The sequence below is a fragment of the Aedes aegypti genome, chromosome 2 (genome assembly GCF_002204515.2).
Source record: "Aedes aegypti strain LVP_AGWG chromosome 2, AaegL5.0 Primary Assembly, whole genome shotgun sequence".
NCBI lineage: Eukaryota > Metazoa > Arthropoda > Insecta > Diptera > Culicidae > Aedes > Aedes aegypti.
Window position 1 is genome coordinate 102,623,902 of NC_035108.1, and position 281,095 is coordinate 102,904,996.

The 281,095-nt window shown below is 38.5% G+C and overlaps 6 protein-coding genes and 3 long non-coding RNA genes across 18 annotated transcripts; 5 read left to right on the forward strand and 4 right to left on the reverse strand.

Moving 5' to 3' along the window:
• Positions 1-8,965: 8,965 nt before the first annotated feature.
• Positions 8,966-115,165, forward strand: LOC5567089 (integral membrane protein GPR155). 9 transcript variants are annotated; one of them, XM_021841763.1, is made up of 9 exons: positions 8,966-9,285; positions 9,657-9,763; positions 23,234-23,685; positions 80,519-80,808; positions 81,075-81,220; positions 111,931-112,869; positions 112,929-113,452; positions 113,513-114,022; positions 114,361-115,165. In XM_021841763.1, exons 3-9 carry the CDS (start codon positions 23,414-23,416, stop codon positions 114,560-114,562), a joined length of 2,883 nt encoding a protein of 960 aa, XP_021697455.1. In that variant the 5' UTR covers positions 8,966-9,285; positions 9,657-9,763; positions 23,234-23,413; the 3' UTR covers positions 114,563-115,165. The 9 variants fall into 9 exon arrangements, with proteins under 9 accessions (XP_021697455.1, XP_021697456.1, XP_021697452.1 ...); XM_021841764.1 differs by having other exon boundaries at positions 9,677-9,763; XM_021841760.1 differs by lacking the exon at positions 9,657-9,763.
• Positions 110,105-110,563, forward strand: LOC110675853. Its single transcript, XR_002499851.1, has 2 exons — positions 110,105-110,293; positions 110,369-110,563. It is a non-coding gene; the product is annotated as an uncharacterized LOC110675853 (long non-coding RNA).
• A 2,296-nt stretch (positions 115,166-117,461) lies between the features above and the next one.
• On the forward strand, positions 117,462-118,191 carry LOC110675112. Its single transcript, XR_002499290.1, has 3 exons — positions 117,462-117,705; positions 117,760-117,990; positions 118,053-118,191. It is a non-coding gene; the product is annotated as an uncharacterized LOC110675112 (long non-coding RNA).
• LOC110675113 lies at positions 117,987-118,394 on the reverse strand. The gene is made up of 2 exons (XR_002499291.1): positions 118,220-118,394; positions 117,987-118,159 (listed from the first exon to the last, which is right to left on the reverse strand). It is a non-coding gene; the product is annotated as an uncharacterized LOC110675113 (long non-coding RNA).
• A 6,113-nt stretch (positions 118,395-124,507) lies between these two features.
• Positions 124,508-125,659, forward strand: LOC5567091 (charged multivesicular body protein 5). The gene is made up of 3 exons (XM_001651401.2): positions 124,508-124,715; positions 124,848-124,999; positions 125,058-125,659. The coding sequence occupies exons 1-3, from the start codon at positions 124,647-124,649 to the stop codon at positions 125,512-125,514; spliced, it is 678 nt and encodes a 225-aa protein (XP_001651451.1). The 5' UTR covers positions 124,508-124,646; the 3' UTR covers positions 125,515-125,659.
• On the reverse strand, positions 125,574-175,683 carry LOC5567088 (centrosomal protein of 290 kDa). Its single transcript, XM_021841770.1, is given in 14 exon segments — positions 125,574-126,392; positions 126,462-126,634; positions 140,944-141,717; positions 141,779-142,450; positions 142,511-142,908; positions 142,975-143,191; positions 151,669-151,897; positions 151,953-152,106; positions 152,163-153,623; positions 153,626-153,720; positions 153,776-153,931; positions 153,990-155,091; positions 175,233-175,296; positions 175,389-175,683. Coding segments are annotated over 14 exon segments (6,270 nt in total). The 5' UTR covers positions 175,560-175,683; the 3' UTR covers positions 125,574-125,788.
• A 3,684-nt stretch (positions 175,684-179,367) lies between these two features.
• Positions 179,368-195,876, reverse strand: LOC5567092 (vitellogenin-1). 2 transcript variants are annotated; one of them, XM_021841771.1, is made up of 4 exons: positions 195,736-195,876; positions 188,522-188,766; positions 179,735-180,368; positions 179,368-179,676 (listed from the first exon to the last, which is right to left on the reverse strand). In XM_021841771.1, exons 2-4 carry the CDS (start codon positions 188,754-188,756, stop codon positions 179,424-179,426), a joined length of 1,122 nt encoding a protein of 373 aa, XP_021697463.1. In that variant the 5' UTR covers positions 188,757-188,766; positions 195,736-195,876; the 3' UTR covers positions 179,368-179,423. The 2 variants fall into 2 exon arrangements, with proteins under 2 accessions (XP_021697463.1, XP_021697464.1); XM_021841772.1 differs by lacking the exon at positions 195,736-195,876 and adding an exon at positions 195,527-195,695.
• A 40,143-nt stretch (positions 195,877-236,019) lies between these two features.
• On the reverse strand, positions 236,020-238,352 carry LOC5576075 (nedd8-activating enzyme E1 catalytic subunit). Its single transcript, XM_001662362.2, has 3 exons — positions 238,071-238,352; positions 237,537-238,006; positions 236,020-236,808 (listed from the first exon to the last, which is right to left on the reverse strand). Exons 1-3 carry the CDS (start codon positions 238,228-238,230, stop codon positions 236,086-236,088), a joined length of 1,353 nt encoding a protein of 450 aa, XP_001662412.1. The 5' UTR covers positions 238,231-238,352; the 3' UTR covers positions 236,020-236,085.
• Positions 238,353-244,141: 5,789 nt separating this feature from the next.
• On the forward strand, positions 244,142-268,721 carry LOC5576082 (proliferation-associated protein 2G4). Its single transcript, XM_001662361.2, has 6 exons — positions 244,142-244,510; positions 251,381-251,478; positions 251,779-251,915; positions 259,832-260,309; positions 260,714-260,846; positions 267,448-268,721. Exons 1-6 carry the CDS (start codon positions 244,411-244,413, stop codon positions 267,831-267,833), a joined length of 1,332 nt encoding a protein of 443 aa, XP_001662411.1. The 5' UTR covers positions 244,142-244,410; the 3' UTR covers positions 267,834-268,721.
• The last annotated feature ends 12,374 nt before the right edge of the window (positions 268,722-281,095 follow it).

Genomic DNA, 281,095 nt, shown 5'->3' on the forward strand with positions numbered 1-281,095 from the left:
CAACAACTTCAAACAGATTCCTTTCAAACACTAAATCATCAGCACTAACATAACTAGGCCTCCCCCTATCTCTACCAGCATCCATGTAGGTACTTCGTTTTGGTAGAATTATTGCGCAAGCTTATTCTCGTTGTTTTCCTCTCCAGAGACATACATGAAGGCATCCTCCGGTGCCCTGCGATCAAATCCAGTAAGGTCGATATCGTCCGTAAATCTAAGGAGCATATTCGATCGTGTGGATATAGTGTCGTTTCTCTACACGCTAGATTTCCTCGTTTGGCCGAATGCCGTTTGGCCGAATTACGAACAAAAAATATCAAATTACTACAACACACGGTGTCTTTGTGGAGTAACTTTATTACAAAAAAAAAAAAAGATAAGTCTGAAATTTAGAACTAAAAACAATAATACTTTGCTTTTTAATTTGCGACCAAAATCAAAATAATCAGTCGGGGGGTCCAGAACATTTTTTTTATTTTGTGTGAAGTATTCATGGATATGTGTTTTTGTACCAACACACATTGCGTTGAACATAGATACGGGACAAACTGCAAGATCAAACCATTTGAACACCTTGGCTTGGAAGGTAAAGTTGTTCTTGCTCAAAAGAGCTGTAATAAGCATATATGACATATGACAGAAACGCGGAAGTTCTATCAGAAGCTCAACACATCCCGCAAAGGCTTCGTGCAGCGAGCCGAGATGAGCCGGGATAAGGATGGGAGCATCTTGACGGACGGACGCGAGGTGATCGAAAGGTGGAAGCAACACTACGATGAACACCTAAATGGCGCAGAGAACACAGGCACAGAAGGTCAGGACAGCGGAGGCGATGGCTACATCAGCACAGCGGACAGTGGAAACCAACCAGCTCCCACGATGGGGGAAGTTAAGGATGCCATTCAACAGCTCAAGAACAACAAGGCCGCTGGCGAGGATGGTATCGGAGCCGAACTCATCAAGATGGGCCCGGACAGGTTGGCCGCTTGTCTGCATCGGCTGATAGTCAGAATCTGGGAAACGGAACAACTACCGGAGGAGATGAAGCAAGGCGTTATATGCCCTATCTACAAAAAGGGCGACAAACTGGAGTGTGAAAATTATAGTGCAATCACCATCCTAAACGCCGCCTACAAAGTGCTATCCCAGATTCTCTTCCGTCGTCTATCACCTATAGCAAACGAGTTCGTGGGAAGTTATCAAGCAGGTTTCATCGACGGCCGCTCGACAACGGACCAGATCTTTTCCGTGCGGCAAATCCTCCAGAAATGCCGTGAGTACCAGGTCCCTACGCACCATTTGTTCATCGATTTCAAGGCGGCATACGATAGTATCGACCGCGTAGAGCTATGGAAAATCATGGACGAGAACAGCTTTCCCAGGAAGCTCACAAGATTGATCAGAGCAACGATGGACGGTGTGCAAAACTGCGTGAAGATCTCGGGCGAACACTCCAGTTCGTTCGAGTCTCGGCGGGGACTACGACAGGGCGATGGACTTTCGTGCCTGTTGTTCAATATTGCGCTTGAAGGTGTTATGCGGAGAGCCGGACTTAACAGTCGAGGCACGATTTTCACGAGATCCGGACAATTTGTTTGCTTCGCGGACGACATGGATATTATTGGGAGAAAATTTGAAACGGTGGCAGATTTGTTCACCCGCCTAAAACGCGAAGCAACAAGAGTCAGGCTAATGGTGAATGCGTCGAAAACAAAGTACATGCTGGTTGGCGGAACTGAGCGCGACAGGACCCGCCTAGGAAGCAGTGTTACGATAGACGGAGATACCTTCGAGGTGGTGGACGAGTTCGTCTACCTCGGATCCTTGTTGACGGCTGACAACAATGTTAGTCGGGAAATACGAAGGCGCATCATCAGCGGAAGTCGTGCCTACTATGGGCTCCAGAAGAAACTGCGGTCAAGAAAGATTCACCCCCGCACCAAATGTACGATGTACAAAACGCTCATAAGACCGGTAGTCCTCTATGGGCATGAGGCGTGGACTATGCTCGAAGAGGACTTGCAAGCTCTTGGGGTTTTCGAACGCCGAGTGCTAAGGACGATCTTCGGCGGCGTGCAGGAGAACGGCGTGTGGCGGCGAAGGATGAACCACGAGCTCGCTCAACTCTACGGCGAACCCAGTATCGTGAAGGTAGCTAAAGCTGGAAGGATACGCTGGGCAGGGCATGTTGCAAGAATGCCAGACAACAACCCTGTAAAGATGGTGTTCGCTACGAATCCGGTCGGAACAAGAAGGCGTGGAGCGCAGCGAGCTAGGTGGATTGACCAGGTGCACCAGGACCTGGAGAGCGTTGAGGATGGAGAGAAGTGGCCATGAACCGAGTGAATTGGCGAATTATTGTTGGCGAGGCTTTATCAAGATAATTGATGTAAAGCCAAATAAGTAAGTAAGACATATGATGTACGCATAATTGCAAAACTGTCTCAAACGTCATTTTAGTTATTGTCCACGAAAAACCTTGAAAATCGTATTGGTCATAATGATGTAAGAAGTTATTAGGAAATATTATTAATAGGTGAAGATGCATCGATATCAAACCCCGAATTTTCAAGAGCTTGTTTGTAGATTTGTATCTTGAGAACCTGACAACCTTTTGCGTTGAACATTTTATTGATTAGTTGCCACCAGCGAGTGACCAGTGAGTTACCGGTTGTCTGCTTCGCTAGACTTGTGCTTTTGAAAATTCGAGGTTTGGCTTCTATGTATATTCACCCTTAAAACCATTGATAACCGAGTGTGTAGCTCGTAGTTATTAAGCAGATAAACGGACCAAAATAAAAACTGTCACCGCTGGGAGACAGAGAAGGATCTTCTCTTCGTCGTAGCATTGTGAAATAAAGTGTAAATCCATTCGTTTGCTCAGTAATAACAAGTTATGGCTTTAAGGGCGAGATCATAAATTATGCGAGATTTCTCTTTTACTCGTAGGGGATGGTACACAAATTATGTCACGCTAAATTTCAATTTTTTTCGACCCCTCCCCTTCTTTTTTACACTTTCTGTATGAGTCCTCCGATAAATTTTTGCTTGTCACGCATGGCTTAACCACCTCCCCCCCCCCTTGGAGCGTGACGTAATTTGTGCATAACCCCTAGATACAAAAGTGACTAATCCCCCTTTCAAACAACACAATTTCAGTTATTCTAATTAACTAATAGAGGGCTTCGCATGTGATAAACCTTGTTATAAGGCATGTAATATACTTGCCCATGGTGCTGAAAAATACGCTAATTTGGATGGTATTGAGAAGTTTCAAATATTATATTTTTTATGTTATTTTATTAATGGCACAGTGCTTATGAAAAAGATCAGAACTAACATCATGAAGCTAAAATGGGTTTGGGATTTTTGTACTTGTTTGCAGTACTATAACCCCATATTAACCCCTCTACCGGCAGCTTCATTTTTTCAAAATACACTAAAGTCTTTTTTTACACGGTTTTTTTTTGCACGCTTTATTTTTACACGGCTTTTTTTACACGCCTTTCGGAATTAACACGGTACTTTTTTTGCACAAAATTCGGAAATAACACGGTTTTTTACTTATTTACACGGATTTCGGAATTAACACGGCTTTTTTTCCTATTCACACGGATTTCAGAATTAACACGGTACTTTTTCCACGGATTCTAGAATTACCACGGTTTATTTTAACACAAATTCCAGAATTAGCACGGTTTTTTTTTTGCACGGAATTTTTTTGCACGGCACGGGGACCGTGTAAAAAAAAACCTTAGTGTATTCAAATCGCGATAACTTTTTTGTTTCTCAATATTTTTGAAAAAAATTTCCACAACTTCTCAAAAAACTCTCTTATTTTCAGAATCTGTATCGGTTTTTAGCATTGGTCATCTATATTCGGAGATATTCCAAAATTCCTTGGGGGACCGACGCATAGCCATAACTCTCGTAATTATCTCGGGGCTACAGATTTTTTCTCATATTCGGTTATTCGCTTTTCAAAACTAAACTTTGATGAAAGTCTATTGTGAAGAAATTAAACAAATCGGTGTAACTGTTTTTGAGCAATGAGCTTTTTGGTACCACTCTAGCCGTAACGAGATCTTTGAAAACTTCTTAAAACATCATCTTGAAATTTGATATGGGAAGTGTCGGTCTCCCAAGGAACACCGAAATATTTTTTAAACCAGTTGACCAATGGTCAATACCGACATAGATTCCAAAAGTAGAAGAGTTTTTGAGAAGTTGTGAAAAAATGGTGGAAAAATATAGAGAAACAAAAAAGTTATCGCGATTCAAATATATTTTTGTGCTGAAAAACGAAGCTGCTGGTAGAGTGGTTAAGCTAAATAATAGCAAACAAACTCATGAATATCTCTTCTGCTTTCTGTCGAATTGAATTTCTCTCTTCAGCAAATTTCTTTATTATGGTTTGAAGAATGAGCTTTTACAATGGGATAATAAGTTTGTACTTACATTACAGTACAAGCGTGTTTGGAACATACCTCAAAATTTCTTCATAGTAATTTCCATATAAACCTACATTGTCTTTGGGCCACCTTAAATCACCACCTAGAAAGCTGCGAATTTCACAGAACACTATTTTTATACATGGGTAAAAATGCGGCACTCGAAATAAGGAGAATGAGTCATGATTTCGGGAGGAAAGTGTGTTTTCATGTTATGAAAATACACCATGACCAAAAGTCATGAAATCATGAAGCATTTTACCGTAACGCCGGCTGTACGTTATGTTTTCAATTTAAAGCGAAGAAAAATGTCAGCTGGAAGCAGGGTTGCGATGGATCTTCTTCGTGGAACAATGATCGACGCATCTTCGCGATCCAACATTCGCCAAAATTCATTTTCCATTTTTGCGTCACGAAGAGCATCGCAAAAAGCGAATGGATGCAACGCCGAAGAAGCAAAATGAACACACCGATAAGTGGTTCGCGAAGCCTTTCCACTCGTAGGATTCATTTATCCACGCGCTGTTCATTCTCGTGATTCTTTGCAAGATTGCTTCTTCTCGTAAAGTCTCAAGCAAACACTCCACTCTAAGCCAGCTCCACGCAGCGCATGTGTTTAAAACTACACAGAATGAGGCAACCAATGCAGAATTGGCTGACTGAGTGAAAATTCTGAGTAGGTCGCACTCATTCTGTGAGTTGCCGACGTTTTTGGCCTTCGGCTGTCCGGGATCGATGGAAAACGGAACTGTCAATGATATCCCGCGTGGCCGCAAACAGTTGGCCGTTGTTAAGATGGGGAGTTTTCTGAGATGTTTTTTTGCGAAAAGCCGGAAGATGGTCGCAAATGCGAAAGTTTTTTCCCCATTTGCTTCCACTTCGGCTATTCAAATGAAAAAAATGTCTGAAAATCTTTAAAATTGGAATGTTTTTTTATGTTTTTAGAAGCAAAACAAAAATGGAAACGAATTCCGCATTCCTCCTCTGTGCGCAATTCACTCATTCAGTTTTGTTTACCACCGTTTGCACAAAACTGTGTACAATCCCTTTGCACAGAATCTGTGCTGCACGAAAAGAGGCCAATTTTGTGCGCTCGCAACTCATTTTTGAGCGGAGCAAGTTTAGCGTGATTATTGCAAGCCCGCATGAAGATGATCGAAATGAATATTTTCCTGTTCTTCGCGAAGTGCAGGCAGCGTGGATCGTACCGTTCACATTATCGAGCGATGGGAAATCACCCGATGATAGCGTCGGGAGAAACAGCGATCCGAAAATGAAACACGAACGAATGAAGCGCCCGAACGGTTGTTTGTGTTTATAGGCCAGGGGAAGTGGTTCACCTAGAGTGAATTTATGTCAAAGAAAAGTAGATTTTGTATGAGATTTGACAGAAAAATGAATGACAAGTTCATCCACTTCTCCTGGCCTATTCGCAGAGTCTGTTTTGATGCCTACGCAAATTCATCGTGCCTCGCGTTTCCGATCGTTGTTCAGCAACATTGGCTGGAAGCCTCAAATCATGAAGCATGTATGCTGGAACCATGAATAAAATTCATGAAAACATAAGCACTATTCATGGATTTGGTCATCTGTCATTTATGATTCCTATTTTTGATACGAAAAGTGGCAATTTCGGTCATGAAATCATGAAGCAGGATCTGATATCATGAACAGTTTCATGAAAACATAAGCACTATGGACCTTTGCACTCGAACGTCAAAATAGTGAACTCGTGCACTGATCCATTCATGTAATTTAGATGGCTTTCATTTATGATTCCGATTTTGGTGCTGAAGAGTGGAAAGTTGAGTCATGAATCATGAAGCAGGATTCCTGAATCATGAACTAATTTCATGAAAACGGAACATTATACGTCAGTTTAGATCCCAGTTTATTTTTGCTATTGGTAAACAATGCTATGCTATGCTATGCTATTGGTAAACAAATGAAATGCAAATTAAAATCGTTGACTTTTTGCGCCGGTACTTGCGTAATAAACTGCGAACACATTCCATAATTTTCAACCTAACGAGTGCCAAATCTTTAGCAGGAACGCGAATATTCAGTGGTTAGGTTTGTACGCCAAATTTTGTTTCGAACATCAATAAAATTGAATTGACAAATGGTCCCTGGGCTCACAAAATGCTGGTGGATTGCAATATTGTGGATGTGGAAAATGAACTAGAACATCCGGCTGCCGAAGGCTTTTTTGAGCTGACATAGGGAAGGCATCACATCCGAACAGTTAAAATCGCCGACGAGTTTGTGAAGCGAAATCTTCGCTCAAAGTCAAACATTGCCCGGTTCTCCAAAATCAGGATGAAGGCTTGTAAGTATATTTTGGAACATCTAACAACTCCGGCAGATTTGATTGTGTCGTGACACAATGTGGGAACTTACGGAAATCTCGCCAAGAATGTCATCGATACGATAACAAGGTTCCGAAGAGCAGTGTCTTCAATTTAAACTTTTTCAAAAACAAAACTACTAGAAAAAATCACCGATCGCCATGAGACGAGTTGACTAAGATGAAGAAAGTGACAGTTGATTTGTGTAACGCCCTGAGCATACAAATTCTTGCATAATACTTCACGATTTCATGACTTTTAGTCATGATATCATGAAACATAAATTTTTATGAATTCATGACTTTTTGTTCATGAATCCGGCAACTAATTTTTTCCGTGTAGTAAGGATAGTATGGAACATATGTGAGATTGAATTCTCAAACATTTTTTTTAAATTTTGAATCGCCCTAATGTACATAAACACATAGATAGGCAAATTCAAACATATGGTGCAAGGTCTCTCGAAATCAAACAAAAAAAAATTACTCTGGACCCCCCGACGATTATTTTGGTTTTAGCAGCAAATGAACGCGAGAAACCTAGACTTTATTGTGGAGAAGTTTCAGTCTTACCTATTTTTTTGTAATAAACTTGTTCTACGAAAGACACCGTGCAACACTTTTGTGTAAGATTCTTTAGGTGTTGCCCAATTAATCGATCAGCTAATTAATTGACTTTAATGATGTGACGGGACGCCATGTTTGTCACTGTATAAGTGCTCCAAGAGAATGATAAAACTGACCCGTTAATTTAGGACGAAATTGTGAATTCCACTCATTGCATCAAGACTCCAAAGCTCATGGTTGTTTCATCTGGGGCTACCAACGGTTTGTTTTTTTAATGAATGAATGAATTTTCTTTATTAACGAGACTTCAGCCCTAGTTTTTTTTAATGATTTCATTGAAAGTTTTTCCTTCTTTTAAGCATAGGCTATTCTTTATTCTTTCTTCGCGCTATATAAGACTCTTATCCTTCCGGTTGCTCTATACGGCCATGAATCCTGGACGTTGAAAGGGTCGACCGGAAAGCGTTTAGAGTTTTTGAGCGTAAAGTGCTGCGAACAATACTCGGCGGTAAACAAGAAAATGGCATCTGCGACGTCGCATGAATCATGAGTTGTACCAAGTATATAAAGAAGTGGATAATTATCAAGCTCATAAAACACGGCAGGCTGCGTTGGGCTGGGCACGTGCACGAATGCCGGAAGAACGACAAGCAAAAAATAATATTCAGTAGAGAACCCGGACGAGGCCGTCGGCTTCGTGGTAGGCCGCGCACACGTTGGTTTTTTTGCAGTTGAAGAGGACTTAAGGGCACTTAACGTTCAGGGGCGACTGGAAGCGATTGGCTCAGGACCGAGCCCCAGTGGAGAAGAATTATCCATTCGGCGTAGATTCAACGTAGTGGATTGTAGCCCATCAAGTATCAAGTAAGCTTGAATTAGGTAAGTCGCATGATCGATTTCTCGATCCTCTCTTCGAATATAGCTGGCAAGATGCAAATTTGTCAGCATTTTTTCACCTCAGGACGCAAGATTTGCACACTGCCAAAGCGGTCTGAAGTGAAAAAAATGCTGACAAACTTGCATCTTGTCACCTTTATTCACAGAAGGAGGATCGATGAAGAGAAACCGATCATGCGACTTAACGCCCTTATTCTAGCAACACGCTTGAATTGTCATCATGGTCTTGTTGCACATTTGCTGCTATGGCCCAACCCTTAGGTTATCAAAATTATATGTTTCAGTCAATAGTATTGTAGAAAGTGTATCAAATTCTAAATCCCAAAACACCTAAATTCTTAGCAAGACTGAATATTGAATGAAATATATAAAATAAAAATAAAATACTAAAAGTTAAAGTGCACACCTCTCCAATGTAATATTCAATTTAAATTTAAAAAACTAAGTTTTAATAATCCATCACAACACAATTATTCAACTTTTTAAGTAGTCGAACAGCCATCTGTTTCAACGGTCAGTTTTGAACCACCAATATGTACCGTAGTATTCCCGCTAGATTACAGCACTTGGGACAGACATCGTTATACCTATCAGTAATGCCACTGAATGACACGACTGTTCTCTCCCTCAGCACCAGGTGTTCGCCTCTTCCACACCCATATCAAGCGCTTGTTCATTTCATACAAAACAAACAGCCCAGCAATCAGTATTCAGTTCTCGGTCGGATTTCATTCGTGACACACGCAAACAACCGGAGTGAATGAAAAAAAAAGTCGAACCGCGTGTGATATAGGAGAGGATAGGGAGTGCTGTCGGTGTGCGCAGTATAATATACCTATATGTAGATATACAGAAGCTCGAGTCAGCTTTGTTGCTTCTATGACGTTTGCAAAATATTTTTCGGTAGGCTAGAAGAAAATTGTGCAAAGGTGGCTAAATAAATGACGAATTTTCCTTTGTTTGGAAGAAACGTAATTTGAGTTTGGATAAAAATTGTACAGTTTGAAATACAGAACAACTGAGGTAGTATCGTTTTCGATAGATCAAAAGGAACAAAAGGTTCTTCCAAGAATTGTTACCATTCTAGAATTGGTTCCATTGAAGCTCGCTAAAAGTGAACTCTACATAACTCGATATTCTGTATATCGAAATCGAATTATTAAATCATAGTAAAAGTTGGAAGTTGGTTTTTCACAACTAGCTCGATTGTCCCTTGAACCACAACTGCGGTTCTGATCTTGTATTCTATATCTCTATGATCCCTTCAATATCTTGTTTAAGGAAGTTGACTGTACTCCCAACCAAAGTTCATTGTAGTATTTGGACCAGACTGTGGCATTCGGCCAATGCAGTTTCAGCTGTGCAGTGTTTGTGTTTTTTTTTCTCGTTTCAAGGTTTCAATCGATTTTCGCAGATAAAATCCTTTCACGTAGCAATGCGACACAGCGCGAGAATCGCCCGGGTGAAGAGAAACGAGCCCAGTCTGTGAGCAATAATGACGGTGATGTGTGTTGTTCAGATAATGTCGTCCTACAGATGGATGTGTTAATTCTGTTGTTTGGATTTTCTATCATTTGAAACTATCAACAAGTGAAAATCTCGCTGTGATGTTACGTGTAATTACGAACCTATTCGGTGATAATTGTGAGTTGTGATATGAGACAATTACGGATGTTAAATGATTGTGCTTCTTCGAAAACTCATTAGAGGGCACTTATTTCAGCTACCGTCATAATGTCATAGACCGCTCGTAATCTCTCTCCAGTCCTAATCCTACACGCCTTGGTGGAGAACAGCTTCAACGAGACGTGAATAAATAAATTATTGATTTATGTAATCGAAACGAGTGTGGATGAGACGGGGGCTGTGTTGAGAGGTGCACCAAGTTCAACAACAACAACAACGACTTACCATATGTAGCCTGAAAAGCCGCCTCGTGGTTGCCGTTCCTCTATCAAGTATTTATTAAAAGTGATCTATGCAGCTGTGGGTGATACAGTTCAATCGATTACTTGTTCTTTGGCAGTGTTTCTCAAACTTTCTTTCTGAAGAAATCTTCCAAGTTACCATTTTTACTTCTTGTGAAAGGAATAATAATATGTTTGCCTAACAATGTTTGCAGAAATGATGTACCATAAATGTTTTTCGAAAGGGACTGGTGAATGTGAATTCATTTAGTAATGTTGATATAAACTTAAATATAGCGGAATTTTGGGGCAAGTGTGCCAAAAAAGCAAGTAGGCAGCCTTTCTTTTTCACAAAAAACGAGTAAATGTTTTTTTTCTCTTTGAGTTTAGTCAGATGTTTCCTTATAAGTCTGAATACAATGTACCAAATAAATGGAAATGTGATCAATTTTTTTCAGTTATTTTTATCAATTTTTGTAATGAACACCCAAATATTAGTGAATTTTCAATAATATTGGCTGTTTTACAAATAGCGTGATATAGATAAATTATTAATAGATTTTTTAATGTTAAGTGCATCGTGGCAGCTTGTCAAATGTGTAAGTTGATGTGGTATTAAAAGATACAAATATTTTGTGTTACTCACGGAATTCTATTTGCGAATTCTGTACTTTTTGGGGCAAGTGCGCCACCTGTTTTGGTAATAAAAATGCATTGGAATAAAACTTATGTAATTTTACTAAATGTAAATTTTATCAACAAAAACAATAAAAGTGAACCAGGATGAGGGATTGGTAGTGATTTTTGTCATGGAGAAAGTGATTATTTTCCTTTATGATCAAAAAGCCATTTTTTTATATTACCATGTTTTCTGATATATTGAGCCCGTTTTGTCATGTCCTGCCTACAATTATTTTACGTTATTTCAATTCGTAAACTCAAATAAATACCCTGAAAAAAAATTCGTTAGCAATATGCATGTACTACTTTGATTTTACGAATTTAAAACAAAAAGCGAAATATCACATTTTTATCGTAGTTTGTGTTGATCTAGTCGAATATTACAGTGTAACCGAATGGACTGTTTTGTATGAAATGGGATTAATAATAACAGTTTCATAATTTTTTTATATACTTCCGAATTTACTAATGAATTGTTCAGCATGTGATAATCCTTGTTATAAAGCAGCTCCTTAAGACTGTAAACTTTGAGATATGTCCTAAATTGCCACCAAGACTCTGCTTTGTAAGAAATATGAAAATAAAATAATTAAATGTTTATTAACGTATTGCTTATCTTGATATTCAATGGGTGGCCGTCTTGCCCCATATGCATGGCACACTTGCTCCATAGTGATAAAAATATAATATAATACGTTATTTTGGATGATATTTGAGAAGCTTTAAAACTAATACATTTACAATTTATTTTCCTTTTAAATGATACAGCGCTTATGAGAATATGTAAAACTAACAGACAAAGTTAGATAACGAATTGCTTAAGGTAGCACACTTGCCCCAAATCCCGCTAGATAAGTGAGCTGGCTTAAAATCTGAAACATACAGCAGTGTCATAGAGTACAGAACTATGGCATCCGTTTGAATACCCTAACATCATTGAAGAAGTCAAGGTTATCAAAAAACGTACAATTTTGGTAAATTAATAGAAGAATAGAAGTAATTTTTTCTTGCTGGTACATAAACAAATGATTGAACAACTAATAGTAAAATGCATTATATAGATTCTACATTTTTTGTGTGACATTTTTCCAAAAAGTTGTAGGGTGACCTGATATAAATTGTTGTGAATGTACCAGTAGACTAGATTATGGAATAAAACTATATTTTCGACAAAAACGACATGTGTTATTTTTTGTCGGATAGATCGCCTCTGATTTAATCGATTTGCTAAATTTAACCTTGTTTATCTGATCAAAAAGTCATATAAATAATTAAGTTTTTCGCAGAACTTTTACTCCCTTGGACCAGGTGCACTATGGTTCGAAGGCGGACAAAACCTCAAAAATCATTTTTAGGCAGATTCATCTGAATTTTTGAATTTTATACAACTTCTTTTTGAGTGGACCATGGACATGATTTTAGAGAAAATTAATATTGCGATCATATTTCACAAGCTATTTATGAATTTAAAGAGAGCTCAAACCGCCATGGTATCTTCAGAGAAGTTGTTTGTAGATACATAAAGTACACCTGAGTTTAATAAAATTTTTCATTGAATTTATACAAAGTAAATTAAGGCAAAAAAATCATCAAAAAACATATTATTTCTATAAAAGTACCCTAAGACATTAGTATCCCCCGCGAATGCCCGCGATGAGAATAGCTCATTCGAAAGCTTAAAATAAGAGCTTTCAAGTAGGGTACAAATTATTTTGCGAAAACTTGCGATAGACCACTTTCAACGCGTTTTATGTTATGGAGTGCAATTCTAGTTGAAATAATAACAATTCTGTGATAACGCTAGTACGTGCATTGCAATCGTAGTAGCCATGAATGGGCATTGCTAGAAGGAACGAATAACTCGCACCTATATTTTTCTTCATCTTATTTCTGGCGTTACGTTCCAACTAGGACAAGCATGCTTTTCGCTTATATTTTCTTATGAGCATTTCCGCAGTTATTGCTGGGAAACTTTCTTTGCCGATTGACATTTTGCATGTGTATATCGTGTGCTAGGTTACGATGATACTTTGTGCCCTGGGAAGTCGGAGAAATTTACATTACGAAAAAATCTCGACCGGTGGACCTCAAACCCAGGATTCTCAGCTTGGTCTTGCTGAAATAGCTGCGCTTTCACTGATACGGCTCTCTGCGACCCTACACATACAATATTTTGGCATTATACCCTAATAAATATTGCCCACACCTTCATTTGGTGTTATTATAATAATATAGTATTGAAGTGCTTTGAATTAAAATTTGAACAACTGTTACTGAATCCACCAAATAAAATAATATAAATTAGCTCGTCTTATTGCATGGTCGAACGGAATTCCTTCGTATGCAGCCGATAAAATTAAACAAATTTAAAAAATAATTCCCTGCTTTTGCTGCCAAAGTAAGTATGAAAACAGACTAAAGCTATAGACATGACAATCATGCTAAACTGATGAAATGGATGATACTTGCATTGAGGCAGGGAGAATATTTTATGGATAAATGCTGCATTGAAATTTTCACAGTTTTTCAGACATCGCATGAATTTCAACGAAGTTCTTAGAGAATTGTTTTACAAATTTGGATAATTGGCATATTAAAAAAAATAAAGTTGCAAACTTGGACGAGATTGCCTAATTTAAATATGATAGTTTTTGTGTATATCTTATATATTTTTGGGTAAATCATTCACAAGTTTATGTCAAAAATTTATTTAAAGTCAAGTTGTTTTTACTTTTGGAGTAAGGTATGGAAAAATTATTCAAAAATATATGGTTTAATTTCAGTAATTTGGTCTAGAGGCTTTTTCTACCCAATATCACCAGATTCCCCAGAAAATTCTCCTAAAATACGCCGATAATCCTACCAAAACTTTTCCTTGGAAAATCCATCAAAAATAGTTCTTGTTTTTATGGAGTTTTCTAGTGATTGCTTCACGAAATTTCTTATACATTTTTGAGAGTTCCTGCGTAATTTATTCTAAAATTCTGCCAAGAAATTACAGAAGGTTTTGTTTTAAGAATTTTCCCACGAGTTCCTCATAATAAAATTTGTGTAGTTCCATAATTGCTTAATATGCTTATGGACTAGTCAACATGACCTTTTTTTTAAGAATTCAGAAAGATCTCGTTGTTGAATTTTATTTAGAGTTTCTGAGTGTACAAGGAAATCCGCCAAAAAATTTTCAGGAATACCCTTTCTTTTCGGATTATTGCAAACAAAATGAAAATAAAAGAAAAGATAAAAAATGAACACGAAAAAATACGTAAGAAAGAACTGAAAATAAAATATCTACTAGGTCAATACTATCAATTTTTAGATCCATTTTCTCATCAAAATAATACAAGTTGAACAAAATTTGCAACAAAAAATATTTTGCTTCGATTATAACGTAACCTCGATATAACGCAACGAAAATAGAAATCGAGTTACGTTATATCGAGGTATTACTGTAGTAGAGGTTGAAACTTTCGATTGACGCCAAAATATAAATTTTTAGGACTTTTCCTTTGTATGCTATGATGTTTTTGTCTTAGGTAATCCACTATAAGTACCGGCACCCTATATTAAAAAATAATGGATCTAGTCAAACCTGAAACTTAACTAAAGACAGCACGCTGATGTTTTAAAAATGTTATTAGTTGCAGTTGCAGACAAATTTTTAGTTCTCAAAGATAGTTATAAGATAACTTTCTCAATTGAAAAATTCATTTTAGAAAAAAAAAAATGCCTCAGGCACCGTAATTTTTTTATATAACCAACTCCATGAGATAAAATTCGGTATTTTCGCCATCGTTTCAATCGATTTTGATGAGGATTATTTTTTCAGGAAAAAATCACGAATGAGTTATAGTTATATATTTTTTTGATACATGCATTAAAAAGTTTGAATTTCAATTATGGTTTCAGACTAAGGTATATTGGGGTACTGAGGAACAGGCTCTGATCCCATGGGACGTAACGCCAGAAAATAGGAGAAAAGTATCTTCGCGATTATGTCAAGCTTAGCTTAGCTTAGACTGACTACACTATCAATGGTTTGCTATTCCGCGATTGACCGGAAGTCAATGAAAATGCACAAAGAATCAACTACAAGTTTCGGCTGGGATTGGCCATAATCTTCTTCAGTGTTGCATAATTCAGTGCCTCTATTTATACAGGGTCAATAACGGCGCCGGCCACGTCCTTGCAGTCAGGTGGGATTGGAGGAAGGAATGTTAGTGTGTAACCTTTGCTATTTGGAGAACCCTGTTCTCCTCTGCATCTCCACAAAGGTTACTGGGAGGAAAGTTTGTTAATGGGGATGATCGTTGGGTCGCAGGGTTCCACTTTGATAAGCGATTAGACCATGAATAAATAGTTTGACGCGAGCAAAGGATCAAACACTACTACCTGTTTTCGCGATCCGCGCCACTAATTTATTCATGCCACGCGAGCGACGCGCAGCACGATTGATCCTGCTCACATCACCAGCCCCAGCAGGAGCAAGTGACGCGGAGAAAAGGATCAAACACTACTCCTCAGAAAGTATCTCGCGATCATGTCAATAACAATAACACGACAGGGAGTATCCTTGCTACTGCTTTGGCAAATTTTTCCTTTTAAATAAAAGCCGTTATAATATTTAAACTAAAATTTAAAAAATTGGTCCAACTTTGAACCTCAACACTTTTGATGATGTTTGACATTGCCAATTTTCACTGGGGTTTTTACTCTTTGAAAAGTGTTAACACTGGGATTGTCATCTCGAGAGGGGCACGGAAACAAAATACACCCAACATTTGAGTTTGAACGAAAAAGATGTTAAAAATCTACATAAAAAAATCGAAAAAAATGTTTTTGGACTAAAATAAAAAAAAACATTTAAAAATTTGATAAACATGTGTTCTGGCATAACAAAATAAAGTGTTTGGCTATTAAAATTTGAACAGTGTTTTTAGGACCCTGTTCACTTTATGGGAAAAATAAACGTGGAATTCTAGGACCAAACTGTAAACAAAATCCTTGTCAGTTCGTAGAAGGAAAGAATTCTGCAAGCAAAAATGTGTCAGCACCCTTGCAGTGAAGTCTGATATACATCCTTGTTTGCTCAAGATACTTCTGCGCATCGGCTCCACAGGTTCTTCAGGAATTCCCTCATAGGTTCCCGTAGGAGAGCTACAGAAGTCAAGAATTATATAAGAAGTCATTCATGTAAGGATCCTCCAGAAATTCACACTACGAAAAAGCTATATATTACACATGACGTAAATTCATTTTAAGCAAAATTACTCGAAGTAAACATGAAATGACGTTAATTATTTTTACTTAAATTAAGATTATTTCCAAAAATACTCCCGGGATTCTTACCAAAACGCCTCTGGGTTCTTCCGGAAATCATCTGAGATGCTTTCGGAAATTCTTTTGGAATACTTTCGGATATCTCTCGAGGATTCTTCCTAAAATCCTTCTGGATTTTTTTTGTCAACCTCTTTGGACTACTCCTTGGACTCTTCCGAAAATCTGTTGGAATCTTCTGAACATCTTTAAGGGATTCTTTTCGGAAAACCTTCTGAGATTCTTTTGAGAAATCTTTCTGAGGATCTACTAGATTACTGGATATACTAGATTTTTTTAGAGGATTCTTGCAGAAGTTCTTCCGGGATCTAGAAGTAATTCCGGTTTGCTCCTGAACACTTCTCCTAGAGTTTTCAAGAAATCTCAGTGGTTATGCTTCCAAGTACAGTGGCTGACCAGAATTTTGTCAGCCCCCGATTCTGTCTACCCCTGATTTTGTCAGCCTATTTAGAATATAACATTGTTCGTCATGTTTTACCGTGTTTATATTAAAACTGATCCCGTATGATATATACTGACGCCAAGAAGCGTCCATCAAATATGTCACGCAAAATTAGGCATTTTCAAAACCCTCCTCCCGCTCTTACATGAAGACTTCAAAATTATATGGATCGTCACGTCTCGCTGAAGCTTACTTCCTTTTAAGAGTGTGATGTAAGTTTATGAACTACTCTCAGGTTAAATATAATAAAGGTTAAACTTTGATTTAGATTTATAACTTTTGAGGCACCGCCCACAAATTACGTAACGCTCGAAAGGTAGAGGAGGTAAGCCCAAGCGTTACAACTCATTCAAGATTTTTTAAATTCTCATACAATAAGCGTTACGAACGACCCCCCGCCTCTCCCAGTAGTCAAAAAATTCCCTATTGAAGTGCTGCGCATTAAATGCATACCAACTAATATGAAAATTGAACCACAAAAAGGGTCAAATTATGAAAAAGGATAATGTCACTTTATAAATCGCAATGATTTTTGAAACTGTTTGAGATTTGAAAAAAAATGTCCATACATCAGAAAATTTGATATCAACACCGTTCTGTCTCTAATTCCAGACATACTCATATTCTCAATACTTGATTTCGTATTGAGATTTTGTTAAAAAATTCCACAATTTTGTGGAAATGGGAATTGATTTTGTTGTCTTTAAAGGTAGTTTAGACATTGGAAGTCTTATCGAGGCCAGTAAAATTAACTCAGATGACTTCGTTGGGAGATCATACTTGTGACTACTAATTATTCGTCGTCTCTTTCTGTTGTTACGTTCCAACGGAGCAAATTCTAAATGGATTGTTTCATGTTTTCGTAAGAATTCTAGAAGAATCCCTGGACGACTCAAAAAATTCCCAGAGTGTTTGGAAGAATCTACTAAGACATCCGAAGAATTCCTGAAAATTTTCCTGAATAATTCCAGAGCGATGTCCGGACGAACTCCACAAGATTTACGAAAGAATTTCAAAAAATAATTTCCGGAACTATTTAAGAATGATTTTAAGACTCTTCGATGTCCGATAGAATCTCAGAGGCATTATTAAGAGCCCCAGAGGGTTATCCGGAAAATTTATTATTGGATTTCCATTTGAATTAAAGATGTATTTTCTGAAGATTCCACCAGGGGGGTTTGTGGAAGAATTCCATAAGAATTTATGAAAGAACCCCAGACGATTTCCGGAACAATCCCATGAATGTGAACGAAAGAATCTGACGATGAAAGAATAGATTTTTTATTATAGTTATAGACAGAGAACCCCAGATGAATAGTATTTGCACCTAAAAATACGCCACTCTTGTAAAATTTCGTCCAATGTGTCAGATTGTCAGCATCATCTTAAGTTATTGTGACGAAAAATCACATCATTCTTGGCTTAAATTTCGTGATTTTACTCGCTTTAATATATCAGGCATCTATGACGTAATTTTACACGATTTTTTCCGTTGTTCTAGTTTTTCTTCCTGCTATTCCCACAAGACATCCATTAAGACATCCAACAGGGGAGCTACTTTTTCTAGGATTCCTTCTAAAATTCCTCAAATGATTCTCCCACAAATTGCTCTAGAAATTCCATCAGGGATTGTTAAAAACAAAAACGAACTGTTATGCACTTTTTCGGAGCTGCTCAATAAATTCGTCCAGGGACTCCTCATAAACTTCCTTGAGAAATTTACTCCAGAGGTTTCCCAAAGAATTGTTCCATATTTATTTACTAAGATTATTCCTAAGATTATATTTATTTAGATTGGTTTTCTTAGAATTGCCTTATGCAGCCCACAGGCGACTCAGACTGTTTGATCAACATTGACTCCGTCCCCATGTTAATGCTCATGTTGGTGCTATGTTTCACCGTGTATGATGCTGCTTGACGAACCAATTGGACAGTTTATGAAACCGATTTTACGTATTAAGTATTTTAATGACAAGTTCATCGACTTCTCCTAGCCTGTTGAAGCTTCAGCGTCGCATGAATTGCCGATGCAGATGGATGGAAAGTCAATATACGTGAATTGAAGCAACATCGACGCCATGGTGATTTACCAAATTTGCGCTCTTGAGTTGTTTCTATATGTTCCACTAGCGTTTTCCCACAATCTTTAACTTATTTCTTTTGCAAATTCACCAGCAGTTCTACCTGTGATTCCATCAAAAGTTCAAAAAGGATGGAGGAATTCCTTCAAGAATTTTACCGGAAATTCCTCCAGGTAATTCTGCAGGAGTTTCTTTAGCAGTTCTACTAAAATCCCTTCATGGATTTTATAGGTAAACCTGGTGGAATCACAAGACAAGACAAGAAGTTCTTCCTTCATCTACTCTAAGTATTTTATCAGGAACCTTCTACAAAATTTTAAAAGATTATTCTTCTAGGGATTCCACTGATATTTACTCAGAAGATTAAACAAAGCATTTCTCTGAATGCCTTAAGGTTGAATCCCTAAAGTAATACCTGGAAGAGTTTTTTTGCTAAATTTATAGAAATATTCATGGAACATTTTTTTAGGAATCCTTGAAGAAATCACCAAAGAGATCATTGAAGAAAGTCCTAGAGAATTCCTTGGTGAAATTCCCAAACATATCCCTGGAAGAATTTTTCAAGTAATCCCTGAAGGAGTTCCTAGAAGATTCTCTAAGATTCCTGGTAGATTCCTTGGAAAAAAAAAATACTGCACGGAATTGATGGACAAATTTCTTTAGGAATTTTCGGAGGAATTTATAGTAGATTTTTGAAGTAATTCCTGAAGAAATCCCAGGACAAATGCCTCATAGAGTGCCAGAAAGAATCTTTGAAGGGAACACTGGAGGAATTTATAATAGAACTTATTGCAAATTCCCCAGAAGAATCCCCGAAGGATAACCTGGGGGAACCCCTCGAAAAATTGCATGCGGAATCTCTGAGGGTATTTCTGATTCCGTGTAGAAAGTTTTGGTGTATTTTATGCAGTATTTACATCCGTGAAGTTTTCCTGAATTATGAATCCCTGAATATTTCCTGGTGGAATCATTGACGGAATTTATTGATGAATCCTTGGAGTAATTCTTGGTAGAATCACTGTAAGACTTCCTGGAGCAAATTTATGCATGTATTTCTAGAAGATTTGTTTGTGGAATCTCTAAAATAAATCGTGTAGGAATCTTTAAAGCAAGAAGAATCCTTGGATTGATCGCTGAAGGATTTTCTAGAGGAATATGTGGCGGAATTCCTAGGGAAATCAATGGAAGATTTTTTGTGGTGTAATTTTTGATGGAATCCCTGTAGTAATTTCTTGGGAGGGATTCCTTGAGCAATCTATTTAAGGATGTCTAGAGGTATTACTGAAGGAATCACAGGAAAAGAATTAAAGAATCTGTTTAGAAACTCTTTGAGTTTCGTTAGAGGAATTAAAATAAATCTTTGGAAGATTTTTCTGTGGAATTCTGGAAGGAAGCATTGGATAAATCATTAAAGAAATCCCTGGGTAAATTTTTGGAAAAATACCCGGAGGAATCTTCAGAAAAAATACTAGAGAGAATCACTAAAAGAAAATCTTATTGGAATTTCCGATGGAACTCCTGGTGTAATTTAAGGAGGAATCCTAAGAGGGTGCCCTGGAGAGAGCCCTGGAGGAATTTCTACCTTGAGTTTCTGAATGAGTTCGTGATGTGATTCCTGGGTAATACGTGATGGAATTCTTGCAACTAACTTCTAGAGAAATTCCTGAAGGAATCTTTGAAGAAATTGTTATAGCAATCTCTGGAGGAATTCTTGTAGGCAGCGTTGGAATAAACCCTGAAGAAATCACTTGAGGATTTTTTATTGATCTTCGAAGGAATTAGTGGAGGAAATCCTGAATAATTTGCAGAGGAACCTTTGAAAGAATCTCTGAAAGTATGCCTGAAAGATTTTGATTGATTCTGTGAATAAATTTCTAGAGGAGTTATTGATAACATTCCAGGTAAAAACCCACGAAGAATTTATGATAGAATCCGTAGTATATCCCATGAATTCATGGAAAAAGTATATTAAATAGAGTAAATCACTAAAAGATTTTGGATAGAATGTTTGAAGAAATTCCCATATCTATGACTGTTTAGAATAATCCCCAACAGAGAACCCCATATTATTTTAGAAGTGCTCCGGAATACTTTGTGCGAATTATAACTGGGATTCATCATCAATATTTATTTCTTCCGAAACTCAAATTTTGTATGTTCTGCACTTCCTTACTACGATTATTGCACAAAAATTGCCCCACCAGCAAATATTCCCCTATCAGAATAAAAAAAAAACAATCACATATCCTCACTAGACTTGCCGAGATCATTCAAAATATGGGAAAAAATCAAGTGTTGCTGCAACGAACTATGACAGTCGCTCAAACGGTTGCATCAACCTAACTTGGAGTCAATGTTGGTCAAACCGTCTAAGTGTCTGTGGGTGGCATTAGGGATTCTCGAAGAAAATAATACAGAAATAATTCCAAAAATGTTCTCTGTGAACCCTTTAAAGATTATATCAGGAATTACTCTATGAACTTCTACAACAAGCATGAGCTGGAAATTCCATGGATATCCTTAAGGTTTCCTTTATGAATTTATCAAGAGATTCCTACATGAATGTTTCCAAGACTTTCGAAAGATATTTCAAAAAAAGTTGTGAACTCTTCTAACGGTGCTCTTATGGATTTTTCTAAGAATATCTACAAAAAAAATCCCAGAGAGCTACTTATATGATTTGATATAAAGATTTCACTAGATTTTTTTTTTCAATTGATTCCCTCATTTTTTGATTCTAAGATTCTTTCGAAAATCAATCAAAACAGTTAGTTCTTCACCACTTTTTAGCTATTTTTTATATATAGCCTATGAAATGAAATCACGTTTTCCTACACATTTCAACCCATACAAAATGTATAGGAAAATTTTCATCGATAGAATATTTTGAAACCTTACGATTATGAAATTATTGACCAAATACTGACATCTAGCGGGAAAAAATCCGAGGTACATTCGATCTTTATAATCGGCTGGTTTAGACATAGCTTGCAACAGAATTCTTAACAACTCCTTAAATTCAGTATCAAGAAATTCATATATTTCTAGGAGTTCTTTCAAGATATCTTTCAAGAATCATAATCCCGTAGATATTCAAGGTAATCTGAAGCATTTATTTCACAACATTCAAAGAAGAACATCTTAAGAAGTCTGTCTGTGAAATTTCCTAGATACATTTTGCGATAAATGTCTAATCAAATCTTCAGCGATGTTTCTGATGAAATGCCTGAAGTAATTCTGGATCGAATAATAACAGTGTTTCTATAGAAATTTTGAAGGAATTCTTTAAACGAAGTTCTGTGAGAATACTTGGAGGTATGCTTAAAAGAATTGCCAGATTATCTCTTAAAGAATTAAAGAGAATATTTTGAAAAAAAAAAATGCTAGAATCTCTACATAAATTTTTATAGGATGCATTCTATTCCTTATGTTATTTCAGCTTATTCTTGAAAAAATCCAAATTGTGTGCTTATAAGAATTCCAGCAGGGTGAAACCCTAAACAAACTCTTAGAGTACTCAGTTCCTTGGATGAAATAACAATCTCACAAAAAGCCAGTGCACCTGGAAAAAATAAGTAACGTCAAGCACAATATTTTGAAAATACATCGAGAATAGATTTAGATGGATTTCTCCAGAAAAATATCTACAAGAATCACAAAATTAATTCCAGGGAGGATTTCCTAGAATGGTCCTAAACATTAACTGGACCCTTAATCCAGCTGTGAAATTCAGCTTCACATTGAGATCGAAGTCAAGTAAACTTCGGCCTTTGGTCAATGCCGGACCATTAGTTTTACCTTTGTTAGAACTTGTGTGAAAATCGGTCACAGCTGATACGCCTGTATGATACTAAATGCGAGAAATGTAATCTAAATCTCATGTTTTTCTTGTTTCAAGATCATCCTCTGTAGAGTGACTTAAGTCTTATTATCACGGATGGGTTTCTTAAGCCGCTGAAGTATTCTAGTAACTAGTATCAAAAAGTACACATTTCTTCTTCTTGATCTTGATATTACTTCCTAGCTGGAATGAATCCTAACATCCACAGTGATTAACTAAGAGCTTCCTTTCATGAAAATGGTCAATTTCGCATAAGTTTTTTCGTACGATAGGAACGATGTAAATTGATAGCCCAGCAAGTTTGGCAAGGAAGTTTCCATGCCTGTAACATAATTAACCCCTTAGCCTTGTAACTTATTTTCATAGCTTCACTCTGAAAAAAAGTTTGAGAAACACTGATCGACGGCCTACAGAAGTATCAAGTATCAATGAGTTGTTTTGAAGTAGATTATAGTTTCCTACCCTTGAATGTACTGCGGTGCACTCCGTAATATAGGTCAATAACGCGTGCACGTGAATTAAATCGAGCGTATTATTGAAATAACCATGAGTGCTATAGGGCGACGATCATCTCAACAGCTATTACTATGATCGATCAATCGATAGGAGGAAGGGTGGATGATCTGAGTGATCAACCCGCAAAGTAACTGTGTCTCATACAATGTAAATGTGAATCAATTTCCAGCTACTAAATTAACTATGTGAGAAAGCGTAAAGATGTATAACGTTGCGATGAACTGTTTCCCAAACAAGTGCTATAATTGAAAATCACCAGGTGTTACAAAGTTTTGAAAACGAATCGTGCCCGCTATAACAGCAAGCGTGAAGAATAGAAGCATTCTGAGGCAATAGAGAGTCAACGAGGATGGATGCCACCGCTTCGGGCGGTGTGGTGTCTCCGATGGCAAGGGTTGGCAGTATGCTGGCCGCTGCTATGGCGCAAAATGTGACTGCCGCCATTACTGGTGCCAGTACCGCCGCCATTGATGATCCGTACGTAACCAGCTCCATGATGCCCCCGGGAGTTCCGACCAGCAATCATAGTATAAGCGGCGGTGGCGACGATGATCAGCCGAGCATTTCCATGGATAATCTGTACCCGGCGTTGGTGCAGTGTTTCGCCATCATCATTTGCGGGTGAGTGGAAAACGATGATTTCATTATATGTAGTACCGTTTTGATTCATATTACGGACACTTAAGGCCTCAGGGAAGTATAAGCCAGCATAGAGCATACAAAAATAAATCAGTATATATGATACTTTAGCGTTATCGAGCGTCGGAAGACCTTAACTTTCGAATGGTGGATAAAGAATACGCTTCCGCAACTTGAATAATTTTAAATAAATCAAATTGTGTGGCCTTTTCATGATTCTTATTCCGGACGCTTCCTTACTTTTGCCTCATATTCCGGACACTTTGATTCGAATTCCGGACAGCTCATGCTAATCGTTAATAGAACAGTCAAATCATCAATTGAAATCGTCAAACCACTAAAGAGACATCTAAGGTAGTTGAACATTATAAATTTTCAAAGATATTTATGGAAAAAGCTTACTAAAACGAGCCTCGAAATTGAGAACTTTTGAACGGCAAAAATTGAAACATTTCGTGTGAAATGTTTCCCATACAAAGTAGAGTGTCCGGAATTTGAAGCTGTCCGTAATATGAATCAAAAACGGTAAATAGTATTTTTAATTTTTTTGATGCGTAATATTGTTTGTATCTTATTAACCCTCATTTTGGGTGCTAACCATCAGAGCGATAATAATCTTATCGCATTAAATTCATATCTGTCATACCCATGTGAATAAACCTTTGAATTTCAGTTAGAGCAAATGTATTTATTCACGTAGGCAACTTGAATAGCTCCGGGAGCTTCCACTGGTGTTATTTGTTGTGTTTATTGTCATGAAATCCCGGGCAGACAGGAATATCTGAGCCATATTTCAATCGAACAAATTTTGATCTCATATCTCAGTCTGATTTTGGAAAAATGTTCGAAAATTTAATAGATCCCACAGCAAAAGCTCTTTAGACCCTTTGGGGTCGATTTTAAAGCTCAGGTAGGGAAAATGAGATCACCTAAATTTGGGAGCAAAGTGTAATGTATTTCGGTACCTCCCAACTAAGTAAAAAAAAACTGCTTGATCTTCTCAATGAATGTTTCTTCAATGGATGGATACCGTCAAACGGGGTGACTTGCAACACTTTTCAACTTCAATCAACCAAAACCATGATCTAAACGTCATCTAAAAATTTAAATTCATTTTAGAACTTTTAAAAACCGGCCCGTTTACAGAATGGGATTACAGACGATTCAATCGAATTATTTTGTCTTTTTAAAAGTCATCAAGAAGATGATTTTTTTTAAATGTTCATGTGCGGGGTGACTTGCAACACTCATTGCTAATTTAGTTTTTGCCAAAAAAAGGTTGATATTTTCATTAGTCACATTTGTTAAGTATTATTATTCGTGTATTTAATGCATTCGAACCAGTACAAGAGCACTTTTAATACCTTTTTGTAAGAAAATAATTGAACTATTCTTGTATGGGAAAAAAGAGGCGTTAAATCATCAAGGTCCAATATCTTGACTGAACACTATTTTAACGAGTGTTTGTAGTTGATAGATGAATTATTACTCTTTTGATTATAAAGTAGACCTAACACAAAAGTTTTTCACTTCTATAAATTTTAAATTGCTTGGAAATAAAGTGTTGCAAGTCACCCCGTATAGGTACATTTTTATAAAAATGATTTTTATTAAAAAGTTGTTGCTACAATTTCGTAAAATAAAATTCGTCATATTATCACTTATTAGTTATAGAAACACCATGTAGAGTATTAGTTTTGTAAATTAAATTTATCTGATGTTTTCAGGTCACGATTTTGAACCTCCATGAAGTATCAGTTTTCAAGACATTTAAAAGAATTATTTTTAATGTATAAACATATTTATAATAACAGCTCTAATTATGGCCCCTACTTGAATTGTTAGTCACACGTTTTGAAGCACCGATTTATAACAAATTTTCTTTTTGAAATTTGTGTTCTATAGTGAAATTTATTTGTAAATTACAATTTGTTGCAAGTCACCCCGTTTGACGGAACCGTATTCAAGGTTTTATCCGGTTATGCGCCAATGTGCGTAGTCGAGCAATCGTCCATGAAGTTGACTTGATAACTTTCCATGAACCCATTTGCTATTGATGGCTGGCGATGGAGATGATCTTGTATAACACTTGGTGGGTGGCAGTTGAATAGCGATGCGAGCTGATAGTTCTCACATGCCAGCTTCTTCTTATTTCTGGCATTACGTCCCCACTGGGACAGAGCCTGCTTCTCAGCATAGTGTTCTAATGAGCACTTCCACAGTTATTAACCGAGAGCTTACTGTGCCAATGATCATTTTTGCATGCGTATATCGTGTGGCAGGTACGAAGATACTCTATGCCCTGGGAAGTCGAGAACATTTCCAACCCGAAAAGATCCTCGACCGGTGGGATTCGAACCCACGACCCTCAGCTTGGTCTTGCTGAATAGCTGCGCGTTTACCGCTACGGCTATCTGGGCCCCCCAGCTTATCGCACTTTTTGTAGATAGGTTGTTGTTTGTTTGTTTTATTAACGACCCTTTAATCATTTCTGATCATTCAGGTCGGACTAATTCAAGATACAATAAGTTCTATATTTTTCCCTTCCTTTCTAACCACGCTATCCATTGAGTAACGTCACTGGGCTCAACATCATCATCCAGATCAACCGTTTCCATGTCGCTATCTCCTGATGAATTTTCGTCTGCGGATAGTGCGTTTTGCTTCAGTCCAACTTCGCGAACGGCTTTTTCGGTGAGATCGTGCTTCTTCCTCGGTGGTGATTCAATTGATGAGTCGCTTGTGCGGCTCACTGATCGTTTGGTTTGCTGTACATTTCTCTGCTGCTCTTGCGTTTTATTCTGCTTCTGAGTACTAGTGGTAGGCTTACCCTTCGTCGGCTTGGTCTTCGTCGTACTCGGTGATGATACACTCATGCACTCGAACGATACCGATTTAGTTTGTTTTGGTAGGTTGACTCGTTCTTTATCATCGTGCGTTGTTGGTCTGTTGGTGATCAGCGTATTGGACATGAGTTTGGTTTCCTTCTTGTTTTGTGCACATTTACTACCGGGATGTTGTGGTTGTGCACAATGCCTACATGAGAGAGGTTGATTGCAGTAAGTGATCAGGCTTTCCTGACCTCTGATTGTAACAAATGAACGAATGTGCGTTTTTAGCGTCATGAGTGCCACTCGCACGCCTGATGAGATGTGATGGTAGGCGAAATTTGAGCCCCAGCTCAATTCTTTCACATCATGTACATCACCGTATTGATGTAGGAACGTCGCTATGTCTTCATTGGTGATGCTTTCGGAGAGGTCATGCACCTTGACCTCTGTATATCCCTTGTCGATAGCCAAGCGTATTTTGTATTTACAACCTTCCACTTCCAAATCATGTCGCCCATCGTGTTTTTTTACTACATTTTCGGCTGTCGCTAAATCCACACATTTCACATGTACGCATTTCTGCGAATGGTTAACTTGTAGACGCTTCACCTGGCTTGGCGCTATTCCGAGTGTTTGGTTGATGAAGTTATGAATTTCTTCATAACTTGGACGTCGCGGTAGATTCGATAAGTCGACTTTAAAAGTATTTTCGCGAGAATGGAGAGCCATCAGCCCACGTAAAGTTACAACTTGTTGCAAAGCACACTTGAAAATACGTCTAACCGATACGAAGCCTGATCTCACACTGTTTGTAGATAGGGCATATAACCACATGCTTTCACTCCTCCGATAACTGTTGTTTCCCATATTGATCAGTTTCGCACAGATACGATCCTTTTCAGTTGCTCTGTTGATCTTGAGCTGTTGGATGGAATCCTTAACATCCCTCCAAGTGGTCACCAACACCGTTGTCCGTTGTCTTTAACCTCTTTGTGCCATTCAGATGTTCGTCCTAGTACTGCTTCCGCCTTTTCGATTATGTCTCGCTTCCATCTTTCTCCCTCGCACATTTTAAGCTTTGGATAGCACTTCCGAGCTTGTTCCCGCTTTTTCCAGACGGCGTTTTCCCCTCTGGAATAAGTGGATCTGCTCTTACCACCAGTCAGTAACCAGTATAATGAATCATTTGCGGAACACGATTGGAGTGAATGGTTGTTGCATGTCCCGGTGATTCAGCGTCGTCCACAATGTGGGCTTCATTATCGAATTAAGTTCTTTTCTGCCCTAAGTAAACAGATCCTCGTGACGACATGGCAGCGCAACGTCTTATTTATTCGTTCAGTTTATCATATGGGCATGGGGCAATTGAGTGGCGGCGGCAGACAACTATTTATCTAATCAAGCTAAATTGTCGCAAGCTTCCACTCGAATCGAACGCATCGCTTTCTGTCTGGCTTGATGCTTTGTTCTCTCTGTGAACTGGTAGGAACCCGAGGAGGAACAAATAACTCCCCAATAACTTATGCATACCATTTTTTGGTATCATACCAAAATTAGGTATTATTCAGTTGTCAATACCTCAATTTGGTATTATAAATTAAAAAACAATTAAAAATACTTCATTGAGGTATTAAACAGCTATTGAGGTCTGCTGGAGGTATTGAACTACAATTGAAAAATTTCATTTTTATATGAAAATCCATCAAGTATTATTGAGGTATTACAATACCTGATCTAGTTATCAGTTTGGTGTTCGTAGAATATGCTTGAGATATTATTAGAGGTATTTTACCTCTTATGCAGGGCTAATTCATACCTCATTCAGGTATGTAGTATTGGAAATTATCTGGTATGGAATACCTCAATTTGGTGTTCAGTAGTTATTTTCTTCTGCTCGGGAACCAGACTTGATCGCTTCCAGTAGCGAAATCATTATGTATTGAAATATGGTGCCTCTCCATGTAGAATTGTAGCTTAGTAAAAGTAGCAGAACAAGCTCGTGACCGCTCGGCGTGCTTGAATCGTGGAACCACGCGCGATACCAGGAAGAGTGCGATTTGAAAACAGAATGCCTGGGTAACTAATATTAAAGCTGTGTAAGACAAGGCTCCGAGCTGTTTGGACAAGCTGCTAAGCTGGACGTTGCACAGTGGCGCATGGTCGGACAGACCCACAAATGTTGAAGTTCTTGAGACTGTCTGTTAGATCTGTGATAGATTTCTATCGTATCGTAATCGGGGTGGGTCGCGAAAATATCTTAGTTTTTATTTATTTAATTGTCTTCCGATCAACCTTCCGATTTTGTGCAAACGGTTCGAAATTGTTCTTTTTTTTTTTTCATTCCAACAATTGCTTCCAATTATCATTATCATCGAACATTGAATCAATTGCTACTTATCATTTATCATTTTTCAATAGATCATTTTCAATTTTCCTAAAATAGTCTAAAGCAGATATATGTATCTGTCTGTAGTTTTCAAAGCCATTTGGTCGCACACTTATCATGTTATTTGGTGAATTATGTCACAATAATGCATATAGAATTTTGTTAAAAGTCGAGACATGTACTCATAATTTATGTTTCGAATTTAAGGGAAATGTTACAATCCACTCTTAGAATTATCATGTTATAGAACAGTGGTTCCCAACCTTCTTCAAACCGCGGCCCCCTTCGATATTCTAGAAACGTCTCCCGGCCCCCTTAAAATTTACATTCTCGGAATCAAATTTTATAAAAATTAAGAAATTATCTATGTCATGGGTATTGCAGCTCAAAATCACAATCTAACTAAGATTACTTAACTGCCAAACATTTACCAACTATCTAGCTCAGCAATCGAAAAGATCTAGCAAGGATTTATCTTATCCGGTTAGGAAAAAAATAATAAACGTGTGTAAAGATGTACAGTTAATGAGTAAAATTATGAAAAAAAAATCAACTTGTTCAGGTGCGATTCGAAACCACAGCTGTTACAATTGTGTTCAAAATAATAGTAGTGAAAGCCGATTTTAATACACAATGCTCAACTTTGGCATGCTGTAACTTTGTTTCAGAGAACGAGAAATATGTTTAATTATTACAAAAATTGAAATTTTTCGCAGTACTGGTCAAAATGTTAAGCACCAGGTGAAATCGTTCAAAACAATTGTAGTTCTGTCCCAAAATTTCATACCAATTGCTCATAGAGAAACAAATTTAGAGCATGCCAAAGTTGAGCATTTTGTATGCAAATCGGCTTTCACTACTATTATTCTGAACACAGTTGTATATGCAAGATGAGCATTTCACCAACTGAGCTACTGAGCCATTGGATAACTGAAAATTGTGAAGCCAAGTCCACTAAGTGCCGAGCAAAAATCTAATATAAAATCTTTTGAGAAATTGAAAAAAAAAAAAGGTTCCACAAGCAATTCGTTGGAAAGATTGCCACAAGAATCGAAAACTTTTCACCATATCGTAGCTTGTCACCAGAAATCAACGAAGATCTCGAAAAGAAAATTATTGAATATATTGCTAGATATCTGCAAAAAAGATCACCACCTGGAAACTGCTATGAATATTGTTAGAAATTTACTAACGGGAAACAATTAGGCTACTAAAAAACAAACATTATATTAACATTAAAAACTCTCAGAACGCCTTGTCAAACATTCGTCCAAAATCTATCAAAGATCACTTCTACCGATATCAGTCGAAAATCTCTTTAAAAATCCTGCTTATAGATTCGAGAATATTCTGCCAATGCACAATGGTCCGAGGGCGGCCAAAACCTCAAAAATCAAAGTTGTTTTATCCGAACAGTAATATTTTTCCCGACTTCCTCAACACTTCTGTTGTTCAAATCCTAAATCTGAAGCAGATTCATTGAAATTTGAATTTTTTACAGCTCCTTGAGTGGACCGTGGACATGATTTTCCAAGAAAATTAATATTTACGATCCATTTTTTACAAGCTATTTATGAATTTAAAGAGAGCTTAAGCCGCAATGGTATCTTTAGAGAAGTTGTTTGTATATACATATAGCACACCTGAGTTGAATAAAAAATTTCATTATATTCATACAAAGTGAATTAAAGTTAAAATTGTTCAAAAAACCTATTATTTTTTATAAAAGTACCCCTAAGACATTAGTAGCCCGCGAATGCCCGCGATGAGAATAAGTTCATTCGAAAGCTAAAAACAAGAGCTTTCAAGTAGGGTACAAATTATTTTGCGAAAACTTGCGATAGATACCTTTCAACGCGTTTGAAGGTGTACGGAGTGCAATTCTAATTATATAAAAGTAATCCTGTAATACGCTAGTGCGTGCATTGTAATCGCAGTAGCCATGAATTGCATCCCGTCCCGAGAAGAAACGGAAAACTCGCTCCAATCTTCTTCTTCTTTTATTTCTGGCGTTAAGTCCCAACTGGGAAAAAGCCTGCTTCTAAGCAGGCAGGTGTTCTAATGACCACTTCCGCAGTTATTAACTAAGGACTTTTTTGACGATTGACCATTTTTGCATGTGTATATTGTCTGGCAGGTACGATGATACTTTATGCTTTGGCAAGTCGAGAAAATTAACTTTACCAAAAGACCTTCGACTGGTGGGATTCGAACCCACGATTATCAGGTTAGTCTAGCTGAATAGCTGCGCGTTTACCGCTAGGACTCTCTGGGCCCCTATGTATGCAATATTTTGGTGTTATACCTTAATCAAATATTGTCTATACCTTTATTTGATATTATTAGGATATTGAATTTCCTTGGATTTAAAATTTGAGCTGTCAATAAATAAAATAACACAAATTATCTCGGCTTATTAAGATGGTTGAACGAAACTATTTCCTTCGAAATGCAGCCTCCAGATAAAATGAAACAAATTGGAAAAATCATTCCCTACGTGGACTTGCTTTAGCTATTGAAACAAGTATGACTACAGACTGAAGCAAAAGACATGACATGCTTAAACTGATTAAATGGATTATACTTGCATAAAGGCAGGGTTAGATCTGAGGTATTTATGGACAAATGTGCATGAAATTTTCACATTTTTTTCGGACGTCACATGAATTTCAACATTAATTTTTGAGTGGTTTTTCCAATCACGAGTTCATCGTAGTGTTATTTTTACAAATTTTGAAAAATTGGCGCATTTAATAAATAAGGTGGTCATTAAGACGAGAATGAACATATTTACTTATGATGGTTTTTGTGTAGAGCAGTGCCTCCCAAACTTTTTCAACTTTCGCCCCCTTGAGGCCAATATTTATCTGTATTCGCCCCCCTAATATGTGATTCAAGTATTTTAAATAGGCGCGTATTTTAAATTCGACTCACATATCCATAGAATCATAATACAATTAATTTTATGTACATTTAAAAATATTTCCTTAAATATCTTTAACCCATAATTAGTAGGATTGATTTACTGAACTTTAATTTATAATAGCAAATTTTAACAATATCTTGCGTGAATAACAGGCTACTGAATCAGTTTTAGATACAAGTTCGGCCCAGTTTTAACTATTTATATGTAATCTATGCATAGGCGTTTGTAATGTAATGTTTTCCAAGCAAACGTATTTCTTTTCACATCAATATATCATATTTGGGTTAGGTACCGCATTGATTTTGTTTGCAATTGTGCGTTTTTGGAAGGTCTCGCTCAAAACACGTCACCAGTTGGCGCTTTTATGAACGCTATTTTATCCAATCCAAAAACCCTGAAAAAATATATGTAAATCCAGAATGTTTTTCAACTCATTTTTCAATGCAATATTTCAAAAGGGTATTACTTTAACACCAAGAAAAGCTCAGATTTTTTTGGGCGTTCAGAAGGTTCAAATCTGACGCATCTCTGAATATTTTTTTGAATCTATGTTTAAATTGAGTGTGTTTCGTCCTGTATCATGTGGTTTTAGCGTTGGAACACGATTGTTGTCTGCTAAATTTATCAAAATTTGTTTCTTATATGATATGCGCCATAAGATATGATATTCGGGCACCGCAGATTTTTTTTTCCGAATAAAGGTGGATACATTGGGCATTTGCAAAAAAAAAAAAATCTCAGATATGGATTGTACATTTAAAAACAGTTGATGTTGTGTATTTTAATTGTTATCTGTGACTAATCATCCCGACCAAGTGAAAATCTCAAATACCAACCATTTTAAAATTCATATATCATCAAGTATTGTCTATCATAATTTTAAAATGACGATCTAAAATAGTTCTGGAATTAGTTAAGTTTAGAATTGAACATTCAGATGTGTGTCCTCCAAAGGCTATGATAAATTATTTTGATACGCTTCCGTGTTAGCTTTTTCGCCCCCTTGTTGGATTTTTCGCCCCCCAAATTCAATTCAACAAATTTTCGCCCCCTTGAGTATGAAAATCGCCCCCCGGGGGGTGAATTCGCCCACTTTGGGAATCACTGGTGTAGAGCTTCCATATCTTTGGATGAATAGTTAATATTTTTGTCAAAAATTGCGCTTTAGTCTAGTTGTTTTCACTATTGCAGTTGTGCATGGAAAAATTACTCAAAAATATATGTTGAAATTCAAGTAATGCCTGGCATGCTGTGAAAATTTCATTTCAATCTGTCAATAAATAACTGCGAATCAGGCCTGCCTAAGTTGACCATTTTGTATGGAAGATTGGAAAGTTGAAAATGTATTGTCCAAACCTGAATATTCTAATTATCAGTCCAAAACAAGAAAAAAAAATCGAAAATAAAAGTCCATAATAGCTCAATATGGCATAAAATATGTCAAATATATGATTTCAGCCAATTTGAAGAGAGTTTGAGGTTTTGTCCGACATTTGTTCTAGATCGAACCACTGTGCAATGGTTTGAGTTGAAACAATGAAAATTTGGAGTTGTTTATCCTGTCAATACCGTTTTGATTCATATTACATACAGCTTCAAATTCCAGACTCTATGCGTCGCAACCCCGCAACGGGGAAACCCCTTTCAATCCCTTTCGTCAATGTTTCCCTTTCAATTAAAATGTTTTATTTTTTACCGTTCAAAAGTTCTCACTTTCGAGGCTCGTTTTATTAAGCATTTTTCACAGACATCTATGAACATTAATAATGCCCAACTGCCTTAGACGTCTCTTCAGTGGTTTGACGATTTCAATTGATGATTAGACTTCTCTATCTATGATTTTTATGAGCTGTCCTTATTTCGAATAAGGACATAAGGGATATAAGGTAAAAGTAAGGAAGCATCCGGAAAAAGGATCATAAATACTCCACTAGACTGATGCAAATTTTGAAGTTTTTGCTCCCCTATGCTTAAACGGTGTCAATTATGATGGAAATCATTCTCCCAAAATTTGAAGTGATTTGGAAGAAATCTGGCTGTGCACACACCATTTGAAGTTTATATGGAAATTACTATGTAAAAGCCAAACATTTGTGTTCAGTCCTCTATCTACTCGTCATAATAATATATGAAAAAGTGAACACACTCTTCCCATGTAAAATCTTCCCAGCTACAACTTTGCCGAAGACCACATTTTGTTGGTACGTAAGGATAATTTGTTATTCTTGATTCCAAAGTCTAAACCATGCTGAGATGATCATTCAACTACTTTCAGAGCAACACTCCTGTTTTGCTGTAGAACATAGTAGCCTGGATTACTTTGATCTATTCTTCCCGCCAGGAGCACCACTGTTGGCTGCCGAACAGTTGGTGAAGCTAACTGAAGGCAAACCCACTTTATGATAATAAATAACAATTTTTCCTGACGTCCAATCAAAATGTGGTCTTCGGCAAAATTGTTGCTGGAAGAGTTTCACATGAGAAGAGTTTGTTCACTTTTTCATAAAATATTATAACGAAGAGATAGAGGGCTGAACACTAAAGGTTGGCGTTTTCCATAGTTTTCTCCATATAAACTTCAAATGGCGTGTGCACAGTCAAATTTCTTCCAAATCATTTCAAATTTTGGGAGGACGCTTTTTTTACCATAATTTAAAGTGTTTAGGCATAGGGGAGCAAAAATTTCGAAATTTGCATCACTCTAATACTCCATCCATTTCTGTTTATTTAATATTGTTCATGTTAATAACTCTTCGAGCTGGACAGTACTAAATTCGGGTTTTCATTTATTTATTCATGTTGCCCAATCAAAATCTTTACTCACCATACGAAAGTTAAGTGTTTTGAAGGCTCGATATACAGAATGATTAGTTTATTATGCTTTTAGATGAGTTCTAGTTCTTTGAAGTCTTAAGTATCCGTAGTATGAATCAAAATGGTAGTAGGATCTCGACGGGAATTGAATTTCATAGTTTCCTGATGAAATTTGACAAGGTTTAAGCCGAAAATATGCTGGGAATTTTCTTAATGGAACGTTATTTATTGTATTTTAAAATTCGACCTGGAAAAATACCTAAACAACAGAGATAAACTTACCTTGTTTAGAATCTCTTATAGACAAAATGTCATAGAAAGAATCAGCATAAACAAATAAACATTTTAGAAATACATTCTACAGCTCGGTAATGCTACTCTCCTGAAAAACAAGCGAATTAAGAAATTCCTCAAATTTACTCATCAACACCAACAACATGCCATCTATTTACAACGGCTTCGCAGACCCCCTGATGAATCTTAACGGCCCCCTGGGGGTCGGTTGAGAAACCCTGAACTAGAGCATATCTCAATCATTCAAACAACAGTATCTCAACGAAATCTCAACTAATTTAGTCTCAACAGAGGCTATTTGAAATAGTAGTTTACGGAACAAGTTGCAGAATGAAGATTTTTACAGCACGAGTTATAAATTTATCCTACGAGGCTTGCCGAGAAGGATAATTACAACGAGTGCTGTAAAACTCGAGTTGTGCAACGAGTAACGTACAACATTTTTTGCAGTTTCTCATCGTAATAGGCTGTTTTTCATCACGCCAATCTGTCATGAAACGGCCTACTTTCCTGCACTGAAGTATTCTATTCTATCTTTATTAACGAGATTTTTAGCCCTGGGCTAGTTCATCTCGGGACCAACGGCTTTACTTCCCTTCCGAAGGAAGTCGTCACTATAACTTCTTACGTCAAGTCTGGACAAACATTTGAAAAGGGCCCAAGAGGTCTTGAGCCTTTTTTTAGAAACGTTGCTGTTGAGCCCTTCTTAGCCCGCCCACGCAAACTAACTCCACTATCAGAAAGATTGGCGTTAGCTCTTCCTTATAGTGGTATTGGTGAGCGTGATCGAGTTGAATTGGGCTCAACAGCGCCTTGCAAAGCCAATGTTTACCAATGTCGATGTGCCCTTTTGAAATGTTTGTCCAGAAGTGACTATCTCGGGGATGGGATTCTATCCCAGATCCTCGGCGTGAGAGGCGAGTGTTCTAACCACTACACCAGGTCCGCCCCTGCACTGAACTGAAGTATGCAATGTATGCAGTGTGGGAATAGTCATTACGCAACTGAAACCAGTGCTGCATTGATTCATTACGCAACGTTTTCTCAGTACGCAACTGTTTTGAGTTGCGTAATGAATCATTACACAACATTTTTTCAGAAATTGTAAAATAATGGTCAATGCATTCCGATATAATTTCTGATACCCTCAAGTGGTCTTCTACGAAATTGCAAAAAATGTTGTACGTAACTCGTTGCAGAACTCGATTTTTACAGCCCTCGTTGTAATTATCCCACTCGGCAAGCCTCGTAGGATAAATTTACGACTCGTGCTGTAAAAATCATCATTCTGCAACTTGTTCCGTAAACTACTATTTTGCAATTTCGTAGAAGACCACTTGAGGGTATCAAAAATTATATCGGAATGCATTCACCATTATTTTACAATTTTTGAAAAATTGTTGTGTTATGATTCATAACACAACCCAAAACAGTTCCGTAATGAGCAAGCGTTGCGTTGCGTAATGAATCATTACAGCACTGGTTTCAGTTGCGCAATGACTATTCCCGCACTGCATACTTCAGTGCAGGAAAGTAAGCCGTTTCATGACAGATTGGCGTGATGAAAAACAGCCTATTACGATGAGAAATTGCAAAAAGTACGTTGCAATCGTTCAATTTAATGATAGCCATACAGTTCTTAACATCTTATATAATATCTTCATTTGTAACAAACTTTTATTAGAATTTTTGAAAATTTCCAAGACTGCTCGTTTAATGGGAAGAAGTTCGGAAAATAAGTCACTCGCTGCTAGGCAACAAATAACACAGCGGATCAAGATTTTATTTTTTGTAATTTCTCATTGTAATAGGCTGTTTTTCATCACGCTAATCTGTCATGAAACGTCCTACTTTTCTGCATTCAATCATGCAGTGTGGTAAAAGTAGTTGCGCAACTGAAATCAGTTGCGTAATGAATATTACGCAACACTTTTTCATTACGTAACTGCTTTGAGTTGCGTAATCAATCATTACACAATAATTTCAATTACTATTATGACAGTTTATAATTCAGTGCAGGAAAGGCCGTTTCATGACAGATAAACGTGATGAATAACAGCCTATTACGATGAGAAATTGCAAAAAAGCTTGTTCAATTGATGATAGCCGTAGTGTAAGGTGGGGCAAAAGTTCGACCTTAGAAATATTGATTATCCTATATATCTAAGAAAAACTATAACAGTACAAAATTATTAAATACCACACAGTGGACCTTCAATATATTGGCTAAACAAACTATCAACCCATTTTTATTTATAACAGAGTCAACATTGATTATCTAAAACGGACTTCAACCTCACCGGTGGGGCAAGAGTTCGAATCAAGTGTGGGGAAAAAGACCGCGGACTGCAACACAAAATATCGATACTTTTGTGCCAAGAATACCTTTGCTCACCGCAAAATTATGTGTTTAAGCCAGAAATTTGCTCTAAATAGGGTTATAATTGTAATATACTCGAAAATAACAGCTGTTCGCAAAACTATAAAAATGTGAATAAAAGCTAAAATGTGATTTTTTGTGATATTTTTCACACGATTATAAGCATACCTTTAAACCATTCACACATTTCATAACGCTGAAAGGGGTGGGTGGGTGTCCTTAAGATGTTACAACTAATATGAACTTTAAAAAATATTCATACAAATTGCGTTACAAGGGGGTAGATGGGTGTCAAAAATGATCGTTTTTAGCGTTATGAAATTTATGAATGAACCCTACGTATATTTTAGGCAAATTAAAAAGTTTTTCCGTGAGATTAGGGCAAACCCCGTCAATTCAAACCTTTTTCCCGACTATGGGCCAATATTGGTTTCCAAACATTTATACAAAAACTAATACATCTCAAAGCATCCTTACGATAAGCCTAGCTAAGCCTTTACATAAAAAACTGTCGGGGAGCTCCCTTCGCCCGAGCCCCAACACGTACTTTGGAGTTCATGCCCACTGAAGAATCCTTTCCAAAGTGGTGGGGTTTGATGTAGTGGCCACCATGGGGTTTCCAATTCCTTGTAGGAAATCTTCCTTTATCCGTCCAGATAGTAAAACAGTAGCACATACATTTAACACTGAACTACATTTATTGTCCTTACTAATTACACTTTAATTGGAGGAACAATTTACATATATTTACACATAATTAACATTTAACAATTAAGCACAACCGTTAATCTAGAGAGTATGATGGACACTAAAAATGGTACAATCTGCGGTACAATCTTAACACTACATATTATCCAGGTATAATGGTGATCAACGACGATGACGTCATATGTTGCTCTCATCCAAATATAACTCTCTCAGTGGGGTCTGTGGAGTCTTGAGATGGGGGTAGGGTTCTTAGCCATGCATGTTTAATTATTGCCGTTCGATCCAGGGGTGTAGTTCAGAGTGGATGTGTAAGTCCAGTACTAAACAAAAACTAAATACGTTTTTAGTTTAATTTTATTCCATGTAATGAAAGTTCGACAGAAAATTACCATTTTCACGGCTAAAACAACTTTTTTTTCCAAAATTCAATCGATTTCTATGATATTTAGTCCTTACTTAAATTGCATTCAAACCACCATAACATTTAAAAGATTTATTTTGAATTTAGTTAGAAATCGCGAAAAAAAACTTTTGCTCCATTATACAGTTTTTAACATTTTTTTAACTTTTGTTAAAATTTTCGAAAATTTCCAAGACTGCTCGTTCAATGTGAAGAAGTTCGGAAAAAGTCATTTGCTACCAGCAAGCAAATAACAGCGGAACAAAGCTCTAAAATTCGCGTTTTACTTGGTTTGAGGTCGCTGAAACTACTGTCATTTTCAAAAATGCCGTAGCACGTCTGGTTTTCGAGAATATGACTGTTCAAAAGGCAATATCTTTCGATTTTAATCAGTTTGCATGCAAGTTTATCGATTTTTATCCAGATTTACGAGCTTAATTTTCTTAAGAAATCAGTTTTAAGGTGCTGAAGAATACAAATGAATGTTACTTGCCATAATTTCGTTACTTAACAGGTACTTTTTAATGATTTATAAAAATATTGTACCTGGCCATATAAAAGAAACAACGAATTTTGTATGGAGGCTGCAAGCATGTTGAAAAACACGATCAAATCGATATTATATCGAGTAAATCCAATCAAAGTTTGTCTTCTCGCAGAGAGCATTCACATGCTTGGGTCGATACCGATGCTTTGGTATAATATCCATAGAGAGCGAGAGGCCTGGCGCGACATTATCCAGAGATTCGGTCTCGGGTGATTAGCAATGCCACCGTTGCTGTCTGTCGTATGGTATGCTATCATCGAGAGAAGGGTTACGGAAGAGAGCGTCCGGCGAGGATTGTGAGAGAAGGCCTTTGTGCGGATGTGTGGATGACCTTCGGTTTATTAGTGAACGACGAGAGTGGGGTGGAAATAGATAAAGTTCAAACTGCGATTATCTCGTGCGGGAAGCAATCGGTTAAATCTTCGGGAGACGCACAAGAGAAAATAAAGAAAAAACACGAACGCGTTATTCGGTACCGAGAATCTGAGCTATGCTCGAAGGTATTGCGACAGCGAATGGAAGATCATTCTATTGACAAAAGTTTACACGATCAGACGTGCTTCTGCAAATCCCCGGGTTCATTTTGGCCGCGACCTAATTCAGGGATAGCCTATTATTAAAAGATAGAAGTTTTTAATGTTTGATAAATTTTGAAAATAAGTTGTCACCACAGTACGTTCCATCTTCATGTTGGTAGAATAGTCAACGGTCCTAATATGAAAAAATGTTTAAATCCTCCGCGGACTGCACTAAATAAAGTCGCGGGTCATATGTTGGGCATGAGACCATAGCCAATCTAACATACATAATTGCATCCCGTTCCACAATCCTGTTAAAATTTAGTACAACTAGTAGAAGGTTAATCTTGTATCTATGCTTTCAGTTTCTATTAAATCTCTTGTTTAATTAAAATTGTATGTAAGAACAGCATTTTTAGTTGAATTGATTGAAAATGTCTTCTGTACAAGTCACTGAAAAATCTATTGTTTGTTTTTATGAAGGTTCCTTTGAGAATCAAGAAAAATTAATAGAATATCGTTTTCCATCGATTCGAATTTTATAGATTCCGTCCGATTGTATGGAGGCGCGCCACTGTGCGCTGCGGCTGCGGACAGTTGCTAGAGGCGTTGTTTGCTGAGGGTGAAGCTTGTTCAATTAAATGCCTACTAATACGTTCAACCTTCCGGTCGACGCGCCGCCGTCAGCATCATCACCGCGCTAGTGCCCATGTACAGCCAGCGTGGTAGGTATAGCACTGGTGTTGCGGCCGGCCGGAGGGTTAATTATGATTGAGTTAAATAGAACGCCTGGTATTAAGCTAATATTACCTGTCAGTGGCAATATAAGTGCCAACAGTATGCTTGGATGAATGGTTTTCATCAATGTGTGGGCGTCTGAACTCCAGATGATAAAGCATATGATTGGTTTCATCTGATTTTTTAAATCACTATATTATTATATCTATGCGTTCTGTGTTAGGCAACACAATGATTCAATTCATACTGTACCCGGGAGACAGCTTAAGAATCATCTCCAAAATTTTATTGTGAATCCTCTGTAAAGCCTTCTTCCTGGTATTACGAAGGCTAGTCCATATTGGTATAGCATATACCAATATTATTAGTTGAGTTTTGGAAGCATTAGGAGAAATCTTCCATTTGTGCAAGTATGAAGAAAAAATATCCAAACTTGTTTGCAATCGACTACAGATGACACGCAGACTTCGTCCTTTGGCGGAGAGGCCTGTGTCATCCGCAAACAAGGATTCTTGAAGTAACTCAGGTAAGTCAGATGCAAAAATTTGGTATAATATTTGTCTTAAAATGCTGCCTTGGGAAACACCAGCTCTTACAGGAAGTCTTTCAGATCTGGAGTTCTGATAATAAACCTGAATTGTACGCAGGGTTCGCATTTACGGGGGGGCCGAGGGGGCCATGGCCCCCGGGCCCCCACATTTTAGGGGCCCCCACGAATCTTAACAAACATATATGCAGTTGAAATTTTACGAATATTAAGAATCAATGCAATAGTACATACTATTTTGAATCGCATCAAATGACTTGAAAGATTCAATTTCAGTTTTGAAATCCAGAATAATGGGCGAAAGTTATGCAAAACTTATGATTGTAAATGAAATTACTGAATCGAAATATCAGAGCTTAATTATTAAAATATTAATTTGGAAAATGACTATCGATCACACTGCATGGTTGGTAGTGTTTAAGTTCCTTGAATATATAAACTTTGGAGACATCTAGCTAGGAGAAAGAGACCAAGAAGAGACTAGACAGGAACCAAAAAGAGACCAAAAATGGACCAAACAGAAAAACAAGACGTAATCTAATAGGAACCAGAAGATAAGAGTTTGAATTTTTATCATAGAAATAGGTCAGACATTTCTCTCTTTTTTTTAAGTCCTAAATCCCAAAGAATTTTCCGGTGATCGATTTTCCATCGATTTACTTAGTATATCCTCCAAGATTTATGTTTAGAGCATCTTAAAAAAATCTGTTAGATCTCCTAGAGTAACAACCGGTTTAAGGCAGTGATGCATTTTAAACTGAACGCGAGCCAAAAGTGAACTGAACGCGTTCTAATTTTACACGAGAACCTAGTAAGCATTGAACTCTCGTGCAAGATTATGCACCTGCTCATGAACGGCCAGTTCATTTCGAAATGCACAATGAAGGTGAAACCAGAAAAAACCTACGTCAGAATATATTGAATTCATATCAATACAAATATATGGAACTATGATTGTTTCCTAACATCGTTCCAAAACTTCCACATTGATATATGTCGTGTATCTCCCATGACGACAGTTTTCATTTCACGTTCAATTTTCAGCTCGCACGGGTTCAAATTTTTGAACTGCTCAATGTTCAAGCCTACTTGATCCCTCGTTCAAAGGTTTGAACTGGAACGCAAACTGAAGGCGTTCAAATGCAACACTGGTTTAAGGATTAGTGAAAAAATACTTGAAGGAACTCCTGGTAGTACTGAGAAAAACTACTGGAGGTAATATCGTTGGAGTGCTCAAGGATTTCCTAGAGAAAATTCTGGTGAAAAAACTCGAAACATCCTTTAAAAAATCACTAGAAGAATTTATGGTTGAGTTGGTAAAGGAATCTCTAGAATAATTTCTAAAGAGATCTATGTAGGAGTCCCTGAAAGTATTCCAGCTGAAATCTGTGCACAAAGCACTAAAAGATTTCTTGAAGTTTTTCCTCGAGACATGCTATAATTCTTCTCTGGAGCATATCTAATTTTACATCAGGTTTTACTGTAACCAGAATTAGGAAGAAAAGAGACTTCAGATACCATTTTCATTGATCTAGAGAATTTAGAAACCTTTAATTAAAATTGAGACTTTTTTAAAACTTGCTTTGAAATAGAAACCAAGTTTCTTGAAAAAGACCTGCTACCAGCCCTAAATCAATGTCTTCAACTCAAAACTGTTAAATAAATCTATAACTACTATATTTAAGTTCATATTCAACAAGTAAATTAAAGTAAAGAATAAGAATAATTTGAATTATGGTGCCAATAAGAAAGGAATCATCAAATAAATTTTGTTGTTGACGAATAAACCCCTAAAACATTGACTTTAACCTGTTAACATATAAACATGACTTCTTATAATGAAAACCTTACTAAAACATCAAAAATATGTAATCGTTTTTAATGTATCAAAATGTTTTTTTTTTCTGGGAACAGGGCCCCCACAAGACAATAGCCCCAGAGACCTGTGCGCCGAAATATTTTTAATCGGCGGCGGCGTGAGAGCATTTTTATACCGGCGACGGCGGCGTCATCGGCGTCACGCCGTTAACAAGTTTCGGCGGCGGCGGCGGCGTGCATCGGCGTGGAGAAAATTAGACATCAAAATGTTTGAGTTTGTCTTCTTTTTTCCAGCGTTACGTTCCTACTGGGACAGAGCCTACTTCTTAGCTTAGTTTTCTACAAGCACTTCCACAATTGTTAAGTGAGTGTCAAAATATACGAAACAATCCTGAACTAGCCGGGACATTGCCATTAGACTAAAAAAAGGCCTCCAAGATACTCTATGTCGCGAAGTGTCAAAGTGCGCTTATCTGGAATAATCTTGCAAAATCTCTGAAAAAAATGAACAGACCCTGAAAAAAAGCTTGGGGAAATTTATGGTGAAATCCTTTCAAGACAACTTATTCATTATTCGGACAAAATTTAAAAATAGTTCCGGGACGAATCCTTGGGAAAATAATTAGGAACCAGGAAAAATACTCGACGAACCAGAAAGGAACTCACAAGAATATTTGGTGAAATTACCATAGACAAATGAGTGTGATTTATAGGAAAACTGTGTAAGAGGGTTCTTTGGAAATTGTTTGCTGGACTTTTGAGAAAACTATTCGAAGAATTCTTGCACGAAATTTTGAAAAATTCTCAAAGTAACCCTGAAAAAAAAGTAAAGGACGTTATTGAAATTCTAGCAGAAATATATGTGCTAGTAAAGATTTGCTTGGAAGATGTTCTGGAGAAAACTTTGGAGTAATGCCTTCAGAAATACAAGAAAAAAGGAGTTCTAGGTCGTATTCTCAGTTAGTATTTTAGAAGAAATCGTTGCAAAATCATTGCAGAATTTTTGGACGTATCCCAGAAGAAACCCATTGTGCATTTCCTGAAAGATCTTCAGGAGTATTACAAAAAATACTAATAAGATTGTTTAAAAAATTTCCCGTAGAAAAAAAGAAGGATATTTGGAGAAACTTTAGGTTTCACTTTTTTGAAGAATTAATATTGAATAATTCATGAACTAGTGCATTATGAACATTTTCGAACAGATTTATATGCGGTATTATGAGCGATATTTTGCTTATGCACGTGAAAGTTGCAGAAATTTTTGAATTATCTGCATGAATCCTGGAAACAATTCTGCAGGAGCTCTAAGAGAAATACCTGTAGTGCGTGGAACTCCAATTTGCACAACACTTTTCCATCAAACACAATATATTCTCGCCGAATTACATTAAGCTTATACATAGCTATATACATACTATGGAAAATAACCGAAACTCTAGCGAGAATGAAAAACTGAACCAGTTATTGATTTGGTTATCTTGTTATTTCATAAGAAAATTGTTATTATTTTCTATATTTAAAGTTCAATAAAAGTAGTAAAGTCAATAACAAGCTTAGAAATCTATCATTCAACCGCTCGGAAAGAACGATAAAAATGTGCATAAAGTTTTTTTTTTGGGTTTAAAAAGTGGTATATTTGCTTGTGAAACCACTTCTGTTACATTTTTCTGCTGTGTTTGGTGAATTACTTTCTTGCGCAATGGTTGCTTATTTAGTTTATCAATTCATTAAAAATTTACATCGAAAATACAGGTGCGCTTATAGAAATTTACATTGCCACCATACTAAAATCTTTTTTTTTTTCAAAAATCGTTACGAAATTCACTGAAAGCATTCTTGTCGAAATTAGCAAAGGAATTTCTTAAAGTACAGGTTGGAAAATCGAGTAAAATTTACTATATAGTCCAAAAGTCCTTAAACAAGCTTTAAAGTATTTTCTTTGGAAATTTTTTTAAATGAACATTTGACGGATAAACTCAAAGAAGTATCTTCTATAAGATCTGAATAAATTTCAAGAGTAATCCTTAACGGATTACCTACTCACAAATGCGATTGAGAAATGTAGGTATCCTATATCCATGTAATCCTTTGAAAAATTCCAAAGTGCTGGCAGAAATCTTAAAGGCATCTTTGCAATAATTTCTCGATAAATCCCTTTAACAACGTTCGAAGTAATTACTAACGGACTTTCTGAAGTGTTTCATAAACAAATAATTGGAGGAATTAGTGCAGAAACATATGAAGAAATCCCGCCAAGGTTTTTTTTTTTTGTAGGTTTATAGAAGAATTCCTACAGTTTTTTTTTTCAATAAATTGTTGCATTATTTGTTATAACACGAAAAAACTTTGAAAATACTTCTTTGGCAATAATTCCTAGGCATATATTTGTTTCAATTATTTGAGAAATATTTGATAATCCTTCTATAAAGATTCCTGAGTAGTGTCTTGGAGAAACTCCTGGAAAAAAATCAATTGATTTTTATCGAGAATTTTTTTTAAATTAGTTGAAAGCTTACTGATAGAATCTGTGTAAGCATTCTTAGAGTAATTTCTGGTCTTGTAAGAATTCTAAAGTACCGTCGTTGGGGGTGAGAATGGGTCAAAAAAGGGTATGTACGAATTATTTATTGAATAACTATCGCAATTTAACTCCAATAAACTTCAAATTTGATGTGTATGTACTTTGATGGTACATTACCAACCGTTCAAAAAATAAAAGAAAATTTCAATTCACTACGGCACTACAAGTGAATGAAAAATGACGCAATCTCACCCCATAGAGAGGGTGACATTGGGTCACTGTAATTGAAATAACTTGTTTTTGAGAATATGGTTGCAGAACCATTCATAGCTGAAAAATATTGATGAAATACGATACAAAAAAAAAACGAAAAGACATCTAAGTTGTTTCACAAGCAGGCATTGCAGAATTCGCTCTCATTTGAGTATGAAGCACGATCAAAGCAAGCAAAGAAAAACATCCCATCTGTTGCGGTCCACGATCGTCATTGTATCGCAAGGTGTAACAAGTCTGATAAAGGGAAGCAGCGAGCCCCAAAGAGAGAGCGATGATAAAATCCAATTTTCTCGCTTGTTTACCGTGGGGAATAGGTGTTTTTCTTGACTGGCACGATGAAAAATCCACGAACTTCCAATAGCAATAGTGTCCCCCACGCTTGGAGCATGTTTAGAGGGGTTTTATCATGCACTACTATCCCCCCAATCTGATCAAAGTTGTAGCAGTATACGATAAACAGTCTCTCATAATGTGCAGCATGTTATGATAGTTACAGAGAGCGATACGTGAGAGATTCTCTCAATATTCTCAGGATTCAATCCCTGTTCACAAGTATGATAGAACCACTTAAAAGTACGATTTTACCGAAGAATTGAAGAGCTATAAAAAATTATGTAAACCCAGCATTTATTGTCAATTTTACATAAATTTTCTTGTTTTGTTCCTTCAAATTGTCTTCGAAATCTCATCCCAACTGCCATAAAGCATATTCAGTTTCCCCAAAGGTGTACTGAAACTGTGATTATTTTAAACCTTCGTAAATAGTTAAATTTCGATGCGACATACCACGATCAAAATATTTCAGGAAGTTGTTGACGTCATAATCTCGGTATTTCAGCGATCCAACTCATTTGTACTTCCGTGAAATGTTTCAATGATATGAAAATACTAATTAATAATTAAATATAAAAAAAATCAATTGATAAAATTTTACGATGTTGCTGCATACGAAAAACAGTTGCTGGTTTGAGAAGTTGGCAAAATGTTTTGCATTGTTATTCAATGCACGAAATCCTCAAGTAGACTTGTTTGATGTTTATGCGATGCTGTATTTAGAAAGACTAAAACATCTTAATGATAAAAGAGTACACAGCACCGTAAAACGACAAAAACGTAGACTTATGATTTCATTCACAATCGTTCTTATATGACTCAATCTCACCCCCATTTTTAATGTTTTAGACACCGTACTGAAAAAATTGAATTTTTTTTGGAAAAATCAAATAGATTCTGGAAAATACGAATGAAGTGTATTGAATAGACTTTCAACTTTCTACTAACATAATACTAGAGGTTAAAGTAGATGCGTGATACTTTGTACAGAAGAATTTTAATGTTGTAAATTTTTCCTAGTTTCAACATACAAGTTTGTTGATTTTTTAACAAAAACTACTATTTCTAAAAATGTATATTGTGATTAATTATGTGTTATGATATGCTCTCTAACATATGCATTAAAATTTTAGAAATATCAGCGTTATTAGCAGAAATATTTCATAAACCATATTTTTCCGTTTTGACCCAATCTCACCCCCTACACCCATTATCACCCCATCGACGGTAATATCTGAAAGAATTCGTACAGTAAACTCTGAAGGAGTTTAAGCAGAAATCCGTGTATGTATTCCAGGATAAATCACTGAAAAATCTCTGGAAAGTTTCAAGATGGAGTTGATAGATAAATTCCTGAAGTTCCCAAAGAAATACATAGAGGAATTCTTTGATTGATTCCTTGATGAATTTCTGTAAGAATCCTTATAGAAATTTCTTAAGCAACAATAAATTATTTTGTAGAGCATTTTTTTAAAATAAAATTATCAAATTTTTTCGGCGTGAAAACACAAAATCGGCGGCGAAGTGCTGATCGGCGTATGGCGCGCCGCCGATGCCTCACTCGGCGTCGGCGTGACGTAAAATTGATCGGCGGCGGCGGCGTGGCGCGGCGGCGCACAGGTCTAGGTCGAATGTCAATGGCGGAATCCGAACTGTTCATTGGCAAAAATTGAATTTTCGTTGATGTGGGCCATCATTCTGTTCAAAAAGAGCTTTTCAAAAAGTTTACTGATGGAGGAAAGCAAACTGATTGGACGATAGCTAGAAGCTTCTGCAGGATTTTTGTCCGGTTTTAGAATTGGTAAATCTTTGAAATTTTTCCATTTGCCAGGAAAATACTCCAACTGAAAACATTTGTTAAATATATCAACTAAGAATCAGAAGCTACTTTCTGAAAGTTTCTTGATGAGGATGTAAAAAATTCCATCATCGCCAGGGGTTTTTATATTTTTGAGTTTTTTTTTAATAATAGTTCTCACTTCTTCCAAATCAGTCTCCCAGGAATTTTCGAAAACGTTCTCTTGATTGAGAATGCTTTCGATGTCTTGAGTAACTTGTTTTTCAATTGAACTAGTGAATCCTAAATTAAAATAATGCGCGCTTTAAAAACGGCACAGCAAGTTTTTGAGCTTTTTCGCTTTTCCTCTTCCAAGGCCTTTATTGGTAATTCATTGATAAGAGGAACTTAGTTCCAAAAGTCGAAGAAAAATTTCCCCAAATTGAATGGGAAAATGTTTGGGAAAACATTAATTCGTGTGTCATATCAATAGAGGATAAATCCAGGGTTTACTATTTTGTTAACGACTTAATTCCCAATAAGGAAAAATTATTCAATTACGGTATTGGCTGTCTTCAAAATCCGAACTGCGAAACGTGTTTAAGAGTCGATAATAACACACATCGCATCATGGAATGCTCTACTGGTGCACAGCAAGTCTGGGAATGGACAAAAGAAGTTCTAAGAAACCATCTCAAAATCAAATTCAAAAACGCGGAAAATATTTTATCGTGGAAGATAAATCCCAAAAATAGTAGACAAAAAATGGCCTTGTTTATTGTGTGTAGGGCAATTAGTTTTAATTTGTATAAGAAAGGGGGTTTGTACAGTTTTAAAAAGCAACTACGAGAGATACGTTGGAACCATAGAGTTGCTTTTAAGCAACATTTCGGAAAGTTTTGTAATGTGTGCTAGTTTAAATAAATGTGTTAACATAATTATGTATAAGTTACGCTATGTTATGGATAAAAATCTTTGTATATTTATAACTTTAATAAAAAAAGCGGTTTTGGCGACTAAAGTTTTTTCAAAATTTTGGATAATTTACATAGGGGCCTGTTAGCCAATTGGCCAGAGTCCAATTGAGACATTTTATTTTGTTTCTAATTAAAAAAAAAAAAGTTTTTTAATTTCTTTTGTCAGATTCTGCCATATAATTTTCATAGCAGGATCGTGAGAACATTGAAATTGTCTTCTCCTAACTTTTTTTTTAAACGGGCCAAGCGTTCATGATTCTAGTCTATAATAACATATTCGAATTTAACTTTATATTTTATTTTTGCAATGCCCCTTGCTTCAATAATAGATTTTTTTTATGGTTTTGAGAACGTTGTCTATATCAAATTTAGTTTGCAACGAAATGTTAACGTCAATATTAGTACTGATGCATGTTTTATAGGTATTCCAGTCAGCTGTCAAATAATTGAAAGCAGGCTTTGGAAAATTTAACGATCATTGACACACGAGCCATAATTTCATTCCATTTATTCGTCAGCATCCATACAACACGCATAACATTTATCGTTCGTGGAAGATAACGAGCCATGAACGAAAATAAGATACACCACCCACTGTTTGGCGCCGATCACTGTGTGTCAACACTTGTAACATTCGCTGACCCACTCTCATTCTGATCAAGAAACAGAGGCGAATATATTTTTTTTTGTTTTCTGTGCTATGTTTACAACCAAAAAAGTGTTTGATGATCCAATAAATCATAATTAGGTTGTTAAAGGCTGCATTACCAAAAAATATGAAAGTTATTACCAATGTTATGCAAAACATAAATCACCCGAATGGCTGGATGGATACTATTGCAGTCTGTGAGAGTTGCTGCTCTTGAACGCTCTTCTGTCACGTACCAAATGAGGGTTCTCCGAATGCGATGTGCCACGAACGGTTATGGTTCGCGAACTGTTACACTTTCCGAATAAGGTTCGACTTATTCGGATCAAAATCCAAACACTGATTGAAAGTGGAGCTGATAGGATTCAGACTCGCTTCATGGGATATTTGAAGTGCTACAGGGACATGATCAGAATTAAAGTTAGCTTAGCTGACTAGAGTCGGTTAATGCCAAACCAATCGTAGAAGAGTTTATAGAAAAGAAAAGAATCATCTTCATTTTTCTGCGTTCCAGCAAATCCAGCTTGAATGCTAAAAAAATGTCATGAATACGTGACTATGCGAAGCTGAAAACAAAACTCATAACAAACTGCAAAACGCTTCGTCTGACGAAGCATCAACGACCGGCACAGTTTAATTGTTGCTTATTTGTGCAAATAACTACTGTGATTACGCGTAGGTAGCCGTTTGATTATGGTGCGATGTAACGCCGCCATGTCACCAGCGGAAAATTTTTGTTCTATAGTCGATCCAACATTTCATATATAGACACAGATGGCAGTTGATGTTGGACTATAATTCCCCAGGTACCTACTTGCCTGCATTTCTTCAACAGGTTATTGTTCGAGTTCGAACTAGGAATATTGCACCAGCTAAGTTGAGGAGAAAATTACATTGAATCTCAGTATAAATTATCGACTTCTAGTGAAAGCAGATGTTTTATTCATTCGCTTGCATAGATGGTCTGTATGATAGTAAAACGTGCAATATGTACGTACATTCACTTCAAGCTTACGTGACGTCGGTCCTGGATGTGCGTCATCTGATGGAAATATCGATCGCAGAATCCTATTTTCCAGCCCCCTGCACAGTTGGCAAAATAGGACGCAAAGGGTACAGGGTATCCGCTAATTATCCGTACACACCATTTTTTTTCGCTGAAATCAGCAATATTTTGCTTAAATTTACCGAGCTGTTATTTTCAGCAAATCAAATTGCTGACTTTCAGTAGAAATCTGCTGATTTTTAAGCGAAGATGAGTAATAAGGTTTACAAAAAAGGTCAGCTCCAGCTCGGTAAATTTCAGCAAACAATAATTTGGTGTGAAGGCATACGTGAGCTGGAGACAAATGGGGATTTTTTTTTATTATCGTACAAGTTGGGCCGAAGGGTCTCAGATTTTCATGAAACTTTTTCCACAGGCAGGGCTCATGGATATATGAATAAAAAAAATTGAGAAAAATTCAGGGTCGCCTATTTTTCCGGAAAACTCAGGTGGAAATTTTTTGTTTTCCCTTGACACTACTTACTTTGAAAAATCATAACTCAAGAACGAAGCATCGTAGAAACAAAGTTTTTATATGAAAATTTAAGCAAATTTTCTCATATCAATCCAAAAAAAATATGAACTGGAAAAAGTTTTCCACAAAATTTTCCACCGTTGGGAAAATTCGTAAAGAAAAACCGGAAAAACTATGCCCGAACTCGTGGAAAATTTTCAAAAAAATATTTTCGAGAAGGTAATTTTATAAGCTTTAATCACTGAAATTTTTGAAATGCACTTTTTTTCGTTTTTGAGTTATGGCCAATTTTGTGAAAAATGTCCAGATGTGCCATATAAGACTTTTCTTTGAAAAATCATAACTCAAGAACGAAACATTGTAGAAACAAAGTTTTTATATGAAAATTTAAGCAAATTTTCTCAGAAATCAAAAAAAAAATATGAACTGGAAAAAGTTTTCCACCGTTGGGGAAATTCATAAAGAAAAGCTGGAAAATCTATGCCCGAACTCGCGGAAATTTTTTAATAAAATATTTTCAAGAAAGAAACTTTATTAACTTCAATTCTGGTAAACTTTTAGGATGTATTTTCTTTAGTTCCTGATCTATGGTCAATTTTGTAAAAATGCAAAGATTTGCCATACATGCCTTTTCGTTTAAAAATCATGACTCAAGACTCATCATGACTTGTCGAACCGGATTCAAATTATCTCAAATATATGAAATTTTTGAAATAGAATCAGTTTCCCAGGACATTTTTCACTGTTTATGAAAACAAATAATGAAAACCCGATTAGCTATTCCAGCTTTCAAACAAAGTATATTTGAAAAGAGCAATCAATAAGATCCAATCCTACAATATTTTTCAATACGCTCATTTTTCGTTCCTAAAACATGATCAAATATTGCTAGGATGAGCTGTTTGAACCATATATTTACAAATTTATAAGTTCATAAACAAAATTTCTTAAGAACGAAACTACATAGAAACAAAGTTTTCTTCAATCAGAATGTAGGCAATTTTTTCCTGTTAGGTAACTACAAAATTGACAGTTAAATAAATGGGTAGACAATATGATTTGTCATACATAGGTATTTACCAATTCAAGTTTAAAGCGTTGAAATGGCTTGAGAATCATAAGCTTGAGCTTGAGCTTGAGCTTGAGCTTGATTGGCCGCCCGTGGATGCACTCCAGTATCGCCAGATCAGCTGCACTTACACAAGGAACCAACCGAATGACTGCTTGGGACTAACAGGCATCCTCAGTGTATAAGTGCTGGTGATCTTCTATTTTTAGGCAACAATGGCACCTGCCACGTCAGAATGCAGACCAATGAGGGGAAGGGGGAGGAATTGATGATGCATTGAACTGACTCCCACGTAGACCGTATATTCCACTGCATCCACGTCAGTTCATGCGGGAGTGTATGGATTGGGGGAAAGGCATGGCAGAGAGGTTTGCTTTTGTGGTTAGCAGACTGCCTTCTTAGGCGTGCGCGTGGAAGTAGGAAGCGTTAGGGAAACGGTTTCTTGTCCGTCTCTGGTTCTAGCGTTTGCTATGAACGAATAGTTTGAGTGTGATATATTTAGAATGGAAGATAGAAGCAAGTGAGAGATATACAACTACAAAGTACGAGGAAAGGGACGGGCCTGGGATTGAACCCATGACCTTCTGCATATGAAGCAGAAGCGGTAGCCTGAACTTTGTCCATTTCAACAGCTTCGGGAAAACTTTTTTCACTTTCCAAAAATTAATAACGAGGAATATACAGCTGACAGACAACACTTGCACTTTCTCACTGCTCTTTGTTAGTTTTTGGTAAACTTATGATTCTCAAGCCATTTCAACGCTTTAAACTTGAATTGGTAAATACCTATTTGTCATATTGTCTACCCATTTATTTAACTGTCAATTTTGTAGTTACCTAACAGGAAAAAATTGCCTACATTCTGATTGAAGAAAACTTTGTTTCTATGTAGTTTCGTTCTTAAGAAATTTTGTTTAGGAACTTATAAATTTGTAAATATATGGTTCAAACAGCTCATCCTAGCAATATTTGATCATGTTTTAGGAACGAAAAATGAGCGTATTGAACAATATTGTAGGATTGGATCTTATTGATTGCTCTTTTCAAATATACTTTGTTTGAAAGCTGGTATAGCTAATCGGGTTTTCATTATTTGTTTTCATAAACAGTGAAAAATATCCTGGGAAACTGATTCCATTTCAAAAATTTCATATTTTTGAGATAATTTGAATCCGGTTCGACAAGTCATGATGAGTCTTGAGTCATGATTTTTAAACGAAAAGGCATGTATGGCAAATCTTTGCATTTTTTACAAAATTGACCATAGATCAGGAACTAAAGAAAAGTACATCCTAAAAGTTACTAGAATTAAAGTTTATAAAGTTTCCTTCTCAAAAATATTTTAATAAAAATTTTCCGCGAGTTCGGGCATAGATTTTCCAGCTTTTCTTTATAGATTTCCCTAACGGTGGAAAATTTTTTCCAGTTCATATTTTTTTTTGGATTTCTGAGAAATTTTCATATAAAAACTTTGTTTCTACAATGTTTCGTTCTTGAGTTATGATTTTTTAAAGAAAAGTCTTATATGGCACATCTGGACATTTTTCACAAAATTGGCCATAACTCAAAAACGAAAAAAAGTGCATTTCAAAAATTTCAGTGATTAATGCTTAAAAAATTACCTTCTCGAAAATATTTTTTTGAAAATTTTCCACGAGTTCGGACATAGTTTTTTCGGCTTTTCTTTAGGAATTTTCCCAACGGTGGAAAATTTTGTGGAAAACTTTTTCCAGTTCATATTTTTTTTTGGATTTTTGAGAAAATTTGCTTAAATTTTCATATAAAAACTTATTTTCCACGATGCTTCGTTCTTCAGTTATGATTTTTCAAAGTAAGTAGTGTCAAGGGAAAACAAAAAATTTCCACCTGAGTTTTCCGGAAAAATAGGCGACCCTGAATTTTTCTCAATTTTTTTTTATTCATATATCTATGAGCCCTGCCTGTGGAAAAAGTTTCATGAAAATCTGAGACCCTTCGGCCCAAACCCGTACGGTAATAAAAAAAAATCCCCAAATGTCACATGCAAAGTGAACTCTTTTCATAAGTGGTGTTTGACATAAATTATCAGTGTCAAAAATATTGAAGTGGCCATCAACTCCCCACGGTCATCAGCTTCCAGTACTTTTTGAATCAATGTTTGTTGTTCTACCTATTGCGGTTTCAAGCAACTGTGTAAAACATGAAAGCATTAATTTGTAGAATAAATAAAAATGTCATTGACATTACTTCTATATCTATGGTAAGTAGTTGGAAAGCATTTATTTTAAGCAACATTCCAAAAACAGTGATCACTTAACTACTGGGTTTTTACCACCAACTCGCAGAATCGCCTGAGAACCCATCCTACGTCAAGTGCAAATCGTGCATATCAATCAAATGGATGAAATTCTGTCAAATCTCCTGGCCTGGCGCTGTATGATCATTATTTGATCAGTTGCTGCGGTTGATCGATACGATGAATATTCATTCACGGACGGTGTGGTGCTAATGCGTTCGGCTCGGCGGCATCAGTCAGAGAAAACCACAATTCGTGATCTTAATGCCATGAATCACCACGAGAGACGCAACTAGGTAGGTGCAAAGTGCTACACGTTCCGATGATATGCTTGTGCTGCTGACTGCTTAGTAGGCGCTGCGCAGTGGTGTTTCCCGCCTTACCTTGAACCACGTGACATATCCTGGTTCGTTGACATTTCGATCTCGTGCACTTGTTTGGAAAACTGCTGAAATGGTTCTGATAGGTTCTGATAGTAAGTGCTATCATGCTAATGCTGATTTATATATGTATGTATATCTAGCGGATTGTTGCACACTCCGATCTCTATATAGGGATGGTACACAAATTATGTCACGCTAAATCTCAACTTTTCGACCCCCTCCCACCCCTTTATCACACTTTTTGTATGAGTCCTCTGACAATTTTGTAAGGCTTGTCACGCTTGGCTTGACCCCCTCCCCCCCTTGGAGCGTGACGTAATTTGTGCATGACCCCATACGACCATTATACTGCCCATAACTGCATATTTGTAACATTCGGCAAAAGTAGGCATTGAGTAAATGGTAATAGAAGTTTGCATTTTATGGCAGTATGGGAGAAAACTAAATATTTCAAAAATTACCAGGAACTCAAAAGTGCTTATTTGAGGCTGATATTTTGTACAACTCATATCGCATACTAGATAAATAGCCAGAAAATATTTCTGATTGAAATTTCACTGCTATTACTTTATGAGGCTCATTTATAATCCCAATGTGACTGTTATGCGGTTATAATTACCAATGTGACAAAACAACTTGGTATTTTTTTCGAATTTTCTAGAACAATCTCACAGATTTCAGTAAGTAGATCGAAAGTATTTATCATCATTTATTATGACTCTCCATGGTATTAACTCCAATTTGTCAAAAATGTCGAATGTGACTGTTATGCAGTTATGGGCAGTATAGGAGGTCGCAAAAGAAATTTAAGGAGTTATGTTTTCGACCCATGGATAGTATGAAATATACATTGGTCGTTCTTCACACAAAACGGTGTCAAGTTTGGAGTATTGGAAATTAACTTCTAGTCATCCGATTGACGTTAAATTTTCACCATAATTAGTAAATAACATTTTACAGTGAAATTGATTGTTTTCAAAATATAGATTTTGCCATTTTTTCGTGAAAATTAACCAAGATGTTCGTATTTATAATTATGTTTTTTTATTTTGTTGAATCAAATTTCAGTTAAATTTCAGGATCAACCGCAAAACTATAAACCGATAAGCAGGCTTTCGAACTGGATCATTTTGTATGAAACAACTATCAATGCGTACTTTATTCTGTCCAGTACTGTAGATGTCTAATTACAGGCCTAAGGTATTCAGCATAGTTGATGTGAGAACTCCAGAATACGGCTACACAGAGACGCGATTCAACTTCAGTTTCAACGAAATTCTGTAGTTGAGCCAAATTAAATTATTTAAACCCAAGCATAAGAAAAATTGCATTTACCCAAATTTGGCATATTGGGCTAAAATACCGCCAACTAGGTAGTTGCAGTTCTTCTTCATTCTGGCGTTACGTCCTCACTGGGACAGAGCCTGCTTCTCAGCTTAGTGTTCTTATGAGCACTTCCACAGTTATTAACTGAGAGCTTACTTTGCCAATGACCATTTTTGCATGTGTATATCGTGTGGCAGGTACGATTATACTCTATGCCCTGGGAGGTCGAGAGAATTTCCAACCCGAAAAGATTCTCGACCGGTGGGATTCAAACCCACGATCCTCAGCTTGGTCTTGCTGAATAGCTGCGCGTTTATTGCTACGGCTATCTGGGCCTCTAGTTGCAGTTCTCTCTACCCAATAAACGCAAACTCGTATATAATAGGATATAAGAGTACAAATTTGGAGGCGATGAGCCATTAGTCTACGTACAAAATGCACACTTAGATTTTATCACAGATTTCTGTGAAATTTCACCGAAATCTCAACAGCAGATTTTTCGGTGATCCGTTCGGTGATTAATTATTTCACAGAACGATCTGTAAAACTTGATAAAGCTCATCTGTCAAAAGAACCGAAGTGATTTTGTACAAACGTTCTGTGAATTTAATGTTTGTTTTGAATGTTTCACCGAACAGTTCGGTACTCTTTTACAAATTTACGGTGGTTTATTGGCTATTCATTTTGCATTTCACCGGAAGATTCGGTATATGTTTATAGAATTCCTGTTCAGTGTTGTGAAAAACTCAATTTCTCACAACTCACGCTTGAGATTTTTCATGCGTGACTTGTCAATCATGCAACTCAGCAGTCAAAAAATAATGGATGAGTTGGCTCACCAATGAGTTAAAAATCATTGTCTCGTATTTTCACAGTTTTCTCACACACGGCAATAATTTCTTGTTAGTCTGGTAAAATTATGTTAATCCTTTCTAACGTAAACAACAACATTCGGGTTTCACGAGTTTTTGCCGGGTTTTGCGACTGAATCATTTTTTACGGTTTGAGTTGATTGAGTTGATGTTGCGTCAAAATCTCAAGCGTGAGATTTGCGAAGCAGATCTCTAATGAGTTTGCTCTCACGGGAGAGCGTATTGATTGAGATTTTGAGTGTGAGTCTATCAACACTGTTCCTGTTAAAAGAAAAAGTATTTTACCTCGTATATTCGGGGATCTGATTTTATTCAAATCATTTCGAAGAGGTGCTGCTTTCGAAATGATGAATGACGCAGATATAGTTAGACGTTCAAACGCGATAAATGGAATTAACGGTGTTTGAAAATGAAAAAAACTTAATCTCTATAGAGATATATTTTCCACTCTTCATGTTTATTCAAATTTAAAACAATGAAATTGATAACTACAGGACTATCAACCACTTCAGACTATTTTTAAAAGTTCTCTCTTAGGTTTTAAATACCTTACATTTAAAACTGCAACACTATTTTTTCACTTTTTTTATCGTTAGATAAAATAAGTATCAATTCTGGATCAGCCCGTGGTTGTCAGTATAACCGACAATTGATTTCACAGATTTTTGGTGAAAGTAGTAAAATCTTCCATCTAAAATCTTCCATCTCAACAGACTGGCAACTCTGAACAAAGAAGCAAGTGGTAAAATTATAGTGCTTGATTTTCAATGAAATAGTTGGTATTTTGTATAAAAATAATGGGAAAAAATGTTGTGGATGATTTTTTTTTGTTTTTTACAAGGGGGAAATCTGCAAACAGATCCCCTGAGAAGATAACTCAGGGAATGCGGGGATGACGCACCAACGACGACCCGCTAAAACCAGCCTATGCACTGTGCATGGGCAATTCATTTAGAATTGCTCAAGTGGTGAACAGTGCATCGACATGACCCTTGGACTCAGACCCTCATCTCCCCGGAACCACCTTACGGTATTTCTTCGGGAAGGGACCAGTGCATATAGCACAACACGTGTAGCAGAAGTAGCCTAGGCAAACTGCTTCTCCTAGCCGACTTAAACAATGTTTTTTTTTTTCTGTTCGGAACATAAACCACTGCGACCAATGTTACAATGTTACAAGGGACCAGCCTCGGCAGGGCTAATCCTCTGCAGCCAACTCTTGGTCGGCGCGCCATAGACGCTGCAATTCTAACATAATGTGAGTGACAGCCGTAGTAACTGCATTCAAGCACTCGGCATCCGCACACATTCTCTTTATAATATTGTCGGGGGACGTGTCCCCTCCGCATGTAGTGAGCATGCGACCTCTCACAACAATGAAACGGGGGCAATCGAACACGACATGCTCCGCTGTTTCCTCTACACCAGCACAATTGGGGCACGCAGGAGATTCTGAGTGCCCGAACCTATGCAGGTACTGTCTATAGCAACCATGTCCTGACAGAAACTGCGTCAGGTGGAAGTTCACTTCCCCATGACTTCTACCATACCAATCTGACACAATCTGGATGATAGAAGACATGCATCGTTATGACAAGCAAGTGCAGTTTTGGTGAAAGAATAGTGTTGTGTTATAATATTGATGATTTTCAATTTGGTTGTTCAAACGTTGTACTATATGGAAGCTTAAACATAAGCTTTACCGTATGAAACGTACTGCCTTCATGTCTGAAGAAAAAAGAAATTGAAAAGCTGAGAAAGGAGAAGGACTCATTGATCACCGGAATACAAGATAAGTATTTAGCATTCAGTCTTCCATTAATCAAATGTTCAATATGTTAAACTTGTTCAAGCGATCTTACTCCCTTGATTCATTTATTTATTTTTTTTCTTTTTGTTTGAACAAACGCTTTTTTCTTTTCGTTTGAACAAACGCTTCAAACCATGTGAAATATTTCATGTGTTCGTTACAGCTAATGCTGCCACTGTAATAAAGTACTACTTAGTACAGCCGTTAGCTGAGATGAGTAACTAGTTTCGAACATCCATTTATTTTAATAAATATTTTATCTTTCGCATATCTAGCAACTATTTTGCTCATTTTTTATGGGAACCAATTACGAATTAATGCATTAAAATTCACGCTTGAATCTACATTATAAATTGATAATGTAAAACCGCGGTACGATGCGCGGAATTTTATGGGAGTGCATGAAATGGTTGCATAAGAAAAGAGATGAATGACACTTGTGTGAATGCGTGTACCGTTTTGTCTCATATTCCGAACACTTAAGGCCAACAGTGACTACAAATGCATCTGAATGGCATACATTAGCTGATATTTGTGTAAATTTTCATTTCTTTGCAAAGTCTAACTATTAGCTATTAGGTGTACCGATAATAATGTTGATTTAATTAGTTTTAGTATTGTTTTACGTAAAAGTATGGAACAACATTTTGATTCAAATGCCGAACACTGTGTTAATTCTATCTCATATTCCGAAAACCTTGATTCAAATTCCGAACATCACGAATAAATCGTATTCAAATGAATAATTTCGCAAATAAATTTATCTGAGCTTGTTCTACTGGTCTCAAACTAGACAATCAACACTACTCCCGCGATACAAATTACATTGGGGAATTTAAAATTAAATTACACTTGACTGCCATTTCCTTGTTATTTGGTGACATATTTCAGCAAAATATTTCAACCGGATCGCCATACAAAAACCGAGTGTTCGGAATATGAGTCTGTTCGGAATTTGAGACAAAACGGTATGAATGTGACTGAAAGGGATTTTTTTCTTTTCTTTTTTTCCGGGGTGGAAAAACGCATTGAAGAAATCTAACGGTAGTTATAGAAACACATTCTACAGTACGAAAGAGAGTAAGCGTGTTGCCAGTTTTGTTGATTGCTGCACCCTTCTGAAAAAATATTGCAAAATTATTATTCGTTAACAAACAACTCACTCATAGATATGTATTATTGTTTCTAATCCAATTAACCCTTTAATTCTGAATTTCGCCTTTTGACGGGGACCCTTTGGGATTTTGTGTGTTCTCGTAGCTTAGATTTTGGATTGATTTTATTTTTGTCTTTTGAAACATCTTTGTATTTTGAAGATTGTTTGGAAATTGAATAATTTTATAACCTGCCTAGGTTTAATTTCATGTTTTGCTCTGTATAGTCGTATAATGTAACATCTGCCTTCACAGTATCGGATCTTTCTGGAGTTTGTTATATAATTAATCGCGTAATCAATTGAATAAACTATTTTTATTGTTAATCTCACAGTGATGATTTTACTGAATGTTAATGTAAACGTTTATATCATTTTAATATTTCATTTCAATAGGTTGACAATGATAATTTTTCTTACCGATGTAAGTTGCAGCACGATACCTGTTGAGATTTACCACCAGAGTGACTTCGTGAAAAACCATGATTGTTGTATAATACTCTTAATCACAGTCAGTATATTAAATATTGTTGTAGTTTGCACCGTATATTATATAAGTTTTAGTTTTTCGTGTTTCAGTTTTTCTCATCAAACCTACAAAATGTCTGATTTTTTGTTGGAGTTCTGTTTGATCTTTCGACCTTGACACTTGCTTTTGCCGGGGTGAGCGACGAGGGCAGGATCAAACATGTCGCGCGTTGGTCTAGTAAGTGAAAAAGTGGCGTGATCGGTGAGTTCGGTTGGAGTAACTGAAAAAGTGCCGCGATCGGTTAGTTCTGTTTGATCTTTCGACCTTGACACTTGCTTTTGCCGGGGCGAGCGACGAGGGCAGGATCAAACATGTCGCGCGTCGGTCTCGTAAGTGAAAAAGTGGCGTGATCGGTGAGTTCGGTTGAAGAAAGTGAAAAAGTGCCGCGATCGGTTAGTTTTGTTTGATCTTTCGACCTTGACACTTGCTTTTCTCGGAGCAAGCGACGAGGGCAGGATCAAACATGTCGCGCGTCGGTCTCGTAAGTGAAAAAGTGGCGTGATCGATGAGTTCGGTTGAAGAAAGTGAAAAAGTGCCGCGATCGGTTAGTTCTGTTTGATCTTTCGACCTTGACACTTGCTTTTGCCGGGGCGAGCGATGAGGGCAGGATCAAACATGTCGCGCGTTGGTCTAGTAAGTGAAAAAGTGGCGTGATCGGTGAGTTCGGTTGGAGTAACTGAAAAAGTGCCGCGATCGGTTAGTTCTGTTTGATCCTTCGACCTTGACGCTTGCTCCTGGGCAGTGCGTCAAGAAAGCCCGAACGGTTTTTTTTTTTATTCTTTTTGGGTCGCGCGCTTATTTTTTTTTTTTTTCCTGAGTGCTTTTTTATAGCCGACCAAACAAGTGAAGCCGAAAGTGGATTGTGGCTGCTCAGTCAAGGATAACGGATCAATTGGTGAGCTCGTTTCATGCTACTATTTCTAATCTATAAAATATGTATGACTGCACATTCAATCGTTACAATGGTGGGATGTAAATATGATTTTTCAACAAACTATGGATGGTTCGTCACTGTGAGTGTCGACACAAACTCTGATTCATGATTTATTTATGTTTAACATTTTTTTTCAGAACACCTCTTATATACCTTTATTTTTGTAATTAAAAAAAACTTTGAATGGTTCGACACTACAAGTGTAGACTTGCGAAAGGTTCACTTTATTCAACAAACTTTGGATGGTTCGCCACTGTAAGTGTCGGCATAAGAATAAGAGTGTTCTATGATGTCCCAACCAATCGAGTTTTTTGTTTCTTTTCAAATTAGTAAAATATAATAACACATGCTTTCGTCCTGACAGCTGTAGGAATGTTACATTGAGGTATTTGTTCAACAAACTTTGAATGGTTCGTCACCTCAAGTGTCGGCATAATTTTCCTCTACATAGAAATTGTTCATATCAAATGAAAATATTATATTTACGTATAAGCATGTATATATCTCACAAATCATTGTTTATCATGGTCTAATCGCTTATCAAAGTGAATCCTATGACCCAACGATCCTCCCCATTAACAAACATCCCTCCCAGTAACCTTTGTGGAGATGCAGAGGCAAACACGGTCTCCAAAAAGCAAAGGTTAAACACTAAAATTCCTTCCCCCAATCCCACCTGACTGCAAGGACGTGGCCGGCGCCGTTATTGACCCTGTATAAATAGAGGCACTGAATTATGCACACTGAAGAAGATTATGGCCAATCCCAGCCGAACTTCTAGTTGATTCTTTGTGCATTTTCACTGACTTCGGTCAATCACGGAATAGCAACCATTGATATGTGTAGTCAGTCTAAGCTAAGCTAAGCTAAGCTCAAACCTACAAAATGTCTGATTTTTTGTTGATTGGATACATATAAACCATGTATCCAATATGATTTCTCAGATATATTTAGGTAATTTTGTATAATTTTTAAACATGTATCATAAATTTCTTCATACCTTTACATATATTAAAAAAGATCTTGAAATATATAAAAAATGATGATAGAAACGCATAAAATTAGATTAAAATATTTTTCTATATTGTTTAGCTTCATTGGACATATCAAGGAATTATCTGGATGGATGGAGAAATGAAAAGGGTAATATGATTAATGGAGAGAATTTAGGTTTCTTATTGGATAAGTTTGCTCGTAATTGAAGCCTATAATTCCACTTATTTTTCTAGAAAAAAAAACTGCACCGCTTCTTCTAAACGTGGAAAGCAAGATGCAATTATTATTTATAATCATGTTTTTGTTTTCTCAGGACAAATCAGCAAGCCGTCGTAAACATGAAGGAGTATGAACATTGTAATTGTTATAAACATGTTTTCTTGTTCAGTGTGGTTGAAAAGATCATTTACTATGTCATTTCTCTGAATCATTCAAATTGCAGCGATCTTAGGACAAATCCTTAAGTTTTTTCATGTTTTCTGTTGTTAATATGTCAATAATCTTTATTTCAACGCGGCTCTTTTATTTATTTTATTCATTTATTATTTTCTAGAGACGCAAATGGCTCATATATGTTTGATTTCTGATCCTATTACAGGGTTTCAACTTATAGGAGTATCAGGCAGTCAACATCTTTTAATATATTTATGCATTGTTTTATAACATATTGTGAACTGGGAGGGTGAATCAGGGCATCATTCAAGTTGTAGCTGGACGATGGAGTGGAGTGCCAGCCGAAGTCTGGGATGATGTGCCGTAACATCCTTGTAGATAGGTGCATATCTCCAATAGTGGTAATGGAATTGACGCGCCCTTCTTATAACAAACTATCTCATGGAAAGCTGAATAAGCAATGAGATTCTCATTATTATCCAACTAATGTTGGACTATAACGTTGGAAGGAAATTCCCTTTTTCCCGCGGGTTTCACGTAAGTGTCTCTGCTTACGGGTCCGCCACCCTCCTTTTGGCCCTTTATACAACGGTATTATAAATACAAATTAATAATAAAAAATGATTTTACCATTTAACCATTAATTCAAAAATTGTTTACAGATTTTCTGCACCATTTCTTAAGATCATCGGAAAAGAACTGCAAATGATATTTTTAAATATGTTTTTTTTGTTTTCAGGATATATCAGCAATATATAACTGCAGGAAGCTGTCGTAAACATTTAGTATAAATTGTCATCGGTTTTTCAGGCTTTTTGGAACAATCTGTTATTATGTATTAATATTGATCATCTTTCATTCAACGATTCTAGGTCAAATCATCGAGTTATTGCATGATTTCTTATATTTTTTATATTTTAAATTATTGTTTTTAATTATATTACATAACAATCATTTAATGGAATCATATAAAATGGGTGATATTGGGAGGGTGCATCAGGGCATCATTGAAGTTACAGCTGGACAATGAAGTGGAGTGCCAGCCGGAGTCACGGGTTGAAGTAACCGTAACATCCTTGTAGATGGGTTCTTCTTTCCCAACAGTTGTAATGGATTTGACGTGCCCTTCTCATAACAAACCATCCCGTGGATAACTAGACAGGTATTGCAAATTTCATTATATTTTCAGTTGGATCATATTATTGGAAGGAGATTCTCTATTTCCCGCGGGTTTCGCGTAAGTGTCTCTGCTTACGGGTCCGCCACACCCCATTTTGGCCCTTCATACAATGGTATGTTGAATTCAGATTGATAATGAAAATTGACTTTACTGTTATGTGGAACCGCATGCAGAGCAAGACTCAAGCTAGGATGGTGGCTACCTACATACATACATACATACAAGTAGTAAAATCTTCCATCTTCACCGAACTAAATGTGAATGTTCCACAGATTTTTGTGATTTTTCCGCCTTTACAGAACATTCGGTGAACTTTACTTTTGACAGTTCTGTTGAAAACATTTGTGTTTCACCGAAAAATCCGTGAAATCATATTTCACTGATCTGAATCTGTGGATTATTTTACAGAATTCTGTGTTTAATTCTAATGGTGGTAAGCTCCATCGAAGTTACGACGCCAATCGCGTATTATCCTCGATTTTACTATAGTAAAATCGAGGATAATACGCGATTGGCGTATTAACTTTAATGGAGCTTACCACTATAAGTGTGTGTACATATTTCCCTATACCGACTTATTTTACTTGATGGAGAACTACGAAAAACTAATGGAAACGGCTTATTTTATTATTTTATTCAAACATTTTCACATTACACTTGAAATAACTCGAAAATAGCTACTTCTAGAAAAGTGATAATCATTATGATTTACAAAACGAATTTATTTAGACCAAAACTAAAACTTTGAAAAAAAAACCGAGATTCTATGGTGAAAATTTTTAAAATAATAATAATGGGGTTTGTGTGTAATTTAAAATTTAGGTTTTATTTTCGAAATTTACATGAAAAAAAATATGAAAAAAAATTGGGGTGGGTAATGTCTGTTACATTACCGCGGGGTTGACGTAGAACTACTATGGACATAACTTCGATCAATTCTGGGTCAGACTCTAACAACAGTGCGGTAGCTTTTTGCAGATGATAGGATGTTTGATGAAAGATGATAGGTGCTGCGATTGTGAGTTTTCAATTACGTTATGGTTTTAAGGGAGATCTTTCATTTGGTTTGGCCAACCAAGAGCGTTGGCATGAAATATTTTAAACCCTAAAACTTTTTGCTGACTTAACGAAATACCTCGATTAGCACCTCAATCAAAAGACATGGCATACACAGACAAAAAATCTGAATGATAACCAAAGTGGAATTCAGAAAATCTTGGAAAATTGCTTATCGTAATCATACATCGAGCGTAAAATTGCGAGATCTGTCATGCACACGCTTATCTCTTCATAAATAATTTGAAATTACAGCATTTTCCTAGAGTTTACTTAAACCTCTATGACGCGCTTCGAAATTTTAGCAAGAATTATCGTAATTTTACACGATTTTCGTGTGACGACGATCAGCACTGGTGCGAGCTCCACAGCAGCTGTCAGCCATCTTTGAAAGTGTGTCCTACTTTGCTTCGGTACGTAAACAATCAGAAAGGTTTACCTAAATTATATTTTTTTTTACAAATCTATGATGTGCATTCGTGATTCAAAATAAAATGTTTAATGTGACACGTTCAACAGTTTGTGGCATCAGATAAAAATGCAGAGAAACGCACACGGAGAAAATGAAGTACTCAAAAGTGAGTTCATTCCTCTCAATTCCGGGGGCTCGTGCGTTAACCTAATTTTGAGTTGATGGGGTAGAAGTAGTTTTCATTTGCAGCCATGCGAAAAAATACCTACTGGCTAAGTTCTTTTCACTCAACCGACAGATTAAATAACTCAACTTTCAGTACTATGCCACTTACTCAAATTTGAGGTAACGCACAAAGGTTCGGTTTTTGGGTTGTTTTGCTCTTCGCTCTCTGACAACAATAGAAGGAGCGAATGAAATAGGGAGAGAAAAATAACTCAAAAGTAAGTTAAAAAATACTCAAATATGGGTTTTCCGTTTTCTCCGTGCATATTTTGAGCGCAGTTGGAGCTGTTGTACATTTACCTCCCGGGAAGTTCATCAGTCAGCATACTTTTTCTAAGCCTGTCATAAAGAAAATTTAATAAATTATATTATGGGTAATACGCGGCTTGTTTTCGTTTGTACCAGGAAAGATTTGTGCTACAAAAACTAATAAAATATGGTTGTCCTCAAATGCGAAAGAAAAAAGTATCGGTTGCTCCACCTTGTTATTTTTTGCGTTCCTTGATCATTATCTGATTCAGACATCATAACCCAAACACGACGTGATTGAAATTTACACGATGATTCATTTTCACATTCACAATCAAATCATAGCATGTAAATTTCAATAAAAGCAGAATTTTATGATATCTATGGCATTCCCTTCATGTGCATTAGATATAGCAGAAATTTACAATAATAATTAATACTGCGTAAAGGGCTTATGTCGTTTACTTATAGAATTCTACATAACTGTCCAAATAGTTTAATAACTGTTTTAAAAGAGAACGTTGATTTCAATCATATCTAAAAATAGAGGTGCTGGAGAAAGGAAGAGCAAAAGAAGGCAGTTCCTAAGCAAAACCCCACCATGTTTCAAAGACCGCCGTGATGAAGAAGACCCCGAAGAAGCCGCCAACGCAAACCTCATCGGGCGAGGATTTCAACCAGTGCGTCGTCAAAATGTGTCTGTGTGACTCGAATTCAACAATTCAATCGGTTTTTTCAGGGCCAACAAAGGTGTACTAAAGAGTTATTTGTGTGATATTTCCTAATGTGTAAATAACATACTTGCTATAATCTCTTAATTCATCTCGTAGCATCATACAATACCATACCCACACAGTTACGGATCACCCACAGTGACGGATCACTTTGGCGTTCAACATCGGATAACTCGCTCAAAACATAAACGTTGACGTAAAACATATTTTTCCCATGTTATACTATTTGTCTTCTACCATTTGTAATGTTAAGCACAACATTCGACCGCTAAATAACGGTGTATTTGACAAATGTTTAGTTGGTACCACACAGCTATCATTATATGGTCGTTTTCTGTAAGAAGTGCCGTCAGCATTCATAAGCTCCCACAGGTGGTAAAATACAAATTTTATAACATATTTTATGCTCGTTCGCTTCGATTTAGTATGAATTCATCTTTGGAAAAAAATTTTCTTGATTGTTGATTCTAAATATCGAATATTAGCACTTCTAACTACTGATCCATAATATGGACCAGGAAATGATCGTTTACCACGGTTATGGATCACTTCCAAAGAATGTAGATTTCTGCTATTTTGTGCATTGGATTCGACATTTTCAGACAATAGCACTAAGGATAAAACTAATAAAACATCAAGGTTTGTAAAATTCATTTTTTAGCAGACAAAAATGGGTGGTAAACTTGGTGTATAGCGAAAACAGTTCATGTCTCAGTTACTACAATGCAGTATCACAAAAAAAGGCCATTTTACCCTTGTTTCCTTAGAGCTGCTGCTATTTTTTTGCAGTAATATATGACACATTGTTAACTTTCGCTATACCATGCAATACAGATGCATTGAGTTGAAAATCTCTTGATTTTGCGCACTGATCCGTAATATGTCACATTTTGATCCATAATATGAAAATTGATCCATAATATGGTTTTCAGGAACCGATACAATTTTTAATTTTTATGCAATCCTATGTAACTATTACACTCTAAACAGTTTACTAACCGAAGTTCCAATTTGAAACGATTCGATTCGTGCTTTTATATTACAATTTTACGTTTTCCATGTCGTTTTATTGAATTTTATAGGTTGGACTCCACACTATTTGATCCATAACTGTGGGGTCATGGTATCTGATTTTTTACGATTAATCGACGATAATTTGAGGATGCTTCCGAGGACGCTGCTGCAGTGCCGTCGGGATGCAATAACAGCATAAGACATAACCTTTCCAAGACATCAATTTCATATAGCTTATTTCCTCTTTAGCCTACTTCTTCGCTTGCTGATCTGTGAAATAGGCTATATGACAACCACAGGGATTAAGTCGAAATCTAGAAACGTAGCTCAATCTTGAGCGATTCCACATACCCGACGATTGGCAGCTTTTCGGATCAGCCGATCATGAGGCTTCTTGTAGTGGTACCTAACGGGATTGTGTCTTGACTGTACCGATGCTGCGATCATCACGAGGAGCTCTTACTAGCTCGAAATTTCAAATGAAATGAACCGAATCAGTTGAAAGTAGTATTTTTTACACAATTTGAATAGCAGACGATGTTCCTCCCTTCCGTATTCTTGTCTTCTTCTGATCGACCAATCTGGGACATAAAGTATATGAAGTTGATGTCTTGGTTAGGGATTTACATATCTTTGAAAATTCATGGACGTGTACGGATGGACAATAAAACATTATTTCAATAGTTTACAGTACAAGCGTTAATATGAATGCTTTGCTTAATATAATATGACATTTGCAATGCATTTCTTCATTGAAACTAACACGTAGAAAAATTTCAGATCAATAGATGCTTATTACCACTGGTCAAAAATCAGTTGAGTGAACAGTATTAAAAATTTGTTGCAATTTTAATACATTTCCCCATTTCCGTACTGAAGAATTTAGGAAGTGTTCCCCCATTACATGATAAATCAACGATGCTGTTAGAAATGCCATACAATGCTGAGTACTTTGATGTTATTACGGTCCGACGGCGCTGCAGCGGCGTCCACTAGTAAATTCTCAAATTTCATGAGATTATGTGGGATTATTTTTTCAGAACCAAATCAAGTTTTGTACAATACCGCTAGATTTAGATCATGATAGATATATCAGGAAATATTATTCTGTAAACCCTTTTAAGAACGTTTGTTGGATTTTAAAAGTTAAGCTTATATGCTGTCACAGATGAATAGCACTACGGGATGTTATCAGTTGATTGCCATGATTAAACAGGGAAACCCCAACGAAAGTGTATATATAGTAAATTCTCTGTTTATACGACAAACCAGCTGTATATTTCATGGGGGCACAACAGCAGCAGGGTAGCGGATCAGAGGGATTAAGTTGAAATCTGGAAACGTAGCTCAATAATGTAATCTTGAATTTCACAAACCAGATGCTGTATTGACAGCTGCCAGGTTAACAGCTCAGTTGGTTTCTAGCAGCGAGGTACTTCTCGCTAAGCAAGTTCGAAGGAGCTCTTACCAGCTCGAAAGCGGAAATGGAATGATACTGAATCCGTTGTTGTTGTTGTTGTTGTTGTTTGTGAGGGACTTTAACCCGAAGGTCATTCGTCCCTAATAATACTGAATCCGACGAAGGCAGCATGTTTTATAATCTTAGAATAGCAGATAACCAATTTGGGAAATGGGTATTAGTGTGGGGCAAAATTTAGATTCTCGCTCCAGTCCACTTTTTGGATTGCATTTAGGTCCCATAACAACTGTGCAAAATTTCAGCTCGATCGGAGAAACTATATTTTAGCGCCAACCGTTCAAAGTTTGTATGGGATTTACTATGGGAAAACTTACTTTTGCAAAGAAAAATCGGCAGAGGTCGCCCATTGACCTCTATAAAAATTCTGAACACAGACCTCGATAGGTATTTTTACGATGAAGAATATTGCCCAAGACCGCGAAACAATCCGATACTTGTGAAAAAAATTATTCATTGAAAACCTATTGACAAGGCGACGTTGATTAACACGTAAAAAAATAACAGTAAAAACAAAATCGGGCAAAAATTTTAATAGTCTATGCTCAATAACTTTTTTCACAAGGATCGGATTGCTTTGCGATCTTCGGCAATGTTGTTCATCGTAGAAATACCTATCGAAATCTGTGTTCAGAATTTTTATAGAAGACAATGGGTGACATCTGGTGATTTTACTTTGCAAAACTAAGTTTTTCCATAGTAAATCCCATACAAACTTTGAACGGCTGGCGCTAAAATATAGTTTCTCCGATTGAGCTGAAATTTTGTACAGTTGTTATGGGACCTAAATGCAATCCAAAAAGTGGACTGGAGCGAGAATCTAAATTTTGCATATAACCGTGTCCCAGGCTAATGGGTATGTGCCAATATTGTGTTGGGCTTAGAAAAAAATTGCGGAGAATGCTAATGCGTGAGAAATTGGTCGAACATGACCCGTTGGAAGGGTTGAAATTAACTAAATATTCAATACGAGCTATTGATAATCAATAGTTTTCTTCATTATGAAGGTAAATTTCTGATCCATGGGTGCCATAATTATAACACTTGTTCAATGAGAATATCTTTTCAAAAGCATTCTTAATGTGTCGCAATTTTGTAACATGTGATAACTTTCTAATCAAAGTGTTCCTATAAAATATGACGCTGACATCAAAGACGCTGTTGATAATGCCACTCTATTTTACAATCGTTGTGAAATGTTGAGCACTCACCCCGACGGCACTGCAGCAGCGCCCGCAAATACAGTCTCAAATTGTTGAGTCATAATTATTTCATGACAAATGAAATTTTGTATGAAGCTGTGAAATTTATTTAGAAATAAATAAAGTCGGAAATATTTCTCTTTTAACTCTTTTCCACAAATTTGATGGCCCTGAAAAGGGCCGATTGCATTGTTAGCTTCGAAGCTCTTACAGATAAATAACACTGCGGGATGTTATCAGTTGATTGTCATGGTCAAACGGGGAATCCTCAACTCAAATGTATAAATTTGAGCAAGTTATTTGCTTATACAATGAACCAGCTAAATGTTTCCTGGCGTGGATGGCGCACAACATCAACGGGTAGTGGATCACCGGGCTTAAGTCGAAATCTGGAAACTTTGCTCTCTCTTGAAATCTTGCTGATTTGATCACAAGTCCAAATCTTGAAGCGCGGGTCAACAGCTCCTCGGCCGATGAAATTTGCGGTGGCGACAATGACTCGCCCGACCGTGTCACATCTCGACCGCAAATTCTCCTGTGGACTGCTTCCTCTTCCTTTTCTTGGCGGCGGCAGCGGTGATGGCTTTAGCTTCGGACGGCATCTTCTCTCGCTCGCTCGACAGTTTGATTTGAGCGAAGCAAGACAAACGGGGGCGTCCTTCGCTATCGATGTCTGTGCCTGAGAAGCACGCCCGGTCAGAGCAAGCCAATCTGTTGCCTGCTGAGATGCGAGCCAATCGGAGTCAACTTTTTTCTAGCACCCCTATTTATAGATTTACTTGAAATCAACGTTCTCTTTTAAAACAGTTATTAAACTATTTGGACAGGTATGTGGGATTCAGTTAGTGAACTACATGAAGCTTTGATGTCTTGTCTTTCGATTGAGGTACTAATCAAGGAATTTCGTTAAACCAGCAAAAAGTTATGAGCGTTTAAAATATTTCATACCAACGTAACGCTCTTGGTTTTGAAATTCGTAGTTCTACGTCAAAAAAGGCCATTTTCAAAAGTTATTCTTGAGTTGAAATGATCGATGTATCTATGAAAAACACTTATTCTACCGTACTGATGTGTGAAATTCAATCCAAACCGAAGATCACCGAGTTCGATTTGTATTTTTTTTTTTTTCGACTCATTCTGGATGGAATTCGTCGAGAGGTTCCAAGGATTCATACAAAAATTACTTAAAGAGCTCCTGTCGCTTTTTCTTCAGTAAATTGTGATTTATTTTCCATGAAATGTCTCTAGGTGTTTAAAAAAATTAATGATTTATTTAGGATTCATAAAGCATTTTTTGAAACTCTTCCAATAAATGCTCCGGTAGGTACTCTAGGATGTTTGACTCAGATTTCTCTTCAACTTCTTCTACGAATTTCCACTGAAATTAGTCTAAAATTACTTAAACTTGCCAGGGATTTTTTTACAAAAGCTTGATACATCTAAAGAATCTGTCAAGCTTCAAGAGTTTTATCCTTATTTCTCCACGGTTTTCCACACGGGTAAAAATGCGGCACTCTAAAACAGGAGAAAGAGTCATGATTTCGGGAGGAAAGTGTGTTTTCATGTTATGAAAATACACCATAACCAAAAGTCATGAAATCATGAAGCATTTAACCGTAACGCCGGCTGTACGTTACGTTTTCAATTTTTAGCGAAGAAAAATGGCAATTAAAATTCTCAAATCATGAAGCTTGTATGCTGGAACCATGAATAAAATTCATGGATTTAGTCATCTGTCATTTATGATTCCTATTTTTGATACGAAAAGTGGCAATTTCGGTCATGAAATCATGAAGCAGGATCTGATATCATGAACATAGGTCATGAAAACATATGCACTTTTCATGTATTCAGATGCCTGTCATTTATGATTCCTATTTTGGTGCTGAAAAGTGGCAAGTTGAGTCATGAAATCATGAAGCAGGATCCTTGAATCATGAACTCAGTTCATGAAAACGAAACATTATACGTCAATTTTGATCCCAGTTTATATTTGCCATTGGTAAACAAATAAAATAAAGATTAAAATTGTTACTGCTTTTGTGCTGATAGTTTCGTAATGAACCGTGAAAACATTCCACAAATGTCAACCTAACGAGTGTGACATCTTTAGCAGGAACACGAACATTTGGTAGTTAGGTTTGTACGCAAAATGTTGTTTCGAGCATCAATTGAATTGGTAAATGGTCCCAGGGCTGGTGGATTGCATAAGTCATGGAACACTCCTTAACAACTCTGCGGATGTAGATAGTGGAACTGAATAATCCGGCTGCCGAAGGCCTTTGGTGACCTGCTCTGTTATAGGACGTGGGTGCATCACTTCCGAACAGTTAAAATCACCGACGAGCTTGTCAAGCAAAATCTTCACTCGAAGTCAAACATTACCCGGCTCTGCAAAGTCAAGATTAAGTAAGTACATTGATTGTGTCGTTAAACAATGTGGGAACTCACGAGAATTTCACCAAGAATGTCATCGACAAGGTTCCGAAGAATTTGAACTTTTTCAAAACTCTTTATAATTTCACTAGAAAAGATCACCGATTGCCATGATACACGTTGACTAAGGTTAAGAAAGTGACAGTTAGATTTGTGTAACGCCCTGAGCATACGAATTCTTGCATAATAGTCAAGATTTCATGACTTTTAGTCATGATATCATGAAACATAAAATTTTATGAAATCATGACTTTTTGTACATGAATTCGGCAACGGATTTTTTTCCGTGCAGAAGTGCCTCAATTGATTCTTCCATGAAGCCATTCATGCTGTGGTGTGCATACAACGATAGTGACTATGATTTAGAACCAATTTAGACTGTCCATGTTTCAAATACAATTTTGGTTTTCCTTTACATAATTTGATAACAGACGTAAGCGATTTGCATCAAGTTTGATAGGAAAGTGATGGTGGCGAAAAGATCATCGCCAAAACGGCTGACAAAATAGGGTCCATACTGTATTTAAAATATTCCTTCGAGAAAAAGCATTCAGAAACTTTTATTTTCAATTTCCATCAGGAAATTCCTTTTAAATATTTCAGAAATTTGAATTTCGATAATCTTACATCCAGAAATATTCACAAAATGTACCGAAGAATTTTTTTTTTTTTTAATTTGCTCCATAAATTTGCATTGGCGTGCCTTTAAATGGGAATGGATTGAAATCTCCACAAATTACAAAGACTTACCATTTTTTTATAAAAAAAACTAGAAATATTTCAAATGTTTTAGGGGAAAGACAAACATAGTGAATCCATATAAGATTATTCTTAAATCTGCACACAATTTTTGAAGTGTCTTATATGTAGCTGGTGGAGAGATTTTTTAAAGCAAAAAATCTATAAATAATTTTATAGATGCTTCATAACATCAAATATCATTATATGAGATCAGTTTCTATGGAAACTCGATAAAATATGACGAAAAAAATTATACTCTTAATAGGCTGACAAAATTGGGCCATAAAGCTGACAAAATCGGGAGCAGACAAAATCGTATTCATTTCTCAACAAAATTCTATAAAATTACTGATGAGCATGAAATTATTTTGTAGTAACTATTGTATAGTATTCATCTGATTCGGCTCGTCTCAGGTTCGTTGAAAATCTATTGTGCTCTGGAGCTACCATGAGAAAGAGAGGGTTGAAAAATCTCATGAAGAATTCCATCAGGAATACTTCAAAACATATTTTTAACATTTCTCCTGGAAGGTTTTCTACGTACTTATTATTTATATCCTCTACGTACATATTCCAATTGTTTGTTTGAAATATCATCCAGTTGCTTAAAATAATTTGTTTAGGATTTTCTGGAATTACTTCAGGATCTGCAAGAATTGAATTCTGGAATTGTCTTCAGGATCTTCAAGAATTGCTTGAAAAATTTGCAGCAAAATATATCCAGGACTTTATACAAAAAACATTAGATAATTCTTACACATGTTACTCTAATGATTCCTTCTTATATTCCATAAAATTTACATAACTAATTAAACAAGATTAATTAGGAAAATGTTCTTAGCGATTACTCAGAGAAGTTGTGTGTAGATTTATTTGCACAGAAAATTCACCACAAGTCTCTGAAGATTTCTCTACAAATCGATTAGATTCCTTAAAAAATCTCTCATTTTTGAAATTTCTTCAAAAATGCCTATTTTCATATATAAATATTCCTTCAAAGTTTCTAGCAGAATATGTTCAACTGTTCTCAAAACTCTCCCGCAAAAATACTCAAAAACTTTCCGAGCAATTTGTTCAGGGATTTCTTTAGAAAATGATATTACTGTGTCTCCTGGCATGTCGTCCTAGGATTCTTCCGAAAAAATCACCGGAAATTCATCCAAGTATATTTTCCAGAGATTTTTAACCCGTATAGACCCGTGGTCCACCGGAATAACTCCTGCCACAGGAATATTTCCGAGTTCCTCTGGCCACTTCCTGAAACTAGATATGTGGGCCAGTGAACTGACAAAAAATAATTTGAATCCGTTAAGAATTCGCTGAGCGGTGAGGGTTTTAGAATTTTTTCTTTCACTCAGGCCTATACGGGTTAAACAGCACTAGCGATTCTTCAGGATTGGTTTTTAAAGCGAATTTTGCAATTCATTCTTGACCTTTTCCGAAAATTTCTCTTGAAATTCCATCAGGTATTCTTTCAGATTCTAGAAATTACTTCATAAAATTTCCCGAATGTTGTTCCCGGGATTCTTTCCTAAATAACTTCTAGAAGTCTATCCACTCTCCATTTATGCATAGCATAGCATAGCATAGACTGACTGCACATGTCAACGGTTGCTACTCCGTGATTGATCGGAACTGGTAAGAATTGCACTACGATCCAAATGAATAAGGGATGGGAGTTTCCGCTTACTCTCGAAGTGCAATTTTAGCAGATCTAATATTATTGATCAATAACGGCGCCGGCCAAGTCCTTACAGTCAGTTGGGATGGGGAAGGAATGTTAGGGTGTAATGATTGTTGCTTCTAGAGACCGAGAATACCTCTGCATCTCCACAACCACCACGGGAAGGGTGTTTATTAGTGAGGGAGGAAAAGATCTGGGAGTCACCTCTGGTCGGTGATGCGATCCATGGCCAAGGAGGAAATATACGACTTGTATTTAAAGCTAGATTTGTATTTTTGTCTCGAGAAGTTTTTGGAAAAAATACGTCAACATCTATAATGTCGAACAATTCAAAAGACGTTTTTATTAATGACGAAAACTGAAAATTGCATGTATATATTTTAACTTAAATGAAACAGGAATAATGCCAACACTTGTAGTGACGAACCATACATAGTTTGTTTGAAAATTACATATGAGTATTACTGTGCATTTTGTCTCGATATGGTAGAAGTTTTAGAAAATACGTCAACATTCACAATGTCGAAAAATTCAAGAGTTAATTTTTAATAATGCCAAAAAGAGAAAAATATATGTATATTGAAGTTGTATAAGAAAAAAGCATAATGCCGACACTTATAGTGACGAACCATACAAAGTTTGTTTTAATATTACATAAAAGTTACGCTTTCAAGAAAAAATATGTTATCATAACGCCGGCGACGAAAACACGCGCGAATCCGTCAGCAAAATCAATCGGACGACGCAAAACCGAACTGTGCTGCTTGGGCTTCACAAAGCACTACCCAGCAAGGCGCTCCAAAACATGGGAAAAAATTCTCCGGCAACGAAAATACGCGCGAATCCGTCAGCAGAATCAATCGGACGATGCAAAACCGAACTGTCCTGCTTGGGCTTCACAACGCACTCTCTATCCACTCTCCATTTATGGTTCAAAAATACCTCAATACTTTTTTAGAGATTGAAGAACTCTATAAATCAGTCCATATCCAAATCTAATTTATATCAGATTTTTTGAAAAAAAAAATAAATTGAAGAATTCTAAAGAAATTAGATGAATAATTTCAACTTAAATTTCTGTCGGAATTTCCAAGAATTCCTGACGATATAACTTACACAAAGATTTAAGCGATTTTTGGAGAATTTTCTACAAAAATTCTTGTTAATTTTTGTTTGTCTTTTATAATTGAACAATGATTGGCGTTAGAAAATGTTTGGCATGAACTCCGAAGTTTTATGACACTATGGCGAACAGATTGATGTAAAACCCATTTTTTTCTTGTTTGCAGAAATCCCAAACCAACATTTTGGAGGAACCATTTTAAATTGTTGAGGTAGAATTGTAGAAGTTAATCTCAAAAATATTGGCGGTGTTTTTTGAGAACATTGTCAAGGTTGTCTCATGGTTAAATCGGTAATGTATGATTGCACTGATTTGAAAACTTAGAGTACATTTTTGCATTACTTTGACAATTTGTTTAGGAATTTCTGATGGACTTTCAGAAATTATGAACAATGCGTATATGAATTTTAGAATTTATCAACACTCCTGGAATTTACCTCTTGTTTTAGATTATTCACTTCAGTTCAATTGCTTTTTGGAGTATGAACAGATTTTGGTACAAATTTTCTCATGAAAAAGGTTCATGCGGAGGAAGGAGAAAGAACAAAATGATGGAGCAGGTAAAACAACGGAACAACGAAAATAAGTGATTATTTATTATATTTTCTCTAGATGTGAACGATTACAGGATAATTAAACCCTTTCTAATGATTAAAAAACAAATTTTTTTTTCAAGAAGTTTTATCGGAATTTTTTTAGACATAATAATCCTTGAAATCTAGCAGAATTCCTTCCTCGACTTCTAGACTCCCCTGAGTTTTGCCAGGAAGCCCCTAGAAATTCCAATCTGGAATTGCACAAAGAATATGGATTTTGTCAATAATTGACAAAGAAATGTTTCAAGAAAGATCCTTTGAATTGTCTTTATAATTTCTTTATAAATCTTTTCCCCATTTCAAGTTATGTTGCTGAATGTTTTTCCACAGATTCCTTTATCGCTATGTAAATTTCGGAATCGAAATCATGTCTGGAGTTTTTCAACAAATTTCCTCTGAAGATTCTTAGGCAAGATACATCACAAATATTTTTTTAGATGATTCTTATGCAATCCGGGGTTTTGAAGTAGAACTTCCAGAAATAAAAAAAAAACATAGAAGAATTTATTATTATTAGCTTTATTAGGGAGATTTTCAGCCCGTGGCTGGTTCATCTCCAACATAGAAGAATTTCTGACGCAATTTGTGATGTATTTTGAAAATATTTTTAATGGACTTTTGCTGAACTTAGCGAAAGGATTCGTTATAAAATTTTGGTAATACTATTTTAAAGAATTCACAGAGGAATTTCTAGTAGAACTTTCAAAAAAATGTGGCAGTATAACACTTAACAGAATCAAGGATTTTTTTTTTGAGAAATTGTGAGGAAAATTTTGATCTTTTGATAGGTTAAGTTTTTTTAGTTGAATCCGGGAACAATTTTCGGAATAAATTTGTGGATGAAAAGTAAACAAAGAAGGAATGGTTGTGCTCCTGGAGGAATTCACCTTGAAAGCATGAATGAATCTCACAACGTGATTTGACTGATTTGCAAGAGATTTATAGCAAAAGTTCTGAAGTCTTACTTTCGATATTCATTGAGGAGTTTGACTATACTCAAAAATAGGAGCAAAATCGAATAAATAGTTTATTTTTGTAATGAACAAGTACACTCCAACCTCTTTTTACGTCCGTTTTTTACGACTATTATCTTTCTACGACCGAAATTCAGATTAAGGACCGTTTTTATGAATGATCAATATCTTAAAAAGTGATTAAAATAAAGGGTAATGATGTTCAGCAAAATTGTTCAGTAGATTATGGGGTAATATGCGGTGGTCATTGAAATGTGGAATTCTGCCACTAGGCGGCGCTATAGGGCATCGAAATTTTGTTTTTTTTTTCTGATATCTCAGGATACTGACTACTTAGGAAGATGGCGTCTTCGGCAAAGTTGTTCAGTAGGTCAAGGACTATCATTATTTGAGCCATGACATTAGAAATTTTGCCCCTAGGCGGCGCTAGTGTTGTTTTGTGATTATCTCAGGATCCTGACGACTTAGGAAGATGGCGTCTTCGACAAAGTTGTTCAGTAGCTTAAGCGCTATCATTAAAAAAGCCATGAGATTAGAAATTTTGCCGCTAGGCAGCGCTATTGTGCATGAAACTTTTGTTTTGCAGATGTCTCTGGATCCTAATAACTTAGGAAGATGGCGTCTTCGGCAAAGTTAATCAATAGCTCAAGGACTATCATTAGAAAAGTCATGAGATTCGAAATTTTGCCACTAGGCGGCGCTAGTGAGCGTGCAATTTTTTATTTGCGATTATCTCAGGATCTTGAGCACTTCGGAAGATGACGTTTTCGGCAAAGTTAATCAGTAGCTCAAGGACTATTATTAGAAAAAACATGATATTCGAAATTTGTCAAAGACGCTATCTCTTTGAGTGGTCAGGATCCTGAGATAACCACAAAACAAAAGTATCATGCTCACTAGCGCCGCCTAGTGGCAAAATTTCGAATTTCATGGCTCAAATAATGATAGTCCATGAGCTAACGAACAACTTTGTCGAAGACGCCATCTTTCTAAGTAGTCAGGATCTTGAGATATCCGCTAAACAAAAATCAATTCTTCCTAAACATTGTTGCCAGCCACATTAACATTTGTGTTTCGGCAGACTTTATAGCACGCAACACTTCCTTCAACTTTGGTGAACATTCAGTATCGTTATCTTTAAAATCTTTTGATATTTGCGTATAACACCCCCATATAATTGACTTTTTTGATAACAATCGAGCAGTGGTGCCATTTATTATCAGAATATTAAATTTTGAATGGCCATTTTGGAAAGTTCTCAATCAATGCTTCAACTTTGCCGAACATCTCGGATCAGTATTTCCCCATCTAGATGTTATATTTCCCAAAAACTTAATTATAACCTTGTTTTTTTACCCTCCGATAACGGTCGTAAAAAAAAAGTTGGAGTGTATGACCAATTTTGTAGGAATTTTTCAAACCAGGATAAATTTCTGCCATCCATTTGGAGAAAACTTAGCAAGATTGAAATTCCTTTTAAAGATCTGTCATCTGGCCTTATTTTCCGCCAAAAAATCACACTTTTCAGAAGATTTTCGACACGTTATAATCAAATAAATTGTTGTTTTTTTTTAAATTTCCTTCTTAAATTTAGCTTTATTATTTATTATCAAAATTTTGGGAGGGCTGCCCCCCTGTGTCTACGCCAATGGAAATTTCTCATAAATTATTGTCAGAGGTTACATCATCAATTTCTTTAGAAATACCCTCCAGGATTGTATCTAAGGCTGCCAAGGATTTTCCCCGAAATTCACCCAAAAATTCAAGCATGAATTCTTTTAGAAGTATCTGGAAATTTTTTCATAGATTTTTCAAGAAATTCTATCTGAGATTCATTATCCACGAGTTTTCGCTGGATTTCTTTTATGCTTTAGAAAACAATCACTGAAGTTCTATTTGAATCATGCTATTTGAGTATAATAATGGAGTATTTTCCAAAATTGCTATGGGATTTTCTTGTAACTCATTTTGAAGAACTCCTTTTCACTATGAATTTATTCATATGTTTCTCTAGTACCATAATTCGCGGTGTAGTTGATTTTCCTATATTTGTTTTGATAGTCAAGATAGCTATACCATGAGAAAATGGATTTATGGCAATGTTTGATGAACTGTTGAAGTGTTCGACGTTCTCCACAAAATCTAATGTTGTGTTGTACATTCTCCACAAAATTTAATATTATTCCCTCAATTTGTTTTGAATTTGATTACAAATTTGTATCATTATGTATTTATACATTTTCAGAGCAATAAAAAATGCTTGTTTGAGAAAAAATTTCCGCATTCAACAAAAAATTATCTACCTATAGGCGCTAAATGTGGTTTAATTAACGACTTATCAACTACTTGGACGATTTTTCAAACTTGATTCAGATTCCGCAACCCCATATTGAGCGAGTAACACATATTTCTATTTTTGGAAACGTACTGCTGTCCTAGGTATTGCTTAGCTTCAACTCTGGAATCAAAAACTTCCTTATTAATTAAGGTGGCAGGATCCGCCAATGATTTCAAAATTTTAAAAAGCAGTTTTTTGTTCAAAATCAAGAAAATTTACACGAATATGTGTCCACTGTTTTCTACTCTCTAAGCGAAACAAACATTTTCATCGAATAATATATAGTTTTGAACAGAAATACTGCTTTTGACAATAATTACGATGACGAATCCTTGAAAGTTAAGGTGAGAATGAACCGGAGCCACATTTCCAATTTTTAACGTTGCAAATATAGGGAATCAGACATTCGTTCACGCTGAGAATTTAATCAATTGATTACTAGCTTTTGATGATCAGCGATCAAATTTTCAGTCCAGAGCACTTTCTAGTTCTTTAGAGTTGTGCACTTCAATATACGAAGTTTTATTCAATTGAGAACCTTATTACCCATTTATGGTGTACAGTGCTGGAAACAACTTTTATAACTTTGTCATCAAATTCCGTTGCAATATTTTTCAACCATACCTAATTATAATTAATATAATCCGCACCGTTTCCTCTCTGTCTCTTTGTAGCTACCTTGCCGGACGGCTCAACATCATTACCAACACCGAGGCCAAGGGCCTCAATACCTTCGTGGGCACCTTCGCTCTGCCGTCGGTCATTTTCCTCTCGCTGGCCGAGCTTAACTGGAGCACGGTCAATTGGAACTTTCTGCTGTCGATCTTGATATCGAAAACGATCGTATTCCTCGCCGTGGCCATCATCTCGCTGCTGGTGGCCCGCCCCGTCAACTATGGCCGAGCCGGAATTCTGGCCATTTTCTGCACCCAAAGCAACGACTTTGCCATTGGGTTTCCTATTGGTGAGTTTCAGAATAGCTTAAGGTGAAGATTAATTAACCTCACATATTTAAGAGCGCAAATCTAGAGAACCAAGCAACGGTTCAAACTGAAAACTTATGCAAAGCTGAACTAGTGTCCAATCGAAGAAGCATTCATCTTGAACGGTTATCTGGTTCTCTTGATTTGTGTTCTTGGAAATTTATGGAGTGAATTAGTTTCATCTTCACCTTAAAAGCTCAACGAAGGCCATTTTTTACCTAAGATTTGCGTACTTTTCCTTTCCCAGTGACGGCGCTGTACTCGAAGTTGCATCCGGAATATGCGTCGTACATCTACCTGTTGGCGCCCATCTCGTTGGCCGTTCTAAACCCGATCGGCTACGTTCTGATGGAGATCTCCAAAATTAGAGCGAAAGCGACGGAAGAAACACAGGTGAGTAATTGCTATTATATCGATTATATAATTGCTGTTTACATTCCTCTTATTCGCTGCTTCATACAATCGAGGAATCTACATATAAGTAATGTACGTAAAGGCAGACATTGAACCAGCCAACCAACCCACACGACGCGGACATTTTTTTCTTAATTATGCAATAATTGACTGGCATCACCGCCGGCCGGCGCAAATTTGTTCGTGGAGTTGAGCGTTGTCGTCATATAATGGTTTTCACATGCCTGAATCGACAACAATCGTACCACGCTGACAGGGATCGATTTTTAATGGAGGATAATCTCAATTTAAATGGTACCCTTTGATTATACCCGTCATGTAATAGTTAGGCCGCATGTGTCCAAGTTCGTCCCTCTATCAATACATTACAAGCAATGAAAAAAAAATCGAGTTGACCTACATCAGGTTGTAAATCTAGTTGACCACTATTTGAAAAGTTTTCAATACTTCTGAAATTTCAATTCAATTTTTCAATTTTTATAAAGGGTATTTCTGAAGACAGACCAAAGATGTAATAATCTGGGATACGGCATTCGGTCCCTCTCGAGGTACCCAAGTTTAACAGTTCGCATAACTCTTTTCTCACTCTCAGCATTCCAGATATCTTCTTCTTCTTTCTGGCGTTACGTCCCAACTGGGACAAAGCCTGCTTCTCAGATTAGTGTTCTCATGAGCACTTCCACAGTTATTAACTGAGAGCTTTCTTTACCGATTGACCATTTTTGCATGTGTTTAGCCTGGGACACGGTTATATGAATAATTTAGATTCTCGCTCCAGTCCACTTTTTGGATTGCATTTAGGTCCCATAACAACTGTGCAAAATTTCAGCTCTATCGGAGAAACTATATTTTAGCGCCAGCCGTTCAAAGTTTGTATGGGATTTACTATAAAAATTCTGAACACAGATCTCGATAAGTATTTCTACGATGAACAACATTGCCGAAGACCGCAAAGCAATCCGATTCTTGTGAAAAAAGTTATTAAGCATAGACTATTTGGAAATTTTTGCCCGATTTTGTTATTATTGTTATTCCTTTACGTGTTAATCAACGTCGCGTTGCCAATAGGTTTTCATTGAATAACTTTTTTCACAAGTGACGGATTGTTTCGCGGTCTTCGGCAATATTCTTCGTCGTAAAAATACCTATCAAGGTCTGTTCAGACTCACATCGGCGTCATCGAAGCAGACAGCGCGCGCAGTTGACCATTCAACAAAGCCAGCCACGCTTCCCATTGTGAACGTTTCCCGCTCGACGATCGCATCACTACAACAGCCTACTGTGACGATGGAAGCGCGCCAAAGCGCAATGCTTTCACATACCATTCATCTCCGTACTGCTTGCGCCTATAAAGGGCGATCTGCATCGCATGTATTTTTAGTGTATATTTCGTATCCCTCACCGAGCAGGAGCACTGCCTCTCGGTGGGGAGCAATAAATTAGTTAACATTCGACCAGTTGTTCGTTCCCTTCTTGTCGCCCTGAGTCCCGTCGGTTTAAATATAAAAATCACAACGTAGGGCCGTCGCATCCTGGCCGAAACATTGGTGCCGTGACCAGGATGGCACTTGGTGAGGACTTCAGGACGTATGGAGGAAAGCGCTGGTCGGATAGTCGTTGCCAGTATACCGGCAGCCAAGCAAGTACACCAGAATTGGATTGTCAACCGTCCCAGTCGAACCCGCGCTTCCCAGTCGGATCATCGAGCATCTCAGTAGGACAGCCTGCCGTTCCCATTGGATATTGCAATCATTTCGCCATTGCAAGCCACAGCGCTAATGATGGAGCTAAGCATCAACGTCGGACCTCTGCGTCCATCCGTTCGGATCGTAGCATCCATCCTGGACCATAGCGTCAAACCCACCGGGCCGTAGCGCCATTAATTTCGGACCGCCAGCGTCAAACCACCAGGCCGTAGCGTCATCATTTGGACCCATGCGTCATAGATCAGCAACCGTCGGCATTGAGGAATTCTGACCTGCCACTCTGCGCAGTCAGGTCAAGCTACCACACAGCAAGAATCTCCCGTCAAACAGCCACGTTTCGTAAGTGCCTGCTAGTACCCCCACTGGGCGTAGTCGGATCAAGTTGGACCCACAACAAGAAACTCCTCAAGGCGTCACTAGAGCACACGAAAGAAGCCACATCGCAGTTGAAGATTCATCATTCCATCGAACTGTAGCATAAAACCAACCATTCGCATTTGCATCGCATCGTTATCGCTTCCCCAGTATTGTACCAGCTTACCTACACTGAGCCGAACAGCAGCGCACCACAGCAGTCAGCAACACAGTAGCTGTGATGTTAAAGTCACCAAAATAGCTTTGGTGAGCGAATTTGACGGATAGCGCCGACAATTTTTGTCGCATAGGATTCATCGAATGCAGCGCGGTTGTTGCACCATGGCCAGATTCATTTCCCGAGCGCGTGCACGGAAAAAAATAACAATTGTGATTTAAAAAAAATAGTAGCGGAAAATCAACTGATGATCATTGTCGTTCTACTATTATCAAACATTTTAATAAAAATAAAATGCTTTTAGAAGTGCGCAGCAATGCTAAATCGGTCTGATGTATTCTGCGCAGTTCATATGTATTTTCCACACGTTCTCCTATAATTGTTTTTAATCCACTTCGATACCGTCAATCCGCCCCCAAACTGGATGGCGTACACTCAGCTTAAGGTGATTATAAAACGAAGCCAAACAAGGGCACAAGACTGGAGAATCTGACAACAGTTTGCGTTGAAAACCAATCAAATTGCTTGCTTGCTGGTGGTGACTAATGGGATAAATTTTCAACGGTGAGAGCTGTTTGGTTCTCAAGTCTTGTGCTTTTGAAAATTTGAGGTGTGGCTTTGTTCTATAATCACCTTAACGCAATTTATAATTAAGTATTGAGTTGTAAATATTAGTATATATTAGTTGTGTTGCTAGAGGACATCTTGAAAATTCACTGAGATTCTTTCAGAAACCCTTCTGAAATTATTATAAGTAGTTATTTCTTTGATCGCTCTGATTTTTCCAATAACCTCCTTGGGAGTTCCTATTGGACTATCCCAGAAACCCATCTTGAGTTATTATGGAAATCCTTTCAGGATTCTGCTGTAAAATTCTAGAATTCTGCCGTAAAATTCTGGAATTCTGCCGAAAATGATTTAATGATTGCTTTCCAGTGTAATGGAATCTATTTTAAAAATCTGGGTTCGGGGATTCTCACAAAATTTCTCGGGATTTCTTCTGGAAATCCAATCGAAATTATTATTTAAATTCTGATATTTTCCTCGTAATTCTTCAGTATTTCTTCCGTGAAACTCTTTGAAAGTTCTTCAAAATCCCTTTGAGATTCTTTCCGAAAAATGTCTTAGATTATACCTATTATTCTAGAATACTCTCGGAAGACGCCTGAGACTATAATCAAAAAAATCTATTATTTCACTTCACTTTCTTCCGTGCAAATTCTTGGGATTCTTTCGGAAATTCCTCTGGAATTCTTTTGTAAATCCCAATGGAATTCTCCCAGAAATCCCTGTGGAATACTTCCGAAAATCCTGCTAAGAATCTTCCAGATGACGGGGATTTTTTTTAAATCTTTATTTATGGAAATCATCCGAAAATTCCTCTGTAATTGTTTGTAAATCCTTCTTATATTCTTACAGATTTATTGCTATTGATTTTATTGTTTCTGCCTGAGATAATTTTGTATATCCAGAATTATTCCGAAAATTCCTTCGTGATTCTTTAGAATTTTTTTCTAAGATTTTTTGAGAAAAAAAAACTCTGTGATTCTTCTGGAAATTCATAAGGAAGTGTTTTTGATTTTTTTCGTGATTTATCATTGATTTTCCTTGAAAATTTTCTTAAATCCTTGGCAGAATTTTCTGAAAATCCCTTTTGACTTCAAATGGAAATCCTCCAAGAAAACTACCGGACAGTCACTGGGACTTTAAAAAAAATACCTATGAGATTCTTTGATTACTGATTTCTTTTTCTGAGCATCTTTTGAAAGTGACTTTTAAATGGTTCTGGAAATTCCATTTGAAATTATTCCGTAAATCTTTCTGGAGCTCTTCTGGACATCGTAATTATTCTGGAAAATATTCATGAAATCGTCTGGATGTCTGTGACTTTTCATTGAATCTTCAGGGGTTCTTGCGAAATAACTTCTGGGATCCTATTGGATATCACTGTAAAAAAACATTCAAAATCCATTCGAAATTCTCCTGAGATTGTTTCAGGAATTTACGAGAATCCTTAAGATAATTCCTTTAGAAATCTCCCTGATAATATTTTAGTGATTTATCTGTGGTTCTTCTGTAAATCGACCTGGGATTTTTCCGGAAATCCTCCTTTAATTCCAAAGCAATTTCCAGAAGAATTTTCAGAAAGATATTTTAAGAATCCTGTATATTTTTCCCTAAGAATCTCAATGTATTTAAACAAAATACCAGGACAATTCACGGTTGAATCCCACAAAAACTTCCGGTGGAATTCTTGAATGCTTATCATTCAAGCAGAATTACAGTCGTATTTCCGGATGAATTTCGGCAGGTTTCACGGAAGAATTCCAGCAGAATTTCTTGAAAAATTCCAGTAAAATTTCTGGAAGAATCTTTGAAAGATGTTTTGAAGTCCTCCAGCAGGGATAACAGAAAGAAATTTGGGGTATTGTAGAAGAATTTCCGAAAGAATCCTAGAGAGATAGTCGAAATAATAACAGTTTTCATGAAAAATTCAGGAAACTCCCAGAGTCTAGAGGTAATTTGGGAAGAATTTCTGCAAGAATCCTTAACAGAAGGATTTGAAGGATCCTCAGAAAGATTTTCGAAAGTATCCCAGAAGGCTTTCCCGAAAGAATGCTAGAAAGATATGTGGAAGATTTCCTACAGGATTTTTGGAAGAGTCCCAGACAAATTTCAAGAATATGGACGTAAAAATCTCAGTGGCATTTCTAGAATAATTTCAGAAAGATTTTCGGAAGCATCCTCGAAAGTATTCTAAAGGAATTCCGAAAGCATCTCAGGTGATTTCCGGAAGAATACCAGAGGTATTCTCATAATAATCCAGAAGTATTTCCGGAAAAAGGCCAGAGTTATTTTCGGAGGAATTCTCGACGAATTTTGTAGTAGAGTCGTAGTACATTTTTTGCAAATCCTCTAAAAATATCCAGAAGAATTGCAATCAGGATTTCTGTTAGTATCTTACATTGAATTTCCGAAGAATCTTCGAGAATTTCGATTCGAATTTGATTTCCCAGGATTTCAAAAGTAATCCTTAAGGAGATAAACGCAAACTCACATACAGATTTATGCAAATATTCCAATAAGATGTCCAGAAGAATCACAAAGGATATCGAAGAATCTCAGATATAGTACCGGAATGCTAACGATGTTTTTTAGATGAGTTCAAAGTGATATCTGTAAGTATTCTGTTGATTTCCAGAAGAAACTTAGAGAAAAAATCAGAAATAATCTTTAGATTTCCAGAACCAATCCCAGAGAGGTTTTGAAGGATTCATAAGTGATTTAAGGGAAGAATCCCAGGAGGGAAATTCCATAGAATTCTGGAGTAATTTCTGGACCAATGTCTTTTTATATGCTGTATCAATATTTACAAGTAATTATAATAAAACAAGTATTTATGGAACAATAACAATTTTAATTTATCGCCATAATTGAACGACAATTTTAATTAGAATGTGCATCCACCACATCATCCCTCTCAGAAGGATTGTGATTCTAAATATTTTTTTTTGCGGTGATTCAGAATTGTAATCACATACTAGTTTAATTGTATGTGGTGTCATTCAATATTTAAAATAAGATTCGTTAAGCCGAACATGTTGATCCTTCGACATGAACCAACGAGCATTGCTTGAAATAATGAGATTTTTTCGATTACTTTGATTACTGATTTCTTTTTCTGAGGATCTTCTAAAAGTTACTTTCAAATGATTCCGAAAATTTCGTTTGAAATTATTCCATGAATCTTTCTGCAGTTCATCTGGACATCGGAATTATTCTGGAAAATATTCATGAAATCTTCTGGATGTCTGTGAATATCCTTTAAATCTTTCAGGGATTCTGGCGAAATAACTTCTGGGATTCTTTTGAATATCACTGTAATTTGGATTTAGAATTCTCATGGGATTATTTCAGATATTAACGATAATCCTTCATACAGAAGTCATGTTTCTGTGAATCGCCTTGGAATTCTTCTGAAATCCTTCTATAATCCCAAAACAATTCTCAGAAATTTTTCAGAAGGATATTTTTAAGAATCTCAATGGAATTTCTGAAAATACCAGAACGATTTACGGTTGAATCTCACGAATTCTTGAATGATATCCGGAAGAATGACAGTCGTATTTTTGGATGAATCTTAGCAGGTTTTACAGCACAATCCCAGCAAAATTTATTGAAAAATTTTAGAATAGAAAGATATCCGAAAAAAAAAAACTCCAAACGGATTTTTGTAAGAGTCCCAGGAGTATTTCAAAGATATTGGCGTAAAATCTCAGTGGAATTTCTTGAAGAATTTCAGAAAGATTTCCGAAAGCATCTCAAGTCATTTTTGGAAGAATACCAGAGGCATTCTCATAAGAATACCAGAAGTATTTCCGGATAAAAATCTTAGAGTTATTTTCGGAGGAATTCTCGGAAGAATTCTAGTAGAGTCGTACATTTTTTGATAAAATCCTCTTTAAATATCCAAATGGATTGCATCAGGATTTATGGTAAAATCTTCCATAGTATTTCGAGAAACAATTTTCAAGAATTTCAAAGATTTAATTTCCTGGATTTCAAAGTAATCCTTAAGAGATACACGCAAAATACATACAGAGTTCTGCAAAAAAAAATCCAAAAAGATGTCCGAATATCGGCAATGGGATATCCGAAAGAATCTCAGAAGCAATACCGGAATGGTAACGTTTTTTTTTGGATTAAATCCCAAAGCGATATCTGGAAGAAAATTCAGAAATAATCTCAAGATTTTCAGCAGAACAATCCCAGAGAGAGATTTGAAGGATATCATGAATGATTTAGGAAGAATCCCGGGAGACGCTCCCAAAGAATTCTAGAGTACTTTCTGGAACATTTTTTTTTTCATATGATTTATATATAAAAATACTTTGATTCAATATATTTCTTGTGTAGCATTCATTAAGTTTAACTACAGACATAGCTCGTAACATCAATAATAAATTAAATTTATAAATCTTTTAAACACATCCAATTAAATAACAGTTCAAAGAGTAAATCACCATTCTCATGAGTTTTTGAGAATCATATGGTCGGGGTTTAGAACAGACCAGACTAGATTGAATTTTGGAGCTCTAAGGATACGTAAAGAACTCCATCAATTTAAATCTTCCATGTTATTTTGATACAAATGTATCATCATATAGATAAGTTCCATTATTACAGTAAATATCTATAATATTTTGATGTTTCAACATGTTTGGGGTACATCTTTTCTTTACTCGATTAAAAAAAAAAACACTTGGTTCGGCTGTCTGAACACCGACCATATCTATGTTTGCATTTGATATTTAAATACTTGAATGTGCTGTATCAATATTTCAGGTAATTATAATAAAATAAGTATGTATAGAACAATAACAATTTAATTTATCCCCATAATTGAACGACAATATTAATTAGAATGAGGCCTCCCCCACACTCATCCCTCTCAGGAGAATTTTGATTTCCAATATTTTTTTTGCGGTGGTTCAGAATTGAAAATATCAAAAGTCTATTGTAATCACATCCTTTTGTTCAATTGGCAGGTGTGGTGCTATTCGATATTGAAATAAGATTCGTTAAGTCGAACATGTTTGATCCTTCACAAGAACCAACAACAAGCATTGCTTATGTAAGAGATTTTATCGTAATGCACAACCAGGCCTAAACGTTCTTCCCCTTTTGTATATGTACTAATTATAATTTTCAAATTATTTTAATTAAATTAGTGTGTTGTCTACTATTGACACGGCAATATGTTCAGAAATAAGTGGAGCTCTTTTAAACAAACTTTAACATCGATCAACCAAACCATAGATATCCAATGGGGAAAAAATTATAATAATAACCGATCATTGCAAATCGAGCCGAACTGGCGCTCTTTCCGTGCGCACGCGCTCTTTCCGTGCGCACGCGCTCTGTCCGTGCGCACGCGCTTTCTGCAGAGCTGTCAAACAGACTTTTGTGCCTTCCTTCTTTCGCTCTCCTTCAACTCAACAACTCAGCACGATCCACCTCGCGGTGGATTGGTGAGCTGTCTGGTTGTTGCAGATGAACACTTATCGTGTAGCGTGACATCATCATTGACAGTAAGCTTGCAACTCACCAGACAAACGATAGGTGTAATTAACAACTGGACTAGTAAAACAGAATTGAAAACGTTTCGTTTTCGGGCGGGAGTATGTTCAGACTCACATCGGCGTCATCGAAGCAGACAGCGCGCGCAGTTGACCATTCAACAAAGCCAGCCACGCTTCCCATTGTGAACGTTTCCCGCTCGACGATCGCATCACTACAACAGCCTACTGTGAAGATGGAAGCGCGCCAAAGCGCAATGCTTTCACATGCCATTCATCTCCGTACTGCTTGCGCCTATAAAAGGCGATCTGCATCGCATGTATTTTTAGTGTATATTTCGTATCCCTCACCGAGCAGGAGCACTGCCTCTCGGTGGGGAGCAATAAATTAGTTAACATTCGACCAGTTGTTCGTTCCCTTCTTGTCGCCCTGAGTCCCGTCGGTTTAAATATAAAAATCACAACGTAGGGCCGTCGCATCCTGGCCGAAACAAGGTCTGTGTTCAGAATTTTTATAGAGATCAATGGGCGACCTCTGGTGATTTTTCTTTGCAAAAGTAAGTTTTCCCATAGTAAATCCCATACAAACTTTAGACGGCTGGCGCTAAAATATAGTTTCTCCGATCGAGCTGAAATTTTGGACAGTCGTTATGGGACCTAAATGCAATCCAAAAAGTGGACTGGAGCGAGAATCTAAATTTTGTCCCACACTAGTGTATATCGTGTGGCAGGTACGAAGATACTCTATGCCCTGGGAATCGAGAAAATTTCCTTTACGAAAAGATCCTCGACCAGCGGGATTCGAACCCACGGCCTCAGCATGGTCATGCTGACAGTGGCGTAGCTAGGGTTTTTGGGGCCCGGTGCGGTGTACGATTAAGGGGCCCTCAAAAAATTAATGTGAACGCCGTCTAAATGCGAGCGCTAATGTGAAATCAACTGTTGAAATAAACAATGACCAAATAGTTTTTAGAGAATTATGACTAATATGATGGAACTTATGTAGATATGTTGATAATGTTGTTGTAGTCGTTTAATGAAAAAAAAATGTCAGGTAATGATTCATATACAACTTTGATTGGGAATTCTATCGAAAGGTTGACACTTCCTAAATTTTGTGTTTTGTTTGATTTTGAAATTATTGATGGAAGGAAAGCCTTAAATTAATAAATTTGCCCAAAGTTTGCTTCAACTAATTACAAAATGTTTGTGATTTTTACGAACTTCCTAAAAAAATATTATACCTTAAGAAATTCAACGTAGAATTCTCCTTAGGATAACCGTAAAAGTTATCTCCGAGATTCCAGCATGAATTCCTTCGAAAAACCTTCCAAAAATTTTTCAAGAAAATCATGAGTACTTCAGGGATGTTTACAATAATTTTACAATCATTTTCTCAAAACTTCCACCAAGATTCCCGTTTACAATATCTTTAAGATTTCAAATAGTATTTTCTCAAAGGATTTTCAAGAATTTCCTTCAAATTATCGTTCAGATTTCAACCAGTAAATTCTTTCAGGTATTAATCCGGAGATTGATCCTAAGATCTCTTCGGGAATTAGAGAATATAGAGTTCTTAGCGAAAGTTTCCAAATGTGTCTTCAAATAATTTCCCCAGACATTTTTTCACTAATATCTCCAGAAAAAAAATATTTGATTACTTTTTCCAAAATTTCGGGAAATGTTTCAAATGTTCCCAAATTCCCAAATAAATGTCTGATGAAACGTGATTAAGTTTGAAAGTAAACCATGATGAACTTTCACAAAGTGCTCTGAAAGAACTATTGGATTCTTGAGGAAGTCTTGAAGGATTTATTTTTTTTATTAAATATATTTCCTCGGATAATCCCTGGAGTATTTTTTGAAGCACTTTCTAGGGTAAATGTGGTTGAACCCTTAAAAAAATCCATATACCAAATCCTGAATGGCAAGCTGGAGAAACTGGCATAGAAATTCTCGTACGAATTCTTCGAAAAATCCTCAAATGCAAATGAACAGTAGTATGATTTTTTAAATAACTCCTGTATGAAGCTCAGGAAGATCTCCTCTAGTTACAACTGGGGAAATCATAATGGTCCAGAAAAGCTTCATAATGCTCATGTATTTCGAAAAGCAAATTACGAGGCAATTCCTCTAACCATCCCTTGAAACAATGCTGGAAGGTTTTTGGGAGACTTCGTGTTGGAATCAATAGAGAAATTTCTGAAGTAGATTTCAGAAGTATACCCAGGGCTGGTAGCAAAAAGTAGTGACTGTTGTGTCCTTATCTGAATTATCCTATTCACCAAATGCTATAGAACCCCATGTTCGATGTTTCGTTAGGAGAATAAGCCCTTTTGGGTTTTCGGTTTAAACCTGTTCCACAACGGAACGGTCGAAAACAGATCCAAAAAGAAACAAAACTAAAAATATACGAGGCGAAGGTCTCATTCGATTATCGGAATTCTACATCTACACTTCACTAAAGCAATCACGGTCTTGCTATAAATTAGAGTACAAAGATATAAAAGTGGATACGAGGTAGTAGGATAAAACGCGTGCATAGAAAGAGAAGTTAACCTTTACGTGCGAGTGTTAGTTTTCTCCATCGCTGGCGCCCAAGGGTGGAAAAGGTCGGCAGAGTCCATTTTGACGTCGGTCTGGTGAGGTCGAAACGCTAAGCGTTCTGTACGGGCGACAAATTTTTTTCGTATCACCGAGGAAGCCTAATCTAAAGCGACTGAACATCTTAGGCTGAAGTTTTCGCCGATTCTTCTTGGGTAAGAAGCCAGCCAGATTTTAAGTGCTAAAAACCGATTGTCAAGTGATTTTATCACAAGGCTCATTGGCGGTATCGACGACAAAACTGGTGGACGAATCAGGAGGAGCCAAATCCCGGAAAATAACTAATCGGCACCGCTGCTACGCCCAATTCCGGTCGGCATTTATTCCGGTTAAAACCAAGGTTGGGACTTTCTTGTTCGGCAAAGGTCGCAAGCGGGCAAAGGCCAGGATTCAATTGGTGAGTCAGACATTTTTTTCCTTTTTCCTCTTTTATTATTTGTTAATCATTACATCAAAAGAGCTTTTTGTTCATTTGTACATTCAATTTGATAGTTATTGTTGCTTTTGTTTCTTTTTCAAATTTCATTCTTTGTTCGGTAGTCCGGAAACATTGCTCAATTGACTATTTATTGCAAATTTCAATATTTAGATTTACAGACAGTAATTTATTTCTGCTAAATCAATATGAGTTCTTCAAGCATTGCCTGCACTGTAGAGCCTTATCGTAGAGGCAACAGTTTTAATGACTGGTACACACGTCTAAAATATTTCTTCAAAGTTAATAAAGTGAAAGATGAAGATAAGATGGCCTACTTTATAACTCTTAGTGGACCAGTCATCTTTGAGGAGATAAAGCTCCTTTATCCCACTGGAAACTTTGAGGAAATTCCTTTTGATGATTTAATCAATAAATTGAAAAATAGATTAGATAAAATTGATCCAGATTTAGTACAACGCTATAAATTTAGCACCAGGGTTCAACAGCCCGATGAGACTACAGAAGATTTCGTGCTAGCACTCAAGTTGCAGGCGGAATTTTGTGGCTTCGAAAATTTTATGGAGGTAGCAGTTCTCGATCGCATTATTGCGGGACTACGAGACAAAAATTTGAGGCAGAAATTGCTTAGTGAAGAAAAGTTGAAATTAGCTTCGGCTGAAAAAATTATTGCTACATGGGAGGTCGCGAAAGCGAATGCGGGAACTGCTGAAACTTCTAGGGATTCTCCAAATATGGTGGCTGCAATAGGAAATTATTCCGGACGAGAGAGTGGAATGGCTATGAGGAAGCTCGCAAAGGTCTATGGTGGAATTAATGATTACCAGAGAGAAGAGGTAGGAGGTGAGGCCAGCGGTAGTCGTGGGCCAGTCAAGAATCGATTAGGGTACAGGCCATATGGAAGGACAGATCAAACAGGCAGAGGAATACAGAATTCTGGATCAGCAGGCAGGAGAGGAGAAATGTATGCAAGACAACGACCAGACTATTCTCAGATGGTGTGCAATTACTGTGGCATTAAAGGCCACATAAAGAAAAAATGCTTCAAACTAAAAAACCTTCATCGAGATGCGGTAAATTTAGTGGAGTCCTACAAGCCTGGGCCTTCGGCCAACAGGCACATCAACGAGTTGCTCAGCAGAATGCGGACGCGGGATTCGGAAGATGATGACAGCGATACAGGTGATTTGGAATGCATGTTGGTGGCGTCCATAAATAAAATTAGTAATCCTTGTTTAATACAAGTGAAAATTGAGGGTAAATACCTTGAAATGGAAATCGACTGTGGTTCTTCCGTTTCGGTAATAAGCAAAAGGCAGTACTTTGCATTATTTGACAAACCTTTACAAAGTTATAGCAATCAATTGATTGTCGTTAATGGGGCTAAGCTTAAAATTGCTGGAGAGACGATGGTTTCGGTGAGAATTAATGGACTAGAAAAGCTCATGAGTCTGTTGGTTCTTGATTGTGAAAATTCCTTCTATCCTTTGTTCGGCCGGCCTTGGCTAGATGTCTTTTATAGTGATTGGAGGCATTTTTTTTCAAACTCTATGACTATTAACAGTTTACAAGATGAGTCCAGCGAAAATGTTGTTGATAAATTGAAAAAAAAGTATAGCAAGGTGTTCGAAAAAAATTTTTCTAGCCCTATTCAGGGATTTAAGGCGGAACTTGTGATGAAAGATGAAACGCCCATTTTCAAAAAGGCGTATGATGTTCCGTACAGACTGAGAGAACAAGTGGCAGATTATCTTGATAAACTGGAAAACGAAAAGGTTATAACACCGATTGATACAAGCCAATGGGCTTCACCTATTATCATAGTCATGAAGAAAAACAGTGATATCCGTTTGGTAATAGATTGTAAAGTATCACTCAATAAATTATTGGTTCCTAACACATATCCTTTTCCTACTGCCCAAGACATTTTTGCTAATTTGGCAGGTTGTAAGTTTTTCTGTGCCCTTGATTTGGAAGGAGCTTATACTCAGTTGGAACTCTCTAAGAGATCCAAACGATTTGTAGTGATCAATACAATGAAAGGGCTGTACACTTACAATAGACTGCCACAAGGGGCTTCATCAAGCGCATCCATTTTCCAACAGGTGATGGACAAAGTGTTAGAGGGGATTGAGAACGTTACAGTTTATCTGGATGACGTATTAATTGCCGGGAAAACCCGAGAAGAGTGTTTAAAAAAACTTGTGATTGTTTTGGATAGGTTAACTAAAGCTAATATAAAAGTGAATTTCGATAAATGCAAATTTTTTGTGACCAAACTCACGCATTTAGGACATTTGATTACGGACAAAGGGTTATTGCCTTGCCCAGATAAAATTTTGACGATAGAGAAAGCTAATGCTCCGAAAAATGAGTCTGAGCTTAAGTCATTCTTAGGTTTGATAAATTACTATCACAAATTTATTCCGCATTTATCAGCTAAATTGCACTATTTATACAATTTACTTAAAAACAATACAAAATTTAGCTGGGATGGCAACTGCCAAAAAGCCTTCGAAGAAAGTAAAGCTGCCCTGGTAAATGCAAACATTTTAGAATTTTTTGACGCCAATAAACCAATTGTAGTTATTTCTGACGCTTCTAGTTATGGTTTAGGAGGACTTATAGCTCATGTTGTGGACGAAATGGAAAAACCAATTAGTTTCACATCCTTCTCGTTAAACTCGGCCCAAAAGAAATATCCTATATTACATTTGGAAGCATTAGCTCTAATATGTACTATAAAAAAATTTCATAAATATTTATATGGAAAACATTTTACAATCTACACGGACCACAAGCCTCTAGTTGGAATTTTTGGAAAAGAGGGTAAACATTCTATTTATGTAACTAGGCTCCAGAGATTTATTTTAGATTTGTCTATTTATGATTTCGATATAATATACAGACCATCACATAAACTAGCAAATGCAGACTTTTGTTCTAGATTCCCTCTACAGCAGGGGGTCCCCGGAGTTAGACACAGATGTGATCAAAAGCATAAATTTCGGTAAACATATACCTATTGATTCAAAAATGATTGCAGAAGAAACTAAAAAGGATGATTTCTTGCACAAAATTAAATGGTTTATGCAAAACGGTTGGCCTGAAAGAGTGGAAAAACGTTTTGTGGATGTATTTGCAAATCAACACGATTTAGAACTGATCGATGATTGTTTGCTTTATAACGACAGAGTAATTGTGCCCACAATTTATCAAAAACAAATACTAAAGCTGTTACATGGCAATCACTCTGGTATAGTGAAGATGAAGCAGTTAGCACGAAGGATGGTTTATTGGTTTGGCATTAACACAGACATAGAAAATTATGTGAGTAAATGTGATGCATGCAACGGCATGTCAATTTCGAGCAAACCAAAGGAGTCTTCCAAATGGATGCCTACAAATAAACCATTTAGCAGAATCCATATAGATTTCTTCTTTTTTGAGCACCATACATACCTTTTGATAGTAGATAGCTTCTCCAAATGGATTGAGATTGAACATATGAAACAGGGAACGGATTGTAACAAAGTGTTGAAGAAGTTAGTGTGCTTTTTCGCAAGGTTTGGTTTGCCAGATGTTTTAGTCTCCGATAATGGACCTCCTTTCAATTCCCATAATTTTGTAAACTTTTTAGAAAGGCAAGGTATAAGGGTTATGAAAAGTCCACCTTATAACCCAGCAAGTAATGGACAAGCGGAAAGATTAGTTAGAACAGTTAAAGAGGTTCTAAAATGTTTCTTATTGGAGCCAGAAGTGGCAATTTTGGACCTGGAAGACCAGATAAATCTGTTTTTGTTCAACTTTAGAAATAATAACTTATCTAAGGACGGAAGGTTTCCTTCTGAGAAGATATTTTGCTATAAGCCGAAAACAGTGTTGGACCTTATCAATCCAAAGAAACATTACAAGAATAACATTTCGGAACCTCAGTCGGATGAAGAGACCACTACAAAGAATCAGTGCGGGAGAATCCCGAGGCGTCCAAATGATGCAATTGATGAGCTGATGACAGGGGACGAGGTGTGGTATAAAAACCACAATCCTCAAATTCACGCAAGATGGATAAAGGCAACCTTCATTAAAAAGTATTCTCACAATACTTTCCAGATACGCATTGGAAGCGCCAACGTAATGGCTCATCGGACGCAGATCAAGATCTGTAAGGATACATCCTGGCAAAGGCCAAACGTCCTGATCAACTTAGGTGGAGCAGAAAGTGTGTCAAACGAAGAGCAGGGGGCATCAACCGTGCAACAAAATGAATCTCGAGACAAACCTAAGGAGCTTCCCAGGGGAAGTAAGAAAAGGAAACATCCTGTTTCTGAAGATGAAGCAACGGAGCCCAGAAGATCAAAGCGAGAACGAAAAACAAACAAAAGTGATGATTATTTCTATTCATGATTAAGATACCGTAATTTCGGATTAGGTTAAGTGTTGAATTAGTTTTCATTCTGAAGTTGTGCAATACACTTAAAGGGGGAAGGAACTGTTGTGTCCTTATCTGAATTATCCTATTCACCAAATGCTATAGAACCCCATGTTCGATGTTTCGTTAGGAGAATAAGCCCTTTTGGGTTTTCGGTTTAAACCTGTTCCACAACGGAACGGTCGAAAACAGATCCAAAAAGAAACAAAACTAAAAATATACGAGGCGAAGGTCTCATTCGATTATCGGAATTCTACATCTACACTTCACTAAAGCAATCACGGTCTTGCTATAAATTAGAGTACAAAGATATAAAAGTGACGAAAAAAGTTATTTTAATGACCAGATTTGAAAAATAAGTGACTAAATAGTGATTTCCGATTCTCGAAAAAGTGACTCAAAGTGACTTGAAAATCAAAACGTAATTAGTTTTATTTCAGTTCTACTACACTGTTTTACGATGAAGAATGGAATACCCCATATGATCTACTACAGGTAGTAGGTCTAGTTGACTACCAAATTTGGAAATTTTTATTGTACTTCCGAAATTTCAAGATATTGCCAACAATTTTAAACAGAAAAGTTAGCATTTACGTAAATAATCCTTATTTAGTAGATTTCCAACCATTTCAAAGTTTTGGAAAGATGCTTTGAAGAAGATCACCGCTTGTGTCTTTTATATCACCAAAGTATTTTTTATGTAATGTAAATTTTAAAAGGAATTTGGTATACATGTGACATTTTTTTTCAAACTCCCAAAATATGATATATTAAAAACCGCTAAAATTTAATTCATTATTTGAAGCCGATAATAATTATTGCGTATAGAGAAGTTGGATCAAATATAATATTCACAGAAGGATACTTTCCATTAGTGTAACTAGATCAAGATAACGGAAGATGCAATATTTGGCCATCAATCAATATCCGACTCCCCACATTTCTTTGAAGAAACCATGTATGATTTAATGGGCGATTCAACGAAAACGATAAATTCAATGAAGCATTTCTGTATTACGCATTAATCCACTACCGTTTTGATTAATATTACGGACAGCTTCAAATTCCGGACACTCAACTTTGTATGGGTGGAGACGAACCAGCCACAGGCTGAAAGTCTCGATAATAAAGATAATAATAATAATAACTTTGTATGGGAAACATTTCACACGAAATGTTTCAATTTTTGCCACTCAAATGTTCTTACTTTCGAGGCTCGTTTAAGTAAACATTTTACATAGATATCTATGCATGAACTTATAACATACTAATAATAACTTAGATACTATTACAAATTAAGTGGAACTCTATGAAAGATAAACTTTTTTCACAAAAAAACATGAGCATGAGTTTCCATACAGACATTAAGTTAAATATAAACTTAGTGTAAATTGAAACAAGGCCTCTTCGTAATTTTCTCTCGAAAATTTAGCTCAAAATAGTTGAAAAAGTGACTTTTTAACGAAAAAAGTGACTATAGTTGAAATGGCTTCAATAAAGAGACTTTAAAGTGAATGGCTTAAAAAAAGTGACCAAGTCACTAAAAAGTGACTCGCTACCAGCATTGACAGTATACCTGAAGAGATCTTTGTAAAATTCACTACAGTTTTGATTTATATTACGGACAGCTTCATATTCCGGACACTCTGCTTTGTAAGGGAAACATTTCACACGAAATGTTTCAATTTTTGCTGCTCAAAAGTTCTTATCTTCGAGGCTCGTTTTAATAATCATTTTCCATAGATACATATGAAAATTTATAATGCCCAACTGCCTAAGACTTTTCTTCGGTGATTCGACGATTTCAATTGATGATTTGATTTTTCTGATTATGATTTTCTTTAGCTGTCCGAAATTCGAATCAAAATGTACGGAATATGAAGCAAAACTAAAGGAGCGTCCGGAATAAGAATCATGAAAAGTCCACATATTTCTATTTATTTAAAATTATTCATGTTACGGAATCAAAATCTTCAGTCATCGCTCGAAAGTTAAGTGTTTTGAAGTTTCGATAAAAGTTTCGATAACACATAGGAATCATACAGAATGATTCATTCTATATGCTTTATGATGAGTTATGCTTCACTGAGGCCTTAAGCGTCCGTAATATAAATCAAAACGGTATCAGAATTTCTGAAGTTTTTCCTCGAGGAATCTGAAAAGAAAAACTCCTAAAGAACCTGTGAAAAAAATTGCTTGAAATAGAAACTTTCAAGGTCTTAAAAATATAGCCTAAGCCTCTAAAAAGAGATCTTCTACCAACCTTGATTGTGTACAAACCATGTCCCGAAGATGGTAACTGATTTCTATTCTAAATTATAATTGAAATGAAAAACGGCAAGGTCATACCTCCAAATCAGTTTCAGATAGGATTATGGGCCCGCACGTTTAGGTAGATCCGTATGAATTATATAATTAAACCGAGTTATCGAGAATGAGTTTTGAGGTATTTAAGCTTTTCTAATCACTAATAAAATTGGTTATGGGGCCCTACACATTGACGATCAACGTCACCTTCAAACAAGTTTACATCTGCTTTTAACCTGTTAGTTTTCTAGAAATCAATTTCATTATATTAAATGAAACTCTTACCACGATTTGGGGCCCCTATGAACTCGGGGCCCGGTGCGGACCGCACCCACGCACCCCCCTAGCTACGCTACTGCATGCTGAATAGCTGCGCGTTTACCGCTACGGCTATCTGGGCCCCTCATTTGCGCTCAGTCGCCCATTGATCTCTATATGAATTCTGAACACAGATCTCGATATGTATTTTTACGATGAACAACATTGTCGAAGACCGCAAAGCGTTCCGATGCTTGTGAAAAAAGGTATCAAGCATACTGCCCATAAACGCATTATTGTCTCATGTGCATAGGAAATACAGCAAACATGGGACTGACATGCGTTTATGGGCAGCATAGACTACCGTGAATCGCAAGTCAGTCTCATCTGTGAAAAGTAGGCATTGAGAAAATAGGCTGTGAAGTTTCAAAATACGTTTTCCATATGAATATTTGAAAAATTCCAGAGGATTAGAACATGTTCAAACCTTAATGAAACTTTCACAATTTGCTTTTCTCTACGATATCTTTCCGAGAAAAAAATATAAAGATGATCAAAGCACGGTTCATTTTTTGTTACACGATGCGGAGATCTGTAGTGGGACTGATATGAGGTTACTTTTCATTATGGGACAATTTGACTTGCTGATGTTATCCTATTTTTCCGAACAAATCTTATTATTCGATTAGTGCAGGTATGTTAAAAACTGAACCCAACTCAATTTTGACGAAAATGCAGATGGGACTGACTTGCGATTCACGGCAGTAGACTATCTGGAAATTTTGCCCATTATTGTTATTATTGTTACTCCTTTAGTGGTCATGCACAAATTACGTCACGCTCCAATGGGGGGAAGGGGGTTGAGCCAAGCGTGACAAGCCTTACAAAAAAATCGGAGGACTCATACAAAAAACGTGACATAATTTGTGTACCATCCCTTACGTGTTAAGGAGTCGTCCATAAATGACATAGCTTTTTAGGGGGGAGGGAGGCTACACGAATTTGTTACGATGTGTGAAGAGGTCCTTGCTAGTAGACGTAGCATTTTGAATCAAGCCGTTAAAAAAAGCGCTGATAAAAATTACATGCAATTTTTTTTAATAAAACTTTTTTTTTGTGTGACTTATAAACTTGGTTTATAAAATGAATGCTTTAAAACATTCATATGACAAAATTGATTAAGTTCTAATAAGTTTTAGATTTTCTTGATAAATGCAATCAAACAGATTCTTTAAAGCTTCAAATAACTATGTGTATTATATTGTACACGTGTTGTTGCGGTGTAATGTACCAAACCCATTCGCGCGAGGTAGAATGAAAATCTGGCAGCACAGTTGCTGCCGATAGGGCACATGGGTATAGCTGCCGATAGGGCAATGAAAGAAAAAGAGCAAAACAAAACAGAATTGTGTAGTCATCGTAATTGAGTGGATTTTTATTTCGGTTGAATTTACTTGTTAGCAAATAGATCATTTCCGTCAGACCTTACCCCCAATTTTTATATTTTTCTTCGAAAGGCGATTGTTTTTAATGATTATTGACGATTTTAGATATTTTTTATATGCACTCCTGATTTTCTTACAATTTTTTCAAAATTCGGGAATTTGAGGTGAATTTGTCGTGTGGCACAGTTGTTTCAACCCTATGGGCATAGAAAGTGGAGATTTTTCCAAAACTTATAACAACCCTGCATTGAATGTTTGTAGACACAACAAAATGTCAAATCCAGCAAAAACAAAACTGATTCGCTCGTTGGTTTGTTGCTTATCAACCTCACGTTAAACTTGTTCCACTCAAAGATGAGTACCGGGTGCACAAAATCGGCCTTTTCTCATGCAGCACGTTTCCTGTGCAAATAGGTTGTATTTATTATTGAGCAAGGGTTTGTAAACAAAAATTAAAGAGTAAATTACGCACAGCGAAAGAACGCTCGAAATGCAGAATTTACTTCCACTTTTCTCTTGGTTATAAGAACATGACAATGTGTATGTTTTTTAGATTTTTGCTTTCTATTTGAACAGCTAAAGCTGAAACACGTATTTGAATAGGATAAGTGCGAATTGCACAGATTTTTTACTTATTCGGACATATTTGCATTCGTTGCTTTATTTTGTGTAGATCGATGCGATGCGTGAATCTGGTTTAGCGTGCTGCTTCTATGCCCTCAAACAGTCGCACCCGAAATCACAAGAACTCCACGAAAAATGGCCGTCGTTGTAGCTAGACAAATTCATCTTTGAAATCCTTCCCGACCACAACAAATGACCCATTCATCTCATAACCCGAAGCTGCTGTGGTGCGCCGGATGATCCGCGATGGGTTCCTGCTCTTTTGTGGTTTTGTGGCCGGCTTCAAACTGCCAACGAAGATTTCACTGCGCGGAAGCGTATCATTTTTATTCTCGGATACCCATGGAAGCCGGGGCGGAATCCGAATCAAATAATATATTATTCGAACAGCTCTTACAACCTTAAAAGCGGCAATGTTCCGGATTTAAAATTGGGATCAAATAGCTTAAAAGACGGTAATGCTGCCATACAGTGAAATGTGAAATTTTTCGTTGCCAATTTCCCACTGGCCGCAAAACCAGGAGAGTGGGACCCGCTCAAAAAATATTTACCTGGAGCACCCACAGCAACTTCTCTCTTCCTGATGTTTTTTTCACTTGTTTGGGGTATTGAAAATAAAACGGGGAAATATGTTATTAACAATAAGGTTCCGATGTTCAAATATAAAAATTTGAATGGCCAGTACCAGCACCAAGGTCGTTTCCGGGACGGATGTGGGGATTGCAGTCATCACAATTACCAAAAAAGGAACAAGTAGGCATCCAAACCGAAGATCAACAAAGTAGAGACCAATGTTCTGAATTTACTTAGGTGGCGCAAATCATTGATACGTGCCACTATTTCTTTCTTTTATTTTTCGGCTGACGTCACTATTTTCTCTGCATAAGAATAGCGGAAAGAATAAAAGAGAGGACTACACTGAGACAAAAAAACTTAATAATTTCTTAAGGAATAATTATGATTTGGCGCCAAAACGATTATTGTTGAAATTTGTAAGTTTTACTTATGATTTTGGTGAAGAATTTCAGTAATGAATTTCATAAGTCAATCAATGAAATTCAGTAATAAACGCAATGGTATTTACTCAAATCGTTTTATCAATCGATAATGTTGTTCGCCTTTTATTTCAGGCGTACACAAAAATTGACATGCTTTGATAATTAACTTGTAGCCAACATCGAAAGCGGAGTAGTTCTTCTAGCGATTGCTATGATAATTATTTCAAGTAATTGTTGTTAAAGAATTTAAAGCTCTCACTTATGAAACTTATGATCCCATTTTCGAAATGTTTAAGCGTGCAATGAAACCATAATTTGGCTGGTTCATAAGTCTTGATTTATGGAAACCTAAGTATTTTTGCCTCAGTGTAGTGTCACGCATCAATGATCTGCCCCACCTGAGTAAATCTTAATCATTGGAGTAAATCTAGAAGCTTGAGTGGAGATCGCAAAGGAACAGCTGATCAAAATTCACCTCAACGTGGAGATAAATCATAGGGGAAAAAGGGGCCTGATAAAAATCGGAGAGAAATAAAATGTAGAGGACCGTGGGGCGAATTGTCGTGCCGCCAGTTTTTTCATTGTTTTTCAATAGTTAGAGGCTTCAAACCATATGGGTTCCTTAGGGAAGTTTGTTCAGTAAAATTGAAAGAAAGCTCATGAGCAAATAAAATTTTTTGACGGAAATGGTCTATTGAATTTTATTAATAAGCCTATTTAAATACTGGTAAATTCTTTGGAACACACGATTGAAGTTGTTACGACAAGACGGATCAGTTACAGCAAAGGACTAGTAAATCTTATAGCTAACTCCCAGCCAAATAACGAGTTTGCTTATCAGAGGTCCGAAGATATCCGTACGTGTGACAACAATCTATAAGATTTACTAAGGTTAGTAGGTCAATGATTAAGATGCCAATGAGCACCCGGAGCGCGAAAAGTGCCGCTAGAGGAACGTCCCACTGCCAGGCATGCGGAAAACCGGACACGGACAGGATGGTGAGCTGCTGCCACTGCAAGTCATGGTGGCACTTCGAATGCGTGGGCGTGAATGACAGTATCGCGGAGACGGATCGGACGTTCACCTGCCCAAAGTGCCAGCAGCCCCCCTTAGTCAACCCAGCGACCAACGAAACGACGAATGCGGATAAGCCAGCTAGTAAGCCGAGCAGCGAAGCGTCGGGAAGAACTAGCTCCAGCGTTCGAGCAAGACGAGCGCAGTTGCAGCTGGAGAAACTTGAAGCGCAGAAGGCTATCGCTTTGAAAGGCCTTGAGTTGGAGAGTAAGAAGTTGGAACTGGAGGCGGAGGTGTTAGAAGAGTCTTTCCGGCTGCGGGAAGAGATCGTGCGAGAAGAGCGGAGTGACACAAGCAGTGTAACTTCACAGCAAAGCTCACGCAGCAAGGTGGAGGAATGGCAGAAGAAGCAGGATGAAATTTTGAGTTCGACGATTGTGACGACAACAGCGACCGGCACGGAAGCAAATCTGCAGCAGAGAATCGCGACGACAACCGCTATAGGAGGAAGGCAGGGCAGCAGAGCGCAGCCGGCTGGAAACATTCTAAGTGGAGCGTTGGCAGGTATTTCCCTCAAAGATACAGCTAGTGAGGTAACGTTAGGAGGCATGATTGGTGGGACGTCAGAGACGATTCCGCAGATAGGTACCAGTAGCAAGTTAGGTCTGTCTTCGGTACCCCCTGTCTTTGATACACCCAGCGTGTGCGAAAGCAATAAACGTTCACTCGGTTTGTCATATCCGCTTCCTACTCACGACCGCTCCCAAAACGAATCCGTTCGTCCATATTCGAACAATACGCGAACCGGCCGTGTAGAATTGCTCCCGCGAAGTGATCGAAGATTCGGTGATTTCGATAGTGTTCGAAATGTAGATCCAGATCCACGTGAAGCAAGTGAACTGTTGAGGCAAATCCCTGGACGACCGCTTTTGTCCCGAGGCCAGCCCGCAGAGGATCCAGGAGTTCGGTTTATGGCGAATCCAGATGAGCAATCTGGTGATTTCACTCGTGGTACTGTCATGCCTTCTTGGGGACCGAGTCCGCAGCAGATCGCAGCGCGACAAGTTATAGCGAAGGAGTTACCGACGTTTATGGGACACCCAGAAGACTGGCCGCTGTTCATCAGCTCGTTTAACAACACAACTCAAGCGTGTGGGTATTCAGAAGCAGAGAATTTAGCTAGGCTACAGCGGTGCTTGAAAGGAAACGCACTTGAGGCAGTGCGAAGTCGACTACTCCTTCCGGAAGCGGTTCCACATGTCATAGCCACACTCGAGACGTTGTACGGGAGACCGGAGCTGCTAATACACACGTTGCTGCAGAAGGTCCGTGGAGCTCCAGCGCCGAAGCAAGACCGGCTCGACACGTTAATAGGGTATGGCATGGCAGTGCAGAATCTCTGCGATCACCTCGAAGCTGGGGGACATCATGCGCATCTAAACAATCCGATGCTTCTTTTCGAGTTGGTGGACAAGCTGCCGGCAAACATGAAGCTAGACTGGTCGCTGTATAAACAACGATGTGTGGAGGCGAACATTCGCGCATTTTCGCAGTATATGACGACCTTGGTCCGAGCGGCAACGGATGTAACGCTTCACTACTACCCAAAGCATCAATCACAACAGCCCCCGCCACAGCGAGGTGGAAAATCTGGTAAGGATAAAGATTTTTGTGGAGCGCACTCTTCGGAGGAGGCGCTGAAGACACCAGTTAGGGAGGAGCAAATGGCTGGCGGAAAAGTCGAACCATCGGATCCAGCGTGTCTCGTCTGCAAAGACCCTGCTCACCGGGTGAAGAATTGTTCCGTGTTCGCTAAGAAGACTCTAGACGAGCGATGGAAATTAACGGGACTGTTAGGATTGTGCCGGATTTGCCTGGGTCTACACGGCAAGCGTCCGTGCAGAATTCGGCAGAAGTGCGAGATTGACGGGTGCCAGCTTCGATACCATGCTCTGCTGCATTTCAAGCAGAGGCCTAGCGATACCAAGGAGAAGGCTGATCCAAAACCCACTGGATCCAATGTGATCACCAACCACCATTCCGCCGGTAGGGCGGTGCTGTTTCGCATAATTCCTGTGAAGCTGCACGGCAATAATGGAACTGTGGCAACCTACGCGTTTCTGGACGATGGATCGGCGAAAACTTTAGTTGATGAAGAGATCGTGCAGCAGTTGGGCGTCACAGGCGAAACTCTACCACTTTGCTTACAGTGGACGGCGAACGTGAAGCGAGTGGAAGCAGATTCGCAGATGGTAGCGTTGGACATATCGGGAGGGAGTGGAACTTCAAGATTTGCATTGAAGGATGTGCGTACAGTGCGCAAACTGGATCTACCGCGGCAATCGCTGCGATACGCCACGCTGGCACAGGAGTTCCTGCACTTGAAGGGACTTCCGATTACGGGTTATGAAGATGCTCTTCCACGAATTCTTATCGGCAGTGATAACGCGCACGTGACCGCGATGTTGAAGATTCGAGAAGGACTGCCCGGAGAACCTATTGCGGCCAAATCACGGCTCGGATGGACGGTGTACGGACTGCAAAGCTCAAACTGCGACCGTGTGCACAGTTTCCATATCTGTGAATGTCAGAACGATCAGACATTGCACGATCTCGTGAAGGAGTTCTTCTCTGTGGAGAGCTTGGGAATCGATGCTGTAGCATGTCCGGAGTCAGCAGAAGAGCAGCGAGCGAAACATATTCTGCAGAGCACTACCAAGCGCATCGGCCAGCGGTTCGAGACCGGACTTCTTTGGCGATACGATCGTTTTGAGTTCCCGGACAGTTACCCGATGGCGGTTCGACGTTTGCAATGCTTGGGGCGGCGCATCCGGAAGGATCCGGTGATTGGTGAAAGTGTTGTCAGGCAATGGTCCGAATACCAAGCAAAAGGCTACATCCACAAAGCGACGCAGGAGGAGCTCACTGAAGCAGATCCTATGCGGACGTGGTATCTTCCATTAGGAGTTGCCATCAATCCCAAAAAGCCGTCGAAAATACGAATCTTTTGCGACGCGGCGGCTAAAGTAGACGGCATCTCCATGAACACAATGCTGTTGAAGGGTCCGGATCTCCTGAATACATTGCTTGACGTCTTGTTCGGATTTCGGGAGAAGCGTATCGCACTATGCGCAGATCTGAAGGAGATGTTCCATCAGATTCAGATTCGGCCGGAGGACCGGCATGCCCAACGATTGTTATGGCGTGAAGACCCATCGCAAACCCCGGACGTGTACCTGATGGACGTCGCCACGTTCGGAGCCACCTGTTCTCCGTGTTCGGCGCAGTTCGTTAAGAACAAAAACGCCGAAGAGCATGCACCTGAGTATCCGGAAGCAGTGGAAGCAATCATTCGGAAACACTATGTGGACGATTACCTCGACAGCGCGGACAGTGTCGACGAAGCGGTGAAGATAGCGTCTGATGTCCGACATGTCCACTCTCTCGGAGGATTCCACTTGCGCAATTGGCTATCAAACTCGAAAGAGGTGCTCGCACGGGTCGGGGAGAGTAATGCGATTGCTGAGAAGAGTCTACAGTTAGACAAGAACAGCTCGACAGAAAGAGTGCTCGGGATGTTCTGGAAGCCGGAAGAAGACGTTTTCACCTTTTCAACTACTTTGCCAATCGATAGGGATCATCCCACAAAACGAGAAGCGTTACGAGTCGTGATGAGTCCGTTCGATCCTGCTGGGTTGCTATGTTTTTTTCCTAATCCATGGAAAGATGTTGATCCAGGAGCTATGGAGATCAAAAACTGATTGGGACCAGCGGATACCGATGCAGCTGAAGGAAATGTGGACGCGCTGGACGAATATGTTTGAGCGGTTAGATGAAGTTCGCGTTCCTCGGTGTTACTTTCCTCAGCACGGGCAGAATGAAATCGTGGATCTGCAGTTGCACATCTTTGTTGATGCCAGCGAAGAAGCGTACGCTTGTGTGGCGTATTTTCGAGCGGAGTTCGTAGACGGTATAGGGATGGCATTGATCGGAGGAAAAGCGAAGGTAGCTCCGCTGAAGGCGCTATCGATCCCAAGACTGGAGCTGATGGCGGCGGTGATCGGGGTTCGCCTACTGAAAACCATACGTAACGGACATTCGATGAAGATAGGAAGAACGACCATGTGGAGTGATTCGAAGACGGTATTGGCATGGATCAACTCGGACCATCGTAGTTACCGACCGTGTAGGGGAAATCCTTTCTAAGTCGGACGTAGCACAATGGCGTTGGGTACCTACTAAGGAAAATCCATCAGATCTGGCGACGAAGTGGGGAAAAGGACCTTGCCTATCTCCCAATAGTCGTTGGTTCAGCGGACCGAGCTTTCTGCGTTTACCGGAAACGGAGTGGCCCACTGGTGTGAAACCGATGGAGGAAACAACGGTTGAAGAGCTCCGAGAATGTCTAGTGCACACGGAAGCGACTGGGATGTGGGTAGTGGATTGGCAGCGATTTTCAAACTGGAACCGCCTATTGCGTTCGGTAGCCTATGTCCATCGATTTTGTGTGAATCTGCAGCGGAAAGTGAAGAAGGAGCCGCAAGTGACCGGAGCGTTGAGGCAGCACGAAATTGCACAAGCAGAGATGACCATATTTCGGCTGGTGCAAAGCGAGCAGTATCCCGACGAGATGGCAATCCTTTCCGATGCGTTGAACGAGAAGGGCACAAAGTGCGGCAAACTGGAGCGGACGAGCAAAATCCGAACGTTGTCGCCGTACATGGACGATAGCGGAGTAATTCGTGCGGAGTCCAGGATTTCCGCTGCTACCTTTGTGTCATACGATACGAGATTCCCGATCATTCTTCCGAAGGCTCATGTAGTCACCCGATTGCTGCTGGAATGGTATCATCGGAGATTCCTGCATGCTAATAATGAAACGGTAGTTAACGAAGTTAGACAGCGGTTCCATATATCAGCTCTGCGCGTCGCAGTACGAGAGGTAACGAAGATGTGTACGTTATGCAAAGTGAAGAAGGCAGTTCCAGCAGTTCCTCGAATGGCGCCTCTCCCAGCTGCGAGATTGAAACCCTATGAACGACCGTTTTCGTACGTGGGACTCGATTATTTCGGGCCAATCTTAGTTCGGGTTAATCGCAGCACTGTCAAGAGGTGGATTGCACTATTCACGTGCCTCACAACTCGTGCCGTACACCTGGAGGTCGCACACTCGCTTTCGACTGAATCGTGCAAGCAAGCGATACGACGGTTTATTGGACGCAGAGGCGCTCCAGTGGAGATACGCAGTGACAGGGGTACGAATTTCGTAGGGGCGAACAACGACTTGCGCAAGGAGATGATGGAAATGGATCAACAACTCGCAGAGACATTCACCAACACTAATACCCGATGGGTGTTCAACCCGCCAGCTGCGCCGCATATGGGTGGCGCTTGGGAGCGTTTGGTGCGTTCGGTCAAGACAGCGATAGCGGCGATACAGACGACCGAGATTCCGAAGGAAGAAGCTTTGGCGACATTTGTGGTAGAAGCAGAGAGCGTAGTTAACTCGAGACCTCTAACGTTCATTCCATTGGAGACGGAGCAGCAAGAGGCCCTTACGCCGAACCATTTTCTTTTGCTGAATTCAACGGGAGTGGTGCAATCTCCGAAGACGTTAACGGAGCCGAAGATGGTGTGCCGCGGAAGTTGGGAGCTCTGCCGCTCTATGGTGGACCAATTTTGGAGAAGATGGGTGACAGAGTATCTGCCGATCATCGCTCGCCGAACCAAGTGGTTTGAAGAAGTGAAGCCGATTGAAGTTGGCGATTTGGTCATCGTGGTGGAAGAGAAGGTCAGAAACGGTTGGCTACGTGGAAGAGTAGTGAAGGTGAAAGAAGGAAGTGATGGCAGAGTACGAGCAGCCGTCGTGCAGACAGCAGGCGGGTTGATGGAGAGGCCGGTAGCTAAGATAGCGCGACTGGATATAGTAGGCAGTAAAGCTGATTAGATGTCCAACCAGCCTTACGGGTCGGGGAAGTGTTGCGGTGTAATGTACCAAACCCATTCGCGCGAGGTAGAATGAAAATCTGGCAGCACAGTTGCTGCTTGACTGCCGATAGGGCACATGGGTATAGCTGCCGATAGGGCAATGAAAGAAAAAGAGCAAAACAAAACAGAATTGTGTAGTCATCGTAATTGAGTGGATTTTTATTTCGGTTGAATTTACTTGTTAGCAAATTGAATTTTATTAATAAGCCTATTTAAATACTGGTAAATTCTTTGGAACACACGATTGAAGTTGTTACGACAAGACGGATCAGTTACAGCAAAGGACTAGTAAATCTTATAGCTAACTCCCAACCAAATAACGAGTTTGCTTATCAGAGGTCCGAAGATATCCGTACGTGTGACAACACGTATCTAAATTGGCTTGTTTAGGGGTATCCAGTTTTTACATATTCTTATTCTGCGTTGAAAACTGAGCCAGAATCCGAAGTTTCAGAATTTTCCGTGTCCTGAAACTATTTTAAAAACACGATTATAATTAGTTAAGAAATCAGAAAAGAGTTAGGAAAGAGTGAAAAAATACTTTCCAGAGTGTTCGAATGGAGTCACAACATTGAATCAGTAAGATCCTAAGAGTTCCTCAAAAACTGTTTTAATTGCTATTTAACGGTAAGCATTTTCAATCCTCATCAATTAAAATCATCGAACGACCTCTGATGATTATTTTTATATATTTTTTATCAGATTCAACCAATGTAGAACGGGTTGAGGAAGATGCGAGCTGAAACAAACGGAGACCTTTAAAAAATCATCAGATCTTCCAAGCTGTCCTGATTTCTTCAATGAGATGCCGGTTCAGCATTGCATGTTGGGGTTCATTTATAAATTCAAATGATTTATATGCTTATTAAATAAATGTTGTAGTTCATTTTAGTTTCATTCTCTCAGCGCAGCTATTCCTCGATAGTGAGAGTCAGTCAGTCCCTTGTGAAAAAACGTATGACTGTTTCCAGCAATCCAGCAATACGCCAGTAGTTTTGTGTTTTGTGATAAATCCACCTAGCAGTGAGATAGAAAAACTATTTTTTCAAAACATTTAGATAGACATATGGTGTCTTCGACAATGTTGTAGAATTGGCAATTGTCGAAGACACGATTTTTCTATCTCTCATACTTTTTTAGATATATGCCGTTGTATGTGAATGGCCCCTAAAAATCATATTTTTTATTATAACTTTGTTCCAAGATTTATAACTTTTTTTGTGTTTTCTACAAAGTTGTTTGTCATAGAAAACCCCGTGTTTTTGCTGAACATATCATTACCCTATCTTTTGAAGTAACAAAGTTATTCATGAATTTCTCTTTTTTCAAGGGGTAGTTTAGGCCTCTTTAACTGGCTTCGGCGCAAAATGGCGCAGACAACTTTTAAAAATCATGAAAGTACCATATCTCCCCATTCGGCAGTTGATAAAAACTTTTGTCTATAAGCGTCTTTGCTTGGGTTTTTACTATCAAACAAATAAGCCTTATTAAATCGAATTCGACTGATAATTTTTTTACTTTAAGAGATAGAGAGGAACAATGTTCAGCAAAATCACGCGTTTTAAGGTGAAGATAAATCGAAGCCAAACCTCAAATTTTCAAGAGCACGAATCTGGAGAACCAAACATCCGTTTGAGCTGAAAACCTAATCGATTGGTCACTCGCTGGTGGTGACCAATCGATTAAGGTTTCAGCTCAAACGGGTGTACGGTTCTCCAGATCCGTGCTCTTGAAAATTTGAGGTTTGGCTTCGATTCATCTTCACCTTAAGATGTTTATCAACTTTGTAGAAGACATGAAAAATGTCAAAAATTTAAGTTATTAAATTAAAGTATTAAATTTAAAGTTATAAACAAAAATGATTTTAAACGATTTTTTTCATACAAATTTGTGTACTTTATGTTAAAAAATTCGTAACTCTTTTACAAGATACTAATAAATTTCAAATCTAGTGAATAAAATAGTTGATTTTTTAGATTAAATGAGATAATTTTACAACCAAAAATAGGGTGCTCATTTCACCCCATCGGTAAAAAATCGACCTAAAAAATTACAAATTTTGAAAAATCTCTCATTCATTCGGCAATTTTATAAGACAACGGAAATCATACAGATCTAGTGTATTGATCTAAGAAGTGTTGGAAATCACACAAAAACCCTAAGTTTTCATAATATTTTCAGCACTTTTATCGACTTTTTCTTAAGGTGGCCAAACTGCCCCACTTTCCCGTACGTACTTACGTATATCTCCTTCTTCTTTTCAGACTCTTCAGCAAACGCGTCGCCCATCGATCCCGCCCTGTTCCCAACTGGCCGATGCTGACAACTCAAACCGCAAATTCCTTAAAGGCAAAGTTCTAGTCGTTATCAAAACCATCGAGTCGATCTTCTTCAACCCGGTGCTCTTCATGACCGTCTTGGGCGTAATCGGAGGACAGATCTTCCGCAACGGCATTCCCACCGTCCTCGCCAGTATCCTGCAAGCCTTGGGCAACTCCTTCTCAGCGACATCCCTGTTCCTACTAGGCTTAAGAATGGTCGGCCAAGGGGCCACCCTGCAAGGGCCGGGCCTCATCCTACCGGGCATCCTGATTTTGGTTAAGCTGTTGGTGCTACCGCTGGTGACCCGACAAACCGTGAACATAATCGGTGCCGGAGCAAACTTCTCCGAAACGACGGATCTCAGCACGTTCGGGTTCCTGTACGGAACGTTCCCCTCGGCACCGGGCGTCTTCGTCATAGCCTCGCAGTATAATCAGGACGTGGATCTGATCGCCAACAGCATGGTGGCGTCGACCTTCATCAGCGCTCCTCTGATGTTCATTTCGGCCAAGATGATCACGATCACCAATCTGAATCCGTCCGATTATCTGAACGAGCTGGACAAGTTCGCGTTCGACATCAGCATCGTGGCCATGTGCTGCTCGGTGTGGATGCTGGTGCTGTTCACGCTGACGCGGAAGATGAAGAAGATGCCGCATCGGATAACGAGCTGCCTGATCATATCGCAGCTGATCTGTAACATCGGGGTGATCATGTGGTCGACGTTCGATCAGAACTCCGGATGGAAGATGTATCTGCAGTTTTACTTCTTCACAATCGGGTGCTACAGTAGCCGACTGTGGACAGCGTTCCTGGCTATAACGATTCTGTTTCTGCAGTGTCGAAGTCTGTGCTTCGTGCTGAAGCTGTGGCCGATATTTGTAAGTATGGGGTTTTGGGGTAAGTCCCACTCGATCAACATTCTGTCTGTCGTTCTCAGATTGCCGCAGCTTGGGGTCTACCGACCATCATCGTGTCGCTCCTCTTTCTGCTGGACACGAAGAACATCACTCCAACGGAGAAGCGCAACCCTAGTTTCCAGTACGGGAATGCCCAGGCCGCGATCGCCGTATTTCTTCTAGTCATGTGCTTCATCGTTACCGTGGGCTGTTTGATCTTGCACCAGCGATTCAAGAAACGGCACGAAAAGTATATGACCCTCTCGAGGGAGGTGTCCTCGCCGGAAACGGACACGAGTACGCTTGGGGCTTCGTCGGTAACGAACTTGATCCAGCAATCTCCGACGGCAGCGGGTCATCACAGCCGGACGGTCCACAGACGTCGACCATCCGTTACTTCGAGTGATGATGAAATTCTGAGAGGCGGCAGTGGGGGTTGCGGAGGTTCTAATGGCGGGGGATGTTGCAGTGCCGGAAACGGCGGTGGAAGTTCAAATGGGGGACGAACTGTTGTAGACATTGAAGATTTGGTTGTTCAACAAAGCGTGAACAATGATCTTGAAAAGTAGGTGTTCAAAGAGATCTTGATCTTCGTAACGTATAATACTTTGTTCTCTGATTCTAGCGAGGAAACCATAACATCCAGCGGAATGTGTTCGGCGCAGTTCAACTGTCCGTCCGCCTCCAAACAGCAGTGTCAATCGTTGATTGAGCATTACCGCGAGCAGGCTCGCGACGGTCTGGAACCGCTGGAGTTCGACAAAACGATCGACGAGCATCAAACGCTCAAGCACATGGTCCTCTTGATTCTACTCCTCTGTTCCATGTTCGTGGGTCTGGCCCTTTCGGTGTGGACCCTCATCATGGAAGGCATGTCCGGAATCTACGTCGAGCTGACCTTCCTGGATGCTTTCCTCAACTTTGGCCAGAGCATTATAGTGCTGGCCGTATTCATCACCGACACCGGAGAACTGTTGCTACCGTTGATGAAGTTTTGGCGCAAGGTCTGGTACGGAGCGAATCTGCTCCAGCTTCCGATTTGGAGCGAGCTGTCCGCCGAAACGCGACACATCTGCGATCAGTTTACGACGCATCATCTGGACAATTGTCGCAAGGCGATCGCCAGGGATAAGAGGTATGGTTTATTTGAAATTCATCGCCATTTGTGCGGAACATCGAAGCAGACTTGTTTGTCAATTGATAGCATGTTTGTTGAGATAAAAGTCGACATCAATGGGCTTTTTTGTCGACTATGTCGACTCTAATGCGGTCTTGGTCGACTAAGTCGGCAATAGCTGTCGATCTTCAATAGACTTATTCAGTTCAGTTTAAAGAAATGAGAAATGTTTGTTGAAACAAAAGTCGACATCATTGTGCTTTTGGTCGACTAAGTCGACGTTAATTTGATGATTGATTTCATGAATTTAAATAAAGAACTATTCAAAAGAGCAACTCCCATTCCCCCCATTGCAGATGGCGCATCCGTATCTACAAGAAGGTGTTTTACGGCAACGTTTTCGTCGATTGGCTGATCGAGGTGGGTCTGGCCAAGGATCGTTCGGATGCAACGCACTATGCGAGGCGCTTGATCGATGGCCGGGTGCTGCGGCACATCAACAACGTGTACCACTTCCACGATCGCAACCTGCTGTACACGTTCTGCGATCGTTTGTAGGTTGGTAGTGGTTAGATCGCTAGATCGCCATGAATCAGGACAACCCCCCAACTCTGGAGTGCTTTGCTTTATCTCGCAGCAGCCAGTATTTCTAAGGATTTATAGACCAAAAAAGCAGATGATAAATCGAATCAATCTAGGAATAGCAAGGATGCACAACTAAAAACTCCAAGAGTATTCTATTTCCCTAAAAAAGAGAGACGAATCGTAACCGGTTACCAAAAAAGAGTATCGAAATGGAAAGTATTGTGATGACTACGACGGTACTCGTAGGTTTTATTTGTTTAACTAGTTTTGTTTTGTAAGGCGAATTTTGTTGAATAATTCCTAGTTTAGATATTTATTATCCTATATGACTTGTCGAGCAAGAAGCGGTAGGTATGATTGAGCAGCATCGTGATTCGTATGATTGTAAATATTTTAGTCTTTCTAGCGAAAGGAACACAGTAGGATGAAACAATGTAAATTGAACATAGAATATTTTATGAATGTAGTAAACGCTTTAAAGGTTCTCAATCAATACACACACAAAAAACTTGGTCTGATACAAGCTACAAATAGAAATATACAAATATGAAATATTTATAGTATTGAGCAACATAACTGATAGGCTAGAGCTTCTTTTATTTATTTTTGATGACTAATCCTTAGAGATACATAGATCATATATTGTAACTATATAAGAAGGGAAGTGCTTGTACACAAATTTTGCAATACATTTTGCAATAAATATAGCTTTGCTCATACATTCAACGTTGAAATAGAAGAGGCTGAGTTTATTTACTCCCACTTAGAGCAAACCTCCAAACCGGGTACCCCCGTTGTTTTGACCACATCAGGCAATGGACATGCCCTATATCAACTGCAGCGATTTGCAGTAGACAGGATGTCCCGGGCCCGATCTATCTGACAAGCCAATCGAGCCCTCTGTCACCATAGAAGATGGTGTCTCCATCATGTCGATAGCCTGGACCACATTTAATCTGAACACTTTTTAATTTGTACCCCGCTAATTTGCATATCGTTCAGATTAAAAATGGTTCAATCGAATAGAAGTAATAAACCATAGAAGAAGAATGTCGCTGGCGTCGCAGCAGGAACATCTTTTGCTGGCGGAGATAGGCGGGGCTATAAATGTCAACGCGAAAATGTATGCAGTTTGACATTTTTGTACCCAACATGTTTCTGAGCGAGAACAAAGGGAACACCAGCGACATTATTCTTCTATGGTTTATTATTTCTATTTTCAATCGTCATTTAGCTTCTGGAACGGAGTAAAGTGAAATGGAACGCTGTAAAACGGAACGCAGAATCAAAATAAAACAGTGAAAGAGGTGACCAGAAACACGATTCTAGGGTGACTAGATGTTCAAATTAAAAATGAACCCCGATGGTTTGCATGAGGTATCGTTCAAATTAACGGGGGTGTACGGTATTCAGAACTCTTGCTTCTTAAAAAATCCTTCTTCTGTCACTCGTCTGACTTTGTCAGTTATTATTTTTGCACTCTAAAATTATTATATATAAAAGTTGGTATATGGCAATTAGAAAGTTTTTAATTATCCTGTATCTAACCATTCACCTATGAATGGGCCCATTCACAAATTTCATAACGCTGAAGGGGGTGGGTGGGTGTCTTCAAGTGTTACAGTTCATATAAAATTCTACAAATAGTCATACAAAATGCGTTACGAGGATGTGGGTGGGTGTCAAAAATGACCATATTTGGCGTTATGAAATTTGTGAATGAACCCAATAATCACTTATAATTCGTCATTCTGTTGTCCATCTGTTGTCTCTGTTGGGACAGGTAAACCTTAAACCACCTTCGACTTCGTACAAAAATCTTTTCATACTACAAAGAGAAACACTTTATAGTGAAAGGTAAACTCTAGAAGTTTGAAAAAAAATGCGTTATTCTTATACCACAGACAAACAGAAGTAACACTGACGGAATCGACCACACATTTCACGATCATTTCAAATCTGGCATAACAATAGCTTGAAAATTAAGTTTTTACAGGGTCAGGGCATCGAAGACCAGAAATGTTCAAATACGCGTTCAGTCAGAGTGGACCAAGTGAAAATCTTGAGTACCAACAAAAATATACTGGTCCAATAAGCGGGTTCTAAGACATTCCACCATAGAATTACCATAGACTTCTATTGGACTCTGAAATTGGCTCAAAAAAATGCAATAATCAATCAGTTATTGCTTTTCAACACTTGGTCCGCTGTCTGCACATAAATTGTTGTAATTTCTGACCACCCATCCAAATATGGTAAATGGTCAAAAATCAAAATCAAATGCATCGAATTAAGTAATATTTTTTAAATTTCTATTGATGGATAAGTAGAAGAATCATTGGATGTCGAAAAATCTGACAAATCTCTTGAAATGCTTTTTATTTCCTCACATTCCTCAGCGCGCTGATCATTTTCGTTGTTATGGTAATAAACACTTGGTTCATTCTGACTGCACACATTTATCGATTTTTGTCGATTATCCAAAGTAAATTTATTATTACGGTTCTTTTGAAAATTTTCCGTTCTGCGGTAGCCGCCAAGTTCTACCGCAGCTGTCAAAGTTCTACCGCAGCCTTGAGAATCATTGTATCATTGAACGCAACCATCTAATCAAAGTATGCTAGTAAAGTCCACAGCTTTGGAAACCAGCCGAAAACAACAATCATCAGTCTGGTTTCCAAGGTATCATCGCAGCCGATCGATGATGCTTTGTGAAAATCAGTAATGTGACTGCTGCGGTAGCTTTCTGTTCAACCGTAGAACGGAAAGTTATCTCTAAAATTGCAATACATATCTCTCGCAGTTTACAGCATTCATCAAATCTGATCAAAGTGTAACGGAGGTAATGTAACTTCGTATCTAATGAGAGAATAATCCTTTTTTTTCAAGTTTTGTACTTGGTCCCCTCTGACTTAACGCCGACCAACTGTCAAACGGTTTGTACACCCGGCGGCATTGTTATTGTTTATGTTTATCCGAACTTTAGATTTATCGCGATCGACAAGTGTTTTTTGCGTTAATTTCAATTATTGAAGTTCAACAATGGTTCGACGGTGTTTTATTTTAAGTTGTGGCATCTCTGAGCGAACAGCTGGTCCTTCTGTTTCGTTTCATAGGTAAATATATCATGCATAATTATTGAATTCAATCACTATTTAAGAAAATTGTAGAATACCTCGCGATGCCTCGCAGATCGTTGCATGGAAAGCAGCTCTGCTAAACAACGGTGATGAAATCCCTTCTCCTGGCCCCAGAGTCTACATCTGTTCGCGTCACTTCCGGGCGAACGATTTTATTATTACTGGCAAAGGAAAACAGCTTCGGGCAAGCGCTGTTCCTATTGCCATTCCTCCTAACGATGTGACAGTATTGTCCAATATTTCAACGTCCTCAAGTGTTCCGTAAGTATAATATCTTTTATTCTGAAATATCTTCAATATTATTTAATAGCCGTTTGTTTAAGGTCGCAAACTGTGCAAAATGTGTCCCAATCTTTTAACTCCAGTTATAACAAATCCAGAATCATCGAATCGAATCCAGAATCATCAGTTTCCACAGCAAGCTGTTCCACTAAAAGATATTAAAGTACTGGATAGAGATTATCGCTAGTGTTCCCATTGTTTGCCTTACCGAACCATCCTTGCATCTGGTGGGTACATAACTGTCAAGTTCAAAAGCGAATGTGTTAAGGCGGTTAAGGCCAAACATTTTGTCACTCGACAGCAATTAAATACTATGAGCCATTTTACGAGACGTTTCGGAACAGCTGATCGCCGAAACGGCGTCAATTGACAGGAGACCTGGGATTAAATCCAGCGTGATTTTCAACAACGCCTCATCTTACCAAACGAGGACATGGAGAAAATGACAAAAATGAGATCCAAAAATGTTCGTTACTGCAACATTACACCTAGTTATTGTATCAGCTACCTCTTTGTTACCCATATTGCACATAAAAAAGCACTTTTGTGATCAGAAATATTTTAATAATTTTTCTCCATTTAAGTTTTCGCCTGGATGAAAAGCTACGCTAGAAATGCGCACAGTCATCAACCATCATCATCGCGAAAACTGACGACGATGATTGAAAAATCCCAGGTCTCCTGTCATTTGACCAGGCTTCGTAAAATGGCTTATTACAGAATGAGGCAATCAATACAGAACTGGCTGAATGAGTGAATACAGTGGGGATTCGCTCGATGGGGGTCCGCTACATGGAATGATCCGCTGGTTGGAAAAACTTCAACTAAAAAGCACTCGAATGTCAGGAGAAGATGTCAAACTAACTTTGACGTCTGACTACCGTCGCATTGAAATCTCCATATATAGAACAATAGGCCTTTTCATATGACAGATCCGTCTATGCATTTGTTTACATCGGTGGAGAATCGGTGCTAACACGAGCCTGTCATTTTCATAGAAGAACTGTCAAAGTGCTTCCCGATCATTTTCAACACCCACCCACCCCGTCATAACGCATTTTGTAAGAATATTTTCCAAATTTTGTATGGTCTGTAACATCTTGAAGACACCCACCCACCCCCTTCAGCGTTATGAAATATGTGAATGGGCTCAAATGGAAGTCATCAATCATCTCCCGCTCGGCAGCAAACAGACAAACAATCAGACGTAACACTTAGAACAAATTTCTTCAAATCCATCGCCCACACGGTTAGAAATGAAAATACCAAGTAGGGTATTCTTTATTACATTCATGATATTTTATATATATTATCAGGTTGATACAAATATTAATTTTCTTTTATGTCACCCCCCCCACCCTTCAAAAATCCGTAAATTTAAAAGGGGAGAAAAAAAAGATTCATTTTTTTTTTTTTGAAATCGGTAAGTATTTTTAAATTTTTAGGGTAAAAACCAGGTAAAATAATGATCCAGATGACAATTAAAAAAAGTTTAACAACTATCGTCAAAAATAAAAATTCGAATAAATAACTTTTTTTTTCATTTTTATTTGTTTGTTCCTTATTTATTTTTATCCCCCCCTCGTACCTTCCTAGTGGTCTCGGACATAAAAGAAAATAAATATTTGTAGTCGGAAAGTGGCCGGATACAGCTACAGCTTAGAAGCTGGCAGCAGGAATGGGATAGCTCCACTAAAGGTAGATGGACCCATCGGCTAATACCAAATGTGTCAGATTGATATGGTAGAAACTATGGGGAAGTGAGCTTCCACCTGACGCAGTTTCTGTCAGGACATGGTTGCTATAGACAGTACCTGCATAGGTTCGGGCACTCAGAATCTCCTGCGTGCCCCAATTGTGCTGGTGTGGAGGAAACAGCGGAGCATGTCGTGTTCGATTGCCCCCGTTTCATTGTTGTGAGAGGTCTCATGCTCACTACATGCGGAGGGAACACGTCCCCCGACAATATTATAGAGAGAATGTGTGCGGATGCCGAGTGCTGGAATGCAGTAACTACGGCTGTCACTCACATTATGTTAGAATTGCAGCGCCCAGGCCCATGGCACGGGACGACTTTTAGCGTAGTCAACATATCCATGTGTTTACTCATTTTCGGGTAATTTGAATCGAGAGTGCAATCAGAATGCGAAGTTTTGTTTAATGTTTATGATCCATAATCGAGCAAGTGTCGCAATCAGGGGGGGTATACGCAACGAGGTTCGCCTACCGTTCATGTTTTGTGGGTGTATTCGTTTGGCTCACAACGCTGCTAGGCATCCCGCTGTTTGAGTGTTGAAATGCATCAGCATTTGCTGTCTGGCATGGCCCGCGTTTCGACCTGTGCTGTTTGGGTCGCCCGCGTGAGAGATGATGCTGTTTGGGACGGCCCGCCCGAGAGATGATTGTTAGGTGAGCTTTGTTTGTAGTTGACAGCCGTACACCCATCCTGGTCGCAATCAAATCACTGATAACAAATAATTAAACAAAACAATGGTCTTAATTTTCACAGTTCTTACAACTGACAGTGGGCGATATAAACTTATCGTCCGGGACATCCTAGCTACGAAGAACACTGTGTATCACAGGACTGAAACGGCTGTCATCCACGAACAACTGGAGTGAAGCCAAAAATTTGGTGCTGGAGAAGGTGCTGATTTGACAGCTGGTGCTTTAAGCTGCAAACAAACCAAAATCCGTTGCGGAAGCGTGCGCGTCTAAGTACACATTAGAAGGGTCGAGGAAGTTGTGAATAAGGCTATCCATGAGGACTTTCCGCGCTAGGACTGACAGCTGAAAGTGTACATGTAACCGAAACGGCAGGGTAAACAAAGCATGGGAGTGTTATCGGAGCTTTACATTTTCCTTTGTAATCGAACGGTCACTCCGATCGTGAAACGTCAAAACTTCATGATAAACAAAAAACCAGCTGATCGCAGCTGTCTTATGGATTGCCTTATGTTATGAGATCGGTTTTCTTTTTAATTCGCTGCAGTGTATATGGTAATGCAAGAGGAAGAGGAAGTAGAATGTATTACTATTGTTGTAATATTGAGGTTTCTATTAAGAGATGTTGCCAATTTCGTTATCTAATATCACTCCTACCATCACAGTTAATATTGACTTCGCAGCACCAATCTGGAGTTCGCCGGTTGGACTTCCGAAGCGAAGTTTTGAACGAACTGTCATTGCTCTGTCGGCTCGGCTTTCATCTCGACTGTTTTTGAAAACAGTCCAACATCACGTCGACGGATGAAGTTTCACCACAACGGAGGATTCAGTTCAGTTCGAGCGCGCCAAAATCCTTCCGATTGAAAATGTGTTGGCGGTGCTTAAGGTGCAACTGTTTGCTATCCGTAAATGATGATCAATTTTGTAGTTTTGGGGATGTGATATCGGTTCTACCGGACAAAGATGAACTGAAAGTGTATCACCATGCCTGTTGTTAGCAAGCATATGATCCGATAGATCATCAAATGACCGATATGATATAAAACAGAAAATTTTTCTTTTCAACGATAGTATGAACATAGATTTTTCATGGATGCCAAGATGAGTCTATCGTGTGTTACCTTAAGTTCGTTGATAAAGAAGAGGAAATTGAGCGAAGTCCTCTTTCTGAATTTTATCGGGTTGTACAATAAACATCTGAATGGTAACGATCGTCAGATTCTGATTACGGAACTTATGATCAATGTTATCATGTACCGTAAACTGGGGGGAAGTTGATCATTTTTGAGTGATTCGGTGCTATAATTCCTAGCGGGATGCATGTATTATCATTTAAATATTTTTAAAACCTGTACTGGTTGAATGTTTAACGAATTATACAAACGAAATTTTGACGAATTATTAGGAGATAGGCAATTTTCTTTGAAATTAGCAACCCTCTTACAAAAAGATCATTTTTTCTCTAAAAAAAGAATTTGTATCCTCAATACAAATTCGAAACTGGGTACACAAAACATATCTGCAATGTATGAAACAGTTTATTAAAACTGTAGCTTTGTATAGCCGTGGAAATAGCAGGGGGGGTATACGCAACGAGGTGCGCCTACCGTTCATGTTTTGTGGGTGTACTCGTTTGGCTCACAACGCTGCTAGGCATCCCGCTGTTTGAGTGTTGAAATGAATCAGAATTTGCTGCCTGGTACGGCCCGCGTTTCGACCTGTGCTGTATGGGCCAGCTCGCGTGAGAGATGATGTCGTTTGGGACGGCCCGCCCGAGAGATGATTGTTAGGCGAGCTTTGTTTGTAGTTGACAGTCGTACACCCACCCTGCTTTTGCACTACCGAGGAATCAAATGCAGTACTAGAACTGGTACCCAATCTGAGCCCGAGTGGGACGGACCTGATTCGGCTCTTCCGTGGGATAACCCAAATTTGGGTAAACTGATATATACCTATCTTTAGGTTGTTTCTATTTAACAGCGGCAAAACAAACAACTCAGTGCAAAAAAAATCTACGCAGCGTTAGCTTTCGAAGTCTCCGTGATGGGTTAAAACAACTTAACGTTAGGTAAACTTGAAAGAACCCAAATTTGGCTTATTCCATTGAACTTTGACGCTGGGTCGGTGCGTCTCTCTCTGTTTTTGACAACATTGCTGTTGCGAGAGAGGCAAAACAACCCAACCGTGGGTAAATACTAAATGCAGTTTACCCAAATTTGAGTAAAAACGAATTTATTTTTTGGGAAGTCTGATTTCTCCGTGTATGGATTGTTAATTTTTGATTGAGCGGTGCCGCGTTATTTACGTGACCATGGCAACTACCCAAGTAACCACAAGCATTATAACATTGCACGTATTCTACTGCATATCAACACCATTGATGCAACATTGCTTTTATTCAACAAATTTCAAGAGCTGTCAAGGAATAAAGCATTAACCCTACATTACAAATGTATCAATGCACTAACATCACTTTATAAATTGTATTGTTGCATTAATATTACTTTATAAGTTGCTTCATTGCTTTATCGTCCTTTTTGCATTAATTTAACTGTAAAAGTGCCCTTTTCCACTTTTAAACTACTTTAATGGTAGGTTTACGGCAATGCAGCTGCATTATATATGCAATTATATAATGCTCCATGGTTACTTGGGTAGTGAATACGGCACCGCTCAAGCGTCAAATTAGTGAATTCGTGCATCGGTCCATGCACGAGTTCATTAATTCGACGTTTGAGCGGTGCCGAATTCACTCGTTGCCATGGTCACGTAAATAACGCGGCACCGCTCAAACGTCAAATAATGAACTCGTGCATCGGTCCATTGGTCCATTTATAGAAAAAAAAAACACCTTGGCTAGTATGATGACAGTCTCTATTTTCAAATATATGAGCATTGTTATTACTTATTTAGCTCCATTATGCTTCAAAGCATCTGAGCCAGTATGTATAGTATTGCGCAATATATAGATTAATTTGTATAGTTGTCCTTTGCATTGCATATTTTGTTAACCAAAACATTGATTTCATTAAATTTGTCCGGCGAAATTTGACGCTTCCGCAAGCAGCGTGACATGAACAGAGCTTAAAAATCACTAGCGCCACAACAAAGGTGGCAGGCTTCAAGAACTAGAGCTTTCTTCAGGGGGTTGCTGTGTATCGATATATCACAGACAAACAGACGTAACTCTTAGAACAGATTTATTCAAAATCCATCGCCCAGTTTACACCATCATCATCTGGTGAGCATGTTGCACGAAAAGGTGTTTCGTGCAACAAGACCGGCAGATGGCGGTAGTGTGAAACGTCAAACGCGAAGAAAAACGATGCACGCGCCTCTGGTTCTGAGATTTGTAACATAACGAATTTGAGATGCTCGTTAAATGAGTGGTCGATGGGAATTTAATCAGTGTTACGTCTGTTTGTCTGTGATATATGGTTGTCATGGGCCTGCGCAAAAAAAAAACCATACCAGTCCCGGGATTCACGTGATCGGATGAAAGTAAATTACGACGATTACGTTCTCATTTCACATCTATTTACAACGAGTAAGCAGTACGGACTAAAAAAAAACAATAACAAAAATACATATCAATCAGCAAAATGCTTCGTTAATTTACACACTCACACAATCAACACCTATGCAAATGTGAATTGTCATGTAATCAACCAGGGGGTTGACTTACTCGCTTTTTCACATGTGCTACCAGGGGGCTGCCACTACTTTATCTCAATAAAGATAGGGTTCGAAAAATGTTAAATTTTCCAATTATCTAGTGTAATTATGATAAAAACTCGCTCGACACCATGTAGAATGCACCTAAACTAACTAGATTCGTTTATTAAAACACTGCATACACGTTGTTTAGTGTTCATTTCGGCACATCTTCCTGAAGTGGTGCATATTACCCCAGGTCCCCCTATCACTCGCACCCTGTAAAATTTAGCAAATTTTGTTTTCTCAGCTCAGCGCCATCTGGACGTGAATTCTGCTATAGCTATACAATCGACCTAACGTCTGAATCAGACGTTTCGGTTGACAGCTTCGCACTGTTGTGTTTTTCTCGCTTCGCAAGTCAGTCGAGTTTTTTGCGTGACTCTCGCGAAAGTAAACACAATTTACACCAGTTTAAAAGTATTAAAAGAAAAATCTCTTTTTCTATTTGATTTCGTAAAAATTGTGCAACAATGAACCGTCTATTTGGTAAATCAAAGCCCAAAGAACCCGGACCAAGTATTGATGATTGCATCAAGGGGGTAAGTAATGGAAAGCAGTGCATTTTCCTCTGCCTGGCGATGACTCATCTTGATTCGAATAATAAAACGCCAATATTTCCGTCAAGGCCATAAATTGTTGATGCATTTTAATTCGTTCCGTCCCGTTTGCAGGTTGATTCCCGAGCGGAAACCATCGATCAGAAGGTTCGCACCCTCGATGCCGAACTGCGCAAATACAAGGACCAGATGGCCAAGATGCGGGAAGGTCCGGCTAAGAATGCCGTCAAGGCGAAGGCCCTGCGGGTGCTCAAGCAGCGAAAACAGTAAGACCCTATTATAGTGTATTTCTGAGGGCGCTCACATTGAGATCTTTTCTTCCAGGTATGAAAACCAGGTAGAAAATCTGAGGAACCAGTCGTTCAACATGGAGCAGGCCAACTTTGCCGCCCAAACTCTCAAGGATACCCACGCCACAGTGGCGGCCATGAAGGACGGCATGAAGTCGATGAAGAAGGAGTTTAAAAAGATCAACATCGAAGAGATTGAAGACATTCAGGACGACATGGCGGACATGCTGGAACAGGCCGACGAGGTCCAGGAGGCGATGGGACGCAGCTACGGAATGCCGGAGATTGACGACGATGAACTGCAAGCGGAACTGGATGCCTTGGGCGATGAGATTGCCCTGGATGACGACACCAGTTATCTGGACGATGTGGTCAAGGCACCGGCTGCTCCCGATAAGGAACCCGGCGCGGACAGTGTTACCAATAAGGACGGCATTTTGGTAGACGAGTTCGGACTGCCTCAGATTCCGACTCAAGTGAAAAGCACCTAGGCTGGATGGATGTGAGTGAATTTAGTCATGCTGGCGGTTATTTCGTTTTATTTTTTCTAATTAAGGCTTATTATATCTGTGAAACTTACTTGCACGACCGAAGATACATATTACATTTTAAATGAACAGTTCACCTTAAGTGAAATTGTGCGTTTTAAAGGACTCGTGTAAAAACAAAGAGAGTGAACAAATCCAAAACTCAACCAAGATATAAAACTTCAACACAAAATGGCAGTGATAAGAAGATCCTGTGAAGTACGATCAGCTGCATAATCTACTCGCTGATCTCATCGATAACAGGTACGTTTTGCAAATCTGAACATTTCCTTCTGAGCAGCGCAATTTGTTCCTTCAAGTAACGTTCCTTAGCGGCTGCACGGCTCAACAGAATTTTCGCCTTCTCCAGCAGTTGCGTTTTCTTTTCCAACAAGTCCGGTTCCGACTCCTGGGAAGCACCCTCCCGCGGATGGCACCGTGGGCAGGTCACACTGGATAGCAGTTCAACTTCCACCTGTAGGGCAGCCACACGATTCAAGGCTTCCGTGTAGTTTTGCTGAAGCTTGTCATGTTCCTTCTGCAGACGTTCGTAACTTTCTTTGCTCACCATCCCCTGGGCAGATTTGCGATCGTTTGCCGTTGTCATCGGACATGGTTTGTTCTCCTTGAGTTGCTTGTTCTCCACTTTTAGTTTTTCCACAACCCTGCGTAGCGCAATGACAGTTTGCTCCAATTTGGAGTTGTAATCGGCCAGCTCGCTATTGGTGGCCGATCCGGAGGTACTACATCGGGAGCATCGCTGACACAAGTTATCAAAGTTTATCGTTTCCGGACAACCCGCTGTTACCTTGCTAAGTTCCTCCTTCAACACTATTATGTACCTGTTTGAATTCAGTGGGATTTTGTTTTAGTATGGGTTGAACTGGGGAACTAGATTCTGAACAACTTACTCTTCAAGATGCTTAATCTGGCTGCGCAGTCTTTCAGACTCGTCACTCTGACGAAGCATGTCATTGTCCAGCTGAAGCTGAAGGGCTTTCGCTTCCAGTCGAATGTTTTGTGCCTCTAGATTGGATTGCTTTTCCTGCATCCGTTCCAGCTCGTGGGTCATCGCGTTGGAGCCCTGTGGAATGGGGAATAAGTATGTAAAACAATTGTCATGTCGATATCAAGATATAGTACAGGACTGGCAGCAGGTATCTTTTTTGACACTTGGTCTTTATTTCTATGCAACCCTCTAAAAAAAATATATTTTAAATGGAGAGTCTTTGAAGTCTCTATTTTGACCAAAATTCTATAAGCTCCAAAAAACTATTTAGAGCCCTAACGCGACTATTCAATATGTTCCTCAAGAATTTCGTCTACAGTTACTGTCGTGAATCGCAAGTCAGTCCCATCTGTAAAAAGTAGGCATTGAGAAAATGGGCTGTGAAGTTTCCAAATTCATTTTCCACACGAATGTTCAATAATTTGCAGAGGATTGGGATATGCTCAAATTTTAAAGAAACTTATACTTAAAGAAACTCCTACAGTAATATTTCCATAAATTCTCCGAGAGATTCCTCTACCAATTCTTCCAGCGATTTTTAAAAAGATGCTTAGTGGAATTTCTCAAAAATTTGCCCATGGAAATCCGTAATTTTCTCAGGTATTCTTTGATTTTTTTCCATAGACTATTTTATGATTTCCTCCCGATATTCTTCACTAATCATTCAACCAAATTCTCCAGTTGTCACTCTACGTAGAAGATCTTTCGAAGTTTCTTATAGAAGTTCTCCCGACAAAATCCACAAAGATTCATTCCAGAGGTTTGGAAATTTTTCAAAAAGCCCTGCAAGAATTCTTCCGCATGTTCATGTGAATTCATTAAAAAAATTGTCCATGCTTACTACTAGAAATCCTAAATTTCTTGAAAGATTATTCAAAGAAACCATCGCAAATCTACTGTTGATCTTTTTAGGAATTTCTCTAGCATTTCTTCCAAGGATTACCAGTGGCGTGTCGTCATAAGATGCACTTGGTGCGCTACACAGTCGAAGATCTCAAACAAATTATACAAAAATTACATTATAATTCCCAATACTTGCAACATTCATAATATGAAGGCGCTTGAAAATGTACCTAATTGCCTAATTGGTGCATCGTCTTCAGTGAACAAAACCAGTCTTCACCGCTTGATTCTCCCTCCCATGGACTCGCTCAACTAGCAAGCGAAAACAGCAAAGCAAACAAGACAAACTGCCATGCGTCTCTACATCGTATGGACCAATGCACGCGTTCATTCTTTGACGTTTGAGCGGTGCCGTGTTAGTTACGAGACCATGGCAACGAATGAATTTGGCACCGCTCAAACGTCAAATTAGTGAACTCGTGCATTGGTCCATTGCAGAGAATATCCAGTCCAGCCGTGTACTCTCTCTTGTGCACGGGAATGGACCGATGCACGAGTTCACTATCTGACGTTTGAGCGGTGCCGTGTTATTTACGTGACCATGGCAACAAGTGAATTCGACACCGCTCAAACGTCAAATTAGTGAACTCGTGCAGCGGTCCATAGCGTGTGAACCAGGGTTGGGAAAAAATCAAATTCACTCTACAGTAGCCAAACAAAGCCAATCACAGTCAGCGAAGCCAGTGAAACTCACGCCCATCGCTGCTGTAGGCAAAATGCCTTGAAAATTGCAAAACACCCGTTGCTAAGGGCAACCCAAAATTACTGTAGAAAAATGTTCTATTTCCCGCTGCATTTCCCGCATTAAAAGCCTTCAATGACACTCATGATTTAGAAAATTCGTGTACCCAACATAGGCTACTTGATGAGATTCGCGTTTTTGAACTACTGTACTGGGAGAGCCACGTGATTTTCGCGAAAATTCAAGCCTACTACTATTACCATTCCCAGTACTGGTATGAACACTGCGGGTATGTGCATTTGTATTGGCATTACAATGACCAACAGTGTCATTGTATAGGTAAAATCTGGTGCACTTCACTTTGTGCACCCGAGAGAGAAATTGCTCATGGCGCGATTTGCAAGAATCGTGTCAAAAATGGCCTTTTTCAGCGTTATGAAATTTATGAATGAACCCTTAGAAGAGAAAGGGACAACGCTATACTTGAGTATGAATATGTTGCATGAACCTTTCAGGTGTCGCACAATACATACTAGGCGTGATATTGCGGGGAAATTTGAAAATTTGGATTGCTTCGCGGAAATAACGCGCAGCGAGCAATCCCCGCATAGAACAAATGAACCAAAGCAAGCAGTGCTACTCAGTAGTAGGAGAGTAGATTGAATTTGATGACAGTAAACAGCATGACAATAGTTTCTTGATGCCGCTGCGTGAAAATTTAACTTCTTATCTTTCGTTTAAGTTACTGTTCCTTGAATGGGGTATGATGTGACGATCAGCAGATAAACCTAATCAATCCATGACTTTTCAAAGTCAAAGACGTAGAAAATAGACCTTGCAATTCGACGATGTGGTCCGGAACCGTTTTATTGATACATCATTGAAGTGCATAAGCGACCCGGGCTCTTTTGCTAGCTATGGAGAGTCGGATCACTCATTGAGCATTTTCTTCTACGATTCAGAAAGGAATACATAAATTTTCCATTCCTAATCTATCAATGTTGAGCCACTTGATTCATTCAAAAGCTCCGAATTAGAGAATCTGAATACACAGGTTCTCTAACTCAGAACACTGGCTATCTCTAATCAGAATTATCATATAAAGATCAACATAATCCATTTGGTGTCGCGGGCCAAACTGCCCGTTGACAGTGCATATACTGTGCTGTGTCCTAAACAAACGTAGTTCAATATTTGAGGTCGCGGGTGACTACGATTAATATGGTAGAAAATTTTCCAACAGATTACCCTGGATTTTCCAGGAATCAAAATTTTTCTTGCAACGCGTAATATTGATTTATTTTATTTTATTTTTCGTCTGCGACTTACAGACTTCTTCAGAAGTCGAGCACTCGACGCTGAAGAAGTCTGTAAGTCGCAGACGAAATAGGCCTATCTGTCAAGATAAGCAACACATATTAGAGTTTCAAGGTATTCGCTCGCCTTACTAGTGATTTTAGTATTTTATTTTTTGCAAAAAGTGAAGTGTTAAAGTTCAATTTGTAGTTTTAAACATACTCTAATAATCCCTCCCCTAAATTTAATATTAAAAGTGTAGTAAATCATTTTTGTTTATTGTCTACTTATTACCAACAACATTATTAAGAAAAATACAAAATTTGAAGATGCTACTTGCTTTAGTTTCTGAGATATACAGTATCAAAGGATTCTATACTATTACCCGGAATACCATTACCCGGAATGCAATTTACCGGAATACCACTTACTGGAATATACCATTACCCGGAAAAATCATTTACTGGAATGTACCATTTACCGGAATGCACCATTACCCGGAAAGCCAAATCTTCCATTTTCGACGACCTTTTTCAGTATATTTTACATGTAGACAATTTTTATTTTCTTTCAATGATGCTCAGCACAAAATGTGTCACGCTAACCATGGACATTCTCGATTCCCTCGGTTTCTATACTTTTCCAAAAGTCATCTTAAAACAGCTATGGGCCAAATATGTTTTTTTTCTTGCCGGGGTTACAAGTCAACTGGGACAAAGCTATTCTAGTAGCATTTCTACAGTTAATAGCTGAGAGCCTATGTCAATCGACCACTTTTGCATTAGTACATAGTTTGACAAGTTTGGAAGTACTCTAGCTCTGAAACGTCGTCAAATTTGCCAACTAAAAATAATTTTGAACCGGCGCTATTCAATTCTACCAACCTCAGCATGATCTTTCTAAATAGCTTCACTTTGTTTCAAAAAAACCCCTACCGAAGTGAATCAAAAGTGCCAAGAATAGGATCCGGCTCCCTATAGATCGAAAAACTATGTCTTCAAATTTAGGCTACTAAACTAAACATTACAGGCAAGGGTAAATATAATGAAAAGTATTATTTTCGTTATGTATATTTGATGTCAAATATTAACGAGGTCAATATAAATCGAAAAAATCGCCTAACGATTAAGGTTGGGTGCATTGTAGTAAATGGAACATCTCAGCATTTGAAAATGTTTGGATTTATGATGGTTTTCTTATTCCCTTCAAATCACAGTTTAGATCCAATTAATGTGGGGCAATGAGAGCGCAAGTCAGTCCAAAGCCGGGGTAAGGGATAGGTAATGGCCGTAATAGTCTATGCGGACCACTTGAACACCATCGGAAAGGATAAGAAGGGTTGGGGTAGGGTATAGGGAATGGAGAAGACTTGACACAGTAATGCGATTAATGCTGCAAAATGTAAATGTGCTGAAAGCAATTTAATCCTAGTAGTTTTAAGTATACCATCATTGGGGCTCGCTATTGCCTGTTGATGGATTCAAGTAAATAAATAAATAAAATAAATAAATAAATTTGAGTTTTGAAGTTTGATTTGACTTATTAAAATTCCAAATAGATCGGCCATTGTACAAGTAAGAAAGAATATGCTGATCGCTTTCTAGAAATTTTATAAACAACAAAATAACAACAATATGAGAGTGATGCTAAGGGCTGCTGATGGCACAATGCGACGCTTTAGGAGATTTTGATACTGAATGAACATTACTATACAGAGCGCAATTTAATCGATGGTGATAACTTTACAAACTTTATCTGTTTTTACACTGATTGACGATGCTGATTTACATAAAAATATTTTAAAAATAATTGATATTATTAGTTCATTTGTTTGTGTGATCTAAGTGTTAATAATGGAAAAATTTTACATACCCTTGATAATAATACTTCCCTGATCAGAAATATTATATTTTGAGCGCCCTTTTCGAAGCTATTCTATCCAGGTATCCATGTACTGCTTTCAATCCTGAAATTATTCTTATTGTGCATGCTCATGCATTATATTAGTGATGATCATAATCATGCAACAGATAAGAAGGAGAGAAAAAGAGAATATAGGAACAGTGATTAGTAATGAGTTAATTATGTAGTTTTGTTAGAATTATAAACAATTAAACAGCAGTAATGAATAACTTATAAAATTACTTTGCAGCATAGCTGAGCCTTTCGGAACGTAAGACCGATGTATAAAAATAATTTGTTTCGAAATTGTCCGCGTGGTCTTCTAGTGCCCCTATTAGATCAGAATCAGTCATAGACATACATATCGAATGCTCGCCATGACCCTATGACCAACATTTGTATATGTATAGACTTAGCTGATGTGGCTTTTCTAATAGGTAGTTCTTTCACTCATTGATTGTCTTCAAAACCTTGTCAAGTATAGAAAATTGATTTTATTTCATTTATTACTACATTAAAGCTACATTGTACTTATTAAGTATTAGGTATTATTTTATGTTTTTATCACTATTGATATTATCAAGGCCAGAATTCCCAGTGAGTGAAGAATTTTATAGTACTAGAACACCATAGAAGATCGCTTAACATTACCTAATCATGGAACGGCTTTTTGCTCTATTATTTTAGGTAGATGCTATTGATCTCCCTTTGCTCCTATCCGCAACCCGGTGCACGCGCCCTGTTGGTTTTCGAAAACCTCGTAGAAGATTACAAACCGTCAATGGCATTCCCAATTACTACCCCACATTGCACATTCAAGGGTCTGATTGGTTAGAATCCAATTTAAATATTGTATCAAAAAATAGGAAAAAAACACTCATCTTGCGAGGGAAGTTACATACAACAGTGCGGTTCTAATTTTAGCTTTAAGGCTCCTCCAAATCAACACGATTTTTTAAGCGACGTTGACAAAAAATCGACGCTATTTCGTTATTGAGTCGCTGCAAGCACTGTTATATGGAACCATCTAGATCGACCCGACGAAAATCGCTGCGAAATTGCGTCGCTGTGGTTAAGACACGCTCATCAAACTGTGCATGCAGCGCATGTGGATGTCGCTGTCACCGTAAAAAAATCGCCTTGATTTAGGGGAGCCTTTATGGTTTGAGGAAATCTAAAAAATCAAGACGAAACTAAGAGTGCCTGGTGATCAGTAGGGACACTATACGCCATTGTGACGTCCATCTCTGGATTCCGAAATATTGACCTCAATAGATCTACTTTTCCTTTGAATTAGCTTGATTGTGCTATTTTTCTACGAATGTCATAACTCTTAATGTCTGTACCCCGAATCCAATGCCAGGATGATATACAAGAAATAATAGTAACCCGTGATCGGTGGAACTCGAAAGAACCGCCAACTAAATAAAGAAGGGTGAGTATCAGATGACCCGAAATGGGTCATTCTAGAAAAAGGGATATACGGAGGATTTGCATTCGGTTGATTGACGTTTACCGAAACGACATTCGGTGAATTGACACTCGGCGAAAAGTAGCACAACTAATCGTGTTAAAAATTCTAATCATTGCTTATTAATTAACATTTGGACACTTGGAGAGCCGACGGTGAAATGTCAAAAGTAAAGTTACATAATTGTAACCAAATTTAGCCAGTTCAGCCAAGATAAGCTGCAAATATAAGTTGAAAGAACAGCTTTTTTTTAAAGAAGGGTGAATCATCTATGAAATGCAAATATATGAAGATGGTGCATATTGACATGATCATTATATTCCTCTTCGATGGAATCGAAGATTCCATTATCGTTAGTGAATATATTACAAGTCATAATACTAATCTGAATGACCGCGATACGGTTAAGAGGACGTTAATGAAAAAGGCAAGAAATATTCCGGTAAATGGTTCTTCCGGGTAATGGTTTTCCGGTAAATTGCATTCCCAGTAATGTCGGAGAACCCTATCAAAGTCAAAAATGGATGCAAAATTTACACTTTCCGGTGAAAATAACTATTTTTTTCAAGTTCATCAAGCAATTGGGTTGTTTAGTGATGAAAAATTCACAGTGTTTTGTAGCTTGATCGAAAGAGCATATTTGTCTGAGTGTAACACGTTATTATTGCGCTTTAATATCTTAATTTTGATATAGTAAATGATTAAAAAAGTTTCCATTCCGTCTACTCAATGACATTTCAATTTGCATAATGACAGCTCGTACCGAAATAAAATTTACCGAGGGGTGATTCAAACGCGATTTCCATACAAGACCTCAAAAAACTCTTCTATTTTGAGAATCCGTGTCGATATTAATTATTGGTGATCTAGTTTTGAAGATATTCCGATACTTTTTTTATATTAAACTTTGGGAGGGATTATTAGAGTATGTTTAAAAACTACAAATGAACTTTAACACTTCACTTTTTGCAAAAAAAAATAAAATACTAAAATCACTAAGGTGAGCAAATACCTTTAAACTCTAATATGAGTTGCTTATCTTGACAGATAGGCCTATTTCGTCTGCGACTTACAGACTTCTTCAGTGTCGAGTGCTCGACTTGAAGAGAACATCGCATGGATCTATTATTTATACTAGAACAAGTGTGTGGGTATGTTAGAACTAGATTCTACCTGTAATCGTATACAGGAGGTCATTTTTTAATTGTGTACCTAATCAAATGGAAGGATTGTCAAAATTACAAATTCCTGCTTGTTTTGGCAGGTGGTCAATCAATGTGTTTATGTATTGTGTGTGTGAAGGTTAGGTATAAGTCTAAACAGCCAAGAGTACCCATTTCCTTGATCTTTGTTTAGTAATTTATTGTGGTTTTGTTTGAAAATTTCTATGCTTTCCGATACGTCAAGCTTCCAAGGATTTGAAATATGTCGTAAGAGTTTGATATTTTTTGTGTTAAGGAAATGTTGTTCATTGTAAATATGTTCTGCAACTTTTGATTTGAAATGGTGTACATGTCCTTTTTCTGTGTCTTTGTGTGCTTTAGTAACTTCTGCTACGTGTTCTTTAAAACGTGTATTGAGAGTCCGTTTTGTTTGTCCTATGTAAATTTTATTGCAGTGGTCGCATGTAATTTGGTAAACGCCTGATTTATATAAACTGTCAATTGGGTCTTTTGTTGAACCTAGGAGAGTTTGGAGTTGGTTGTTTCTACTGGTAAAAACTAACTCGAAACCAAACTTTCGTAGGATTGGGCGTAGTTTTTTTGTTTCATCGTTGTAATTGACGGCTATATGTTTAGGTGTTGGTTGTTCTTATGTCAGAGTAGTAAGTGAACGTTTGTATTGTTCTCGTGTTCTTTTGTCGATGAGATGTTGTATTGTTTGTCTTGTGTAACCGTTTAATTGTCCTGTTTCAAAAATGTAGTTAAGTTCCTTTCTTCTACCAGTTTCACTGAGGGGGATTGTTAGCATTCGATGTATCATGTGATTGAAGGAAGACATTTTGTGTTGGTGTGAGTGATTTGATGTGTTTGGAATAATACGTTGAGTGTTAGTTGGTTTTCTATAGATTTCAAATGTAAGTGATGAGTGTTCCTTTACAATAAGTAAGTCCAAGAAAGGCAATTTGTTATCCTGTTCCACTTCGTAAGTAAATTCAATGTTTTTGTGAGCCTTATTAATTGTTTCTAAAGTTTGGGGTAAGATGTGTTTTTTAACTATGCTGAAAACATCATCAACGTAACGCCACCAGATTTCAGGGAGCTGGTTTTTATCTTCTAATCGTTTCTCTAAATTTGCCATAAAAATCTCACTTAAAAATGGAGAAAGAGGGTTTCCCATTGGGGCTCCATTTAACTGTTTATATGTTTCATCTCTAAAGGAAAAATAGTTTTCTTCCATGCAAAGTTTAGTTAATTTAGTGTATGTACGTACTTGTTTCATCCAATCTGTGCCTTCATATTGACTAAGTAGCCAATCTTCTAATAGGCTTATGGCCTCTTTAACAGGAATGCTAGGGAATAAAGATTTGACATCGAAAGAAACCAAAACTTCATCATCGGCTATTTTTAAATTTTCAATTACTTCTGTAAAATGTTTGAAATTTTTAACTGTTTTACTATGAAACTGTTTTGGAAAATTTTGGAATTTCTGGACTAAATACTTTGCAATCTTGTGGGTGGGTGATCCAATAGCTGAAACAATCTCACGCATTTCATTACCAGGTTTATGAACTTTAGGAAGTCCTTTAATTCTTGGTAATGAAGGGTTCGATTCTTTCAGAGAGTTTACAACATTACCCATATTCCGATGTTTCTTGGGGGACCGACATTCTTCATATAAAATGTCTTTGGCGGCCATTTTGTTTTTGGTCAATTTATCAAAAAAATAAAACGGAGTTTTGTTTGAGCTTTTGACCTTGACGCTTGCTCCTGCGGGGGCGGGTGACGAGGGCAGGATCAAACATGTCGCGGTCGAGGAACGAAAAGTTCCCCGATCGTTTAGTTGTGTTTGATCTTTTGAGTGTTTAGTAGTGCTTAGTAGTTTTTGATCTATTGATCGAGTTGCTTGCTCTTGCGTGGGCGAGTGATGAACACATGTTCGGGGTACAATGCGTTTATCGGATTCCGATTAGGCGCGATTATATCATGGATCGCATTACCAACCATTGGTGACTCCCAGATCTTTACCTTATCCCACTAACACAATATCCTTTCCATGACAACTGTGGAGATGCAGAGGTATACTCGGTCTCTAGTAACAACGGTTGTCTAACTAACATTCCTTCCCTTCCCCGATGACCGTAAGGACGTGGCCGGCGCCGTTATTGACTTTAAAAATTTGAGCTCTCGATTTGTGCACATTGAAGAATGGTAAGCTAATCCCAAGCCCCATTCATAAATTCCCTGTGCAACTTCGATTGTTCTGGTCAATCACGGAGTAGCAACTACGAATTGTACGGTCATCTATGATCATGCTCATGCTCATGTTCAATTTATCAAAAAAAATAAAACGTGTACTATACAATGTCAGATAATAAGGAGCTGCTCTGAAAAAATCATACAAATCGGTTCAGTGTTCTTGGAGAAATCTGGAAATTACGATATGAGGTTTTTCAGAATTTTCAAGATCTTTGTTTGTCCACTGTGGTACCAGAAACATAAATGGTCATTACTTAAAGACGGCTGCACCAAATTGCTTCATATTTTCACAACATACTCGCATTAATGTATCATTCCGAGGAGTGATAATCCGAATACGATAGAAATTCTGTAGCCTGAGCAGTGAATAAATTGTCACCCAACACGCAGCAACAAAGACATTGTCACCTCCTATTCTTGTTGCAACAATTTCATTCCGCAACATGAGTTTGTCATCACCTGAACAGAATATGACAAAGATCGATCACCACGTGCGCGGCGATTTTCTGGGCTTCGCTTTGCAATTTTCGAGAACTTTCTCCGTGTTGGTAAACATTTACACATTATCAAACAGCATCCATAAAACAAATTTGGTTTTGTGTTTAAAATAACTGATTAATCGCGAGTTGAAAAGGTTGCAACAATATTGCGCTCTGTGATTGTCATGACAATTCTGCTTTTAATTGTGTCCTTATCTGCAACAGTTGTGACAAACAGTTGTGAGCGAGCTTGATTTGTTGTTCGTTTTTCGTCTATTTTGATGATAGTTTGATTCACTGAGCCTGAGAAATTTACGTGAGTAATGGCTACGCGTCGGTCCCCCAAGAAATTTTGGAATATATTTGGATCTAGATGACCAACTATCAATATCGACACAGATTCTAAAACTAGAAGAGTTGTTTGAGAGCTTGTGGAAAAATGGTGCAAAAATATCGAGAAACAAAAAAGTTATCGCGATTTGAATATTTTTTTAGCGGTAAAAAATGAAGCTGCCGGTAGAGGGGTTAATGACCTTCATCTAAATACGTTCCCATAAAGTTTTTTACATAAGCATTCTGTTGTACTATTAAAATAATGTCATATCACTGATAGAAAAAATATTAAAAATTAAATAATTAAAAAAAAAAGAACATTGATAGTCAAGAACTTTTTTTCCCCGCATTTTCCAACACTTCTGTTTAGATAGAAATCAAGCTTGAAACTTCTTCAAACATAACCCGCTGATAAATCCTGCAACTTGGAAAGTTTCATCATTCTTCTTTTTTTCATTTGATTTTTTTACCGTGCATGCTTAAAATAAGTTTCATTCCGAAGCTCCGAATCTCGTTATTTTTAGTTGGCTTACAAGTTTTTGATTTATTCCGGACCAATTTTTTTCCCTTAGGGTAGCCATCTTAAGAATAGAGTGACCAGAAAACATGATTTTAGGAAATATGAGTTGAAGCGATTTTCAATCTGTTATTTTGAAACCAAAGGGAGTACATTCGTAGTTATGTTGTTTGTTTATTCATAACCACTACCACCACCATGAGTTTCGGAATAATGTTTTTCCAGTTAGTACCTTAGGAAACATCAATCGCAAAACAAAAATATGCTTGTTTGATTTCTTCGACAACAGTTAGTACCTAAATACTGGCAATTGAATTGTATTGCTATTTGCGTTTGTCGTGCAAATCTTGTCCAACTCAGCTTCAAATGCGGTAAAAAAATTGATCAAAGGATACTTAGAAACTGTGATCTTTATCACCGTCAACCTAGCAAAGAAAAACTATCTTTGACTTCGCCTTCTTTGTGAAAAATCTTACCGCATTTAGTGTTCCCGCATTTGATATTTGCATTTGAAAACGCACACAGCAATATATATGAGTAGAGTATTTCTCTGTCAGTGCTTCTGAAATTGATGGTATTGTTGAAAAACTATAAAAAGTGTGAGCACCATCAAATCAGTGATAAGTGAAGCTATGGATAATCGCGCTGTTATTTCTCTTTTTGAATTAAAATTAAATCGTATGGAGAATGTTGAAAACGCTTTCAAACATATTTGTACCAATTGTGAAATTGCAGAAGATGTTTACGATAACTTAAAAAATAAGTTATATAATTTGAAGTGTAAATTTGCAACAAAGTGGAAGGAAACTTATCATATTTTCAACGGTTTGTGCAAATCAGTGTACAGGTAATCAATTCCTCACTGGACGCTTTTAAGGATTACTCCTCCAGTTCTTCCAAACATTTTTCAAGAATTTTTACAAATAATATCTTCTGAAACTTATCAAAGGTGCCATATTACAGTCGACTCTTCACATCTCGATATCGAAGGGATCATCGACATAGGGAGAGATCGGAACATAGTATTTTTTTTAATTAACCCTCTAATACTCAAATTTTTATTTCTGATTTAAGTATTATTTTTCGTTATCTAAAATCGTTCTAAACATGTTTTGGGCATTTATTTATTTTTAATCGCAATTTTTTAAATTTTGGTTTTTGATTTTTAAAATTTTTATTTTTGAACATCCCTAGCTTTTTTCATTTTTTCTTGAAGCCTTTTTTAGTTGTTGATTTTTGGCAATAATAAAAATTTAAATTGTTACGGTATTTTTAAAAATATTAAATTTTTAATTGTTTTTCGGAGCGTACTTTATTTTCCGTGTAACTAACGGAAAAATAGGTTTGAAATTATTTTAATACCACCAGGCTCTTCGTTTGTGATAGGTTAATCGTAGAAAAATATAAAAGCTACGATTTTTTATATTACACGTTAAATGAAACCCAGGCATTTGTAGGTTATATAAGAATGCAATTTTTCAAACAATTTCTAAAAATACAAAAAAGTTTCAAAAGTCATAAAAAACTTTTCTTATATGCGTGTTATGAGTCAAGGTATAAGCCAAAAATAAAATCATTTTGATATCCGAGCTACGAAAAAATACACAAAATTCCAAAGTGTACCCCGTCTAAAGGCGGGGTTGGGCATTAGAGGGTTAAGGTACACACTAAGCTCTTACGGTGAATTTCACCGTAATCTCAACAGCTGAACTGTTCGGTGAAATAAAACACCGTAATTCCGTCGAAATTTTACGGATTACGGTGATTTTTACAGTAAAGTTACCGTACTCCGTTAATTTATTTCACCGAACTGTTCAGCTGTTGAGATTTTACAGGAATCCATAAAATAATTTAAGTGTGTACCGCGGGCAAGTGGGTAAATGGGGTAAGTGAACATAATTGGTATGTTTTACTGAATATATGAATTAACGGTTTAAACTCATGCGTACACCTTTGAGGCCATTGAGAACATTACGATAGGTAAGATATTTCTGGGATTTTTCAGCCATTATTGCATAATAGAGCGAAATATTGTTAACCTGTCAACTAGCACTCCGTAACAAGTTGGCGGAGTACAATCTTATTTTAATATTTTCAGCGGAAAAAGGTTGCGGAAAATATTTTTTTGTACTACTAAGTTCTACCCTCTGACAGTTTTAAACTGCAATAAAAAAAGTTTTAGAATTAATTCGACGTAGACCTAAAAATAACTAATTCGAAACACCGTCAATTTTCTAATCACATGGGGCAAGTGAAAAGTTTCGAGCACTCGATACTGAAGAAGTCTGTAAGTCGCAGACGAAATAGGCCTATCTGTCAAGATAAGCAACACATATTAGAGTTTAAAGGTATTTGCTCGCCTTACTAGTGCTTTTAGTATTTTATTTTTTGCAAAAAGTGAAGTGTTAAAGTTCAATTTGTAGTTTTAAAAGAGGTTGTCAAACATTACGATATTAATATGTCTACTTCAGGAAGCCAATTAGAAGGAAGACGTTGAATTAAAATTTCCAATATAAGAGAACGCACGGAAATCTCGTGGAATGTCTATGTAAAACTAGTTCATAACATAAAAATGGGGTTTAGTTCTATCCACATAAAAAAGATTTTAAATACTTCAATAAAGGAATCCGTTTGATTTCTCCCGAAAAGTTATCCGACGTCATTATCTGACTTTCTTAAAAAAAGTAATTCAGGTAACAATAATACAAATTTCTTTGTTCACATGTTACTCATGTTATTGTTCATTTGGGACGCCTTAACAAATGTTAAAGGTAATAGAAATCGTAAATATAACTGTTAGTTTTTGAATTTATTGTTCAAAACGATGAACTTGTGGGGCAAGTGTAAAGTAAAAATACCTTTTTCAAAAACTTTTTATAGTTTTTTTTTCTTTAATTTTACATAAAAATCAATTTCAGCATACTGCTTATATTAGGTGGGAGTTAAGCTAAAAAATATACACGACCTCATTTGTTTCAATTTAAAGTGTCTAGAATTTGAAGAATCTCAACTATGCGAATTCCATTACCCACTTGCCCCACGGTACCTCAATATGATTTCATACTCATCAGATCATTCTAACAGTCAACTATCGGTTTCAATGTTAAAACTTATTGATAAACAATGAAAAAATGATTTAAAAATATTAACTTTAATTTAATTTACGGTAAATTTAATTAAACTAATTTAGTAAAATTTAGCCAATTGACAACATTTTTTGTTCAAGCACTTTATATAAAAAGCTTTTTTTCGTAAAAAATAGTCGATCAAAGTCGTACGGGAAAGAAAATGTTAACGTCAGTAAAATAAATCAACCCTTAATCACACTTTCAACATTTACAATCTTCCCCAGTCCCCTTTGATACTATGACACTCGACTTACCTTTCGCTCCAACTCCATTGCCACAATCCTTCGCTGTTGCGACTCAATTCTGTTCTTCAGTGCCTCGATAATCTCCTTGCTATTTTGCGCAAAGGTGTTCACTTCAGTGCTAGCCTCGTCCGACGCCGTACCTTCTGTGGTGCACGAATCCGGAGAATCTGCCGGAGTGTACTTGCTATCCCCAGCACCAAACCGTGAAGCGGCCAACGTAACAGATCCCGCACTGCTGCCACGAATGCTTCTTCCCTCCAAAATGGCCTTCTCCCGTTCTAGTCGTACTATTGTATTTTTGGCTGAATTGAAATGAACCTTCAACTTATCCAACTCAACTTCACGCTCCTTGAGCTGTACCTTCAGCTTTTCGGCCATCTGCTGCCAACGCTTCTGTTTGTTCCACAAATCCAACTCGGCCGCATTCTTCGCGCGACGATTCTCATTGATGTTGATCTGCTTGCGCAGTTCATCCTTCGTGTCCAACAGCTCGGTCTCCAGTTGTTGCAGTTTCCGGGCAAGTTGCTCTTCTCTTGGAGTTGGAGTTCGATCCGGTTTCATCGAAATAACCGGTCGTTTTATGAGCTGGTTCTTTAGAGTTTTTACCAAATCACGTGATTGCTTCTCACGTTGTTGGATGCTCAATATCTGACGCTTCAGTGCTTCAATTTGCGTTTTGAGCACACGATTCGAAGCCTCGCTTCGATTCAAATCTGCGCTAAGCTGAGAAACTTGTTCAGCAGAATGTAGGGAAGTGTCGTTCATAAACTTTTGTTGATCGTCCTGAAAAAGCAATAGCATGAGATAGATTCCCCTTCGATCATAGACATCTAGAAAGACTTACGTGAAACTGACTCAAAGTCTCGGTCAGATCCTGTATGTGACGGTCCTTTTCCTCCAGCATTTCCTTCAGTTGTTCAATCTCCTGAGCGCTCGCTATGTTGTCGGTGAATTCTCTCAAATCCTCATGTTCTCTGGCAAGTCGCTCGTTCAGCGCCACAATTTCCGCTTCCTTTTCTCTCAAATTCTTCTCGGCGCGCTTCTCTCTCGCGATCATCTCCCTCAGATTCGTTTGGCCTTTCCGCAGTTCTTCACTTGCACTTTGAAGCTTGCTTTCCAGCTCTTTGATTCTCCTTTTCAGCTCCTCAATCTCCTCCTCGTTTTTCTGATCGGTCTCAAAAATGTTCTCGATGAGCTTGTCGGTGTATATCAATTCTGGCTTGTTGGCTTGCCTAGACTCCGCCTGTTGAGCTTCCCGGACTGCAGCAGCTGCTTCATGTTGTGCTTTGAGCTGAGTCAAATCAGTTAGCTGAATGCTTAAATTGTCGATTTCCTTCTGCTTGTCGTACACTTTCTGTTCCATTTCGTCAACAGTCTTCTTCAGAGCCCTGATCTGCGCAATGTTCTCGTCGTAGGTTTTTGAATGATCTTGACGTTCGTTTTTAAGCAGCTCCTGATACCGCGAAAGAGTGGTGTCTTTTTCTAGTAGAAGATTTTGTAGGGATCCAATCGTCGACTGAAATATAATGTAATATGTATCATGAAATCATAGTATAAAATCCCGCACAAATCTCACACTAAGAATGTTATCGTCTTGCTTCTCGTTGTTTGCCGCAGCATGTGCCTGTCTTCTCAGCTGTTCTTCCTTATCCTCCAAAGACCTTTCTAACAGCTTGATTCGTCCGTGGCACTCCGTTAGCCGACTTTCCGTCTCCAGAAGCAAAGCGCTGCGAGTTGAAGCCAACATCATGGCTTGCTTCAGCTGTGATTCCAGGGACTTTTGCAGTGCCACCGGAACGGATGTCGATGGTTGAGCTTCGTACAAGTCGTCTGTCATCTGTCCAGCATCTGAGGTTTTCCTCACTGACGAATGCTCAGAGGAATGCGTCGTCGCAGGTGGAGTAGCCTGACGAGGTTTCTCCGCTAGGCTGTCGTCGATGATCGGAATTGTGTTGATACATTTGTGACTGATTTCTGAAAGAGAAGAAAAGTTTGATTTCACTGTTCAAAGCTTGATAGGTATTCAAGAGCAAGTCTTACCAACGGTCACCTGAACTTCCTTGTCGAAAAATTTGTCTACCGGTTTGGTTGGCTTTGGTTTTCCGTTGAAGATCAGCTCGATGGTATCCCAATGCCTTGTAGTTTCAACGGAGGCCAGTTTCAAAGCAGAGTTTTCCTCCTGCAACTGCTCGATCTGTTCTTGAGACAGGACTAGTTGTTTAGTGAGATACTCGCATTGACTTTCGAACTTGATGAGCTGCAAATGTTAATTAAACAAAATTATATCCGAGAATATACCCATGATCTGGAAAATGAGTATCGGCTATGTTAACGTCACAATGATTCCCTTCTAACAATTTTTAGTATTTCTAGAGAAAGGAAGGAAATTTTGAAAGCGATTCGCCTACAAATTTATCCAACGATTTTTAAAGAAATAGGGAAAGTGTACCAGTTATGGCCTATTTGTAATTTCCATAGGGTCCACCCAGTTGTTACTACAAATGATCTACCAAAGATTCATACAGCAATTCTTCGATGTCCCGGATCGAAAGTGGACAACTCAAATCTATGCTTCTTTTAGATTCCGGGGTTTTCGGGATGAAAAACAGCCAAAGCAAGCATACCAGCTTTCTACTATCACCGGAGGAAACATGGAACACATTGCTGATTCGACAAAAAACAATAATTTGTTTCTAGCTACAGGGAGAAAATTATTTCAACTCTTCCATTACACATATTGATTATGTATCTTAAATGATGCCAGCCAGGTGTATTTTGCAACGGAGACATTAATGATGTACTTATGATGATAAAACTGTGCAACTATGATGTATTTTAAGTAGGGCAAAAAATCATTTCTCAGTATAACATCGTCGGTAGCCGATCCTGCTGCGCTGCACGGTTCTTCTGTTGCATCACCATCCATCAATCACCGGGTCAAAATTTCAAGTTGCATTCTGAGATTAAGTAAAAAAAATACAACACAGCAAACAAATAAACATTCTAGACAACGAAAAGAAAAAGAGGGATGGTGAAACATATTTTAGTTTTGTTTTGCTCTCTTTGGAGGCGTTACGCTTTTCTGACAGCTAGATGCAACGTTTCTGAAGGTGTAGCATTAAAACAGCACTATATTTCGCCAAAACCTGCTCTGAAGTAGCATTACTGGCAGCTATACGTTCAATGAGCATTTAATGCCTTGTTGTATAGGCAGATACAATGCTGAATAACTGCTAGTTTAAGTGCTCTTTGGTTACTTGGGTAGTGGTCCCGGCAAACTTCGTCTTGCCATCAAGTAGGCTGTTGAACAATAGCATGCATTCTCGCATACAAATTGAAAGATAAGTTTATTCTAGTTTTTTTTTCGGCAGTTCCGGAGACTTTTCTAAACATTTTCCCCACACAAACACGTCGGAACCATAGATGAATACAACAGTGAAAGAATTGTGCAAATCCGTTTGGATGCCATTGCGTGACATACAAACACCATTCAATTTTTATTTATATAGATAGATAGATAGATAGATAACCATAAGACTACCGGTTTGTTTAAATTTCAAATTTTGTTTGGGCGAAACAAGGTTTTTTTCAGGAAGTGCACGATTGCCTTTCACTCGTACTTCACATCATAACTAACTTTTGGTGAGTTAGTAGAGATATACTTTATGGTTAATACCTTTGAAACATTTCCAGAGGGGTACTTGTGGGTTCCTGGTAAGGTTCTTGGTGAGTTACGTGTTAGATTTACAGTTAATTTCACGGAAAAATTTTAATGAGGTTTTTGCTGGAATCCTTACGGAAATAGAACCGATAATTGATTAGGGTGTTGAAAAATCTTTCCGAGAGATCACTGAAATGGTTATTACCAGATTGCTAATCAAGTTTTTAGTGGATACTAGAAAAGATACTTGGCTGATTATGCTTGAAATTCTTAGTAGATTCGTAGACGCAAGCGAAAAGCTAAACATAAAAATAATCAAAAGTTCAAATTGCTGTCATTTCCACATCTCTTAAGTTTTAGTTCAAATAGAATCACCTGGATGTCTAGTTTTTCGAGGATTATTTGAATTCTTGGAAATGTCCACCAGTTCGGAGTTACTTACTAGGTCAAGTAAGGTAAAACAAACACAACTTACTTTTTGATCAACTTTTACCCAAATTATTATAATAAATATGACTTCAATATCATTTGTTTTTATAGTTTAGACTACAGACGTCATGTGAGAACCAAATAAGACAATCATACCTGCTTTGGCTTTGGGTATATTTTCGGTTCCTTAGGGGCCTTTGTGGAAATGGCAGCAACTTAATCTATTTTTCATTTGCTGGGCGCAGTCTTCCCATGAACGGAAACGATGTGCAACTTTGGTTTGAACCATGTAATTTGTGTTGAACCGCAAACGCGCTTCGTCTCTGTACCCGGTACATGTGTACTTCGGTTCAAACTTAGGTTCAAATAATGGCACAAAGCAGACAAACAGGGAACGGTTGAATTCCACGCGGATAAATTTCTACGATCATATATGGAACTTCTTGGTTCAAATCGAAAGACCCTTGAGGTTTGAATAAATGTTTTATTTAAGCAGATCAACTAAGATCAATACTTTAAATAACATTTAGCGGTAACTTTATGAAAAAAAATCAAGGACTTTACTATATCGTACAATGGTCTTATCCACTGGTGTACTAAACCAGCTCGGTCGAAGAATTTTGACACTAGAGCGGGTCCAGATCACGTGGCGACCATACGGGAGCGTGCCCCGCTCAAGTGTCACAATTCTCAGACCGAGCAAATTTAGTTCACCGGTGGATTAGGCCATAAGAGACGATAAGTAGAAGTTGATAAGCGTGGATATCAACTGTTTTCTGCCTGTCCGTTTGTGTCATCGTTCTGAGCCTCGGATTCAAAGATTTGCACCAAAATTTGAACCGCGTTTGCAACCGAGATACAAATGGACCGGTTTTCGAACCGGCGTTTGAACCGAAGTTCACTTTAAACATGTTTGGGTTTAGGTTCAGGTTCGAGCGTTTCGGTTTGCACACGAGAGCAGAGTGCAAGGAGAGTACAAAACCGTTCGTTTGGGAAGACTGGCTGGGCGGATACGGGTTAATAGATCGGTTTGGCGGATTGCTGGAGATGCTGATTATACTGATTCTTGATGAGCCCTTGTCTGGGTAACTTGTTTGACTAGCCCTTGATCTCTGACAAAGCTTTTGCGAGACCCCTGGTGAGATTTTGTATGGATTTCTGCACATTTTCAGAGAATTATTCCAATCATCCCTAGCCAATTTTATTGCATGATCTTTGATGAATAAATAAGCCTTATCAGGTATTCTTGGTCCGATTTTTTGTAAAGTTTTGATGAGATTCTTTACCAACTTATTCAAAGATTGCTTGGAAGATGCAATATTAAATTGGTGCAAAAAGTTTTAGCCAGTTTCATACACGGAAAAAAATTCTGTGGTAAAAATGACTATTTTAGCTGACTACCATTCTTGAAACTACCATGGAATTTCAGACCAATTCACTATGTTTACGGTACACCCCACCACATTACTGGTACATTTGACAGAAATAATTTACAACAATCTGATTTCGACTACAGACATGGTAAAATTAAGCGCAATTCTGGTCTGCTGAAAATTGCCGGTGCGAGCGCTTAAGTAAACCCCCTAAAATGGTAGTTTTTATAGCACAACTTTTTTGCGTGTAGGAGAACAATAAAATGTAATTGGAGATTTCGTTTCTGTTAAAAAGATCTTTCTCTGGATCAGCCAGATAAAGAACGTTTATAGCAAAACGGCCGTAAAAAGCCACTAGTGCGACTATAGGGGACTGTCCACTAAGGGAACACCGACCCTATACAAAATTCAAAAAATGTTTTTGGAAAAATACATACGAAGTAAGAATAACTCTTTGTTTTTCGAATGCGGCTTACAGAGTTCCAATTGGAGTGTTCAGTCCATATCTCTCCACAAAAGAACACTTTTGTATGTTTTTAGGGGGTGAACCCAAACTTATGCACGGGAGTGTATTTGCGAAAACATTCCTAGAAGGCTATGGGTTGGACATTGGATTTTGCTCTTTTGTTGATGTTAGGACACAGCAGAAATTCGCTAATATAATTCTAAAATTTCCCAGAACTTCCTATGAATAATTATTCTAGGGATGGACGGTCTTATGAATATTGACAAAAAAATGATTGATATCTTTTTGACCAAAAATCTTTAAAAATTCAAACGGGTTTTAAATATTTTATAAATTTGATTAAAATTAATTCCTTAATAAGTTTGATCAAATCCTCAAAATTTGTCCATATTGTTTGAAATTAAAACAAAAATATTAAATCGCAGGATCATTTTGAAATCGTTTTTTTTTTATTTCTTGGGCATCCGGGAAAAACCCGGGAATCGGAAAAAGGATTTTGAATGGACACCCTGGAACTTCTGTTATGGGGATGCGTAGTGCCGCTGACTTTTCTTCAGATTTCTGTTCCGGTCTCGGAAGACTGTAGAACGCACCATCGCTAGACTTGCAATCGCTGCCGACCTTTATATTCCGCTTTGACTATTTCTGCCGTAAGCTTCATATCCGACGACTCCAATCCCAGGATCATACTGCTTCGGTAGGCCTTTCATCAGTAAGCTCGCCAGCCAGATGTCGTCGTCTTCTCAACAGGTCAATCATCCGGGTGGAGCCGCAATACTCGTGTAAATCACAAATTATCCCACACTTCTTTTGCGGTTTTGGCGTTCTGCACTAGTCCGTAAATCTTAGGATCGATGTTCAGACATGTCGTGGCCAAAGCTTGTTCGGAAATCTCGTCGATCACCATGCTGTCGGCCCTTCACTGCGTACCATGTTCGTTCCTTGATCAGGATCATTTTGGTCGTGAAAGACCGCGAGCTGTAGTTTTCCCAACCGCTTTTAAAACTTTCCGCATCGGCAACGATACCGTGCTGCATGGCCAACGATTTCTAACGGAGGCTTGATTCCTGGAACCATCTTGAACTTCGTTTTCTTCTTCGGCCATTTCTTCGACAATTTTGCTTCGGTTTGAAAACAATACACCTCGCCAAACAGAGGCGTTTACTTAGCAATTGCTTGGAGCCCATATTTTACCTAATGGACAATTGAACGTCCGGTGTGATATGTAGAACTAGGCTTATTGATTATGTGTATGATTGATGGCAAATTTTCTTCAGTGATTCCTTTAGCAATTCTCCAAGCAATACGTCAAAAGATTTCACTAGTGATGTCTTAATGGATGCTAAAAGGCATTCCTCCAGAATTTTACTTCATGATATCTATCAGCAGTATAGTAATTCCACAGAAATTGCTCCGAAACTATCCTCAGTGATTTTTCTAAGATTTTCCGGTAATTCGTTCGTACATAAAATCTCCAAGGATTTTTTCAGAGATTTTTTCTTTAAAAAATCCCCCAGGAGTAGCTACTCGGATTTTTGCAGTAACTATTCAAGCCGTTTCCACAGCGAGTTTTTTTTTTAATTCCCATGAATTCTACCAGGAATTGTTCCAGAAAATCCTCCACAAATTATTCCGGGAAATCTTTGTGGTACTCTTCCGATTTTTTCACCGTTTTCCTAATAACCCTTAACCTTGATACAGAAATTTCTCTAGGAATAATTTCATGCAAGAGTAGTTCCTCTAGAGATTTAACTGAGAGTTTGTCATCCTCTAGTATTTTTCAATGATTTTTCGACAGAAATCTCCATGGATTTTTCATAAATTTAAGTTTTCCAACGATAAATGCTACTGCAATTACCTCAGTGCATAGTCCAGTTACTATTACTGTTGTAGTTTAAAAAATTCTAGGGACGTCCGTGGGAATGATCCTGGAATAATTCGCCTATGAATTTCTGGGTGAAACTGGAGAATATTCCCAAAGAAATATCAAGTTCCTACGCATTACCTTTTCGTCGATCTCAAAGCGCCCTATGATACCATCGACCGCGAAGAGCTATGAAAAATTATAGACGTGTATGATTTTCCCGAGAAACTGACTAGACTGATCAAGGCAACGATTGATAGTGTATAGTGCTGTGTGAAGATATCGGGTGCGTTTTCGGACCCGTTTGAAACACACAAAGGACTTCGACAAAGCGGTGGTTTTTTCCTGGGGGGTGCGAACTGGATATCAACAAGCAGCCATGCTGCTGACAAGCTCAAATTTTCATCAAAATTATCCGAGTATGCCTAGAAGTTTGCGGTCATTACTTCGTCACGCTAAAAAATGTTCTACATTTTATATGACACAGAAACAATCAACTGTCGAAGAAACGTTTTACTTGGTCTTATTGATGGGTAATATTTTCAGAACTCTTGTGAAATATTTTTATACTAACATACGGTCAGAAACTATCTGTTTTAGCTGATTCATTTGACTTATTGCTCTCATCAAATTGCAGAAGCTTAGTGTGAAGCATTTTAAGTATGCACCCACGGTAAAAAAAGAAGCAAGGTATTATACTCCGAAAAAAATGACATTTGGCAGTGACGTCATTCCTATCGCAAACACGAACGAGTGCAAAAGAAAGCAAGGCCTGCTCTCCTCTACTATCCTCAAGGCCTCATGCTTGACGATAGGAATGACGACGCATGTTTTGATGGAAAATCGTTGTTTAGGGGTCATGCACAAATTACGTCACGCTTCAAGGGGGAGAGGGGGTCGAGGCAAGCGTGACAAGCCTTACAACATTTTTAGACGACTCATACAAAAAGTGTGACAAAGGGGGGGAGGGGGTCGAAAAAGTTGAAATTTGGCGTGACATAATTTGTGTACCATCCCTTACACGTGGGAATAGCCAACCTTGTTGTGTCTACCGTGTACGCACCTAGAAATAGTTTCCTGCGATACAAGCAAACAAACAATGGTTAGTACTGGTGGAAAAAAATGTGTTCAAATTGAATGACCAAAATGCTTGAGATCGCACCCCACAGGTTTTTCCTGCCTCCTGTTCAACATTGCGCTTGAAGGTGTTATGAAACGCTGCGGGACACGATCTTAAATAAATCCAACCAGTTCATTTGTTTCGCTGACAACGTGGACATTGTCGGAAGAACGTTCCTGGAGATTGCTGAGCAGTATACCAGGCTGAAACGTGAAGCAGAAAGTAAAGATGAAGTATCTGCTGGCTGGAGGAACAGAGCGCGATGGAGCTCGCATTGGCAGACGTGTGATGGTCGACGGAGATGAGTTCGAGGTTGTCTACCTCGTATCATTGGACGAAAAGGTGTTTCGTGCAACAAGACCGGCAGATGGCGGTAGTGTGAAACGTCAAACGCGAAGAAAAACGATGCGCGCGCCTCTGGTTCTGAGATTTGTAACATAACGAATTTGAGATGATCGTTAAATGAGTGGTCGATGGGAATTTCATCAGTGTTACGTCTGTTTGTCTGTGGTTGCATCTTTCACTTGCTTTCTATCTTCCACTCTCAATCTATCACACTCACACCCTATCCGTTCATAGCAAACGCTAGAACCAGAAACGGACAAGAAACCGTTTCCCTACGCTTCCACTCTGTCTCATCATTATAGCATGCCTTTCCTTACGCCTGCTACATAGACAGTCTGCTAGCCAAATAGCAATCCTCTCTGCCATGCTTTTCCCCCATCACATACACTCCCGCATGAACTGGCGTAGATGCAGTGGTATATACGGTCTACCATGGGAGCCAGTTTAATGCATCATCAATTCCTTCCCCTTCCTCACATTGGTCAGCATTCTGACGTGGCAGGCACCATTGTTGTCTAAAAATAGAAGATCACCAGCACTTATACACTGAGGGTGTCTGTTAGTCCCAAGCAGTCATCTAGTTGGTTCCTTGTGTGCAGCTGATCAGGCAATACTGGAGTAGCAACCACGGGCGGCCAATCAAGCTCAAGCTCAAGCTCAAAAATTCAAGCTCACTAGCGCCGCCTCAAATCTCTTGACATGAATAATGATAACCTTTGAGCTACTGAACAACTTTGCCGCAGACACCATCTTTCTAAGTGGTCAGCAGGGAATGTCTGAAAACTCAGAGCTGTGCCAAACACATGCGTGCAACTCAGCAATTAACTGTGCGTCTCCTATTGCCCATTGCACGGTGACGTCATCAGAAAATCGCTCTATTTCTCTCCTTCGGGAAATCTGAAAACAACGGTGCCAGTACCTGTCAAAGTTGACAGGTACTGGCACCATTGGTTTCAAGTTTTATTGAAGAGCAAAAGAGAAACAAATTCGCCGTGAAATGCCTAATTCATTGCGAGTAAGCTCAAAGCAAAGTGCTGGAGACAATTTGTTCCAACTTTCTCGACTATCCTTTTACCGAACTATGGGATGTCATGTCTACCTATCCAGCGCAATTTAACAAAAGAATTAATATTTGAAAGAACGGTAATTTCTGGATAAATAATAACATTCTAATGACAATAACTTTTCTAATATACTTTAGCTTATTCAAGAGCATATGATTTTTGAATAAGTGTCATTTGTATATCAATTGACTCCAAAATAAGCCTGATGTCGTCAGAGGGATTCAATAGAAACGTAAAAACGAATGTCACCTTAAGAAATCATTGGTTTCAGGCTCATGCCACATGGCCATTATGCCAAACGACTTAATGCCAACCGGCTTGATGCCAAACGACTTTATGCCAAATGACCTACTACCCAGCGTGACAGCCCGAAGGTTAAGTAATCTAGCTGGTCTTACTGATCCATACTTACATTTATCTTATCCTGTATTTGACTGCCATCAATTTGATCCTTTAGTTTTGCGAATACTCTCTCGTAGTCTTCATCAATCTGCCTTGTCGTGGTTGCGTTCGCCTGTCGAAGTAAATTCTTCTTAAGCTCCAGAAGCTTGGCATACTCCTTCACGAAATCCGTTACTGCGTACGTTGGCGTAAATGAGTTATAGCTTTCATGAAGCAACTTGACGCTTTTGCTAAGGAATCTACAATACAGAAATTTATAATTATTGTTTGGGAAAAAAAATAGAATGATCTGACTTGATTTTCAGCTCGTTGTCTTTCTGATGTTCGATGAAATCTAACTCTTGTTGAGCTAGCTGCTCCTTTAACTTATTCAACTCCTCGCCGCTGTCAATCAACGATTGCTTCAGCTTAGCATTACTTAATTTAAAAAGCTCTCCTTGCTCTTTGGCTGTAAAACATTCAAAGTTGAACCCTGTTCTTAGAATCACCTCAAATTTAACATACCAGCGTCAAGCTCCTTCTGAGTTTTGACCAGTAAATACTTTTCGTTTGATGAACTCTGTAAATCCGCAACCAAATGCCGCAAACTGATTTCCTCATCTGAAAACTTTGAAATCAACATTTGCTGTGACCGAAGTTGTTCTTGTGATATCTTCAGAAGTTCTTCCAAGTGACCATTCTTAATAGTTTGTTTTTTGAACTCTTCCTGTGCTGTCTGTAACTGTTTCTTGATCCTCTTAAACTCTTCTTTCGGCATAAAATCTACCGCCAAATTCGATTCAACCAACCCAACGCGAGCTAGATTCTCATACTCCAAATGCAACAGATTGTCCTTGTCCACTTCCTGAATGTTTCTCAAGAAGATCGTATAGAAATTGGCCGTCTCCAGCTTCATTCGCTCAATCTCAGACTCTAGCTTCCCGATCGATTCTGAATCCGGACTACTTACATTCCTTCCCTCAACGCTGGTTTGATGTTCCAACTTTTTCAATGTGCTATTCTTCCGCGCCAATTCGGATCTCAACCCGTGGAGAATGTTCAAGTGCTCTACTTCGATTGTCCGCATTGTGTTGTGCATGTTGTCATTCTCGGCTTTCAAGAACTCAATCTTTCTCTGGAAGGCATATATATTGGATTCTATCAGCTTCAGCCGCTCTAGCGTTTCAACCAATATCCTATCTTTCTCATTATCGGTCGATTTGGTAAATTCCATCAATTCATTATACAACTTTCTCGTCACTACTAGTTCGTCATTTGATTGAAGCAATTGCTCTCGTTCTTCCTTCAGAGATTCGATTTGATCATTCAGTCGATCGATTTCCACCGATTTGAGCAGCACTTGCTCCCCAAAATCCGGCTCCTCTGTTATAACTTGATCTATATCCGCTGTGTTTTCCTCATCATCACAAACATTGCCGGAATCATTTCGACTTCCCAGTGAAAATGTGCTTTGTTTGCTTTTGAGACTCAAACGTTCTTTTAGCAGCATTTCCCTTTCTCTCGTGGCCAGCAATTCGTTCTGTAACCGCATAGCCGGGTGATACCATCCACTCACGCTTCTGGCATCCAGTGCATGCAACAATCGTTCTAAAGTAGATGTGTCGATCGTTAAATGATTTGACGTAGCATCGTACTCTCGCAATTTCTGCAAAATCTCATGCATCCCTATTCTCAAGTTCTCATTTTCCTCCACAACAACAGCGTACTTTTTCTCCAATTCTTCAATCTTTTCAGCATACTTTGTCTTTGGATCTTCGTCCGAGTTGATATTACCCTTCAATTTTTTGATGCATCCATCACAATAGTTGAAGCTCTGCCGAAAGATGCACGCCTTGCAAAACTTTCTACTCTCATTAACGTTATACTGCTTCATGCATTTCTCACAGAACTTCGCAACATCCGTATCACTAAGCTTCGAGATTTCATCGACTGCATCTGTTGCCTGATTTCCTTCCGTTACGGCGCCATTCACCGATGATTGCTGTTGATTGATATCATCGCTTTTTCCTTGTCTAAACTCCTTTGACCACTCAAAGATTGTGACATCTGAAAAAGTTTTCGCCTAAAAATAAATCAATTCGATTATATTTAATCAGCAATAATTTTCTGACGTATACTTCAGATCATTCTTCTCCAACTTCAGTTGAAGTCGCATTTCCTCCGATGCTCTTAATTTCAAAGCCAAGCGTTCGTTTACTTTCTCAATTTTCCTCTGCTTAGACAGAACAGAATGAGTTGGTATAACTTCGTCCTCACTAATACCCAAACGCTTCCTACAATAATATTCAGTTCAATTTTTGCTCAACCAACCTTTAATGTCATTCAACGCACCTCAGCACAGCATTCTCCATGGCAATCTCGTTCGCCAGATTGATTTCCGCCACCAATTCCCGTATCTGCTTATCCCGTACGTTAACTTTCTCATGCAACCTGTTGATCTTCTTCAATGCATTCGCCAAACCTTCCTCGCCACTTTCGTATCTTCTCAATGCCTCGATCGCTTCGACCGCCTGTTTCGACTTCAACATGTTATCCTCCTCCACATTGGACAAAATTTCCTGCATCTCTTCGCATCGCTTATTTGCCTTCTCCAGCAACGCACGGCTTTCCTCGCAACACTGACTTACCTTCACCGTATCCTTACTGGCATTCTCTTTCTCTTGCGAAATCCTGTTCATAAGCTCCGTGGACGTTAGAATCTCCTGCGATAGCATAGTGATTTTCTTCTCCAACTCTTCAATCATCTCATCTTTTTCCTGAAGCCTTGCGCTCATCTTTTTGAATTCCTTTCTCTCCGCTTCGATGTCATACCCAGGAAACTGTTGCAGCAACTCTGAATATTTTGTTTCGATTTCCTCCAACTCTTCTTGCTTTTTCTCTAGGATACTTTGCCACTGCTCAGTCCGTTCTTCTAGCTGCTTCGCAAACCCTTCCAAATCTTCCTCAAATCTAACTTTCTCTTCGGCTAACCCCTCCACATCCTCTTCCAATCGTTTGATTTTCTCATTAGATTCTTCAATCAGAACTTCCTGCTCCTTCATAATCGCTTGGGCTTCCTCATATTGATGAGTCAATCCGGTCAAATTCATTGTTGCATCGTTCAGGCTGACCTGCAAACTGTTGATGGTGTCGATCTGGAAGCTGTTACGTTTTTCCAAATCATCTAAGTCTCGCAGCAAACGCTTAATGTGTTTATTCTTCATACTGATGTTGTTGTACAGTTCCTGTTGGCGATCGATTTCCGACAGCGCGTCTGGTGAGTCTTCACCTTCACTGCCGAAGTGACTGCTTTCCGCTAGCTTTCTCTGTAGTGAGGTCATTTCTTCAGATAGCTCCTTGATCCTAGCACGGCTCGTGTGCCGTTCTGCTTCCAGCTTGTCAATGATTCGCTTGAGGTCTGCCACTTGCTCCCGGAGCTGATCTGAGGGTGATCCTGGAATTGAAATGCAATTTAAGTGATGAAGCTTGAGAAACTTGTTTATTACAAATTTAGCCGCAAATGGAACCTGAGAAGTGCTATCGGTGGGAGTTAACTCCAGAATACGAAATTCATATATTCCGTATCTGATAAGGTTCAATACTTACGGGCCCTTCATAACGTGGATAACTTGGGGTACGATAAAGTTATAAAAGGATACATCTTCATAGGATCCTCGTGGACGTTATGTATTTGGCGGACAAAGCATTCCAAGCAATTATTCAAATTGAGAAATTTATTAAACATCAAATTAGTTAGTTACTATTAGAAGCAGGCATTACAATATCATCTGATCACTTAGATCATCTTGGGATGGTAAAAAGATATTATCAGCAATCCTCTGATGTCATTCAATCAATGCTCTGATATCATTCAATCTCTCTATCCAATGATGATCTTGACACTTGTTTGATGACAATGTTAAAAAATGGTTTTGAAACCTGTTGACCATAATCGGCTGTTTAACTTCCTCGAGATACAACACGTAGTTTATTTTATTTTGTTGAAAATAGTTCCAATGAGCACCGGTACTTTACAATTCTGAATCGTTTCTATACACAAACAAAAAATGTAATTTAGATGAAATAAATCGCATTCCAACATTTTATACTAATACTAGGCATGAAGTCGTTATTCCCATGCCTTCATTGCACATTGGTCCCAAAGCCATATCTAGGAAGACCAAAATGTTTGCGTCTAAACCCTATGTTTTAGATATATAATGTCTTTGGGAAAGTTTATTCATATTTTTTATACATTTCTTTCAGTGATGTGAAATTAGTGTGGCCCGCATGGTCAACGAGATCAGAATGTAATCTTTTTTGCTGACACATTTAGACCTGAGAGAGACTTGCGAATAGGAAAAATATCAACGTCATGTGCAGCCCAGATTCCACTGTCACGAAACGTCAAAAGCAGCCCGTTGTTTTTATGGCTGAAAAAGTGAAAAGTATTGTATTCAAAACAAACTATTATTGAAAACCTCAGTCAACGGAGCAGTTTTTTCAAAGATGCTGATAAATCTAAACACAAGACTAGTTATTTATAACGTCTGCTACGTTTTCTGGATTGAAATTTCACTCAAAATGCCGTGTATGCTTCGGTGTGATGCAAACGCAATAGTTTTTGGTCATGAGATGGTCATGTGAGAGCTTAAACGGCTTGCGCCAGATCGATGTAAACACTGAGTAGAATAAGAAAAAAACTCAGCAATCGCAGAAAAAGAAAACCGTCTCCGCGAGTCTCGTTTCTGATTTAGACCTATACAATGTTCTACAATGTTTCAGAACAACCGATTAGCAGCAACTTTGCCGAAGAACCCAATTTTTTATCTCTTATGATTCGCGAGTTATTATTTTTAAACAAATAAGTTAGGATGTTCCTGAAAAATCAGTTTTTCTGATAAATTTTTTTATGATAATTTCTCGTAAAAACTTTGTTCCGAGCAATTTTAGAACTTTTGAAAAAGCTATTGTACTATCTCTTATGGTTGCCGAGTTATCAGAGATAAAATTGTTGTTTTCAAAAGCCAATATCTGAAAGGCGCAAACGGATTCTCAATCTCTTGTCGCCATTTCCTTTTTTTATGGCGAAAAAACAATGAAGACGTTTTTCGTTTGAAGAGATCAACAAAAATATGAAAATAATATGTTTTTAGACGAAAATTGTTCATAGCTTGAAAAATAATCGAGATAGCTCTTTGGTGGAGAAACTTTCCTGAAGACACCATATATCCAAGGCTTGTAGCGAGTCACTTTGTAGTGACTTGGTCACTTTTTTTTTAAGTCAGTCACTGTCTCTTTTTTGAAGTCATTTCAACTAAAGTCACCTTTTCGTCAAAAAGTTTTCAACAGTTTGGCAACAGTTTCTGAGTTTGAATCTCTTTTGCCTAGCAGACTCGAAGTTTGTCAGTCCCGAGACTACAATTGAAGCCAGGATAACAATCATGCGGTAGCGTAGCTAGGGGGGTGCGGTGGGTGCGGCCCGCACCGGGCCCCGGATTCTTAGGGGCCCCGAGATCATGGTGAAAATTTCTCATTGCATTGGAAATTGAGTATTGCACAAATCAAAATTTAGCGGGGTAAGGAAAATCAGGTTTAGAGGGGCCCTGAATTGGTGATAAGTAGCCCAAGGAACAATTGATAGCTTTTAAGATACTTACGTGCTTAATACAAGCTGCATAGCAGCAACCATTGCTGAACAAATTTTAAGTTGAATCATTAATTGAATAATATTAATTTCCGCTTATAAAAAAGCTGTTATTCCACTTGCAGTTTGTGTTTTGAATAAGAGCTGAATAAACCTCCGAAAATGCAAATATAGTAGCTTTTGTTCTACAACACATAAGAAGTTTAACAATTGACTGATTAAAAGCTTCTATAGGTTGTAGACATCATTTTAGTAGAATATTGAACATTTGATTAACAACAAATCGTACAAAAGTTTCAGTGTCTATTACTTAAAATGTTGTCCAGCATGATTAGTAAAACTTATAAACAATGTGAATAACAGTATATGAGTATGCTCTTATTCAAGCAAAACGTATTATGTCTTTTTATGTTATTTTCAAATGTTTCAAATGTTTTTCAAATCAAATCCAAGAAGTGTATGCGATGGATGGATTAACGTAATGGACGTAATGGCGACGTAATGGATCAACGAGGGTAAAGTTCGAATCACATTGGATTAAAAATATCAAAATGTATTTTTTCCAAATGTAGTGATCATCATCTACGACGTTATTGATATCGGAAAAAGTTACTAATCATAACATTTTTAATGATAATCGAAGTATAAATAATAATTTAACAATAGTTACATGAAAGTGGTTACCAAACTTACAGTCCAGGGTCACAAATAAACATACATATTCAATTATTGTTGAATAATGGTGACAGCTGAAAAAATGCCCTACAAAGAGCTGAGAAGATGGTATTTAGATCCAAATTTAAGTCAATGTTCAACATTTTTCATTGGAATGAATAATAGTAGAATCAACACTTATTAAACTCCTCCAAAGAATCTCTGCCGACTTGTCAAGATTGTTTTACTAATGAGTCGAACAAGTCATTTTTCCTTCTATTAAAGAGCCAATATTCCACCAAACAAATATAATTGTGTAAACAGATGTACAGGAGACGAACTAACGTTTTGGTTGCTTCGCACTTCAGCTGTTTCCATGTTTAACATGAACATGATTAAAAGCTGAATAGGTATTTTATAAAATCCTAATACAACATAGATATATCATCCGAGCAGGTCATCCAAAGAAGTCCAAAATAACGATTACTAAACACATTGTTCAGCAACAAAGAAGCCTTACAAAATAGGTCACACCATAGCCAAATTTTTAAAAAATGGACAAAATATCTAAAAATTGCGTTGTATTCCTAATGTAGTGCAATGTTCAACTTATTAATATTATTATTATTTATCTTTATTTGAGTGGCTTTTCGCTCTTGGCAAATTCGTCACTAACTTACTAATATATAAAAACATGTTGGATAAAATAATAACTGATGCTTTCTCAATACAATATTCAAATATGTTTAGAAAATATTTGAATCAGTCTTCTGACATAGGATTATTGATTGAAATATATTTTATATTTGTATAATGTTTAATAGATGGAAAAACTGTGACAATTAATTAAAATATTAACCTAGTAGAAATATTATACATTTAATAAATGAATTTTAGTATAGTTAGATGAACAATTCAATTCAAGTTTTAACAAGTTAAAACTTATTATGAAATTCGATTAATCATTACAGACTGTTTTTACTTTGTGAATAAACTTTATTTTTGCCCAGCATTGAAATAAATTTTCTCACTGTGCGCTATAAATAGCCCTCGGAGTTCACCTCGCATCAGTACTGAAAACAGCAGCAGAAGTAATGCGCTTATTCAGTTGTTGATCAGCATAGCACGTGTTGATTAGTCATTGTTGAATAGAAGCTCAAGCATGATCAATAATCAGCTACAAGAGGTTTATATTGGGCACTGGAAGGCTAATATATGAATTCAAGGATGGCGCAGATGGCAAGGTATACCGCTGACGATGGAAAGGTCTCGAGTTTGAATCCAGTATTCAGGTAATTATTAAAAGTGTGGTTATTAATTCATGGTAAATGTATACACTGCATTTGATGTATACAGTGTTAGCTATTTTTAGTCATTTATTTGTTTTCAATCAATTTTGTGGCAGTTGAATAAAAGCTGATATGAATGCTTATAAAGCGATTTTGAAGTTGTAGAATAAAGTCAATATACAACGACACGCTTTATAACTTCTCCAAATTTGTGTGAACAACGCCTGAACAAAGGCTTCACTTGGAAATAATTAAAATGTTATTAAACATGATGCTGAATTAAACTGCAATAATGTAGTTTGTTAAACTAGCGTTGTTAAATCATCAATCCTTATTAAGCTAAGTGAAACCTGAATAAACATCATTACAATATATGATTACAGTCACTAAATGATAAGAAGCTTAATAATTTCGCCAGATTTCCTTGAACAATGTGTGCGTAGCAGCTGCAAAGTAATATAATAAAGCAACTATTCAGTATGTAGTTGTGAAAAATTGCTTAATAAATGATTATAAAATAGGCAAATGTTTCTTGGGAGGGGCCCCTATATCATCTAGTAAAGTGATAAGAGCAGCATTTATTTCAACACTACAGGGTGATTACTATTTCCTGTCAGTAAAATAAGTAATCATAGAAAAAGATGGTTGTATGAATTTTAATTACCAGTGCATATCCAGTTTTGGACATCTATAACATTTGTTTTCACTGTACATAGATAACATATTTATTTTTTAACTTTAATTTCCAGCCACATGCGTTGTTTCAGAAGCATTACAGTTAACACGCACGTTATTCAGAAGCATATATTTTAATAAAAAAAAGACATAAAACAAACTTTATAGATGTACAATACAGGATGTATACTCGAAATTAAAATTCATACATACATCTTTTATCCAAAATCATTTACCTTACTGACAGGAATTAGTAATCACCCTGTATAGAACAGCACTTTTGAATAAAACATCGTAGTTTTGGATTCAAAAATATATTGTTCTGTTAATCATCGAATATCAGGGGGCCCTCTACTACTTGAGCCTGAGGAAGCCATGAACTGGTTTGGAAACATTTTATTATGAGCCATATCCTGAACCAATCCGATATGAATATTTGTACACAATATTTTATATATTCTTGAAAAGTACCAAACCATATTTCGATACACGAACAAAGGTGAACAAAGGTCTCTAAAGTCTCTTTTCTACGCAAACCATCTTATCTTGAGAATCTTATCTTTCTGAAGTTTATAGTTCCATTTTCGTAATGTAATGAATCGTGATGTAAATTATTTAGGATCCAGATATTACTTCGCGACTACTCCATAGGTTCGTTCACGGAGAAAACTAAAAACCCATATTTTAGTTCTTTTTAACTTACTTTTGAGTTATTTTTCTCTCCCTATTTCATTCGCTCCTTGTATTGTTGTCAGAGAGAGAAGAGCAAAACAACCCAAAAACCAAACCTTTGTGCGTTACCTCAAATTTTAGTACGAGATAAGTGGCACAGTACTGGAAGTTGAGTTTTTTGATCTGCCGATTGAGTGAAAAGAACTTAGCCAGTAGGTATTTTTTCGCATGGCTGCAAATGAAAACAACTTCTACCCCATCAACTCAAAATTAGGTTAACGCACGAACCCCTGGAATTGAGTGGAATGAACTCACTTTTGAGTGCTTCATTTTCTCCGTGTTGATTTTGACATACGGACGTTTCGCATAAGGACGTTTCGCATACGGACATTTGGCATAATCAGAACTATATGCCTTCTTTAAAATGCTGCCTGTTCTTGTATGAAACTGGTTTATGCGAAACGTCCATTATGCCAAACGCCCGTATGCAAAATGGGCCACTCCCGTTGATTTTAATCTTCAGGGATTCTTCTAGAGATTCATTCGGAGCTGTATTTAGGTATACATAAGATATTTCTCCAGGGTTCCCCCCAAGAATTCTTATGGAGATTCCTCTAGCAATTCTCTCATGAATTCCAACGAAAATTCTTTCAGAGATGTTTGTAACTATTTCTCCAGGTATTACATTGAGATACCTTATTCCTACAGAATTTTTTTTCCACGAAAATAACAAAGGTTTATTCTACGGTTGGTGTAATTCATGTAATTTATTTCAAGTAATCATACAAGAGTTCCTCGAAAGTCTCTCATGGCAATTTTTCAGAAACACATCCTGCCGTTTTCGGAACCTACACTGACACAAGCATTGAAGTAATGAGAACCATGAACAAGTTTTTAAATTTACTATTCCAATCACGGTTGAGCCAAGTCCGTCACACTCGGGCTCAGATTGGGTACCACTTCTAGTACTGCATTTCGTCCCTCGGTAGTACAAAAGGTACCCAAGTTTGACAGATCGCAGTACACTTTTCACGGCATTCTAGATTACCTTATGAGTCATAAAATTTTGAGCAACTGCAAGGGACATGGTGGTCTTTAATTTGTCTTTGGTTGAGCTATCAAGGAAGCTTTTTATTTGCGTTTTGCTCCCTTTTGATCCAACCGCATCGAGCCGTTCGCGCTTGACAATCGCAAGATCCTCGGTTCGATTCTAGCCTGCTGCTAGTTTTTAATTATGATATAGGGGGAGATCCCCCAGTGCCGGACAGCTCCCAATACTGGACAAAGTTGAAACATTGAGAAATCATGGTCCAATCAAGATGGTGTATTAGTAGAAAAGAAAGCTATTATGTAGACTAATGTTTGCGTAGAATAACACATCCTTGAACTATGCATCCCTTTTTAAAAAAGTAGAAAAGTTTGAAAATCTGTAAAAATTGACGTATCTTCTTAATTTTGAGCCTATTTAGTAATTATTTTGAATATGAAAAAATACTTTGGATCCCGCAAGCATGATCGAACATAATCCTAATTTGATAGTATCAATGTATTTTGTACCATAATTGAAGTAAATATGGACAAATTACAATTTTGGTTAAGCACCTCCTGTCCCTCAGTTTCGGACAGCTTGATTTGTTATATGATATCTTTGTAATTATTGCATCAGTGTCTCAAAATACTTTCATTTTTCATGGGTTCCGTCGACCATGGTATCAAACATGCAATACTAAAATTAAGAAGAATGAACATTCATAACAACATCGTGAAATGTGCTATTTTTCATCATATATGAAAGAGGTTTTTGATAGGCATCTTGCAAACTAAGAAAAACTCAAATTATTTTTGTAAATGTTGCAATTGCATTGAATTGGTAATTATAAACTATTTCTATAGTGTACACATTCAATGATGTTCAAATTTACAGAATTCGAGGCATTTCCAGATCGTGTCCGGTATTGGGTGCCACCTTTCAAGATCGATCAATTTGGTACTAAAATACATCATCAAAACATAATGTCAAAATTCATATTTATATTTTAAATTTATTTTTGTACACTATAAAAATGATAATAGGGAGCCGGATCCTATTCTTGGCACATTTGATTCACTTCGGCAGTGGGGTTTTTTGAAAGCTACAGAGCTCATATTTGGCCACAACATGCGTCGTACTAATGCGCTTCTTATTGCAAAGTTTCATAAAATTTGGCCGAGAAAAACCCTCCATGCCAAAGTGAATCATAGAAGTGCCCAAGTGGTTCTGCACCCTATTTATCATAAATGTCTAACACGAGCCCATAAAATCAATATTTTTCGAATTATGAATTTAGTGGCTTAAGTGTCCGGTACTGGGGGATCTCCCCCTAGTAATTTTTACTGTCGAAATGGTTAAATTGAATGCACAAAATATTTGAAATAAATGCAAATTTAGTCTGCACAAATCAAGTGGCGCTGTGTATTTAATTAAACCCTCTAATATAGTAATTTCAACCGCAACGCTGTTCTCAGTACATCTTTCAATAATTATCACACTGATTATCCCAGGTTTTGCTCCATCAATTCTTCCAAGGATTCTCATAAATTTTCACTAAGGATTGCTCATTAATTTCTCCATAGAAAATGATCGCATTCAAAGAATTCTGGAATTATTTTTGAAGTAATTTCTAATTGGATTCTTGAATTTGAAAATTTATGTAGTGTTTAAAACCACAAAATTCTACAGCAATTATTCTTGTAGCTCAACACAGTTCCACTCGAGATTTTTCTCTAGCGAATTTTGGTTGGGTAGTTTTCCAATTATTTCATTATTAGTCCCTCTGAAGACTCATCTAAAACTTTCTCAAAAGTCCAGAAGAGATCCGAAGATCTTTGAATAATCATATCATGTATTTTATCAGTGATATATTTACGATTTCCTTTAGAAATTATTATTTATTTTATTTATTTGGTTGTACCATGACCCCACAGTTATGGATCAAATAGTGTGGAGTCCAACCTATAAAATTCAATAAAACGACATGGAAAACGTAAAATTGTAATTTAAAAGCACGAATCGAATCGTTTCAAATTGGAACTTCGGTTAGTGAACTGTTTTGAGTGTAATATTTACATAGGATTGCATAAAAATTAAAAATTGTATCCTTTCCTGAAAACCATATTATGGATCAATTTTCATATTATGGATCAAATTGTGACATATTACGGATCAGTGCGCAAAATCAAGAGATTTTCAACTCAATGCATCTGTATTGCATGGTATGGCGAATGTTAACAATGTGTCATATTAGAGTGGTTCAAAAAATCGTTTTTGCTCCACACCGCTCATTCGATTCTAGATCAAATTTTGAGTGCCCTCCCAAAATTTGAGCTCATTTGGATGAAAACTGAGACTGCACAAGCCCTTTAAAGTTTATATGGGAATTACTATGAGAAAAGCAACCAATTCATTCAATAGGTCATACTTTTTGCCCATGTGCTCTTGGGGATTAGAACTACGTTGATACTGTGAGATACAACAATCAGCTGCAACTTTGCCGAAGACTGTTTTCAAATCGGACGCCTCAGTAATTAGTTATTGATTTATATCCAGTCACAAATTCTTCAGTAGTGCTCATTTAACTTCTGAACAGGCAACATTGCTGCACCTGGCGCGAAAGATAACACGCACAAATCATGGCTACTATGTTTTACTGCATATATCCAGTGATGCCTGCAGAACAGCCCAATAATTCTAGCCAAAGTTTTACAACTCAATCAAAAATCAATAACTAATTACTGGGGCGTCCGATTTAAAAACGGTCTTCGGAAAAGTTGCAGCTGATTGTTGTATCTCACAGTATCAACGTAGTTCTAATCCCCAAGAGCACATGGGCAAAAAGTATGACCGATTGAATGAATTGGTTGCTTTTCTCATAGTAATTCCCATATAAACTTTAAAGGGCTTGTGCAGTCTCAGTTTTCATCCAAATGAGCTCAAATTTTGGGAGGGCACTCAGAATTTGATCTAGAATCGAATGAGCGGTGTGGAGCAAAAAACGATTTTTTGAACCACTCTAGTGTCATATATTACTGTCAAAAATAGTAGTGTTAGAGCTGGAAACAAGGGTAAAATGCCCTTTTTATTGTGATACTGCATTGTAGTAACTGAGACATGAACTGTTGGCGCCCCACACCAAGTTTTCCACCCATTTTTGTCTGCTAAAAATGAAATTTACAAACCTTGATGTTTTACTAGTTTAATCCTTAGTGCTATTATCTGAAAATGTCGAATTCAGTGCATAAAACAGCAGAAATCTACATTCTTTGCAAGTGATCCATAACCGTGGTAAACAATCATTTCCTGGTCCATATTATGGATCACTAGTTAGAAGTGCTAATATTCGGTATTTAGAATAAAAATTCAAGTAAAATGTTTTCCAAAGATTAATTCATACTAAATCGAAGTGAACGAGCATAAAACATGCTATAACATTTGAATTTTACCACCTCTGGGAGCTTATGAATGCTGACGGCACTTCTTACAGGAAACGACCATATAATGATAGCTGTGTGCTACCAACTAAACATTTGTCAAATACACCGTTATTAAGCGGTTGAATGTTGTGCTTAACATTACAAATGGTAGAAGACAAATAGTATAACATGGGAAAATATGTTTTACGTCAACGTTTATGTTTTGAGCGAGTTATCCGATGTTGAACGCCAAAGTGATCCGTCACTGTGGGTGATCCGTAACTGTGTGGGCATGGTACATAAATTAGCTTGATAAAACCTCACCAACAATATTTCACCAATTCACTCGGTTGATGGCCGCTTCTCTCAATCCTCGACTTCCAGGTCTTGGTGCACCTGGTCAATCTAGCTAACTCGCTGCGCCCTACGCCTTCTTGTTCCGAACAGATTCGTAGCGATCACCGTCTTTACAGGGCTGTTGTCCGGCATTCTTGCAACTTGCCCTGCCCAGCGTATCCTTCCAGCTTTAGCTACTTTCAGGATACTGGGTTCGCCGTAGAGTTGAGCGAGCTTGTGGCTAATCTCTTGCCGCCACACGCCGCCGAAGATCGTCCTTAGCACTCGGCGTTCGAAAACCCCAAGAGCTTGCAAGTCCTCCTCGAGCATAGTCCACGCCTCATGCCCATAGAGGACTGAGCGTTTTGTACATCGTGCATTTGGTGCGGGGGTGAATCTTTTTTGACCGCAGTTTCTTCTGGAGCCCATAGTAAGCACGACTTCCGCTGATGATGCGCCTTCGTATTTCCCGACTAACATTGTTGTCAGCCGTCAACAAGGATCCGAGGTAAACGAACTCGTCCACCACCTCGAAGGTATCCCCGTAGAGTGGTCCAAAAAATTGTTTTTGCTCCACACCGCTCATTCAATTCTAGATCAAATTCTGAGTGTCCTCCCAAAATTTGAGCTCATTTGGATTAAAACTGAGACTGCACAAGCCCTTTAAAGTTTATATGGAAATTACTATGAGAAAAGTACCCAATTCATTCAATGGGTCATAGTATTTGCCCATGTGCTCTTGGAGATTAGAACTACGTTGATACTGCGAGATACATTCATCAGCTACAACTTTGCCGAAGACCGTTTTCAAATCGGACGCCTCAGTAATTAGTTATTGATTTATATCCAGTCACAAATTCTTCAGCAGTGCTCATTTAACTTCTGAACAGGCAACATTGCTACACCTGGCGCGAAAGATAGCACGCACAAATCATGGCTACTATGTTTTACTGCATATATTCAGTGATGCTTGCAGAACAGCCCAATAATTATAGCCAAAGTTTTACAACTCATTCAAAAATCAATAACTAAATACTGGGGCGTCCGATGTAAAAACGGTCTTCGGCAAAGTTGTAGCTGATGAATGTATCTCACAGTATCAACGTAGTTCTAATCTCCAAGAGCACATGGGCAAATACTATGACCGATTGAATGAATTGGTTCCTTTTCCCATAGTAATTCCCATATAAACTTCAAAGGGCTTGTGCAGTCTCAGTTTTCATCCAAATGAGCTCAAATTTTGAGAGGACACTCAGAATTTGATCTAGAATCGAATTAGCGGTGTGGAGCAAAAACGATTTTTTGAACCACTCTAGTATCCCCGTCTATCGTAACACTGCTTCCTAGGCGGGCCCTGTCGCGCTCAGTTCCGCCAACCAGCATGTACTTTGTTTTCAACGCATTCACCATTAGCCCGACTCTTGTTGCTTCGCGTTTCAGGCGGGTGAACAAATCTGCCACCGTTTCAAATTTTCTCCCAATAATATCCATGTCGTCCGCGAAGCAAACAAATTGTCCGGATCTCGTGAAAATCGTGCCTCGACTGTTAAGTCCGGCTCTCCGCATGACACCTTCAAGCGCAATATTGAACAACAGGCAGGAAGTCCGTCGCCCTGTCGTAGTCCCTGCCGAGACTCGAACGAACTGGAGTGTTCGCCCGAGATCTTCACGCAGTTTTGCACACCGTCCATCGTTGCTCTGATCAATCTTGTGAGCTCCCCGGGAAAGCTGTTCTCGTCCATGATTTTCCATAGCTCTATGCGGTCGATTCTGTCGTATGCCGCCTTGAAATCGATGAACAAATGGTGCGTAGGGACCTGGCACTCACGGCATTTCTGGAGGATTTGTCGCACGGAAAAGATCTGGTCCGTTGTCGAGCGGCCGTCGATGAAACCTGCTTGATAACTTCCCACGAACTCGTTTGCTATAGGTGATAGACGACGGAAGAGAATCTGGGATAGCACTTTGTAGGCGGCGTTTAGGGTAGTAATTGCACGATAATTTTCACACTCCAGTTTGTCGCCCTTTTTGTAGATAGGGCATATAACGCCTTGCTTCAACTCCTCCGGTAGTTGTTCCGTTTCCCAGATTCTGACTATCAGCCGATGCAGACAGGCGGCCAACCTGTCCGGGCCCATCTTAATGAGTTCGGCTCCGATACCATCCTTGCCAGCGGCCTTGTTGTTCTTGAGCTGTTGAATGGCATCCTTAACATCCCCCATCGTGGGAGCTGGTTGGTTTCCGCTGTTCGCTGTGCTGACGTAGCCATCGCCTTCGCTGTCCTGACCTTCTGTGCCTGTGTTCCCTGCGCCATTCAGGTGTTCATCGTATTATCGGATTCAGGGACCTCAAATTAGTTATGTAGAGATGTTCTCAAAACTAACACTTGTTACATTGACAAGCGATCAATTTTACCCCGAAATGGGATCTTTCAAATTATTATTTTAGACATGATTTTTAGCGCTAAAATCACATTTTTTAGAAAATTTCGGTACATGAGCCAATGAAGTTTACCGTCGTACATGTTTTACTGCAGTAAGTCGTTTAACTTTGACAACATTATAGAAAACACACTTGAAAAACCGTGGAAAATAATCAATTTCACCCGAAATTACGGTACCGATGGCGAGCTGTAGCGCCGAGCAGCGCATGAGACAAGTCTCCCCTAGAGTACATCACCTAGCACGCGCTTTTAGGATTTTCGAGAGCTTTCGTCTAGCGCAGCACACTAAGATTCCGATGAGCTGAGAGACGGTTTGGTTGGAGCCTCGCCAGTACATTTATGTGCTCCTGAGAAATATGTAGCTCTAGTTTGCATTGAATTCCTTATTTTTCTTAAAGACTCTAACTTTGGCATACTGTATCAACAAAACTACGAAAAATCTTGCTCCGTTATTTAACGAATATCTTAAATAGTGCAGTACCTTAATGTTTACCACACAGTATACAGAAATAAAAAAATAGTCAATATCAATGCAACGCACAAAACAGTACTTCGCATCTTGACTAACGTTTAATAAGGTGCTTGAGATATTGTTAACGGTTTCTAGTATATTTTAAGCAGAATCCTGTGAACAATCGTTGATGTCCTGTAGAGATCTTTGGCCCATTTTTTCGATTTCCTCTGCTTCTCTGATTCTTGGCGGCAAGATATTGAGCAACTGAAGGACTAATGGAACATCATCATTGAGATCGATGAAAAAACCTATGTAGAAATGTAGAAGGGTACTTCCGGGGATTCCGAAATAGGTTCATGGTTAAATGCTTGATAAGTTTTAATTAGGATTCACACCAAATTCTTCATGAGATCTTTTTTAGAAATCCTAACGGGATTCGAGGCGATCTGTTTCTGTTCGGGATGAACCACTGCAACCAGTTTTCTTTGATCTTTTGTGGTATGCCCGTGCCTTTTGTTTAATGCATGTCGTTCTACTCCACTACTATTGAGAAATAATGAAGTAGTCGTTTTTTATACAATTATCATTCTTTACCATTTTGCATAGAGCCGAAAAATTAGAAAAAGATAGCGCTATTTACACCTTTTGGAGAAAACAGTTTGTCACCATTAAACTCACAAAAGCGCACCCCTCAATCAGGTTCGGTCACTAAGCTGGTTGAATGATACTGATTTTGACCATGCATCGGTACTCTAGCGTATCAAATAATTGCTTCTAACTTATAAGTTTCAAAATCGATTTTTGTAACTGTGAACAGGTTTCAACTGTTTGAGTCATTTTTCCACTTTGACCTCCTCATCATCTAGGACAAATAGGTGGGTCTAAGTGGCTTGTTACTCTCTTATACTCCTCCGACCGTAACTTATAAGTATTAACCGTAACTTATAAGTATTAACAGCTACAACAAGAGTACAATATGTTAGATCTTACCTCGTAACGCACCTAGAAAAAGATCACCACCCGCGTTACGGGTAATTCGAGGCGATAATTGACCAGTAACTTCAAATAGCTTTGGATAATCATTGGAAAGATAATTAGTCGATTGCTAATCTGCCCATACTCGCATAACAGTCCCATTTGATTTTTCGCCACTTTTGAGTTAGCTTCATGAATAGTATTAATTTTTAGTGTACTTTCTAAAATAAAACTCCAAATTGTATCTTTGTATGGACAAAATGTGAAAAAAATACCAAACCATGTGCGTCCCATATTGAAAGTACCCGCAAAACAGTCCCATTTGATTTTATGAAGAAATTCGGCTAAACCTATTCCTGTGATGATTTCTGAAAGCTTGCATTGCAAATTATTTCCTTATAGAAACAATTGAACAAATACAACTCAACTATAATTAAGAAAAACTCTTATTTTTTTAAAAAAAGGTTTTACCATAACAACTTCTTCTGTTCTTCGATTAATACTAACACCACATCAGGCTAGCTGCCTGTAAACTAAAATAAATCAAAATAGTTTTCCTTAGGCTATTCTACTGCTCCATTCACACTCTTCCTGCGGCCAATCATGATCACAATCTCCGGCAGGCTAAAGTCTAACAGCGAGAAGTGAGAAGCTTGTTTGGCCGCCACAAGATTACGCACATCGTCGTTAGCATCGTCGCCAGTGTTAACATGGTCAAACTAAGTGTTTGCAGCACCAAATGCCGATAAATAGGAAAGCTACTGACACCCATCAGGATTATCTATATCTTGAGAACCATCAAGTTGACTAAAACATGTTCTATTCACCTCTCTTTAATAGTTTTCAAATCCTTCACGTGTCATGTGCTGTGATTTCAGCAAGCCTTCCATATGGCCGACCGCAACGGTTAATTTGAATTCAGGAAATCTTCACCATTTTCTCAATTAAATATCACCACTGTACAGCTTAAGAACTTCAAGGGGCATTATTACTACAGTCGACTCTCCACATCTCGATGTTCTACATCTCGATATCTCTCCCTATGTCGATGATTTCATAAGTCCCTTCAGTCTGCATACATTTTCACTCTCCATATCTCGATATCCTCCTTATCTCGATATCTCCATATCTCGATGTGTTTCTGTTGATTTTTCGTTCTCAATTTTCTCTCCGTATGTCGATATGACCGATATCGAAGGTTACTTGACCAAAGTTTTGGGATTCAAAACAAATTAGGAGCGCAAAATGACGTCTGTTTGTGTAATACTTTCTTGGCAACGTAGTGTTTTTCAATCTAGTATTCATCAAAAATTTGTTCTTTGTCTCGATCTCTCCCTATCTCGATGGTCCCTTCAGTATCGAGATGTGGAGAGGCGACTGTATTGAAAGATAGTTGATAACTGAAAGCTGCAAAAAAAGTACATTGCAATCGATCGTAAACTCGAACAACAATGTGTCAAGGTGCACGATAACAAAGTAAGCGAATCCCCAGTAATGAGACTGGTATGCGGGTATTCAAACGTTTAGCAAGATAAATACTCGGATAACGAGTCCCATCTGTAATAACCCTAATTTGGATAGGATAAAACAACCAGTTTTACTAAATTTGAATTATTTACGGTTTTTGCACATTGCAATGATAGTATATTGAGCAATGCCACCGGCATTTACTACTTCCAGCAGCAGAAGAAAGAAAAAGCAGGGTTTTATGTTTAAAAGCGTTTTTCTCGACATCGTAATTTTCCTAATGGGACTGTATTGCGACTATGGGCAGTAATATTCTTAGTGGACTTTTTGTTGAAGTTTTGAAATAGACGTGGCCAAGGTCATAATTGACTTTATGCACCCAATATTGCTAGTATAGATCTGAGAGAGACTTGCGAAGACGAAAAATATCAACGTCATATGCATCCCAGATTCCCCTGTCACGAAACGTCAAATGCAGCCCGCCGTTTTTATGGCTGAAAAAGTGAAAAGTATTGTATTCAAAATAAACTTTTATTACCTCAGTCGGCGGAACAGTTTTTTCCAAAGTTATCTATACAACTAAACACAAGATTAGTTATTTCTAATGTCTGCTACGATTGCTGGCATGACATTTCACTCAAAAGGCTATTTATGATTCTGTGTGATGCAAACGCAATCATTTTTTGCTAAGAGGTTCATGTGAGGGTTTGAACGGCTTGCGCATGATTGATATCAGTGATGAGAAAAGTACTGGAGCAAACATTTACCGCCTCTACATTTACATCTTTCTACACGACCATCAAAATCCAAAGCAAACCATGACCGTTCAAAACCAAAAAAATGTCACGGCTCTTCAAAACTGTAATCTTCTTCTTCCTAACGTTTTTTCAACCCCGAATGCGAAATGACTCGAGCACAGTGGTGACACGATTTTTGCGGTTTTCGGGGTTTTGCATTTTTGCTCGATAAAGGTAGCATGAAATTGAACTTGTTTATATGTATCGCAACGGAATGATTGTGCTTTTTCTGTTAGAGCTAATAGATTTCAATTAGTTGAAAACACTAGTGAAATATTAGCGATTGAATGATTTAACACTTTTTTCAATCATTCACCTTGGAATGGCTGCCCGAAAACGGTCATAGTAGAGAGACAAAAACAGTCAAGCAATGTGTGAACCGTTGGCAGCGCAACGCCTGATGGTATTGATGCTGCTGCTGCTTTGTGTTTTGGTTGAATGGCAATTCTGCCATTGAACTGTGGTGAATTGTGGTCACAGTTCCCAAGACTGATTGATATAAACACCAAGTGGAATAAGAAACAACTCAGCAATCACAAAAAAAGAAGTCTCGTCTCAGGTATAGATGTGTTTAGTCTAATTAAAATAAATATAAATTTTAGGCTGACAAAATCGGGAAAAAAGGATGCTTAAATAGGGGGTAGACAAAATCAGAAAGGGTACTAAAGTCGGAGGTAGATAAAATCGGGTCATTACTGTATTTATGATTCTAATTTCCAGCAAATGTCTAGTCATTTCCAACGAGTTTCTTGTGTAACCGTTCGTAAAACTTTACTAGAGATTATTAGCAAACTCGGTGGCTTAAGCGCCACTCTCAATGAGAGACAACCAGTCGTGTTCAGATTTGCCCGACGTTTAGAGACTTTTTCTCTCTGGGAGAGTTTTGAACGGTTCTTGGTAAACAACACTAGAAATATCAACGCAAGAATGACTTTTACTCCTCCACAGCCTTAAAGTTTTAGGGAATTCATAAGAGGATGCTTACTCAAATGAGCTAATAAACGGAACGAAACGTAATGTAAGTTAGCGAGTAGTTTTATTTAAGCATAGTTAAACGTAACGGAAAAAGTAACTAATCTTTCTTCAAAACTTTTATTTTAGGAATCGAATTCACCATTCATTCGGGTTGGACAAAGGAAAACCGTACGGAATGGGAAAAGAGCAAACATGGCCATGTAAAATAAGCTCTTGACGTACCTGCGCAGGATTTTGGCGTTGACTCGATGAAGGCTCGTTGACGGGAACCGAAATGTCGACTCCGCAGACTCGATGGGATGGCGACGATCGACCTCAGCGATGGCGGTAACGAGATGGCGACCACCGGCTTGTCCGTGCTGCAAATTGGCGGGCAGCGATGAATTGACCCGCGTGCAAAATGGCCGAAGTATCGTTGCGGAGGGAGTGGCGGCTGGAACGGAAGCTTCCGATTTCGGAAAACGAGAGTAGAACGGCGATCTCGCCAAGTAATACCCGGGACGATCCGCTCCTGCCAATAGGAATAAACGTACCCAGCGACCCGGCTTCGCGTACCTGTCCGCTAATCCGAGCGGGGAGTAATGCAGCCCTATCTTTAGGTTAGGATCGAGGTTCGCGGCGTGCAATTGACGTCACGCTTCGTCGAACCAAACTCTCAATGAAATGGTCCACAAAGTGTAGCGTGATTGGGACCTTTACCCTCGGTAATTGACGTCCGAAGGAAGAAATTCGCTACTGAAGAACTTGAGCGACTTCACTCGCGCCTCCGTTTAGCTACCTGTTAAAAGGCGGGCCTTTGCACTGCACACGGGTCTGAACGATGAACAGACTTCCGGAATTCTCGACGAATGGACTACCAAAAATCACGATTCGGCGGTGACGGATGCCGAATGCCGACATAAAATCCAGCCGTACGGAAAAAGCGCAGAGCGCTGCATGTCCAACGCGAAATCACATTAGTTTTAAGTCTTCATGCAGTTAATTAAATATAATTACCTTTTTCCGTGTAGATAAATTGAATAAAACTTTTTGCGCAGAAACGCGAATAATTTATGGACCTCGGTCCTCTAGAGATGGAAGAAACACACAAAACGTTTAACTTAACTTATCACCAAAAACTCACTCACTAACTTTTACCTTTTAATCTCAAACTAACTTCACACCGAAATTCAACTTAAACTTTAAATTCGATTTAACTAAACGTATCAGAATACTCGACTCGCGCACTTCTGCTTTCCAGCCAACTTCGTAGCGAAATGATCGAGTCGAAGAAATTCTTGCGCCAAGAAACTGCCTATTCTCACCGTCCCACTATTCAAACAAAAAGCAACTATTATAGAAAATCGCGCCAACTGCTTTTGCATGGCGACAAATCTGAATTACGCCTGTAGTCCGCCAAAATGTGTACATGGCGCTTTGCGAAGCTTTCATAATTCGTTATGGCAAACGCAATCCACATACGCTTACGCTACATGGATCGCTGCATTTTACGAACGCAAACAAAATATTTTTATTCAACGCTATAAAAACTAAAATCTTTTTTTGTTTTATTTTTGTTTGTTTATTATTAATGTTTTTAAACTACAAAAAAAACGTAAAACGTTACACTTGTGAGATCTTTAATGGATTTCTGGCGAGATCATTGATGATTGAATAAGTGTAGAGGACGCTTAGATATTTGTGAACTACATTTTGTTTAGTTATTGACTAACATATTGTCAGGTCCGTCCCACTCGGGCTCAGATTGGGTACCACTTCTAGTACTGCATTGGTCCCTCGATAGTGCAAAAGGTACCCAAGTTTGGCAGATCGCAGTACACTTTTCACGGCATTCTAGATTACCTTATGAGCCATAAAATTTTGAGCAACTGCAAAGGACATGGAGGTCTTTAATGTGTCTTTGATATTGTCAAAATCTAATAAATTTATTGAAAAGCTTCCCATTCCTATCATGTCAAATTATTTCAGTAAGCTTCACACTTAGATTAAATTACTGGTGTTGGTGAAATTTTACTGGGCTTTGGAACTACCGAAAAAGTCAGTAAAATAAAAACTGTCGCCACGCGTAATTGAAAAGCAAATTTCACCATGTTTTATTTTTTATCGATATATGATATGAAAAGAAAGCTCTCTGCAAAATTTCAGTAAAAGATCTCTGTTTTTCGATTTCTGACATTTTTTTTTTTAGTTTACTGACTTTTTCGATTGTTCAAAAACCCAGTTATTTTTACCGAACAGATTGAGTGTGTTAATAGGAGAATAATTAAACGTGAACTATATAACAATATAACACTGAACACATTGTGTTGGTTTTCTCATTTTGTTTTTAGTGTTTTAGTGAAAAAAACGGAAAAATGGAAGTTTTGCACATATTTTGGTCATAATTTATAAACTGTTTATATTTTAACATGAATGTCTTCCACAAAAATATGCTTTTCATCAACACAAGCGAATTTGTTGAACATTTTGATAGCAAAATGATCCTTCTTCTTGTTTTGGTCATATTAACACTTCAGTGTTCCTGCTTGCATTAAGAAATTCTCAATAGTTCATGAGACATAGCCGTACTAAGGAAAAATCTAGCTCAACAATTGAAAAGGGAGTAAATCAGAATTTCGAATCAATCTCCTAAAAACCTAGTATGGGTGTGTACTTTCAAGAACTGCAGTCAGGATTTTGTTTACATTTTGTGATTTGCACTGTGTTATTGAATTTGGATTCCAAGCTGTTTCACCTTAATTATACGACAAATGTATCCTTACCTCGTGCATCGCGCTGTTCGTTCTCTTCCACCATTCGGTCGATTTCGATTCTAAGTTGACCAACCTTGATGTAAAAGGATAGTAAAAAACAAGAACAAGTCCAAGGTTACTCCAAATTTCTCAAAGGGAAGCGAAATGCCATTCATTCATTCATACCTGCTCGTTGCGAAAGCGTAGCACCACCTGCGCCAACCGGAACAACTTTTTACAGCTCTTGCTGTCCAACTTCTGGTCGGTTGGAACGGCAGCCAAATGGACGGCCACTTCATCCTTGCGCTCGTCGGCCAGATTGTGCGGCGACACGGACAGCATGTAGCGCCAATCCATGACGATTCTTCCTAATTAATTGATATCCAGATTAAAATTTTGAAAGCTAACAGAAATTAAAACGAGAAGCCTGACTCGAAACAAGGATCACTTTTTGTCAAGGTTTATTTGTTGTTGTTTGATGGTCGCTAGGAAGTTTACCGTTGCTAAGGTAGTAAGTGCATTTGCGTTTTTGCTGCACGCGCGTCGCCCTTTCCACGTGACTGTGGTTTGGCGCCAATGCTCTCGTTGCTAAGGGGAGTACCTCGCGTATGTCTGCGCGCGAAGTGCGAATGAAACGTTTTTCGAGGGGTTCTCCGTTGGAGTTTCGAACATGGCCTGTAGAAGTATGCCCAAAGACAAATTAAAGACCCCCATGTCCCTTGCAGTTGCCCAAAACTTTATGGCTCATAAGGTAATCTAGAATGCCGTTCAAAGAGTACTGCGATCTGTCAAACTTGGGTACCTTTTGCACTACCGAGGGACCAAATGCAGTACTAGAAGTGGTAGCCAATCTGAGCCCGAGTGGGACGGACCTGGTATGCCTGTACATAGGCATAGGCATCGACTCTTCCAATAATTTCTCCAGAATTCCACAAGGGATTATTAGAAAATCTTCCATGAATTCTTCAATGATTTCAACCAGGGCTTTTTCTTTGAGTTTCCCCAGGAATTTCCTTCAGAGATTTATCTAGGGATCCTGCATTTTTTATCCAGTGATTTCTTCAACAATTTATCTAGAAATTACTTCTGTAGCACTTCCAAAATTTAATATGTCTAGAATAATATACAGGTCGAACTCGATTATCCGAAGACTCGATTATCCGGAGTATGCTTTTTGATATTCTTAGTTTTCAGTTTTTATGCATAAATTTGAAATAAATTAGTATTGCAATGTACAATATGAATGGTTTAGCAGTTTTGGACGTAGGGAAGAACATAAGGGTTTAAAAAGGGGGATTTTTGTGCATCCTGGTAAAACAAAATCTCAATACCCCTAATGTTCCTAGAAATAATTTCTGACTACGTGATTCGATTATCCGTAGGATTTGATTATCCGGAGTGAAAAAAATGAATACTCCAGATAATCGAGTCCGACCTGTATCATGTAAAGTATCCATGGATTCATAATACATTTATTTAAAGTTCTGATATCACAATAATTATTCCTTAAATCCTCGGATTTTTCTACATAAATTTTCAAAAGGAACCTGCAGACAATTTTTCAGGAATTCCTTTACAGAATTCTGTAGGAACTTTTCATGGGTTGCGTTGAGTTATTTTTTCAATATTTTTTATATAATTTTAATGGAGAATCATCCATGACTTCCTCAAAGGAAGGAAAGTTCCTCTATTCTGCTAGAGTTTGTCATGTAATGCATCAAAAGTGTCAATTTGTGATTACTTTGGGATTTCTTTTGAAAAAACCTTTAAGCTGTATCGCGGACCTCCAACACGTTGAAGAATTTCCTAAAAGAATTTCTGGATAAATTCTTTGTGGAGTTATTTGGGAAATTCTTGGAAGTTGGTTGGTTGGTTTGACTTTATTAACGAGATTTTTAGCCCTGGGCTAGTTCATCTCGGGACCAACGGCTTTACTTCCCTTCCGAAGGAAGTCGTCACTATAACTTTTTACGTCATAAGTGACTATGTCGGGGATGGGATTCGATCCCAGGTCCTCGGCGTGAGAGGCGAGTGTTCTAACCACTACACCAGGTCCGTCCCCAAATTCTTGGAAGTGTGCTTGGATAAATTTCAGTCTAAAATCTATTAAAAAAAACTAAACTTGTTCAAAAATTCCTAACAAATCGCAGGAGTGATTTCTGAAAATATCTTTCGATAAATTCCTAGCTGAATACTTGAAGATTTCCAAAACAGAAATGTTTGGAGAAATTCTAGGATGCATTTCAGGAGAGCTGAGACTTTGAGATATTTCTTGATATTTAGAGGAATTCCTGAACGAATCTCTGACATGTTGTTCTTGGGAAAGCTTATGCAGAACTCTTCGCCTTAATACCTAAAGGAAATATTGAGCAATTGAGGTAATAAACTACAGAGGAAGAATGTCGCTGTCGGAACATCTTTTTTGGCGAAGATAGGCGAGGCTATAAATGTCAACGCTTAAATGTATGCAATTTAACAGTTATGTACCCGATATGTTTCAGAGCGAGAACAAAGGGAACACTAGCGACATTCGTTCTCTATAGTTTTCTATCTCTATTTATTGAGCATGTGCCTGAATTAAATTCTTATAAAATGTCTAGAGAAAATCTTGAAAAATATATGAAGTAATATTAGGCGGAATGTCACGAGAAATCTTCAATGTGGAAAAATCCTTTCAAGACTGCGTGAAAGGTGCTTTATAATGAATCTTGGATCAAGGCATTGAAAACTATAAGCATTACTGGTTGTATTACTGAAGGAATCCTGGGATGAATCTTAAGAGCATTCTTTTTGGCCTTCCTTCTTAGAGGAATGCATAGAGCTATTATCCCTAAAGAAATGTATTGCAATTCACTGGAGGACTCTTAGGTGAAACTACTGAAAGAATCCGTGGAGAAGTATTCAAAAGAAACTCTAGAGAAAGTTAACAAAATAAATGGTAGAGTTTCTTACGAAATCTCTGTAGGAATCCTTGAATAAAAGCTTGGAACAACTTTCAGACAAATATCAAGAGAAATTATGTCAACGGTTATTATTTTTTTTAATGCATTTGAAGATGGGGGAATCTCAAGAAATTAGTGCGAAATCCTGGAAACAATTCTGAAGCCTTCCTACGTAGAACAACTATTGAAAATAAATCATAAAAAAATCAAAAAAATCTTGGCATTGTTCCAGAGGAAATATCTGGAAGATATCTAAGAAGTAATACCAGGCAGAAATGCAAAACAGAATTCTTTCTCATTTGATTTCGAAGCACGATCCAAGCATGCGAAGAAAACATCCTATCTATATTGAGTTCCAAAGAGAGAGCGATGATAAAACCCTATAAAACCCACATCTCTCGCTTATTTACTATTGGAGATAGATTTTCCATTTTACTGGCATACTGAACAATCCCTGAATATCCTATAGCAATAGTGTTACCCAGGTTTGGAGCTTGTTTAGATGCGTTTTATCATGCGCTGTTATCCTGTCGATTCAATCAGAGCTGTAGCAGAAGATGATAAACAAGCTGTCGTGATGTGTTGTTGATCATGATTGTTACAGAGATCGATAAGTGAGTCAACTTTAATAAGTCAATAAGTCAATTTTCTCAGGAATTAATCCCTGAGTAATACTAATACCTGGTAGTAATAAATGCTGAATAAGTGTTTAGACGAACACATGAACAATTGTTGGAGTAAGCTGAAGAAACGAATTACCTTGTAGGAATTACTGAAGAAATTCATAAACGAATCCATCATGAATTTTCTGAAGACATTTCTAGATGAATACCTGAAGAGTTTGCTCCTATAAATAATTGTGAATTTTAATGAAATTCAAAATCCCTTAGATGATTTTATAGAAGAATCTCTTGAAGAACGTATAGAGTATTCTCCAAAGCAATTCTTGGAGAGGTTGTTGGATATTTTTCAAGAATTTATAAGAGAAATCAACAAGTTGTCTAGAAGAATTCATATCTCTGAAGAAACTTCTGCAGAATTCTAGCAATTTTACTTCATAAAGAAATCATTTGGGAAAGCCTAAAAACAGAAAATTCATTATAAGAATTCTATGAAACAATCCTGTACAACTTTTTTTTCAACTCGATACTTTCATGAGTCGATGTTCCCTTCAGATATCTGGAAAAAGATTTGGTGGTATTTCTAGATAAATTTCTCAAGGATTAAAGGCATTTAGTTTATTAAAACGTCAACATACTTATATTTACATTAATGGCCATTACAAATTCTTCCCAAACGGAAATTTATCGTTCGTTTTCAAAAAGTAGTTTCCCTTTGCCGTCCGAGGACAGGCGAATCCGAGGGGAATGGCTTTGCCCGGGCAGGCTCCGGTGTCCAGCGACAGGATGGAGTTGCATTTGACCGCCAGCAGATGGTTCTCGTTGCCAGGATGGACGGTTTCCGCGTACAGCTCCCAAGCTCGAGCGTGCGAACAGGACGGATCCAGACATCCAGGTTGTACGGAAACCACTCTGCAAAGAAATCCATGGACATTGATTTTGAACTCACCAAAAAAGATCATGATCTTACCCATTTGGATAGAAATCCACATCGCCAATCGGATCGCGCTTGCCCAGAACCTTCGCATTGCTATGGATAATGTCCACGAAGTCTGCATCTCCCCGAGATATTCCGCTCAGGGCTTCACCCTCGTTGAAGCATGGATTTGCCGGATCCAACCCCGTAATTCTCGGAATGGAAGCGTTCGTCAACGTTTGGAAGTGTCTTCCTGCGCGTCCCACAATATGTGCCCCCAAACTGTGTCCAATCAGGTGAATCTTCTCCAGCGGAACAAAGTTGATCAGGTGTTGTAACCCTACGGCCAAGGCCTCGCCCAATTCGTTGGTGTTGAATGCGGACCACGTGTACAGAGTATCCACGAAATACGAGGTATCGATGACTACGAAGTTGTGTCCGCCACGTGCCTGATAGGCACTGAAGATGGTATCGATAGCCCGATTTGATCCGTTGATGTTCGAGGTCCAGCCCGTGACGAGGATAACCGTGTCGGACGAATCGTTGAACAGCGGATTACTCCACAGAGTGTCTGAATCCAGAAGGGGCACGGTCACATTCTCCGAGCCCGTCATCAAGACATAGTTCAACGCAGAGATGTTCACCGAGTTATCGGATTCCGTTGCATTGGCGGACACCGCGAGGGAACCTGAAAGACGTAATCATACTATTGAGCACCTACTTCTCGCTGAAACTAGGCTGCCATCGACACATATAGTTGAAATTTAATTGTTTGTCGCTAAGAGCTCGAGAAAAAGTCCATTTTTGATATACAGTCGTCTGTTCAGCTGATCGAAGTCGATGTTTGCCATTTTTTTCTTTCCCACAATATTGTATTCAAAAACGATCCAAACACGTGTTAAACAGAAAGGAAAAAAGCTGATATTCTCACCGGCCAAATTAGAAAAAAAAATAAAAAAGGAGCCGAGATAAAACGTGACAGCAAAAACAAAACACATCCACCCGCGCGCGCAGCCTACTTGTTTTTTTTTTTTTTTGAACTAGGGTATCTGACCATGGGCAAAAATTGAATTTTCGTTGATGTGGACCATCATTCTGTTAAAAATGCCCTTTTCAAAAAGTTTACTGATGGAGGAAAGCAAACTGAGTGGGCGATAGATAGAAGCTTCTGCAAGATTTTTGTCTGGTTTTCAAATTGGTACAACCTTAGCATTTTTCCATTTGTCAGGGAAATATGCCAACTGAAAATATTTGTTATATATCATCTAAGAATGATAACCTACTTTCTGGAAGTTTCTTGATGCGGATGTAGAAAATTCCATCATCGGCAGAAGCTTTCATATTTTTGAATTTTTTAGTTCTCACTTCTTCCAAATCAGTCTCCCAAGAATTTTCGAAAACGTTCTCCTGATTGAGAATATATTGGAAGTCCTGAGTAAATAGATTTTCTATTGGACTAGTAAGTACTAAATTAAAATTGTGCGCGCTTTCAAACTGCATAGCAAATAATAATTTGTTTTCCGCTTTCAATGCCGGTATTGGCTACTGAGGTTTTTTTCAAAATTTTAAATAATTTCCAAAAGGGCTTAGAGCTAGGGTCCAATTGATAAACTTTATTTTCAAAATATTTGTTTCCTAATTGTGAAAATCGTTTTTTAATCTTATTTTGCAGATTTTGCCATATAATTTTCATAGCAGGATCGCGAGTGCGTTGAAATTGCCTTCTCCTCACGTTTTTAAGACGGATCAAGAGTTTAAGAAGACGTCTATAATCACGGATTCGAATTTTACTTCACATTTTGGTTTTGCAATGCCCCTGGCTTCAACAATGGAATTTGTTAAAGTTTCGAAAGCATTATCAATATCAAGTTTTGTTTGTAGAGAAATGTTAACATCAAGATGACTATCGATATATGTTTCATATATATATTCCAATCGGCTCGAAAATAATTGAAAGTGGAGCTGATAGGATTGAGAATTGTTTCATGGGATATTTGAAATTCATGATATGATCAGAATTAAAATCAGCATGAGTAATCAGTTGGCTACAAAGGTTACTAGAGTCGGTTAAGACCAAATCAATCGTAGATGGGTTTCTAGAAGAGGAAAAACATGTAGGGCTATCAGGGTATTGAATTGAGAAATATCCTGAAAAGCACTCATCAAATAAAATTATGCCGTTGGAATTACTTTGCGAATTATTCCATGACTGATGTTTGGCATTAAAGTCACCAATGACAAAAAATTTGAAAAGGCAAATAGGCAGCTATGAAAGTATATTTACCAAGCTTTGTTTCAACAAAAACACCCAAAGTTTCAAAAACTTTAGTTTCAAATGACGAAAACAGTTGATGTTTCATACGCCTATGAATGATGATTGCAACTCCCCCACATGCTCCATCAAGTCGATCATTACGATAAAAAAAAAGTTAGGATCTCAGGTTTCAAATACGTTTCAGTAATAACTGCTAGCGCATGACGGCTCACCATAGTAGCATGTCCGAAAGAACTTGCAACTATTGAGAACCAGAGCTACAGGTCCAAAGCCCTGATAAAGGTGGATGGTTGTGATGGCTATGACCGTGGTCATCATGTAAAGAACAAGCGGACAATGCTGTATCGTGTCAGCACCGAGGACAAAGACAAATTAAAGACCCCAGACAACCAAAATGTACGCATAACGAAATCACCTGGAGGCTTTGAATGTGCAAAATTTCACTTATAAGATGTCGCGAAAAGGCCTTCTACGTACAAAAGTGGAGGCGATATGCGTGCATATATTATGTGATGATTAATAACATACAATGCGACTGTATAAATTTTCTCCCGAACTAACCTGTTATCTTATGCGACTTAACTTATGATAACAAATGTTGATTTGACAGCTGCTACGGATTGATTCGACTTACTTTGTACGAGTGTACGGGACGAAACAAAATGTACAAACGAACTCAGAAAAAAAGTGTTTTATGCGAGGAAACACATCAATTTGACGAATTTATCCACGGTGTTTTGCGGGTTTGATGTAATTAGTATGAATAAACGAGTTATAACGTGAACTTTCATGCGATTTCTGGTTGTCTGGGACCCCGATGTTCCTTGCAGTTGCCCAAAATTTTATGGCTCATAAGGTAATCTAGAATGCCGTTCAAAGTGTACTGCGATCTGTCAAACTTGGGTACCTTTTGCACTACCGAGGGACCAAATGCAGTACTAGAAGTGGTACCCAATCTGAGCCCGAGTGCGACGGACCTGAACGAGGAGGCAGCCCCTCTAGCACGATGTAGGAAGCGCAACCCTGGTTAGGTGGCCTATCGAAGACTCTTCACCAACCAAGAAAGGCAAAAGTAGAGCAAACGGATTGATTTTACGGCAACAGACCCGGCAACGAATGCAGGACAACGATTGGAAAGTTGGATCTTGGTACGTGAGAACTTTGAATGAACCCGCGCGTGTTGGGCTCCTGGCTCGTGAACTGCGGAATGTCGGCGTGAACGTGGAAGCTATCCAGGAAATACGCTGGCCGAGAACCGGAGAACGCGAATTCCGATCGGTGGACCCCATCACCAACACTTCATTCAAGTACCACATCTACTACAGCGGTGGCGACAGAGCAGAACGTGGAGTTGGCTTCATAGTGATTGGGAAGCAGATGAAGCGAATTATTCTGTGGAAACCGGTAAGCGACCGAATCTGTGTGTTGAGAATGAGGCGCAAGTTCTTCAACTACAGCCTGATCAGCATATATGCGCCAACGAACGATAAGCCCGATGAAATGAAGGATGAGTTCTATGAGAGCCTGGATAAGGCCTACGGAGAATGCCCAAAACAAGATGTCAAGATAGTCATCGGCGATGCAAATGCGCAGATCGGGAAAGAAGATTTATTCCGACCCGTCATTGGAACGGAAAGCCTTCATTCCGTTACCAATGATAATGGCCTGCGGCTAGTGACCTTTGCTGCTGCTAGAGGGATGACAATCAGCAGTACTTACTTCCCACGAAAGAATATCCGCAAACACATCTGGCGACACCCGAGTGAAGATGCCTGGTCCCAAATAGACCACGTGCTGGTTGATGGGCGACATTTCTCAGATGTCATGGATGTCAGGACCTTCCGAGGCCCTAATATCGACTCAGATCATTATCTCGTTGTAGCTAAAATTCGGGCGCGGTTATCCAGCGTCACGAGTTCCACAACAAACAGAACACTGCGCTTCAATATACAACGCTTGTCAACTGATAGGATAGCTGCGCAATACCGTCAGCAACTAGACGAGCAGTTGGGAAGAATCAACGTTGCTGGAGATGTCGACAGCCTGTGGGACCCACGAAGCTGTGACAACAACGGCGCGGGAAATGATCGGTACTGGTCAACGACGAAGACGAAACGGCTGGTTCGATGAAGAGTGCCAGAGGGTGACAGACATGAAGAATGTCGCCAGAAGCCGTATGCTTGTGGCCGCTACCCGAAATAATAAAGAAAAGGCAGCACGAAGAAAGTGTGGCAGCTGACGCTCAAGAAAGCATGAACCGGAATGATATGCGGAGATTCTATGCAACGGTCAATGGTGCGCGGCACAATACCGTACCAGTGCCCGCCATGTGCAATGATCGAGAAGGGAATGTGCTGACCGATAAAACGGCGGTGGCTGCCAGGTGGAAGGGGCACTTTCAGCAATTGTTGAACGGTGAGAATGGAAATGTAGCGAGGAACAGGATGAACATAGATGATGACGATCAAGCTGTGGACCCACCAACCATAGGAGAGGTTAAAAAGGCTATCAGCGAGCTGAAGAACTGTAAGGCTGCTGGGAAGGACGAGATTTCGGTCGAGCTTCTCAAGCACGGAAGCGAGCAGGTTTACCAGTCGATCCACCGAGTACTTCTGAAGGTATGGGAGGAAGAAGATTTGCCCGCCGGCTGGTTGGATGGCCTCATCCGCCCTATCTACAAGAAAGGGCACAGACTGGAGTGTGCCAATTACAGAGGAATTACCCTGCTAAATTCGGCGTACGAAATTCTGTCGCGCATCCTGTTTAACAGACTGAGACCGCTCGAAGAGTCCTTCGTCGGCGAATACCAAGCTGGTTTTCGTGAGGGCCGTTCGACAACGGACCAGATGTTTAGCTTGCGAATGATCCTAGACAAATTCCGGGAGTATAACTTGCAGACTCACCATCTGTTTATTGATTTCAAGGCGGCGTACGACTCAGTGAAAAGAAATGAGCTTTGGCAGATAATGTCTGAAAATGGTTTTCCGTCGAAACTAATTAGGCTGATACGTGCTACGCTGGATGGTTCGAAATCAAGTGTTCGGATCGCAGACGAGGTGTCAACCTCGTTCGTGACGTTAGGCGGATTGAAGCAGGGAGACGCACTTTCGAATTTACTGTTCAACATTGCACTCGAGGGTGCTATTAGGAGATCTGGCGTGCAGAGAAATTGCACTATTATCACAAGGTCGCACATGCTCTTTGGCTTTGCGGACGATATAGATCTAATTGGAATCGATCGCAGGTCAGTGGAAGAGGGCTTCGTGCCTCTGAAGAGGGAGACAGCGAGGATAGGCCTGACCATTAATTTTACCAAAACGAAGTTCATGGTTGCAGGTAGAGATAGAGTCAGGCATGGTGGTGTAGGTGCTGAGGTAGTGTTTGATGGGGATGTGTTTGAAGATGTTGAAGAATTTGTTTACCTTGGAACACTTGTGACATGTGACAACGACGTTTCCCGCGAAGTGAAAAGACGTGTTACGGCTGCGAATAGGGCCTCTTACGGACTACGTAACCAGCTTAGGTCCCGGAAACAAAATTCGCCCTGTATAAAACATTGATTCTTCCGGTGGCTCTCTACGGGCACGAAGCGTGGACGTTGAAAGAGTCAGACCCTTGAAGCTCCGAATCGTTGTTGGCAAGCGGGAGCCCCACGAAGAACCTTTCATTCCATTCTGACGTTACTGTGGGAGTGAGGCGTCGAAGTTGTGCCATGCCTACTAAATCGTTTGATGTCCGATCCGATGCTACATTCTCGGAGTTCTTTCAACAGGCTTTTGATTGTCAGCCATCATAACAGGGTTGGAAGACAAGATCTATGACAATGTTCTTTCAGTACCACAGATCCTCCCTCTTCTCAGGAAAAAAAAAGTTTGAAGTGATGAGTTTTCACGTCATTTTCGTCATCACGAAAGCTTTTAGGAATTCAGGATATAGCTTTCACATCGCTAAGAACTTCACCGACGTATACTGTCTCATAACTCAACGTTTCACTCGTACATGCGACATTGAAACATTTTTCCGCTATAGGATACCCACACAATCAGAACGGCGTTGAAATTATTGATCGGTTGAATGTCGGCAAGCTAATTCTATGTAATGATATCTCTAAGACGAACTTATTTTGGACAAAACTTTTCTATTAATAAACTGACATCTACGTGTTCAACAGAGTAGCATCAGCGTTTGATTATCATCTTGTTGTACATTCAAACCACCGTACTTTTACGGAAATACTCACTCGAAGACTTGTTTGACTGTTATTACTTTTTTTGATATAACATGTTTTGATCTACTAAATTACTAGACATATTGGGCTTACTATCTTATTCTATAGATACCGCCAGTCGCGCATGCATGTGAACATCACTTTTATTAGGAACCAATTTGCGACCACTAGTCGCAATAGCAGGTGTACACCACCATTAGCAAATATACGTGGGTACAATTGATGATTTTCCGTTAGAATTTTCGGTAGACGGGGAGGCGGAGTAGCTTCGTGTGGCGGCAGGTTTTTTTTTTCATTTGATTTGAAACAATTAGAATAGATGGGAGATGTCGTTGCGGTGAGCCCGAACAGTACTCGTAGTATGAAAAGAGGAGGAGTTCGGCTACCCGACGGATTAAAATTAGTTTGTGAATGAGCATGATTATGATCTTCCTGATGAGTATGATTCATGATCAAGCCATCGTTAACTGAAAAATGAGCATTGCTCGATACTCTACCAAGCAAATTCCGGAAACGACCGTTACGTATATTATCATTCATCTGCCTGGCACGAGCCTCAACGACTCTCTTGCGCGAGGGGCAAGTCCAAAAATTTGACTTATGATTGCCCCCGCAATTTGCGCATATGAACTTATCGGTATCTTCCTTCACTGGACAGACGTCCTTAGCGTGAGAAGAACCTTCGCCAATCATGCATTCAGCATCCATGCAGCAATATTTTGTACCATGGCACCGACGGCACTGAGTGGGATTTTGGTAATTTCCTTCAGATTTCTGGAAATGTTCCCATGTATTTAGATCTTTTTTGTTAAAGTGAACTAAATAATATTTTTGAGAAATCCCTTTCCGAACAATGCCAGATTGGGTTCTCTTTTTCATAATGATTACTTGGACTGGGGAAAATCCAAGTAAATCATTTCCATTTTTGATCTCTTCAGGTGACTTATAGTCACTTGAGAGACCTTTCAACGTGAAGATGCATCGAAGCCAAACCTCGAATTTTCAAGAGCACAAATCTAGAGAACCAGACAACCGTTTGTGCTGAAAATGCTACTCACTGGTCACTTGCTGGTGGTGACCAATCGATTAGGTTTTCAGCACGAACAGTTGTCAGGTTCTCTAGATTTGTGCTCTTGAAAAATCGAGGTTTGGCTTCGATGCATCTTCACCTTCAAGACGACTTTGAACAAACGTTCAGTTTTGTCGTCATAGGTAAAAAAATGTGCTTCTTCTCTTCAAGATGTTTGAGAAGAAGTTCGCGATCTTTAAGAGTTTCCGGCAAAACGCGACAGTCTCCATTCTTTGTGATTTGGAAGGAGACCTTGATTCCCCTAATGGAGTTCAAGATCTCCTGCCTAAATCCCCCAAATTTGGAACAACTGAGCACGATAGGCAGCACTTTTTGCTTCCTCACTTGAATCAAAGAGCCTAGGCTAGAGACTGTTTCGATTTGGTGTTCGGAAAATTTGTCAAGAGCATCGGACTGATTGCTCATTTCGATACAATTATTCATTTCACCCTTGGAAGAAACTTCGCATTCCGGGGAAACGTCCTTTCTTCCATTCTTGCCACGTTTAGTGACAGTTTTAAGTCCCACTTTTTTGGAAGGAAGTTGTTGATTCAGAGATTCACCCTTCCTTTTGTTGTTGATACCATGTTTAGTTAATAAACGAAAGAAGGCGTGACCTCCTAAGAGCTTTTTTTGCCCAAGACGGTGTCCAAGAAGGATTACCACCGCTAGCTTTCGCCAACGGGTCCAACGAAAAATCGAAGGCACGGGTCCAAGGATCGTAAAGGTATCAATAGTAGAAAAAAATAGTACTGAAAAGTACTGTTTTATTGCATTAGGTAGTTTTTAAAAAACTTCCAAGAGCAGAAGGTACGATGCGCACTGATAGAATATAAATCATCTATTGCAATGGGTAACCACCATCGATCACCTTGTTTTTGTAGCTGCTCAGTTTTTTCCTCATCTTTCTGTCTGGGAATCTAAAATAAGTTATGGGATAATGGTGAAAAATCGTATTTAGTAATAGAACTCAAGGCGGCTGCCAAATAAAAAAAACATAACTTCAAATGATAGCTACATTCTACTTCATTAAGATTCCTATGTGCTTCAACGGAAGTACCTAAGATTTATACAAAATGAGTTTTCCTCACACTGTTTTGCTTTTTAGTTTACGAGGGGTCCATATATTTAAGTTAATCAGAACACTTCTCATCTAGTTTTACCATCCAAAAATTAGAATTTCAACTATATGTGCCTATGGCGGCCTAGTTTCAGCGAGAATTACTCCATCATTCGATCTATGTTACAATTTCAGCAAGAACTACTCACAAATCTTGTTGATTGTCGCGGCCAACGCTTCCAGTGGCACTCCGGCGATGGATTGCTTGCCGAAATCGAGCAGCTGTTCCGGTGAGAAGATCTCCGGCACTTTTTCGACGACTCCTTTGACAGTTTTCCCGGCTACTTTCGCCACATCACCCGTCGATTTCGCAAAACCCGCGAAATCAAAGGCCAGAGAGGACCCTAACAATAGCAGCACCGATACGAGCTGAAGCTTAGACATCGTGTTATTCCTGGAATGTATAAAGGTATAACGGGAGATTAGTCAAACTTTAAAACAATGTTTGCGAACCCGTGGGAAATCGGGCCGGAAAACTACTGGCGACGACGACGACGCCCTCACTGCGTGTAGTTTCAATCAAGCGAGACGTGTTTCGATTGCTACATACAAGCGTAAAGATGTAAAGTCGCGATGCTCTTATCGTTAACGCATGATTATAGGCTCCAGGTGAGTCGTCGCTGTTTCAGTCCAGTCGGGATCGGAGGCATTTTCTCAGTGCAATGATTCATGCGACGAATCCAACGAATGATTTGTGTCGGACTATTTCTAGACATAATATAATACATATTTATAATTGAATCATTATTGTGAGGTCTGTACGCCAATCAATTGCAATTATCATAACGAGCTGAGAATTAATATGCAATGCAATGCGACAACAGATTACAAAGAAGTGGAAAATTTTAAAGGAATTGTCATTTTACGTGAGTTGATTTATTCATTTATTTGCTCTGGTAGCTCACTGTTTAAAATTTTATAATCAACAGGTGCCAATCTTTCCAGTACATTCTGCTTAGCTACGTATTCTTTACGTAGGTAAACTTGATTCTAATGTAACTACAGTCGACTCTCTATAACTCAATAATGAAAGGGATCATCGAGTTAAACAAAACCAGTGGCACTGTTATCCAAGGGACCATCGAATTAGTCATGAAAACCAACCTTTACTATTGTTCTATAGCTCGACATCTAGATACGGAAAATCGAGTAAGGAAGAGTTGACTTTAGTTATGTTGCTCAAAATACACCTATTTATGTACCAAAATTGTACGTCTAATTATAGTTTTCTATGGCTCATTCGAAAGGCAATGAATGAAAAAATCTTACTTTAAATGTATTTTGACAAAAACATTTTTTTTAATTTTGTTTACTAAATGTTTACTTAAATTTTGGTCGATCCAATGCTGACAAAATACAGTGCACATTGGTCCCAAAGCCATATCTAGGAAGACAACAAAAATTGAGCCTAATGCCTTTTTGCATCATCGGCTCGCCATTTTGACTCTAGCCTTACTTTTGAGAAGGGCCTAAGAAAAAAATCCTTAATAATTTTAAAAAAAATATAACTTAGAAACGGTTTGTCCGATCAGTTTGGTGCCTTCCGCAAAGTGTTAGGTTATTGTTGGGACTATCTGGAAAAAAATATACACTGTAAAAAAAAACAATGTTGTAATTTGTTAAATATCGAAAATAAAGCTTAAAAATCAATTTTCTCAAAAATCATATTTTTGATTTTTTTTATTTTTTTATATGTTAAAGAAGACAAAAAATGAAGTCTTTTCACAGTGGGTCAAGATGGAGAAATCATGGACAAAAAAGTTATGATTTTTAGAAAATAGGTGAATTTTTGAAAATGGTCATAATAAACTTTTTAAATACAGGTATGTTCCGTTTTTATCAACACGATCGGCAATTTTCAGTTGATAAAAACGGAACCGTGACAAAAACGGAATAATTTTTTTGGACAAAACATTTTACAAATTTTAAAATAAAATTGCAGTATTGTCAGGATAATACACATTTGCATCATATAAATGCAAATTATTAATGTTTAGGAGCTGTGCGGAGCATTCAGATTGTTTATTCCTATAGGTTCGTAATGATAGTTGATTGCAGACTCCTATCAATCAATATAATTTTGTAATAAATCATTAAAAGTTTTAGTTTTCTTGGTTAGAATTTCAATAAATGTAATATAGAATACTAAAACGATAATCACATAAATGTCCTTTGTATCATAACGTGCGTCATATTTGTAAAAATGACTACAAGGAAGTTGATCTTTGATTTTTTTTTTCCAAAAAATATTATACAAAAACAACTTCTTTTTCCACTGTTCTTCCTCATCCTTCTGCTCTTTCTTCTTTTTGGAATTATATCCCAACTGAGAAAAAGCCTTCTTCTCAGCTTAGTGTTCTTATAAACACTTCCGCAGTTATCAACTGAGAGCTTTTTTGCAAAGTTAATTTATTATTGCATTTTCGGCCCCACCCGGCTGGCGAAATTAATATTTACGATTTTGAATTGCCAAAATGTTATCAGTAAAATGGTTGTGGGGATCTTTATTCTGAAGTTATTACTACCAACTTCGTCAGAGATGCACTAATCGTCAATCTAGAACAGCGTCACAATCGCCTTTCAGCTATACGTTAGAACACGAAGAGACTGGCAATAAACTAACCTAAAGTTCTAGTTTTTTTGTTAAGTGAAAATAATATTCAATACTAGTGGTCACGTCAAACTTCGTTTTTCCATCAAGTAGGCTGCTGAAAAATGGGATTCAAAACGATAGATTAGTTTTCAGTTGTTTTTCCAGTTATTCCAGAGAATTTTCCAAATCGTTTCCTTCACTCAAACACGTCGGAAAACTTGACCAATGCGACAGTGAAATGATCATGTAAGTCTATTAGCCCACTCTTGAGCCATTTCGTGACATATAAACACCATTCCATTTTTAATTTATGTAGAAAGAAGTACATCAAAAACACAAAGATGTATAAACTCTAGAACAAGCATCACCAAAATAGATTTTTTTTGGTAAGAGAACCTTTCATGAATAAGCGTATGGCTGTTGATAGAAGACTCCTAATTAACCTTTTTGTCTCCATGTGGGGAAGGGGTTCATGTTTGCTCAAAGATCAAGATCCCAGTATATTTGGGATGGTAACGAACGTGACGTGGGTACGTCCAGTATCAACAGTTTCTCATATTGTCAGCCATTTCAGCCCTTTACCCTCTTCCTCGATGTTTGGAAATTCCACAATGTTCTATAGATTGCTTAGTTTTGCTGGACCCCTTCCACTACCCCATGAACAGGATCTAGACAATGACTGTTGCTATAATTAGTGCAATGCGATCAAGTTTAAGAGATACAAGATAATGTCCAAAATATGACGGGATCGACAGTCTTATCAAAAATACAATAAACTCGATCGTTTATCTTGTCGTTGCTCAAACATTCTTGAGTTCATTTCCAAGTGTATCCCTTATAAAAAAGAAATGAACATATATGAGATCATCCATTAATCACGTAAGGGATTATAGGGGAGGAGGGGGTTCAAGATATCCTACCATACAAATTATTATTTTTTGTTTTCATTCAAAATTCATTGGGGGTCGAAAACCGCCAAAATTGTCTTATGTAATTAAAGGACAGTCCCAATGTCTATCAATTTTTTATATAAAAGAAAAATCAGAGAAAGAAGAGTTCTCTGCAACTCTCTTAGGTACGTTTTCAACTAATCACAAATTCCAGTTGTTACTAGGACGTGGCCAGAGCAACTCTCGATTGTTGAGGGATGGGTTAATCTTGTCCAACAGACCATGCTAAGTATGAAAACTCCAATTGATTAGTGTATAAGAATTAGTCAATCCTTATTGAATCGTATATGATTTAACACCTACACCTACCATGTATCGTAGGTGCTCAACATTAACATAATATTGAAAATTCAACTCTGAAAATCATTCAAATTGCTTCAACATAAGTATATAGTTTACATTCTAAACATTTTGGAAATAAAAAAAATCATTTTTTGTGTGTTGATAAAAACGGAATAATTTGTTGACGAAATCGGAACGTGACAAAACCGGAGAGTGACAAAATCGGAACGTGATAAAAACGGAACATACCTGTATATTTAAACTCGATTTTATGAAAGTACGCAAAATTTACAACAAAAAAGGTATACAGAAAAATCAGGCTAACTTTTACCGTTTTAAAGATACAGCGATTTTAATACAAAATTATGATATAATTTTCAATTTTCGGTCATTATAATATAACTTAGAAACGGTTTGTCCGATCAGTTTGGAGTCTTCCGCAAAGTTTTAGGTTATTGTTGGGACTATCTGGAAAAAAATATACACTGTAAAAAAATGTTGTAATATTTTATGTATCGAAAATAAAGCTTAAAAATCAATTTTCTCAAAAATCGTATTTTTGATTTTTTTTTTTTTATATGTTAAAGTAGACAAAAAATGAAGTCTTTTGCACAGTGGGTCAAGATGGAGAAATCATGGACAAAAAAGTTATGATTTTTTTAAAAAAGGTTGATTTTTCAATATGGTCTAAATAAACTTTTTGAATGCTTTGACCCGATTTTATGAAAGTACGCAAAATTTTCAACAAAAAAGGTATATGAGAAAATTTTGCTAATTGCTACCGAAACATTTGAAAAGTTTATTATGACCATTTTCAACAAATTCAGCTTTTTTTTAAAAAAAAATCGTAACTTTTTTGTACATGATTTCTCCATCTGGACCCACTGTGCAAAAGACTTCATTTTTTGTTTACTTTAACATATATAAAAAAAAAATCAAAAATACGATTTTTGAGAAAATTGATTTTTAAGCTTTATTTTCGATGTATAAAAAATTACAACATTGTTTTTTTACAGTGTATATTTTTTTTCCAGATAGTCCCAACAATAACCTAAAACTTTGCGGAAGACTCCAAACTGATCGGACAAACCGTTTCTAAGTTATATTATAATGACCGAAAATTGAATATTATATCATAATTTTGTATTAAAATCGCTGCATCTTTAAAACGGTAAAAGTTAGCCTGATTTTTCTGTATACCTTTTTTGTTGTAAATTTTGCGTACTTTCATAAAATCGAGTTTAAAAATATTTAAAAAGTTTATTATGACCATTTTCAAAAATTCACCTATTTTCCAAAAATCATAACTTTTTTGTCCATGATTTCTCCATCTTGACCCACTGTGCAAAAGACTTCATTTTTTGTCTACTTTAACATATAAAAAAATAAAAAAAATCAAAAATACGATTTTTGAAAAAATTGATTTTTAAGCTTTATTTTCGATATATAAAAAATAACAACATTTTTTTACAGTGTATATTTTTTTCCAGATAGTCCCAACAATAACCTAAAACTTTGCGGAAGGCACCAAACTGATCGGACAAACCGTTTCTAAGTTATATTTTTTTTTAAATTATTAAGGATTTTTTTCTTAGGCCCTTCTCAAAAGTAAGGCTAGAGTCAAAATGGCGAGCCGATGATGCAAAAAGGCATTTTTGGGCATAAAGAAAGCATGTGCAAAATTTCATCCAAATCAAAAAATACAAAAGTAAATCGACATTCGAATTCAAATGGAACCGCTCAACTATGACTTAGTAAGCTCTCATTTAAAAACTAAGGACATCTTAGGACACTCAACTGTGTAGCAGCAACTTTTTCAATTGAGCTGTAATACAAAAAAGAAAAGGCTGATAGCAAGAATTGCCCAAAAGATTTATGCTTGTATCAAAAAGTGGTAAACCACCTTGAAAACGTTCCAACGACCGAGAGGATTCACTAAAGTGGAAGGTAGGTATAGGTACCAATACCGAAAGACAGGGCTGGCAATGAGTCATTTTTTAAGGACTTGGTCACTAAAGTCACTTTTTTTCAGAAAAATAGTCACTAAAGCAATAATTTTTGTGATCTGTTGATTATGGAATTGAAGGCTCGATCAGATTTTCGAACACAAATAAAGACAAATATAACGTATTTGGAAATTTGGATATCAAAGAAGACAGAGTTTGCTGGCTATCTTTCTGGAACAATTAAGGTGAATTTTCCGTAGACATTTCCAACGGAAAATAAAAGCAAAACTTAAAAGACGATTGTGGGCTGAATTTTCTGGGTGAAATGTTTGAAAGATGAACCAGGACCAATATGCAGAATAAATTACTAGTAAACCTTCTGCAATGATCTGCGGCTCTTTTAATAGATGGAATCTCAATCTGCCTCCTGAGAGAATTTCAATAAAACTCCTCCGGAAGATAAGCCAGAGTCGGTTAGGAATAACAACCAACAAATTCAAAGTGTTTGTCAGAAACTCGTTCAGTTCAGGACATACATAGAAATTCCAACAAATAAGCTTTACATTGTCCCTTAATACTGTTTTCCATGGCTATGGTCAACTGTTTGTATTTAAGAAAAACGCGTTTCTGTTATGAAAGCTTGAACATTGTTGGACAATAAATTAATCAATGATGATATCTGTGTTGCTAACCTCAAATTCACATGTTCATGAATTTCAGCAACAAGTATGCATAAAGATTTCTCATAAAGGACGGTTTCAATTGTTTAAGCCCAGGTTGCTGCTGACAAGTAATTTGTTGGCCTATCTTGATGTTTGTATACAGTTGAAAAGAAACGTAAATTCGAACATGAGTCGCTGTAGAAAACTTCTGCAAGGGATCAACTAGCAATCTCTTGAGCGCTTCCTTTTCAGCAGCAAATTAGCCTCTACCGTTTCCTATACAATCTAAGTATGAAAAATTTGTCATTTTCAGGGTCGTAGAACAGATAAAACGTGAGATTATGAGTTTTTTTTTGACTGATATCAGAAGTTTTAAAAAGTAACCTATACCAAGCTAATATTCGTCTCGTAAAAAATGGAAAATGAAATTTCCAGTGCACTACATTGACTATTTATGGCAATCAAGTCCTAATAAATATTTCAAATTACTGCAGTTCTCTACATTCTAAATTCACTCAATATGTCGATTGATTAATATCCACATAAAACGTATTGTCATATCTAGTAATTTTTATGACTAGCACTTGTAGTTTTAAAATAACTTTAAGGTTACTATTTTGACCATTTTGGTCACTAAAGTCACTATTATTTTGCTGCCTGACCAGCCCTGGAAAGACTATCAGCTCTGTCACACTGCCAAAAATTGTTTCATTGTCCTTACTTGGCCTGTTATTCCGTTCAGATTGCGCACGATTGATATGCCACCAGACATTCAGTGACTTCAATGCCTGTGCAAGTGACGAACTTTTCAAACTAAAACAATCAAATCTTCCTCAATTCACTCCGAACTCTGACTGATCACTTAAACATAAATGTCCACTTTTCTTCTGTTCACCACCCGATAACATGAGATCACGAAACGAAACTTACTTTTCTCCGACGACGAACGACGGAACGAGGGGACCACCGGATGATAATCTCGACTCGACTTGACGATTCACTTCTCTAGATCAAACTGCGCGGTCGTCTGGGAAAATGATAATTTTATACCCATTAAAAGTGCCTGCAACAATAATTCTAACCGATCGCCGCCGCAGTAGCGATTTAATTTATTAGAATAGAATGCAGCTCGCGACGACGACGACGAGACGCCGTTGTCGTCGTCATGCCTCCTTTAAATTGCGGCTTCCTACAATTGGCTATGTGTGCCCCGTACGGTATACTGAGATGCTGTTTTGAGGTACCCGATCAGAAACGCATAACAAGCTCATAACTGTAGAGGCTTCTTCCTGGTATTACAACAGCTAATTCACATTGGTACAGCATACAACATGGCTGTCCTGAAAATTTGTTTGAAGATCAAAAGCTTGTTCTTAAGACAACTTTACGATTTCCTATTGATAAGTGGATCCAAAGATTCCAGACATTTTATATATTTGTAACACATGGCTTGAATATCCTCAATGTGATTTTTGAAAGTTAATTTTTTATCAAACATGTTTTAGATACTTAACTTCATCTGACCAATTTATTGGAATCCATCTCACCGTGACAATGGGTCTGTTCAGTTATAATCTTGTTTCTTCCTTCTAATCGGTTACACATTGCTCGTGTGCTCTAAGCAGTCATAAACGACGTTTAACTTCAAATATGAATTCGTTACCTATGTAGGGGTGTTCCTCAACCGAGAGATGACCGTTAGCAGCGTTGAACCTGGGAACAAAGTGATCAACCCTTCGGGACACCAATCTGTGCACTGATTTGAGATACCATGCCCACACAGTTACGGATCACCCACAGTGACGGATCACTTTGACGTTCAACAACGGATAACTCTCTCAAAACATAAACTTTGACGTAAAAAGTATTTTTCCCATGTTATACTATTTGTCTTTTAGCATTTGTAAAGTTAAGCACAACATTCAACCGCTTAATAACTGTGTATTTGACAAATGTTTAGTTGGTACCACACAGCTATCATCATATGGTCGTTTTCTGTAAGAAGTGCCGTCAGCATTCATAAGCTCCCACAAGTGTTAAAATTCATATGTTATAGCAAAAAACATGCTCGTTCGCTTCAATTTAGTGTGAATTCATCTTTAGAAAACAGTTTTCTTGATTGTTGATTCTAATTACCGAATATTAGCACTTCTAACTAGTGATCCATAATATGGACCAAGAAATGATTGTTTACCACGGTTATGGATCACTACCAAAGAATGTAGATTTCTACCATTTTAAGCATTGGATTCGACATTTTCAGACAATAGCACTAAGGATAAAACTAATACAACATCAAGGTTGGTAAATTTCATTGTTTAGCAGAGAAAAATGGTGGAATACTTGGTGTGGAGCGAAAACAGTTCATGCCTCAGTTACTACAATGCAGTATAGCACAAAAAAGGACATTTTACCATTGTTTCCAGCTCTAACACTGCTATTTTTTGCAGTAATATATGACACATTGTTAACTTTCGCCATACCATGCAATACAGATGCATTGAGTTTAAAATCTATTGATTTTGCGCACTGATCCGTAATATGTCACAATTTGATCCATAATATGAAAATTGATCCATAATATGGTTTTCAGAAACCGATGCAATTTTTAATTTTTATGCAATCCTATGAAAATATTACACTCAAAACAGTTTACTAACCGAAGTTCCAATTCGAAACGATTCAATTCGTGCTTTTCAACTACAATTTTACTTTTTTCATGTCGTTTTATTGAATTTTATAGGTTGGATTCCACACTATTTGATCCATAACTGTGGGGTCATGGTATATGAAATTGTGAATCATGCGTCGTGCGTCACGGTGAGTGTTTGTGCGATTGGAATATTAAAACGAATTTGCTCAGAATTCGTCAAGTGCTTCCATTCGTTAATGTGATAATTGCAAACGAATGAATTGCAAGTTCCGCTTATATTGGAATTGGTGTGACACCTCTGCTAGCAGGAACATCTATAGAGTCCAAATAGGAATCAGGCTACTCTAGATGGAGCAGTGGTAAAAAATAACTTTTTCCGAACGTTTAAGGTTTCTCCTCCAATATCTGCAGCCAGTGTATTCGTGAACTTCTGCTTCTTCTTCTTCTTGGCATTAACGTCCGCACTGGGACAGAGCCTGCTTCTCAGCTTAGTGTTCTTATGAGCACTTCCACAGTTATTAACTGAGTGCTTCATTTGCCAAAGTTGCCATTTTCGCATTCGTATGTCGTGTGGCAGGTAAGAAGATACTTTATGCCCAGGAAAGTCAAGGAAATTTCCATTACGAAAAGATCCTGGACCGACCGGGAATCGAACCCAGACCTTGAATTCCATTCAAGGGAATTTTATTCCATTAATTAAAGTGTAATTGTAAGGTTTCATATAGTTGCTCTAGGAGACTTTAATATATTAGTCGATTATTCCACACAAATTAACATACACTCAACAATAACCATTGATTGTAACACAAATAATCGTTACAATAAATGTCACGAGGAATTTGCTAAGTTTTTTTAAGAGAAATGCCAGATCGGATTACCGTTTTGATTCATATTACGGACAGCTTCAAATTCCGGACACTCTCGTTTGTATGGGAAACATTTCACACGAAATGTTTCAATTTTCGCCATCCAAAAGTTCTCATTTTCGAGGCTCGTTTTCAGGGTTGGGAAAAAATCTGAAATTCACTCTACAGTAGCCAAGCAAAGCCAATCACAGTCAGCGAAGCCAGTGAAACTCACGCCCATCGCTGCTGTAGGCAAAATGCCTCGAAAATAGCAAAACACCCGTTGCTAAGCGCAACCCAGAATTACTGTAGAAAAATGTTCTATTTCCCGCATTCAGACACTGAACCAAGTAATCATGTCCGATTTATCTGAAAACACATATAGTTTTTTTCCATATAGCTTTTCACATAACGCTCATCAATTTATCACATACACTTGTGCATTTCGTTTCAATTAGATTCATCTGGTAAAACACATACATGTCATGCATATTGAAGATAAGAACCATTGGATGTTGCCAATGAGTGTTATGTTAAATTCAGTAGACAAATATTAGTAATGTCAGTGATTTCTATATGACAGTATAATAAATTTTCGATGCTTTCATTTCAGATTTCAGTAGAATTTACAATATAATTATAATTGAAACATCGTTTATTTAATTAACTATTAATTACAATGGATAGCCGATCACATCAATTGGTATAATTTTAACTTGAAACAACACATCCCGTACGATTCTGAACACTGCTGGGTGTTCTGAGCATTTTTTTTTTCCTTTCGTCCTTGTTCCGCCATCTCCAGCTTACAATTAAAGTGATGTTTCCTGTAAATTAAATTCAAAAAATTCATTTACATTCAATTTGTGTTATGAATATTTACTTACCCTTCTTTCACCTTGACGTTATGATTCCAATTCATGTTGCTTATAATTTAAAGCGACTTAAATGCACCAAACTGAAATTATGAAACTCGCCATCACGAAAATACGAATAAAATAAGGAAATAATAAGAACGAATTTTCACATCGGAAAATCACATAACATTCATCGGATTGCACACATGACTTTTGTTCATATACAATTCACAGTATTGGTAAATGAATGATATTGAACATCATAATGAGTTTTATGTGTTCTTGAAATGAATATCATTGGATGCACATAAAATGAATCGGATTTCAATTATCGCAAGGGTATGTGAGGTTTTTAATATTTTCGATGATATTTGTTGGTTCAGTGGAGCCTTCAATGACACTCATGATTTAGAAAATTCGTGTACCCAACATAGGCTACTTGATGAGATTCACGTTTTCAAACTACTGTACTGGGAGAGCCACGTGATTTTCGCGAAAAGTCAAGCCTACTACTATTACCATTCCCAGCACTGCTGGTTTTATTAGGTTTTTTCCATAAATATCATTGCAAATTTATAATGGCCAACTACCTTAGACGTCTCTTAAGCGGTTGAACGATTTCAATTGATGATTTGACTGTTCCATTAATGATTATCATGAGCTGTCCGTAATTCGAATCAAAGCGTCCGGAATATGAGGCAAAAGTGAGGGAGCGTCAGGAATAAGAATCATGAAAAGGCCACACGTTTTGATTTATTTAAAATTATCAAGGGGGTGGTCACTCTACGCACTTCATTCGGCACAGCTGTGCCTTCAAAGTGCCAAGGTGTGCCAAGCGTGCCAAACCTACTATAATTCTACATCCCAATATTGATCGTTGCACGAATTTTTAGATTCTAATGAAATTATTCAAGGGTAAGATACAATTTGCACACCCACTAACATCAGCAGGCGTATGCTTTGAAACCTGTTTATGACGTTTCACAATAATTAAAAGCAATCAAAGAGATTGCATCATAACTTCTTTATTGTTATGTTTATTCGAAAGCGACCAGCATTTAGTAAAAATATATTCACCGTATTGCCAGCTACACCCCGCTAAGATTTCTTTTCCTGGCTAATGCTCCGTGAAATCGTGAACGGCAACCAATAGCCAGCAGCCGTTTAGCTCATCGGGAAGTTTTCCTTTGGGAAGCTATTGTTTGCTGGATCCAGAATGATCATCATCAAAATCGTCTTCGGAATCAGATCTGTTTCCCGCAAGTTCAGGGCGTAATCGATTAGCGATTTGGTGTTTCGCCTAACGAAAGATCTTCGGGCCCATTTACAAATTGCATAACGGTGAAGGGGGTGTGCAAGTGTCCCTAAGTGTTACAGTTATTATAAAAAATACAAAAAGTGGAGGTGGGCGGGTGTCAAAAATGGCCAATTTAGACGTTATGAAGTTTGAGAAAAACCCTTGCATTAACTTCACCTTAGTCACTATCTATCGGTTCACCCGAGTACTCCACGTTGAGGGACGAACTAAAACTTTCATCGTTAACTATAATTTAGTACTGGAGCATTCTTCCCATGGCGTTTCTGGCAATGTTCGGGTTGCATTCCTGGACGGAGTGAATTTAGTTAATCGGTGGATAAGTCAATTATAAAATGCTAACCGTTCGCGCAAAATCAAAACAAAAATAGAAAAGTTAGTATCCAAGCACGTTGTCAAGCGGTAATGTGAGTGTATGTGCGAGGTGTGCAAATGTTCACTGTGCAAAAATTTTCTGCACAGTAGTCTAATAAGGTGCAAAATGCTCAATACAGAGTCAGAATTAGGGCGAATGTGAACACTAATACATTGTCAGTAAAATCGGTTTGAAGTTCAGCGGATATAATTTCAATTCTATATTATGTTTCCGATCGATTTAATCGCATGATGCATTTTTGTATGATCCATTACAATATTACTTTTGTAACAAACCATTTGATTTATTTTCATATTATGAACAACATGTTAAAGTAAATAAAAAAGCATCATGCGCCATTAATCAAACTTTTGGATTGTTGCGCCCCTCGGTTTTTCGTCTCCTTCAGTTTGACAGCAGCGATTGCGCCTTTCTACCTCATCCTTCTGGTTTGACTATCATCAGCTTCGCCGTTTTGCTACGCTCTTCCACACGAACCTTCTTCACTATCGACCTTCTGCACACTCAGTTTTAAATGCGCCCTGCTGCCACACTCAATCGCAAATGCGCCCGGTTACCGCAGGGGGGGAAGTTGGGCGAAATTGACATCAGAGTTGGTATCGACAGAGAATATCAAATGCGCCTTTATGTTTTTCTCACTTATTTCGTGAAAAACGTTATTTTTAAGAAACAGTTGTGTATTATATGATTGTAGTTTATCAAGTCAACTGTTAGGTGAATAAAACTCAATTTGTTTACATTTGTCAGTTAGGCCGTTGTTCTGGTACTGTATTGATCCCATAAAAATCAATGAACTGAAATTATGGAAAAAACATTCTCAGCAAGCATTGACATTTTTCATTTTCTTCTGGCTTGCCTCTCAAATTTTACATTACTTCCCAATCACTGATTTTCATGGAGCTGTGTTTTTCCGGGATACATTTTACTTACATTAGAGACCGTACATAAATGACGTTACAATTCAAAGGGAAGGGCAGTTTACGATTTTGTGACCAACTATGTATTAGGTATAGGGAAAATGATACGATGGGGAAGAGCTAAAAACTTGGCAAAAAATGCTACGTATTTATGAACGTTTTCTTATCGCAGGGGAAACTATTGAGAGAGTTATTCAAGTATATGAAACACTTCAATGGGAAGGAAGAAAACGACCCACATGAATTCAAAGACAACACGGAAACTGTGACACGGAGCGTCAACGGGATCGTTGTGGCAGGGAGGGGGTGTGAAGAGTTGGGAGAAAATTACGGTGAAAACATCGCGATGCAGTAAGACGTATGCCATATGTGGATCCCTGTAATCCTCTGAACACACGGCGATGATGATGATGATCTTCAAAATCAAATCAGATTCCCAACATTTTTACCCATTTCCACATCTTTGGAAGTTGTTTTGAGCTAACAAGGTCACAGACGCTTTTCTGTGGGTATCTTTTAATCAAGATTAGAAGGTTCGTTCTGAATCCGAAACCAACGCGAAAGTTTTGGAAAATCTGTGTTTGACATGTGGCAAACAACTCAGAAAACTCAATGATTGCTGGGACGAAAATTTCAGTTCACTGTGATTTTTATAGCAACCCACTTTGGTAGGGTGTGCCAGTCAGTGCGCCGAAAAGTGCCATAGCTGCGCAAGGCACACTGTGTAGAGTGACCACCCCCTTGAAAATTATTCAAGTTGCGGACGCGTATTCTTTACCCACCATCCGAAAGTTAAGGGCTTCCGACGCTCGATAACGCTAAAAAATCATACAGAATGATTTATTTTGTATGGTCCAAGCTGGGCTATACTTCACTGAGGCCTTAAGTGTCCATAATATGAATCAAAACGGTACATGCAGTCTTCAAAGATCATCTTTGCTGCGCTGATATTTTGAAAAGCATGCTTTGAAAATATCAATGCTTTGCGTAGGATTCCCGCCTTTTCAATTCAATTGCTCATGTGCTCACTTGATCAAAAATAATACATCATTGATTCATATCATTTCAACGCAAACTGCATACTATAAACCTCGGTAAGCATAAGAAACAACTCCGAGCAAACATGTGGTTTTCAGCGAGCTTTGTATACAATTAGAATCTTAGCTCCCCGGTTGGGCAACTCATCTGATGGCCTTTGTTAACAGTATAGCAAATGAATGAAAGTGTTGTAGTCTAAAATATTTACCATAGGTGTAAACTTATAATTGATCTGAGTAAAAGAATTCGTTTCAAGATTAGCTCTATCTACGAAAAAAAAGTTTGGTGTGAAATGTTGCTTAAGTATATTTTCGTTAGTTAAGTCCATTTATGTCGCTAGTATTCTGCTAGTACTGCAGTATTAGCTCATTATTCCATAACTCTAATTTAGTGTTGTAATTACTGGGTTCGGATATTTGTCGTTAGATTATTTAAAGATTTGATATGAAATATATTAAGTTTGATTGGGGTTAGATTATGATTTTTTTTCTTAAGATAAAACTATGTACCCATGACCATCTCAGAAGCATATAGGGGAAGGCGGGGCAGCATGGTCATACGGGGTAAAATGGGCCACCTTTTATTTGAGCTTAAAAAACAGATTTTGATCTCAATAACCTTAGGACCTCGTAAAGTATGCTTCAATTAGTCATCGCTGTGAAAACCACGCAAAAATGTGATTTTGAACTTCATATATCGATAAAAATCTGAAACGTTGATGCTACTACGAAAATCTTATAAGATTTTGGATGTAAAAATAAGCTTTGCATAAAGTTTTGTTTATTTATTTCAATTTTTTCACAGCAGTTCGTTCTTCCATTATTTATAGACATTATGTACACGAAATTGTATAGATTCTAAAATAAATTCTCAATAAAAAAAATTTATATGAAACATCTAGGAACGGGGCAATATGGTCATAGCCGATCAAAGCTATCTTATCACAAAAATAGGTAACCAAAAATGGCATGTCATTTTAGCAGTTTCAATGCAATATTGTTGTCGCACGTGATTTCAATTAAAACTAGACTTTTTAACTGGTAAAACTTATTTGAACGACTAAGTTTGAAAACTGAAGCTCTTAGAACCATGATTTATTGAACTGTCAGCAAAATATACCTTTTCATGATTCAAATCACACTTCAACCTTGTTTTTGTACTAATCTCTATCATACATTATTGTCTTCTTCTAAATTAAGCCTTGCAAACGGTTTTCCAATCAAAATAATAAGATTTAGTATGGTGGCTCATATTGCCCCGTAGGGGGGACCATTTCGCCCCGTATAATGTAGAGTCACACACAAAATAGTGTTTTTGAAAAATGTTCCCAAAAAAATCTAAGTAATCTTTTTACTAAAATACAACTGTGGTAAGAAAGGAGCTACTTCAAACTACAAATTAAGCTTATGGATCGATTAAATTGTATTGTGTTTCTATGCTTTCAAGAACTTTTGCTTAGGTGGACCATACTGCCCCTATTGACCCTAATTGATTGCGACTAGTTTTACCTTCTAGACTCGAACAATACCCAGCAGCAAGACTACTTTTTCACGGAATAATAGGCTGCTTGGGCACGTCAGGAGTTAATCATCAATATTAACCTCCTTTTCCCGAGCAGCCTAGATAGCCGCGTAGTGTCGGTAGCGGTTGTTTCAACTGGCTAAGAATTAACACTACGGACTGCCTGTTCCGGTGGTAAAAGTCCACCTCACAGGTGACCCCTAATTTATGGTGTGATGCGTACCGTGCCTAAGAATGAATGGTTAGGGGGGTCTAAATAAAACCTAACCGCAAACGGAGCCTGTGGGGTACCAGGGCGCCCTCCACAGTATTGAGTCCTTCCTGTGCTACCCGGAGCAATGGTGCAGGTGACCTTGTGTTTCTCCGAGATAATCGGCTGCCCTTCTTCAGTCTCTATCTTGAGGCTTAATAAGGTTGGGATTATGAATATGTTGACATTTAATTTAAATTATCACCTATATGGATTCGCATTATGCGTTTTACACAGTGTATTCTGTGCTCTTTCGCCTTTGGCGACTTTAAATAGATACCGATCTGGTTTTTTCGTTGCTGGTCTTTTTCGTGCTGAGATTGCAAAAAGCTTAATCCTGCCTAGTTTGGGTAGTGGCTACGGTTAGGTTAGCTCAGATCAATCTTCAGCATAAAAGAACAGCAACGATCAATCTTTGCAGACTCATGCAAAATGGTGCAGCCCAAGTGGCGCTAGTTCAAGAACCCTACTTTCGTAGAGGGAACTTCTATCTAGGTAACCTTGTGGACCCAGTTTTTGCTACTTTTAGCAAGCTTGAAATGGCAAACTCGCGATCCATGCCCCGCGCATGCGTGCTCGTTAATAAAGCAATCGTTGCTACACTCATTTCTGAGTTAACTACCAGAGATGTATGTGCTGTCACAATCGATGTTTCTGTTGGTGGCCTCAACAGGAAATACGTCTATTGTTCGGTATATTTACCACATGATGAACCATCCCCAACGGATGACTTCAAACGAGTTGTCGTACACTGCGTAACAAAAGGCCTTCCGCTGATTGTGGGCAGTGATGCCAATGCTCATCACATCATCTGGGGCAGCTCGGATATCAATTTGAGAGGCTCCAGTCTGATGGAATACTTAAGTAGTACAGACCTTGGATTACTTAACATAGGCAATCGCCCAACCTTCATGGTTTCTAATAGAGAAGAAGTGTTAGATATAACGCTCTGCTCGAATAGAATCAGTCACGAGTTAACGAATTGGCATGTATCAGATGAGGAATCATTATCTGATCATCGCTACATCTTCTTTGAACATTCAAATGTAACTGCGCAGACTTTGCGTTTTAGGAATCCCCGGTCAACAAACTGGGAACTCTACATTGAATTGGTTGCGACCAAATTTCATGGATATTCTCCGTCCATTGAAAATCCAAGTGATCTGGATGATGCCGTTGATACTACAACATCCTACATTATGGAAGCTTTTGAAGAAGCATGTCCTCTGCGGTCTGTAAAGACTACAAGAGGGACCCCATGGTGGAATTCCGATCTGACTAGACTCAGGAAACAATGTAGAAGGAGTTGGAACAGACGCCGTTCAGCTGGATCAGAGTCGTTCAAGTCAACTCGCAAGGCTTACAAGAAGGCTCTTCGTTCTGCTGAACGATCCGGCTGGAAAAACCTTTGTACAAATGTTTCCAGTTTGAGTGAAGTCAGTCGGTTGAACAAAATTCTTGCAAAATCTAAGGATTTCCAAGTGAACGAAATTCGCTTACCTAATGGTGACTTTACTTCTTCCGATGAAGAAGTTTTAGAATGTTTATTCAATACACACTTCCCCGGATGTGTGGACATAGCCTCTACGGATGAACCAAATGTCTTTTCATGTAGTTACGAGTCTCTGGCCTCGGCTCGCAGTATCGTAACTACTGAATCGATTCAATGGGCACTTAATAGTTTTGCTCCTTTCAAATCTCCAGGAGCGGATGGGATTTATCCTGTTCTGCTCCAAAAGGGATTTGAGTTTATCAAACATGTTTTGAAAAAGCTACTTGTAAGCAGTTTTGCTACCGGGTACATTCCCAAATCCTGGCGTGATATTACTATAAAGTTTATCCCAAAAGGAGGACGTGCGTCGTATGAGGAAGCGAAGAGTTTTAGACCAATCAGTCTGACCTCTTTTCTTCTGAAATGTCTGGAACGGATTATCGATCATCACATCCGTGATGTTTATTTGGCAAACATGCCTCTTCATGTGAATCAACATGCTTACCAATCTGGAAAGTCCACTGTGACTCTTTTACACAAAGTTGTATACGATATCGAGAAAGCATTCGCTCAGAAGCAATCGTGCTTGGGTGTTTTCTTGGATATTGAGGGTGCCTTTGATAACGTGTCTTTCGATGCCATATTGGAAGCCGCACGAAACCATGGGCTACCTACAATGTTTACCAATTGGATTCATCAAATGCTCAAAAACCGACATCTCTTCTCGACATTGCGTCAAGCAGCGATTCGAAAATTGAGTGTTTGCGGATGCCCCCAAGGGGGAGTCTTGTCACCACTTTTGTGGAATCTCGTAGCAGATACGCTATTGAGGCAACTCAATAATTGCGGTTTTCCAACTTATGGATTTGCCGACGACTATCTAGCTCTGATAGTTGGTATGTGCATAAGCACCCTATTCGACCTGATGCAAAGTGCTCTTCAGGTAGTCGAGAGTTGGTGTCGCCAATATGGCCTTTCGGTTAACCCGAATAAAACATCTATTGTTCTTTTTACGGAAAGACGAAACCGCGATGGAATTCGACCTTTACGTCTTTTTGGCACTGAGATTAATGTGACTGATCAAGTAAAGTATGTCGGAGTCATTCTAGATTCCAAACTTTCATGGACACCTCACATTGATTTCAGAGTCAAAAAAGCTTGCATGGCCTTCGGTCAATGCCGGCGAACCTTTGGTAAAACTTGGGGCCTCAAACCCAAATATATCAAATGGATTTACACAACAGTTGTTCGACCAATATTGGCATATGGATGTCTTGTGTGGTGGCAAAAGGGCGAAGTGAGAACAATCCAATCAAAATTGGGCCATCTCCAAAGGATGTGCTTGATGGCGATGTCTGGTGCGTTCTCTACAACTCCCACAGCAGCGCTCGAGGCCCTTTTCGACGTTGCGCCACTACACATATATCTTAAACAAGAAGCACTTTCTTGCTCTTACCGTTTATGGGTACTGGATCTACTGGAGAAAAATCCAGTGAATCGTAGATCTACACACACTTCGTTGTTTCCACTTTTGGTGAATTGGGACAAAATTGTCCTTGCTCCAAGTGATCTCACAATTGCTTGTAACTTTCCTTACAGGACATTTATCACACAATTCCCTTCACGGGAAGAGTGGACGTCTGGCTATTTGGAAAGAAGTATATCAAACAATATAGTATGTTACACTGATGGCTCCCTTCTTGAAGGTAGAGCTGGTGCAGGAGTATATTCTCGTGAGCTAAGGCTGAATCAGTTTTACTCACTTGGTAGAAACTGCACCGTTTTTCAGGCGGAAATATTTGCTCTTATGTGTGGAGTGCAATCAGCACTTCAACAGCGCGTAATGGGTAAAGTCATATACTTCTGTTCAGATAGTCAGGCTGCTATAAAAGCTCTCGCTTCGGCCAACTCAAGGTCGAAGCTTGTTATCGCATGTCGAACTCAAATTGAGGAACTGAATTCAGTCAACTCTGTGAACCTTGTATGGGTACCTGGCCATTCTTCCATCGCTGGAAATGAATTGGCTGATGAGCTAGCTCGCGATGGAGCATCGCATGACTTCATTGGCCCTGAGCCGGCTATTCCAATTTCGAAGTGCTGGGTGAAGCTTCAGATAAACTCTTGGGCGGCAACTCAGCACAAGCAATATTGGAATAGTTTGGAGTCGTGTCGTCAAACAAAATTGTATATTACTGAGCCATCTCCAAAGGTGGCGAAGTATTTAACAAATCTGTCAAAACAGAATTGCAGTCTCTTGGTCAGAGCGTTGACAGGCCACTGCCGACTCAACTATCACATGGCAAATATTCAGCGTGCTGACTCATTTGTGTGTGATAGTTGTGACTCCGATTATGGAACTTCGTATCACCTGATATGTAACTGTCCAGTTTTTGCGCAAATGCGATTCCAATTACTTGGTAAACACTTATTAAGTGAAACTGAATACAGAAGCCTGAATCTTCAGGACATCCTGTTATTCTTAACCCGCTGTGGTAATGAGCTATAGGCTCTCTTTACGCTCATGCGTTTTGCAGTGCCCTTTTTAGGGCGCTGTTCGAACCCATTGTGGTATGGAGCTACATGCTCTCATTTCGCTTATGCGATCTTCCCTCTTCAAGGGACCCCACTCCTATTTCCTCCCATCTTTCCCTTCCCTTTCCTCTCCCATCGGGTAGATGATGAAATAGGCTCAAATATGGCGATGGCACAAATCTCCCAACTGGTGGGGAACGTGCCTTTGGAGCCGGCCTTCTGATACCTGATATAGACATTATGTACACGAAATTGTATAGATTCTAAAATAAATTCTCAATAAAAAAAATTTATATGAAACATCTAGGAACGGGGCAATATGGTCATAGCCGATCAAAGCTATCTTATCACAAAAATAGGTAACCAAAAATGGCATGTCATTTTAGCAGTTTCAATGCAATATTGTTGTCGCACGTGATTTCAATTAAAACTAGACTTTTTAACTGGTAAAACTTATTTGAACGACTAAGTTTGAAAACTGAAGCTCTTAGAACCATGATTTATTGAACTGTCAGCAAAATATACCTTTTCATGATTCAAATCACACTTCAACCTTGTTTTTGTACTAATCTCTATCATACATTATTGTCTTCTTCTAAATTAAGCCTTGCAAACGGTTTTCCAATCAAAATAATAAGATTTAGTATGGTGGCTCATATTGCCCCGTAGGGGGGACCATTTCGCCCCGTATAATGTAGAGTCACACACAAAATAGTGTTTTTGAAAAATGTTCCCAAAAAAATCTAAGTAATCTTTTTACTAAAATACAACTGTGGTAAGAAAGGAGCTACTTCAAACTACAAATTAAGCTTATGGATCGATTAAATTGTATTGTGTTTCTATGCTTTCAAGAACTTTTGCTTAGGTGGACCATACTGCCCCTATTGACCCTAATTGATTGCGACTAGTTTTACCTTCTAGACTCGAACAATACCCAGCAGCAAGACTACTTTTTCACGGAATGAGCAAAACGAATTTGAGAGTTATGATTGATCAAGTGAACTGAACTCCGTTCTTATAAAATTAAACTTTATCTTAAAGCACCTTACTAAAGAATCGATGTTTTGCTTCATTCCCGCACAGTATTCAATAAGAAGGCAAAATACATTGCGCCGAAACGTCGGAGAATAGTAAATCGCTGTTATTCATCTAATTTAATAAGACTGGATGCCAAACGAAAGCAAATAAGAAAATAATAAAGGCGCGTTTCCGATATAGTAGACCTTTCCCAAGCAATACAAAAACATTTTATTTTTATTAAACATATTGTTGAGTATTACAATGTGTCGAAGATCAGGATCCGTTCCATAGTTCACATGCAAATTTCAAACGATCTATAAAACCAACATCGCTACAAAGTTGATGCTCCTGCTCGAGCATGATGCCAATGTCGAAAGAATGCATATTGATGAAACATCACATTTTCTTCCGGATAGAAATATGAAACGGATTGTGGCTATAGGGGCTCCTGGGGTAATATGCACTGCCGGGGCAAATCGCACCTTGTCAATTTATCTGATATAAACGAGTTTTAAGAGAAAAAACACTATGCGGATTGATGAATCGTTGCAAATTGTTGACACCCAGAAAATTTCATGCATTTTGAAAAATTTAACAGGGAGATAGAACAATAAATTCAAAAAGCGTGATTCTGATGTAACTTTCCCGATCATTTTACTTGTTGTTTTGAAAGCGATGAATTGAGAATTTTTAGAACCTTTCACCATAAAACAGTTGATTAGAGACTGGGTAAATTGTTGATGACATGATTTGGCGAAATAACACAACGATTTATATTTTCCATCACATTTTCTGATAAGCGTCGAATTGGGGCAACATGCACTCCATTGATCGGGGCAGAATGATCCATTCCAAAATAAACTACAATCATAAAAGTTAGGTCATTTGAAGTCTTTAGTAACGTATTTATGCACAATTTTATCATCTTGTAGACGAAAATCATCCAAAACTCGTGTTTTTACGATAAATAAAATTACCTTTTAAAACACGATAGTGCATCTTGCCTCATTGTTGTGGTGCATTATGCCCCTTTGTTTAGGTGCGTCTTGCCTCAATGTTGTGGTGCGTTCTGCCCCAAAAAGCGGTGCATCGTGCCCCGCATCAATCGTAATTCACGCAAAAATAGTGTTTGAAAAAAGTTAAATTTTCCAACAATCTAATGTAATAATGATGAAAATTCGCTCAACACCATGTAGGGTGAACCCAAACCAACTAGATTCGTGTATTGAAATACTACATACGTGTTGTTTAGTGTTCATTCCGGCACATTTTCCTTAAGTGTTGCATATTACCCCAGAAACCCCTAATAAAAAAGATTATATGAACATCTTAAGACACTTGGGCAAATCAGATACAAACAACATCTTTAGGAGAATCACTTTGTTCACACAAGATCGTTCACCATTTAGAGAAGCAGGGAAATCATATTTTTGCAATTTCTCATCGTAATAGGCTGTTTTTCATCACGCCAATCTGTCATAAAACGGCCTACTTTCCTGCACTGAAGTATGTAGTGCGGGAATAGTCGTTACCTAACTGAAACCAGTGCCGTAATGATTCATTACGCAACGCGTTCTCATTACACAACTGTTTTGAGTTGCGTAATGGATCATAACACAACAATTTCTCAGAAATTGAAAAATAATGGTGAATGTATTCCGATATAATTTCTGATACCCTCAAGTGGTCTTCTACGAAATTGCAAAAAATGTTGTACGTAACTCGTTGCAGAACTCGATTTTTACAGCACTCGTCGTAATTATCCTACTCGGCAAGCCTCGTGCTCAAAAATCATCATTCTGCACCTTGTTCCGTAAACTACTATTCTTAACTGAGTACTGTCACGCACTTTGTAAACTCGTAATGAAAAGAAAACATTGTTGGTTGCTAGGCCTACCAACAACGTTGTTACCCTTCTGCAGCGTCACGGCATAAAAATAATAATAGTACACCGTGTGCAGCGTAGTCCGCTTAGTCGAGGAGCTTCAAATGATTCAGATCTGAGAGAGAGGAGACAGCTGGCTTCGATTGCGAGCTCCCAAAAGTCAAGGGAACCTGTCATCAACTGTCACTGGAAAACCGCACATTTGAAGGGCAGAACGTGAAAAACCGTCAAAATTTGGCCAAACTAAAACTGGATATGATTGAAAATTCAGGTTATTTTCCTGTGATCTCGCATATAAAATCGTTGATTATTTAAATATTGTCGATTAAACTCAAATTGATATTGAAATTTTTAAATTTTATGATCTGTTTGATAACAAATGGAATATGAAAATGGTTTTGACCCAGTTTGTGATCTCCGAACCATTGTGCACAACCCAAACATGAGAAGAAGAAATCAAAGAAGCCAAGAAAACAAGCCAGTTGTCAGTGAGCTGTTTCCTCTCTCTCAGATTCAGATAAATGATGCAGTATTTTCACAGAAATGATTGGAGCAAATCAAAGCCTTGTTGGATTGCAAAATAAGGATCGTGCATTCTCTTTCTCCTTGTTTTATGCATCAAAGCAACGCAATGCAAAGGCAAATTTGAAGACTGATTACATGATCCCTATGAAACAAACTCTTAGGGTATTTACTGGTCCCTGTTTGTCTCTTTTCCGTTTTTATTTAGTTCCAAAATTGTATGTTTCAGGCTTCTTGTTTACAGACATGTAATTTCTAAAGTTCCTATTTTTTACACCGAATTTGCTACCATTTCTGCAGAAAACAGATAGAGACTTCAAATTTCATTTCCTTATGAATCCTAATTAATGGAAACTTTCCATACTCTGTATAAAAGCATTGCTAAATGAACTAATTTCAATGTCAACGGGTTCGCCATCCGTACAGTCTTAATTGAATTAATCGATTTGCAATTTCCCGCTCGATAAGGAAGAAAGCTCAAATCGGAAACGACGGGTGCAAAAAATGGGAGGATTTAGCACCTGTTTAAGGTCAGTTATTCACAGCTAGTTTAACTACACATATGCATGCATGAGATTAGCCGTTTGTTTAATGTCATCCAGATAAGTGGTCAACTAACAATGATGATTATTCCAACTCATGCGCCATGTTTGCGCTCGGTGTCGGTCTAGCGACGATCGGTAGCAGGTGTATAGGGTGGATGGCCCGGTTAGGGTCATATATAACAATTGTTGTATGTTCCAGATTAAGCAATGGAATTGAGATTTGGGCAAGGTGAAGATGAATCGATGCCAAAGCTCAAATCTTCAAGAGCACAAAACTGGAGAATCAGACAATCGATAAAACTGAAAATTTGATCAATTGGTCACTCTGTGGTAGTGACTGTAGTGACCTCCCATGGAATTAATGGCTGACGACCAACAAATGGACTCAATGTACGAACGGACAGGATAAGCGGGACTTCGAACGACAAACGGCAACAGGGACGAATCTTGACGAACGGGCAATTGACCAAACTGCAGACGCTAGACAGCAACTTGGACGGAACTTGATGAAGGGACAAGCGGTTGAATGAATAACTGGACAACGACAGGATTGATCGGACTTCAGACGACATACAGGAATTGGAAAGGATCTTGACGACGGAACAAACGGACAAATTGATGAAACTTTGAATCAGAACAAGTGTTATATGGTGCTTCATAACCAACTGAATGAATTTACACAAAGACGTCAAACAACTCGAAGGTTGAATATATTTCATCAGTCCACTCGCAGACGTATCAATCCTCTCAGAGGTTGGATATCCAATGTATTAAAACAATAACTGAAATTTTATTGTGATATAATTCATAATAAAAAATATGTGTGCCGATTTCTTCAAAGTAATGACTTTGCAATATCATAGTACCTGCACAACAAATGAAAGTCTATTATTGATCCCCAGATGTGAACAATCAATAAAATCATCATGTGTTAAGTCCAAATAAAAATGCTCTAATGGAGACTAGTTGATCAGTCTACTCAGAAGTTTAATAAGGAATACTTTCTTCAATCCTGAATTCATTTACTTAGCTCATCGATAAAATAGTAGAAAAATCCATTTTTTTTACCTAAAATCAGTTTTCAAGTTTTAAATGCATCTTCCCAAACCTATCAAGAACTTAGCTTGGTTAAATTTTTCACTCATTCTTTATTGAATCATATTTTGGTCACAAACTTGATCAAGTTAATTTGATTCCATAAAACTCACATATTATAAATATCAATGACTATTGCACAGGAACTAACTGAAACCACATCACTATAAATTTTACAAAATCAAGAGTTGCCTAATGGAAATAAAATGTCAATCGATTCAGTGAAAGTAGTTATCAATTGGAATGATAATGATTTATTCAAAAGCCATGATACTATAACAACTACAATCACCTGGTTTACAACACACTATCCATTAAAATAATTAAAATTACTTTTTACAGTTCAATAAACGAACCATAGATGATCCAAATTCGTTACATGTTCAAATAATCGCTTTTTACTCGTTAAAAAATCGGCATTAAAAATCAGAACCATGTACTACCATGATACTATAGCAACGACAAACAATTATTTTTTTCATCCAATATACTGCCCATGACGACTCATGTTTCAACGATTGAGAAAAACTTTATCAATCTTATCCATTACAACAATGTTACTAACTTTCAAGTGTAATGAAAATGATAATAGTATTTCCCGATTATATGAGAATATTTAAGGCGAAATTGAAATGTGTACGTGTCGTTAATAATTATTGCCAAACAATATCTCAGTTTCGAATTATTGAATTTAAGTTGGTATTGCACTGACGCACCTAAAAAGTATCAGCATACTATCTACCTGCCAGCACTTATAGTGATATTTTTCTGGGTCAATTTGAACTCTGAAGAATAAGATTTATTGCTTTGAAATTGCGAGCTACAATGTCAACATGACTGCCTAAACAAATGACAAACTACTTAACTTAACAACCAAAAAAAAAAGGTGCTCATATAAACCCATTAGCAAAATTACAAACAATCATTCATTCGTGAACTCTGTGAGACCACGGAAATCATGTAGATCTAGTGTAAAGTGTAAAAAAATGTTGAAAATCATGCTAAGAAACCATAATATATTCATCACTTTTATCGACTTTTCCATGAAGCGACCAAACTGTTCCACTTTACCCTAATATTGATTCATATTTTATCTTTAAAACACGCAATATAACTTTGAATATTAAAGACATTGAAACTTTGACAACATAAAATGTTCATCTAGCGCACAGTTTTCTACTGTTTTGTACGATAAGCGAGGTTTCTCCACCAGTGTTGTACAAAATAAAACCATCACCATGAAACTTCTGTAATAGATAATGTTCTTTTGGATGACATTTTCAGGCTTGCAATTTGAGCACAATAATCAAAGATTTTAATGAAAAAAAAAATATCATATTTTCGGTTTCTTATAAATTACATAGCTAAATCTGGTTAATGTCATTACAAAACTTTTTTTCAGACTCGATATATCCAACTATAACTTTAATATATAACGATTTCCATCACTCTTATCTTTTGTAATGCATTGTTGCAAATATTGTTCCATATAATTTTAGAAAGGTATTTGCAGAAAAAATCTTACTTTTCATATTAGCAAATCGCCATGCACCTCCCAGAGTGCCGAAGCCTCAGTCTCTAACAGCTGCATATCCAAAACTTATATGCTCCTTCATTAATACGATAGCTTACACCATTCAGAGCTGAATAACAAGTGTGTTGCTAATAAAATCATAATACTGTGCTACAGCTACTCAAAGCTGCAAAGACACAGTGTTAATTTCGTGTAGAATATTCTATTTTCACCACTCACTCTTTGTTCGATTTAGAATTCTGGTGTTGAAGTATGTTATTACATACAATTAAAAATTACAACAATATTAGAGAGGAAAGAACTGAAATCAAGTCTTATTATGCAAATATAAATAAGTTCTGCCATTGAAGTCCCAGACTGGTTGTTGCCCGTGTGCTGGATTCCATCGATGTCGAGCTGCTGTCCATCGTATGAAAACCGTAGAAGTCCTGCTGGCTCTTGCTGTTCTTCAGTTGCAGGCATGTCTCAATGCGGATGTAAATTGTAGGAATTCAATTTTTATGTGTTTCTAATTGATTTCTAATTCAGACACCCACGCAGAGGTGTTCTATTGAATCCTTTGTAGAGTCCAACATGAGGCCAATCAACCCACTCAGAGAATAAGATGGTTGATCTGATATTGAGTCCAAAACCACAAGGTTTTATACTGAATCCAATCTTGAGTTCATACTACGACCAACTCAGAGGTCTTGTAATAACTCGGTATCGATATTGTATAACATCAAATTCTGAAAGTCATTTATTCACTTTGAATCCATTCTGAAGCCATTTACTTGTCCTCAGGGACTCATCAACCTACTCGGAGGTTTTATATTCAAATTCAAACATTCAGTCCGTTCTGAGGCCATATAATCTTTTTGAGTCCGATTTGAGGCTGTTTATTTTAATCACATAAGGGACTGTTAAACAATCCTCTGAGAGGATTGATACGTCTGCGAGTGGACTGATGAAATATATTCAACCTTCGAGTTGTTTGACGTCTTTGTGTAAATTCATTCGAAATAACACAAAATTAATATTCGGCATCAGAATAAACAAAAATGTTGGAAATAAAAATCATCCTCCGAGTGGGTCTATGAGACTTATACTTAAGACTTATTATGTATAGAGTGGACTAAAAATGAATTTTCTGCATCCGAGTTGGCTGAGTCTTTAAGTGGACTCATATATGACTCAAAATGAATAGAATACATAGCCTCAGAACGGACTAAAGGCCAATTTCTTCACCTTCGTTTAAGCCGTAAACCACGTTTACCCATATGATTAAACCAGGTTTAAGGCCTAAGCGGCGGTGAAGAAACCGCTTATAAGTGTTTCAAACATTAAATATCTAACCTCCGAGTGGTTTGGTGAGTCCCAGAGGCAAGTAAACGGCCTCATAATGGATTTAAAGCAAATATACGACTTAGAATTTGATGTTATATAATCAACTCTTCATAACGCGAGATAAAGTTGTAAAATTGCTTAGATTTCATTAGAAGACCTTTGAGTTGGTCATAGTGAGAACTCAATAATGGATTCAATATAAAACCTTACGGTTTTGGACTCAATATCGAATCAACCTCTGAGTGGGTTGATTGGCCTCATCTTGGACTCTTTAAAGGATTCAATAGATCACCTCTGTGTTGGTGTCACTTTTAGAATTCAAAATAACGGATTAATAATAAAACCTCTGAGTGGGTTGAATAATCGCGTTTTGGTCTCAATATTGGACTCATCTTACAATCAACCTCTGAGTGGGTTGATTGGACTCATCAAGAATTCAAAGAGACGATATGTCAAAAAGAAAAAGAAGAAATATGAAGCAGAAGAGAGAAAAAAAAGATAAGAAGAGGAAGTAGATGAAGAAGAATATTAGGATGAATCAGTTTCATTTGGCAAGTAGTTCAGAGTTCAGCATAAATGTGCAACTTTGCTAGCCATAAATTACATGAGAATACAAACGAAGAAATAGAAATTAAATGAAAAATAGAATATCAATGATATTTAAGAAGTTTGGCAAGTAGAAAATAACGAAAACATACAAACGATTTAAATGATGTATTATTTGTTCCACGTTAAGTATAAAATGCGTATTCGGTATGGATAGTTTAATATTGTTTTCAAATACTTTTACATTTTAATAATCGACTTTTTTCCCACAGAAATAGAAGCCTATAAAAATGTTAACCAATTAAAAATTCTTTGAAGAATAAATGGTTCTGCTGATGAAGATATTTTAGTCGATCAGAGGATGCTGCTATAAAAACCTGGAGAACCAATTGCTTGATTTTTAAAATAAAAAACCAAATGACCTATGTATGCTCTAGAGAGTAGGTGAGAGAGGCAAGACAAGCTCGAAACAATTTTGATGCAAAATGAAACCTACTCCAATAAAACTTATTATTTCAAATTTATGATATTTTTTTGGAAAATAATGTTTTAAGGATTGTGTGATGTAGCCTGAAGCTTTGAAACATACAAAGGACGCTTTTTCGCAGAAGCCGAAGCGAGTGTAAACTAATCAAAAAGACCGAGACAAGCTGGATGCTGCACAAGATAATGAATGAATATGAAGATCTGCCAAGTAACTGAAAAAACAGGAAGCTCAAAATAGATTATGGTAACTGAAACGGAAAGTTCAAGTATTCATGAAATATTCAAAAATTCAATCTTTGGAGACATAAATTTAATAACATTCAACATGAAAAATAATTTCAATTTGGTTCTGAATCCATGAACATAATAACATCAGATTTTTTATTATAACAGGAAAGAAGACTCAAAAATAAGAAAACTTATTCGAAACAAAATACTATTGTAGTATTCTTCTCACTGAGGCAGAAACGGATTCTCAAGGTTATATTGCATTCCAAATAGGTTACGGAGGCGATTCGTTGTTATGAGAAGGGACATTGAGATGCGACTTGGAAAACTGTAAAAAAATAAGAAGCAATTCAAGACCACAACTAACCATATAAGACACGCCGTAAATATTCAATACCAAGTGTAGACGAGGAAGGCAATGTAGAGAATAAGATGAGTGTATTATCAGGATATTCAGAAAGTTTGATACTGTTACATAAAACCATGTTTTGTTAGAAAGAATTAAGATTTGGCAAGTAGGCATTGATTTTGAGGTGAAAAAAATATTGTTAGTTTTGTGACAGAATTTGTAAGAGAAAGGTGATTAGAAATACATTGGAGAACAAGAACGAGAAAATTGTTTAAATTGGTCAGATGGTCCGAGTAAGAAACGTTCCGAAGTATTATTACTGTGATTGATCCTAATTCATTGGAAACATTACTTTTCGTTACTAATCTTATTCCCTACAGTGACCAATCGATCACATTCTCAGCGTAAATGGCTTTCTGGTTCTGCAGATTTATGCTCTTGAAAATTTGAACTGTGGCTCCGGTGCATCTTATGTTGGAATCATAAATAAAACGAATAAATGGCAATAACTCTGGCGGTTACCCTTTGCGACACCTAGAGGGGATCACCGTTTTATTTAACTTGTGTGGATAATTGTCTTCTCGATTATGTATTTACAGTCATACAAATAAGTAAGCAAACAAGTCAATAGATGGTGCGTTAATTTGCACAGAACCGTCTGCACTCCACTGTTTGAGGTATGGGTAATACACGCAAATCGGATCGCAAGAAACAACTTTTGCGTTTTGAAGTGTATCCAGCTTAGTTAGAAACTTAGTTAAAATTAACCAATTCTTCTCCTTGGCATTACGTCCTCTCTGAGACAAAGCCTGCTTCTCAGCTTAGTGTTCAATGAGCACTTCCACAATTATTAACTAAGAGCTTTCTTTGCCAAAAGTTGCCATTTTCGCATTCGTATATCGTATGGCAAGCCAAGTGCGACGATACTATATGCTGGGAAGTCAAGAAATTTTCCATTACGAAAAGATCCTGGACCGACCGAAAATCGAATCCAGACACCTTCAGCATGGCTTTGGTTTGTAGCCGCGGACTCTAACCGCTAATATTTGAGAACAAGCTAAAGACGTTTTGCAAATTTTATTGTTGCAAAATAAACCAAAAGTGGGCTAAATGTGGAAGATCATACACAATTTTCGTGAAGCAAAACTCCGACTGGTTAGCAAAACCAGTTCAGCTCCCGTGCAATTAGGAAACTGACGATGCAGATAAGGAGTGTATCGAAAAGTAGTCGCAAACATTCAGAACGGTATACCTCAGAGCATAGTTCATCGTTTTAAAAGCTTTTTTCGCGCAAATCTTCATCATGTCATCAAATATTGAAGCAACTAAAAAAATATTGAATAATATGCAGTCTTAATATAAATACAAAAAGTTTTATGAAGCATAGAAAATAAAATCTTGCACAAAATTACATTTTTGAAGTGTTTTCTGAAGATTCGATGATTTGTATTGAATAAAATGTATATCAAACAAAATAGGATGAAAAGCTTATTCTATCGGAAAATGTGTTTACTTCACACAGCACGTAAAACAGATTTCAAAAAAATAAATTATTGCTCTAAGAAAGCTCAATCATTGCAATAAGGTCGGTTTTAGAAAGTCATTTTTGCGTAATCAACTTTTGAAGCTCTGTCATATACAGCGGTAATTGTATAGAGTACAATTTTTTGCTAACGCTACTTCATAAATATGCAAAGAAACTTTTCCAATCAAAAAAACAAGTTTTTATTCGTTACAATCAGTGTTGACCAGACTCATTTCCCCGAAATTCGAATTGTGAAGCTATGAACTATTATAACTGTGCGTTGTATTCCTGAGATGGAGGGGGAGGTGGTTGGGCTTGAGTGTTGCACATGGGATCCGACAGTTTGGATCTCGGTGGGCCGCAATTCAAGTTTCGGTGAAATGATTCGCACTCACTCACTCACTCATTTCATTTCACCGAAACATGAATTGTGGCTCTCTGGGATCAAAATCAATCGATTTTGTGTGCAGTATTCAAGCTTAATCATCTGCTTTTCTATCTTAGGAGGATAGAGCATGGTTGTAGTAGTTCGTGGCTTCGTAGTTCGGAAAATATTATTTTCGGGGAAATGAGTCTTAACAACACTGGTTACAATCGTTCGATATTACCATAAACGTGAATTAATAAAAAATCAAAAAACCAGGTCCTTAAAAATCGACTTTTTTCAATTTTTGTATTTGCTCTCAAATGCTGGTTAATATATTTTTCAAAATATTTTTTACACTATGTCATGAGAATTGTGGCACAGAATATATTAGCATCAACAAAAACCATTTTCTCTTAAAATTTGACACATTTATTAACATATGAATTTTTTCAGAGGTGTGCAAGATTTTCATCGACATCTGTTAGTAATTTGCAAAATTATCATACAAAATGCCACTTTATTGAAACGATATCACCGCATCACTATTTTTAAATACATTGTAAAGCATTTCAGATCAAAAAGTTGTTTGTAGGTTCAACCCAATATTTTTTAGACTGTTTTGAATGTTTGAGACTACTTTTCAATACACTCCTTATTTCCAGCTCGGCTGCAAATGCTGGCATGGGGCCTCACAAACCGTTCAATGAATGTTCAAGAAAAAAAGGGCCGTGTTGTAGATCTTATCAAAGAAAAGCTCGCATTCGCTGACAATTTATCAAATTCTTCGAGTGGGGATCAAGTACAGGTCATGACTGCAGCACAGGCATAAGCTTTGAACATCGATTTAGATCAGTCGGAACGAAAGTACAATTTGCTTCGAACCACTTTGAACGAATTACATCCGAACTTGCTTCCTTTGCTTTTATGCGTTAAAGCAAGAGAAACCAAAAATTATTCCGAAACCGATTTCTGCATTGCTAATGGCAACGTCGTTTTTGATCGACTCGACTTATAAAATAGGGCCCTAAATTGTGTTGCTAATAAAAAGAAACTTCATCCAACCTTTTTTATTGGATTCCATTTTCTTCATTGGAATCATCCGTACTTCAATATTTTTATAAAAAGTTAATTATTGAGACACTTTTATGGTTACGCATGTCATGTGACATGCAAACGACTCAAATACTTTTTCTTTAGGAGAAGCAGTTTGCCTAGGCTACTTCTGCTACACGTGTTGTGCTATATGCACTGGTCCCTTCCCGAAGAAATACCGTAAGGTGGTTCCGGGGAGATGAGGGTCTGAGTCCAAGGGTCATGTCGATGCACTGTTCACCACTTGAGCAATTCTAAATGAATTGCTCATGCACAGTGCATAGGCTGGTTTTAGCGGGTCGTCGTTGGTGCGTCATCCCCGCATTCCCTGAGTTATCTTCTCAGGGGATCTGTTTGCAGATTTCCCCCTTGTAAAAAACAAAAAAAAAATACTTTTTCTTGCATTTTTATTTTGAACATTTCTTCCAAGCGAGCACTGTTCTATGGTGTCAAATGTAAAATTTGGCGTATAAGCCACTCATGCCATTACTGATGTAATATGTGTCATTTATGCCAATAATGAGTTTTTTTTGTGTATAACGAGATCCTTCTCAACATCGTACACTGAGAAAAATCTACACGTCAAGGTCGTGTGTTTTACTTATAGATTTGCGCAATGAGGAAAACCACATGATTTGAGTGTGGTAGCCATATGGAATTCATCATTGATTTCACTGTATAATAACATGTGTATCAACATTAGGTTGTCATGTAAAACAAACATGAATTTCCAAATATTAAATCATGAAAACCAACTGATTTGCTTATTGAATTCGAAATGTAGTAGCTTTAGATAGTCATGTGTGATAGAACATAAATGTCAAGGGACTGAAAGAAGAAATTTGGTAGAAAAACTTTTGCTCCCCAAAATATGGATCCGAGGCTCCTCTGCTTGTCGCAAGCTCTCTTGATTTTTTTTTCAAACCCGTGAGCCAGCAACAAGCGGGGCGCCGCAAATGCATAGTTTGGGAAGCCAGGGATAAGCATATTCCATTTTTTTCGAAACTGAAAGCCAGGAAAATCTCTTAGTGGAATCCGATTTTTCTACTAAACTATACATTATAATCAATGTTTTCTTATAGAAAGGTAGAACTCTCGTATATCAGTCAACTTCACTAATAAAAGAAAAATCGAATTCACAAAATTCCATCTAACACTTTCAGCTTCAAAATTTGCTTCTTCTCTTTGGAAGCATGGTGATGACTGTCGTTCGACACGAGGTCCAACCGCAATTCAGTTCACTATGCATCCCATGGGTTGATCACAAACAATTTAGAAGCTTTGAACATGGAAATCGATAGCATAGCTCATGGATTTCATCACAACAATCTCATTGCGCAAATCAATGAATCGACCAACTTGAACATGATGATTATGACACAAGATAACCATAAGCAAAACACACTGAATCCGTGTTGGAGTGATGATCTATGCGTCCATAGGTTGACACATACGAATCAGAAGAGAAAGCTTCGGGAACTTATGTGGAAAAAATATGGAATCCCTGTTGTCGGTTGATGAATCAATCCATGAAGCAAAACACAGGAATTTAATGTGTAACACACACGAAGTTTGCAAGAAAATCATAGCAAAGAGATATGGACGTTCATGAATCGATCCATAATTTTAAACACACAGATCGAGCGTGTGGATTTTGATCAGTGTAGAGCAAAACCGCATAAAACATCCCGTTATGACTTTTGTCCCCAAGTGCCATACGTTCGAAGCACTGTGCGGCGTCTTACCTGGTTTGTCTTCGAATGTAGAATGAACGCGTCAAAATATGTGACAGTCATTCAACCATCAACCATTACAGCCTACGTGATTGAAAAATATTGGGCTCTTACTACGTATGGACGTCCATGTAGATTCTATTGAAACATGTCTAGGTTCCTTGAAATAATCCAACTGCAACGGCATTTTTCGTAATTGCAAAAAAAAAGTATGCAACAAAACTTGATTTTTTTTTCTGTACTCGACGTAATGGATCATTAAAATAACCAAAACGGCCACTATGGAAAGCATAGCTAGCGCCACCGTAGCCTTGTGTGTTTGACAGAACAGCAATGCTGTCACAATGTTAAATCCCATATACAGTGGCGCCTTTGTTTTGATGCGGTGAGCACTGACAAAAACTACCATGATCCACCAATGTACGACTCGTGCTGAAAAAATCATCATTTTACTTGTTGCTTAAATAACTATCACCCCTATTCTTGTTTACGGCGGATCCAACTTAACGGGAATGCAAAACGGGTTTTCGATCGAAAGAGTATTCGAACGTAAACAAGAATAGTGGTGTATTTTATGTTTTAGAAAAGTACTGTTTTTCGCCATAAGGTACCGTGGGGCAAGTGGGTAATGGAATTCGCATAGTTGAGATTCTTCAAATTCTAGAGACTTTAAATTGAAACAAATGAGGTCGTGTATATTTTTTAGCTTGACTCCCACCAAATATAAACAGCATGCTAAAATAGATTTTTATAAAAAATTGAAGAAAAAAATACAGAAAAAGTTTTTGAAAAATGTCTCCTTACTTTTCACTTACCCCACACTTTTGAACAATAAATTCAAAAACAAACAGTTATATTCAAGATTTCTATTAACTTTAACATTTGTTAAGGCTTCCTAATGAACAATAACATGAATAACATGTAAACAAAGAAAATGTTATTCTTTTCATTTGAATTTTCTTCTGTTCAGTTATGTTAGTTGAAATGATTCGACAACATTATAACTGCAACATTCCCAATGTTAGTTCTTACATTATAGGACAGCAATTGCATTTCTGCTCTGTATAATTTTCACCGCTCGTTATTTGTTTTTGAGATAGTCGGGTATGACGTCGGATAACTCTTCGGGAGAAATCAAACGGATTCCTTCAATAACGTATTTAGAATCTTTTTTATTTGGATAGACCTATACCCCATTTTTATGTTTTGAACTAGCTTTACATAGACATTCCACGAGATTTCCGTGTATTCTCTAATATTGCAACCTTTCTGTCAACGTCTTCCTTCTTATTGGCTGCATGAAGTAGACATAGTAATATTGTAATGTTTGGCAACATCTTTTAGAGAAGTTCCATGATTTCTAATAGCTTTCAACGCTTGAGTATAGTGTTTCTTGAATTATCAGCACGTTATGTTTTTCTATGATAATTGCGAACCATGTTTACTTATGGCTACTTAAAGAGAAAACATAAATTCAATCTCTAATGATAAACTTTTCACTTGCCCCACCTGATAAGAAAATTGACGGTGTTTAAATTTAGTTATTTTTAGGTCTACGTCGAATTAATTCTAAAACTTTTTTTATTGCAGTTTGAAACTGTCACAGAGGACAACTAAGAAGTGGTACAGGAAATTATTTTCCGCAACTTTTTTCCACTGAAAATATTAAAATAAGATTGTACGCCGCCAACTTGTTACGGAGTAACAGTTGACAGGTTAACAACCCAAGTAACCACAAGCATTATACCATTGCATTAATTTGGTCGAAAGTCAACATTTTTTGCATTAATAATGTTATCATGCATTTATTCAATAACTGTCAAGCAATGATGCATTTGATTAACATTGTAAATGCTTTGTAGCATTATTTTAATATAGCATTATGCTAAGCGTTTAGAGTGAATATACAGTTATGCTGTCATACAAGATTACATAACCTCATTAAACACACTCGAATCTGTAATAAATAAGTAAAACGATCGAGCACGTTCGCACTCGCTCATTGCGTTTTGTGGGATATGGAAGAATAATGAAATGACTTTCTTTCATCTCGAACCCCCATTTCATGATCTAAGGATATATGTATTCATTCAAAATTGTTGTATTTTATCTATGAGACTCTTTTATACATAAGGAGTGAGAGGAAATGTCGATCAATTTCTCTCCCCCCGAAATCTGTTTAATGCGCTAGGGCTTCGTTTTGTGGGTTACGTTCTGTTATTTCCTCTACGAGAAAGAATGGTGATCAAATTATTTCTATTGATGTTTCATTTGGTGAGGAAAGGAAATCAATCGCCGAAGAGAATTCTTTCTATTCGTAATAACTTGGCGAATAGTAATGTTAACACACACAGTGGCTTCGTTTATAAGGAACTTTTATCCTACCTTTTTACATCAGCAGCTTTAGCACAGGACACCAACGCGCCAGGCATCCAGCACACCATCATCCTACTTGTGGGTTCGAATCCTGATTCCATCAAAATAAAATCATTCAAATGGTAAAGAAAACCATTGGAAGGTAGCCAATGGATTCATTGTTTTGTTTATTTTGGACGCAAGCCCTAAACATACATTATTTTAAGCTAATATACATCATGAACCTTAAATATACAAACATAAATGCTTTAGTAGGGCTTGTGCATTAAAACTGCTTTACCAAGTATTGCATTAATTTGGTTGTTGTGGGGCCCTTTCCCACTTTAATTATGCTTTATAAAGCTCTTAAAGGTTATGTCACTTTAAAACAAAATCTGATAGCATACTATAAAGCAAACATAAAGTATTCATATATAGCTTCGTGGTTACTTGGGAATGTTTCGCTCTATTATGCAATAATAGCTGAAAAATCTCAGAAATCTCTTGCTTATCGTAATGTTCTCAATGGCCTCAAAGGTTTACGCATGAGTTCAAAACGTTAATTCACATATTCAGTAAAATATATCAATTGTTTTCACTTACCCCATTTACCCACTTGCCCCGCGGTACCTTATAAGAAAGACGAAGGATTTTGTATGGAGACTGTAAGCATGTTAAAAAAAATCGATATAATCTAAATTTAATCGTGCAATTTAAATGAAAGTTTAAGTCCTACCCAAGCAACTAAAAGTTCAGATAAAAGGGCATGTTTTCGCTTAAGCAGCTCACTTTTTATGTAATTAACTGAACTTGAGTTCACACAAAGTGTATTTAAGCTGCTTAAAAAGAATGATGTTTACCATTGTTGGTTCGCAGCCAATAAAGAATAAGATGTTCCAAGTTTTTGAATAACGTGTGTATTAAAAACTTTCTGTAATGAGATACATAATGTTTAGAAAAATATCGATAACAATTTTTTTTGTAAACTTACGTTTACCCAAGTAACCACAAGCTTTATATCATTGCATTAATTTGATCGAAAGTCAACATTTGTTGCATTGATAATGTTATCATGCATTTATTCAATAACTGTCAAGCAATGACCCATTTGAATAACATTATAAATGCTTTGTAGCATTATTTTAATTCAGCATTAAGTTAAGCGTTCAGAGTGAATATACAGTTATGCTAATCTTGTTTTTACGTAACCTCATTAAACGCACTCGAATCTGTAATAAATAAGTAAGACGATGGAGCACGTTCGCAATCGCTCATTACGTTTTGTGGGATATGGAAGAAGAACAATTTTTATAATTAAATGACTTTCTTCCATCTCGAACCCCCATTTCATGATCTAAGGATAAATGTATTCATTCAGAATTATGTTGTATTTTGTCTATGAGACTCTTATTCATATGGAGCGAGAAGAAATGTCGATCAATTTCTCTCCCCCGAAATCTTTTCAATGCGCTAGGGCTTTGTTTTGTGGGTTAAGTTCTGTTATTTCCTCTACGAGAAAGAATGGTGATCAAATTCCTTATATTGATGTTTCATATGGTGAGGAAAGGAAATCACTGTTGTTCAATCGCCGAAGAGAATTCTTTCTATTCGTAATAACTGGGCGAACAGTAATGGTAAACACACACAGTGGCTTCGTTTATAAGGAACTTTTAGCCTACCTTATCACATCAGCAGCTTTAGCACAGGACACCAACGCGCCAGGCATCCGCACACCATCATCCTAGTTGTGAGTTCGAATCCTGATTCCAACAAAAAAAAAAGCATTGAGATGGTAAAGAAAAATCATTGGACTCATTATTTTGTTTACTTTCAACGCATGCCCTAAATATACATAATTTTAAGCTAATATACATCATGAACCCTAAAAATACAACCATAAATGCATTAGTAGGGCTTGTGCATTAAAACTGCTTTACAAAGTATTGCATTAATTTGGTTGTTGTGGGGCCCTTTTCCACTTTAATTATGCTTTATAAGGCTCTTAAAGATTATGTTACTTTAAAACAAAATCAGATAGCACACTATAGAGCAAACATAGAGTATTAATATACAGCTTCGTGGTTACTTGGGTAGATTCTTACTCCTCTTTCTTTTAATGTTCACCCTTCTGAATACCTTTAGTTTTACACCTGCAAAAACGTCCGATTACAAATTTCTAATCTGATATTGATTCTAGTTGAATTTACCGTCACTTTTCGTTATTACAGCAGTCTCCAAACTATGATAATCGAAGTAATACTTCTTAATCGATGCCACCTATCATTAGTGCATATTATAAGAAAATTTTCATTTGGATTTCAATTAAGCTTACCGGCAATAATAATTTTAATTTTTGTGTAACTTATACTATTGTTGAATAATTCACAATTTCAAGGTTATATCTGAGAAGGACAAATTAGTTTAGATTGTATTTTACTTTGTATTAATTAAACCTTACCCTACAAGTATTTCAAAAACTGATTAGAAACTAATTCAATATAATTTTAATTAGGCAGGGCAATACAATATTTTTAATAGGAATAAATCTGTTTTCATGTGCACATCACTTCTCTTGCTTCATGGTTTTCAAAGTCGATATGGCATTCATTCATAGCGTACACATAAATGTCAGAATGCCAGCTCATCTCATCCGAGAGTTGGTGGCTGCTCGATTGTTCAACTGTCTACTCCGACGCGCCGACCGAGGGGTCGTGACAACCATAAAGTAGGGAAAAAGTTCGACTTGAACTTGTTCTGAACTTTCTAGTTGTTATAAAGTACATGAGTCACTTTTTGGAGAATCAAGTTCTGTTAGTATCCATTATGTTCTCTTATTCGGCAATAAAGTTTAATTGGAACTCAAATCCTACTCGCCTAAGCGAAATTCGAACTTTTGGTAGCTTGGGTATATGGCATGCTTGGTGGATTATATCACTAAAAGTTTGATAAATCATACTTTAAATTTCATGTAAACATTAATGAAACCAGAGTTTATACAACTTTGGCAACCTATATCTCTAAATTGTTACGTGCAGCAACATTTCTGAGAACGGCATCAGATTCAGCAATCCCATATTTGCTAGAGACACATAATTTGATCCTTGAGACACGTAAAAATGTCAGTTTTGTTACGCTGTGTAAGGAATGTCTGCAAACCACATCATTGTTTGCTGAAATCAGCATTTTTTGCTAAAATTTGACGAGCTGACATTTTCAGTAAGCCGAATTGCTGAATCAGCAAGTTTCTACTGTATCTCACCAATTTGATTTGTAGAAAATATCAGCACGGCAAATTTCAGCAAAATATTGCAGATTTCAGCGAAAAAAAATTGGTTTGTGTAGAAAATGTTGCATATAAGTATCGCTGGATGGACAATTGATTAAGTAATGCCATCCCAAGTAACAATTTCGGGTTTGAAGAGCAATTTTCATTACTTTAATTGCTTTAAGTTACTGAGATTGATCCTGGGCCTCTGTGTTAGCCATGTCAGTCAGTCAATAAGACCTCTAGCAATCGATTCAGCTTATCATCTAAAGGGTCGTCTTATTCTTACGCGCCATACATATTATTTTTTTTAATTTTTATACAAAAAATGTTATCATTGGGGGTGAGGGGTCTGGAATCCGCCAAAATTGTATTACGTAATTGGTTCATAGCCCCTAACCGGAAGTTTATTGGCCCACAGTACAAGAAAGAGGGGCCCAGATAGCCGTAGCGGTAAACGCGCAGCTATTCAGTATGACCAAGCTGAGGGTCGTGGGTTCGAATCCCACCGGTCGAGGATCTTATCGGGTTGGAAATTTTCTCGACTTCCCAGGGCATAGAGTATCTTCGTACCTGGGGCAATATGAACATACGGGGCAATATGAGCCACCCCGGTTTTGACCTTAAAAACAGTGTTTTAATGTCTAGTGTCAATATGATCTGCTAAAGGATGCCTTAAATAGTCACCACAATTAAAACCGTAAGAATATTCGTTTGAACACTCAAGATATTTACAAAAATGTAAAAATTTGTCCTTCGTCATGAAAAGCTTATAATTTTGACAGTTTTTAATTAAGCCTATAAGACAATTATATTTATGATTCTGGTAAATTTTACCAATCCATTGAAACTTCTGATCATAATGAACAGTTCAGTTTCGATCTGTCAACCGGATAGTGTGGACGTAAGAGCTACAATTAATTTCGGTTCAATTGGTTATTTATGCGTGATTAAATCTCGAAAGTTATCAAAGTGGCTAGCGGCAGTCGTCTGCGGCCCAAAGATGTTCCCAGTAGTGGATCAAACATAATTATTCGCTGTAATTACGTTAAATCATCAAACCCTTCGTCGTTTCTAACCTCATCGATGGATGACTGGGATCATGACCAAGCAAATAAAAGGCGACGATTCTCAAACAACAACGACTCTCTCTCAAGGGGACGGACCTGGTGTAGTGGTTAGAACACACGCCTCTCACGCCGAGGACCAGGGATCGAATCCCATCCCCGAGATAGTCACTAAAAATTTTCAGTGACGACTTCCTTCGGAAGGGAAGTAAAGCCGTTGGTCCCGAGATGAACTAGCCCAGGGCTAATAATCTCGTTAATAAAGATAGAAAAAAAAACATCAACTCTCTGCCTGAATATGATTCGATCTCCAGTCAGCAATTGCAGCCTCAGCCTATGGTAGAAACTGAGAACAGGTTCGATCTCCTGGCCGACATGGATCCGGATGAAGTACGTTCGACCAATGTGAATATAAATTCCCAAGTTGCCTCAACCATCAACACGAAAAAGTGCCGCCTGCCCTCTATTTCCATTGTCAATATTGGCGCCAAGCAAACCCGCGAGCTGTTGAATTTGGCCAATATTCCCCAGACCGAATATCACATGAAGGCTGTGAAATCGGGGACTCAGCTTACCGTCTCTAACGAAGACTATTTCAACCGGTACATCGCATGGCAGGTCTCAATGTTTTGATTTTCCAAGGATCGGCATATTTGAGACCGAATATGATTTTGCATGGCTTTTTCGGATCTTTTCTTTCAGATCCGAAACATTACTGATAAGCATTTTAAATATCATAACCAGAAGGATGCTCTTAAATTGGTAGGTGTTATCGCAAATATGTATGCGCAAGAAACATGCCTGCTGCAAGAGTGCTGGCCATTCTTGAGGCCTAGTTTATGAATGCCTCTTGCCACCCTTAAGGATGTGATATAGTGTGGCATAGTTGATAAGTGTCCTTCGGTTTGGTATTCCTCTAACAATTAGAGTTCAATTTCCAATCAAAAAGATATTGACAAAAAAAATCATATTAAACATAAACGGTTCGGTTCGCATGGAACCCCACAATGTTTTTGGTTAATGATTATTTCTGGATACTTTTTTCAAAGGGGCGAATCTAACAAAAATATACAAATTCAATATAAGGTTGGATTGGAATCTGTTTGTAGTGTAGTTTTCAAAAACACCACTCAATTTCAATTAAATTAAATTTTACTTCAAATAAAACTAAAAAAACAAAAAGTCGTAATTGAATTTGAATTTGTTTTTTATTTTAGTGCAATTTAGCCCATTTACCCGCATACAAACAAACGGTGACAAAAGGGCTAAACTGAACAACTGATTCAATTTTGGGCACTCAACAATTTCTTGCCTATTTTCTACATAAACTATTGATTAAACAATTAGTTTATGCTAAGTTGGTTCACATTATTTTTGACAATGCTAAATGAATCCCTATTCTGCGATTTTGCAAGGAAAATGAATGATAACAAGCTATGCACTATGCGTGGATGTATTCTCCGGATGGGGGAGGGGGGGGGGATTGGTCTGGGTTGGTGGTTTTTGTGTTTTACCACAAAAAAACCTCCAACAAGAAAAATAGTGTCCGCAATTACACCATGAACACTCTTTGATGGCCTGTGAGCTGAAAAATCCAAGGGTCAACTTCAGTTGAAACTCTGGGAAAACGATATGTTGGCTGCCTAGTATATTATTGAAATCGATGGCAAGGCAATCCTTAATACAAATAAATATTATACTATATTTTAATTTTGTGTTCGTCTATTTATTTCAAATGAGAAAAACCAACAGTATAGGGTAAAAATTACAATAAAGCACCTTAAAACAGATATTACACATACGTTATTTAATTTTGTTCCAACTTTATAGTTCCACTATTTCAATACTGTTTGCTTTACAGTGAATTGCTACAGTATATCGACTGTTCGGCAAACTGTAAACGGAAAAAAATGTTCGAGAAAATCGGCATTTTTTTATGGTTACATAACTCAACCGCCTATTCCCCACATTGTTATTTTCCCGAATACCATTCAGCAAACTGTAAAAATCGTTCATGGTTTGGTTGGTTTATTGTTATTTTTGATGTTATATGGAACTGTTCATAAATTGTCGCAAATAGTTGCGGATAGTTTCGGAAACAGTGACTGTATTGTTCCGATCTATGCGGGTACAGAAATTTGGGCAGAAAACTGTTGTTATAGGAAATAGAAATTTTTTTTACTGTTGAAAAAATTCAATGGTCAATTTCTCAATTTAGACATCATGTCAATTTCGCCTATTTGAAAAAAGCAGCCAGATTTTTTTCAAAGTCGGTAAAGCAGAAGAAGTTCGCTTATTTTGGTGTCGAAATTTTGATAACATTTATCGAATATTCTTTATGCAAAGCTATTTTTTTACGAATCGATGACGATCGCTATCGATTTGTTATATGAGTGTCTTTAAAGCTCGATATAAAGAAAAGTGAAGAAATTTAAAGAAATGGTTGACAGGGCGGTGCGCAAACTGTAGTGGCAATCACACTGCTAATTTTCGTAGCTGTCCAGCTCGCAAAAACTACATTAGGGAACTTGAAACGAAACGAATGCGCTCCAAGAAAAACGTCACTGGTGTTCATTCGCAATCGCAACCAGAAAATCGTGGATCGGCCAGTATCCACGCCATCGAACCGAGTCACAACTGTCAACCAAATAATGTCGGTGGTTTGACTTTTTCCCAAGTTCTTCAAGGCCGAGCTCATCGCCCAAATACTCAGCAACACGTTGCTGAAGAAAGCGCCGATCTGTTCAGTGTCACCGAGTTCATGTGTTTGGCGAAGGATCTATTTCAGCGACTGAAGGGTTGCCAAAGCAAAACGGAACAATTTCTAGCTCTTTCCGAGCTAATTTTGACATACGTTTACAATGTCTAATACAGCCACGTTACGTTTGGTTAATTGGAATGGGAGATCCATTCACAGTAAGCAGTTGGAGTTTTTCGAATTCGTCGAACGGCATTACATAGACGTAGCAGTTTTCACTGAGACTTGGCTGCGTCCCAGTATATCTTTCCTCCATTCGAATTTCCATTGCATCCGTCTCGATCGCCCTTCGAACGATGAGGTTGACAGAGATGGGGGGTCCTAATAACAACCCGAAAGGAATTAAAGTACAGCCAATTAAATGTTTCTACAAAGGTTATCGAAGCAACTGGAATCTCCATCTCAACATCAAGCGGTCCTGTACACATAATTGCTGTTTACTTCCCCGGCAGCCGCCGGTGTGCTGATTGGTCACTCTTTCGACGTGATATCCGTACCAATCGTACCGAGCCTTTCTTTCTGGTTGGAGATTTGAACGCTAGACACCGCCACTGGAATTGTTCAAAAGGCAATAGGGCAGGCAACTTGTTATGGCAGGAAGCGGCTCGTCTCGGTCTCTATGTCAGCTATCCAGACTCTCCGACATTCATTCCTTTTGGACGTGGTAAGCCATATACACTAGACTTAGTACTATCCAACAATCAGCTCGACATGACAAAGCCAGTAACCCAGAACGAGTTGTCGTCCGATCATCTTCCTGTAACATTCGAAATCAAGCCTTCTAGTGAGCCCGAGCAACTCGTGCATACTGTACGATGCTATGCACGAGCCAACTGGATTACGTTCCAAAGAATAGTAAACTCAAAACTCAATATAACCGATTCACTGATAACGGACATTCGTGACGAAGTAGGGGTCGATGCTGCCATCGATTATTTCAAAAACAGCGTGTTAGAAGCAGAACGTATTGCAGTTCCGACAATCGTCCCAAGGCCTTACGAAGTCGCCTGTATCCCGAATGAAACCAAACTCCTAATTCAACTGCGAAACAGACGTCGACGCCAGTGGATGAGGACCAGAGACCCTTTGCTGAAGGAAATAGTTTCATCTTTTAACAACAATATTAAAGAGCAATGTGCAAAAGCTAGGTACAACAAATTTGCTGAGACTTTGCAGACAATCGACCGCCGAGACCATTCCGTTTGGCGTATTTCCAAAGCGTTAAGGAACAAATGCAAATACAGCCCACCACTGCGAAGTGGAAACACGCTTTTTGCTACACCAACAGAGAAGGCTAAATTACTTGCAGAGAGCTTTGCCCAATCGCACAATATTGTGGATCCGACAGAAATAAGGACCAACATTATATATATTTTACGATATATAACGGCCACGATGGGATAAGGAACTGTCTTCTGAAACACCTTCCAAGGAAAGGTTCTGTGTTTCTAGCAAAAAATTTCTCAGCTTGTCTCAAACTATGCTATTTTCCACCCAGTTGGAAACAAGCTATAGTTGTAGCCATTCCTAAACCAAACAAAGACTCCACATTGCCATCAAAATACAGGCCAATTAGCTTATTACCAACGGTCAGTAAACTCTTTGAGCGCATAATACTAGCGCGCATTGAAAAACACCTGGAAACAACTAGTATCATTCCACATGATCAGTTTGGTTACCGCAAAGGCCATTCCACAAGTCACCAGATTGTCCGTTTGGTAAATGAAGTGAGGCAAAATTTCCAGCAAGGAAAATCTTCGGGGTTGGTTCTCCTCGACGTCGAAAAAGCGAACGACTCGGTGTGGCACGACGCTATTCTCCATAAGATGTTTCTGGGTAACTTTCCTGTCTATTTATTGAAAGTCGTACGAGAATTCCTGAAAAATCGAACGTTCCAAGTCATGGTGAACGGCTGTACATCAGATCGTATGGGAGTGCCTTTTGGTGTTCCCCAAGGCTCGGTGTTGAGCCCAACGCTGTACAACATTTTTTCTGCTGACCTCGCCAAAATCGATAGAGTTAATTACTATTGCTTCGCTGATGATACCGGATTTTTAACTACCGATCGAGACGCACAAGTGATCGTAAAAAATCTTCAACGAGCTCAAGAGACTATCCAGCAATACCACAAAAAATGGAAGGTGAAGGTGAATGCGCTAAAATCCCAAGCAATATTCTTCACTCGCCGAAGAAGTCCGAGACATATGCCCCAAAATCAAGTGATCTGCGGGGGCATAGTTATCTTGTGGTCAGATACCGTAGGGTATCTGGGAGTAACCTTAGACAAAAAGCTTAATTTTGGAACTCACGGTTCCTCTTGTCTTCGCAAATGTGATATGCTCATCAAAACATTGTACCCTCTTATAAACCGACGATCTCGCTTGGACCCCATCATCAAGCTGCTACTGTACAAAACCGTGTTTCGGCCCACGGTTACGTACGGTTTTCCTGCGTGGTCCAACTGTCCACGAAGTCACCGAAAGAATATTCAGGTGAAACTGATGATGCTGAATCTACACCCGTCTCATCCCACCGATGAAGTTCATCAACTCGCCAAAATTGAGCTGGTAGACGATTGGTTCCTAAGACTGATGCCAAAATTTCGCCTTAGTTGCTTAGCCTCTGCCAATCCCCAATACAAGAATTGGACATCTAGAACTGTGATACTATATTATTAAGCTTTTTCGCTCTCTGTCGATTTCCTTCATGTAATTTCTAAGGTTTTTTTTCTGTATATTTTTCCATATTCGTCAATTTTTGTTGCTTGGCCTACTTGTTAATGTTTAAACATGTTCAATATCACTGCTGTAAGGTAATCCACATCTCAGTAACAGCCCTTACCATCAAATTGTATAAGTTAAGGATAAATATGAAATGAAATAATGAACAGTTCGTGAGCGAAATTAGGTTTGTTCGTAAACAAAATTATTGAAAAACAATATATTATTTTCGAGATGAAGGGACGGGGCAAAATGAGCCACCTAGATTTAAGCAAAACAAACGATGTTTTGAACATAAAAATGCATTGCCTAAATATACCAGATTATTTTTTTTACTGCATAGTCATTTTTATGCACCTTTACAAGTGGAACACTTTGCTAGAAAATACGTTGAACCATGTATCGCAATTTAGTACTAATATAACACGGTCTGTTTACTATGTATTATGCATCTTTAAAAAATAAGCCGCTAGAACCAATAACTTCAAGCTAAGCTAATACAATTTCCTTTCCAATAATGTATTCTTTACCACTAACTAGTCTCTACTGTTTTAAATAAAAATCATTCGATTGAATGAGGTGGCTCATACTGCCCCGTAGGGTGGCTCATAATGCCCCATATGGTTGATGATCACGTAGAAAAACATGGTTTTCCAAAAAGTTCCTGAAATAATTTGCAAGTCGATGTTAACATTAATTATCGACGTAACATGGAAGATAACATTTTATAGTACAAGTCACTTGCATTTAAACCATAATTTTTGCTGTTTTACTATGCATTCCATGACGTTTTCCTTAGGCGGCCCATATTGCCCCGATCACACCTACACATGCAAAAATGGTCATTGGCATAGTAAGCTCTCAGTTAATAACTGTGGAAGTGCTCATAAGAACACTAAGCTGAGAAGCAGGCTCTGTCCCAGTGGGGACGTAACGCCAGAAAGAAGAACAAGAAAGAGACCCAATGGGAATTGTCATACTATAAATTGAAAATAATCCGTTTTCAGGCATCCATTTTTATTACTACTTCCTTCTCATCATTTTCCGATAGCAAAAAGTACCTTACTTATGCCATTTCAACTTCGTTGCTTTGGAACTTAAGCTTAATTAGAATTGCGTTCGGATTGGTAACGTCGGCGACCATTATCTCCTGGCCGTCCTTTAATCCCAGCTCACCCAGCGACTGCGTCAAATTGCCCTTGGTGGCCTCTTCGATGCTTTTCACGGTCGCCATGTAGAGCGTTTTATTCTTCCCATTGATAGAAGCCGTCAAACCCGGACTCTTCATCTGAAACTCGGCACTGTCGCACAAATGCTGAATCAGATCCTGCAGGGTCATCGTGTTCGGGTCGACCACATCCACCGGGCGAGGAACTTGACTGCAGGCCAAGCAGTCGGCCTTTTTCTCCGCTTCGTACGTGTAGGTGTAGATCCCATCGCTGTCGTTGAAGACCATGTAGTTGTTCAGCGGTTCGCAACAGCTGGAGGCAATTTTGAACACCTCGGTAGCGCATGCTGCCGCAATTACCGCATTGGTACTGGCCACAGCCGGAATGATATTCTTCAATACGCCCTGGACCAGCCGGTACGAGAGACCGGTTATGTTGAATGTGTTGGCCCGTTCTTGAGCCTTCTCGTACACCCACGTGATATGCTGGGGATCATCTCCGTCCAAACCGATGTCACTTCCGAAGGGATTCTCCTTGGGCCATTGGATTATTTTAACGTACTCGATGCAATGTTCCGGCAGGCGCGGGGTATTAGCAATAGTGCACAGCGGATAAGTTACCTGTAAATTCAATATGAGTTACAGAGCGTTAATATTTATCGGCTACCAATAATTAATTAGGTGATTAAGGATTATATTCAAGTTTATCATGAATAATAAATATATTTTTGTAGGGTGTCTACTACCTGAAAAACTTGATACTTCCAGGATTTGTATTCAACCTGAAAAGCCGAAATTCTGGAAAACGGGAAGTCGCAATCACCGAGAAAAAACTTGAACGAACATTTTTTGTCGCTCTGATTCTTCAAACCATAAGTTGTAGAAAATTGTTATATACTGTAATTCAGCATTTGTGAATTTGAGCAAGTAACTTTCATTGGAATGCTTTAAAAATTGTAATTATTTAATTTCTACTTTACTACATTATGCTTCTTAAAAATGGTTCACTTTTTTCACAACATCGCTTATAGGTTCCGAAATATTATTTAATCTTTCCTCTACTGTCACGAGTAACAACATTTTAATTTCAAAAATAGGTTGGAATGTAATTCCACCAAAACTTCTCCTAGAGGGATTAAAAAAAAACAAACTTTGCGACTGAAATTTCTACAAAATATCCATCTGAATACCTCAGAAACTTTTCCAGAAACCACTACCAATTTTTGTGACATTTTGTTTCTAATAGGTAGCTAGTTACTTTTTAGTGAATCAAACAAAAATAGTGACCAATTCACTGAAAATTGTCTCGCTGCCAGTCCTGTGAGAGGAGCATTTCGACAAAAACCAACCTGCGGTGGAAACAAGTCCAGCGTACAATCGATGCAGGCCGTCATCCCTGGCAGAATCACCCTGGCGTTCCCCTTGAATCCTTCGGTTCCACCATCCACCAGTGGAATAATCGACGTCTCATCAACGGAACCGTCCTCCTCGTACTCCAGCATCGAAATCAGCATCCCATTGATCCATCGGCGGGCCACAATCGAATCCAGCCCACAAACGATGATGTGAAACTGCCGATAGAAGCCGGCATCGAAGTCCTGAATCTTGCAAAAATGTGGCGTAACCGTACAACCCGGAATCCTAGCATTCACAAAAGCGGCCGCACACTCCGCTTTGGATTTGCCGATATCCGCGCGACGGAACAGAAACTGTCGGTTCAGGTTGGACAACTCAATCGTGTCCATATCGATTACGTGAATGTCACGGAAGCCCATCAAGGCCATATCCTTCAGCAGCTCGCATCCCAATCCGCCGGCACCTGAAACAGATGAAACAGGATGAAATAAAGTCATCCACAACAACTCAAGAAATCAATAACTCACCAATCACCAGAATCTTGCAAGTGTTCTGCAGAAATTCCAACGTCTCATTCGAAGCCGTAAAATTGGGCGGACAAAACGGACCGGAGCGCTCGAGAATCTTGCGCAGATGGTTCCACCGTTTGCCCTGATGGTCGCTGGTTTGGGTTGTGGTGGTTTCCATTACTGCACTGGCTAAAAAAAGGATACTTACTCCTATTTCTAAAGAATTCAAATGAGTTTTTCACGAATAAACAGCTGGGAAATGCAAACTTTAACACAAAATTGGATGTAAACAAAACAACTGTCGGCTCGTTCGCCGGCTCAAATTAAATCCCGCCTGTCAAGAGCTGGATCCTGCAGTTCTCGTGTAAAATTTCAATAGGGCCAATCATCAGATCGTTGGTTCTGAAAAAATTTGATGTGCACGCTCCTTCAAAGGGCCCATTCATAAATTTCATAACGCTGAAGGGGATGGGTGGGTGTAGTAGAAGCATTAACCTAAAAATGCTAATGTCGCTACTGTGGGTGTCCTCATAATGTTACAGTTCATACAAAAGTTCAACAAACAGGTTATCCGAAGACAAACAGACGTAACACTTAGAACAAATCTCGATCCAAATCATAGTCACGAGGACATGTACGCCCAATGCTAAAATTAGTGTATTTGGCCGACGGGCCAACAGATGACGGTAGTGTGCAAACGTCAAACGCGAATAAAAACGATGCGAGCGCTGCGGGTGGCGGATTGGCCACCTACCATATTTTTGAATCGACCGTTAAAAAGGTGGTCGATAGACAATAATGAGAGTGTGACGTCTGTTTGTCTGTGGGTTATCGTTTATAATTAAGTTCAAATTACAAATTACAAATTACAAAATTCGACAAATTTTCATACAAAATACGTTACGAGGGGGTGGGTGGGTGTCAAAAATGACCATTTTAGGCGTTATGAAATTTGTGAATAAACTTAGGGATACGACACTTGCAGGTTATCTTCATTTTATGCCAAAAGTGAGCCGAAATGCAAAAAATGTTCATATGAGCAAAATTTCCATCGAAATAAATAAAATGTATAATAAATCACTAAAAATCGATGAAATACGAAAAAATCCGATAAAATCTGTAATAATTCATCGAATCGACAAAAATCTATGGACATCCCTAAAACTCGAATGTCAAATTTTTCCATTTTGGCGTTTGTTTTGTTCCACTTTAAGGCTGGTTTGCTACTGACAAGAAAAGGAATCGCCTATCTCGATGCGTGGAAAATTTCTTCCAAGAAATGGTCAAGAAAATCACATTTTTCTGATCGCAGTACGCAATCACACGACGCGACGCGAGACAGGACACAACACTTATGGTTCTTACAAACGTTTGTAAGAACCATAAGTGTTGTGTCCTGTCTCGCGTGGCGTCGTGCGATTGTGATATAGTTCTTACGTTGCACAAAACCCAAAATAATGATCGCAGTACGCAGTTGAGAAGAAATGTCACTTCAAAGGGGGCTCTCTGTAGGAAATTTCTTGACCCATTCAGTCAAGGAATTTCTTTACTTTTCTTGAGCGAAACTGCATACTTAGCTTTATTTGTGACCGGCATTTCTGTTGGAGAAAATTCGATTGCCGGCAGGGCTGCCAGATGGTTTGATAGAAAACCTGTATCTATCGGGTTAGAAAATCTGTGTCCCATACAAAAAAAATCTGTGTCCATACAAAAATTGTTGAAAGAAAATCTGTGTTCCATACAAATTGAATCTGTGTCATAATAAAAAAAATCTGTGTAATACAGATAAATCTGAATATGTGGCAGCCCTGATTGCCGGACTCCGCAAAGTGACTACAAATTGATAAGGCCCAACTGATTGTGTGAAGTGAGTTTTTGGGAGAATCGAAATCGATTAATCATTAACAAGAACCATGTCTGCTAAATTACAGGAAAACGGAGAATCCTGCTCGACCGGCGACGATCAGTCGGGCCTGTTGCCACATCGGGAATCGTGGGACCGTATGCTCAAACTGCCCGCTGTGGACATTATTTGATGATACATAATACTCTCATGATACATAATGCTCTCACCTCGGTTAAGGAAGATCACACCGTAGGACGCCTCTCCAACAAAGTTGCCCGCCGCGACTACCGCACCGTGTCCAAGCAGGTGAAATCCCTCCGCAAGGAAGATGTCAAGGAGTACGTCGTTACGTTGATTGCCGTCCTCCGCCTGACCCAGTACCTCAGCTTCCTGAACGACAAACGCAACAGCAGGCCATGGAAGATCAGTTCGCCCTGCTAGCACCAGCAACAGCACCGCTCCCGCCCCCGCTTAAGCTATAGTCATAACGGAATGGATGTGCCATCGAAAAATAGCTTTCAAACAAGAGTCTCAAGCATACTCCGAATGTGTTTCCTTATCAATGATGATTTTTCGAGAGTTGTTCTGGACGCTTGCCGCTGAGGTTAGCGGAACAAGTTGCTAGTAGAAAAATTCTCTTCCAAATGATATAAATACCTATAAGGGCCTGTTCACATATTTCATAACGCTAAAGAGGGTGGGTGGGGAGTACTAGAAATGTTACAGGTCACACAAAATTCGTGAAATATTCATCGGAATATTCATACAAAATAACGTTACGAAGGGGTGGTTGGGTGTCTAAAATGGTATATTTTGGTGTTATGAAATTTGTGAATGTACCCTAACAATAACAGAAATGTTACTTTGAAATATTGATTTGCTGTGGAACTTTTCTCTACGGGAGAAGCTTCTTAAAAGGGTCTTGTACCCTATTCATACAACAAGTTGAAGTCCGGATCTACCAGAAGGTTGTGGTCACCTAGACTAGGATGAAGGTTTTGATCTAAATCGGCGAAATTTTGCTTATTGCAAGGCTAGCATACCCACAAAGGGTTTTAGTGCTAAGCAGCGACTGCAGCGGCCACTGGCACTTGTTTACCATCGTGGGGGAAGAAATGTCAATTTTCATGGCTGATGCGAAGACACCGACACAGACAAAGCAAAAATTTCGATTTTCAATCGGATAAAGCTCATTAAATGAGATTTTTGGGATAATTTCTGATTTTGTCGATTATTATCAATTTACTGTGAAAATTACTCAGCAGAAAACACAAAATTATTAAATCCTTGCAAATCGATAAATAATGTGCAAAATCTGATAAAATGGATTTAATCTGGGGCTAACTCGAAAAATCAAAAAAATAGGGTCGTATTGCACGAAAATTAAAACGAAATTGATTAGTGTCGTTCCCCTAGACAGTACCTAAGACATCTAAAAATTGTGGAACAAGATACAAACGAAAAGAAAATTACAGATTTCAATGTTTGCTGAGAATGTTTTCCTGTAATTTCAGTTCATTGGATTTTTATAGCATTCGGAATAATATCAAGCATGGCACGCTTGGCGTGAATTGGCACTCTGATGGCACAGCATGAAAAAATATGCGCCAACGAAGTGTGTACACGCTTAAATAATTAAATACTGGAAAGTTTATAAGTCATTCTAAAACCATATTCGGTCTATTTACCCCATGCAGTGCATATCTTTGGATTAAGCAGCCTTATAATACTATAATATAAATAATACTATCCAGCTTTTTACGCTAGCTTGCCATAAACTTTGAATTACCCCTTTTTGACGTTCCTTGTCTACACTATAATGTTTTTATGGTTGAATCTAAGCAAGCTTTGAGTTGCTGAAAATTTTTCATGTTTATGCAAACGAACGTCAAAAAAATCCCTCATTCAGGTGACAAAAACCTGAAAGTTTTATTCCGAATTATCTGCATTTAATACAGTTTAATACTATTTTTTGCCATTTTAGATTTATGATAAGCAGCCATGGACTGGTGCCTGTTAATTCTCGATAGGTTATTTTGAGAACTAAACAACGTGAATGAATGTTACGAATTTTACAACGAATTTAGTTTGTTTGGCAGTGCTCCAGTGATCAAATACTAATATTTTTTTAGATTTTTCTGCAAGGCGTACCTTGGACGACCTTTGAATGAATTTATGGAGTTCGGAGCTATTCTCGTTTATAGAACAGACCTTCAACCCTACCTTCCCCGGCAGTTACTGAGCCTTTTTTGAATACAAAGGAATGAAACTTTTTTTTAACACCCAAGTGATCCAATAGGTAGATAGACTGTACCCCACATTTGGTTTACACGGCGAGTCACTTCGGGTCTGGAATTGTCACCTCGCTATACGAGACCGAGTTTCTCATCCCACTCGCAGAATAAACCCAAAAGTAACAGCATGTGTGAATGACATAGACCTGGACGGAGATCTATATTAGAACATCTCAGACCACTTTGAAAATATCCATGTAACTTTTAATGTATCTCCTCTTCCGTGAAGTTTCCGGAAGGTTATCAAAAATATAACGGCCGAGGTTGGATTATGTTTGTTGATTGTGTTAATCAGAGTATAGAGCCAATAACGATGCACAAAATGCTGTCCTCTCGAATTTCTTAATCTTAAATAATTAGGTCGGGAACGCTTTTCTCGTGTCGATGCCTAAAATAAATAGCAAGAAGTTCGTAAAAACTAGGTGAGTTTTGTAATATAAAAAACACAGCTGCAAAACAAACCCAGTGAAAATATTTGACATTGCAATCAACAATCGAAGAGCATGACCTACTAAGACCTAACTATAAAATCGGTTGCCAACAAATGTCATAGTCAAATCACCCCCCACAGTTTTATAGCTAGCGTAAAAAGCTGGATAGTATGAACTGCGTTTTCAATCATAATGCATATTAGCATGATATTAGTCTTGAATGTTTAATATTGCAGTACGCTTTTGTTTACATTCAAAGTTCAAAGAAACAAAAAAAAGTGAATTGAATGAAACAAAATGATAAATATGAATTTATTTCATCATGCAATTCCTTAAGGGTTAAATTTTATCACGAATTGAAAGCAACTATGAAATAGATTGGTAAGTGCCCAAACTGCTGCACCTGCTGCTGTCCTAACAAGGTGAAGTTGTAATCCTCCTGGAGTCATCTTGGTTGTTTCCGGCTGAAAGCTGAGCCTTCGAGGATTTTTCGTTGATAGTTACGTTCTCCTGCACACGAATGAAATGCCGGATAAGCGGGAAATGAAAGGGAAATCTGAAAAAGTTGCAATGGAGTTGATTGGTGCGACGCTGGTAGTAAATTATTTTGGAATATACCGTGTTTGCGCGGGGAGTACTTTTCGACGCAAGTGTGTGCACAATAGCCAGCTGCTTGCCACTTTAATCTTTTAAACGACACGTTCAATTTAAAAGCTACAACTATGAAAATTCTAAATTGTTGAAAAAGTGTTCCTCGTTGAGAGCAGCATCAAAACTGAAACAGACAAAATAATGAAGTCCCATGTATATAGCGCCGATCAACACAAATGCACGGCCATTAATAATTTCCGTAAATGCATAGTCAAGATTAAAAACAAATTTGGTGATGCATATTGTATATGATGACCAAGGATTAAAAAGCTTAAATGCGGTAGATGTCATAATAAGTACCCTAATTAGTATTTCCATTTTTCTCCGTGTAGAGTGACCACCCCCTTGGTACACCCCCGTTAATTTGAACGGTACCTCATGCAAACCATCGGGGTTCATTTTTAATTGGAACATCTAGTCACCCTAGAATCGTGTTTCTGATTACCTTTTTCACTGTTTTGTTTTGATTCTGTGTTCCGTTCCACAGCATTCCATTTCACTTCACCCCGTTCCATGAACTAAATGACGTTTGAACCATTTTTAATCTGAACGATGTGCAAATTAACGAGGTATAAATTAAAAAATTGTTCAGATTAAGGGATGGTACACAAATTATGTCACGCTAAATTTCGACTTTTTCGATCACTTTCACAGGATTTTAGGACATTAAACATCAAACGCATAATTTCCGAATAATCTCCCATGGATTTTGAGAAATTTACCAATGGCTTTTAGGGCGAGAATATTTCCATTTTTCTCCGTGCCGATTTGCAGAATATAGCTCCCGCATTCTGACAACCTCACTCCCACCCCTGATCGGAAAATTTTTTGACAGCCCATTTTTGCCCGCCGCGCGCGACGTCGTCGTTTTCATCACGCACGCAACCCCCCAAAAGAGGGAAGGGAGGAACTTTGGCTCGCATTCTCGTCTCGCGTTTTTCACAGCCAACAGCAGACAAGACAAGACACAAAGTGCTCGTCGTTGCGTTTTTGTTTGAGAAAATCAGTGAAGGGAAAATCTGCCGCGTCAAAAGGCAAAAGGTGCCGTTTTTGCGTGTTTCCGACGAGAGCAGAGAACTGTTTATTGTGGAATAGAAGTGAAATTGTGATCGGATTCGGAGAGCTTGCCGTACAAGATGGTCAACAACGACAAGCATCAGCCCCAGGAGGATGAACACACCACTGCGGACAACACGGTCGTGCAAAAGTACAAAACAGCCGGAACCATCGTCAACAGTGAGTATCGGGGTCTTACGGGACTGGGAATCGGTAGAAATTTGGGTCCGATTCCGGATCTCTTGGCAGGAGGTCAACTTTTCGGCTAAAGCTGTCCCTTTCTCTTGGTTGGACTTCCAAAATAGAAAGAAGGGATGGGTGAGCGAGAAGGAATGATGTTTCGAAAGGAGCCACGTTTTTGGGGGGTTTGTAAGCTTGTTGTTTAGATAATTACAAGTAATTTTCTGCTAAAATTAGTTGTAACAAAACTGATCCTCATTCCTTATGAATTAACCAATCGATTGATGATTGCTGGGAGCTTATATTTTATCCTGGAAACATAATAACAAGTTGACACATTTATAACCTAAAAACTTGTTTCCAGCTTGGCACCTCACACAGTGAACCAACTTGGAACAAATGTAGGTCAAAATGTCACAAGGTCAAATGTGTAATTTGAACATTATTCATTTATTTATTTACACCATAATTAAAAATCAAAACAATTGTTTGTACTGAGAAATGAATCCATATTAAGTTTATTATTTTTTTTCTCTTCAAATTTTTAACTCTTGTAAAGAGACCGTCCATAAATGACGTTGAATTTCATATAGATATAGATGCATATAGATGTATTTCTTGTATAAAGTAATGACACAGACAATCGTTTGTATTTGATTTGGCCTATATTTTTTATCAAAAACTTATTTAATAACCGTGTATTTAATTGTGTATGTATTGTTTTTGATTCAAACTGATGAATGGCGCATACCTACCTTGATACCTTGATGGCTACAGCGTAGCGTCAGAAACGGATTTGACCTTCGGGGGGCCCGTGTCAGGTCTCATAAAGCCACCCCCTTAACCAAAAAATCAGCACGATTCCACAAACTAACGTATAGGGAAAGTGTACCAGTTATGGCCATAGTGCTTCCCTATTTGGCCATACGTAAAATTCCGATCACTTTCACATTTTAAATCTTTTTCAATGTTTAAACATCAAGATATATCTAAAATCTTACTACTACAACCCAAAAAATTTTTCAAAATGTGAAAACATTCAAGTAATCCCGTATGGCGAAATAGGGAACCACTATGTCCATAACTGGTACATCTACCCTAGTCCACTTTCGTTCGTTGCACTAAACATGTAGCCCAACTTAGTGAAAGACTTTTACCAATCGGGCTGAGTTTAGAGCTGTCAAATAACATAGACCAAAAGAAAATCAAAGCTACCAACATTGATAAATTGCGTCTTATGTCAGAAAATGATATGTCCCACAACCGTGGTGACACAATATGAATAAGCGAACAAGAACTTTTAGAGGTAACAAATTTAGCGTTTATTCTCTTCAGGTGCGTGACTAGGAATGAGGCTTTTCACTTATTGAATGGCCTAAATAAGCAACCGCCTAGTGGGTTGCTAGGTTGCTATGATCCAACAGAAAATGACGTTTGCCTTCGTTTTAGGTGGGCTATAGCCCAATTAAAACGAAGCCCACCTAAAGATAGTGCAACGAACGAAATTCGACTGTATTTAATTTGGTTTTTGAACTAGATGTTCGGTCGTAAGATGTGCAAAGGAGTGTAAGTGTCGTTTTGGTCAGTTTTTAGCATCATTTAGTTTTCATCGAAAAATTTGACTTTCTTCAACAATTCGTAGAAGATTGGCCTTTGTATTGGTTTCTATATAACTTGTATGGAGTGAAAAATTGCTGAAAAGCTTCAAAGCCGATTTCCTCCGATGTATCAGGTATCAGGTATCAGAAGGCCGGCTCCAGAGGCACGTTCCCCGCCATTTGGGAGATTTGTGCCATCGCCATGTTTGAGCCTATTTCATCATCTACCCGATGGGAGAGGAAAGGGAAGGGGAAGATGGGAGGAAATAGGAGTGGGGTCCCTTGAAGAGGGAAAATCGCATAAGCGAATTAAGAGCATGTAGCTCCATACCACAATGGGTTCGAACAGCGCCCTAAAAAGGGCACTGCAAAACGCATGAGCGTAAAGAGAGCCTATAGCTCATTACCACAGCGGGTTAAGAATAACAGAAGGTCCTGAAGATTCAGGTTACTGAAATCAGTTTCAACTAATAAGTGTTTACCAAGTAATTGGAATCGCCATTACGCGAGAACTTGACAGTTACATATCAGGTGATAAGAAGTTCCATAATCGGAATCACAACTATCACACACAAATGTATCAACACACTGAATATTTGCCATGTGATAGTTGAGTCAGCAGTGGCCAGTTAAGGTTGTAACCAAGCGACTGCAATTCTGCTTTGACAGATTTGTTAAATACTTAGCCACCTTTGGAGTGGCTCAGTAATGTACAGACATCCACTCGTCCCGCGAAGGGAGTTGTGGGGAACATTTTCTATAAGCAAAGTGACAAGCAATTTTGAGATCACTCAAAGCAAGGACAATTGTGTCCCAATTCACCGGAAGTGGGAACATCCAAATCACTAGGATTTCCAATGGACGGAGAAAATCCATGGAATTTGGTCACAACCAATTCACAGTTTGTGGAGTATAACAAATGCATAGTCTGCGAATTTACATTCTTATGTTCATATAGAGATGTAGGCGATTTCCTACAATAAGTAATCCAAGATTAGAACTACTTAAGCATTCCATCAGACTGGAGCTTCTCAAATTGATATCTGAGCTGCTCCAGATGATGTGATGAGTATCAGCATCACTGCCCACAATCAGCAGAAGGCCTTTTCATAGACAGTGAACGATAACTCGTTTGAAATCATCCATTGGGGATGGTTCATCATGTGGTAAATACACCACAAAACGAAAGACGTATTTCCTATTGAGGTCACATATAGAAATATCAATTGTGACAGCACATACATCTCTGGTTGTTAACTCAGAAATGAGTGTAGCGACGTCAGCGCTATTCACGAGCACGTATGCACGAGGCATGGCACGCGAGTATGCCATTTCATGTTTCTGAAAGTAGCAAAAACTGGGTCCACTAGGTTACCTAGATAAAAGTTCACAAAAGTAAGGTTTTTGAACTACCGCCACTTGAGCTGTACCATTTGCATGAGTCTACAAAGATTGATCGTTGCTGACATTTTATGCTGGAGATTGATCTAACTAAGCTATCCTAGCCGTAGCCACTACCCAAACTAGGCAGGATTAAGCTTTTCGCCATCTCAGAACGAAAAAGATCAGCAGCGAACAAAAACCAGATCGGTAGCTCTTAAAAGTCGCCAAAGGCGAAAAGCACAGATTACACTGCATAAAACGCATAATGCGAAACCATAGAGGTGAAAATTTAAACTAAATTACAATGTTTTAATAATCCCACCCTTATTTAGCCTCAGGCTTGAGACTGAAGAAGGGCAGCCGATTATCTCGGAGAAACACAAGGTCACCTGCACCATTGCTCCGGGTAGCACAGGAAGGGCATAATACTGTAGAGGGCGCCCTGGAACTCCACAGGCTCCGTTTGCGGCTAGGTTTTATTTAGACCCCCCTAACCATTCATTCTTTGGCACGGTAAGCTTAAAGCCGTATGAATTAGGGGTCACCTGTGAGGTGGACTTTTACCACCGGAACAGGCAGTCCGTAGTGTTAATTCTTAGCCAGTTGAAACAACCGCTACCGACACTACGCGGCTATCTAGGCTGATCGGGAAAAGGAAGTTAACATTGATGATTAACTCCTGACGTGCCCAAACAGCCACCAAAATCAAGAACAAGAACTTTTAGAGGTAACAAATTTAGCGTTTATTCTCTTCAGGTGCGTGACTAGGAATGAGGCTTTTCACTTATTGAATGGCCTAAATAAGCAACCGCCTAGTGGGTTGCTAGGTTGCTATGATCCAACAGAAAATGACGTTTGCCTTCGTTTTAGGTGGGCTATAGCCCAATTAAAACGAAGCCCACCTAAAGATAGTGCAACGAACGAAATTCGACTGTATTTAATTTGGTTTTTGAACTAGATGTTCGGTCGTAAGATGTGCAAAGGAGTGTAAGTGTCGTTTTGGTCAGTTTTTAGCATCATTTAGTTTTCATCGAAAAATTTGACTTTCTTCAACAATTCGTAGAAGATTGGCCTTTGTATTGGTTTCTATATAACTTGTATGGAGTGAAAAATTGCTGAAAAGCTTCAAAGCCGATTTCCTCCGATGTAGCTTTTAACCCCCTCATATTGAACGTTGTATCTTTTTACTCTTTTTAATATTTTCCATTCAGCCAAAAAGAACAAAGCCACTAGTTGATATAATGACAAGAACTTTTTTTAATTGTGTATGGAATTGTTGTAATTGTTTCTGGCATTCGACATTATCGCAACATTGAACGTTTCAAGGACTAAACGAATCATCAACGAATTTTTATTTCACTTCAAGCTCCTGATAGCATTGCAAATATGTTTAAGTTATAGAGTTTAGATAGGAAAACTATAAACTCTTTGAATTGAAAAGTAGTTAACAGGTTTAGCCATTTTTTTAGATCCTGCAAAAACGTGAAACGCATCTTCAATTCCAATAAAGCTTGAAAAATTGGAATTTTGAAGGTTTTGGCTTAACATTCATGTTATTTTTTGTAATTTATTTTAGTATAATAATTGACCAAACCATACCATGAGATTAAGCTACATATTCCCTCCCCTTGGTTATGCGACCTTGCCGCGATGGGAGGGCATAATCCATTAGCCCATATGATGAAAACCAAAGGCGTAACCTGTAGTGGTGGTATCACATTTTGGCATTTTTTGCTTAAAGCCGCGTCATAATTCATATGGCATAGACGCAATAATATCTCGGATGTGATCCAACGGACATTCTGCGTCATTGATAGAATTGATGCCCATCTATATTAATAAAAATGGAATGGTGTTTGTATGTCACGAAATGGCTTCCAAACGGGTCAACGGATTTGAATGATTATGTTTCCGTTTTGTTCGTTAAGTGTTCCGACGTGTTTGTGTGTATAAAAATCCCAGGATATTCACCGAGAAAGTCAGAAAAATGAGCGTGAACGGAACTGTATGGGACGATCCATAGCGTTTTTCAACAGCCTACTTGATGGCAAGACGAAGTTTGCCGGGACCACTAGTTTCAAATAATTAATCTATTCGAAGTGGACATTAATACTATTGGTGACGTTCAGTTTGCCTTTTGTTAACCAGAATGATCCGTAGCCACTCTTACTATTAGCTAGCTAAACAGATCGTTATCATATACGACGTAGGGAATACTTAGGAACTCTTATGAAAATGACTAGTAGATTCACTGAGTAGCGACAATCTTATTTTAATATGGTTTTTACATTGCCATAAAAAGAAATACCTCTTTTGTAACAACAGTATAAATAATCTAATTTCAGCTTCATTTTCGCAAAATTTACAAGTAGAAAGTAGGCGTTGTGAAGCATTGCATTTGCCACCGAAAAGTGAATCTTGTAGGAGACTGTAATAGAAACCTTAGGTAACTTTACTCTTCAATATTCGTTATAAAAATGACTATGTAAGACGCTGAGATCGATCATTAGGGTACACTTGCTAGTTTCGAAAAATTGTTGAACAGACAAGGAAAGTGACTTTTTTCTTTAAGGATATATGAACGCAATGACCAATAAATACTTTTAACAACAAAAAATGAAAATAACTAGAACTACTACTAAACAGCCTAATTTTGTTAAGACTTGACGACAATTGACATATAAGACTCTAATCTTACGTAAAAGACAGGAGTAATCAGAATAGCACTTGAATGACAAATTGTTCAAAACCATTTCGACTAGACAGTATTAGTAATGACACTACTACACTACTATTTCAAACAAATTCTGATGAAGCTGCTGATTTTCACAATGCTTCCTTTTCTCAGAAGCAAGGAAATGTGGGTATTTTTCAAAAACTACCACGTCACAATATAGAGACGAACCAGCCAAGGGCTGAAAGTCTCTCTAATAAAGAAAATTCATTCATTCATTCACGTCACAATACTAATAAAAAAGCAGTGTTCATGTGGGCGCCATTGCCTAGTCCGCCTGAGTATAGGCCAGGAGAAGTGGTTCACCTAGAGTGAATTTATGTCAAAGAAAAAGTAGATTTTGTATGAGAATTGACAGAAAAATGAATGACAAGTTCATCCACTTCTCCTGGCCTATTGGTCCTGGTAGAGGGGAAACTTGGCAAAAGCCAGACCGAGGGTTCAGCCTTGACAAGTTAAGCTGTCAGGCAGCTCCAATTGAATACCATACAAAAAAAAATGTAATTGTTTTTTTTTTTATTTTGTTCAATATTAACGATAGCTTATGCCACTATCCTTATCAGTCAAACAGCATCTGACCGATCTGACCTATCTGATGGCATCAGAGACAGGGGGGTTGGACGAATATAGAGCGCTGCATATGACCAGCCTAACCTCACTTATTTGACAGCTGCTGGTCCTGTTGTTTACGTTTCGGACTTTTTTCCATCATTTTCTCATCTTCGCATTTCTATCACCAGCATGCTGATGGTGACGATTTTCCACGGTAGGAAGATAGAATAATACGATCCGTGGGTATCTGCAGTGGATTTGACCTCTCCTCGCAGCAAACTTTCACGAAATTAAGAATGATTCGAAAAAAGTACTAAGTCCAAACTGTAAACAACAGGACCAGTACCTATCAAAATTGATGCGTGACGTCACAGTGCAGTGGAGTATAGTCCATTTTACGAAACGGCAACACTGATGATATTGCTGTTACTTTCACACGTTACGACACCGCCTTGTGTCAAAATTTCATTCATAAAATAAGCGATCAGCCGTTCAAAAACGTCTCGTAAAATGAACTACTATTGGTCAAAATCTCGGCTACCGTACATTGGTGCTACAATGTAACCATACCTACTTATATATTTTTTCTTATATTTTTTCCAGAAACGCTAAACAGTCTCATCCAAGGATGCAAAGTGGGAGCTTCCGTGAAAGCCCTCTGCCAAAAGGGAGACAATCAGATGGAATCCGAGACTGGCAAGGTAAAGCATTCCTAATTATTTCGTCTGTACTGATAGGTTAACTGTACCAATATGACGACGAACTTCCCGATAGTCTAGTGGTAAGCGTGCTTGCTGCCGCCACAAACCCAAGGTCGGGGGTTCGATTCTCGACGAAATCACATTTCGATGCCCAATGATTAAATTTATCTCGCTAGATTGTAACTGATCAAACCGTGATATTCACCATAAAGATATATGAGGGCTGCCTCGAATGTGATATTTTTCCACATAAAAATAAGATGCAATTTTATTAATAAATGAATTTTCACGCAATTTTAGAAATACAAGAATGAACCGGATATGAAGAAGGGAATCGCTTTCCCAACGTGTCTCTCGGTGAACAACTGCATTTGCCACTTCTCCCCATCGAAGAACGATCCGGACTATCAGCTGAAGGCAGGAGATGTCGTCAAAATGTAAGTTTCACTCGTCAATTCGTCATCACGTTCGTTACCAAAAAAAAAATGTATATTTTCGACCCTCTCTTCCTACAGTATTAAAAAACACATTTACGTTTAATTTTTACTTTGCATACAATGGTCAAGTTCAAAGCAGGTCTGGTGCATTATTAGAAACTTGCTCACATTTTTTCTACCTGGTGGTCTACCATGTTTAAAACAAGAGCCGCTAGTCACTCAAAAAAATCTTGGTAACACTGGAAGCCGTGTTGTTTTCCGTATCTTTTGTCTCATTCTAACAATTGTCAGCAAAACTTTGCAGAAATAAATCTCGAGTTTTGGTGAACCGATGAAGCTGTAAATGTAATGGGCTGTGCGCACTAGATACATATATAGGATTATACTTATACATTTTCACATCGATATATGGAGTGGTACTTGAAATTGCTTCTTCAAATGAATAGAGTTATTACAATGTCTTATAAGTCACTATTTTTGTGATCTGATGATAACTAAATTTACGACTGGGTTATCTTATCAAATAGTCATTAAAGATTCCTGGCTGTCTTTTTGGAAGAATTCGGTTGAATAGACACTTCTAACGCAAAATGTGGAAATTTTATTGTTTTTTTTGGATGAGATGCTGACAAAACTTACGAAACGATTCTGAACGGTTTTGTTTTTTCTGGCCGCGATATTTGAATAAACTTCGACGAAAATCTGAACCAATATCTGACAGAACGAATTGCTAGTATACTTTCTACAATAATTTTCGACTGTTGAATCAAGGTAAGCCACAGACTCTCGGGAATTCCACGCAAATTTATTCAAAGAGTGTCAGATATTCGTCCAGGATATAGGGGAGAGTCCTGTAATGGAGGACAGCCTCTATGTCCGGACACCAAACGTGCAGTTTTAAAATGGATTTAAGGGCAAGATCACAAGTTATGCGAGATTTGTACAAAAAGTGTGATAGCTTCCAGAATTGCAGTTGGCGATTAACAAGCCATTGATTTATTTATCTTTTTAAGAATTCAAGCCAGAAATAATGTAATTTTTAAATTATGAATTTGAAACAAAAAGCATACAACTTCCACTTATGCTTAAATTTAAGTTAGGGAGTTCAGTAAATTATACGTGTTGCAATTTTGCCAGACATAATTTTAGGAATTACACTAGAAATTTCATCAAATGAGCCCAATACTTCTCCGCTTATTAAGCCCTAACCCTGTCTTTCCAACGGTTTGGATCTCCTACGTTTTTATTACGAATGTTTCAACAAAAAATGTTGCAGTTGTAGTGGTGATACTTTCTAACTGTTGTTCAATTTGAACAAAAAATTTCATATAATGAGTAGAGAATTCTCAAAAACTTATTCTAACAGCATCTAGTCAGAAAAGTAAACAAACTCGAAGTCGAGTCTAGTACACGACACTGAAGACGGCCTTACAGTTAAGGTCGAAATATGCGTCAGTCAAAGGATATAAACTCTAGTGGAATCAAATGGAATAGTACTAAATTCGCTTTTTTCATCTACTTAAACAAACTTACTTTATCAATCCTACGTGTTTCGCATACGAAATTACGTTGCGTTCTAAACCAACTCGATTTTTCATTTTTAGAACGATTAATTTCCGGATTACAAAACGGCTTAAGTAAGATTTACTACTTTCGCAACCTAACCCCCCCTACTTTCACCGCTCCGTTGTTTGGAGAGACAAAGTGACTTAATCTGGAATAAAAAAAAACTTAAGGCCTCATTGTAGTATAAATCATCAAAAAGCATTGAAAATAAATAATTTTGTATGATTCCTCCGCGTTATTGAGCCTTTGAAATATTAAGCCACAGAGAAACAGACGTAACACTTAGAACAAATCTCGATCAAAATCATAGTCGCGAAATCATGTACGCCCAATGCTAAAAACACTGTAGTTGGCCGATGGACCAACAGGTGGCGGTAGTGTGTAAACGTCAAACACAAACAAAAACGACGCGAGCGCTACGGGTGGTCGATTGACCACCTACCCAATATTTGAATCGATCGTTAAAAAGTTGGTCGATGGACAGCGATGAGATTGTGACGTCTGTTTGTCTGTGATTAAGCTTTCGAATGGTGAAAATTTTGGTTCCGCAATAAACTAATTTTAAACAAATTATACGTGTGGACTTGTCATGATTTTTTTCCGGACGACTCTTTACTTTTGCAATACGATCCAATTCACGTTCTCTATTAACATTCTCCAATCCAGTGCCAACTAAGGACTGTGATGAACTAAACTTGGAACATTTAAAGTCCTGTATATTTTTTCTTTGTTTTAATTCCGTGTCAATATGCTAAAATTGTGGAATAATAGTGACATCCATGAGCATCCAGAGCACGAGCTGTATTGAATGTCATTTAAAAAAAATATCATAGTTTTTTCAACAAAAAAAAAACAAATCCCGATATCCAAAGAAAAACAAACTTTCCGTGTACCTTTGAATAAATGATATGTTCTGTTACTTTAAATCTTTTTTTTACTTTCGTGTGTTTCGGGTTTTTGAATTGTCGCTCTCATGGTTCTCTTATGGAACTCTAAAAACTTGGCAAGTGGCTCGTTTGGGTTTTTATATATTCTTATTCTACGTTAAAAATTGAGCCAGGACCCAAAGTTTCATAATTTTCCGTGCCCTGGAACTATTTTTAAAGCACGTTCAAAGTTAGTATGGAAATCATTTTTGAATCACCCCTCGACAAATTTTACTTCGGGACCAGTCTACAGAAGGAAACCAATGTCTTATATAACAGGTCCGGCTCTTAGTATGTGTTTGCTTGTATTTGTCATGAAAAAGATATAAACTAAACGATCAGCTGATGGTGACGACAAGCCTGCCAAAAAAATTGTTCGTAGCTTGCCAACATGACGCCATCTTCGTGCAACTTCGTAAACTTTCGGCTCGCCGAAGTTGGCATTGCACAACTACCACTTCATAACTGATGTTATCACAAATACTAATTTGATCTTCGACCGCACTTCTAAATACCCCACATCGGATTGAAACCTTCATTAATCATTTATAATGTCATAATTAACATATTGAAGCGCCATGGATTTATATTTTACTTAGAAAAATGTGCTCTTTTGATAAAACTTCGGAAACTATCAGTTTTTTTATCGCTAAAAAATCCAATTGCCGAAGGAACCTTTTTCTCCAGGCCTGCTAGGACTCCAAAATGCAAAAAGATCAAATCTGTAAAGAAATCGTTCATTAAAATTATTTTAAATTATCCGTTTAAATGTGAATTAGCAACAATATTTTACAATTGTTCCATTTCTTCTCCTAAACTATGTGGGTGTTTGAAATTTTCAGTCAATATGGCGAAATCATATTTTTAATTTCTTATTTTGATCTTTTGCTTTTTCTACACGCTTGACATATTCTTGAAAGTATTACTTATCAAATGGAACAAAACTGAAAAATATAGATGCATTTTTTTATAGTTATCATTGTTCAAATCTTACATATTAAGATCGTCACTCTTTACAAATATATCGAACGATAGTTTGATATGAGTTTTCATGTGTTTACGCACCCATTATCAGTCACCTTAAAAATAAAAATAGAGCTTCGATGATTTGAAAAAATATAGGTGCATTCAAAATGAATCGTTATCCAATACAATCGAATTTCGTTCGTTGAACTATCTTTAGGTGGGCTTCAATTGGGCTCCCGTTAAGAGGCCTTTTCATGTGACTCTGTCCCCACTGGGACAGAGCCTGCTTCTCAGCTTAGTGTTCTTATGAGCACTTCCACAGTTGTTAACTGAGAGCTTACTATGCCAATGACCATTTTTGCATGCGTATATCGTGTGGCAGGTACGAAGATACTCTATGCCCTGGGAAGTCGAGAAAATTTCTAACCCGAAAAGATCCTCGACCGGTGGGATTCGAACCCACGCCCTTCAGCTTGGTCTTGCTGAATAGCTGCGCGTTTACCGCTACGGCTATTTGGGCCTATTGTATTTAATATTTTGACAGCTAAAAATTCAGCCCGATTAGTGAAAGTCTTTCACTAGGTAGGCTACAGGTATAGTGCAACGAACGAAAGTTGACTGTATATCGACTGCAATTGAAAACTTGTTTTGAATATAAAATGAAAATCTTTGAGACAAAACGCAGAAATAATCATTTTTTAATAATAAAAAAAAACATCAAAATTATTCCAGTTTTACAATATCCGACAATTTACTAAGAAGTTGTAGTTGTTTTTTTGTCAGATAACATTTTTTTAAACATAAATTTTATAACCCAACCCCGCCTTTAGACAGGATAATTTTGTGTATGTTTTAGTAGTTCGGAAATCAAAATGATTTCAATTTTGGCTTAAAGTTTGGACCATAAAACGCACACAAGGAAAGTTTTTATGACTTCCTAAACTTTTTTGTATTTTTGTGAAATATTTGAAAAATTGTATAATTTTATAACATACCTGGGGTTCATTTATATAATTAAAAAAATGTGCCTTTTACATTTTTCTACAATCAAGTTATCCCAGATAGAGGACCTGGTGATACAGTAATGTCCCGATTTTGACAAAATCGGGAAAGAGCTAAAATCGGGATAACATTTTTCGACTGGTTTCAAGTTTTATTTTAACTTAAGGACTTAGTTTTATGATTTTGTTAATACAAACATTTTTTTTTACTTCCATTTTCTATGTATCGTAATCCAAGGTTACATTGATAAGTTTCTTTAATAATTCTTAAAAATTTCAAAATTCATAAATTTGTTCTTTAGATGATTGTATAGACGTGGCCAAGGTCATAATTGAATTTATGCACCCAATTTTGCTAGTATAGACGTGTATAGTCTAATTAAATTTAATTTATTAATGTAAATTTAAGGCTGACAGAATCGGGAACGATGGATGCTAAAATCGGGGGTAGACAAAATCGGGGGCTGACAAAACCGGGTCACTACTGTATTAAAATAATTTCAAACCTGTTTTTCTGTTAAACGGTAAATAAAAAAAAAAATGTTCCAGAAAAAAAAATAAAAATAATACTCTAAAACTGTTTTATTTATTATTGCCAAAAACAGGGTGTCGACTACCTGGAAAAACCTGGAAAGTCAGGGAATGTCAGGGAATTACATTTTGACCTGGAAAGGCAGGGAAAGTCAGGGAATTTCACTTATAGTCAGGGAAAAAATTCCCGTACTGTGTTTCAATATCCAAACGAGTTGTACCAATATAAGACAGGTGAAAATCTTCGATTTTTTTAACTGAACATTTGTTTTTTGATTGTTTACAAAGTTGCTCATGAGACAAATGAGAAAAGATTGTTATCTCTTGATAATTGATTCAAAATATTCAATTAATCATCTCAACAGACCTATCGATAGTCCGATATAATTTCAACTGATCCATTGAACATAATCAAGCCCTCTTGATGTTTGAATTGGTTGTGATTCCGAGATTTTTGGACGAAATGATTAATCAATGATTCGAAAATAGTCGTTAATCTTTTAATAAACGGTTTCATGCTGATTGGCTATGTAAAACGGTGTATAGCCAAAACCGGTGCTTCTACCCTATTGAAATTTGCTTCAATAACGCCAAAGTTTTTCACAGATTTGCTCAACATATTGATATAAATGTATATAAAAATGAACGTAGAATTCTTGTATCATGGAGCATGAAAATCTATAAGAAAATATTAAGAGTTCATTCACATATTTCATAACGCCAAAAATGGTAATTTTCGACACCCACTCATTCGTAACACATTTTGTTTGAATATTTTTCAAATTTTGTATCAGCTGTTTTGTTTGTAAATCAATACTGGTTGAATTCTTAAAGAAATTTTGAACGAAATTTATGGAGATTTCTCAGATAATAGGAGATACTGGTGGACATATTTAAGAAGTTCCGTATAGAAATTTTGTAACGAATCCTAGAAAACTGCATGAAAACATCACATAGAAAATTCTGGCCAAGGATCTTTGCGTTAAGGTAATTTTCAACAATCAGATAATTCAGATAATTTGCGACAATCACAAAAACAGCTGAGAAGCATCCTCTGTCCCTGTTGGAACGTAATGTCAGAAAAAAGAATTGAAAATAAATCGATAACCGGATATTTCAACGAAAATGTTGATTAAAAGTATGATCAGATTTTTTCGATTTTTTATAAATCATTTTGTTTTAAGTTTTCTTGTTGTAATCAATATTTCAATAAAACAAACTTATTATCAGGCTAGATAGAAACTCCTCTGCGATACAAAAATGAGGCGATTTTGCCGTTTTTCTGAGAAGTAAAAACTGAACTCAAAATTTTCAACACAGATCCTCAAGCGATTCGAGCGAGAGTGCAAAAAAATGCAAGGATTTTTTCAGGCACTCTTTTTTTCTTGTTGCAATGCTCACGTTTACTCACGCTTCAAACGATCTCTTGAGTGTCACGCCCGAACAAGACAGTTTTTGGTGGAATTTCACTCTGTTGTGTTTTGTGCTGCATCTTCCTCGCTCATTTTTCGCTTCCTCGCAAAGAAGCAAAGGCAGTACGTTGCTCAAGAGTATGTCATCGAACTCTGATGATGTTGAGGAGTATTATCAAGCCTGTTTATTAGACAAATTTAAGCAAAGTATTGAGGATCTTATTGATCAGTTCAAATCTTTCTATCGAGGATGCTTGAAAAAAAAAATGTAAAAATATAAGTTTTGTATCTATACTGCTGGTTTCTCTAATTTAGTAAATGTGTATCAGCTCCGTAATCATCGGTTTCAGTTGTTTTCTGCTTTTACTGGCCTCGAACTGGAAAGCAGCTACGACTTGCAGTGACCAAAAAGTCATAAACCATTAAAATTAAATTTCAATCGACAGTATTTTTTATATTTTATTGGAATATTTTAATTTTTTGACATTGTTTTCTAGTAATATAGCTCAAACGATGCATACTGTAAATGGTCATTAATGTAATTTATAAAGGCTCTCACCTAATGACTGTGGAAGTGCTGATAGGAACACAAATGAGATTTAACGAGGATGTAACGCAAGAACGAAGAAATATTTTGTAAAACTCTTACTTGTGTCAGTTGAAATCAACAATTTTAATGCTCTGGAATTTTTCTGGAATTTGACTGGAAGGTCAGAAAAAGTCAGGGAATTTTATTTCCAAAATTGAGTCGACACCCTGAAAAATCAGTAATCAGAAGAGGCTTCTGGATTAAAAATTAATGTAATAAAAATTAAAAAAAAAAACAAAATTCATAAATTCGCGAATAAAAATGTATCATTGTCCAAAACGTGTTTAGCACGATTTTAGATAGCGAAAAATGATATTTAAATTGGAACCAAAAATTTGGGTATTAGAGGGTTAAGCTACTTTTACAAATATTCCTTAAATTATTGGATGTATCTCGGCGAAAAAATCTTGGATGTTGAAGAGAGTGCTTGAAAAATCATTCAAAATGTTCTGCAGTTGCCCTCGCATTTTTGTCAACAAAACATGGCCTTACATATAATTTGCAATTGGACTAAGTAGACAAATTGAAGTGAAATTTGCGGAAAAGTTACACGTCTTCTCAATGAGATTCGAACTCACGATTCCCATTTCGCTATGTAGGCGCGTTACCGCTACGGTATCTGACTGGTGAATTGAGAGTCGTGAGTTCGATTCTCACCAAGAAGACATGTAATTTTTTTTTTTTTGTAAATTTCACTTCATATTTTTCAATTATTGCTACTGCAGAGTATATGTAATGTCGATCATTTTGTAAAGAAAATCGAAAAAGTTATAAATGTTTTGTCCAATACTGTATATTACACTTTTTATACGGTACCTACGAAAAATGTATGGACGCTTTGCTGAACTCCCTCTCCCGTCTAATAGCGTGACGTACTTAGACCGATTCACTGAATAGATTAACAAAATTGATCGATTCGTTTCAGTGACCTGGGAGCGCACATCGACGGTTTCATTGCGGTGGCCGCCCACACGATCGTGGTCGGTGCCAAGCTGGAGAACAAGGCGAAGGGCCGTGCGGCGGACGTTGTCCTCGCGGCTTACCACGCCAGCCAGGCCGCCCTGCGATTGATGAAGGACGGAACCAGCAACTACGCGGTGACGGATGCCGTGCAGAAGATTGCCGCCGAGTTCAAATGCAAACCGATCGAGGGCATGCTCAGCCACCAGTTGAAGCAGTTCAAGATCGACGGCGAGAAGACCATCATCCAGAACCCGACCATCGCCCAGAAGAAGGAACACGAAAAGTGCGAGTTCGAAAAGTACGAAGTGTACGCCATGGATGTGCTGGTCAGTACCGGCGAGGGCCTCGGCAAGGAACTGGACACCAAGGTTTCCATCTACAAGAAAACCGAGGAGAACTACCTGCTGAAACTGAAGGCATCGCGTGCATTCTACGCTGAGGTAGGTAGGACGTTTGGTCCCGATGGTACACGCACGTGTCCTTTGGGTACGGTCGCCGTCCCGGGTTCGAATCCCGATCGAAACCATTTCTCTAGGTTTCCTCTCTATGTGTGTCCGATGATTAGAAACAAGCGCTTGAGGGTTGTTGTTGGCCGGAAGGACGTTTGGAAGGGATCCCATCCTCGGTGGTGTTTGTGACCCGCAACACTCCCGGAAGTCTGTTTCGAGTAATAGGACTTCCCACCACGGAGGGTGTGCTTCCGGACATTCCGAATTCTAGCCCCTCCCAGTGAGTAGTAGATTATGAGAGCTGAGGGCACATTTTTTTTTATCACATTCCATGTGCAACTCAATAATGTCGATAAAGTAGACCATTGACCGGAACAACTTCTAATCTTCCATAGGTGAAAAAGAAGTACGGCCCGATGCCATTCAACCTGCGCAACTTCGAGGAGGAAGCCAAAGCCAAGATGGGAGTGCACGAGTGCGTGACGCACAAGCTGGTCGAACCGTTCCAAGTATTATACGAGAAACACAGTGAGTATTACTTCCCCAATTTGAAATTGTCTAAAAAGGATAGTTATTTGCAAGGAGAATTACGCGCTTCCCACCACCCAGGGATTTGCGGCCAGACACCTTGCGACAGTAAATTCCGATTGTGTGCTCTCCCAGGTGGTGTAGGTTCGCTCCCGGGGGTTTTCGGATTTCCGGAGGCGGACTGCCGCCTGGATTTGGCCTATAAACGGCGAAGGTCGATTAGTTTGCCTCCGCTGTGTGCTGGGAGTGAATCGGACATTATTCCTACACAATTCATCGTGAGAAACATGAGGAGTTCTTCATGTACTCTAGTTCTTTAAAGATTTCTTCAGGAACAATTTCAGGATTGTCCCGGAAACTCCTACGGTTACTCAATGTGTGCTTAAAGAAATTTCACCAGATTTTTTTTTGTAGTAAATCCTTTAGCACTCCAAAATTGGTGGGGATTGCTTATCAAACCTTCCGGTCCGCCTCATAGTTACGTACTATTTGGTGCTGGGTGTAGTTCTTGTTTTTCCAGCTGTATTGAAAAGCATGAGCCATAGTCTTTGGCATACAATCGGGTCTTTCTTTAGCAGAAAAGAACCGAAATGTCTATCGACGACCGGTGATTGCTAGCAGATATAGTGGAGAGCTTGTCTTGATACGTTCATCGCTTCAAGCTAGTTGAAAAACTGAATACACTGATTGCCTGTCGATCAGAGCCGAACTAGGCATAGATCGTCTACATACATCTGAATCTACATGTCTCCGATGTATTACATCGTTCCAGGTGGGAGTTATCTGATATGTGAATATGGTACCATAACAGAATTTTCCATCTGAACGAAGTGATAAATCATAATATTCCGCAAACTGTATCACACATCTACAGAATGTATTGCGTGAAGTTAAGACACAGCAGAGTATTGGGTACATAGGACCAAGTCCCTGCCGGGTGGCGCGAAACTGATGAGCGATAGACAATAGAATCAACAACACTGCCATAAGGGATAGTAAGCATGTGACTATTGTCGAAACTATGATTAGGAGGCAAATCAACATCCCAAGATCAAATTTTTGTTACAACCCAATGTAGGTATTATTAAATTAGGCTGTAGAAAATGATAAATATCTGATCACTTAGGAACCTTGCAACAGGTAATAAATGCCCGTAGTCTGTTTTATTCGAATACACATGTATAAATTGTTAAAATTGCCGAATCATACGCGGAATTTATTAAACGGATCATGAAATTAGGACTGAAATCATAATGATGATAGATTATCAACTTTCCTTTCGTCTTGCTATTTGTTACCGTTAGAATCACCAAACTGATTGGTTTCCCACTACTTACACCAATACAACAGCACGAAAACTGAAGTATTATAATCGCGCGTTGGAACTTTCAATATCCATATATTACATCAATAGTGAATTCTTGTATGTAGCCAGTATAAATAACAGAATCATCAACTTCTTGAACATTCTTCAACTGAAAACAGGATGCTTGTTTTATCAAACATGCTCAATCTGCACCTAAAATCTCGGATCCAAATAGTTTTCTAAATAAAAATTGTATCTAAATAAAACGTGTAGGCCAACAAAACATAATTGAGTAGGAGTTTACAAGTTACTTAGCACATGAAAAGCAGTTTAAATTAATCTATTACTAGATCAACACTAATGCTCACATTTTTATATTCTCATTTCATCATGGTCCTCATTGCTCGAGCGGAGACGAACACCCTGGAGATGGAAAAATCGACAGCGCTACGATAAGGAAACGTAACAGATGAGAAACTATCGATACATTTATCAATTATAAAACCCCGTTTTAATGTTAACACTTTGTTTCTGTTTTTTCTGTTTTTTTTTTCGTTTCAGCAATCAAATAACCGAACCAACTCTACTATCTTTTCGTTTCTTCTTCGTTATACTTATAGTCCTTCTGGCACTGAACCGAGTGGTGCGCCTTCCGCTTTCTTACTGGTGCTGTTTTTCCTGTACATTTGGCATAGTGTCGGAGGTGGTGTACTGTATTTGCTATACAACGCACTACTTTCGATATTGTGCTTGGCGTGTGGGGAAGCAGTACTAGTGGTGAAGCGGAGGGCGCCATTCGGTTTAGTGCCAGAGGGACTAAATCTATTTAATGTATCTGAAGCTTGTGGGACCGCTTTAATTCCGGCGCCTGCTTGTGGAAGATCCCGGTGTGCTAAACGGTATAGGACATGTTAACGGGGGAGGCTTGGTAGGTCCTCACCCAGCCCGTGTCTAGATGGGCGGATAATTGTCTGCCAGGGTGTGGATTGAGCAATTACAAATCCTTTAGCACTCCAAAATTATCTCAAGTAGTTTTCATATTTTTTATGTTTGTTTGAGTGGGTATTCGTCCTTGACGAGCTCGCCACTTAATTTTAACATGCATTACTCTGAAAATTTTCACACAGACTATCCCAAGATTGCGTCCAAACATTTTTTCAGTATACTGGAGTACTGGAGTTTTTTTTTTACAGAGATCTTTAAGACATATTATTTGGTGATTTTCACACGAATTCCTTAAGCAGTTTCCACGCCGATTTTTTCAAGTTATTTTTTCAGACATTTTCATTTTCTTTAAAACATCATACACGGTTTCAAGATCCTTCGGAATTATTCTAGGAAATCTTTAAGCTCTTTCAGGAATTCGTAGATAAATTCAATCAGGTATTCCTCCTGAAGTAACTTGTAGAACATTTCCATAATTTCATCCAGGGATTCCAAACATTTTCAAGTTTTTTTCCTAATATAAAATCATCCATGGATTATTCAATACGTCATTGAAGGTTTCATATTCAAATTTTGGATTAAATCCTTGGGAATCACCGGAGGCATCTCTTAAGTAATTTCTGGTTGAATATTTGAAGAAATCCTAAACGAATCTCGAATCGTTGAGACATTCCTGGGGAAATCGATGGAAGATAAAACAATCAGAGGATAATGTTCCGGAGGACTTGGAACTCTTCAGAAATTTCTGAAGAATCTTTGAAAATCAAATCCTGATGTAAATCCAACTATCCTTGTAGTAATTTCTTGAGTTATTCTTAGAAGAAGTCCAGGTTTAATTATTAACCCTTTCTTTACCTCGACTTTAATCAACGATTTCTAGAGCATTAGCGCTCGAACAAACAATGTTGCAAATAGTCCATTTTCACAGTCGAAACTTGCTATAACGGCATCGCAAGGGACCGTCGTAATAAGGAAAAGTCGTTATAGAGAACAGTTATTACATTGGAGTATTTTTCGAGGGATCGAAAATTGTCGCTATAGAGAGCTATTGTCGCTTTAAAAGTTGTCGTTATAACGAGCTTCGACTGTATTTGCAAGGAGAATTACGCGCTTCCCACTACCCAGGGATTTGCGGCCAGACACCTTGCTACAGTAAATTCCGATTGTGTGCTCTTCCAGGTGGTGTAGGTTCGCTTTCGGGGGTTTTCGGATTTTCGCAAGCGGACTGCCGCCTGGATTTGGCCTTGACAGTGAAGGTATAACATGCCTTCGCTGATTGCTGGGAGTGAATCGGACATTATTCCTATCAATAGATGATCAATAGATCAAAAGATGAAGTGACAAGGTATGAAAGTAAAATTTAATATTGGTGAAAAATTTAGCTACAGAAACATTAAGTTAGCATATGAAGCAAATTTCACGAAAAAAAAAGTTAACTTTCATTAACATCATGTTCAAAGCTTCGCATTTAATTTTGCCTTGATGTAAATTTGGGTAAAATTTATATATTCAATAAGGATCTCAAGAGAAATTCAATAACATGACTGGTAACAGATCTCTATTCAGAGATTTGATCACTATTTTTTATGAAAGTCTCCAAAAACTTTGATAGTGTTAGACCTACAACATACTAAACGAAATAACAAAGTTTCTGTCAATCAGTTAAGCAAAACGAATGCAAATGTAAAAAGTATTAGTGTGACACTTCACGTCAAAGCTGTTTTCATTGGAATCAAGTACATTTGAGGATTTATATACAAATATTGAAAATTTATAAGATTTTAGCATTTTTTAAAAGCTTACAAACAATCTGTTCTACGATCACTATTCGATGAAGCCATAATGAGTTCGTCACTTATCCTTGACAGCCTAGTTGTAGTAGAACATGAATTCGGTCTCAAATCTCTTAGCGAATACCATTTTTACAAACTGGGACCATTTTTGTAATCGATGTCAAAAATTTCCATATAGCGCTAAACGCCTAGAGGTATGCAACGCCCTATAAATGTTCCGTAATTCATTCAATTTTGTTCGACTATCAAAGTTATCCCAAAACAGAAAACCGACTTTCGATTATGTGAAAAATTATATATCCATTCAGAATAAATCTTTTGGCAATCTATCAACTGCAATCGATAGTTATGTTATGATAGTTATACTGGTATCCTAGTACTTGTTTTAAAAATATAAATTATAATTCTTTGAAACAGCATGCATAAATATTCAAGTTTTCTTCAAAAAAAACTTATCAAAGTTGCCCCGTTTTACGGTATTTTTTAAAATGGACTCTAAGGCAAGCTTTCCCTTTTTCCTGATGCAAAATCCTATTTTTTTATTTTTCTTTCTCGGATTCCTCGACGAACACACTTCAGGAATTCTTCTAGTACTAGTTCATATAAGCATTCTTCAGGAACAATGTCAGAGTTTCCCCCGGAAACTCCTCCGGTGATTACTCAAGATGTGCTTAAGGAAATTTCACCAGTTTTTATTTAGGAAATCCTTCAGCATTCCAAAATTTTATCCAGTAATTTCTATATTTTATTTGGGAAAATTACTTCGTCGGCACCATTTGACTATTATCGGCAACCAAATTGCAAACGCCAAATACACAGTTGGGTTTAATCCACTAGTGGCGTGAGGTGACCGCCGAAGAGATTCGCCTGCAGTTCTTATGAGAAAGCTGCCGAAGAAAACGAATCTGCTGAAGAAGAACGTTTTCAAAAAGCTTCTATCAATTCTGTCGGTGTGAATCGATAGAGGATTGAGCAGCGCCTAAATGTAGACAGACAAACACATAATTTGTCTGCTGATGTCCGAGAAAATTATAAAAGAAGCGCGACATCGGCTTAAACTGCCGAGAATACGTAAATTCCCCTATCTTTTTTAAGTGGGTTTTCGTCCTCGGCTAGTTCATCACTTGATTTTCACATGCATTACTCTGAAAATATTCACAGAGACCTATCACAAGATTGCGTCCAAATGTTTTTTTTTTTCGAACTGAATTTACTCTATCGATTTTTACAGTTGTTTTCTTTCAAAGACTAGTATTAGATTTTATTTTGTTTTTGGTAATTCACAGAAATCTGTCAAAACATTATTTGGGGTTTGTTTAACCTTCCAGTCGTCGCGCAGTTGGCCAACGTCAGAACCACCACGCTGCTGTTGTGAACGAAAAGCGAGCTTTTTTCCTCTATGTTGTACAAAATACAACAGCGCGATGACTGAAGTGTTAAAGCAGGCCTGGTCAACGTACGGCCCGCGACTCCATTTTGTACGGCTGGGTGAGGTTTTATAGATTCTTCTCATTTTCGGATCTTTAAACTTATCTACTTCAAGTTAGACATACTAATGCTAACTGTTTTAGTTTTCAATTTAGCTTGGAACAAATATTTTAGCTTTTTAATTATTTATTTTGTTTTGTAATTTTCTTATCATTCGAATCCCTTGGAATTATTCAAAATCTTTGTCATGAATTTTTTACAGCTTAATTTTAGGTACTGTCGATTGGAGTTTAAAAAACGGGTAAAATTTAATCTAATTTGAAAAGTTTGAATCAATCCTGGTCAGAATTCTGACCAAGATTTTCGCAAAAGTTCCTCAATCCGGGTCATGAGCCTCACAAAATCTTATGCACGATTCCGAAACATGAGGAGCCGAATCCTATTCTTGGCACTTTTGACTTCGGCGGGGCGTCCTTTCTTTTTTTTTTTTTTTTTTGAAGGTACAGCTGTTATTTGGCGCTTCAGCTTCTTATTGCAAAGATTCACAGACAATTCGTTCGAGAAAAAAGCCATCCGTCCGAGACAAGAAAGTGAATCATGGAAGTGCCCAAGTGGTTTTGCACCCTACTAAGTGAAATTCTGGTAGGATTCCTATAAAATCCTGGAGTCCTGGACATTAATTTCCAATCGTTCAAAACTTTTTAGGTTGGCTCTTCAAAATATCCTGTGCTAGAGTTTTGCATGATTTCACAGAATAAATTTGCTTCATTTACTGACTTTTCTCAAATTTCATGCGAATATTTGTGCATTTGAAAACCTGGCCCGTAACACAATATTGTTTCTGCGATTTGGCCCGCGCTTCAAAAAGGTTGGGCTGGAATTCCTTAAGAAGTTCCTACGCCGACTTTTCAAGTTATTTTTCAGACATTTTCGTAGTGATTTTTTTTTAATCGTTCACGGTTTCAATAGATCCTCCGGATTCGAATTGCATATGCCAAAGTGCATGGTTGCAGGCATAAACGGAGGCAATTATTACTAAATAATTCATCAATCTTGAAATACTCGTTGTTTTAAAAATTAGAATTGACTCTATCCTCACACTGAATGTTTTTTACCATTTTCTTTCCAGACGAACTAGTCGCCCAGTTCAAGAACACCGTGCTCATCCTGCCGAACGGATTGACGGTGGTGACCGGTACCAACTTCGACGTGAACTGCTTCGAGAGCGAACACAGCGTCCAGGATGAGGAGATGAAGAAACTGCTCGAATCGGAACTGGTCCTGGCGGACGCCAAAAAGTCGGCGTTGGCCAACCTGACCAAGGCTGCCTCCTCCAAACCCGCTGGTGATGCCGCCAAGGCTGCTACTGCCTCTGCTGCTGCGCCAGCACCACCTGCCGATGGATCTGCCCCGGTGGCAGCCGCCAAGGACAAGAAGAAGAGGAAGAAGAAGAAGGCCGCGGCTGCCGGCGAAACGGCGGCTGCAGAGGAAGCCGGCAAGGAGAATGCCGCCTAAGTGTGAGGGTGGCCATCGCAGCGAAAGAGGTTGTATGTTGTTAGGGTTCCGCAGTGGTTTTCGCAGCTGCGTTCAGAAAGTCTGGTTCTACGTTTTGATTTCCTCCATTTGCGCTCGATCGGAACCTTGGTACGGAACTGGTAGGAGCGTCATCCTGCATTTCCGTTGAGGACTGTTCGATCTTAGTTTGGATGCTCTTTTTTGTGGTACAGAGTCTATAATCGGTGCCTGCGACTCGCCCTAGAATGTAAGGCGTTTAGTTTTTGAAGTGTTCGCAATAAGTCGAGAGTTAGTAGAGTTATTCGTTTCCCTTATGATATCAGACTGTGTCCGTTCCAAGCGCCGATTATGGGCGCGGTATCTTCCAGAGCCTTCCAGGAGCATGTTCCCGTGACCTCAGTATAATCCCCCCGCCCATCTCTTTACACACAAACCACATTTGTTAATACACATCCGTGACCAGTTGAAAAATCCGATCAGAATCGTACTACTCAAAAAAAAATATAGCCATGGTAGGGTACTTTCACGAAAGTACATTGGAGAGAAAAGGCAATCAATTACTTCCAGAGAAACCAGTGATCTGTTGGAAAGCAAAATAGTGTCGAAACGATGTATGTAGATAAGAAAAGGTATACTACGGAAACGATGCCATTGTACCTTCGGAAAAACTATCTGACCAGAAATGGAAACCCGCGCGTGTTGACACATTGACAGGAGAGAGCAATCGCATTCATTCACCTTGTATAAAAAAAAGCAAACTGCAACCACAAATTTATTGAGTCGTTTAAAATTGTAATTCCGTTTTTTGTTTCGTAATAAAGTTTTGAAAAGGAGAGCATCCAAATAAATTTTACTTACGTATTATAGAGATGCGTATTAGGTAAACAACTAACTTGTGATTTTAAATGGTCCGAAATATCCTTAAGGGGGAAACCTTCGTGCGATCTATTGGTGTCAGATAGACTCGAATCTGAATTTATTTGTCTGCTCGAATGTCGCACGTCTTGCACTCGGCATTCTTACAACATGCCCGTCCATTGTACTCTTCCAAGCATAGCGCGTTTTCCTGGGTACTGGGATCGCCAAGTGCCTCTACACCATTCAGGTGTTCATCGTAGTGCTGCTTCCACCTTTCAATCTTATCCGTCAAGATATCTCCATTCTCATCACGATACATTTTGGCTCGCGGTACGAAGCCTTTACCGAATGCGTTGAGTTTCTTGTAAAGGGGCGCCCATTAAATACTTCTGTCTTTGAACAACCCTCTGAAACTCTTAGCAAATGATTGAAATTTAATGAGCTCAGTAAACCCAAAACTTCAGGTCTCTTTACTCGAGTCGACAATTGTCACCTCGCTATACGACACCGACAATTTTCACCTCACGCCACTCGTAGAATAAGCCCAAAAAGCTAAGATACAGATCTCTATACTTGGGCATTTTGTTTGGAAAAACAGCATTTGTTAACTAACTTTTGTCACCAACTCTATACATCGTCACGTTTTATTGAAACCTTCTTCCCCTTAATAGCCTAACATACTCAATGGACAACCCCAACTTTGCGCACAGATCACTATTGTACACAATGGTCGGAATCCATACTAAAAGGCGGCAAAAATCAATTTTGCCAGCCTTCATTGGATAGTTTAAAGATCATTGAACTCTACTGACTCTTTCAGGAATTCCTCAATAAAATCAACCAGGCATTAGTCATGAAGTTCCTGCAGACATTTTTTCAATTATTTTTCCAGAGTTTCAATGATGGATTACTTCTGAAAGAAGTACTTCCAAACATTTCTTCAAAAATTTCTCAAGTAACATCTCCATGAATTCCGCAGAAGTTCATCAAATCAGAAAGTGCTACATATTTTTTCCCTGTAATTTCTTTTTTAACTTAGTTTCTACAAAGTGTTCTCTGAGATTTTTCCAGGATTGCTCTACAAAATACTGTAGATTATCCAGGGTATTATTTTTCTAAAGAATCATTCAAAACTACATAACATTGTCCCCGCGAGTCTCTCAGTATTTTTTTTAATTGAATTACTTTTTATTAAAAGGATTTTCTGCCGTAGGGAGGTTCATTCCCAGGTAAGTCCAATGATTCGTACAGAAATTCCTCCTACGATGTGTTAAGGCATGCTTATTAGAGAATGCCTTCCAGAAAACTTAAGCTGTCCAACGCTGATACCTCTAGTAAATTCTACATTTATTGTTGTAAAAGTTGCCTCAGGGTTTCCTTCAAAAAGTTGTCCGATAATTGTTCCATCGATTTCTACAGTTGATTCCTTCAAGATTTCTTCCAGAAAATGCCACAAAATTTCCCACAGAAGTTAATATAGATAGATTTTATCTAATTTTGCATGGTATTTCCGTAGGAAGTCTTTCTTAAATTATCCACGGATTATCCCACGAATTCTTTCAAGGATTATTCCAAGAATGTTAGGAGTTTTTTAGCCGATTCCTCTAGTACATAAATACCTCAAGGACGTCTCAATTCGTTCAGGGTTTGCTCATGAAGTTTATCGAGGAATTTCTTACAGAGATTTATTAAGGGTATTATACTACTACAGTAGATAATCGAGGTGCAAAACGATGAGTCGACAACTAGGGAGGAGCGTTGAACACATCTCTGATCCTCACAAGTTCCTACCTACTTTGCGTACTTAGCTGGTAGTGCAGCCTGGGCACTGTTGTCCTTCTGATATCAGCTAGATTAAGGATCTACGTCTCGAGCGTCTAACACCGCTAGCGCATGACGGCTCACCATAGTAGCATGTCCGAAAGAACTTGAAACTATTGAGAACCAGAGCTACAGGTCCAAAGCCCTGATAAAGGTGGATGGTTGTGATGGCTATGACCGTGGTCATCATGTAAAGAACAAGCGGACGATGTTGTATCGTGTCAGCATCGAGGAGGCAGCCCCTCTAGCACGATGTAGGTAGCGCAACCCTGGTTAGGTGGCCTATCGAAGACTCTTCACCAACCAAGAAAGGCAAAAGTAGAGCAAACGGATTGATTTTACGGCAACAGACCCGGCAACGAATAAAGGACAACGATTGGAAAGTTGGATTTTGGAACGTGAGAACTTTGAATGAACCCGCGCGTGTTGGGCTCCTGGCTCGTGAACTGCGGAATGTCGGCGTGAACGTTGCAGCTATCCAGGAAATACGCTGGCCGAGAACCGGAGAACGCGAATTCCGAGCGGTGGACCCCATCGCCAACACTTCATTCAAGTACCACATCTACTACAGCGGTGGCGACAGAGCAGAACGTGGGGTTGGCTTCATAGTGATTGGGAAGCAGATTAAGCAAATTATTCGGTGGAAACCGGTAAGCGACCGAATCTGTGTGTTGAGAATGAAGGGCAAGTTCTTCAACTACAGCCTGATCAGCATATATGCGTCAACGAACGATAAGCCCGATGACATGAAGGATGAGTTCTATGAGAGCCTGGATAAGGCCTACGGAGAGTGCCCAAAACAAGACGTCAAGATAGTCATCGGCGACGCAAATGCGCAGATCGGGAAAGAAAATTTCTTCCGACCCGTCATTGGAACGGAAAGCCTTCATTCCGTTACCAATGATAATGGCCTGCGGCTAGTAACCTTCGCTGCTGCTAGAGGGATGGCAATCAGCAGTACATACTTCGCGCGAAAGAATATCCGCAAACACACCTGGCGACACCCGAGTGGCGATGCCTGCTCCCAAATAGACCACGTGCTGGTTGATGGGCGACATTTCTCAGATGTCATTGATGTCAGGACCTTCCGAGGCCCTAATATCGACTCGGATCATTATCTCGTTGTAGCTAAAATTCGGCGCGGTTATCCAGCGTCACGAGTTCCGCAACACACAGAACGCTACGCTTCAATATACAACGCTTGTCGACTGATGGGGTAGCTGCGCAGTACCGTCAGCAACTAGACGAGAAGTTGGGAAGAGCCAACGTTGCTGCAGACGTCGACAGCCTGTGGGACCCTATCCACGAAGCTGTGACAACAACGGCGCGAGAAGTGATCGGCAGTGGTCAACGACGAAGACGGAACGACTGGTTCGATGAAGAGTGCCAGAGGGTGACAGACATGAAGAATGTCGCCAGAAGCCTTATGCTTGTGGCCGGTACCCGACAGAACAGAGAGCGGTACAGGGCAGCGAGAGCCGAAGAAAAGCGAATCCACCGCAGAAAGAAAAGGCAGCACGAAGAAAGTGTGGTAGCTGACGCACAAGAAAGCATGAACCGGAATGATATGCGGAGATTTTATGCAACGGTCAATGGTGCGCGGCACAATACCGTACCAGTGCACGCCATGTGCAATGACCGAGAAGGGAATTTGCTGACCGATAAAACGGCGGTGGCTGCCAGGTGGAAGGAGTACTTTCAGCAATTGTTGAACGGTGAGAATGGAAATGTAGCGAGGAACAGGATGAACATAGATGATGACGATCAAGCTGTGGACCCACCGACCATAGGAGAGGTTAAAAAGGCTATCAGCGAGCTGAAGAACTATAAGGCTGCTGGGAAGGACGAGATCCCGGTCGAGCTTCTCAAGCACGGAAGCGAGCAGCTTTAACAGTCGATCCACCGAGTACTTCTGAAGGTATGGGAGGACGAAGAATTGCCCACCGGCTGGTTGGATGGCCTCATCCGCCCTATATACAAGAAAGGGCACAGACTGGAGTGTGCCAATTACAGAGGAATTACCCTGCTGAATTCGGCGTACAAAATTCTGTCGCGCATCCTGTTTAACAGACTGAGACCGCTCGAGGAGTCCTTCGTCGGCGAATACCAAGCTGAATACGTTAGACGGATTGAAGCAGGGAGACGCACTTTCGAATTTACTGTTCAACATTGCACTTGAGGGTGCTATTAGGAGATCTAGCGTGCAAAGAAATGGCACTATTATCACAAGGTCGCACATGCTCCTTGGCTTTGCGGACGATATAGACCTGATTGGAATCGATCGCAGGTCAGTGGAAGAGGCCTTCGTGCCTCTGAAGAGGGAGACAGCGAGGATAGGCCTGACCATCAATTCTGCCAAGACGAAGTACATGGTTGCAGGTAGAGATAGAGTCAGGCATGGTGGTGTAAGTGCTGAGGTAGTGTTTGATGGGGATGTGTTTGAAGTTGTTGAAGAATTTGTTTACCTTGGAACACTTGTGACATGTGACAACGACGTTTCCCGCGAAGTGAAAAGACGTGTTGCGGCTGCGAATAGGGCCTTTTACGGACTACGTAACCAGCTTAGGTCCCGCAGCTTGCAAACCGAAACAAAATTCGCCCTGTATAAAACATTGATTCTTCCGGTGGCTCTCTACGGGCACGAAGCGTGGACGTTGAAAGAGTCAGACCGGAAAGCTCTCGGTGTTTTCGAGCATAAAGTGCTGCGGACAATACTCGGTGGGAAACTCGAAAATGGTGTGTGGCGCAGACGCATGAATCACGAGTTGTATCAAGTGTACAAAGATGCGAATATTATCAATCGTGTAAAATACGGCAGACTTCAGTGGGCTGGTCACTTAGTGCGAATGTCGGAAGAAAGAATTGCGAAAATAATATTCAGCAGGGAACCAGGTAGAGGTCGGCGGCTTCGGGGAAGACCACGAATACGCTGGCTGTACGCAGTGGAAGAGGACCTGGCGACCCTAAACGTTCGGGGCAACTGGAGAAGTTTCGCCCAAGACCGACGAAGATGGAGCTCTACAATACGCCCGGCAATGGCGTGATGCTACGCTGTAGCCATCAAGGTATCAAGGTAGGTCTCGAGCGTCTGTTGATCAAGAGGTGCGGCTCAAACAGCGTCTGTTCTGGTATCCCATCAGCGCGATCGTCCTAGTGTTAAAATGGTGTTCGCTTCCGATCTTTTTTTTTTTTTTTTTTGTTTTTTACAAGGGGGAAATCTGCAAACAGATCCCCTGAGAAGATAACTCAGGGAATGCGGGGATGACGCACCAACGACGACCCGCTAAAACCAGCCTATGCACTGTGCATGAGCAATTCATTTAGAATTGCTCAAGTGGTGAACAGTGCATCGACATGACCCTTGGACTCAGACCCTCATCTCCCCGGAACCACCTTACGGTATTTCTTCGGGAAGGGACCAGTGCATATAGCACAACACGTGTAGCAGAAGTAACCTAGGCAAACTGCTTCTTCTAGCCGACTTAAACAATGTTACAAGGGACCAGCCTCGGCAGGGCTAATCCTCTGCAGCCAACTCTTGGTCGGCGCGCCATAGACGCTGCAATTCTAACATAATGTGAGTGACAGCCGTGGTTACTGCATTCCAGCACTCGGCATCCGCACACATTCTCTCTATAATATTGTCGGGGGACGTGTGCCCTCCGCATGTAGTGAGCATGCGACCTCTCACAACAATGAAACGGGGGCAATCGAACACGACATGCTCCGCTGTTTCCTCTACACCAGCACAATTGGGGCACGCAGGAGATTCTGAGTGCCCGAACCTATGCAGGTACTGTCTATAGCAACCATGTCCTGACAGAAACTGCGTCAGGTGGAAGTTCACTTCCCCATGGCTTCTACCATACCAATCTGACACATTTGGTATTAGTCGATGGGTCCATCTACCCTTAGTGGAGTTATCCCATTCCTGCTGCCAGCTTCTGAGCGTTTCCTCTTTACACGTGTCGCGGACTCCTCTGGTACCCCTTTGGTTGAAGCATTGAACATCTTCCTTGATGATGAGCCCGATGGGCGTCATCCCGGCTATGATGCACACGGCCTCTTTAGATACCGTCCGGTATGCACTTGCTACTCTTAAGCACATTATCCTGTACGTGCTTTCCAACCGCTTTAGGTTTCTGTTCGTTCTAAGCGCTTTTGACCAGATTGGTCCTCCATACCTTAGTATGGATAGCGCCACGCTTGCCAGCAGCTTGCGTTTGCTGGCAATTACAGCAGAGCTGTTAGACATCATCCTCGAAAGCGCCGCTATAGCCGTAGATGCCCTTTTACAGGCATATTCAACGTGGCTAGCGAAGCTCAGCTTGTCATCGATCATTACCCCAAGATGCCTAAGGAATCGCTTGGACTCTATGGTGCAATCACCTACCGAGATAAGCGCCCGTTGCTCGGACCTGCGGTTGTTGACCACCACCACCTCAGTCTTGTGACGGGCCAGTCCTAGTTTCCTAGACTTCATCCACTCCTCAACCAGGGAAATAGAGTGCGCTGCTGTCAACTCTACTTCCTCCATCGATTCACCATAGACCACTAGGGTGATATCGTCGGCGAAGCCAACAATCTTAACACCCGTCGGAAGGGGCAGCCTCAGTACGTCATCGTACATCGCATTCCATAACAGCGGGCCCAGGATTGAACCTTGAGGTACTCCCGCGGTAATTCGAACGCTTTTCTGCCCCTCCTCTGTGTCATACAGTAGAATCCTACCATCAAAATAGCTTTCTAGAAGCTTACACAACTGCACCGGTACCTTGAGGCGGTGAAGCGCGTGTGCTATTGCTTCCCAGCTTGCGCTGTTGAACGCATTCTTCACATCCAGAGTGACAACCGCGCAGTAACGGATGCCGCTCCTTTTATGCTCGATTGCCACCTCAGCTGTTTGAACGACCGACTGGATGGCGTCCAGAGTAGATTTACCTTTTCTGAATCCAAACTGGTTGTTGGACAGGCCGTCCGCACTCTCCGTATACGGTACTAGTCTGTTGAGAATCAACCTCTCCAATAACTTGCCCGTCGTATCTAGTAGACAGATAGGTCTATACGCCGACGGGTCACCTGGTGGTTTCCCCGCCTTGGGTAGTAGCACCAATTTCTGTCGCTTCCATACATCCGGGAAGATTCCTTGATCAATGCAGCGTTGCATCGTGGTTCTGAACATGTCCGGATCCGTGTTCACTGTCGCTTTTAAGGCAACATTCGGGATACCATCGGGTCCCGGTGCCTTGTTTGACGCGAATGATTTCACGACTTCTGCCAGCTCTTCGTTCGTCACTCTCGCCACTTCTTCTCCTTCATCTGCCGCATACGGCGCTGGGGGGCATGGGCTTATGGGATGGTGCGGGAAGAGTACATCGATTATCGATCGCAGCAACTCGGGCGATTTCTCTTGGGGCGCTATGGCTCCTTTGGTCTTAGCCATTACCACTCTGTAGGTCCATGGGGTGACTAGAATTGGCACTCTCGCATAGACTTTCAAAGCATGCCCGTTTTCGACTCTTGATTTCCTTTTTGAGAGCCAACTTTGCTTCTCTGAATGCTGCACCGCGTTCCTCTCTTTGTGCTTCTGTGCGTGCGCGTTGCATTCTTCGTCTAGCCCGAAGGCAGATTGCTCGAAGATTTGCAATTGATTCGCACCACCAATACACTGGCGGCCTGTTCTCTCTAGGAGGGGCTTTTCTCGGCATGGAAGCATCACACGCTCGTGATATCATAGCAACTAGCTCTTCACCGTTTAGGTCCAGAATGTTTCGTTCGCGCCTCAGGGCTTCAGTGAATACTTCGCCGTCGAAGCGCGCTGTTTTCCATCCTCGGGCTTGGGTCGAGTTACATCGCGCTGCCTTCTGCCCGCCTGGTATTATACTATAGCGAATCGATTGATGATCGCTATGAGTATAACCGTCATCAACGCGCCAGTTAATGGTACCTAAAAGGTTAGGACTACAAAACGTCACGTCGATGATCGATTCTGCACCATTTCTGCGGAAGGTACTCACTGTACCCACATTTGCCAGCTCTACATTTAATGCGGCCAGGGATTCCAACAATAGCTGGTCTCTTTGATTGGTGCAGCGGCTACCCCACTCCACTGCCCATGCATTAAAGTCGCCAGCAATCACTACTGGCTGCCGATTAGCTAGTTCGGCCATCATCCTGTCAACCATGTGGGAAAATTCCTCAATCGACCACCTTGGGGGCGCGTAACAACTGCAATAGAACACGCCGTTGATTTTTGCTATCGCAAAACCGTCATTTGAGCTAGAGACTACTTCTTGGATTGGGTATCGTCCTGTCGTCCCTATAGCTGCTAGCTGTTGAGACCTATCCGCCACCCAGTTCCCGTTGTTGGCTGGTATGCGGTATGGGTCCGATAATAACACCACGTCAGTCTTGGTTTCCGAGACTGACTGCCAAAGCAGCTGCTGGGCTGCATCACAGTGGTTTAAATTTAACTGTGTTACTTCCGTTTTGGCTGCTTTGATACTCCGCTTGTGCCCGGACATTTGGGTCCGCCCGTTAAGTGTCCGTTGTCTGCTCTGTCGACACATATTAGGCACTTAGCGATTTGCTTACAATCGCTTGCCCTATGGCCTTCAGCGCCGCATTTTCTGCACATCTTACTTCTGTCGGGACCATTGCAATTCCACGACTTATGGCCCTTCCCGAAACACTTGAAGCAAACTTCAGGAGGCTGTTGTATGCTCAGCCGGCAAACCGACCAGCCTACCTTGAGTATGCCCAAGTTCTTCGCTTTGTTGGCCTCTGCGACCGGCAGCCTGATCGCCGCCACCTGGGTGCCCTGCGGGCCCTTTCTAAGGTGGATGGCCTTACTGGCTACGTCGATGTCACACTGCTCTTTGAGGGCAGCCGAGACCTCCGCTGCATCGGTGACCTCATCCAGATTTTTACACTGGAGAGTCGCTTCAGCAGTAAGGGATCTTACATCAACCTCGTCACCAAGTACTTCTTGTGCCAGTTGCTTATAGACTGCACCCTTTTCCTTGGCGTCCTTCTTTAAGACTAGGATCATTTCACCAATCCTAGTTCGCCTTATGCTTCGCACGTCTGCGCCCAATGGCGATAGCTTCTCTGTGCTTCTCATCGCCTTCAGAACCTCGGCGTATTTTGCTTCCTCCGTTTTGATAACGAGGGCTTCGCCTAAATTCCTACGTTTCGCTGTTTTCGGTTTAGCGCTCTCCTTGGGCTCCGTTTTCGGTTTCCTCTGTTTTTTCTTATTTCCAACTCGTATCCACGGGTTGCTGTTGCCTTGCGCCCGTGGTTTCTGTGGATGCACTGCCTGGTTTCGGTTAACCCGTGGCTCCTTTTTCTTGGCTTTCTTGGCCTTAGGATTGGTGTTGGCCTCTCCTTTGTTGCCATGTCCTCTTGATCGCGGGGCTTGGCTCGTGCCAGCTTTTCCGCTTTGGAGGACGGCCGCGTAGGTCACTTTTCCCTTAGCAACCATACGTCTTTTCGCCACGTATTCATCCCCGGAAACTTCCCTCTTCCGCATCGCGTATCGAATAATATCATCAGATATATTCGCGTTGCCTGTGAAGGAAAACACTTCGGTCTGACACGACCTAGTGTCTTTTTGGCCTTCTACCTTGCCCAGTTGTTCCTTGGCTTTCTCGTAGTCCTGCTTTGCAGCTAGGACTGATTGTCGCAATTTCAGTAGACTTGTTTTCCCTATTGCGATCCATGGCCTCGATTAGTCCCGGGCCATCGGTCACCACACATGTTGCACTGGAGCGGCCAGTGCCTGCCGTCGTCACAGTATCTAGGCTTTTGCCCACACTGTTTTCAATAAAGTTGGTCGCCTCCTTCTTTGGCGGGAACCTTAGCCGGTTACTGATAGGTCCAGAAGCCTCTCCTTCACATTACGCTAGTTGTTTGTTTTGGTTGATCATCTCTTATGGGTCCCCCTAAGAGCCGCTATCCATCTCCGCTGGAATAGTCGCCTTTATGATCCCATGGTTATCTATGCAAGCAGGGAGGCCATGCTAGGGTTGACATAGTCCTTTATGGGGTACTATGTTCAGAGCCGGATCGGCGCAGGCCAGGTAATGGCATCTGAGCCTACTCCCGCCCAGTTGGAACAACCAGGCGACGGATTAACCATTAACCCAATCGACGTTTCGGGCCAGTGTCACCCGACCCTACTAAGGGAGTAGAATGTCGCCGCTGTCAGCCTCAAAGCATATTATCCAGTACATATACCGTTACTTGTCCTTTGTCGTGCGCTGCCAGTATACATAATTGGGGCCGTACTGGCGTTGGTCCCAATGTGCTCGAAGCACTCCTACTCGTAATTCCATGCCTTGTCCGTTTGTATCGCGACCAGTATGCCATAATCAGGATCTCACTGGTATCAATCCTGATGTGCCGGTTGGCACTCCTGTTAGTTTGGGCTAGGGTACTTTAAGCGGCATCGGTCGCTGTGACAGAGTTGCATTCGGATTTTTGTGGTTTTTATGAAGGTTCATCAGAGCCCACTGCGAACTTCACCACATCCTGGGCAACTCCCCAACTCGCAGTATCCCACCCTTATTTAGCCTCAGGTTTGAGACTGAAGAAGGGAAGCCGATTGTCTCGGAGAAACACAAGGTCACCTGCACCATTGCTCCGGGTAGCACAGGAAGGGCACAATACTGTAGAGGGCGCCCTGGTACTCCACAGGCTCCGTTTGCGGTTAGGTTTTTTTTTAGACCCCCCTAACCATTCATTCTTAGGCACGGTAAGCTTAAAGCGGCATGAATTAGGGGTCACCTGTGAGATGGACTTCTACCACCGGAACAGGCAGTCCGTAGTGTTAATTCTTAGCCAATTGAAACAACCGCTACCGACACTACACGGCTTCCGATCTGGCAGGTACAAGAAGGCGAAGAGCACAGCGGGCACGGTGGGCTGACCAGGTACTGCAAGATCTGGCGAGTATGGGTCGCAGCCGAGGATGGAGAGAGGCTGCTGCGAACCGAGTTGTATGGCGTGGAATTGTTGACGCGGTTTTATTGTAATACCAATACATAAATGAATGAATGGAAACTTGGAACTGCAAGTCACTTGGTATCGCAGGTTGCAACAGAATAATCTATGACGAACTAAGTCCCCGTAACTTCGATGTCGTAGTGCTGCAGGAACTTTGTTGGACTGGACAGAAGGTGTGGAAAAGTGGGCATCGAGAGGCTATCTTCTACCAAAGCTGTGGCACCACAAATGAGCTAGAAACTGGTTTCATAGTGTTGGGCAAGACGCGTTATCGGATGGCAGCCGATCAACGCAAGGATGTGCAAGATGAGGATAATAGGCCGTTTCTTCAACTACAGCATCATCAACGTACACTGTCCACATGAAGGGAGACCTGACGACGAGAAGTAGACGTTTTACGCGCAGCTGGAGCAGATATATAACGGATGCTTGCCGCGTGATTTGACAATAGTTGTTAGTGACATGAACGAACAGACAGACTGAACATCAATGTGTCGTAGACAAAGTTCATGATAGCGAGGGGTTCAAGGGAGGACACGGCACGCCCCCCACTTCGAGTTCAAACTGATGGTGATGAAGCCGAGGTGGTCGAAGAATTCGTGTACTTGGGCTTACTGGTGACCGCCGACAACGACACCAGCAGAGAAATCCAGAGACGCATCGTTGCTGGAAATCGTGCCTACTTCGGACTCCGCAGAACTCTTCGATCGAGCAAAGTTCGCCATCGCACGAAGTCAACCATCTACAAGACGCTAATTAGACCGGTATTCCTCTATGGGCACGAAACATGGACCCTACGTGCAGAGGATCAACGCGCCCTCGGAGTTTTCGAACGGAAAGTGTTGCTGACCATCTACGGCGGAATGCAGGTGAAAGACGGAACGTAGAGAAGGCGAATGAACCATGAATTGCACCAGCTGCTGAGAGAACCAACCATCGTCCACCTCGCAAAACTTGGGAGGTTGCGGTAGGCCGGGCATATCACCAGAATGTCGGATAACAACCCGATGAAAATGGTTCTTGAAAACAATCTGACCGGCACAAGACGACGTGGCGCGCAGCGAGCAAGATGGGTCGATCAAGTTGAAGGCGATCTGCGGCCCCTGGTAGGAGACGGGCAGCCATTGACCGAGTCGAATGGAGACGTCTCCTACGTACAGCAGAGGCCACTCAGGTCTTAGCCAGACTGGTAAGGTATGTAAAATACTCGAGTAATTTATCAAGTTTCGCTTGAGCCTGAGAAATAAATGATAAAATTCTTTAAAGATTTTATTCGATATTTTTAAATAATTCTTCAGAATATTATTCAGGGTATCGTTTGGTGGCTCTTCTAATGATTATATTTCAGTAAATTATCAATATCAAGCAGTGAATCAATTGTCACCCAACACGCAGCAACAAAGACATTGTCACCTCCTATTCTTGTTGCAACAATTTTATTCCGCAACATGAGTTTATCATCACTTGAACAGGATATGACAAAGATCGATCACCACGTGCGCAGCGATCTTCTGGGCTTCGCATTGCAATATTCGAGAACTTTCTCCGTGTTGGTAAACATTGAAACATTATCAAAC

What these genes read in the sequence shown, in the direction of transcription:
- LOC5576082 (XM_001662361.2), top strand. Translation starts at nt 244,411, where the DNA reads ATGGTCAACAACGACAAGCATCAGCCCCAGGAGGATGAACACACCACT. An exon ending in GCAGGAGATGTCGTCAAAAT is followed by an intron (nt 251,916 to 259,831) that starts GTAAGTTTCACT and finishes GATTCGTTTCAG; the next exon opens with TGACCTGGGAGCGCACATCG. An exon ending in CGCGTGCATTCTACGCTGAG is followed by an intron (nt 260,310 to 260,713) that starts GTAGGTAGGACG and finishes AATCTTCCATAG; the next exon opens with GTGAAAAAGAAGTACGGCCC.
- LOC5567089 (XM_021841763.1), top strand. Translation starts at nt 23,414, where the DNA reads ATGGATGCCACCGCTTCGGGCGGTGTGGTGTCTCCGATGGCAAGGGTT. An exon ending in TGAAGCTGTGGCCGATATTT is followed by an intron (nt 112,870 to 112,928) that starts GTAAGTATGGGG and finishes TGTCGTTCTCAG; the next exon opens with ATTGCCGCAGCTTGGGGTCT. An exon ending in GCGATCGCCAGGGATAAGAG is followed by an intron (nt 114,023 to 114,360) that starts GTATGGTTTATT and finishes CCCCCATTGCAG; the next exon opens with ATGGCGCATCCGTATCTACA.
- LOC5567091 (XM_001651401.2), top strand. Translation starts at nt 124,647, where the DNA reads ATGAACCGTCTATTTGGTAAATCAAAGCCCAAAGAACCCGGACCAAGT. An exon ending in TTGATGATTGCATCAAGGGG is followed by an intron (nt 124,716 to 124,847) that starts GTAAGTAATGGA and finishes TCCCGTTTGCAG; the next exon opens with GTTGATTCCCGAGCGGAAAC. An exon ending in GTGCTCAAGCAGCGAAAACA is followed by an intron (nt 125,000 to 125,057) that starts GTAAGACCCTAT and finishes CTTTTCTTCCAG; the next exon opens with GTATGAAAACCAGGTAGAAA.
- LOC5576075 (XM_001662362.2), bottom strand. Translation starts at nt 238,230, where the DNA reads ATGGAAACCACCACAACCCAAACCAGCGACCATCAGGGCAAACGGTGG. An exon ending in TTGCAAGATTCTGGTGATTG is followed by an intron (nt 238,007 to 238,070) that starts GTGAGTTATTGA and finishes CATCTGTTTCAG; the next exon opens with GTGCCGGCGGATTGGGATGC. An exon ending in TGGACTTGTTTCCACCGCAG is followed by an intron (nt 236,809 to 237,536) that starts GTTGGTTTTTGT and finishes TTGAATTTACAG; the next exon opens with GTAACTTATCCGCTGTGCAC.
- LOC5567092 (XM_021841771.1), bottom strand. Translation starts at nt 188,756, where the DNA reads ATGTCTAAGCTTCAGCTCGTATCGGTGCTGCTATTGTTAGGGTCCTCT. An exon ending in CGCGACAATCAACAAGATTT is followed by an intron (nt 180,369 to 188,521) that starts GTGAGTAGTTCT and finishes TACGTCTTTCAG; the next exon opens with GTTCCCTCGCGGTGTCCGCC. An exon ending in GTGGATTTCTATCCAAATGG is followed by an intron (nt 179,677 to 179,734) that starts GTAAGATCATGA and finishes ATTTCTTTGCAG; the next exon opens with AGTGGTTTCCGTACAACCTG.